This window comes from Lingula anatina, chromosome 5 (genome assembly GCF_051362555.1).
Source record: "Lingula anatina isolate TDL-2025a chromosome 5, LinAna3.0, whole genome shotgun sequence".
Taxonomy (NCBI): Eukaryota; Metazoa; Brachiopoda; class Lingulata; order Lingulida; family Lingulidae; genus Lingula; species Lingula anatina.
This window is the reverse complement of record NC_141771.1, coordinates 1,049,597-1,323,453: the sequence shown is the minus strand read 5'-3', so window position 1 is coordinate 1,323,453 and position 273,857 is coordinate 1,049,597. Positions and strand designations below refer to the sequence as shown.

The window sequence follows — 273,857 nt, the reverse complement described above, 5'->3', positions numbered from 1 at the left end:
AGAGGGACAACTATGGTATGCAGCAGTGACATAAAGGGGAATTGTGGAGGTCTCTTTGTATTTTAAGACAGATATGAGGATTTCAGAAAGTTTACCCATCTCTTGAAAAATTATATTTCTTGCCGATGGTGTCTTATCTAAGTGTGTGTGTGTGTGTGTGTGTGTGTGAGAGAGAGAGAGAGAGAGAGAGAGAGAGACTGATTGAAGTCACCACACTTATCCATCAAGTTCAGGTACCAGTATGCCTTAAAGCAGACACGCACATCTTATTGGCACCAATCCTGTTATGTAAGTCTGTAACATAAAAGTTCTTTTAAATCCACCCGAGGCAGGGAATTATTATCTAATGAAAAGGTCGTAAAATATTGTGTCTTAACCTGTTGTAACTTCTCACCAGAATTAATAATAAAGCTAGTCTTGCCATCGTTGTAACGAGGAGACAGATTGGTGTTTTTCTCGATTTCCAGTATTGGTATTATTCATCTATCAGCAGAAATTGCAGTTTATCATTTGCTAGGTGAATGTCATGGATACGCGGGTTTGTTGCATGGTTCTGAGTTTAAAACATCATGACTTTAATTTATAACAAAACGCTTTATCAACTCTGTCATAATTAAAAGACCGACAAAATATTACTTTTAAATTAAATTTTTGACTGCCGTATTTTACAATACCGAAAAAGGAGTAAAGCATAACTGCTAAGAGCAGTTTGGGCATTTTTCTACCTTAGTCTTCATTTTGCTCTTGATTTTTACCATTGTAATAAGCACTGACTGCTTAAAAATAGGAATAATTAAATTTGGCAGTTTGATTATGCGTTGCGAACATGATTATTCCGTATGTGTCTTATATCTAATTAACATCCAGACATTTGTCACAAATAGCTTAAGGCAAACTACTGAAGGGCTAATAATTACCAAATCGTTTTGTGTTTCAGGTCGGTATAAAAAGATTGACTTGGTCCAGTTTTGACAGACTTCGACTTCAACCAAGCTCCAAGTCACACTTCAACAGTAGGCAGACGACAGTTCTTTCCGCCAAGATGATGAAGCTGATTCTACTCGCTGCTCTCGTGGCCGTGACAGCCGCCAATTGGTGGGACTCTGGGAGTAAAAGGTGTGTGTGTGTGTGTGTGTGTGTGTGTGTGTGTGTGTGTTAGTTGTGTATGCGTGTATGTGTGTGTGTGTGTGTGTGTGAGAGAGAGAGAGAGAGAAAGAGATTTACTACGGTATCATTGCTTGTTTCGTGATTTAATCTTATTTACATTCAGTTCATCTAACAGTGCAATTGGAATTAAAAAGGGGGTTGATCCGGACAGTCTGTTTTCTGTTAATAAGTAGCTGTTGAAATTGCCTAGCTAACTTTTGTTTAGAACCAAGTTACTGTTGTGGTTTCATTTTGTTCAGCGCTCGAGAATCGAGACAAAACAAGGGAAGAAATGATCATTTTATAGAGAAAATGATACGCTCAGCCTTTACTGCACGTCTAATAAGCAGAGTGCCACTGAAGACTGGCAGACTGACAGGCGACGTTTTCTTCTTTCATATTGATAATTTTGTCCCAATGAAATTGAAAAGTTATTTGGCTTTTTATTTTGTTAAAGGACTCACTATGGATATCAACCCGACGGATATGGAAATGGCTACAGCAGCTACATGAATTATGACCAAGGGTACGGATATGGAGGCTATGGATACAAAGGTGCTGGATACGGAAAGCCTCAATACGGAGGAAAGAAGGGACCATATACCCCATGGCGATATTAGTGGTAAGATTTCGTTTTCATTCACATTTTACAGTTTATTCGCGATTGTATAATTCAGCTTAATACGTGTAAACTTCAGCTAACTGCATGTTTCCTAATGGCTAGTTAAAACTAGTCAGAATATAAAAAAGGATGATAAACGAGTTTTAATTAACAATATGTAAATATGACATAACTTGGTCGTTCAATTGTTAAAACCGAACCGACCTATTCTGTATCATTTATCTGAATTGTGCTCGAGTCAAGGTCCAAATGTGTTCCACCAATCTTGTAAAAGCTCCAAGTTGACAGGTGTCGACACAGCCTCCTTTTTCAGTCTTGATAGTCTCCGCCAATAAGTACAACAAAGGGTTAAAAGCATTGAACTGTATTGATCTGAAGGAAGAGACTTTAGACAATTGTCTATTCATTAAGTCATGCATTGGTCCGTTTTTAATAGCAACCGTGACCCGTACCGTGTCTAAATGACATTATCAATCATTTTTTTTATATTACAGAAACTGATGCTGATAACCTTTATTCTGCAGTGTGCACAGCCGGACATGACGACATCAACCACGTGACCCATACCAAACAGATCCTTGCTCATATCATTCTAAATATCTTTACTGCTTTTGCCCATAAATAGACCGGTGCAATTTGGAAACATGTTCTGTATTACATGTATGAACTTTTTCAACGCTTATGCAATAAAATATGTGATGAAGATGTCATTTTGTTTTTAATCTTTTTTAACCAATATAAATTGTAAATGTCCATGGGAATTATAAGCGTTTTTTTTTTTTAAGAGAATCTTTATTTAAAAGGTCACATATACAGGGATCATATTTATAAGCTCATCATCGAAATCCACAGAAATGTGTCATCATCGTGTATGTTGTTTCTTTTGCATATCTCGCGATTAGACATGTATCTGCAACATGGTTCAGCCGTGTTTTAAAGACATGTTGATGCCAATGACAAAAAAACAGGGGTTTTATAAGGTTTGACAACCACTTTAGGCAACCACTTTCGTCAACAGAACTGTTGTATACTATTTATTTAAAATATGCCAACACATGCCATGTCAGCGTGGGCCCTTTTCTCGTGGCAACGTTCCTCATCAGAAACAGAACCTCCCTCTTTGAAGTACACATTGTAAATGCCAGAGTTTTTGAAATAAGGACTCTATAAATAATTGTTTTGGCATCAAAGAGACCCACTGAAGGCCTTGTATATTTACATATGTAAAACAGAATAGGCTTATTTTTCTTAACTGAAATATCAAGCTTCTAAGTTTTGCCATGGCCTGCTGAAATACAGAGACACTCGAATGTGTTTTTATTAAAAAATCACCTTAACTGATTTTATTCTGAGTGCTTGTAAAAGTTAAAAGAAAGTTATATTTTAACGATAGTACAAGCACGTTTAGAGGTCATGTATGAATTAATTATTTAATTACCAGAAGACACCACGACTAAATGTATTTCTTAGAAGACAAAGCATTATTCAAACTGACGCTTAATTAATAATGGCACCAATATCACGGATCATTATGACCTACGACAAGGACGACACAGTGTATGCCTTTGCAATTGTCTATATATACTTTCTTACAAGATTCTCTTAAGAAAGTAAACTTTACATGTAGTATTGAAAACCTACCAATCACAATAAAACACTCGAAGTTTCCTCCAAATAACAATAAAAAGAATATACTTTTATGCCGTTTCATTTGCGTAGGTCTGCGTTAGTTCTCTGAGTGGTTATCTAGTTATGTATTTTGACATTGTTTACTATAACATAATCATCAGTGTCATACAAAGAAAGTGCCAAGAGCATGCCTGATACTCTTTATAAACACGCATGGTAGTATTTGGTAATAGATTGTGGCTGGTGTGCTCGGAAGCAATGTGTGTAGTATTTGGTAATAGATTGTGACTGGTGTGCTCGGAGGCAATGTGGGTAATATTTGGTAATAGATTGTGACTGGTGTGCTCGAAAGCAATGTGGGTAGTATTTGGTAATAGATTGTGACTGGTGTGCTCGGAAGCAATGTGGGTAATATTTGGTAATAGATTGTGACTGGTGTGCTCGAAAGCAATGTGGGTAGTATTTGGTAATAGATTGTGACTGGTGTGCTCGGAAGCAATGTGGGTAATATTTGGTAATAGATTGTGACTGGTGTGATCGAAAGCAATGTGGGTAGTATTTGGTAATAGATTGTGACTGTTGTGCTCGGAAGCAATGTGGGTAGTATTTGGTAATAGATTGTGACTGGTGTACTCAGAAGCAATGGTTTCAAAATGACACGGTAGTGTTTGGTGCCCCATGATGTTGTTTTTTTATTTCTGTTATCGTTGCGATACAAATTGAACCCAAGGATTCGATTAGTTTAAATTGCACAATCGAGACAGTAACATTGTTAAAAGTACGCCAATCTTTGTAACAAAAATATTTGCAATGCACATAAGCCTTTCAAAACTAAACCAAGGTAGCTATTTTATAACGACCCAAAACACAAAACGAATGCATGATTATTACATTTTGGAACCGAATATTTTGCTTTAAGATACCGGTATTTGTAAAGGTAGGGATGGCTAAATAGGACACACGTGGAATACATTAACACTTTGGTTGCAATTACCAAGTATCGTCAGATCGGCCAAAATAATTCCCTTGATTTGTTAATGCTTGTGCTTATCAAATTCAGTAAAGGTAAAACATATTTTTCAAAAAATAAAAATTTGAGCCTCACGGTAGTAACAACTTGTTATGATCTTGCATTTACTTGTGTTGGGTTTTATAAGAAGTGTCTTTTAAGTACTTACAAGGATGTAGAAAAAACCAGTAGATTACATGTCTCTGCTAAGTAATGGATGTGGAGGTTGCGGCCATAACGCACTTATAAGCCACAAGGCATACTGCTTCGTGAGTCTGACTGATAAGAACAAATATTGTTAGTGCGCACGCCTTCCGAATCTCTTTCTCTCTTTCCCTTACAAACATACTGTTGCTCATTAACATAAAATGAATGTTAAATTAACTTGCCATCATCCGATTATTCTTCATCTATTTCAATAATTTTGTTTTCAATTAATTTATTCTTGTATACCGTCTTAATGGGGTCATGTGTACGTTAATAGTATTGGCTAGCTGCAGGACTGGGCGTGATGAAATTATCCTTCAAATATTTTTTTTATATTTTTACTCATAACGATGCCCTGCTTTTAATAATTTTGGTATCGTGTATTATTTTCAATTTTACTAAATGATCTCTCTCTCTCTCTCTCTCTCTCTCTCTCTCTCTCTCTCCTTTTGGATTCATATGTAAGCTCAGGCTTAATAGCAGGTGCACTTCTTCGCCGTTGTCTTAGTATTAACAAACATTAGCTAGCTTGTTCTAAAGCTATAAATCAATGCCATACCAAGTGTTACGAATGATTATAAGAACATTGACAATAAAAATAACATTTATTTTTGCTGTACTGCCCAAAGAAAATGACACCCGTACGCACGCTTAATGTGAACATGAAGCTTCGTTATACGTAGGAGAATTTCTAATGAGTCACAGTGACATTATATGCAGACAAGATCATCACCTTTTCCCTTACTGAGACAACAGGCGACGTTAGATTAGCATGACATGCATATTTTTACAGGGACTAAAATCATTGAAATTCTATTCATTAAAGAAATAATGGAAATTTTGTAAAGCATGTAGTCCTCTTTATTTCCCCCTCTCTCTCTATCTCTCTCTCTGTGTTTTGCGAGGGTTCATAATCTAATGAAAGCTGCTATCGTCCTTCTTCGCAGAGGAATCCTTTAATTAACTGGTTACCAGCAGACTGAGTAGAGCAGAGTGTCCTAAAAGCAACTTCGAGATTAATTGTTTTCCACATATGAACTTATGTTCAGTATATGGCTATGGAGAAAGTGTCCCCTTTTTTTTTTTTTTATTTTATCTCATATACTTGGAGTGAGGATTACATAAGGAATCGTTTTTTAAAAGGCTATTTTCTTGCTGACAATATGAGCGTTTTTACGTCCATGTGTTAGCAAAATGAATTCATTAAAGAACCCTCATAAAATCAGGACCCTAACGTTTTCAATATAAAAAAAAGAATCAAAAGGATTTGTCCCAGTTCTAATATCTTGATTTTGTTGTATAAGCCTCAGGGCCATTAGGACTGGACATGTTTATTTTTGGGAAGATAAGCAGAAGAGAGCAGAGTGGAGAACAACCCGTTTACAACTGTACACTACCTGTAAAGTCAAAAATACTTTTTGAAAGCATTATCTACGCTAAGTCATATGTTATTCAAGTTCCATAGTATTTAAAAAATCATGAGAAAAATCGAAATTTCAACCCAGACAAATATAATTCCCAGAACAATATAGTAAAAATACATGGTCTTCCAGATTGTTTACTAACACTAAATGCACCATAAGATGAACTATCTTTTGCAGCTAGAATTCACAACATGTATGGACCCTTCAGCAGTCTCTCTCTCTCTCTCTCTCTCTCTCTCTCTCTCACCTTTGACCAACAATTTCCCTTTACATGGCGGCTGCCACGGTCAGGAGAGCAGCGAGTTGAATCAACTTCATCATCTTGGTCCGAAAAGAGATGTCCTCTGCGGATTTTAGGAGAAGGACGTGGATCTTGACGGACGACGAAGTCTGTCAAAACTAAACCAAGGCAGCTATTTTATAACGTGGGAGCGCTGGAGCTATCTTGAAGGGGAATGTATCGTTAAATAACGCCTAAGCCAAAATAAAGCAAAGGACGCATTGAATCAGCTAATGCATGTAAGTCAATCCTCTCTCTCTCTCCTCCCTCCCTCTCAATCACACACACACATACACTCTCTCAGTGTGTGTTTTTGTGTGTTTTGCGAGTTTTCATTATCAAATAAATGCGGCTAGGTTCCATTTCCACATAGGCGATGCTTTAATAAACTAGTAGAGATGAATGTTAAATCGCATACTAGCCCAATCTTTTACACATGTGGGAATAAACTATCATGAATGAATAAAATTTACATGTATCGAGCTTTCTTAAGTATACGGTTAAGAAGAAAATTGCCCTTTTGTTTGCTTGGTTTTATTTTTATCTTATATGCTTGAAATGAGGATTGCATAATACACTGCATTTTAAAACTTCATTCCCTTCTTGACAATATAAGCGTTCTTACGTCCCTGCATGAGAGAGAGAGAGAGAGAGAGAGAGAGAGAGAGATTTCGGAGGCGCCCGGTTCAACTGCATTTGCGCCATTTCTATCCAATTCACGTACCGCCATGAAGCTAACAATTACATAATTAATGCCAACCCGTTTAAGCCGATCGTCTGTCATAAATTGTAGTGCTGAAATTAACAAAGTCTTTTCAGTTTACCCCAAGCACTTTTTATCTAATGGAACACTCGTAAACTTTCTAGTGCCCTGACCTGAATGAAATGCCACCTTTGTGATAAGATGAGAGACAAGATAATTTTTACGTTATTTTCATTAAGTATTGCTTATTTAGCAGCATTCATCAAGTTCATTAGCATTGGTTCGTTACTACCAGTTGCTTTTGAAAAAAAAAGAAAAAAAGGAAATATGTTTGCTAGTGTAAAATAGTCTCTTTTCTGAGACCTATGGAAAATTACCACTCAACTGCTTCTTCTTTGACAGTATGTTATTGGAAGTCCTTTTCTTGTAACAATAAAGTAAGGCGGCGTTTGGGCACATTTTGTTTCCTTCTCAAATTTCTTTAGAATTCGTAGAAGGACAACTAAGGTATGCAGCGGTGACATAAGTGGGAATTTTGGAGGTCTCTTTGTATTTTAAGACATGTATGAGGATTTCAGAAAGCACACCCATCTGTTGAAAAATTATATTTCTTGTCAATGATTTGGACGGCATGTTTTATCTAAGTTTGTGTGTGTGTGTGTGTGTGTGTGTGAGACAGAGAGAGAGAGAGAGAGAGAGAGAGAAAGAGAGACTGATTGGAGTAACCACACTTACCCATCAAGTTCAGGTGATCATTCTGATTCAATTCATAACAGAATCACTACAGGCGGACGCCCAATGTACGTGTAGTCAGCGGGAGCGCTGGAACTATCTTGAAGGAGGGGAGAGTCTTTAAATAACGCCTCAGTCAAATTAAAGCATATAATGCATTAAAGACTCTGCTAATTAAGAATAACTGTTAATACATTTTATACAACTGAAGATAGAAACGTTTTTCCACCTAATTTTTTGTGATGATGGAATTGTTATAACACATGCAAGTCAATCCTCTTTCTCTCCCCTCCCTCCCCCTCCCTCTCTCTCTCTCTCTCTCTCTCTCTCTCTCTCTCTCACACACACACACACACACACACAGTGAGCATTGCATAATACACTGCATTAAAAAAACATTCCTGACAATATGAACGTTTTTTGCGTCTGTGTGTGTGTGTGTGTGTGCGTGTGTGTGTGTGTGTGTGAGAGAGAGAGAGAGAGAGAGAGAGAGAGAGACAAAGAGAGAGATTTCGGAGGCGTCCGCTTCAACTACATTTGTACCAATCTTTTCCATCCAATTCACGTACCGCCTTGAAGCTTACAATTACGTATAATTCATGCCAACCCGGTTACGCCTATTGTCTGCCATAAATTGTAGTGATGCAATAAACAATGTCTTTTCAGTTTACCCCAAGCACTTTTTATCTGTTGAAACACTCGTAAAATTTGTTGTTCTCTGACCCGAATGACTTGCAACCTTTGTGATGAGAAGACAGACAAGTTATTTTTATGTACAGACACAGATGTGTCTGTACATATAGTCGTCACCTGCGTCTGTCGTCGCTGTCGCCGTCGCCGTTGGCGTGCACTTTTACCGTAAACACGATAGTGGAAAACAGTTTTACCTCTTGGCTTGAAATTTACAGAACTGATGAATATTCATAATACGCAGGTCAAGTTCGAAAATCAGCATGATCGGACCATTTTTAGGGAAGTTATGCTGTTTTTTCACTTTTTTCAGCATATATGCAACACCGTAAACACGATAAGTGAAAAACCGTTTTACCTTTTGGCATAAATCTTACAGAACTGATGAATATTCATAATACGCAGGTCAAGTTCGAAAATAAGCATGATCAGGCCATATTTATAAAAGTTATGCTGTTTTTTTTTTTCATTTTTTCTGCATTTATGCAACACCGATAACATGATAAGTGGAAAACCGTTTTTCCTTTTGGCTTGAAACTTACAGATCTGATGAATATCTATAATACACAGGTCAAGTTAAAAAATTGCATGATCGGGCCATTTTTGTGGAGTTATGCTGTTTTTTTTTCACTTTTTTCAGCATGTATGCAACACCTATAACACATTTTAAGGAAAATTAATTGGCCAATTGTCTTGAAATTCACAGGAGTGGTCAGTGATACTAAAATACAGATTAAGTTTTGAATATAAGCTTGATCAGTTAAGTTTTGGTGAAGTTATGCCTTTTTTGTATATAAGTGTTTTTTCTTCAAACTTAATTCTCAGGCATGTAACAGTCTCATTTTTTAACTAATTTAGATATGTTAAGTTGTTCTTTTGACATTTTCTGCATCTTATCAATATTGTTAGTTGATTATATAAAAATAACGGTAAACCTATTATTGTGTATTGTGTAATAAAGTGTCAAAAATGGAAATAAACTCATTTCTTAACAGTTTGTCAGATTCAGTCATATCATTAACTATGTTCAGAATCTCTAAATGGAGCAAATTGAACATTTAAAATTGTTCTATTGATATTTTCCTATGTCAACAATTTTCCTAGTTGATCATTTAAAAATGAAAATAAATATATTATTTTGCTTAATGTAAAAAAGGTGTTGTAAATGGAAATAATCCCATTTTAGTAATAGCTATCTCTTGTTTACATTTTGGCATTTTGAAAGCGTGACTCTGAACTTCCATGGTCTAGAAGACCTTCCCATATCACATTTTCTAAATATCCATGATACTTTTATTTTTTTATAAAAAAAATTGATGGTCATTGTGCTGTTAAGCATTATGTAATGTTGCATCAAAATTGAAGACAACCCTATTTTGCGCACTGCCTCCATAGTTACCAATTAAAGAAAAGCATGTCACTTACTCTTCTGAAACTTACAGAAAAATTGCATAGGACTAAAATGTAACTTCAGTTGGAAAAATTGTTTTTTCAAATAACCTTTCTGGGAATTATATAGTTTTTTGTGAGAATTAAATTTTTCACATAATTACATTTTCGGGATGTGACTTTGAACTTCTATTGCCTTGAAGACCTTTGCTAATTATATTTTCTGAATATCCATGATACTGTTACTTAATTATTATAAATTGATGGTCATTATGCTGTTAAGCATTATGTTATATTGCATAAAAGTTAAGAAAACCCCATTTTGGACACTGCTCCCAGGATAGCGATTAAGAGTAAACCATGTTACTTATGATACTCAAACTTACAAAAAAGTTTTATAGGTCTGAAGTGCAGCTTGTGTTGGAAAATCAGAGTGATTGTTTTCTGTTTTGGAGGCAATGCAGTTCTTTAGAGTACTATGCGGTGCAATGAATGTATATGGATTAGTATGAAATTGTCCCTTGGGTGATTGTTGCCGATACGGCAGAAATTATATACGTTATCATTTTTATTTTATATTTTCCACGCTGTTGTTATGTTTATTTATATTGTGTTAGAGAAGAAACTAGAACACTGCTCAATATTAAGTAACATCTGTTCATTTAGTCATGTGGTCAACTATATAAAAGCCGATGTTGCATGTACTCTGCGCGGTCATTTATATACTTACTGGCAGAGTGGAGGTATGTTACGATATTACGTGTAGATTGTGTAAAATTTGTGTTTAATAAAGTGTAATTCACTTATATAGAGGTATTTTGTGTAGTTTACAAAAGATTACATAAGTTTAAGTTTAATCAGTAACATAAGTTATGAGCATCGTGTTTATTAAAGTTTATGTTAGTGTGGGTGTGGCATTTTCATGACCAACACGCACATGTATATTTATGTTATCAAATAAAATTACAGTACCAGCTCAGATTATCATGGCCGTATCTGAGCAGCCAGTTTAGCAGCGGAGAAAGCGAGTCTGGATATTGTTTTAGTGTGAGTGTTTTTAAAATTAAATAATAAATAATTAGAGAAAACTTACACGCATGTAAAGATCAATTATTTGTTGTTAAGATCTCATGAATTACGTTTAGTATATTTAGTTTATTTATCTTATTATTTCACTGTTTTGTTATTATTATTTTTTTCTTTTTCTTTTCTTTTTATAGTTTTCACCAGTTTTGTCCAGTTTCTGTTCAGATTCTGTTCAGTTCTGTTCACACTGCGTAAATAAACGGCAGTATTATCCAACGGTGTTGCTTCATTTACTCGTGGTCCGCTACAGTGAAAAACGTGTTGGGGGTGGTCGGCTCATGCCCTAGTTAGATTCCACTTTACCAAAATAACACGATTCAGAGCTGGGCCTCTGAGGACGTGTATTTTGACAGCGCCCCTTGCATAGTTGAGAGCGACTTTTTGAGTGTGTAAGGCTTCTCGCCTTTATTATGAGGAAAGATCGTCTCTGATAGGAAGGTAGGTGTCTCACCTACATAGTATCAGATTCATAGATACCGGCCTATACATAGGGTGCCCTGAAAAGGGCATTTCGTGATTGGCACGATAGAGGCGTCTCGCCTTTCGAGGGAGGGGGATGGTGGACTGGTTGCAGAAAGCGCTTTTCGGTCAACAAGTGACCTTCATCAGCTGCAGAGTCCGAGATAAAAAAAAGGAAAATTTTGGGACGTAGGGGCTGGTAAGCAAAGGTGTCTCGCCTTTGTTTAGTAAGTTTTCATCAATGGTGTCTCGCCATTGTGAATGATACGAGCCATCTCGGCTTTTAAGTATCATGCTTTGTTTAATGTGTTTTCATCAATGGTGTCTCGCCATTGTGAGTGATACAAGCCATCTCGGCTTTATAGTATCATGCTTGATCACAAGTGTCTCGCTTGTGTCAAGGTGGACGGTATGAATTGAGCGTGTGAGTGGCTCAAGAGTATTATGCAAAATTTTCATCTTACTTCTTGGTGTTACTCGTTTAGCTTGACCCACTTCAGCTACTAAAACATTTCCTATAAGCAATTGCTTCCTCACAGTGTTAGCTTGGGTTCTATTCAACATAGTGGGCTTGTGGGAAATTCAGGTGATTCCAAATTTCTTCTTCGACAACGGCTAAATCGCTGCCGGATAGCATTCTCCCTCTTTTTCATGGCATTTACCTGTGCCTGTAGTTCTTTAATTGTTCTTTGTGCCTGCCTTAAGTTTCTACTAAATCTTTTATCTCCACGTTGTGGCCACCTCACACGTACAACAAGCCTCTCCGGTAGTGATTGCTGCAGTGGACTTGCCTCCGTAACTTCTATAGCAGCTAGAAGCTCTTGTTTTCTTTGGTGAAGTCTAAGTTTTCGTGCTTTCGTCTTCGCATTTCTCTTTCGTCTTTCACGGTCGCTTAAGGAGGCGGAAGGTATATAGTATTTTTTAACTCTGTTTCTTTCCCTTTCCAGATATGCTTCACGCTCATTTTCCTTTTTACGAGATCGATAATTTTTTTGAATCTCAGCTCTTGTTTTCGCCATTTTCTGAAAAGTAATTTGTATATATATAGGCCTATATAATATACATGTATAATGATATCTTTCCGTCCGGCATCAATGCAGGCGCGGATCCAGGATTATTTGAAGCAGGGGTCCGATGCGCCCCCCCCCCCCGGCACATGTCCGATGCGCTTCCGATCCTCCCCCCCCCCCCCCCCCCCCCCCCACGTGTGGTTCGGAGGGCGAACGGTGACATTTGGTACGGTCAGAACTTTGATTCAGCTAGTCAAAATTCTAATTTTAATAGGGTCCCAGATATCGAAGGAAATCAGGAACCCCTGCCCCCCCACTAATCCGCCACTGCAATGTATTTAATTGGCACTGCGCTCAATGCACTAGTTGGCGATTATTTTTTTCATTGCATAGTTTTGTTTGACATTTATTTCTAAAAGTATTTGATGGAATGTACATAACATTATTATAACGACAAAATCATTTACTTCGTCTACATTATCACTGAGGATTTTACGTTGTCTTTACACTTGTAACTCACCTCAACTCACGCACTAATGAACGTTAGCTCGAGCAGACGTCAAAAAGAATCACGTGACATCTCAATCAGGAGCTAGTTTTTCTTTCGGAGCCGGTTTCGCACACAAATAGCTTTTTCACTGGTAACGTATGTTCCGGTAACGTATGTTCCAGGCCACCTAATTTTAATTCTTGTACCGTGTTCCTATATATTTTGAAGTGATTCGATCAAGTTAAATTACTTTTTGTTTAAGTACTTGGTGCAAGAAAAAACAACGTTTTCTTTTGCTGATCGAAAAATATATAGTGATTCCATGATAGTTTGACATTTCAGATACATAACATTATTATAACGACAAAATCATTTACTTCGTCTACATTATCACTGAGGATTTTACGTTGTCTTTACACTTGTAACTCACCTCAACTCACGCACTAATGAACGTTAGCTCGAGCAGACGTCAGAAAGAACCACCTGACATCTCAAACAGAAGCTTATTTTTCTTTCGGAGCCAGTTTCGGGCACAAGTAGATTTTCACTGGTAACGTATGTTCCGGTAACGTATGTTCCAGGCCACCTAATTTTTCTTTTCATAACGTGTTCTTATATATTTTAAAGTGATTCGATCATGTTAAATTAAATATGACGTAAGGACGTTTTTTATAAACATTTAAACCGTAACTAATGGGGCCTGCGTCATAGCTAATACTAGGTAACGTATGTTCCCTAGGAAAATTGACAAAATGTTTCATTTTGTACCAGTACTTGGTGCAAGAGAAAACGATGTTTTCTTTTGCTGACAGAAAAAATATATAATGATTCCATGATAGTTTGACATTTCAGATATAATATTTCGAGCACGAGGGGAAAAATAATTTATCAAATGCTTATTTTACTGTCGGTAGGGTGTATTTTTCCCGTTTTTTTAATATTCAGTGACAGGCAAACTTAAGTCGCTAAAAAACAATTAACTGCTCTATACAGAAGCTTTTCGTAATTTTTTACAACGTTATACTTGTAGGAGATAAATTAAAGAACAAAACCCGTGATGATTGAATTTTCAAAGTGATTAAAACGTTTCCACAGCTAGACGTTGTGCATTTGTGACAGTAACGTATGTTCCTTTTTGGGGTTAGATGATGAATTATTTTTTATTATTCGTGGTTCCAGGAAAGTGAAACTTTAATACAAACTTCTTTATGTGGGACCCTAAAATAATCAAACATAGTTTGTAATCTGTGCACTACATATTTTTAGGAACATGCCTGTGACATCGTTTGCACCTCTATATTGGGTTTGGGTGCTAAGCCAAAATAAAGCAAAGGACGCATTGAATCAGCTAATGCATGTAAGTCAATCCTCTCTCTCTCTCCTCCCTCCCTCTCAATCACACACACACATACACTCTCTCAGTGTGTGTTTTTGTGTGTTTTGCGAGTGTTCATTATCAAATAAATGCGGCTAGGTTCCATTTCCACATAGGCGATGCTTTAATAAACTAGTAGAGATGAATGTTAAATCGCATACTAGCCCAATCTTTTACACATGTGGGAATAAACTATCATGAATGAATTAAAATTTGCATGTATCGAGCTTTCTTAAGTATACGGTTAAGAAGAAAATGGCCCTTTTGTTTGCTTGGTTTTATTTTTATCTTATATGCTTGAAATGAGGATTGCAAATGTAGCCGGGCTTATTATTATTTTGTCAATGATCGGGATAAATCTAGTCACAGAAATAAAACACAAGTCTCAGTTAGTTTCCAGAATCTGTATTGAACTATTTCCGCAATAAATGAAACACCTAAACGGAGTCCGCTCATACAATTGGGCCGTCACTCCGTCTATAGAGCCCGTCACCGCATATGTGCGGTTCAATTATCGCTTACCCCAAACGCCCAGAGCCGCATATGTGCGTATCTTGGAAAGATCGTCTTCTGTACTCTTTTGTATCGTGAGTCATGAAATGATATATAGTTTAACATCCGGGTATGTTTCTTGTCTCTCATTGCCACCATTTTTAAAGGCGATAGAAATATATATGAGCGAGAAAACGGCGATTTTCAAGACTTAGTTGGAGAAAGTAAAATCAAGATGGCGGCTCCTCGCTACGGTAGGGACCTGCGAAGGGATACTGTTATTGAAATGATTGAAAATCCAGACTTTGAAGAGAAGTTTTCGTGTGACAGTAACATAAACAGTGGCGTTGATATTCATTTATTTATGATATAAAGGACGACAGAAATATATATGAGCGAGAAATCGGCGATTTTCTAGACCTAGCTGGTGAAAGTAAAATCAAAATGGCGACTTCTCACTACGGAAGGGGCCTGCGAATGAATACTGTTATTGAAATGATTGAAAACTACGACACTGATAAGGTGTTTTCGAGTGACAGTGATATAGACAGTGGGGATGATATTCCTTTATTCATGATATAAGTTTTAAAGATATTTTTGTCATAGATGGTGTAAAAATTTGACTTCTATTCAGCTCTGGCCACGATGTTCAGGTGAGCTGAAAAGCTGGTATACCTGATAGCAAAACGATCATAACTTGAAAATTGATAGAGATAAATTGCTGAAATTTCCTGGATTGAAAGTTACTATAATTGACATCATCCCTGTGAATTTTCAGGCAAATGTATGTAGAAATAAAAAATTGATGTGCATAAGAAAAATCAACTTTGTTTTATTTTACCCATTACCAAATGAAAATGTAGTTTTTAACCGGCTATAACTTTTGATACTGCATGTTAAATTTAAATGTAATTCTATTTTCATTTAGCCTGAAATATTGGCTTTTTAAAAATGTATACTTTGTATGGGTAATAAAGGCAAACAAATAAATTATGACCAATTTACTGAGGTGACCCTGCTTTTCAAGGCTAGCTCACAGAATTAATTGGGCACAGCAGAGCTTTATGGGTCAGCATAAACTGGATCCTATGGGGCTAAAATAAAAATAACAAAAATATAGTAATTATCAAAAATTCCAAGCTATGTAAGAAAATTAAGTAATTAATACGTAATACAACGAACACTAATTGTCTCTTATCCATACATAAACAACATGAGTGGTTTGTGTATCATCATAAGTCGCATTCAACGATATTCCCATGTTAATGTACGATCTCAACTACCGCATCTCCTCTCCTCCAGCGGAGGCTATTCGTTGGTTTCGTCACTTATTATTTCAATGCAGGATAACAATAAAACAAACTACCACTAATATGATGAATCAGTGTACTAAGATACAGCGAGCACGCCGCACGCGTCAAGGCAATGCAAACCTAAACACAACCGTACTAGCGTTCGCTAATGACCCGTTACAAACATGACCTGAGAAGAATACCCTGAGCGCCTTTGTTCTAGCAAAAGCGGCACTATTCATTGAAATATTAAATAAAACTCTAGTTAATCATTCCCGTTAGAGCACTGTAGGGAACAACACACAAACTATTACTGTATTGCTGTGCTAACAAAAGTAGAAAAACGCTAAGTTACGATCTATGTCGGTAGCGCTTAACGGCATTAACTGGAGCTAGACGTTTTAACGTACGTAAAGCAACTTTTACATACCACTATAGTAAACTTGAAACTTACTTTAAACTATAAAGTAGTAATTATTTACTGTGCTTACTTTCTACTCTGTTTCACTGGCTCGTTTACTCTAATTTTCCTCCGTTCTTCTTCGATGATAAATTTACTACTGTATACTGCTCTTCGTTAAAGACCAAAAATGCGAAATCAGCGGATGAGACTAAAAACAAAGGAATTTTAGTGACCAATAAAATATTGGTTTCGCTCATCAAGGGGATCTGGCCACCCTTGACGTCAGTAAACGCACCAAGCCCCAGGTTAGCGAACAAAAGGGCATCGGCCGCTCCCTAGACTTCCACTGTGCTGGTCCGCACATCTATCGCAATACTTACATTCTCCCCCCGAAAACAAAATGTTGCCCCAACATTTCTAACAATTAATTATACATTTACTAAATTACAAACCTACCCTAGCTAAATAAAGTCAACTACAATATACACACTGTCCAGGAACTTCCTTTTATATAACGTACCATCATTGGCAGAGTTATTGCATAAAATGCCTATGAAAGGATTAGAAATTGATCAGATTTCTAATAACGCACCTACTGGTGCTCCCGTTATCTGCCTAGATACTGTCACACTCCTAGCGAGCAGAGGTAATGTTCCCAAGATAGTTTTTTTTTCTAATGCTGTCCATCAACGTTACGAGAATGTCCACGTCCTCCTATGCCCAAGGACGCCAGAGCCTAATTCCCGTCGCTAGAATTTGCCTCATTCCTGCGTAGTGGTTTGGACCTCCCATTTTGTCGTATGTGAGTCTTTCCGGTGGTTTCACTACTCGTTTAGGGCGTCTGCTAGTCTCACCACTAGTCTCTGGTGTCTGTTCTTCTTCTTCCGATTGTTCATTTACGTCCGGTCCCGACTCTTCCGTTTCTAGAAAGTTTCCAGAATGTTCAGGTTCCGGAACTGGCACGAAAGGCTCAGCCATTGGATTCAGTGTACTTGCCGGTGCAGCAGTGATACTGGGCTGTGTCCTCTTAACCAGAGTTAAGTCATCTGAGTCGGAGTCGTCTGAGTGTGAAGAAGGAGATAGTTGTGGTCGTTGCTTCCGTGGCGTCATCCTTTTGAGCCGGGGGCGTTTCGCATCTGGGCAGGAAAGCGGAAGTTCATTACATTGCAGTAACAAATTCCGATGCAGTCGCCGGATCTTCCCGTTTCCTCGTTCTGAACTTACTTCGTACACCGGCGAGTCGTTAATCCGTCTGGCGACAACGTGCACCTCTTCTTCCCAGTAAGATCGTAACTTCCCTGGCCCTCCACGTTCAGTAAGGTTCCTTACCAGAACGCGGTCACCCGGTAACAGTGCGGCACTTGCTGGCTTTTGATTATAATATTTCCGTGCAACTTCCCCCTGTTTCTTGGCTCTTTGTCCAGCGATCCGGTACGCTTCTTCCATGCGCGCTGCCCATTTCTTCACGTACTCACTCTTGGATGTGTAGTGAGGTTCTCCCTCTAGTCCGAAAATGAGATCGATGGGCAACCGTGGTCGTCTACCAAACACAAGGAAGAATGGTGAGTACCCCGTGCTGTCATTCTTGGTGCAATTATAGGCATGAGTCATCTTGTTCAGATGATTCTTCCAATCACTCTTGTGCTGCTGACTCATGGTCCTCAACATACCCAATAACGTGCGGTTCATCCTCTCACACTGTCCATTCCCTTGAGGATGGTATGGTGTAGTCCTCGAGGACTTCACATTGGTTAGGTGTTGTAAACGCTGGAAAAACTCATTTTCAAACTCGCGACCTTGATCGTGGTGGATTCTGTCGGGAAAACCAAACCGGAGAACATAGTCGTTGAAGATTTTATCCGCAGCAGTTCGCCCCGACTTGTTTGTGGTGGCATAAGCGGCTGCAAATCGGGTAAAATGGTCCACCACAACCAGGATGTACTGGTATCCCCCTTTGCAAGTTTCTAGATGAAGAAAGTCAATGGATATCATTTCAAATGGATATGTTGTTTCAATGGGTTGTAGTGGTGCCACAGGTTTTCGGCTTGGTGCTTTGTCCTTCAAACATTTACACTGGTGTTTCACGAAGTGGTCAATATATCCTGCCATGTGGGGCCAGTAAAAGCGGTCCTGGGCAAGAGACAAGACTTTGTCTGTTCCTAAGTGGCCATGTTTTACGTGCAACTCTTCAAGGACAATTTGATGGAATTCCTTCGGAAGTACCACCTGGTGTCGCCTTATTCCTGATGTACACCGAGTCACTCGTCTTAAAATGCCATCTTCGCCAACTGTCAATTTTTCCCATCCTCGGAGTAAGGTCTTGGATTCCGAAGGTAAATGTTTAGTGGACTTGCGATTGGGTTTTTCACCTAATTCTACCTGTCTTTTCACCGGACCTATACAGCTATCTTGCTCCTGAGCAATTCTCAAAGATGTTTTGGATATCCTCTGGACTTCGCCTGTGGACTGATGGTGCAGATACTCTGGTAGCCAGTCTCTATCGTTGCATACCATGTTCACATTTACTGCTGTAGGAATGAATGGAGAATCCTCTTGGCTACGAACGGTCACCATTTTAGCCACGGCCTGCACTTCGGTGGGGTCACTCTCTTCAGTGCATTGCATCATCACTTGATTAAAATCAAGAGGCATTCTACTCAACCCATCAGCGTCTCGGTTCAATAAACCAGGCTTGTATTTGACAGTGAACGTGAAGTCTGATAGTTCGCCGACCCAACGAAGCCTGGTGACATCTAAACGAGGGGTAGTTAAGATGTAGCTTAACGGGTTGTTATCACTATAAACAATGAAATGAGGGGCGTAGTATAGATAGTCCCTAAACCGCTCTGTGACTGCCCACTTCAGTGCCAGGAACTCTAGCTTTCCAGAGTGGAAATGATAGTTCTGTTCTGCTGGACTCAGGGTACGTGAGGCATAGGCGACAACTCGAGACTTGGAGTCAGCTCCTTCTTGATACAGGATGGTACCTAGGCCCTCCCCTGAAGCGTCTACATGCAGTGAAAATGGTTTATCGAACTCTGGATAAGCCATCACAGGTGGTGATAATAGACAGTCAACCAAATCAGATAAAGCTTCTTGGTGTCCAGTTGTCCAGGCAACCTGCTGTGCTGGAGAGGGCTGACCTTTCATCGGCTTCTTCTTCTTCTTTTGTGGCTTACCACCTGGACTCTTCTCAACCTTTAACAAATCATATAAGATTTTTGCCCGTCTGGCGAAATCTGGTATAAACTTGCGATAGTACCCTAAAAATCCCAGCATCTGACGCACTTCGCCCACGTTTGTCGGCTTCTGCTCCTTCAGCTTCCTAACTGCGGTTTTGTCTTCTGGGTCAAGTGTGTACCCTTCTGAAGTGACCAAGTGACCCAAGTATCTGACTTCTCTTCGGAATAGTAAACACTTAGCTGGCTTCAACTTGACACCCTTCTCTCTCAACCTCTGGAACACCTGCTCCAAATGTTGAATGTGCTCCGAGAAACTCTTTGAATACACCAATATGTCATCCAAATATGGTAGACAAATTTTGTCGCGTAACCCTTCCAGACATTCATTCATAAAATTCTGGAATGCGGCTGGAGCTCCTGAAAGCCCAAACGGGATGCGCTCCCACTCATAGAGACCCCAAGGTGTGATGAATGCTGTGTAGGGCTTGGACTCTTCGGCCACCATTCCCTGGTGATAGGCTTTTCCTTGGTCCAGTACCGAAAACCAACAGCTTCCCCCTAAGCCATCCAGAGCATCCTGAATCTTGGGTAAGGGCCGACTGTCAGCGACAGACTTCTCATTCACCTTACGATAATCCACACATAGTCGCAGGGTTCCGTCTTTCTTGCGTGCACAAACTAAAGGGCTTGCATAGGCCGATGTAGACTTACGCACAAAACCTTTTGACATGAGATTTTGTAGGTAATCTTTGACTTCGTCATAAAGAGCTTGAGGAATGGATCGGTAGGCTATTCGGACAGGAACCTTGTCGGTTAGGTGAATGCTGAACTTCAAATCTGGTATGCATCCTATATCATCTTCACTCTTTGCGAAGACCTCATGGTGTTTCCTAAGTAATTCTTGGATCTTCTCCTTTTCTTGGCTGGAAAACAGGGACCAGTCAACCGCCAAGGAGCTCTTTTCTGCTTCCTCATGCGTTGTAGCTTCATCCAAACCTGGTTCCCCTACTGGCACCACCGAGTTAACCATGTGTAGCTGCCCAATCGTGGTTTTCTTTGGTATTATTACTTTCCTGGAACTATTGTTAGACACTGCTATCCGGACATGAGATGGGTGCTGAACATCAATCAGACTTTCACTAAAGAGACCCTGGTCTATGAAATTTTCCTGAGGCATGAAGAGACAACGAAAGTTCTCAGTGGACAAGACCCCGGTCCGTGCTTTGGTTTTTATCACCCGTGAACTGTTAGGAGGTATGATTAACTTCTGGGATCCCACAGTCACACGACAGACCATTCCCCTCTTGTTGTCAGCAAGCACCTGGGCGAGACGTCCACCATCCACTTCAACATCCTTGCAAATGTTGCTAAATGTCTGGGAAAACTTCTGCTGCCCGTTTAACGCACATAGAGATTCAATAACATTAAACCCAAGAATAGGTCTGGGTAAGGACACACTATCCACTACTAGAAAAGGGACTTGAACTGGAGCCCCATCTCCAAAACAAAGTGGTAAATCCACATAACCTTGATATGGAATCTCCTCCCCACTGGCAGAGGCGAGGCGCACTGGTGCATAGACCTCATCCAGGGGCTTCACAGCACCTGCTGGTAAACCAAGTAAGTGTAGCGTTGACATGTCCACAAGACTAACCTGTGCTCCGGTGTCCCAGAGAACGTCCACTGGTTGGTCAGCCAGGTTTACCTTCAGAACGCATTCTCTGCCCACAAGGTTGACCAATCGGCGTCTGTTCCCTGGACTTAATCCAGTCACTTCCCCCTTCAATTCATTAACTGACAGTCTGTTGGGGACATCTGGTGGCGGAGTCATCTGCGTCCCCCCTGAGACGACTCTCTTCCGTTTCCCTGCCTGCACCCAGCACGGAAGTGATCGGAACTCCCACAATCCCAACAGTGGTTACACTTTCGCTTCGCCTGTTGACAGGCTCTGCATCCCCGTAATTTCTTTGGTTCGGACGGCTGTTTGGTCATGTTAATTTTCAGCTCAGCAATTTCGGCCCTTAATTGTTTTACCTCCGCTGCCAGGGTACCCTCCCTTCCAGGCTTTTCCTCCCTTCCAGTGTTTTCACCTACTACTGCGGCCACTCTCGCTCGTCTATCTTTTGCCATCTTGGAAGCTCTCTCCTCCTCCCTTTTGGTGAGCACACTAATTTCTTCAATCAGTGCCTCTTCGTCGAAGGCTCTGACTTCAAGGATCTTCTTAACTTCTCCCCTGATGCTGTCACTCCTTAGCCCAGTTTCGAACCCCCTCTTGAAGAGATTATCCACCTGGACGTCTGTAAAAGTGACACATGCGTCGGACTCTCGAGAAGCGAATAGGATCTTCTGTCTCACGTCCAGGGCCCGTAGAAGAAAGTCGGTTGTTTCTTCAGTAGGCTGCTGAACCAACTGTCCCAGCTCCGCAAATAATTCTGTTGCTGATTTCTCTTTATAATACGACCTCAATATGTGGCGGATCTTTGTCAGTCGAAGGCCTTGCCGTCCCTCTAGGTAGTTACGCAGACCGCAGCTGGTGGGTACTGCCCGAATTATACCGTCTACTATTTCGACTTCCTCATAGCCCTTTTGGAGGCCATTTTCGATTTGGCGGGCCAGGCTTGAAAATGGTAGTCCATTTTTGGTATCAATAACACCATGTATTTTAAACTCTTTGCGGAGTGAAGTCTTGGTACTCCTACTGGTACTGCTCACCTCCCTCATCATTTCTTGAAACTCCGTCTTTAGGTGTTTCATTTCCTCTTGGTGACGACGTTCGGTATCTTTGATCATCGCTTTGTACTTCTCCTCCACATCTGATTCTGCCATAATTTCTGGTAAGAAGTTCCCAATAGACTGAATACTTGGCAAAAATAATAATGAGATGAGAAATCCCGGACGAGCCCCCAAAATGTAGCCGGGCTTATTATTATTTTGTCAATGATCGGGATAAATCTAGTCACAGAAATAAAACACAAGTCTCAGTTAGTTTCCAGAATCTGTATTGAACTATTTCCGCAATAAATGAAACACCTAAACGGAGTCCGCTCATACAATTGGGCCGTCACTCCGTCTATCCTAAAATAAAAATAACAAAAATATAGTAATTATCAAAAATTCCAAGCTATGTATGAAAATTAAGTAATTAATACGTAATACAACGAACACTAATTGTCTCTTATCCATACATAAACAACATGAGTGGTTTGTGTATCATCATAAGTCGCATTCAACGATCTTCCCATGTTAATGTACGATCTCAACTACCGCATCTCCTCTCCTCCAGCGGAGGCTATTCGTTGGTTTCGTCACTTATTATTTCAATGCAGGCTAACAATAAAACAAACTACCACTAATATGATGAATCAGTGTACTAAGATACAGCGAGCACGCCGCACGCGTCAAGGCAATGCAAACCTAAACACAACCGTACTAGCGTTCGCTAATGACCCGTTACAAACATGACCTGAGAAGAATACCCTGAGCGCCTTTGTTCTAGCAAAAGCGGCACTATTCATTGAAATATTAAATAAAACTCTAGTTAATCATTCCCGTTAGAGCACTGTAGGGAACAACACACAAACTATTACTGTATTGCTGTGCTAACAAAAGTAGAAAAACGCTAAGTTACGATCTATGTCGGTAGCGCTTAACGGCATTAACTGGAGCTAGACGTTTTAACGTACGTAAAGCAACTTTTACATACCACTATAGTAAACTTGAAACTTACTTTAAACTATAAAGTAGTAATTATTTACTGTGCTTACTTTCTACTCTGTTTCACTGGCTCGTTTACTCTAATTTTCCTCCGTTCTTCTTCGATGATAAATTTACTACTGTATACTGCTCTTCGTTAAAGACCAAAAATGCGAAATCAGCGGATGAGACTAAAAACAAAGGAATTTTAGTGACCAATAAAATATTGGTTTCGCTCATCAAGGGGATCTGGCCACCCTTGACGTCAGTAAACGCACCAAGCCCCAGGTTAGCGAACAAAAGGGCATCGGCCGCTCCCTAGACTTCCACTGTGCTGGTCCGCACATCTATCGCAATACTTACACATAATACACTGCATTTTAAAACTTCATTCCCTTCTTGACAATATAAGCGTTCTTACGTCCCTGCATGAGAGAGAGAGAGAGAGAGAGAGAGACAGAGAGAGAGAGATTTCGGAGGCGCCCGGTTCAACTGCATTTGCGCCATTTCTATCCAATTCACGTACCGCCATGAAGCTAACAATTACATAATTAATGCCAACCCGTTTAAGCCGATCGTCTGTCATAAATTGTAGTGCTGCAATTAACAAAGTCTTTTTAGTTTACCCAAGCACTTTTTATCTAATGGAACACTCGTAAACTTTCTAGTGCCCTGACCTGAATGAAATGCCACCTTTGTGATAAGATGAGAGACAAGATAATTTTTACGTTATTTTCATTAAGTATTGTTTATTTAGCAGCATTCATCAAGTTCATTAGCATTGGTTCGTTACTACCAGTTGCTTTTGAAAAAAAAAAGAAAAAAAGGAAATATGTTTGCTAGTGTAAAATAGTCTCTTTTCTGAGACCTATGGAAAATTACCACTCAACTGCTTCTTCTTTGACAGTATGTTATTGGAAGTCCTTTTCTTGTAACAATAAAGTAAGGCGGCGTTTGGGCACATTTTGTTTCCTTCTCAAATTTCTTTAGAATTCGTAGAAGGACAACTAAGGTATGCAGCGGTGACATAAGTGGGAATTTTGGAGGTCTCTTTGTATTTTAAGACATGTATGAGGATTTCAGAAAGCACACCCATTTGTTGAAAAATTATATTTCTTGTCAATGATTTGGACGGCATGTTTTATCTAAGTGTGTGTGTGTGTGTGTGAGAGAGAGAGAGAGAGAGAGAGAGAGAGAGAGAGAGAGAGACTGATTGGAGTAACCACACTTACCCATCAAGTTCAGGTGATCATTCTGATTCAGTTCATAAAAGAATGACTACAGGCTGACGCCCAATGCACGTGTAGCGCTGGAGCTATCTTAAAGGAGGAGTGAGTCGTTAAATAACGCTTCAGTCAACTTGAAGCATAGAATGCGTTTAAGACTCTGCTAATTAAGAAAAACTGTTAATGCGTTTTATACAACTGAAGATAGAAACGCTTTTCCAACTAATTTTTATGATGATGGAATTGTCATAACACATGCAAGTCAATCCTCTCCCTCTCCCCTCCCTCCCCCCCCCCCTCTCTCTCTCTCTCTCTCTCTCTCTCACTCACTCCCAAACACACAAACACATACACTCTCTCTTTCTCTCTCAGTGTGTGTTTTTGTGTGTTTTTCGATACTTCATTATCAAATAAATGCGGCTATGTTCCATTTCCACATTGGCGATGTTTTATCAAACTAGTAGAGATGAATGTTAAATTGCATACTAGCCCAATCTTTTACACATATGGGAATAAACTATCCTGAATGAATTCAGGCCCGTAGCCAGGGGGGTTCGGAGGGTTCAGAAGAACCGCCCCTTTTGCTAGGAAAAGGTCCACTCTGGGTAAATCTTGATCTAGGTACATGAAGTTTTTTATCGAAAAAGGTCCACTTTTTCAGAAAAAGAAACCCCCTTTTGAAATTGCTGGCTACGGGCCTGGAACTAAAGTTTGCATGTATTGAGCTTTCTTAAGTATGCGGTTACGAAGAAAATGGCCCTTTTGTTTGTTTTGTTTTATTTTTATCTTATATGCTTGAAATGAGGATTGCATAATACACTGCATTTTAAATATTCATTCCTTTCCTGACAATATGAGCGTTTTTTACGTCCTGGAGGCGTCCGGTTCATTTGCATTTGTGCCATTTCTATCCAATTCACGTACCGCCATGAAGCTCACAATTACATAATTAATGCCAACCCGTTTAAGCCTACCGTCTGTCATAAATTGTAGTGCTGCAATAAACAAAGTCTTTTCATTTTACCCCCAAGCACTTTTTATCTAATGGAACACTCGTAAAATTTGTCGTGCCCTGACCTGAATGAAATGCAACCTTTGTGATGAGAAGACAGGCAATATGTTTTTTACGTTTTTTTCATTGGGTATTGTTTATTTAGCAGCAATCATCAAGCTCATTAGCTGCTTGAAATGAATGCATTAGTTCGTTACTATCTGTTGCTTATGAAAAAAACATGTAGATGTGTTTGATAAAGTAAAATAGTCTCTTTTCTGAGACATATTGAAAATTACTTCTCAACTGCTTCTTCTTTGGCAGCATTTACTTGAAGTCTCCTTTTCTTGTAACAATGAAGTAAGGCGGCGTTTGGGCACATTTAGTTCCCTTCTTAAATTTCTTTAGAATTCGTAGAGGGAGAACTAAGGTGTGCAGCGGTGACTTAAGTGGGGATTTTGAAGGTCCCTTTGCATTTTAAGACATGTATGAAGATTTCAGAAAGTTTACCCATCTGTTTTAAAAATTACATTTTTTGTTGATGGTTTGGACAGCAGGTTTTATTTAAGTGTGTGCGTGTGTGTGTTTGAGAGTGATAGAAAGAGAGACTGATTGAAGTTACCTCCCTAATCCATCAGGTTCAGGTACTAGTATGTCTTAAAGCAGACAAGCACATCTTACTGGCACCTGTCATGTTTGTCCATCATCTGTAACATTAGAGTTCTTTTAAGTCAACCAAGGCAGGGAATTTTTATCTAATGAAAAGGTCGTAAAATATAGTGTCCTAACCTGCTGTAACTTTTACTCAGAATTAATAATAAGGTTAGACTTGCCACCGGTGTTACAAGGGGAAAAGTTGGTGTTTCTTTTCCATTTTTCATTTCTGGCATTATTTATTTATCAGTAGAAATCGCAGTTTATAATTTGCTTCATGAATGTCATAGGTACGCTGGTTTGTTGAATAGTTTTTTTGTTTAAATCGTTAAGATATGAATTCATAACCAAACGCTTTGTAAACTTTGTCATAATTCAAAGACCGAGAAAAAAAGCCACTTTCAAACGAATATTTTGACTGATGTATCTTATATTTGCATCAAAGAAGTAAGGCAAGCCTGTTAACAGTAGTTTGGGCATGTTTCTACCTTAGTCTTTATTTCTCTTGTAATAAGCACTGACTGTTTATAAATCATGCATAATTGTAGCAGTTTGACGATGCGTTGCCAACTGAAACGCAAAAAAATGTTAATTTATTCCGTATGCGTCTTACATCAAATTTACCATCCCGACCTTCGTCACAAATATCTAAAGGCAAAATACTGGATTCTGAAAAGATAATTATTACAAATTCCTTGAGTGTCGGGACGGTATAAAAATGGTTGCCTTGGTCCAGTTTTGACAGACTTCGACTTCAATCAAGCTCCAAGTCACACTTCAACTGTTAGCAGACGACAGCACTTTTGCCGCCAAGATGATGAAGCTGATTCTACTCGCTGCTCTCGTGGCCGTGACAGCCGCCAATTGGTGAGTCTCTCGGAGTAAAGGGTGTGTTAGTGTGTGTGTGTGTGGTGTGTGTGTTAGTGTGTGTGTGTGTGAGAGAGAGAGAGGTTTACTACGGTATCATTGTTTGTTTTGTGATTTAATATTATTAACATTCAATTCATCTAACAGTGCAATTGGAATTTAAAAAGGGGTTGACCCGGACAGTCTGTTTGCTTTTAAAAGCTGTATATGTAATTGTAGCTGTAGAAATCACCTAGCTTACCTTTGTTTAGAACCAAGTTACTGTTGTGGTTTATTTTGTTCAGCGCTCGAGAATCGAGACAAAGCAAGCGAAGAAATGATCATTGTATAGAGAAAATGATACGCTCAGCCTTTACTGCACGTCTAATAAGCAGAGTGCCACTGAAGACTGACAGACTGACAGGCGACGCTTTCTTCTTTCATATTGACAATTTTATCCCAATGAAATTGAAAAGTTATATGTCTTTTTATTTTGTTAAAGGACACCTGATGAGTTTCAACTAGGCGGATATGGAAATGGCGATAACAACTATTATGGTAAAGGGTACGGATATGGTGACCGCAACGGATATCACCTGAACGGATACAACAGCAACGGAGGAGGTTATGGATACAAAGGTAATGGATACGGAAAGCCTCAATACGGAGGAAAGAAGGGATCATATACCCCATGGCAATATAAGTGGTAAGATTAACTATCACATTTTACAGTTTTTTTCTCGATTGTATACTTCAGCTTAATACATGTATTTCTAATGGCTAGTTAATGCTGTAAATATGACATAACTTGCGATGGTCGTTCCATTGTCTTAACCGAACCGACCTATTCTGTATCATTTATCTGAATGGTGCTCGAGTCAAGATCCAAATGTGTTCCACCAATCTTGTAAAAAAAGCTCCAAGTTGGCAGGTGTCGACACAGTCTCCGCCTTCATAGTCTTGATAGTCTCCGCCAATAAGTACAACAAAGGGTTAAAAGCATTGAACTGTATTGATCTGAAGGAAGAGACTTTAGACAATTGTCTAGTCATTAAGTCATGTATTGGTCCGTTTTTATAACAACCGTGACCCGTACCGTGTCTAAATGACATTATCAAACATTTCTTTATATATTCCAGAAACAGATGCTGCGGATAACCTTTATTCTGCAGTGTGCACAGCCGGATATGACGACATCAACCACGTGACCCATACCAAACAGATCCTTGCTCATATCATTCTAAATATCTTTTCTGCTTTTGCCCATAAATAGACCGGTGCAATTTGGAAACATATTCTGTATTACATGTATGAAATTTTTCAACGCTTATGCAATAAAATATGTGATGATGATGTCATTTTGTTTTTAGTGTTTTAACCAATATAGATTGTAAATGTCCATGGGAATTATAAGCGTTTTTTTAAGAGAATCTTTTTTTAAAAGCTCACATACACAGGGATCATATTTATAAGCCCATCACAGAAATCCACAGAAATGTGTCATCATCGTGTCTGTTGTTTCTTTTGCATATCTCGCGATTAAACATGTATCTGCAACATGGTACATCCGTGGTTTAAAGACATGTTGATGTTAATGACAAAAAAACAGGGGTTTTATAAGGTTTGACAAGCACTTTAGACAACCACTTTTGTCAAGAGAACTGTTGTATAATATTTCTTTAAAATATGCCAACACATGCCATGTCAGCGTGGGCCCTTTCTCGTGGCAACGTTCCTCATCAGAAACTGAACCTCCCTCTTTGAAGTACACATTGTAAATGCCAGAGTTTTTGACAATAGGACTAAATAACTGTTTCGGCATCAAAGAGACCCACTAAAGACCTTGTATATTTACATATGTAAGACAGAATAGGCTTATTTTTCTTAACTAAAATTTAAAGCTTCTAAGTTTTGCCATGGCCTGGCGAAATACAGAAACACTCGAAAGTGTTTTTATTTTAAAAAATGACCTTAACTGACTTTATTCTAAATGCTTGTAAAAGTTAAAAGAAAGTTATCCCAGCAGGCAAACGACATTGATTTTGAACCTCCCTCTTTGAAGTACTCATTGTAAATGCAAGAGTTTTTGAAATAAGGACTCTATAAATAACTGTTTCCGCATCAAAGAGACCCACTGAAGGCACTGTATATTTACATATGTAAGACAGAATAGGTTTATTTTTCTTAAGTGAAATATCAAGCTTCTAATTTTTGCCATGGCCTGGTGAAATACGCAGACACTCGAATGTGTTTTTATTAAAAAATCACCTTAACTGATTTTATTCTGAGTGCTTGTAAAAGTTAAAAGAAATTTATATTTACCGATAGTACAAGCACGTTAAGATAACATGTATGAATTAATTATTTAATTACCAGAAGACACCACGACTAAATGTATTTCTAAGAAAAAAAAAAGCATTATTCAAACTGACGCTTAATTAATAATGGCACCAATATCAAGCACGGATCGTTATGGCCTACGTCAAGAAAGACACAGTGTATGTCTTTGCAATTGTCTATATATACTTTCTAAAAAGATTCTCCAAAAAACTCTGATTCTGAAAAAAGTAAACTTTACAAGTGGTATTGAAAACCTACCAATCACAATAGAACACCCGAAGTTTCCTCCAAATAACAATAAAAAAGAATATACTTTTATGCCGTTTCCTTTGTGTAGGTCTGCGTTAGCTCTCTGAGTGGTTTGCAAGTTATGTATTTTGACGTTGTTTACTATAACACAGTGATCAGTGTCATACAAAGAAAGTGCCAAGAGCATGCCTGATACTCTTTATAAACACGCATGGTAATATTTGGTGATAGATTGTGACTGGTGTACACGGAAGCAATGAGGGTAGTATTTGGTGATACATTGTGACTGGTGTACTCGGAACCAATGTGAGTAATATTTGGTAATAGATTGTGACTGGTGTGCTAGGAAGCAATGTGGGTAATATTTGGTGATAGATTGTGACTGGTGTGCCCGGAAGCAATGTGGGTAATATTTGGTGATAGATTGTGACTGGTGTGCTAGGAAGCAATGTGGGTAATATTTGGTGATAGATTGTGACTGGTGTACTCGGAAGCAATGTGGGTAGTATTTGGTGATAGATTGTGACTGGTGTACTCAGAAGCAATGTGGGTAATATTTGGTGATAGATTGTGACTGGTGTACTCGGAAGCAATGTGGGTAGTATTTGGTGATAGATTGTGACTGGTGTACTGAGAAGCAATGTGGGTAATATTTGGTGATAGATTGTGACTGGTGTGTTAGGAAGCAATGTGGGTAATATTTGGTGATAGATTGTGACTGGTGTACTCGGAAGCAATGTGGGTAGTATTTGGTGATAGATTGTGACTGGTGTACTCAGAAGCAATGTGGGTAATATTTGGTGATAGATTGTGACTGGTGTACTCGGAAGCAATGTGGGTAGTATTTGGTGATAGATTGTGACTGGTGTACTGAGAAGCAATGTGGGTAATATTTGGTGATAGTTTGTGACTGGTGTACTCATAAGCAATGTGGGTAGTATTTGGTGATAGATTGTGACTGGTGTACTCGGAAGCAAAGGTGGTAATATTTGGTGATAGATTGTGACTGGTGTACTCGGAAGCAATGTGGGTAATATTTGGTGATTGATTGTGACTGGTGTACACGGAAGCAATGTGGGTAGTATTTGGTGATAGATTGTTACTGGTGTACACGGAAGCAATGTGGGTAGTATTTGGTGATAGATTGTGACTGGTGTACACGGAAGCAATGTGGGTAGTATTTGGTGATAGATTGTGACTGGTGTACACGGAAGCAATGTGGGTAGTATTTGGTGATAGATTGTGACTGGTGTACACGGAAGCAATGTTGGTAGTATTTGGTGATAGATTGTGACTGGTGTACTCATAAGCAATGTGGTTAATATTTGGTGATAGATTGTGACTGGTGTACTCGGAAGCAATGTGGGTAATATTTGGTGATAAATTGTGACTGGTGTACTCGGAAGCAATGTGGGTAGTAATTGGTGATGTGACTTTTGCGGCAGGAAGCAATGAAAAATATCAGAGAATTCTTTTCGAAATAGAACTCCCATAGTTTAATTAGAGAATCACAAACAGATGGACGTCCCTACAGATATTTGCAGAATTGGCCCTCTGTGTAAGGTGTCACGGTTTCAGTCTTGTCTAGAAATAGAGAAACAGGGCTAACGATCAGCTGCTGATGTTTTTCTTATTATATCATTGTATCATCTTATTTTATCATCGCATTTTCAAAAGACTTGCCAGTTGGAAAGATAACTAACTACTTTCGCGTCACAATGGTCACAGGTAGCCCACTGTCAGATACTACGTTAATTTCACTGACTTTATGTCGTGTATACGGGTAGTCAGTAATTATAAACCGTCTATTTTAGCTTATTAAACAAACATTGGATATCGTGTAGACTTCTGAACGTTGAACAGTCAAGCAGAGCCTTTCACATTTTCCTTTGTGTTTGGCTCACTAAGAAAATCCATCCCTTTAATACTAACACATCTCGTGGACTTTTACATTTCATTTTCATCGTGCTACAGTTAAATAACATTTAACTAAAAGTAAAGGCCAAGTGAAAAAAAGTGTGGCATTTAATGAAGTTACCGTTATCAGGAAAGGTTATACTTCGGAAATATGGCATTAATTCACTTGATAGGTAAGGGGTGTGGATTAAGGTTGTGAGGAACGCTGCTAGATAAACAGAACAGTTACACTGTGCGGAACCAACTCCAAATATAAATAACAAAGCTAATATGAACATAAAGACTGACGATGAGAATAGTTCTGAATAAATTTGTTTGGAAATTCTCCATAAAGTCAAACTTCCGTGACTACAGATCCACCATAAGCACGAGCCCATCTTTGATAAAAAACTGATGGCTTGTGATGTCCTTATATTATTTTTCAGTTGTGGCACAATCTCTATGATAAACAACGTACTTAGTTAGTCTTTTTTAAGTTATTTTAGAACCCGTAATTGTATGTGTTATCTCATACACGAGTTAAAGTCGGATTGATTTACATATATATGAGCATCAACATATTTATGTCTTTAACTTTTGTCAATCGTTTTCATTGATGTAGGAGTCAAAACAGAGACTATTTGGGACAGGTTTTATGCTTTATTTCTTAGGCAATGACAAACATTTTGAAGATAAATAGGTCCAGACTAAGTTTCGAAATTGCATCAGTCTATTCACTCGGAAAAAGTATTCCAAGCATTTGGTAGTATATGTGAGAGCAATTGTAAAGTACAAATCACACGGCTGGTGTCGTCATATCCTTCGCTGAACGCTGCAGAGTGAAGGACAGGTGCATTTTCAGTGCCTGGAATTAAAAGAAAACTTCGTTTAGATGGTCATAGAAGAAAACGACAGCTATTTTGTGTTAATTATCATTTAACACAGATTGTATTATATGATACCATAAGCAATAGTCCTCCCTGCAAAATTTGTCAAATATACATGTATTTGTATGTACACATACCAGTATGTGCAATCACCTCTTGTAGTTAGGGCCTATATCTTCAGTTATTCAAACACAAACACGTGTATAAGTATGTCTAACATAACACTTGCAGCAAACATATGTAATGCTATTAAAAAACGCAAAGAGTACTGAGAAGTTATTCATTCCTTTGTCGTCTTTCTATAGTAATGGGAACAATTATTCTGCCTTATTGCGAAGATGAGTTAGAAAAGGTACAAAAACATTCAAAAATGTTATAATGATTATACCTGAATGTCATACATAATTTTCATACTTTTTTAGTCGGAGAAACCAGATTATACATGTTCTAGGTAAAAAAGATACAGTAAATTATATAACAAAATCAAAATGTCAACATTAAACTCACATTAGGTTATAAGGCCTTGGTACGTATCCAGTGTATCCGTTCCTTCTGTTGTAGTTATACCCTACCCCTGCATAGCTGTTGTAGCCGTAACTGTGATATCCGCTGTTGGTGCCATAGTCGTCTGGTTTATAACCATATCCATATCTGTCTGGTTGATAGCCGTAGTAAGTCCTAATTCAAATTATAAAAGGCAACTTTTCAAATCCTACTTTTCAAATTACTTTGACTGCTTAAAGAGGCCTTATAAAAACAGGAACCTATAGTTTTCAATATAAAAAATAAACCCCACAGGTTTTGTCTCATTTCTAATATCTCGATTTTGTTGTATAAGCCTTAGGGCCTTTACAACTGGACATGTATTTTGGAGGGGGGAATAGACTAGCGGAATCTCTCTCTCTCTCTCTCTCTCTCTTTCTCTCTCTCTCACCTTTGACCAAGACTTTCCCAATACATGGCGGCGGCCACGGTCAGGAGAGCAGCGAATAGAACCAACTTCATCATCTTGGCTTGAAAAGAGATGTAGTCTGCGGAGTTTAGGAGAAGGACTTGAATCTTGACGGATGTCGAAGTCTGTCAAAACTAAACCAAGGCAGCTATTTTATAACGTCCAAAAATACAAAACGAATGCGTAATTATTGCATTTTGGAACCGAATACTTTGCCTCAAGATATGTGTTAAGGTAGGAATGGCTAAATAAGATACACGTGAAATGCATTATCACTAACTTTGGTTTCAGTTACCAAGTATCTTCAAAGTTGGCAAGTCACTCATTCATTCAGAAGTTTTGACATGTGAGAGAAGACATATTTACTAGTGTTTCATTAGATAAGAAGCGCCTGGGGTACAATGGAAAGACTTTGATAGACATAATGGGCATACTCGGGGTTGGTGCCATACGTACTTGTAAGCTTCAAGGCGGTAGATAAATCGAATGGAAAAGAGTTGTACAAATAGTCCAGCACTCCCCGTGACCACACGTGCATTGAGCGTCCGCCAGTGATCATTATAATTCTGTTCATGAAAGAATGACTACTGGCGGACGACCAATGCACGTGTACAGTAGTCAGCGGGAGCTATCTTGAAGGAGGGGGTGCCGTTAAATAACGCCTAAGTAAAAGTTAAGCATAAAAAGCACTGAATCTGCTAATTAAGAAAAAAATGTTAATACAGTTAATACAATTGAAGATAGAAACGCCTTACCTAACTAATTTTTTGTGATGATGGAATTGTTTTAACGCATGCAAGCCAATCCTCTCTTTTTCCCCCTACCATCCCTCCCTCTTTTTCTCTCTTTCTCTCTCTCTCTCACACACACACACACACACGTAGTACGCGATTGCTATTGTGTGTTTTGCGAGAGCTCATTATCAAATAAATGCGTTTATGTTCCATTTCCAAATAGGCAATGCTTTAATAAACTAGTTGAGATGACTGTATCTAAACTGCATATCAGCCCACACATATGTGAATAAACTATCGGCTTTGTCCCTTTTGTTTGTTTGGTTTTATTTTTTATCTTATATGCTTGGAATGGGGATTACATAATACACTGCATTAAAAAAATCATCCGTGGCAATATGGGCGTTTTTTTAAACGTCCCTGTGTGTGTGTGTGCAGGGGCGGATTTAGGCCGTCTTCTGGGTCTTCCGGAAGACGGTCAGATTTTTAAGTTTACATTGACGGTTATCTAATGTTTTCTGTCGGAAGACGGTCAAAAATGGAGGATGGATTAACAAAATAATTAAGAAGACTGTCAGATAATATCTCCGGATCCGCCCCTGGTGTGTGTGTGTGTGTGTGCGTGTGTGTGTGTGTGTGTGAGAGAGAGAGAGAGAGAGAGAGAGAGAAAGAGATCTCGGAGGCGCCCGGTTCAACTACATTTGTACCACTCTTTTCCATCCAATTCACGTACCGCCTTGAAGCTTACAAGTACATATTGATGCCAACCCGGTTACGACTATCGTCTGCCATAAATTGTAGTGCTGCAATAAACATTGTCTTTTTAGTTTACCACAAGCACTTTTTATCTAATGAAACACTCGTAAAATTTGTCATGTCCTGACCTGAATGACTTGCCACCTTTGTGATAAGAAGACAGTCATGATATTTTTTTACGTTATTTTATTGGGTATTGTTTATTTAGCAGCATTCGTCAAGTTCATTAGCATTGGTTCGTTACTACCAGTTGCTTTTGAAAAAAAGAAAAAAGGAAATATGTTTGCTAAAGTAAAATAGTTTCTTTTCTTAGACCTATGGAAAATTACCACTCAACTGCTTCTTCTTTGACAGTATGTTATTTGAAGTCTCCTTTTCTTGTAACAATGAAGTAATGCAGCGTTTGGGCATATTTTTTTTCCTTCTCAAATTTCTTTAGAATTCGTAGAAGGACAACTAAGGTATGCAGCGGTGACTTAAGTGGGGATTATGGAGGTCTCTTGGCATTTTAAGACATTTATGAGGATTTCAGAAAGCCTACCCATCTGTTGAAAAATTATATTTCTTGCCAATGAATTGGACGGCATGTTTTATCTTAGTGTGTGTGTGTGTGTGTGTGTGTGTGTGAGAGAGAGAGAGAGAGAGAGAGAGAGAGAGTGAGAGAGAGACTCATTGAAGTAACCACACTTTCCCATCAAGTTCAGGTGATCATTCCGATTCAATTCATAAAAGAATGACTACTGGCGGTCGCCCAATGTACGTGTAGTCAGCGGGAGCGCTGGACCTATCTTGAAGGAGGGGAGAGTTGTTAAATAACGCCTCAGTCAAATTAAAGCATAGAATGCGTTGATGACTCTGCTAATTAAGAATAATTGTTAATGCATTTTATACAACTGAAGATAGAAACGCTTTTCCACCTAATATTTTGTGATGATGGAATTATTATAACACATGCAAGTCAATCCTCTCTTTCCCCTCCCTCCCTCCCTCCCTCTCTCTCTCTCTCTCTCTCTCTCTCTCTCACTCACTCCCAAACACACAAACACATACACTCTCTTTCTCTCTCAGTGCGTGTTTTTGTTTGTTTTTCGATACTTCATTATCAAGGAAATGCGGCTGTTTCATTTCCACATAGGCAGTGCTTTAATAAACTAGTAAAGGTGAATGAATCTAAATGGCATACCAGCCCATCTTATAATTGCAACAAAGAAATGCGATGCCAACTGAAACGCAAATAAATGATGATTTATTCCGTGTGCGTCTTACATCAAATTTACCATCCCGACCTTCGTCGCAAATATCTTAAGGCAAAATACTGGCTTCCAAAAGTATAGCAATTACAAATTCGTTGTGTGTTACAACGGTATAAAACGGATGCCTTGGTCCAGTTTTGACAGACTTCGACTTCAATCAAGCTCCAAGTCACACTTCAACAGTCAGCAGACGACAGCTATTTTGACGCCAAAATGATGAAGCTGATTCTACTCGCTGCTCTCGTCGCCATGACAGCCACCGGTGCATGGGGCGCTTGGTGTGATGGGTGTGTTGGTGCGTGTATGCGTGTGTGCATTTGTGTGTGTATTTGTGCGTGTGTATCCGTGCTCTTGTGCACGCAATCTAACCGAGGACACACACCCGCCCGAAACCCACTAACCGAGGACACACCTCCAACCGAGGACGTCCTCGGTTGACATAAGCAGTGGAATGCATAAAGGGGCCCATTTCAAGTTAGGTGGTGAAATTTGACGCTATTCTGAGCCAGTCCTCGGTTATGCTGTATAGCGCGGGCCAAATTCCCGCCACGAGTGTATCAGAAATAGGGGAGAGCGGGGTTGGTTGGAACAGTTTTCACCTTTTTTGCGATATCTCAGCAGTCAAAGCTTTGGGGACAAAAATAAAAAATCTGATAGGGGAAAATTATATGCCGCACTTATCTATGAAATAAAACATCAAGTAGGTCTTTTTATTTTAGAGTAATAAATGCTCAAAGTTGGCTCCTAAAACGTTCCATCTCACCCCACCCGCGGGGTCAGTTGGAACAGGCAGTGGGGTGAGTTGGAACAAGAGGGCGAGTTGGAACGCTTGCATATAAATTCAAAGTATAATTCATTTTAAGAGTAGGTTTATCTATATTAATTTCCCAACAAGTACGTGTTACTTTGTATTCGTATCTCCATAGTTTGTAAGCATTTTTTACTTTTACAATTTGCTTTCAAATAGTCTTTTCGATGTATAAACCATATCCAGTTACACTTCATTTCATAATGATAACAAAAGTGGTGTAGTTTAAGAGAAAAGAAATTGAACTCATATAACTCAACCTATTAACAACAGTATGTTAGACCTACAAATGAAAACTGTATCTCTTTCAACTCAACAACTCAGAATCAAAATCGCAGTTCTGACATATGTAGGCCCTACACTTGGTCAACCTTTGTACAGTCTTCATGTGACCACTTTAGACAAACAATGCATTTAACCCATTGCTCTTTTGGTCGGCTGTTAATGAACGGCTCCCCACAAACCAGACATGGCCACTCTTCTTCTGACTCAGAATCGCTGGTCATCTTTAATTTCCCTTTTCTTGATTTTCTCTATCGACTAGAAATCTTAAACTGTTTTTTATTTTTGTTGCGCTTGTCCTTTTTAATTTTGTTGGGCTTGGCCTTTTCTTTTTCGAGTAGCTCATTTTCAGGTGTGTCAGTTAGTACTGCACTGCATCGTTTTCTTCTTTTAATCTTTGGAATGCGACGGTGAGCCTTTGGAAAGGGTCTAATTATTGCTGGACTTGAGCTGTTTGGGGTTTTTCTTAAGTGAGCTTTAGCGTGCTGTAGCACCTCTTCCGGTGAGGGCAACTGAGATTTCAACTGAATCTTTGTCTAAGTTACGAGGTGAATGTTTGTCTTTTCTGGCGGATTTTGTACCGTCGTTCACTAAACATTAACAGCAACCCCCAATCCATTACACAAAACATTTAAAACTACATCGGCAGAATTGGTGTTGTATAGTTTATCCATAACATAGGCTCTCAGCTAGAATATTTTCATTTTGCCGCGAAAAGCAGAGTAATAATCAACATTTCCTTCCACATCTAAAAGCAATTTATCGCAAAAAGCAACAGTGGGCATGCAGACCCCTTTAGACCAAACAGCTAGGAACTGCATTTAACAAGCAATGACCCCCCCCCCCCCCCCTTGTATCTTCTACACGCATGTACATTCCGGCATCTTGGAGATGTTCTATCAGCTAGATTCCGTCTCCAGTTGGAGTTGTACTGGGTTACTACGTTACTACTCTCTTCAAAGTTGAAATTAAAACATTTAGAGAGGTTTAAAAAATGAAAAACACCGTGCGGGGTGGGTTGGAACACCCCTGACAGTGTTCCAACTGGCCCCATGTCAAATGTTCCGACCAGCCCCCATGACGTCATGGCCTACTTATGACACTGTATTTCTTTAACACGTGGGAAGTGATTAAAAAAACAACAGCCTTTTGAACATCAAGGTGGTCCTAAACGCTATGCACAATTTCAGTGATATAATCCTTATACTTTAGTTTACAGTACGATGAATGTCAAAAATATGAAAACTTACTTCGAGTAGCGAAAATAAGTTTTTTTCGCATAAAACTTTTACTGCATTTTCGAAACTTCCACAAGTTTACCGGATGAATGACCATGCCACGTGACATTTTTATGCTGAAGGAGCACATGATCGGTCTTGTGATTTAAGAAATAAAGCCAATGTTCCAACTTACCCGCGTTCCAACCCACCCCGCTCTCCCCTACTGTCCAACTTTTTGTCTGAAATCGGGCTATACACACGCGTCCTCGGTTGTGCTGTAAAGGGCGGACCAAATTCCGCGTCCTCGGTTGTGCTGTAAAGGGCAGACTAAACTGAAACTAATGTTATATCTCAGATGTCTATATATTCAGTAAGTTCATATTTTTAAACTAAAGGTCTTTTTTTATCAAATTAAGCTCTCCTACTCTGAAGTATCAAATAAACGTACCGGTACGTTAATTAATTTTCCAAATTTCTTCCCGCCGGTACGCTCCATTTTCACCCAGTACGCTTATTAATTTTTCAAAAATCTTCCACCCGGTATGTTTATTAAATACCTATTGTACCGGTGGGAAATTACACAAGTACAAGTCACGCTTTTTATTTTCTTAAATTGAAGTATAATGAGAAGAAAATCGAGATCTCAACTCATTACCTACTGTTCCACAAACAGCACTGGAAAGTAGGTCAAGCGGAAGTCGCTCTCTGAACACAACAGTACATGCGTCACCTGATTTCAGTTTCTATAAATAGACGTGCTTTCCCTTCAGCAGTGACAACTACTCATGTATATCGATCGAATGATGCAATGTCGCAAGGTGATAGGATCATATTTATAGCTAAGGAGGTCATTTCAAGTGCAGCAAAGAAGTTGTGTCTGTTTTCAAACGTCAATTATTTCATGTCGATTTATGATTTAAACGATGTTAAATCACATTTCTATGTAAGATAAACCCTTAGGAGTTTACAGGTATGCAAAACGAACCTATTATATCTGAGAATAAATTTACTAGTATGAACCGTATGGCTCTCGGAGGCGGCTTAGGTGCGATATATCTGGGTCTTCGGCCCCTGACAATTATGAAATTTAACTCATCCCGTTTTTAAGATAAATTTTAATACTGAGTGAATTTTACCTGGTGAATTTTTTTTTTTTTTTTTTTTTTTTTACAATGATCAATAGCTAGCTTTTTATGTACAGACACAGATGTGTCTGTACATATAGCCGTCATCTGCGTCTGTCGTCGCCGTCGCTGTCGCCGTGCACTTTTACCGATAACACGATAATTGGAAAACTGTTTTTTCTTTTGGCTTGAAACTTACAGAACTGATGAATATTCGTAATACGCAGGTCAAGTTCGAAAATCAGCATGATCGGGTCACTTATAGGGAATTTATGCTGTTTTTTCACTTTTTTCAGCATATATGCAGCACCGATAACACGATAAGTGGAAAACCATTTTACCTTTTGGTTTCAAACTTACAGAACTGATGAATATTCATAATACGCAGGTCAAGTTTGAAAATCAGCGTGATTGGGTCATTTTTAGGGAAGTAATGCTGTTTTTCACTTTTTCCAGCATGTATGCAACACCTTTGTGCTATATGATGGTACTGTATGGATGGCAGTCTATAAAATTGTCCCTTGGGTGATCACTAATTAAATTAAGGTCTATAAAGTCACTTGCCTACTCATTAATTTTCAATTGGCCATTAAATGAGATTACATAAAACACTCCTTGAGATTTCCCTGTAAAGTCCCATAGGTTTAGCTCTCTTAACTGTGTCACAAAATTAGGATTTGGTGATAATTGTGCAGATAAATGGTGTTAAACATTGCAAATAAATTTACAACAAAAAGAATGTGTTATGCCAACATGCTATAGAAGAATAACAGTGCTTTATTTTTCTCAAACTTGGTGGGGTTATTAATATCAAGTTAATACAGCTAGATTAAAAGTTTGAATAGCAGCTTTATTGGAATTTTTTACGTTTTTTTTTTTTAAATTTTTTTTTAAATTATTTTTCAAACACTAGCATCTTCAAGATGTGATTTTTTACTCCCATCCACCAGAAGTGCTGTGCATTTTCTGTATTTTTGTATATAATTGTTATTTCTTCAGATTTAATTCTTAGGCATGTTAACAGTCTCATTATGGAACTAATAAGATATGTAAAAGTGTTGTTTTGACATTTTCTGCTTCTTAACAATATTGTTGATTATATAAAAATGACGGTAAACCTGTTATAATATTGTGCATTGTGTAATAAAGTATCATAAATGGAAAGGAACTCATCATTGCAGTTTGTCAGATTTAATCATTCACTATGTTCAGCATCTGCAAATGGAGCAAATTGGACATTGAAAATTGTTCTATTGATAGTTTTCCTATGTCAACAATTTTCCTAGTTGAACATTTAAAAATGACAGTTTATTGATCATTTTGTTTTAAAAAAGGTGTTGAAAATGGAAAGAAAATCATTTCAGTACAGTTATCTCTTGTTTACATTTTGGCATTTTGAAAGTGTGATTCTGAACTTCCATGGCCTTGAAGACCTTCCCAAATCACATTTTCTGAATATTCATGATACTTTTATTTTTTTATAAAAAATTTGATGGTCATTATGCTGTTAAGTATTATGGTTTATTGCATGAAAGTTGAAGAAAACCCTATTTTGGACACTGCTGCCAGGATAGCGGTTAAGGGAAAACCATGTTACTTACGATACTGAAACTTACTGAAAAGTTTCATAAGACAGAAGTGCAGCTTGTGTTTGAAAACCAGTGTGATTGTTTTCTGTTTTGGAGGCAATGCAGGTTTATAGAGTGCTATACTGGCATTTTCAAGTCGTGACTTATCACTCCCATCTGCCAGGAGCCCTGTACTCTTACTTTGTAACATTTTCTGTATTTTGTTAAGTTACAAGAATGATTCTTAGGATTGACATACAGCAAAAAAAAAAAAAAAAAAAAAATTAATAATATATATATATATATATATATATATATATATATATATATATATATATATATATATATATATATTTTTTTTTTTTTTTAATGAGTTTAAGCAATTTTTTTTTTGTGTTTAATTTTCACTGTACCTCATTCTGGCATTTCCAAAGTTTAACTCTTATCAGCCTGACACCTTATGGACTATTTCCAGACCCTATCACGCTAACTGTGGATCGATCTATCTCCATGGGAATTCTCGCTTAATTGCAATCAATGTAAGTGGCTTAGTTGTCTGTCACGCCTACTGAAACTGGCATGCCAGAATCCTAAGACTCTCAAACTGAAAGCAATTTAGTGAGAAACCCCTTGGAGTTGGATTGATCCTGTTAGATTGATCTAGGTATGGGAACTTAGTCTAATGCTTGATACACATTTTACTTTCATCCTAATCCAATGTTATGCAGAATAAGAATTTGATTTTGGCTATGCATTTACAGTTAGCATAATACATTAGTTCATCAGAATTGACAGTATCCTATTTCCTGCGTTTTTATTTTCTGGTTTTTGTCTGTACATTTGACAGCTTTGCTGCCTTGTTTCTTTCTCTTCTTCTTCTTTACTTTTATTTATTTATTTCATTTTTTTTTTTTGGGGGGGGGGGAGCGGTGTAAAGGTTTTTTCCACCCAGTACTTTTATTCCATCCAGTACTTTTATTAAATTTCGAGATTTTTTCCACCCAGTACTTTTATTAAATTTTGAGATTTTTTCCACCCAGTACTTTTATTCCATCAGTACTTATATTCGATACTTCAGAGTAGGCTTTTCATAAAACTCACAGAACTGATGATTATAAGTAAAAGAATGGTCAAGATTGAAAATCAGCATGACCAGGCCCTTTTCTTTCAAATGTTATGCTGTTTTTTTTTTTTTTCAGCATATAAGTAACACTGTAAGCACATTTCAGGGAGAACCAATAAGCCTGTTTTCATGAAACTCACAGGAGTAATCAATGTTATCTATATACAAATCAAGTTTAAAAATAAGATTGATTGCTTGAGTTTTGAGGGACTTCAGCTTTTATTTGTATATAAGTGGTTTTCCTCAGATTTGATTGTCAGGCATGTTGACAGTTTCGTTATTGAACTAACTAGATATGTAAATATGTTAGTGTTTGTCTGAAATTTTCTGCATCTTTACAACATTGCTAGTTGATTAAATAAATATGACGGTAAACATGTTATCATGTACTGTGTAATACAGTGTCTCAAAATGGAGGAAATGGGGTGATTATTTTCAAAAGTTTTGCATTTTTTTTCTCCTTTTTTCAGTGTACATGCAACACTGTAAACACACTTCAAGGAGAACCAATAGGCCTGTTTTCATGAAACTCAGAGAACTGATGATTATTAGTAAATTAAAAAGAATGATCAAGATTGAAAATCAGCATGACCAGGCCCTTTTCTTTCAAATGTTATGCTGGTTTTTTTTCAGCATATATGTAACACTGTAAGCACATTTCAAGGAGAACCAATAAGCCTGTTTTCATGAAACACAGAACTGATGATTATTAGTAAAAGAATGGTCAACATTGAAAATCAGCATGACCAGGCCCTTTTCTTTCAAATGTTATGCTGTTTTTTTTAAGCATATAAGTAACACTGTAAGCACATTTCAGGAAGAACCAATAACTTAAAGCCTGTTTTCATGAAACTCACAGAACTGATTATTATGAGTAAAAGAATGGTCAAGATTGAAAATCAGCATGACCAGGCCCTTTTCTTTCAAATGTTATGCTGTTTTTTTCAGCATATAAGTAACACTGTAAGCACATTTCTGGGAGAACCGATAGGCCTGTTGTCATTAAACTCACAAGAGTGATCAATGTTATCTATATACAAATCAAATTTAAAAATAAGATAGATTGGTTGAGTTCTGAGGGACTTCAGCTTTTATTTGTATATAAGTGGTTTTCCTCAGATTTGATTGTCAGGCATGTAAACAGTCTCATTATTGAATTTACTAGATATGTAAAATGGGTTGTTTGACAATTTCTGCGTCTTGACAATATTGCTAGTTGATTATATAAAAATGGTGGTAAACCTGTTATCTTGTATTGTGTAAAAAAAGTGCCAAAATGGAAATGAACTCGTATCATTGTAGTTTGTCAGATTCAATTATTCACAATGTTCGGAATGGAGGAAATTGGACATTTAAACTTGTTATATTGATATTTTTGCCATCTCAACAATTTTCTTAGTTGATCATGTGAAATGGCAGTAAACTGTTTTATTTTATGTAAAAAAGTTAAAAATGGAAAGAAACCCATTTCAGTACAGTGCTCTCTTGTATACATTTAGCATTTTCAAAGTATGACTTTGGAGTTCCATGAACCTGAAAACCTTTGCTAGTCACATTTTCTGAATATTCATGATACTAATATTTTATTATAAAAATTGATGATCATTATGCTGTTAAGCATTATATAATATTGCATCAAATTGGAAGAAAGCACAATTTTGGGTGCTGCTGGCATGATGTCCTCAATTGTAAAATTGTGTACTGTTCAAGTCTGTATCCAATGGACGACACTTTGTGTTATCAAAATACAAAATTCATGATAATAAAAGAGTGCTAAATAGAAAATAAGCATTATGAAAATAAAATGTTTGAAAACGAATTTCTTTGGTCTTTTATTTTATTTCATCAGTATCCTTTCTTTTCCTAAATTAATTGATGTTTTATCTCATAATCTTCAATTCTAAAAAAGTGGCAAAGCCCAGCATTAAATATTGTATAACTGTTCATTTAATCATCACCTCTGGTGTTATTTTGGAATTTACCTTAAATATGAAAGAATTTCATAAAAATGTGAATTGCTGCAAAGTAACGCTATATAAAATTTGCTTTGCATTAAAAGTACAATCATTATTACATGTAGATGCATGCATGTCCTCGGTTGTAATGTGTAGTGTCTGTCCGTGTGTGTGTCCGTGTGTGTCCTCGGTTAGAATGTAAAATTCTTGTCAGCAAAAAATTAGTTTTTATAAAAAATTAATTTATAACATTCATACTCGAATAGATTTTACCCTAAATTGAATGTTTTTATTTTGATTTAACCAAGGAATAAGATGTCCTCGGTTGTATGGTGTTGTGCTGATGTCCTCGGTTGGTACACATAGACAAGTATGCGTGTGTGTGTGTGTGTGCGTGAGAGAGAGAGAGAGAGAGAGAGAGAGAGAGAGAGAGAGAGGTTTACTACGGTGTCATTATTTGTTTATTGATATACTCTTATCAACATTCAATTCATCTAATACTACAATTGGAATTAAAAAAGAGTTGATCCGGACAGTCTGTTTTCTTTTAATATGTAGCTGTAGAAATTGCCTAGCTAACCTTTGTTTAGAACCAAGTTACTGTTGTGGTTTCATTTTGTTCAGCGCTCGAGAATCGAGACAAAACAAGCGAAGAAATGATAATTTTATAGAGAAAATGATATGCTCAACCTTTATTGCATGTCTAATAAGCGGAGTGCCACTGAAGACTCTTTGAAAGGCGACGTTTTCTTTTTTCATATTGTTAATTTTATCTCAATGAAATTGAAAAGGTATTTGTCTTTTTTATTTTGTAAAAGGACTCACTCTGTAGACCAACCAGGTGGCTGTGGAAATGGCGACAACAGCTATAATTTTCAAGGGTACGGATATGATGATCGCACCGGATATCACCTGAACGGATACAACAGCAACGGAGGAGGTTACGGATACAAAGGTACTCGATAGAAAGCCTCCATACGGAGCATAGAACGGATTTATTAGCCCATGGGGGTTTTTGTGGTAAGATGTCGTTTTACTACCACATTTTTTTGGCGATTGTGTACTTCAGCTTAATACATGTATTTCTAATGGCTAGTTAAGGCTAGTCAGAAAATAAATAAAATATAATGAACGAGTTTTAATTGACAGTCTGTAAATATGACATGCGATGATCCTGCCATTGTTTAAACCAAACCGGCCTATGCTGTATCGTTTATCTGAATGGTGCTCGAGTCAAGATCCAAATGTGTTCCACCAACCTTGTCGACACAGTCTCCTTCTTCATAGTCTTGATAGTCTCCGCCAATAAGTACAACAAAGGGTTAAAAGCACTGAACTGTATTGATCTGAAGGAAGATACTTTAGACAATTATCTATTCATTAAGTCATGTATTGGTCCGTTTTTAATATCTACCGTGACCCGTGCAGTATGTTAAAGTCATTATCAATCATTTATTTATATTCCAGAAACTGATGCTGCGCATAAATTTATTCTGCAGTGTGCACAGCCGGATATGACGACATCAACCACGTGACCCATAACAAACAGTTCCTTGCTCATATCATTCTAAATATCTTTACTGCTTTTTCCCACAAATAGACCGGTGCAATTCGGAAACATATTCTGTATTACATATATGAAATTTTTCATCGCTTATACAATAAAATATGTGATGAAGCTGTCATTTTGTTTGTAATCTCTTTTAAGTGTGTGTCCACGAGAAAACCAAACCAAATGTAGAAAATGCGGCAAGGTGGGGGTGAACGGATTTACATCATATTTGGTGTGTTTGAACCTTTATATGAACAATATCTGAGGCTACAATATTTCCTGAAAAAAATCCCTACTTACAGAGATATGGCCAGTGACAATTTGGGGGTATTATCAACCAAAAATTCTTCTGAAAAACAGGGTTATATTGATTGGCCTTAAAGTTTATACAGGTGTCACTAAATGATTTAGTTTGGTGATATATTATAACCTAAAGATAGGGGATTAAAATGATATACACTTTTTTCACTCTCTTCGTTTCCATGGTAACAAACCAAGCGTTTTTCTCAGGCTTACAAACCACATGCTTTTAACACCCCCCTTCTATTTTTGACAATATCTTCATCTTCACAGGTCTTTGGGGTAAAGCGTGTTCAGGACTAACAGATAACTCATAATCTATTTATACATGAAATCAAAACTTACTGCTGTTCTACAACTTGTCCGTTGTAACAGATAGAACATGACCTAATTTCTTCATTTTTTGGAAATATATCCCGACACATATATCGGTGTTCTCAACTTCAGCTATCTCTTTCAAGTCAACAAATGGTTTAAAACACTGTAAGTTGAACTTTTTATTTTCATTTTACTTATTTTAATTTTTTTCTGGTTAAAACAAGCATCTAACACATTTTAAAATCATGTGAAACTAATGTACTAACGTCAGAACAACACAACGTCATTATCCAACATGGCGGAAATTGCAGACTGTTTGTTTGCAAATCTTCCTCAACGAAGTCGTATATCATGTGGTTTATACTCTGTGTACAGATATAAAAAAACATGTAGTGTATTGAGAAATTGCAACAGAGATATTAACAGTCATCTTCGTCGCGTTTACATGAAGCAAAACAGCGTGAGTTACGAAAGCAAACTGATTCTTGTCAGGTGTGGATTCTTTTGTCTCCGATGATCGTAATTGGACATTTCCAAGTATCTTTGGGAGAATGAATGGGTTACACCATGTGACCAGAACTGGGATATGGGCTTGGTTTGTGCTGGAAACCATCCACACAGGGAAAAACGAGCCTATAACGAAATATGTCATGGGATTAACCTGCAGATGCCAGTGTAGACAAAAAGCCATTTGAATGTACTGGTACCACTTGGTTCAGGTAAGAAACGGGTTTGTTTGTATTTTAATACAGGCTAAAAGCCAGAAAAAAAGTTCACTCAGAAAAATGATCTAGGTGTAATTTTTTAATGGTAAGCGGTCCATTTTTTTTTTTTTTTCGAAAGAAAAATGCCCCCTTTAAAATAATGAAATTGCAGCCTAAGGACCTGTGATAATTTTATCTTTTAAGCTATATTTGTGTGGGTATTTATGTAGGTTTAATGGTATTTGGGTAAGGGTAACAATTGGAATTAGATTGAAGCTATGGCTGGTCTTGGCATAACTGCTAGGCTCATCATAATTAATATTCGAAACCATGCCTTACTTATAAAACATGGACAAATGGGATAATAATTTATTTTTCATCAATGTATCAATTAACTTTCAGATAAGTGTTTTCATGTGTCTATAGTAAGCTATATGTATATTTCAGGCATATTTGAGAAGTGCTATTTGACACACAGTGATCTTATGTTCAGCAAAAGAGTCCAAAGCCTTGCAGAAACTGAAACTAGTGTGGAAATGACTGCTGTTGTAGAAAGGCATGTATGTAAATGAAAGCCACAATATAACAAATGCTGAGGAGATGCATGAGGCCCTAGTTTCTGCAGTTGGAGCCATTTTCTACATCCAGCTGGACAGACATCTTCCAAACCTGCGTGGACTGGAGTGTCCAGTTACAACAATTTAGCTTTCTTGATTCCTACAACATGAGAAAAGGTGTCTCCCTTCCTTGAGCAGTTTTAACATGAGTGATGCTGATGTTAAAGTTAATTTGGGTTTTTCAGAGGCAAATGTGTCAACTGGGACTATACCAAGCAAGATCACAAACAAGGAAATTTTTCTTGTCCAGAGAAGTCTTCTCTGAAATCTTTTGCTACCAAGACTGAAGAGTAATTGTATGGTCCTTTTTTTAAGTTATGAAATATGCCAAAAACAGCTTTTGATCAAATTAAAGTCTAGAGGGCCAACAATCTGACTAAAGAAAAACTTAAAGCACATCAGCTGTGAGAGAACTCCACCCTCTTGAATATCTCACTGAGTTACACAATGGATGAGCTTTAAAGTCATCTAAACCTTTGAAACTATATTCAAATAAAGTAAAGGAGTTTTTACTGAAGGAGTTTAGAAGGGCACAAGAAACAGGCCAGCAGATTGTAGCATTTGTGGGCATGAAGATGAGATTGAAATGTCAGTAAGGAGGGTAACAGACTATTCAGGAAGAAAAAATCGGCAGTTATTTTTGAATGTATTAAAAACTTTGATGTTATGAGCTGTAATGTTTGATATAAAACTGCAAAGATGTTTCATAACACCAGGATATATTTTGTGGTTGTGTTAGTTTTGCTTTTTGAACAGGAAATTATCTTGTTTTGCTTATCTTGATATAGTTTGTAATGATCACAACTAATGTTGCATTGCTTTGCATGTATTGCTGTATTATAATTTTGTGATTTTTTTTTATTATTTGTAATTATTCATCTGAGACAACAATAAACTAAATTGAATAATTTTTTAGTTTCTGTATGCTCATAAATAGTCACCAAAAAGTGGTGTGGATGAATAAAAAAACCTCTTGATAATTAAAAAAGATTTGTTCTGGCTTTGCTCTCATAAATACTATGGCATATCCTGATCTCTATATGATAAATATTGCACCAAAAAGAAATAGCTACTAAACTAAGATTTTAATTTGTATTCACCAAATTGATGATATTAAAAATATATATATTAAAATTATCATGTAAACTCTCAAGTTAATTGCCAGTGCCTATCCAAAGTAACAGAATCTAAGATTTATTTCCTCTAAACTTTTTGTCCATACAAATTAAAAAGTCCATATATGGCAATTTACAAATATGAAGCCCAGTGACCTTGACCTATGACCCACTGACCTGATATTCATTAGTACACATCTACTTTCCATGCTCACCAGCCCTATTAATTTAGTAACATCATTGTAGAGCAAAATGGTTTAATAAATTAATCAAACCCATTGTCTACATAGACTTGAATGAATCCACCACGATTTTTTGCCTTAAAAATGGCCAACTTTGGGGGTATTTTTCAGTACCTGTTTTAATACAGCAGTAACTTTTGAAACTTGATTTGGAGTGATCCATATCTGCCTAAAATATTCATGCAGTTTTATAGCTGTAAACCCTGTGAAGATGGAGATATATGCAATTAAAGATGGTAGTATCAAAATTGGACTTTGGGGGGTGGGGGGGTTATAAATTGGTGTGGCTCGCCCAAGCAGGGTCTTATCTGAATTCTACATATATCTGTGGCAAGCCAAATGATTTTTTTCAATGTTTGTAAGGTCTAATATTTTTTTAGTTTTCTCCATTTTTGTTTAATTTACACAAAATATATCATTATTTTTCCAAGGTAAAAATGGAGTCTCAAAGAGGCTACATAAGCCATGACTTATAATAGGCTATAATTCTCTGAAGAAAGGATATTTTTGGGATTCCTTCCTCACTCATGAATAACTTCCTAATATGCCTCCATACAACAAATTTGGTTGAAATCCGCTGACCCCCACCTTGCCACCCTGGGCTGGTTCTCTCGTGGACAAGCTCTTAACCAATATAGATTGTAAATATCCATGGGAATTATAAGCGTTTTTGTTTTTTATAAGCGTGTATTTATTTATTTAAAAGTTCACATATACAGGGATCATATTTAAAACCCCATCATATGGATCATCACCCATCATATGAATGTGTTTTTATTTAAAAACTCAGATTTTATTCTGAGTACTTGTAAAAGTTAAAAGAAAGTTATATTTTACCGATAGTACAAGCACGTTAAGAGAACATATGAATGAATTATTTAATATGAATTAATTATTTAATTACCAGAAATCACCACGACTAAATGTATTTCTTAGAAGACAAAGCATTATTCAAACTGACGCTTAATTAATAATGGCACCAATATCAAGCACGGATCGTTATGGCCTACGTCAAGGAAGACACAGTGTATGCCTTTGCAATTGTCTATATATACTTTCTTACAAGATTCTCCAAGAAACTCTGATTCTGAAGAAAGTAAACTTTACATGTGGTATTGAAAACCTACCAATAACAATAAAACACCCAAAGTTCCCTCCAAATAACAAGAAAAAAGAATATACTTCTATGCCGTTTTGTATAAGTTTCCTTTGCGTAGGTCTGCGTTAGCTCTCTTAGTGCTTTTCTAGTTATGTATTTTGATGTAGTTTACTGTATCTCCATCATCAGCGTTATGCAGATTGTGACTGGTGTGGCAGGAAGCATTGTGGGTAGTAATTGGTGATAGATTGTGACTGGTGTGCTCGGAAGCAATGTGGGTAGTATTTGGTGATAGATTGTGACTGGTGAGCTCGGATGCAATGTGGGAAGTATTTGGTGATAGATTGTGATTGGTGTGCTCGGAAGCAATGTGGGAGGTATTTGGTGATAGATTGTGACTGGTGTGCTCGGAAGCAATATGGGAAGTACCTTGTGGCAATCGGTGATTTTGTGACTCGGATCTTGACTGACGTCGGAGTATGTCAAAACTGAACCAAGGCAGCTATTTTACAATGTGCCAAAACAAAACGTATGCGTAATTATTACATTTTGGAACCGAATATTTTGCCTTAAAATATTTGTAAAGGTAGAGGTGGCTAAATAGGACACACATGAAATCTATTATCACTTTGGTTTCAATTACCAAGTATCGTCAGATTGTCCAAAATAATTTTCTTGATTTGTTTTAATGTTTGTGCTTATCAAATTCAGTAAAGGTAAAACATACTAAAAAAATTTAAAACTTTGAGCCTCACGGTAGTAACAACAGGTTATGAACCTACCCTTTGTTTGGTTTTATAAGAAGTGTCTTTAGTATGTAGAAAAGACCAGTAGATTACATGTCACTGCTAAATAATGGATGTGAAGGTTGCGGCCATAGCGCATTTATAGGCCACAAGGCATACTGCTAGTCTGACTGATAAGAACAAATATTGTTAGTGCGCGCGCCTTCCGAATCTCTCTCTCTCTCTCTCTCTCTCTCTCTCTCTCTCTCACACACACACACACACACACACACACACACTGTTGCTCATTAACATAAAATGAATGTTAAACTCACTTGCCATTATCCGATTATTCTTTATATTTTTCAATAATTTGGTTTTCAATTAATTTATTCTTGTATACCGTCTTAATGAGATCATGTAAAGTTAACAGTAGTAGTGGCTAGCTGCTGGACTAGGCGTGATGAAATTATCCCTGTCTCCCGTATCTCTCTCTCTCTCTTTCAATCCCCATCTCTCTCTCTCTCTCTCTCTTGGATTCATATTTAAGCTCAGGCTTAATAGCAGGTGCACCACTTCGTCGTTTTCTTTGTATTAACAAACTTTAACTAGCTTGCTCTAAAGCTATAAATCAATCCCATACCAAGTGTTACGTCTGATTATTAGAACATTAACAATAAAAATAACATTTATATTTGCTGTACTGCCCAAAGAAAATGACACCCGTACATACGCTTAATGTTAATATGAAGCTTCGTTATACTTTAGAGAATTTTTAATGAGTCACAGTGACATTATATGCAGACAAGATCATCACCTTTTCCCTTAGTAAGACAACAGACGACGGTAAATTAGCATAACATATTTTTACAGGGACTTATATCATTGAAATTCTATTCATTAAAGAAATAATGGAAATGTTGTAATGCATGCAAGTCAATCCTCTCTATTTCCCCCTCTTTCCCTTCCTCTATCTCTCTCTCACTCTCTCTCTTTGTATCTTATCTCTCTCTCTCTCTCTCTCTCTCTCTCTCTCTCTCTTTGTATCTTATCTCTCTCTCTCTCTCTCTCTCTCTCTCTCTCTTTGTATCTTATCTCTCTCTCTCTCTCTCTCTCTGTATATGTGTGTATGTGTTTTGAGAGGGTTCATAATCTAATAAAAGCTATCCTCCTTTTCCGCATAGGAATCCTTAAATTAACTGGTCATTAGCAGACTGAGTATATATGTGACCTAAAAGAACACATATGAATATATACTAGTACGTTTCATGAATGAATTGAAATCTGCATGCACCAAGTTCACTTTGGCATGTGGCTATGAAGAAAGTGTCCCTTTTGTTTGTTTGGATTTATTTTTATCTTATATGCTTGGAATATGGATTACATAAGGCACAATATGAGCGTTTTTAGGTCCATGTGAGAGAGAGAGAGAGATAGAGAGAGAGAGAGAGTAAGATTTCGGAGGCGTTCAATGCAGCTACAGTTTTACTACTCTTTTCCATCCTATTCACGTACCACCTGGAAGCTAACAAGTACAATGTCATATAATTGACGCCAACCTAGTTACGTCTGTTATCTACCATACTGCTGAAATAAACAAGGTCTTTCCATCTTAATGACTCCAATCACTTTTTATCTAATGAAATACTGTACTCGTAAAAATCGTCGTGCCCTGACTTAAGTGACTTGCCAACTTTGTGATAAAAAGACAGACAAGAGATATTTTTTCGTTATTTTTATTGGGTATTGTATATTTAGAACCTTGCATTAGTTCATTAGGTGCTTCAAATGGCTCGTTACTATTGGTTGCTTATGACAAAAAATGTAAATCTGTTTGCTAAAGTAAAGTAGTCTCTTTTTTGAGACCAATTGAAAAATTTCCACTAAACTGCTTCTTCTTTGACACCATTTTTTTTTTGAAGTCTCCTTTTCTTGTAACAATGGAGTAAGGAGGCTTTTGGGAACATTTTCTTTTCTTATCAAATTTCTTAAAACATTGTAGAAGAATATCTAAGGTATGCAGCGGTGACATTAGTGGGACATTGGAGGTCTCTTTGCATTTTAAGACATGCATGAGGATTTCCGAAAGCTTAACCAGTGTGGGCGTGTTTCTTCCTTAGTCTTCATTTCTTTCCTAGTTTTTTAAAAATCGGGAGATTTAATTTTGTCAGTTTGATGATGTGTTGCCAAAATGATGATTTATTCCTTATGCGTCTCATATTAAATTAACCTTCCCGACCTTCGTCGCAAATATCTAAAGGCAAAATACTGGCTTCCAAAACTATAATGATTACGAATCCGTTATGTGTGGGGACGGTATAAAACCGTTGCCTTGGTCCAGTTTTGACAGACTTTGACTTCAGTCAAGCTCCAAGTCACACTTCAACAGTCAGTTGACGACACCTCTTTTGCCGCCGAAATGATGAAGCTGATTCTACTCGCTGCCCTCGTGGCTTTGGCAGCAGCAGCCCCTAGGTGGGACTCTGGGAGTAAAAGGTCTGTTAATGTACGTGTGTATATGTGCGTGTGTTTGAGTGTGTGTGAGAGAAAGAGGTTTACTAGCGAGTAGTTGTTTATTGTTTTGTGATTTACTCTTACCAATACTCAATTCATCTAATAGTGCAATTTAATTAGAAATAAAAACAAGAAGAATTGATCCGGACAGTCTATTTTCACCTTACTTTTGTTTATAAGGAAGTTACTGTTGTGGTTTCATTTTGTTCAGCGCTCGAGAATCGAGACAAAGCATGCGAAGAAATGATCATTTTATACAGAAAATGATACGCTCAGCCTTTACTGCACGTCTAATAAGCAGAGTGCCACTGAAGACTGGCAGACTGACAGGCGACGTTTTCTTCTTTCATATTGGTAATTTTATCCCAATGAAATTGAAAAGTTACGTTAAGTCCCATAGTATCCAAGTCACATAATATTAAAAAAGAACATGAAAATCAAATCGAAACTTCGAACAAGACAAAGATAATTCCCAGAACAATAAAGTAAAAATGCATGGTCGTCCAGATTGTTTACTAACTCTAAATGCTTCATAAGATGAACGGTCTGTTGTAGCTGAATCCACAACAAGTATGGACCCTTCAGTTGTATCTCTCTCTCTCAACCTTGGCTATTAAGATCCCACATACCAGGGCCAAAGGTTAATTTGCACTACACTGTAGATATATTCACAGCTTAAATTATTGCCTGTATTCTGAGTATTAATGTATGGCATTGAGATCATCACTCAGCTGGGTAGCAGTGAGGATAAAATCACCATTTGACAGCAATATATGTATATGAAAGAAAACTGATTCTTTGCATAAATTGCCTTCTTATTCAACGATTTGCATTGGTCTAGTTAAGTAAGCAAGACTTAAAAAAGTAGTCTCTCTCTCTCTCTCTCTCTCCTTTCGTCAGTATCATTCCAAAGTTGGACAGCGGCTACGGCCAGGAGAGCAGCAAGTAGAATCAGTTTCACCATCTTGGCCGAAAAGAGATGTCGTCTGCTAATTGGCAGAGTGTGACTTGGAGCTTGAATAAGTCGAAGTCTGTCAAAACTGGACCAAGGCAATATACCGACCCGAAACACAAAACGATTTGGTGATTATTATATTTTGCAAGTCAGTATTTGCCTTAAGATACTCGTCACGTCATGATGGTTAATTAGAAATGAGACACATACGGAATAATTGAATTATGACAAAGGTAAAACAAAGCATTTTTTTATTCGTTCATTTTTTAAATACTTTTAACACAATACCGTGCAACAAACCCGCGTATCCATGACAGTCAAATGATGAATCACAATTTGTACTTATAGATGAATAATACCAAAACGGAACATCGAAAAAAAAATCAGTTTGTCTACTTGTTACAACTATGGTAAGTCTAACCTTATTATTAATTCTGGGTAGAAGTTATAATAGGTTAGGGCATTACGTTTTTACGACCGTTCCATTAGATAAGAATTTCCTGCCTTGGGAAGATTTAAAAGACTTGCTCGTTACAGCTGATGGAATTACATAACAGGGTTCAGGCCTACTCAGCTACCAGACTCGGCACCTACGGATCCAGAATAAACCGGTATATCAGACCACACTACCCGTTTTCAAGGTGTGTCAGATCGCATTACGGAGTATCATACCCCATCACAAATTTTGTAGGCATACCTGTCATCCGGGTATCGCGCCTCGTTTTCGTCAAGTAGGAGTCGTATGAATACAACAACATGGCGACCGACGGTAGTCGGTGAAAAAATCGCATAATTTGCTTCCGCTATCAAAATTAGGTATACTTTTCTAAATTAATATATAAGTTTGCAAGTTCTTATTTACATAACATCATTGGCTATGTTCGAACCTAAATTTTATGTTAAAAAATTGCGGTATTGTCAGATTTTTAGCATAAACAGGGAAAATTGCAGCAGCGCATGAATCTAGATGAGATGCACTACTTTCCAACCCCGCTTAGGATTATGGCTATCACATAGCGCACCAGGCAAAATCGGTGTGGTGGCTGATATGTCCGAAACCACTATAAGGAATACGCAGTGGCTGTACCCAAAATCAGTTTTTAAAGCAGAAGGGTGCTTTTGTTGTGGCACTGATTTAAGAATGCAAGGTATCTCAGTTCAAACTTCAAACTCCACGTCAGCCACTTTGCTTCTTTGTCTCGTCTGCAAGATATGACGTCAGCTCAAGGCGGGGAAGGCAGCTCCAGGCGGGGCATATCTGTGACGTACGAGACATGTGACTTCCAAATATGAAAGCGCCCCAGGCAAAATTTTGCCGACCCCCCCCCCCAATCTGTCGGTAGTGGCTAGAGTCAGTGACAATACTGGAATCTAGAACCTAAGGTAGCTCTCTGAAGCTCTCATTCAAATGCAAGGAAACCTCCAAAATACCTACTTATCTACTAAGGCTGTTAAATTAACTACCTGTACATCAAATGAAAAACTCTAAAAAAAAAAAAAATGTCACCAGTTTGTCTGCCCATCATAAAGTTGGCAAGTCACTCATTGATTCAGAAGTTACGACAGGTGAGGGCAAGACATATTTACGGGTGTTTCATTAGATAAGAAGCGTCTGGGGTACAATGAAAACACTTTGATGGCTATAATGGACATAATCGGGTTCGCGTCATATGTACTTGTAAGCTTCAAAGTGGTACATTAATCAGATGGAAAAAAGTTGTACACATAGTCCAGCGCTCCCAGTGACCACGTGCACACGTGCATTGGGCGTCGCCATTCTGATTCAATTCATGAAAGAATGACTACTGGCGGACGCCCAATTCACGTGTAGTCAGCGGGAGCGCTGGACCCATCTTGAAGGAGGGGAGAGTCGTTAAATAACGCCTCAGTCAAAGTAAAGCATAGAACGCCTTGAATCTGCTAATTAAAAATAAGTGTTAATACAATGTATACACCTGAAGATAGACACTCTCTCAGTGTGTGTTTTTGCGGGGTTTGCGAGAGTTCATTATCAAATAAATGCGGCTATGTTCCATCTCCACATAGGCAATGCTTTAATAAACTAGTTGAGGTGAACGTATCTAAATTGCATACATTTGTACCAGCCCAATATTTTACACACATGGGAATAAACTATCATGAATGAATGAAAGTTTGTATCGAGTTTACTTTAGTATGCGGCTGTGAAGAAAATGTCCCTTTGTTTGTTTGGTTTTATTTTTATCTTCTATTTGTGACGAAGCTATTGGCTTGTCTTCGTCATGTTACGCGAGGTAGCAAATACAACACAGATATTATCTTTCTTATTATTTATTGAACTACTGTCCAGTTATTACCCGCGCCGCTTCCTTCATTTCTATTCCTACCTCATGCAATCTGTAGCGGCCTTCTCCCTGTTTACACTAAGCGCAGTTGTATAAATACCATAAGAGCATGTCAATCAACTAAAGTGACATTACAAAACACTCCCCGCTCTTATTCGCTGCATGCTGTCACTAACTAACGTTACATTATCTCCCGGGGACGATATGCCTGTCCCTAGGCATATTTAAAATTAAAATATACATTAAAATAAATTTTAGACACTCCATTTTTCTTTTTCCATAAATCCATGCAAAACAAAACTAAGTACATAGATATTTTATAAGAAACTTATGATAAAATAGAAATACGTTGGACATGAAACCCAAAATATAACTTAAAGGAAGATAGATTTATAAATTTTTATGAAAATACAAATGTTCGTGGATATATTTCGTATTGGCATTTACACCTTCCAATGTGCGGCCTAAGAGCACAGATATTTTTATTTGTTTTCTCCGCGCGGATGTTTAAATCTGTTACTCTCTTATTATGGCTCTGACACATTTTCATATACGGTTTCTCTCTGTCGTTTGTCATTTTAGATATTGATGGAGTGCACTACGTGAGACAATAGGGTTGGCCACCCCCAGTCGAATATAAACAGCATTCACCACACAACGTTGCGACCAGCGCATCGTCGATGACGAAGTTCCTGTTTAACTTCATATTCATCCACACGGTAGCGCTCTCTTCTGATGGCTATAAGAGAAACAATCGTTTTATATCAAACCCAATCCACGACTGAACAAAAACGTACCGAAAAAATAATTAAGGAAGAATCTTCCTTAATGCATATGATCAGTTTCATGTCTTCATCTTTGCAAAGGCTAAGTACACTGTTCCTGTACCAATAACTGTATAGGTAAATGTCAATAACTAATTATTATAAGACCGATAAACTGAATATTGATATATAATTAATACTAAACATATTTAATATTCAACTTACAATACTTAATGTGTCATTATAACCACATGCAATAACATGTTAAAATTTAAAGTTCTTATCCACTCAAATGAAAAGTTCCATTTGGTATAGTCCGTTGTATCCTCCATTTTGAAATATAGCACGAAAGTTCAGTTAGCATATAATGTCAAATCCGTCCTTCTAGACAGTGCATAGCGATTGTCATCTGCCACTCACTGTATATGGATAAACCTCTTATTCGCTGCATGCTGTCACTAACTAACGTTACATATGCTACGAATGAGGATTGCATAATATATTGCATTAAAAGATCCTTCCTGACAATATGAGCGTGTGTGTGTATGTGTGTGTGTGAGAGAGAAAGATAGAGAGAGAGATTTTGGAGGCGTCCGGTGCAACTACATTTGTACCAATCTTTTCCATCCAATTTACGTACCACTTTGAAGCTTACAATTACGTATAATTAATGCCAACCCGTTTAAGCCTATCGTCTGTCATAAATTGTAGTGCTGCAATAAACAGTCTTTTCAGTTTACCCCAAGGACTTTCTATCTAATGAAACACTCGTAAAATATATTGTTCTCTGAGCTGAATGACTTGCAACCTTTGTGATGAGAAGACAGAGAAGCGATTTTTTTTTCGTTATTTTCATTGGGTATTGTTTATTTAGTAGCATTCATCAAGTTCATTAGCTGCTTGAAAAGAGTGCATTGGTTCGTTACTATCAGTTGGTAATGAAAAAAAAAACATGTAGATGTGTTTGATAAAGTTAAGTAGTCTCTTTTCTAAGACCTATTGAAAATTACCACTCAACTGCTTCTTCTTTGACAGTGTGTTATTGAAAGTCTCCTTTTCTTGTAACAATGAAGTAAGGCGGCGTTATATTTCTCGTCAATGATTTGGACGGCATGTTTTATCTAAGTGTGTGTGTGTGTGAGAGAGAGAGAGAGAGAGAGAGAGAGAGAGAGAGAGATTGAAGTCACCACACTTATCCATCAGGTTCAGGTACCAGTATGCCTTAAAGCAGACGCACATCTTATTGGCACCAACCATGTAATATAAGTCTATCAGCTGTAACATACAGCGTGTTTTAAATCCACCCAAGGCAGAGAATTATTACCTAATGAAAAGGTCGTAAAATATAGTGTCCTATCCTGTTGTACTTCTCACCAGAATTAATAATAAGGTTAGACTTACAATCGCTGTAACGAGGAGACAAAATGGTGTTTTTTTTTTCGATTTTCAGTATTGGTATTATTCATCTATCAGCAGAAATTGCAGTTTATCATTTGCTAGATGCGTATCAAGGATACGCGGGGTTGTTACATGGTTTTGTGTTTAAAACATCATGATCTGAATTGATAAAAAACGCTTTGTCAACTCTGTCATAATTTAAAGACCGACAAAATAATCACTTTCAAACCAAATCCTTTGACTGCCGTATCTTACAATAGCTTAAAAAGGAGTAAGGCATAGTTGCTAAGAGCAGTTTTGGCGTGTTTCTACCTTAGTCGTCATTTCTTTCCTGGCTGTTTAAAAATCGGGAGAATTAATTTTGGCAGTTTGATGATGCGTTGCCAAAATGGTGATTTATTCCTTACGTGTCTTTTATCAAATTAACCATCCCGACCTTCGTCGCAAATATCTATCGGCAAAATACTGTCTTCTTAAAATACAATAATTACAAATTCAATGTGTGTCGGGACGGTATAAAAGGTTGCCTTGGTCCAGTTTTGACAGACTTCGACTTCAATCAAGCTCCAAGTCACACTTCAACAGTTAGCAGATGACAGCTCTTTTGTCGCCAAGATGATGAAGCTGATTCTACTCGCTGCTCTCGTGGCTTTGACAGCAGCAGCCACTAGGTGGGACTCTGGGAGTAAAAAGTGAGTTAGTGGGTGTGTGTATGTGTGTATGTTTTTCATGTATTTGTGACTTTTTCAGCCAAGATGATAAAGCTGATTCTACTCGTGGTTTTGGCAGCAGCGGCCGCTTCGTTGGACTGCGATGTTTCTGCGATTTACTCTTACCAATACTCAAAATGTAATACAAAATTACAAATAAAGAAAAAGATCCGGACAGTCTATTTTCAAATATGTAGCTGAAGGAATCACCTTACTTTTGTTTATAAGCAATTTTTGGGGGGCTTTCATTTTGTCAGCGCTCGAGAATCGAGACAAGAGATGCCAAGAAATGATTATTTTATACAGAAATGATACGCTCAGCCTTTACTCCAAGTCTAATAACCTGAGTGCCACTGAAGACTGTTTGTCTTTCATATTGATAGTTTATCCCAATGAAATTGAAAAGTTATTTGTCTTTTTTTTATTTTGTAAAAGGACTCACTATGAATACCAACTAGGCGGATATGGAAATGGCGACAACAGCTATTATGGTCAAAGGTACGGATATGGTGATCGCAACGGATATCACCTGAACGGATACAACAGCAACGGAGGAGGCTATGGATACAAAGGTGCTGGATACGGAAAACCTCAATACGGAGGAAAGAAGGGATCAATTACCCCGTGGGGGTTTTTGTGGTAAGATTTCAATTTTATTTTATCTTATTTTACAGTTTGTTCCACGTAAGTTAACTGGAAATATTCAGCCTAATGCATGTTTTCCTAATGGCTAGTTAAGACGAGTCGGAAAATTAAAAAAATGATAATAGGCTTTTTTTCCGTTTTTATACAGTCTATTGATATGACATATTGTATAGACAATTTGTCTACCCATTAATTTTTGTATTGGTCCGATTTCACTATCTAGACCCGTGCAGTGCCTGAGAGTCATCATCAATCATTTCTTTATATTCCAGAAACTGATGCTGAGGATAACCATTATTCTGCAGTGTGCACAGCCGGATATGACGACATCAACCACGTGACCCATACCAAACAGTTCCTTGCTCATATATCATTCTAAATATCTTTACTGCTTTTGCCCATAAATAGAACAGTGCAATTTGGAAACATATTCTGTATTACATGTATGAAATTTTACATCGCTTATGCAATAAAATATAATGATGAAGTTGTCATTTTGTTTTTAATCTTTTTTAACCAATAATGGTTGCAAATGTCCATGGGAATCATAAACGTTTTTTTTTTTGTTTTGTTAAAATTCATTTGCAAACCAAGCGATTAATTGTATTTGCAATGAAACAGCTGTGTATTAAAGAAATTTTGATGTTATTAACAAAATTCAAGTTCTGCCATGGCCTGGCGAAATACAGAAACACTCGAAAGTGTTTTTATTTTAAAAAATTCACCTTAACTGATTTTATTCTGAACGCTTGTAAAAGGTAAAAGAAAGTTATATTTCACAGATAGTACAAGCACGTTTAGAGAACATGTATGAATGAATTATTTAATCATCAGAAGAGGCTGTGTCTACAAATATACATGTATCATAGAAGACAAAGCATTATTTAACCTAACTGGCTGACAATGTTGTAGTTCTCCACCTTACACTGATGATCACTGCCTGAGATAATAATGCCAACACTATCACGGATCGTTATGACCTACGTCAAGGAAGACGCAATTGTCTTTATATGCTTTCTTACAAGATTCTCCCAGAAACTGATTGTGAAAAAAAGTAATTTTTCATGTGGTATTGAAAAGCAAATGATCACAATAAAACAACGGAAGTTCCCTCCAAATAACAATAAAAAAGTATACACTTTAATGCCGTTTTGTATAAGTTTCCTTTGTGGAGGTCTGCGTTCGCTATCTGAGCGCTTTTCTAGTTATGTATTCTGATGTAGTTTACTATAACTCAATCATCAGTGTCATACAAAGGAGGTGCTAATACTTTTTATACCTGATATTGTTTATAAACATGCATGGAATACTTGGTGATAGATTGTGATTGGTGTGCTAGGAAGCAATGTGGGTAGTATTTGGTAATAGATTGTGACTGGTGTGCTCGGAAGCAATGTGGGTAGTATTTGGTAATAGATTGTGACTGGTGTGCTCGGAAGCAATGTGGGTAGTATTTGGTAATAGATTGTGACTGGTGTGCTCGGAAGCAATGTGGGTAGTATTTGGTGATGGATTGATTTTTGTGGTTAGAGGCAACGTTAAAATATCATAGAAAATCTTTTGAAAAAAACTCCAATCTTTAAATAAAAACAAACACAGTTAAGGGACTCCCTACAAAATCTTAGTTTCACAATTGGACATCTCTGTTAAGTGTCAAGGTTTCTGAAAGTCCTGCTAAACCAGGCTTGTCAAGAAATTGTAAGACAGCACTAACAAAGACTTGCAAGTTGGAAAGATTTCTCCATGCGCGTGACATTGTTCACACGTGGCCCACTGTCAACGTAATTTTCACTAAGATCACTCTATGTCCCGTATACGGGTAGTCATCAATTATACCACATCTACATGAACTTTTAGCCAACATGTTAGGTATCGTATGGACGTCTGAACGTCGAACAAACAAGCAAGATCTTGTCAGGCTATTTCCTTGGTGTTGGGCTCAGTAAGAATATCCATTTCTTTAATACAAGATCAACTCTTGTGCTATTGCATATCTTTTACCCCTTGCACAGTTTTTGCAACTCCCAGTCACGAAAAGGATAACTTTATTTCAAGTAAAAGCAAAGTGAAAAACAAATCAAGCGGAACAAATCACCACTATTTTATATTTTTTCGAACTCTTAATCGCGTTAAACACTGTATCTGGAATAAAAAGCACTATTTCTAACAATTTACAGCTGTGAGGTGATCATTTGTAAATTAAAGTACATGGAAATGGGGGGTGGGACAGCCTTTTTGACCAATGTTGTATATACGTTGTAAGTTACAAAACTAATATAAACACGAAAGAGGGATATTACGATAGTTTTTATTCTGCATATTTATGTCTAATAAATTTGAATTAATGGTAGAAACAAAATTTTGGTAGATGGAGGATGATTTTGCTGGACTATAGTATAATACTAGTACAGTATATGCCACAGTTCTGCATAGTAAAGTCAGAGGCTGGTCGATCTTTGCAAAGTTTCTGCTGGTTTGATTCAGCTAAGGTTGATCTCTGATTAAGCTTTGTGTAAAACGCGTGGGAGCTATGACTCCTTCCAATGAATGGATTGAACGACTTTACAATAGTTATTTAACATCAAACTTTTCAATACTAAAAATAACGAATGAATTTTGTCCTTAACACTTATATAATTTTCAGTTGTGGACCCGTATTTATATCTGACTTATGGAAGGCTGATAAATTCTCATTGCATTCCAGGGGCGGATCCAGGATTATTTGAAGAGGGGGGGGGGGGACCCCTGACCCCCCCCCCCCCTCTAAATCCGCCACTGCATTCGATACCGCTTAAAATGTGAGTTTATACGTGGTAGTGTTGAAATACAGCAGCCCAAACCGATCGTCTCTGTTTTTTATTAGTTATTATTATTATTATTATTATTATTATTATTATTATTATTATTAATGATACGTAATACAAACAGACTACCCAAATGAAGTTTCGAATGCTTTATTGCTGATAGAAAGTTGCGTGGCACAGAATAAGTTTTTAAAAATAACTATTTTAAATTGCACTAGTCTAAACAGAAGAATGTAGAGTAGAAGCATGGTGTGAGAGCGGTTTTTAAACACAGGTCAGGTGGTCGATGTCGTCATATCCGGCGGTGCACGCGGCAGGGTGTTGGTCACGTAATGAATCAATGACTGGAATTAAAAGGAAACGTTGTATGAGTGATCATGAAAGCAACTTCTTCTTCTCAACCACAAACATTGGCTCTAGTATGGCACTAGCATAGCAAACATTACTTTTGCAGCAAGAAACAATAAGAGAAGGAAAAATTCATTCTTAGAAGCTTAAGAGTACTAATAAATGTATGTCAGAAATGAGATTATACGATTAAAAATAATAATAATAACGATACGTATCGTTCTGGTCTGAACCCTTGTATTAACATGTATGATCTTAAAGCTACCTTATTATCACTTCTTCATATTTTGACTGTTTACCGACTGAATAGAAAAAATATGAAGATATAGAGATTCTATTATACACACTTAAAACAAACCGCGATACATCTGTTACATACTCCAAACTTATCTGAGTATTGTAATTTTACCTGGTGTATCCGTTTCCTCCACTTGGGCCATATCCAGATTCTTTATAGCTGTTGTATCCGGATCCGCGATATCCGTCGCGGGCACCATATCCGTTCCTTTGATAATTATTGTAGGTGCGGGCGCCATATCCGTTCCCATAATTATTATAGCTGCGGGCGCCATATCCGTTCCCATGAGAATTATAGCTGCGGGTGCCATATCCGTCTGGTTGATAATTGTAGCTGCGGGCGTCATATCCGTCTGGTTGATAATTATAGCTGCGGGAGCCATATCCGTCTGGTTGATAATTGTAGCTGCGGGCGCCATATCCATTCCCATATCCACCATCTTGATAGCTATTGTTTATTATTCAAGAGAAAAAATGTTTAATTTTTATTGAGGGCATAATGAGAAACTGAACAAGATTATTTATAGGAGAAGGAGACCCCCATTTTCCAATTATTCCAGTTGGTATTGATTTTGCTTTTAGACTTATTGTAAAAACCAGAGCTTATTGTTCTTAAAGAATGAACCACCACTGTCGCACAGGTTTTGTGCTCAGTTCTGTTACTCAAATTAAGCGTCAACAAAAACTAGCTTACATTACATGTTAGCATGTAGGTTTCTGAAGAAATCAGCAGACTAGAGCAGAAAAAGGACTACATGTTACTATCTGGCATACTGTATAAATGTGAAGTCAAAAGCTTATCGTTAATCTGTTGATTAAATAATCCGTTGTGCTAAATCATAGCGAAATATTTCTCCGCGCCACGGCTGCACATGTACAAGGGCAAGTCACCATTTTACGGCACACATTACGTCATTTTAAAAGCTGCATGCATAGGTATATTGAAAGAAAAAAGATTACCGATTCGATTTTCCTCACACTTGATTTTCAAGGGCCTATTGCAATATACATGTACATGTACAAGACCTTTAACCACTTTACTCTCTCTTCTTTCTCTCTCTCGATCCCCATCTCTCTCTCTCTCTCACTCTCTCTGCCCCAACCCACATCTCTCTCTCTCTCTCTCACTCTCTCTGCCCCAACCCACATCTCTCTCTCTCTCTCTCTCTCTGCCCCAACCCACATCTCTCTCTCTCTCTCTCTCTCTCTCTCTCTCTCTCTCTCTCTCTGCCCCAACCCACATCTCTCTCTCTCTCTCTCTCTGCCCCAACCCACATCTCTCTCTCTCTCTCTCTCTCTCTCTCTCTCTCTCTCTCTCTCTCTCTGCCCCAACCCACATCTCTCTCTCTCTCTCTCTCTCTCTCTGCCCCAACCCACATCTCTCTCTCTCTCTCTCTCTCTCTCTCTCTCTCTGCCCCAACCCACATCTCTCTCTCTCTCTCTCTCTCTCTCTCTGCCCCAACCCACATATCTCTCTCTCTCTCTCTCTCTCTCTGCCCCAACCCACATCTCTCTCTCTCTCTCTCTCTCTCTCTCTCTGCCCCAACCCACATCTCTCTCTCTCTCTCTCTGCCCCAACCCACATCTCTCTCTCTCTCTCTCTCTCTCTCTCTCTGCCCCAACCCACATCTCTCTCTCACTTTATTTCTCTTTCTCTCCACATCTCACCTGGCAGCCACAAGAGTAACAAGTAGAATCAGCTTCATCATCTTGGCGGGAAAGTAGTTGTCGTCTGTGTACTGACGGAACGAAGTGACTCGAATCTTGACTGGAAACAAAGTCGATCCAAACTAGATGGAGACCGGTGTTTTATACAGTTCTGAGACACAAAAGGAATACGTAATGATAGTATATATATCCCCTTGAGATATCTGTTTTGAATATCGGGTTCATTAATTTGAAACGTGACGCATTATGAATGCATTATTATTTTCGTAGTTCAATATGACAATTATTATTCAAATAAGAAAATATTCGTAAAATAGAAAAAATGTCCTTTACCGCATGCTTCATAATATACACTGCGATACAATGCGTTTCTCTGTATTAACATAGATCAACATCATTGCATTCTCCCCCATTCCTTAGGTACCTCAATTAGTGGCGTATCTACGGTAAACAAGGTCCTTAGCTACAAAAAATACTGTTTAGGACGAGGGAGCATTAGGCCTTAAATTGTCATTAAACCCACCCAGTGGCACTAACTCCCTACTGGAACGTTCTTTCCAAGAAAGGCCATTTTGAACACCGTCCGTATAATGGATAATAAATAAATTTCTCAGGTGGGGACCCTGCGGAGGCGCTAAGAGCGCGTGCCATAAATTAGATAGGTGTGTGACATATCAGTCTATTATAATTTGTAATTGCTGCTAAGTTTTGGGTCGTCTTTTCACCCGTCAATACAAAAAGTTACCAGTTATGAATTACACATTAGTATCTCACCCCAAAGGAACATCATCGCACTTACATTGCCAATCTGTGAACCACAATAAAATATCTAATGAAGTCATTAACCAATAGACACTGAAAGCTGGTTGTGTCCCGACTTTATTTATTTGTTAGTAAGTGGCCATCTCAGAAGACCACGTACTTTCTAAATTCAACGTTCTACCTATTACAGAATTTTAGAAAAAAAAAAAGGAACGCAAGCATCAGTCTAAACACTAAAATAATGGCTGTCACCTGGATCTGGCGAGTGAGCCAGAAAACATATTATACTGGTAGAACTACAAAGGCTATCGCTATATATCTGGTTATATTTCAGAATAGAATATTTTATCGCAGTAAAAATTCATTCGCTTTTGTTTTCTCTAAAAACCAAGCGCGTCTGTACATTTTTGAATTCCAAAGGTCTCTGGTCTCTGGTTAATACAAGAAGAGAGAATATATATTTATGGTACAATTTAAAGATGTGATTATTTTTATCAAAGTCTTGAAGTTGTTGAGCATTAATATTACATGAAGACAGAAAACGCGAGTTCTGTAGATTTCGAATATAAGAAAAACAGAAATTGGTGGTAAATAAGTGTTTAAATTATAACGGTTTGTTTACACAAGTTTCGTTAAAAAAATGGCCGCCATCTTGAACAAGCTTATAGTGTTTCCCTTCGCAATGCACTCAAACACATTTGTTTAATGTACATGTATTTCTAAGGCAACAGTTATATTGTGCTCTTCGTTGCTACGTGAGGACCTATCAAATAACAAGAAAATTAACTTTAAAGTGCACTCGGTAGATTCGGGAGAAATTGAAACTGAGAAAAAATACAAAATGCTATCACTTTTTTATCTTCAGGTTTTGTGCAAAAAGTGGATGGAGCAGAAAGTCTTTGCCTATACAGAGAAGTTGAGCGGAAATTTTCATCTCGGTTTGTTGCCACTGATTACAGTTTTATTTGCACAGGGTAGAAAGCACCACACAATCTGACTCGCCCGTATAATTCCAACGCATGATATTTTGAAAATTTGTCTAATAATTAGAAGAAGAATACATTCCACGAACACTGAATTATATTGTTAGATTTAAAAAATCGAAAAAGAAAAAAATACGTTATTATTCAGCTCTGCGCCTTTGTGATATAATGTTGGCAAAATAACCCTGACTATTCAACTTTAGGGCATGTACAACTATAACAACATGTACGACAGTATTTTACGAGCATCAGATACGATAGTAATTGCCTTAAGTAGGTCGTAAAGATTTTTATTGCAATAAGCACACGAGCCAAGGATTGGAAATCGCCGGACCTGACTTAATCCTTTGACTTCATAATGTGCTTGTCTGCTTTAAGGAGAACGTAATCTCTCTCTCTCTCTCTGTCTCTCTCTCTTTTGCACACACACACACACACAAACACACACAAACACACACACACACACGCACACACACACACACACACACACACACTGACAGAATTAATTTTACACATTATGAGAATTTTGTGAATGGATTTTTCACACAAATTAAGATGACAGAGCCTGGAATTTCCGAAATCATCCGATGAACAAGATTATTCATAAAAAACAGCTAATCATCAAAGACAAATAAACGCCTCTTCCCGCAAGGTAAACCCACATTTACGCTAACAAATAAGTACGAACTTGCTGCCCTTTTCATTAATAGATTCAAAACGCCTTTGGTACTTAATAGCTTGGTAAGCCTTCAGTCTATTGGATGTCCTCTGTTGTCTTCAAAGGTGATAAAGTGATATAACCCTCTACGTATTTAATGGCCTTTTGATTCGACAAAATATTGGACACATGCAGTCATTTACTGTAGACATAAGGTAAAACGAGTGCAGGTAACCATTGGCAAAGTGCCCATGGTCAAAATTTTAAAAATAATTAGCTATTATAAAGTTTATGCATATATTTGTTGTGTGAATAAATATTATTTGGTTTGAGGCATCGTTACTTAGTATTTTTAATGAGTTATATGTGTGTGTGGGGGGGGGGGGGGGGGGGGGGTGCCAGATTTACCTTTTGTATGCAGTCTAATGAATCAGAGCAAATGTTTTAGCATATATATTACATAAATGATCTTTTCTATTGAAACGTGTCTTGTGGTGTAAAAATGAGTTATATGTTAAATACTTGTGGTGTGGCACAAATAAATGGAAAAGAAATTGTATTTTTTTAATCCAAGAGAAGAGAGGGAGGGGTGGTGTATTACGGTATTTTCTCACAGAAATCATTACTGATGTCACTCTGCTATACAAAAGTCTCGTAACTAGGACAACTAGTTTCAGCATATTTATTCATTTTATGTAACTTTTCTCCTAGACTGACATTTGTTTGTCTAAATTTTTGTATTGGTGCCCAATATACATTTAAAAGGCTCTGTGAAGAATAATAAAGATGTTGAAACCAAAAAGCTGTTACAGTAACAAAAATATGTACCATTTGTAAAAGCTCGAAATAGCTATTTGAAATGTTTCCAATAACCATAAAATAATCAAGGTATATATTGTCCCAAAATAATGATAAGGTAAAAGTAAAAACTGAATGAAAATAAAGTATACATAGTAACATTTATGGCCAATAATCTGTATGACAAAATTAATTCATCAAAAAAATGTACTTCATGTGATAATATGTGTGATATGGACTTTGTATAGAACGCACTGCAATAGTTACATTATACAAAATATACAAATATGAAAATTATATATATATATATATATATATATATATATATATATATATATATAAGAAACCATAGATAATTAGTCAGATGTGCTGTCCAAAACCTTTTCGATCTCGCTAATACTGTCATCACTTGACGCTGGTTAACATGAGGCATCCAAACAGCCTACTCCACAACACAATTTTCGACTGTATCCCTGCCTCATGGCAAACCCAACATACCAAAGGACTGAAGTGATATGTGCTCAACTTCCAACTGTCCGAGCACCTACTTTACACTGACAGTACCGGCCACTAGTGAATCTAATTTTGCTACGGGAGGTCTGAATCCATAAGCTGTACCGGTGGCTAGATGCGTGCCTTGGCTGTATTTATTTGGCTCTGATTAAATCAGGTGAATCCTTGCATACATTGATTTCAAACTGGCCATCTAGCAGATGCTCATCAGTAAAGTGCTTTATCTGGTAAATGTCTGGCAATTAATTATAGGCTGGTGGTCTCATGTTTGGACTATTTACCAAGTCAATAGGTTTTCACTGATCACTTGACAACAGAAGCCATTCATAGCATTTTTGGCAAAAAAAACTACAGTGCTATTACAAAGAGTGCTGGCGTGGAAGGCTAAGTCATAAGTCACATAGCTAGGGTGTGTGTGATGAAGCCTTTCATTTGACTTTTTATGCAATATAAATGCAAAAGGGGGTATTTACAAAACAACTTTTGTTGTACAAAATGTAGTTTCATACCGATTAGGAGTGGGGTGGGTCAAGCCCACTCTATGTGTAGAAGGTCTCTATAGAATCCCGCACGAAAACGCAGTAGATACTCCTGCGCAGTAGACTACTTCAATCATACTGCAAACATGCCTCAAATCTGCTTCGATTTGGCCGGGAGCTAAATAGCATATTTGAAACATGCTTCCATCATGCTGCTAATCTACTGCATCAATGCTCCTCTCTGTACAAACCTATGTTCTTTTTGGAGTAGAATTGCAGTAGGCTATATTGCATTTCTACTTAAATATGCTCCACACCACTACTTAGTTAATGCTTCTTTGCTACTTCGATACTACATGTACTGCATTTTCGTGCGGGATGGGTTTCTTTATAAAGTAGGGGCCATCACAATGCTCGTCTGCTGTTATCATAATTAATATAACTTTAAATATCTGAAGAATATTTTAAATTTTATCTTAATTAATCCTAAGCAATAAGAACAGTATTGAAATATACTAACTGTATTTAAACTCGTTTGTCAAGATGGCGGCACAACGTGAGTAACCTGCTCGTAGCTCCTCGCTAATGTCAGTTTTGTGTCTGTCTGTGTAGACTTTGATCAAAATGCCAGGTGACAGGAAAAAATCAACTCAATCAACAATCGACCAATACAAGAATCAGAAAAAAGAGTCTGCTGAAAAGCCATCAAAAAAGGAAAAACGGAGTCACTCCGACGTGGCAGAAGAGAGCATGGAGGGGGCGGACCTTGACTCTCAACTAGCCAGCATCCACCGTGACCTGGCCGGCATAAAAGAGGTATTGAGTTCTTTAGTCACTAAGGATGAAATAAGTGACATCGTAGCAACAATAACCGATCAAATGCTAGAAAAACAATATGAACTCATACAAAGTGAGATGAAAATAAGAATTGCCGAGGTCACGGGTAAAATGCAAGACAAAATTGACTCACTATTGCTAGAAAATGAAAACCTTAAAGAGAAACTGAATGAGAAAGAAAAGAAACTAAAAGATCTGGAGGAAAGGGTCGTTCAAAATCATGCTAGATCAACTGAAGCAATCAAACAAAGTAACTACAACGAGCAATACTCGAGAAAATTAAATGTAAGAGTCCTAAACTTCCCCCCTCGCAACAAAGAAAATTTAAGAAGTGACTTCCCTGAATTTCTCAAGAAAGAAATCAACATTGAACTGGCCCCCCATGATATAACTGCAATTCATAGAATCCCAGGCAGAGAGGGACAACATCAGCCAGTCATTGTAAAATTGAGAAATAATGACATAAAAAGATCAATTATGACCAAGAAAAAGGAAATAAAATCAAGTGTGAGGCTCTACGATGATATTACCCATAGAAACCTGGCCCTTATGTCCAAAATAAGGCAGACTGGATTAGTGGACTATGTCTGGTTCTACAATGGAGGAGTTTATGCCCAAAAGTCCACTGGGAAAAGAATTAAATTTGACCTTTTTGACAATATAGACGAAAAAATAAAGAAGTATCGTGGCTCATAATCCACCTACATGTACAATGTAAACAGTAGACTGAATACAGTGTACTTATGAACTGTGGTAAACGAAATAACTGTAACTTATTGCTTCTTCTACCTGAACAAAACACTGTGTTTAATTTACCAATAATGTAATATAGAAGCCATATGTATATTTATTGTACGTAATATTTTTCAGATTACTTTCTCCTTGATGACTATTATTTGGTTGACTGACACAGCTTGAGCTGCAAGACCTGAGTAGACATCACTCCGTTTGTACTGTATCTATTATGTTCCCTGTGCAAGGGTATAGAAATTATTCATTCATGCGTGTGTGTGTGATTGTGTATGCTTGCGTAAAATTATGGTTGGTAGCACATTACTATGATATGCTCACTGTTAGCTTCCTATCTTTGTTCTATTGTGAAGAAAGGAACACTCTTACATGTACAGGGGCGGATTCAGAGTTATTTCCTGACAGTCTTCCAAATTATCTTTGTTGATCCGTTCTTCATTTTTGACCGTCTTCCGACAGAAAAAATTAGATACCCGCCAATGTAAACTTGAAAATCTGACCGTCTTCTGGAAGACCCAGAAGACGCCCTAAATCCGCCCCTGATGTATATCACGGCATGTTAGATTTAGGAATGTCAAACTAGAATACTCCTCTCAGTCATACTATCATTGCTGTACTCGAGCATATTCTCTTTCAATAACATAAAAAATGTACCTAATCATCGTATGCCCGTGAATAGCAGTGTATTATGTTTACTAACAGGTTTTTTTTTTACCACTTAGCATGAATTCAATTAAGATCGCTTCTATTAACTGTCAAGGCCTGAGAGACTCTACAAAGAGAAGAGATATTTTTCACTTCTACAGATCAAAGAAATATCATATAGTATGTTTGCAGGATACCCATTTTGACAGTCATGAAGAAAAAAGGATCTTATCAGAATGGGGTTACAAAGCATATTTTAATTTCTTTTCTACTAACTCTCAGGGTGTTGCAATTTTAATAAATAATAATTTTGAATTCGAGTACCTTAAGGAATTTAAAACAAACGACGGCAATCTTTTAGCTCTTGATGTAAATATAGAAAAAAATAGATTCACATTAATCAACATTTATGGCCCGAACAGGGATACTCCAGATTTTTATGAACAGGTACGAGATATAATAATAGACTTTAATAATGAAAATTTCTTGATCTGCGGTGACTTTAATCTTACTTTAAACCCTGATATAGACACAGAAAATTATGCAAATGTGAATAACCCTAGAGCTAGGCAAAAATTACTTGAAGTTATGAATGACCTAAATATAATTGACTATTTCAGACTTCTCTACCCTGACGAGAGGAGATTCACATGGAGAAGAAGGAATCCCAGAAGGCAGGCTAGACTAGATTTCTTTTTAATTGCGGATAACCTTCAAAATTCAGTTTCTAATATTTCTATTAAGGCATCATACCGATCTGATCATTCACCCGTAATTTTAGAATTAAAGCTAAATAAATTTATTAAGGGCAAAGGCACTTGGGTATTTAACAGTTCCCTCTTAAAAGATGAGGAATATGTGAGTAAAGTGAAGGACATAATTAAGAGAACAAAAGTTCAATATGCAGTTCCGGTGTACGCCGAAGAAAATATTACAGAAATTCCAAACGAACAAATATCTTTCACTATTGATGACTCCTTATTTTTAGAAATGCTTTTAATGGAAATTAGAGGAATGACAATTTCCCATTCCTCTGTTAAGAAAAAACAAAGGGACAGGCAAGAATTAGAACTAGAAAGAGAAATTTATGTAATGGAAATGAACCACCCAAATGAAAATTATTTGGACGAACTTGAGGCTAAGAGGGAGGCGTTGAAAAATATCAGACAAGAAAAACTAAAAGGAGTCCTCGTCCGAGCAAAATGCAGATGGATTGAGGAAGGAGAGAAGCCTACGAAATATTTTTGTTCACTTGAATCCAGAAATTATGTCAATAAAACTATTCAGAATTTAGAACTACCAGACGGAACAACAATATTTGATCAAAAACTTATACTAAATGAAGCAAAGTTATTTTATGAACGCCTTTACTCGTCAAAAACTAATCAATTAGAAGAGGTAGACCTAGAATTATTTTTTGCAAATTTAGATGTCCCCAAATTAAGCGAGCCTGATAAGGAATATTTACAAACCGAAATTACCTCAAAGGAACTTTTGAGGGTGCTGAAAAAAATGAAAAATAACAAATCGCCTGGATCTGATGGCTTTACTGCAGAGTTTTATAATTTTTTTTGGAATGATTTACATAGTTTTATAATTAGAGCAGTTAATGAAATTTTCATCAATGAGAAAATGATGGCGAGTCAAAATCTTGGGATTATAACCTGTATTCCAAAAGCCGATAAAATCAGAAAATTTATAAAAAATTGGAGGCCTATAACCCTTTTAAATGTTATTTACAAGATGATCTCGGGCTGCATAGCGGAAAGAATGAAACTCTATCTTGATAAAATTATTTCTAATTCTCAGTCCGGGTTTATTGCCGGAAGATATATTGGGGAAAATACAAGATTAATTTATGATCTAATGCATATCGCAGAAAAGAAAAATATTCCTGCTTTACTCATTCTTATCGATTTTGAAAAGGCCTTTGATTCTGTAGATTGGGGCTTTATTGATAAAGTTTTAGACTTTTTTAATTTTGGGGAAACTATAAAAAGGTGGTTTTATATCCTTAATTACGATAGCAAGGCCTCTGTTACACAAAACGGCCACTTGTCGGAGCCTTTCAAAATTTCGAGGGGCTGTCGTCAAGGGGACCCCTTGTCTCCCTATATCTTTCTGCTTTGTGCTGAGATTCTCGCAATCATGATAAAGAATAATAAAGATATTTGCGGAATAAAACTTGGTGACACCGAATTTAAAATAATCCAGTATGCTGATGACACCACCCTTATATTAGATGGTAATAGGTCTTCTTTCTTAGAATCTTTCCGTACATTAGACTATTTCTCAAAAATTTCAGGTCTCCATATCAACAATAGCAAGACTAAACCAGTGTGGATTGGCTCAAGAAAATATAGTCGGGAAGTTTTTCACCACGTTAGATGGAAACTTGATTGGGGTTCGACTCAATTTAATCTCTTAGGTATAGAATTCTCGGTAAATTTAAACGATATGGTCACTTTAAACTTTGATAAACAAATCCCGAAGATAGAGGGTATGATTCGGCATTGGAATAGAAGAATACTTACCCCTATTGGTAGAATTAATATCTTAAAAACCCTTATCATCCCAATGCTGAACCATCTTTTCATTTCTCTGCCAAATCCAGATCCAGTATTCATAAAAAAACTAAGTTCCATTTTTTTCCAATTCATTTGGGGTAGCAAAATTGATAAGGTAAAGAGAGGTCAGATAGTAAAGGATTATGAATATGGTGGTCTAAAAATGACAGACTTAAGTAAATTCATAACGGCATTAAAATGTACATGGATAAGAAGACTATACCTTAAAAATAACGTTTATAACACTATTCTCCAGAGCACCTTTGATTTACAATCTATTTGGAATATATTTGACTATGGAAATGATTATTTAGATATACTCTTACGCAATTGCAATAACAGGTTTTGGAAAGATGTCATTATCTCCTGGAAAGATTTAACATACGGTATAGAAGATATGAATAGCAATATTGCTCTTGAACCTCTGTGGTATAATAGAAAAGTAAAATTGGGTGGGGTATCAATATTGGACAAAGAATGGTACAATAAGGGTACAAGAATAATTGGCGATCTTTTCAACGAAGGAAAATTTTTAACCAAAGCTGAACTGGAAAGGAAATTTGGATTTCAAAGAGTATGTGATCTAAAATATTTTGGAATACGTAACAGTTTAAAATGTAGGCTAAAAGAAAAGAACAATGAAGAAATTTTTGAAGATATTTTATTTCCTTATGTTCCTCAGCCGGTTCAGCTACTTATAAAGAGTCGAAATGGGTGTAAAGATTTCTATCAGGTTCTCATGAGTGAAGCTCCTGAAAACTTGGTACACGAAAGGAAATGGAACCTAGATCTAAATATAAATATCACTTGGAAGTATGTTTACGAGAATTGTTTCTATGTTACACGAGAAACAAAACTTCAATGGTTCCAATACAGAATAATTTTTAGAATCTTACTAGTTAGGTCATACCTGAAAAGAATCGGTATTGAGGTGTCAGAGAAATGCTTTATCTGTGGAGCGGAGAGGGAAGATTTGCGACATGTATTTTTAAATTGCTATCGAATAAGAAACATTTGGACTGAAATGGAACGCTTGATTGCTAACAAAACTGATGAAAGAATTACACTCTATGATGAAAATATACTTTTTGGAGTATCCAAAACAAATTTCAAGCCTCTAAATTACATTATTCTTGTCTCCAAATTTTATATATATACTTGTTTTAAAAGAAAAATGCAGCCGACCTTCCCTTCCCTTCTCTTATATATCAAAACAAAATTCGAATTAGAAAAATATGTTTCTCAAAAAAATCTTCAATTAGGCCATTTTCTTACAGAGTGGAGAACCTGGGATTCTATTTTTGACTAGTTTCTCCACTTATAAATTTACTTTACTTTTTCGCTAATTTCTTATGTGAAATGTAAAATGTTGGTATCTTGTTATGTGCAGCATCACTTGTAATATACTGTTTCGTACGTAGTCCGGCTATCTACATGTTTACTTAATGTATAATGAATGTCTTGTGTGTGTTATTGTGTGTGTGTGTGTGTTAGTGTGTGTGTCTACAGATGTATTTTTGTTTGTCTTTTTGTGAATAAAAAAAAAAAAAAAAAAAAACTGTATTTAAACTCCATAGCTCATCCATAGTTTCCCTTGACCGACTGCTAGCATATGGACTGAAAATGTCCCTGTTTAGTTCGAGTAGATATCAAGCCCACCCCTCAGACAAGCTGATTTTCACATTTATCTCACCTTATATTCATGCCTTTTCAACCATGAATAATTAGCTTGTCTTAGGAAGGGGCTCATGAATATATCTTTCAACCTCAAGTCACTGTGAGATTCTTCTTTCAATCAACAGTGCATGTAAGAATAAAGCAATCAAAATATTGATCACAAGCATTGTTGCCTTTCTTTTTTAAACTGGCACCTTCTGTACCCAATTACAAAATTTCACAGTTGCCACCTTACTGCAACTTTAGAAATGTAGCAATGTATTTCAGAAGTACGCTAAAACACACATTTTCATGAGTATTTGACAAGGTCATTTTGACATTAATTTTTGACATTTCAAAATTACATAAAAAAGATAGAGTGGATCATAAAAGTGTAAGACCTTAATTTTAATTTGGTATATTTTTTCTTTCATTCACATTTTATTTTGCACTTAGTGAGATCCCCCGCAGAGATGGGGTAATCTACGTATACTAATGGTGGCTATGGGTATTGGGTCTTATCACACAGGGGAATTACCACACACCCATAATTCACTGCTGTATTGTTTTCATCAACTGGTCACTGTAACACTGTAGCAGCGAGGATCATCACAACGTGACGGATGGCTGAGCTCATTGGGTGGAGTGTGCGCCGGTGTGGCAGGAACGACAGTTCGATAGCTACACATGTAACAACTGGAAAGTAGTTAATAAATCATAAGAAAGCCTATAACCGAGTCGTATTTGCTACCTCGCGTAACATAAAGAAGACAAGCCAATAACGTCGTCACACTGGGTAGGTAATCCGTTCCTCATTACAGCTGACATTCACCCCTAAAACTTACCATGTTACATCCGACTAACCCTAACTCCTGTTCATCAAGTGCAATCTCGTTGTTCCATTCCTGCGACTTCCCTTCCTGTCGCATCGTCTTTTGTAGACAGAGGAACGCTAAAAACGGAGAGTTGATCCCAGTTAACTGTGTGACTCGGGGTGTGGCGCGTGTACCAGCGTGAGAACTGCCACGTGCCTCTTATACAGCGTGCATGCCTGTCTTAATCCGCTGCTTAGATTAATCTTCATCGAAAAACTGTTGCATATTTATATTCAATATAGAAATGTTTACTAGATTTCAAAACTGTTGCACCGTATTAAAAAGATCGTTTACAATGGTAGGGTACAAGTACATGTAGCAACGCCCAATCTTCTGGTTTTTGATCTACTGTTAGTAGTAATACATAAATGCTGTAAACAATGTGTGTGTGTGTGTGTGTGAGAGAGAGAGAGAGAGAGAGAGAGAGAGGAGGGGGTGGGGATAATGATTCGTATACTGTTCTACGCATTTATCGATGGGAACGTACAAACCTGCATCCTCCTAACGCCACATAAATCCTCACATATCATAAACCTGATCCACACTCGGTGAAATCGACATCATAGACCTTGCACCGCCATGACGAAGCTGAACGTAATATATGTTTTGGTTGTCATAGTGATTGTCCAAGAGGTCAGAGGTCATGGAAGAATGTCCGATCCTCCGGCCAGGAACAGTGCCTGGCGGTATGGCTTCAACACGCCACCCAACTACAGCGATAACGGACTGTACTGCGGCGGAAAGGGGGTAGGCTCTTCCACACACACACACACACACACACACACACACACACACACACAGGCTATTGGTTGCAGTAATCTATGTCTAAGCTGCGCTTACATCTCTTATACCTGCCTGCATACACTCTCTCTCTCTCTCTCTCTCTCTCTCTCTCTCTCTCTCACACACACACACACACACACACACACACACACACGTGCGAGCACAAACACACGTACTAGTATTGTTTGTCCTAAACCGACAGTGTACACTTTTGCAATTGTTTCAATGTTTTCCCTTCAGGACATCTGGTCTAACGTGCAAGATCGCTTTACTAAATCATGATATTACTACCAATACTTACACCTACGAGTCTCAATTGAAAAGTGAAAGTGCGCGGCGTTTAAAATATTTGTTAGTGGCATTTGACTGTGGAACTTAGTGCGGCGAAGCTAGTTCTTCGACTTTCACTGCGGGTAATTTATTCTAAAACTTTGAACTGTCGTCTACTTTAGACAATTGTCACAATAAATAAATAAATAAAATAATATCTAATAATAAGATTGAAGCTATGAACAAAATGGGAAGTTGAATATGACGTGAAGCTGCACTACGAGTTCACGAGGAAACCAAGTTAAACATGTGCCATATCAATATTGCCAGCATTAGTTTGCAGACTCCCCAAATGTGAAGGTTCCCAAGGTTATAAGATGAACCATAAGTCCTCTACGCAGAACTCGCCGGTCCTATAGGTCAATCTCTATCGCTGTGCAAAAGCGCATAATAGTTACCGACAAGCCCTGCAGACAAGGGTTTCTGAACCCCTGTTTCAAAACTCCTTGGTGACACATTAAGCGTGACTTCAGTAGGAGGACGGTCTCAAGGCTAGGTCAATTGGGTCATGAGGCACCATGTGACTGTAAGCAGACGACACCTTTCCCATCGATGTCGTCTGCAGCGCGATCAAAACTGACGCAGAAATGATGAAGCTCGTGCTGTGTTGTGCGTTGGTCAGCTTATTGGCTGTCCACTATGTCAAAGGTCACGGCCGACTGACCAATCCACCGTCTAGGAACTGCGCGTGGCGGTTCGGGTTCGGCACTCCGACCAATTACGACGATGACGGACTGTACTGTGGGGGATTTTCGGTAACTATTGCTAAATATGAAAGATACATCCGGAAAAACTCGCTTGTTTGTTTTCTTTATTTCGCTTTGAAAGAATCTAAAGATCGACCCCTCTTCTTTGAGGCACGCTAGTTTTTACCCACTGCAGAGTGTAGGCCCTATCGCAGATACAGCCCATTTCAATTAAATATGGTGAAAATTCGGTAGGGAAAAATGGTTTAGGTAAATAATTTTGCGGTAAGAAGTTTTAAGTCAATGGTTTTTTCGTTTTATAAAATGGTCACTTTTTGTGCTATTCATCCTATCCACAGAGGCAATGGAACACTAACGGTGGGAAATGCGGCATCTGTGGCGACCCCTACGACGGAAAACGTGACCATGAAGCTGGCGGTCGCTATGCAACCGGCACCATCGTGCGTTCTTATCAAACCGGTCAAGTCATCGACATCGAGGTCTATTTGACGGCTGCGCATAAGGGCTGGTTTGAGTTCCGGTTATGTCCTCATAACAACCCCAGTATCCCGGCCACTCAGGCCTGTCTGGACAGGTACCTGCTGCAGGTAAACTATATCATATATTACACGGTGTCTTGTTCTTTTGAACAGATTTAGCTGGTATTGAATTAAGTGCCGATGTGGACTTTTTTTTGCTTGTGAAAGACTTTTGTTTCCCACAATCACATGTTCATATTGCACGCGCCATAATCGTTTGATAGGATAGTATGAATTTATGTTAAGATATCAAATTTTGGCATTCTTTTGAGTAGCATATAAAGAGTTTATCAAATTTTACAAAGATTAAGGAAAAGAATAACCACAATAAAAAGAAAACTGAGACCAAATAGCAGATATTTAAGAGTAAATAGTTACATATTTCTCAAAATTAGACCATAATTTTAAAAAAAATTGAAAAAAAAGATTTCTTTTTACGAAACAAAACGCATATTCTGTACAAACTCAGAGTATCCACGTGTTAAGAGATTAGAACAAAAACGGGAATATTGTGCACAGCTTTGTGTGAAGTAGAATACGAGAAAAAAGGTACGTTTACCATATTGGCTTGGGAAACAAATCCAAAGCCGTCACATGTCTTGTTCCCAGAGAGCGGATGGTAGCGGTGCTCGCACCCAGGTTGATAAAGGACCCACCACATACAGAATGAAATACAAGCTGCCTGCTGGTCTCACCTGCTCTCAGTGTGTGATGCAGTGGAAATATCGTACAGGTGAGAACCCTCGTGCTTGTCTATTTCAGTTGGTATTTCTTCTTTGCCCAACTCCCACATTTAATTCCTCTTCCATGGTTTGTTGCAAACCCTAAAATAATGCGGAAGTTACTCCCTCTCCCCCTCTCTTTAAATTCTCTCTCTCTCTCTCTCTCTCTCTCTCTCTCTTTTCCATTTACATGCAGCTATGCTGACATTCATTTTTCTCTGAAATTATTGAAAGGGAAAGTACAATATAAAGCCTATTAAACAATTAACAGAAGTTTGATATCCCTATATTTGATATCCCAGAGCTACATCTCTTTATGGTTTCATTTATACCTAGGTAACAGCTGGGGTACGGACGCTAATGGGCGTGGTTGCCTAGGATGCGGACCTCAGGAGGAGTTTTATAACTGCGCGGACGTATCTATCGGTAAATAGCACCATGGACTACTTTCACAAGTACACTAATACAGCACTTCTCCTTTTCTTTCTTTAAATACGTTTATGATAACCATTTTGTTTCTTTTATTTCTGGCGAAAAGTTGGATGGAATAAATAGCTGTTTTTTTTCCTACATCTTAGGTGTAACGGAAACCCTATTTTCACCAGAACGATTGCAATTAAAAAAATAACATTTCTAGGTTATATGTTTTTATGAGTAAAACTTTAATTTGGTTGTATTTTAAATTCCCAATTAGGGAAGGGCGCCATTAACATTAAACCGTTCACCACCGGTCCAGTGACATCTCGGACGGAGGCCCCTGTCACCCACACCGTCCCTCCCAAACGTACCGAGCCACCAAAAACCAGCGGCGGGCAGTCAGGAGGGAAGAACTGCGTCTACATCGGCTCTAACAAGCAGGACGGCGCTGCTCACGACTCTTGGTGTCAGTCTAACTGCGCAGCAGGGTACTGCCCGAAGGACTTCTGTCGCTGCTCGGCAATCCTCGGGTAGATTCGGTAGATTACGGAAAGCAGTTTAATGAAGTGAACTTGGTTGCCTGCGAGTAACGTCAATCAAGACACTTGATGAATGTTCAGTTTTCTGTTGTATTTACAATATTCATTGTCTGTAGAGAAAACTGATGATTAAAATGCTATTCGATTCAGTGCTTTTTATTGATTATCTTTGTTTAATTGAACTTATTTTGCTATAACAGACACCAGGTTGATTGAAAGGAGATAGAAAATCCTGTATATACAAAATATTTTACATATCCCATATTTGTATATTGCATTCAAAATTCCAGCTTGGATCACTTCCGTGCGCCCATTTTAGTTTTATTAAAATCTCCCTCTGCAAGACATGTAGAGGATATAAGGTATATGTTTTCTTGACCCCTGTTGTAAAAATGTGTACAAATATACAAAGAACAAATTTAAGGTCGCCATATTAAAAATCCTTTTAACGCATGTCTACAAAATAAAGTCAACCAATTACAGAACCAGCATATGATAGATTCGTGCCTCGTTTCGGATAATAAAAATATATCATGAAAGTTCTTTCACATTCTGTTATGTCGTCATGGATGTACAATCTGAATAATAAGAGATATCTGATTTTGGTTTGAAAGAAAAAACAGCACGTATTTGGATGGTGAAAAAATGAAATATGCAAGTTATAGACCTATTTGCGTAACATGCGCCAGTGTTGCCATATTAATGATGATAAGAGGGGAAAAATCGTAAACAAGCTGGTGCTTTATAATGCGTTTTATAAAAATGAAAGATGTACATGCAGAAAAGACGTCTTGATACAAGCCAACATGAATTTCACCGAGAAATAAATAGGGAGTGAAATTGCAAAGAAGTAAAAAAAGTTGTCCGAGTACACAAGAGATTTATATGAATAACAAAAAACAAAACAACAAAAGTACGTTCTGAGACATACATACACTCGTACTGGGACATGTACATAGAACCCTTAAGCAAAACGCAACCATATGTTCATATAAAGACGACACTTTGGGACACAATTCATTATTTTCAGTTCAGTTTGAAGATATATAACGGATATACCGGTATTTAACAGATTAATCAAGTCATCATATTGTGCTTTTACAGCCATTATAAAATGTTTATATGCTTATTTCTGAATAATGTTTACATTCAACTTTCGACTGTGTTTTCCAGAGTCGTAAAACCTTCGTCCAAGAAGAAAACCTCTCAATTGTGCACCACTGTCCTTAAAAAACTTAAGTTTTCCTTTTGTAGAACTGCAGCCAGCACAGCTGGAAGCAGAAATCGACCACCTCCACCAGAGTCATCATGGTCATGCCCAGGACGAGCCCAAGTGCGCCACCTATATCTGCTAGAAGTGTCAGAAATGGGTACGAAGCACTTTGTATAGTTTCCTGGTAACTTAAATCAGAGTAATACACTTTTAAGATGACATAATTCGAATTCACGTATTCGGGTGACTTGCCAGTTATAGTCGCGGAGTAATTTGCGTAGGAGTCGGATATCCGGCTGTGTGTCACTCCGTGCTGGTATGATACTCCGCTGCACGGCTCTGAACAGTCGCAGTTTAAAGCGGCCGCCTTCTCATCGGAGTCGATGACAAGCTGTTGACCAACGCAAGTGTAGACGTCATAAGGGGAGCATTCCCTCGTTCCCGCCACTGGGGGATAGTAGTGCAGACGACAACCGCATTTCTGCATTATGTTTTTATGGCTGAAATAAATAATTATGTAAATTAATAAATGAATGAACAAACAGATTTCAATAAATGCAAATAAAATTAAATCAATGTGGGCATATCAGAAACATTTTTTTATATTTTTCGATAGAGCCAATTTTTATTAAAGTATTATGAAGGATTACATTTCCTGCCTTTCCCAGCACTGTCTACAACAGCGATTGCTACGTCAAGTTTTGGATATACAGTGTACCTTCGCTAGCTATTAGTTTTGTACTGGACTTACTTGCATTCTGCCATGCAGTTAACCTTGGAGTACTCTCTGAAATACGTCAAACTGCCGTCTCTACAGTTACCGTAAGGTGACGGAAGATTCTGAGCCTTAAATGGAGCAGAAGAACATAGAGTTTACAAGTGATGCAAAGGCTTGTTATCAATAATATAAGTGAACATTTTCTCTCCAACAGCCCTTTTCCTAATTCATCATACTTATTCCTAGATTGATTTTCAACAAATCAATAATTTCCATCTACATATACACTTGACGAACAGGTACAAAAGGATATAGTTTTTTTTAATAACCGTTAATCCTGTCCTAATATGCTAATAATAAAGAATCAATAAATTGGCGACGGTTTTGCCATCTCATTTCCCGCTATAAACGGGTCATCTATACAGTTCTGTATACACTAAAGACTTGTTACCGTACCCGAGCCTGTTTAATGGACAGCTGGGTAGTGGCTCCGGGGGCCACGAGGAGCCCGCGACTCCGAATCTCTGGGAATTCGTGAGGGTTGTGGACGCGAACCTGGTGTATATTGGGAGAAGGGAAATACACATTAAATTGATGAAAATGTTCAATTAAATATCTTCAATTGATACTTGTAGCAATGTTTATATCGTTAAAGGTATAAAAACTGCATTTAAGAAAAAAAAAAACAAGAGGCAAGATGCATAACCATTTTACAGGTCCAAATATGAATATAACTTACATGTTGTAACTAAATTTTGGTTAAAAGTTGATACTAGTGAAGGGAGTGCCCACATGACAGGAATTTTGCATGTCCATTAATGTATGTAACTAACATCTTGTAAGAAAGTTCTGGTTTGAAGTTGATAATTTTTCTGTACGTGGAGTGCCGGAGTAAACGGAATGCAGTCCGCCAGGAACCAAGATCCTACGAACCACTATTCCTTACGAGCAATAGTCCTAATGGGAACTTAAATCCGGGCATAAATATGAGTGGGACTTCTTTTCCTATGACACCAGAAATTAAATCCTGATGTCACTATAATGTAATGTTTTAAAACACTCCTATTTACTCCAAAAATCGATGTTTGACTTGGTAATCCGATTTGAGCTGTCACTTCAAGTTGACTGATGGCGTGCTGAGCAATTAACCTTAAAAAAACGATAAAACTGTTGGTTATTCTTCACAAAAAGCAGACGACATTACCGTGTATCCCGCTGTAAATACCGACGACAGCGCCTCCTCTTGGGCGGTCCAGAGATGAAGAGTGAGGCCATTAGATGACCCCTCTACCCACGTTTTCAAGTTGGTATCGCCTGATTAGAAAAATAAAAACTAATTCGTAAATGAGGCATTTCTTTAACGCATTTTTGAAATGGAAAATGAATATTGAAGGTTTCTCAAACAATGGCGTATGTCTAATTGTTCTAAATACAAGTGACAGTATAGAATTTTCTATACAACCGGCAGGACAGTTTTGATAGAAAACACTACAGCCTATCGACCCTAAGTAGTGGACTCGTAACTCCAAGACAGGTGGTCAATTTAGTCAGAATCCACAGGTGCAACTACGCGTCTACTACCTGTGGTACCAGCAGCTTAGAGACCAATCGTTAAAACGCGGCTTAGGGCTGAAGCATATCGAATTAATGTCCTGTTGTAAAGCTCATTGAGCTAATTAAGGAGTGAACGAAAAACTAATAGTCCGATATTTCATCTAAACAATATCTCTAATAAACATAGTAAAGTGATTTGGTCATAAAATTCTTTATAAATAATTAATGACACTAACAGTCCTCCATTTGAGAAAAACAGTAATAAAAGCGCACTTTTTGAGATGCTAAAACCAAACGAATGACAAAAGAAAGCTGATCATTAGTTGCCAACAGAACTACCTACCGCAGTTGAACTGATAGCAAAGCCCCATTTCTGTGACCACGGGAGTAAAATTGGCAGCCGAGCATGAGGACACCGAGCCGCTTGAAGCACCCCAGGCGCAGAACTAATAGATGAACGTTGATTAAAAGTACAGTTGGTTTCATATTAACTTCTCTCATGAAACATTATAAGCTTGACATATCGGATGCTTTCGGATATAATAATAATAATAATAATAATAATAATATATTTATTTCAAGTCTAAAATCCATAAAATGTTCAATAGACTGTACAACATAAAATACAAAGAAGTTTATAGATAGTTTATAAATAAAAATAAGATATATTTTATATAAATAAGAGCTAAACTAACTTAATTGTAATAAACAGTAATTAAAAGTAAAAAATCCAAGGTTTCTTTAAAATTGTAAAATTTAAGATTCATGAATAAAATGTCTTAAAAATATGAGTTTTTAATTCCTTTTTAAAAGATTCTTGTGATTCTATTTGTCTAATAAAAATATATAAAAGAATGTTGCTCCAACAAATCAGATTTAAACATGTCTTTTTACATGTAAATTCATTTGTATATCTCTAAAGCATACGTGGTGCTCATTTGGATCGAATTTTGGTTCTTTTTTAAGAGTTATATCCATGAAAATTTAAACGATTATATATTACGGATGCCATAATTTATCGGTTGCATTAAAATATTTTGAAGTTGCTTTTGAGGAAAAAAATAACTAAAAGCCACTTACGCCACCATAAATGTTCTCGAATTCATATCCATTCCTAATATGGAAATCTGTCCAGTTCACACTACTGGCAAACGGCGTTGGTGTCAGGCGGTGGGGCGGGTACATGTATGCCACGCTAGACTCGTTATTGGAGGACAGGGAGCTGGCATTGAATACGTTATTATTACATATTGTCACAGTGGGAAATTGTAGAGAGTCCTTGTGATGCACAGCAATGTTAACGGACACCGGATTCCCAGCAAACGTGGCAAAGCGGTTGTATATATGGTAGAACATACAGATCATTCCACCCATGACGCAGAGGCCCCATATAAACCGTCGGAACAGAGAGAATTTCGGGTTAATGGCTTGTTTCAGTCCTAAAATGCTGACCTCGTTGGCAAAGTTCGTGAGATATATACTAAGAGGGAGGTTGGCGTTTGTGTCGGTATTCTTGCCGTTGCCATGGTTTTGTTTCTCCTGCGACGTGTCCAGCACTGTGGAACTGGTTCTGGTAAAGGTCACGTATTTCACGTTCTCCTGGACAGCAAACGGGTCATTATCCTCGACGTGATTCATTTTGGAATTATCACACCGTTTCTCCCACCATCTCCGAGTATTCTACTATCTCTGCCTACAAATGAAAAACATGTGACTTTGGGGTAGTTCGCAATGAGTATGGCCGCCCTACATGTAGCTAGAGAGGACCAGGAACTCTTGCTGAGTGCAATCAGATTGACAGACTAACCATCCTCCTTTTGTTTCCCAACGTACTAATATAATAACTCTGTATTTTATGTATTCTACTCAATACCAGAAGCGCAGTCTTAATTTGATAATCTGATTGCATTCAGCAAGAGTCCCCGTGGAGTAAAACCACACTAGTTAGGATGACGTAATTCCTTCTGAAGGGTACCTTATACTGAACGATGCTGCGCCCTTGATTCTGAAACTCTTTGCCTTACGTTTGCTGGTCATCTACCTCTTGTTACGTGCGTTGATATTAACTGTAAATGAGCAAGGGCCAGATATTAAAAGTATAAAAGGTTTGCCTAGCTTCCTTTTCAATTATCGATATATTTTAAGTGAGAGCTACTCAAATATATATTAACAATACCTAGAGACCGTTAAGTGCCCTTCTCTCTCTCATTAAAAGTGTGTGAAGTAAAATTACTTTAAAGTGATGCCTTTTTATGTCTTGATGAGAAGTTACTTTAACGTAGAGAGAAGTAAATGACCAAACACAAGAGAACAATAAAATGTGTGTCCTTTGAAAATAACATAAAAAAGCGGATACACTCGGACCACTTGTAGTAAACTATGATTGGCTAAATTCTCATCAAAGGCTTATTGTAATCAACTCGAAGACAAAAAAAGTAAACAACGATAGAAGTGACAACTCGACTAAGCAATTATTGGTAATAGGTCTTTTCTGTATAGGGGCTTAAATTGTTTGATATACTAGTAAGTAAATAAAAGCCATTGACGCCGATTTTGCTACTAAGCTTTTATCGATACTTATATACGCCGTGCGTGACGCCTTCATCTATATTTAAATTACGCGTTTTTTATGAGATAATGTCCAATCAGGCATCAGTTTTCAAACGAAGTATATACATTCGGTTGTATTTCAAGTGTTTTCATCAAAAATTATATCAAGCAATATTTGCGATGTTCCACGTGGAGGAAATATCACTTGTGTCGCCCATTTTGAAACCCATTTAAATCTTCACCAGCATACTGAGAGTATAATTTAAACACTGAATATGAAGTAAACATGTATAGTCCGTGGGCCAAATACCGAAACCCTCCCCCCCCTTAGTGATTTTCGTTCACTATGTTTTTCTGATAGCTTAGGTCCTTAGCTTTTATTTTCTGCTTGTTTGCCATTAAACTGGTGGTGGGTGTGTGTGCTACAACCGTTGCCATGGTAACACACGAGTTAAAAATTGACATTTCTGAGCCCAACAAAATCTAAAATATTTCAAATACATAAACTAAATAGAATTCAAAATCATTCTAGACATGTAGTCTAAGATGTGCACTATACCTAACGATGAACAAAATTTTCCAAGATGGCGGCAAATCCAAGATGGCGGCCAATTTTTGCTGTTTTTTCAGAAATTTTGATAATTTTTAATTTTTTAAATCTTATTTAATTATTAAAGAATTGCAATATCTGAGATATTTTGATGCACCATTGTAGCATGGAATCTCTACTTTCTGCCTGTAGTGTTTGTTCAAGGTACAATCTTTTTATTGAGATGAAAAATCCTGAAATCCAACATGGCTGCCACAAAACAAGTCTTTTACATGTAGCTATCCTGTCTGGAAATATGACAGATTTATCATCCCAAAATAAGTTCTTCATTACTTTTGGTGCACTGAATATAAAAACAGAACCCTTTTCAATTACTTGACTTAATTTGGATTACAGTATGGCTTTCAAAATTCAAAATGGCCGCCAATGACCGTGAATTTACATCTTTGTAACCAGTAGACTAAAATATGACAGCAATATTCCTAATTTTATCTTAAGTTTGGATGAATACTTATGTTTTAATAGTGCTGATCACTACTAGATGTGTGGTCATGTAAAATGATTAAAAAAGAAAGATCAAATGGTCAACAATAACCTAGACTAGATAAAAGACCTATAATACCCCCCAATAAATGCAAGTCACTCACATTTGACCTAAGAAATCACACAAAGTTTCATGTACATGCTAATCACTCACATTTGACATGGGAAGGAATACATTTGAGTTGAAATACTAATGTATTCTGTCGCATTTGAAAGAAATGGCTGTCAATGCGTATAGGGGACTATATATTTATGGTCAATATGATACACTCTTGCTAAAAAATTGATAGAAAATTATATTCGAAAAGAATGTTACTTAGATTGATTTTATTAACCTGAACCTCCCTTTAGCGACTTTTATTTACTATTATATATCGCTTATATCCTAAGATCCCATTTTCTGCTTGTTTTCTATTCAATTAACCCAGCCATTGCCATACTAACACAGGGGTTCGAAATTGACATTTCTGAGACTAAGAAAATTTCATACATTTCAAATATATTAACTTCAAGAATAATGTAAACTTAAGAGGACATCTGTATTCGTGGTATGATGGCAAACCATTCTTTGAACATCCAAGATGATGTGATTTTTTGCAAGATGGCAGCAATATCAAAATTGCAGCTGGTTTAAGCTGATTTCTAAACCTGTTTCTACTGAAAGTGACTAATGTTAAAAATTTAATAAATTTAATGGGATCGAGAAATGTTAAGTATTTTGATATCCATATGGTATTTAGTCTTTACTTACGGCTTATAGTGTTTGTTATTCCTATAATTATCATTTTATTTCTATTGGGCAAGTTGAATGACACAAAATAGTCTGATTTTGAGTGAAAGGCAACTAGTTTGCAAATATAGATGGCGATTTTGCATTTCTAAACAATTATATTTTAAGTAAAATGTTATAAAAAATTAAATTATATATTCAGTTAAAGTTAGTGGATATATTGATTTTTCCAAAACGTGGATATAATTTTACCTCTCTAGCAGTTTGAAGCTGAGTTATGGCATATACATGTAAATGTTTTATTCCATTTATTCATATAGATGAACACCATCTTAGATTGTAACAAAAACTCAGTTTCAGAGGTATAACAGCAATTTTAAATTGGCTTTCCAGTGAACATTCTTCATTAAAAAGACTACAGCCAAGACATTTCATCCAATTTCCAAAAAGCCTTAATCCTAAATATTTTACTAAATATGGACAAGTGTTTCCGTGAAAGCAGTGTAGAAAGGGCATATTTGATTATAATTAACTGCACAAATTTTAGAATTATTTGTTTGTTGCACTGTTTAATATTATTGCAGCAAAATTCATACCTGCACTGTCATGGCCATTTGTGGCCATGGTGAATTTTGGAATAGCCAAGTAAATATAATTTGGCTGAAAGTGAATAGAAATGATTTATATTTAGATAATATGCTAATAGGTTAATTCAGTTTATCAGAAAGAGCAAAAGAAACGAAAATGTAATATATATTCGGTCAGCACAGCAATATGTATGAACCCTGTTTTGTGATGGCCACCATGGGTTTCAGGTTTTATTACACTTAAAAAAGAGGATATAGGAGTAACAATCACTGTAAACAGTACTTATGCAATTCTGTTCATATCAGCATATCCAAAACCTAACATTTTTCAATTCCAATGCTGCTTTCAAAGTTTACAAAAAGCTACTTTCAGTAATAAGAAGAAAATTAACATAAATCTATCGTCATCTTGGATTGGCTGCCATTTTGGCAATTTAACTATGATAATTTTTTCAAATAATTTTATTGATAACTGAGGTCCAAGTCTAATTTTTTTTAAAAAGTTTACAATACAGCGATTTCATATATTTGAAATACATGGCAATTTAAAGGTCTCAGAAATTATAATTTTAAAACCCCTGTGTTACTATGGCAACAGCTGAATCTGTCACACCTTTCAACTATTACATGGCAAACAAGCAGAATATTTGAACTTAGGGCCCAAGCTATCAGAAAATCATAGTAAATAAAAAGTGCTAATAGGGCTGAGCTAGCTTAAGTTTATTAAATTTTATTTTGTATTGGAATAATGTATTATATCATTTCATGTGTAAGCAAATTGGTGGCCATTTTGAATTTCGAAAGTCATAATGCAATCTGAATTAACACAATTTATAGAAAAGGGTCCTAGGTCCATATTCAGTATACCTAAAAGTAATAAAGAATGTAATTTGGGATGATTAATATGGCATCTTTCCAGTTAGGACAGCCGTTTGTAAAAGACATGTTTTGTGGCAGCCACCTTGGATTTCAGGATTTTACGTCAAAATTAAAAGGTTAAATCGTCAACAAGCACTTTAGGCAGACAGCAGAGGCTTTTTACCATTATGGAACATCAAAACACATGCCACATTGCAATTTCTTAATAATTAAATAAAAACTCAAATATAAAAAAATTCCCAAAATTATTAAAAAATGAGCAATAATTGGCAGCCATCTTGAATTTGCTGCCATCTTGGGACATTTTGATGATTGTGAAGTATAGCACACTTCTTAATTTACACATCTGGTATAATTGTGAATTCCATGATTTTAAATGCATTTGAAATATTTAATTTTTATTTATGGTCTCAAAAATATCAATTTTCAACCCCAGACATTACCATGGCAACAGCTCTGTTACTCACACCCACCACCAGTTTAATGGCAAACAAGCAGAAAATAAAAGCTTAGGGCCTAACCTACCAGAAAATAATAGTAAACAAAAATAACTAATGGGACTAAGTTGGTGGGAGATAATTAAAATTAATATTCTGTTGGAAGAATATATTATATCACTTTTAGCCAGTGTGTATAAGCATATTGGCGGCCATTTTGAATTTTGAAAGTCTTAATGTAATCAGAATTAATGCATAATTGTTTTAAAAAGTCCTAAGTTCGAATTCAGTTTATTAAAAGTAATAAAGAATGACACTTTGATGATAAATCTGGCATCTTTCCAGTTGGGACAGCAGACTTATATTTTGGCCACCATTCTGGATTTCAGGATTTTACAACAAAATTCAAAGGTTTCATCTAAAATAAATACTGTAGGTAGCAAGTAGAGACTGTATGCTATTCCGGTGCATCAAAACATACCCCACATTCTTATTCCTTAATAATTGAATAAAGACTCAAATATGAAAAATAATTGAAATTACTAAAAAATTAGCTAAAATTGGCCGCCATCTTGAATTTACAGCCATCTTGAAATATTTTGAGGATCATAAAGTATAGTGCAGCTCTTAAACTATACATCTGAAAGGATTTTGAATTCCATTCACTTAACACATTTGAATAATTTAATATTTTTTTGGTCTCAGAAATTTCAATTTTTAATCTCAGACATTACCATGGCAACGGCTGTAGCACACACACCCACCACCAGTTTAAAGGCAAACAAGCGGAAAATCAAAGCTTAGGACCTAAGCTATCAGAAAAACATAGTGAACGAAAATCACTAAGGGGGGGGAGGGGGGTCTACATTGGCCCATAGACTAGTAATTATTTAGAACTCCAACGAAAATCGTTGTAAATAACGCTTCAAAATTATTGACATAAATTGCGCAATGGTTACTCATATCAAATTACATACAGTAAAAAAAACACAATCAATTATCTTCCTTACAAACACGTCACGTTTGGATCACGTGGCTAGCACGTTGCTATGACGTAATAAGTGTTTGCTGGGTTACGCTGTCTGACATGACAGCAAAAAACGTGGGGCCGGCAATAGGAACTTTCTCTTTATTATCCCATGAAGTCACTGGCAATATCTTATTTGCATATGAAGTCGCATTTTATCCTGTGATTTAGTAGATTTGTCAGTAAAATTAGGGTATTAATCCCTGAAGTGGAAATATACCGTGAAATATCTTATCACACGTGTGCGCAGTTTTTTTTAAATACATCAGCTTTCGTTGGGAGTTAAAATCGACCCTCCATGACTTAGCATAAATCACATGATTTGCTGGCAGATTTAACACGTTCAATAATTTCACTTTTACCAAAACACAGGTACAGGTGTTTTGTTACTGTTGCTATGCAGGTAGCTAGGCGAAGTGACAGGCAGACAGAGAGCACGGGTAGCGTTTCTTATTAACACAGGTACTCTTCTCACCGTTAATACTGCTTAGGTTTTAGTGAGACGATAATCACGAAATATCACGAGTGGCTCGATACTCATACAGGGGTTATACATTGTAATAATCGTCCCGTATACGAAAAAGGTAAACAAATGCATACAGATCAGCGCATCGATTCATATGTAATGTTTTCTGGATCGAAATTAGTTCGTTGCATGTCTACATTGGTTTTTTTTTTCTCTCTCTCTCGCACGTGCACGCGCGCGCGCGCACACACACACACACACACACACACACAGTTTTTCATTCAACTTTCTTTGAAACACTACAAATAAAGCTAAGCAAGAAGCATTTAAATACCTCTTTCCTCTCTCATCTCCAAATCACAAAACCCTAAGGCTCGACGCATTTTGGTCAGTTATTTTTTTAGAATGTTAATCTTTCTGCTTGATTTATTTCACTTATCTTTGTTTTTATATATTCGTTTACATATTTTTTCCTGTTTTAAAATAGTCCCTCAGCCGATTCAGATCATTTATGTTTAAAAATGTTACCCTTCGCTTTTCTTCTCATTTATTATATTGCACCTTAGCTGAACGTTAAAGAAAATCACGATCAATTCAACCTGCTTCCCGTCATTGTCACTAGGTGTCAGGTGTCAGTGTAGTATCAGGTTGCCCACAGCCTGGACACCGTCTAGTTACAATTGAGTTATCTTTGTGATATGTGTCTTTGAAGTACGTGTTTGTGGCCAACTTCTAGTATCTGTAGATGCGTCTTACCTTGGTCTAGTGAACCTGTGGCTTGCTTTGTTTTACCCCTGACAGCCACGATGTGTATCTTTCTTCCTGCCTTTCTATCTGTCTGCCTACCTTTTTGCCAATCTGACTGTCTGTTTCTTTGGTTCTACTCACTCAGAGCAAATGTCCTAAAACCCTTGACGTAGGCCTCACAATGAAGAAAAAAATCGTTTCGACCAACCGTGTAAGTCGACAGACAAGAAAACTCTTGGCTCTCCACCTGCTATCTTCGATCCCTCTGTCTGTCAGTCAGGTAATCAGCCTGGCTTTTGTTTGTTTTTTTTTTTTTTCTCCCAGAACGTTCTCTTTTCCTCCCAACTCAGACACCCTACAAAGGTATGTCTGGCGCCTGAAATATTATTTTTGCACATATCAGGTCACTAAAATCGTAAGAAAATGTCAATCAATTCAACGTAAACTCCCTCGTAATTATTTAAAGGGGCTATGGAGTAGCTACTTAGCTTTTTATTTTCATTGCACGTTCCGATCAATGGTGGTCCGGATATTGATACGGCTCGTCAACGAAATCGAACATTATTAACAAAGGCTGGCAATCATTACAGTGGTTTTGTTATAAGTGTTAACTTGGTCAAATAACTTGAACAATGCCTGGCATTAATTTTCTTATTTTGGCAAGTGGATTTACGCTGCATTCTTCCAATCTTGTGTCTCGTTACTGACGCAGTTTCTTCATTTGGCCAGTCATTTCTGTCATTTAGACAATTGATCGTTTTTGTTACACTCATTAAGAACAAATTTCCTTAATCTCAATACAAACCTTTTCCTAAGTATTTCCAACTATTGGCCAAGTCATTCCGACCCATTTAGGCACTTAATCGATTTCATCATGTATGAAAAGATTCTATGCGTCTAATCTAAAACAAGGAGTTATACACAAATATTTCACGTCTTTGATAAAATCCAATCTAATTGCAAAGTCATCACAGTCCATTCATATATAGTAGAGTGACGTAAAACGAACATTTTGTGTCAGGGAATTTATCAATCCGGTTACATAATCACACTCTGTGGCGGATGCGTGTTTAGGAACTTGTGGAGAGTGAACGGGATCTGGCCATGCCGTATTTTGTCTCAGAACCATGGTGACAAATAACCTTAATCAACACTCTAAGTCGAGAGAATATCTACTGGGACTACCTCCGACCAAAAATCGTGGGAAAACTTGAGATTTTCATTGTTTTTCCCAATTTGAATTTATTGGCTGACATGCCAATGTTAATGTTAAATTTTAGTAAAGCTGAATAATTTCCCCAAATGAATCGCTGCTCCATAAAGTGTCAGTAATATCTTAGAAATATATATATGTACTTTTAATAAAATTTAAAAATGAAAAACAGTTCATGTTCTCTTTGATTAAAAAAACCCTGTGTTTATTTATCGAATTATGTTTTCGTTGGTGACATATATATATTGTGGTGAAAAACTGATAATAGAGTACGTCAAGAATCTGAAATAATTATTTTTTTGCTTTCAGTCCTGGTGCCATTGCACGTACTGGTGGACAGAACGTTAAAAATCTGTGAGTGAAACGATTAAAATAAAACAGCTGCTCTCCTGTCACACTTTTTAAGAAAACAATATTTCCATGGCAAAAGTATTTATCAAATGGACTTTGTCAATCTATCCTAAGCTGTCCGCTCTTCTTTCTTGTTTTGTTGAAGACATATTTGCTCTGTAACGACGGATGAGGTTCATCCGAGAGAAGGTTCGTAGAAGAGCCCTGGGAAGACAAAGAATAGGTTCACAAGTATACAGTTTCATTTTTGTGGATATTTTAGTCACGATTTAAATCATTTTCGGGCATTTATTAAAAGCTAGTTGTTTAACGTAAAGCAAAGCGTAGGTACCGGTACCTTAAGCAAAGTTAAAGGGAATACAAGAAAGTGGCTTTATTATCTGTCTCTTCCGTTTCCAGTGCTCTTTGAGTTTCCCGACAGGTTTTGACTAAGCGTGATTGCACAAAAAAGTCGAATTTCACTGTTCTATTTGACAAAAAAATAAAATCTGTCAAAATATTGCAAAAGATTTTAAATAACTCAAGTACATTTACTTTTTTTACATTCTTCGACAAAATTCCCCAAATTCCCCAAACGTTCCTTCCAGGTAAAAATGACAATGTTTTGCAAAGGGAAATAACACCCCTCCCCGTTAATAAAAGTAGCCAGGTTACCGGTAGTTATGTGCTTAAAACAGATCAATCAAACACATTGAATAAATAAACTGTATTTCTATTAATCCATTGTTGTACAATACGTACCTGCTATACAAGCTGTCGTAAAACTGGCCACGTTTCCGGCAATCATTGCCCTTACGACAACCTTGGCGCAGTCGGACTTCCGGCGTGGAGCCATGGCGGCAAAGGCGCCCAGCATTATACCAATGGAGCTAAAGTTTGCAAACCCGCACAGTGCATACGTGGAGATAACCTCTGAACGTTCCTGGCAATACAAAGAATTAACGAGAAATCATTTCTTGGGGATGGCAAAGATTTTGGTATCAATTAAGTTATGTTAATTCTTTGGACTGATAGGGCGAATATGATAGATGGGAAATTTCCCAAGCTGTTTAGACAAGGAGCAAAAATTGCTTTTTTATCATGATCTGGTCCTTCTACGGCACACTAGTTAATTTATTTTTGGCCCTTCATTTAAAGCGTCCAGTTTATTTGCATTAATGAAACGAAAATAAATAAATAAATAAATAATTTTAATATTTTTTATATAATTTTATGTATGTAATTTTAATAATTGAAAAATAAACAAATAAATAAAAAAAGCATTTGCACTACCATTAGAACTCCACCTATTAGCGTCTTGTTGATTCCTTCCAGGAACAAATCATCACCGTTTTCAATGACGGTTCCATTATACGTGTTGTAAACCTTTCTATTATTAATCAACACCCCGAGTTCTTCGTATGCGGCAAACTCGTTCACGAGCGTTTTGATGCCAATTAACTCTGCTACCTTGCGACAGTCTACTGTATCAGTCCCCATGACAAACGCAAACGGCCAAAGAACGTAAGAACAAATAATCTGAAATGAGAGAACGAATTTTATATCGTGTTAAAACACAAGCTTAAACATAACTATGTGTCACAGAAATCTATATGATTATTAGGTTATGACTAACAATTTCAGCTTACAAGAAGTTTCAACAATTTTTTTTTTATGGTGTAAAAAGTGCTTCTGATAACAAAAAAACGTGCTTCATAAACCGCTCTAAATACTTAGTCTTCGGCGTTTGAACATCAAAGAACACCGGATTCAAAAGCAGAGGGAAGGGAGGAAAAATCTCCAGCTGCAGCGCCGTTTCTGATAACCTGTCCATAGTATCTTACCCACATATCTATAACATATATTCGCACATCTTCATCCAGCTATAGAGATATATGTTATTTTGTACAATCATTCTTTGCCTCACCCAAGTCCGTGATGCAGTGCTACACGCACACACGCACGCACGCGCACATGCACGCGCACATACCTGTACAGTCAGTTTCTCTAGTCCCACTCTGTTCCCCATCCAGGTGAGGGTTCCATTAACAAAGTCTAACAGTGCCAGGAACGCTATCAGGTTGACAGCTATGTTAGCCACCAATTTGACCGAGTTAGACGCCCCATTGGAGGCTGCCTGTAGGGCGTTCCTCTCGGGGCTGGAAAGATTAAAGCATGTTAAGTATGAGTTAAAGCGTAACATTTAGCGTTTAATAAACACCAGTATATAACAAAGACGGAGTGGTGCTGCCTCGGTGATGGCTTAAGATCAGTTCCCACATTTTCAGTTGACCGATGATCCTGTCAGCGAACGTAAATTCTAAATAAGCCTTCTGTGAATACATGTACAATTCACCAGTTTGACATGTCATTAATCGACAAAGTTTCAAGTTTACTCATTGTCCATTTGTTTCATATGTCAAAGATACATGTATACAATTTTCTGTAACAAGTAGATAGAGTACGCAGCCTACATTGACTTTTGAAACCAAATGTGTAAAAATAAACATTGTACGAATTGGTTTGGCGGGTAGCGTACCTTTTCTCTATATTTTTGATATCAGCCATGGTGGTGATAGAAACCCTGGTCTCAGGGTAGAACAACTTCGCCATGGCCAGAGCAGCCGGTGCCGACATCACAGAGGCGGACAGTAGATGGTTGGCTGGAACCTTTCGTTATAAAAAGCTGTTTTAACACAATGTTAAAATGTTTTGTTTAAAAAACAATGATAAAAATCCCAGTTGATATTACAAAGTATATACACGTTACAATCTCTATATAGATCTTTAATGTCTGTCAATTGATTGTTAAGTACATATGAGGACGTATCATCTTCATTGCACTGGGGTACCAGTTAAAACTGATTTATGGGACATAAATCTTTTGGATTAAGAAAAAGTTTATTTATCAACATGAGAAAAAGTTTATTTATTACATGTTACTCTCCCTTAAATGGGCGCCATTAATTTCTATCTGTCAGACGGCACATCATTAAATTTTAAAACAATCAGAAAATATTCTCCTATTCGTTCTTTACTTACCCCAAAGGCGATGAAGGCCCCCAGCACACTCCCTGCTATGGTAGCATATCCTCCCGTCATTACAGCATGCAGCTCCGACCTCGTCATCTTGGCCAGGAAGGGACGGATCACCAGCGGCGCTTCACTCTGTAAGTGACGTCATTTTTGACGTTGTGATTATGATAATGATAAGTATGACGTCACGTTATTTCTGTTTTCGTCAAGACAAAAATTGGACGACCTTCTATCATATTTCAGTAATTTCATATTTCAGTTTAGAAACCTCTTGTATATAATGTTGTAATAAATGCAGAAGCCATAGAGAAAGTATTGATCATAGTTACAACATAAAGAAAAAATTAAAAATTTGTGAAGAATGATCGTTTCGTTAGCTCAACCTCTCTTGTCGCAATAAACGAATACTTTTGAACAAAGTTTACTGGATTAATGAACTTAGTGTCACAGTAAGCACAAACCAACCTGTCCAATAAATATATTAGCGGCTGCGTTCATGGACTCTGCAGCAGTGGTTCCCATGGCAACTCTCATTACCCAGGCCACCTTGCCTATCAACCATTGCATAGCGCCCAGGTAGAACAGAACTGACACACACGAGCTGAAGAACACAACTATTGGTAGGATCTGGAGGAGAGAAAACGGTCGTCCTTTGTGCTCTTCATCAAATGTCTATTTATTTACTCTTTTTTATTTGGACATTTTTTTTTTTTTTTTTTTGCTTTTGCAAGATTTTAATACACAAAATTCAATATCACAATAAATTTTATATTAAAATACACTTCTACACGTTCCATTCGGACTCGATTTGAATTCTTCCAGTTTCTTTAGGTACATGTAGAAAACGAACGACATGTACAATCTACAAGGTCAGAAAATATCACTCTTGTTCTTTCTTCGTGTAATTTGTTGAAATTATATTTCCTTGACCCTCATCATATAATAATTACCGGTTTGCTTCGTTCTTCGAACCACCTGTAAAATGTCTCAAAGATTCCACCAAGTTATGGGCAAGGAATGTAATATTAAGGGGGGTTTACCTATAACCCCTATACGTATATATGGCATGTATCATTTTCCATGTATCTCATGTGTATCATACCTATTATTGCTTAATTATCTTAATCTACCTTTATCTCGGTGGAGAACCTACTCTTAACTCGGAAGACGTACCGCGAATGCAAAGTAGTGCGGCTCGAGATTAACGAAGACGAATTTAGCTCCAGCCTCGGTATGGGCCAGAAACTCTGCGACACGTGCTCCCAACCAATTAAAAATCTCAAACCCCCAGCGCGTGCGCAGGATCAGGAGAGCGAATGTGAACTGCAACAGCAACCCGACTAGGACAGGCCGCCATTTCACCTGAAGGTGAAATAAAAAGCAAAAAGAAATATATTTTAATTAAGATTACTATAAAATGTACAAAAATATCACTTTTTATTTTCACTCTCTAATATTTAACTATACAGATTTGTTGATATTGTTATTTTAACAAATAAAATATCTTACCTTATTTGTTTGATTCCATTTCAGTTCGAAGGGCTAAGAGAATCGATCAGTATGTGTGCTCGGGCGTGTTTGTGTGTTTGAGAGAGAGAGAGAGATAGAGAGAGAGAGAGAAAAAATGGCTTACTCTGGCAGGATTCTTTGAGAATATCCACAGTAGACTGACATACACAATTATTCCTATCCCTGAGTACAGATTTCTAGGCTGCTTCAAAGCTACTTCAAGAATAAGAACGGCGACAACTCCACATACAGCAGCGATACCTATGACCCTGACATAAGAATTTAAGACATGACTCGTTATAAATCTAAAATGTATCAATATTAAACTGCAGTAACTGTTGCACTAAATGACAAACTTTGATGTTAACGAAATTAAATTGGCAGTCTAAAATGTGTAAATTAGCAAAAAGGCAGTCTCTGTCGTCCAGCAATTGTTTAACTCTCTACGTTTTAACTGGCATTCATTTATGTAGTCTAAGGGCCAACTGAAATTACTTTCGGCTCATTTTTAGTGAAATTGGTCCGATGCAGTTGCGTACCTACCAGCGTATGTACCGTCCTCTTCTCTCTATACATACTGAAACCAGGTGTACGCATGCCCGGTACAGCCCGTCGCCCCATCTATCGAGTATCAGGGAGAGCAGGACGCCTGCGGTTACTAGGCATGATACCCACAGCAGTCGTATAGAGCCTTCGTCTCCAAACTGATACCACATCGCATAGCCAAAGTAGGCGGCATAGGCCGCTGTGAGAAGTGCGTACAGAGCCAGCCACAGCTTTTTATTGTGTGAATTTAAAAAGGAGGAGATTGCTGAAAAAAGTGAAATGGAGATAATATTTTTTTCTTTGGGGATGGCGATGGTTGGGGTTACAATTGGCCCCGTGTTTATTGCATAATACTCAGCGTGTATATGAATTATCAGAAAATGTTAAATTCTTCTTATATCTTTATTTTTAAAAACGAATGGAAATTCAGAATCTCGAACAGCAACCTTTTAAGAAGGTGAAGTCAGTATCACAAAATGTGGAAACCCCGATCAAAATACTTCTAATGGTGTAATCTGTGCACGTGACAGCAATTTATATTTACCAAATAGCATTACCCATTTTATGTAATTGACCATTTACCTAATTGTAGTTTCTCTAGATTCTGTAGACAGGAAGTTCCACCATCTTCTATCAGCTCTTCAAACATGGCCTCTTCCACGTCCTCTCCGTCATCTTCGTATATGGAAATTCTGACATCTTTGTGAGTGTGTTCCTCGTACTGAAAAGCGGGTGACAGCCAAATTTGTTTGTTATCTAAAGAACTTTTAATATTTTGATCTCGCAAGCCATGAGATGATCAGATCTATGTATCATAAAATCGACCAAAGGACGATACTTCTAAATTGTTAAGCGTTTAAACATTTACGTGTAGAAGAATAATTGACTTAGAGAGAGTGCAACAATTTCTTTTAAAAAGAAGCAAGCTATGTCGTTACTTTCTAGTCTCTTTTCTGATAGCCACAATATTCTAGTACACGTATAACACACAACCAGTACCCAAACACGATGCTTCTACAATGTCAGGTGTTTTAAAAAACATTCAGAAACGGATGACTCTACCTGTTCATCGTGCACAAACGCTTTATTATCCAGACCATTTCCCCCGGGGGTGGTGCCCTCCGACATAAGACCCTGGGGAATGACCTCTTCGTACGTCGAGTCCAACGCGGTATTTTGCTTGCCAGGTGTCGCGCCATCGTGAACGTCGTCTTGCACGATTACCTGTCGCTCTTTGCCGTTGGTCTTCATGTCGTTCAGCTCAAACGACCCTTTGGGCATTCTCTGGATATAAAAACATCTGTTACATTTGCGGATGGTGTTTGTTTGTTTGTTTATTGCTTACAAGACAAGTTCTGACCGATGTAAGCGCTAAGACCAAAATTTTAGTCTGGTCTATAATGTTGATTTAGCGACAGGTCATCGTAGTGAAGTAAGCTGATAAGAGGTGTTAGGAATGCGACACGTTTTACATGAGCATGGACCTGCATTTAACAACAGTAACTGTCAGCCATTCAACAGATTTAAACGTCGTGATTCACAAACATGGTAGGTGCACCCCCCCCCCCCCCCCCCCCCCCCCCGGCTATTTCAAGAGGTTCAGTCAAAATCACAAGAGACAGAGGGGCTTAGGGGTACTCAAGCTTTGTATTGTATCAATTTTTGATAATAAAATATTATATAGTATTTGTTAAAATGAGCATAGCTACGTTTGTTTGGTGTAACCTGACCACTAGTTCGACGCTGTCACCAATTAAGGGGGAGGGGGGTGGCGAGGCGAGAGATACATGTAATATTCATACCGGTTTAGCTTGAAATGAACAAGTCATATATATTTTTCCTGAAACAGCTGCATGAAGCCCAATGGTAGCTCTAAGGAGGACAGTGCAGACATTTACCCCTCTTATACCTTGTAAGGTGTCCCCCCCCCCCCCCACTCCACTATAAGCAGCAGGCATGCCACATACCCAAGTGCAGCACTGGAGGCACAGCCGTGTCTTTGCATAGACCCCATCCTGTCATCTTCACCGCTGATAGATTCCACGTCAGTGATGTCATAGGTGCTTGATTTGTATTCAAAGGTTTAGCACTTAAGAAGTGGCGGGGGTTAAGCCCGGGGGGGGGGGGGGGGAGGGGGGAGGTAGGCCACCTGATGGTGTGGGATTAGAGGTTTTATAGCTTTCTTTAATATACTCTTTTTTACACCGGATATAGTGTTTCTGATCATTTGTTAGATATGACATTCTCTTATATTTTTGCTTCCAAATCCGTCTTAATGTCCTTCAGATTGGCAGTTTTTGTCTTTTCTGTTTTTCTCTACCTAATGTCGCCAAACCATACGTGTCCAAACTGACTTATGCATATGATCGGTTTAATCACTGTAAACATGTTTTAAATGCACTCGTCTGCAACATAGATCCAGTAGCTAGATCACGCACCGCCCCCCCCCCCCTCTCTCCCATCCTGTGGCCAATAATACCAGGTACTTTAAAATACTTAAATATATAACATTAATATCACAAGGCGCTAGACTTTACACATACCTGCTTCCTGCCATATTATCTCAAAAGAAGACAACTTGACTTACCGGAGAGAAGGACCGTGGCCTCTTAGAGCCCTTATCTGTCCCTTGTATGTTCACGATAGGAGCGTATCAGATAACTTGTGACACTTGTAAACATCGCCGCTACCACGTGACGGTTTCAGTGGACGCTTCATAAATGCGTTTATTGCCAGGCGCCAAACATTAACTTGACAGAAAAGTAAAATTGCAGTGAGTGGCCTGAATATAAATTTTAGCGGAGATGGGGGGGGGGGGGGGGGGGGGGGGGGGAGGGGGGGGTTTGCAGGATATTATAAAATCAGCATTGATTTCATATCAATCTTGATTGAGTTTACTGTAAAACCGTTCACACGGGTAAGCAGGCAAGGAACTTCGATAGCGAATATGCTTTCATTTTTTATATATAAATATCCTTTAATATAAAAAATATAGGCGTTATTATAAAACATTTAAATTATAAATTCTTGTAGAAAAATAAAGTTTTAATATTTTCAAATTATTCTCCTTTAAAATTGCATTTTGAAATCTAGTCCTTCAGTCACATCGAAGAAAATCGCCTATAAGTCCTTCAGCGTTCTGCCTCAAAACGTTGGCTGTGTTGTCTTGGGTATTTCCACCATCACTTAAATCGGTGTCGCTTGTTACACCATCGTCATCAATAAAACTTGAATCGGAATAATTCAATTTAATAGGTGGCGACGGCGTCGAGTCTGACATCATGTCTATAGACGGCGACACGGTCGAGACTGGAGCGGAATTACTGTCACCTTCTTCTGCAGCCTCGTTTTCAGTTTCAAAGCCTCTCAGTTTGAACATGATGAAGTTCTGTATGCGGTCCATGGTGTCCTCATTCCCAGTGGACAGATACCTCCTGACCAGGGAAGCAAGATGGCGGAAGTGTGCGGCTAGAATGCGGGGAGGGTGAGGTTCCGGGCCACCTGTGTTATAAAGATGGGGGAGAGTTTGCTGTACACAGACGGGAATAGGGCCAATATTTTGACAATTACAAAATTGCAATGGTAAGTAAGAAATATTTCAAGTGGCTAATGAATTTAATAACTATATGAATGAAGATTTAAACAGTGTAACCAACATTGTAAAATATAATTTAATAAAATTCTTTAGATAAATAATTAATATAAAATATAAATTGGGACATTTCACTGAAATTGATTTATTCGTATTTCAACAACAAAACAATTAAAATTAATAAGGGCCCTGTAGAGCACGTGCCAAAGGTTATCCTTACCATAACATGAGATATCCTGGTGGCAAGCTCTCGGCACGAGCAATTTAGCGAGCCGCCTCTGTGATGAATGGACTCTGAGAGCGCTGTTCATTTCCCGGAATGAGCCGTAGACTTTCTCTCTCCTTGCCACCTCCTCTTTGAGATTAGACAAAGAGGCCGGACTCAGCAGAGCACCTGCCTCTACATAAAGCCTAGAAAGTATAATGTTTAAATGTCAAAAAACATATTTCATCGAATCAGTCGTAAATGATATATTTAAACATGAGACAAAAAGGCAAAAAGGAGAGGGGTGGGGGATTGCTCAGTGATGGTGTCAATCAACACCAACCCTCCAGTTGCAATCCGACATTTTGCCTATTATAGGTTATAGCGGCTTTATATTGCGATTACAAAAGTTTAAAATATCAGACTAGCAGAAAACGGACCCGTAGCTGACAATTTCAAATAGGCGGGGGGGGGGGGGGGTCTTTTTCGGAAAAAAGTGGACCCTTTTATCATAAAAACTTCATGTACCTAGATCAAATTTTACCCACAGCGGACCTTTTCCCAGCAAACCCCCGAATCCTCCTGGCTACAGGCCTGAGAAACGGTGTTGCCTCTTTTCAAATTATCTTTGAGGTCCCAAGAGCGAAAGAATAAAAGAAAACGTGGAACAGAAAGAGAAGAACCTCAGCTCGGTAATGGAAGAAAAGAGACGTTTACACACCAAATGAAAAATCAATACCCACCTGTAATAGTCGGATTCCTCGATTTCGGCCATAAAGTGAGTCCAGCCTTTCCTGTGGGCCAACCTCCGGACTGCCATCTGGCGGACTAAGATCTCAGGGTCGTTACACACCGGTAACTGATCCATCACGCGGGCAGCGTCTTCCTTGGCCTTGGTGAGGTTCCAAGGAGACCCGGGAGGGTTCTCGGAGGAGAGAATCAAGAGGATTGACGTAAAAAGCGCCTGGACGTCTACCGGTCTCGTGCCTGTCTCGCGGTGAGCGTACACAGAGGTTCGCTCGAAGCCAGCTGTGACGTACCAAGATTCGTATTTTTCGTCCACGACGTTGTACAGATCGGCGCAGTCTTCGGCGTACTGAAGGATCAGATCTACATCTGAAGCAGAAGAAAAAATGTTTATTCATTATTAACAAGTGATAATTGCAGCGACGGATCCAGGATTATTCGAAGGGGGGCGTTTTTTTTTTTTTTTTTTTTTTTTTTTTTTTTTTTTTTACAATGAAAGGCCTCTGATAGCCGACCCTCGCCCCCCTTGGGGTGGGGTTCGGGGCAGCTGAAGAGCCCTAAAAATTTGGTGTTTTAGGGTTAACAGTGCAATTTAGTACGGTTTAATGCTATGAATAAGCTTGTCAAAATGTTTTAACATTTCAAGAGAAAAACATAAGAGTGTTGTTTTAGAAACCCCTGAATTCGCCACTGTATGACGTGGTGCTATACCGGGGAAGCTACTGAATCAATTCAAGTTTGGTCGCTTTTATTGATAACCCTGCCCGGAACGTTCCTAGTCAGATGAATTCAGGTCCTTTAATCTTCATTTTATTCTACACTGAGATAACGTTCGACTTCACCTGTCACGTTATAGAGCACGATGAGATCCAAAACGGTTCACACCTTGGCGGTTTAAATTTTGAGTAGTCTTTGCTATTTCAAATATCGACTGAGTTTCCCCGGGTACTATATGTCCATAACAGTCTTGATAAGCAAGGTCAGAGAGAAGGGGTATAAAACAGCTATAGCAATTGACTCAATTCAAGTTTGATCTGTTGTATAGCTGGTTAAGGATATAGATGAGTGACCAACCCCGCCTAAGCATCATTTGAAAAAAAAATTTAAGTACAGAGAAAGGAAGTATTACGGGAGACGCAGACTTTTTGATAACAACCTGCAATAAGTTGTCAAATCAATCACTTATGCTGACCTATATCGGTTTTTATATGCAAAAGGTACTTTGCCCGGACCCAGTGGAGCCTGCATTCGTTTTCGCGCCTTCCCGATCCCGAGGACAGCTCGTATCTGTTGGGAGGTGACATGCCTCATCTGGGACTCGAACTCGTGACTTCCCTCGTGACACCCGTTACCATGGTAGATGATGGGTTTGAATATTTGTAGCAGCAGTGCACGCTACCGATTGCGCCGTGACTGTACCGCCAACCTCCATACTTACGTGTTTCCTTTTATAGTAATCAAACAATTTTTTACAAATGGTTTCTAGCAGCAAAAGTTGCGGTGGACGTACTGACATTCGAACCCGTACTGTAATATCTAGCCGCGTACAGGTCAGCGAAGTTACCACGCAGCCAGGGAGGATTCGTTGCAATCGACAGATCAAATGCAAACTTTCTACTTTGTCACGTATAGGGCCGGGCTAGTTTGGATGCACATGTATGTCTGCAATTACGATCGGTTGCACTTGAGCCGTACAACTGTAATTCTTCCTGCACAACGCCAGTCCCCGAACATTGTCTTTCATTGAACGTTGAAGTTCATGATGTTCACAAGGCCTTAATTGTTTGAGAAGCCGACACAGAACGTTCCTAGATAGATTATTTGTCGTACTATGGCTTTGTTTTGAGCTGAGCTTTGCTTTAAAATCACCTTGGACATCTCTTATTATGTCCAAGATATCACCTATGACGTTAAAGATGTTTTAGTTTAAGCAATTAAAAAAAACGTTCAAATGTGTTAAAGCTGGCGCACTTTCAATGCAGTTTTACCTACCATAGTGTCTGCTGTCCACATTGTTCCTGTACGCCAACAGGAAAGGGTGGGTGCTGAACATATGATCGAGCAGATGGTCGATAGAGCTGTGAGTTTCCAACGCCGTGGCGAAGTCGTAGTAGTCCGATAACTCGTCTCCGTCTGAAACACGTAAACAGTAAAGAAAACGTAATTAGAAACGAGGTCACCTATACATTGAAAGACTTGTCTTTCTATGATGACCAGTGCCATCACTGGATAACGCTATCGTGTGGGTAACACTATCCACTGGATAAAATGATTATCCTTGTTATCCTATACACAGTTATCCTTGTTATCCTATAGACAGTTATCCTTGTTATCCTACAGACAGTTATCCTACAGACAGTTATCCTTGTTATCCTATAGACAGTTATCCTTTGGATAGCACTCATTTATAACCACTGGACAGCAATAGCACAGACATGAACAATAGCCAAAATTTGTTAACATTTATTTTACTTTATTTGATTTTTTATTTGATTAAAACCCTGGCCCTCACCTTCCTTAATCGTATCCCTTAAAGCCTTGAACACTGCGGTCTGGGACGCTCTGTGGCTCTCTAACAGTCTGGCTAGCCTCCTCAGTGGACGCTGATTTCTACACTCCACGTACAGGCTCTCAATAGTGCTGATATCTGAAATATATACGTACAGAAGCCAGTGCAACAAAATAAGTTAAAACCATGACCGAAATTTTGTCCACCAAAACAAAGAAACTACATATATTTAAAAAGATTAAGCATCGTTGACCCCTTTATGAGAATATACTAATACTGCCCCGCTTTTCATATGAAAACATTTCGTATTTAGCAACACCCAGAACACGGGGATCTTTGAACGTACCGTGTAGTTTTCAAACCATGAACCAATGCAGTGTCTGAGTGTGTATTGTTATTTCACAGTTTGTGGAACTGTTGTGCTATTATTACTTACTGTCTACAAGACACTGTACATATCTCTTTAGAAAATCAGCAGCGAGCGCGGGAGATTTCATCCGTCTTTGGTGCATGGCGCGCAAACTTGACCACGTGATCTCAAGTTGTACCGGGGGGTGGACACGTGCTGCAATTGTTTGTTAATAAATATAACCATCTTTAAATGATGAACACAATTTTTAAAAGATGAATTAAATAAATAATATGAAATATAGAGTCACGTTTCTAGGATTTTAGAAGTCACACTCTCTCGATAGTGGCTGTTTTACAGTTGTCTTAAAAATACTAGTTTCTTTAAGTTTCACTGGTAATACATTTAATACTTATTCATGTCCATTTAAATCTTGTTGATGATAGATACAATGCTACATGTATCCTTATAACACATATTTCATGCTTTGAGAGAATATCATCCTTTCAGCTACAAAGAAAACTGATTTAGTGATAACACAGGTTACTGAGTGCGTATTTAAAACAAAACTACAAAGGAATTATCATATATAATACATGATCTCCAATGATTAAAACACAGGCACAGAATAATAAAAAAAAACTTATAAAAATTTAATTAATTGGAAATGAAAGCTAACACAAGCACTGGTACATTAAAAATCGAATAACAGATTTGTTCGTTTTACCAAACATAGAAGGAGGAATAAATAAATCTCGTTTAAATTTTGAATCCGTTAAAAAACCGTTACCAATGATATACTGCAGGCCATGCTGCGCCCCAAGCGGATGGATGAAGATCGTCACCATTTGACTTAACAAGTATGGTTTGTTTCTCTGCCAGAAAGGAGTTGTCTCCTCGAACGCATACAGACACGTGATCATGCTGGGGATGTTTTCCAGGAAATTTCTATATTCCCTTTGAAAGATTAAGTTTCGAATATAGCTCAGTTTGTATAAGAGAAATGCCAATTGTTTATGATTCAGAAAGGGTGCGGCTACTCTCGCGAGATCTCGCCCGAGTCCCCTGCCATGAGTTCCCTAAAATTGCAGCACGTGCAGAGAAATAAAGTACATGTATATACTTTTAAAGGTACATACGAACCGAGCTTCGGTGGAGCATGGATTCCCAGTAACACATGTAAACCACTTCTACTAGATTCTTATATGACTCAAATAAATTCGACATGCCAAGGGATAAACTGAATAGATCACTCGATCAGCCATAAAAGACCTTTAGACTGCTCCTTTCTTTAAATTTATGGTTGTAAATTTAACCTACTTTCATGACCTACTTTCTTGCCCCATTGACATACAGCTTAGAATGCCAGCAGAAAAATCCATTCAAACATCATTTTCGGGTAAAATTAATCAATCCCTTTTGGTAATTCTCTTAGTTATACTACTTGAAACTATACGCTAGCATTTGGTTGGTTTTTGTGACAAAAAATTGACTTTGTATGCATCTTTAACAGATATTTAGGAATAAGAATTCTTTCTTTTCATCAAATTTTGATTGCGTGAGTTTTGAAAGATTTTTTACAAAAGCATCGGAAGCTTTTCAATAAATAATAATGGTTTTGAATATATTTCTCATTAATATATTCAAAACCATTATTATTTATTGAATATATTTCTCATTAATAAATTGAAATGAATTTTCTTTTTTTTAAATCATTAAATTTTCCATGTATCTTAAATATTTTATTCATTAATTTCTCATTATCACCATAATTTTTGGTCAATCATGATGAAGGAGAATGTAATTTTACCTTTATATGAAGCTCCCATATATAACGATCCTTTGAAATAATCTGCAATACTTTACAAGTTGAGGACAATTGAAGTAAACTGGGTGTATCCAAGTACTGCACGAGTTCTGTTATCATCTCTATAGGAAGTACGGAAAAATATCCCAAATTATTCCATTTTGGTCCCAAATTTCTCTCTAGAATTTCGATCCTCTTACTTTTACGGGAACGTGGACTTAAAAATTCGGCGCTTCTTTTTAGATATCTGTTGGGTGAAAGCATAACCTCAGTCATATTGGAATTTGTGCATAAAAGCTTAAGCATGGCACACCGACTTACGTGTACTTATGCAGTGTTGATAATAGTATTTGTTTGTTTGGTTTCTCATAACAACGCCGTGCCGTTCCCTAGTAACGTCTTTCATTGCTGACGTAAGAAACGTAACTCTACTGTGCATTGTTGTCCGACGTCATAAACACCTATACGTCACAACATTTCTCATAACGTTTAAATTTTACGACACTCCGTATTTTGTAACGTCATAATTGTTTCATGTACGTCATAGTCACAGCTCCATGGTACCCGGTAAATTAGTGTTTGGTGATTTTCGTCACAGTTATATAGCCAATCAACAACGAATTGATATGAAACTGTTACTATCAATTTGAACTGTTATGACATCTTAAAAATGCAAAAAACGCACATATCTGGTGCGCTGAATGACTGATTCGATGACCTACGTGACCATGAAGGTGTTGGTACAGATGTTGGTATGTACTTAAAAAGTTTTTATCAATTTTTTCTACCAATTTTCAAAATTCTGAATGTTATCAAGAACTGTAAAACATTCACGTTTTCTGACATTTTGTTGATTTTGTATTCGGGCGGGCATTTCATTCATTTTTTCTTACAAGCAAGAGATTATAAAACAAACTGTCTTAGACAAATAAAACTACGAATATGGAAGTTTAAATATATAAACTTTGAAAAGGTGCGATGTACAAGTACTGCATATAAAATAATGACAAAGAGAAAAATACATATCACTTTTGATAACAAAAGTTTATTTCTTATTTCTACATATAAATATATATTCATTTTTAAGGTCCTTGTAAGACCTGGAACTTAGGTTATACGACAGTTAACAATATCGATAAAACTGTATATACTGGACAATACTCCCAAGAAGAAACACGATACAGATCAAGCAAATTCAACGTCCATCGTAGACGCATCTTTTATCTTTATCATAGATAAAAAGACCCATGGTTAACTTAATTCATAATTTTCGAAAAAGATATGACAAATATCTGACAAGTTTTCTTAAGCAGCTGCAGTGTGAGGCTTGATAAATACGTGTAATGCACAACCTTGATACATTTTAATCAAATCACGGTTAACCTGATATAACAATTAACAGAGTAGCATAAACCACAAGTCAGACTCAAGTGACCCAAGATTTTGCGTCTATCAGTATAGATTTTTTTTTAAAAATTGATTGGATTAGTGAACATTTAAGCGATTATTTGTAGACGAATTTTTTATTATCTGTAGATTTTGTCATCAGACGTAAATTTTAAATCAGAATGTGGTTTCCTGAGATACACAGTGGAATGAAAAGTTTAAGAAACAAACTGACATAAAAATGTCTAAAACAATATAGTACACGTTGACACTAGGATTGCCTTGTGCGACAACATTATCACAATATTTGAACCTCAAATATTTAACTCGCGAGAGATAGGTGCTATTCGGTTTAATGAATTCAACTGCACGTGTAACTACCTTGGCCAGGGTACTTACACTACTATAGATGGAAAAGAGAGTAATGTATTCAATAACTGCATTCAGCACCCAGACTAAACCAACGAGCACCGACCAGTATCATTACTGCAGTGCATGTTCATGTACTAGTGCAGTGTGCCTTAATAACATGCATGATCATGTCCTAGCAAAACATTCTTCTCTTGTATAAGCCATTACACAATTCTTCAGCAGAATATGTTTGTTACTATTGCGCAATGAATTATATAAATTAAACTGGTAGCTACACCTTTTGGCAACAACATAGCAACAGTCTATAATATAGGCAAGAAGGCATTACCATGGTTACACATTCTTGGTGTAGGGTTTATCGGTTTACAAAGTAGTTTGAGTTTTTATGGCAATAAGTTTACATTGAAAACTAATTTTTTACAATTTAGTTAAAACGTTATCCTGTGCATGCATATTCATCATAGGAACACAGATCAAAATCATCTTAAAAACCTCAGCTGAAATCTTGCCTTAAAATCCTTATCTTCGTCAAGATAAGGATACCAGAATATGTAATTAGTCCCCCATATGTTGTTGTACAATATGAAGCTCATACTGTCAATTGTTTTCAATGGTGTCAGAGGAGCAGGAAATGGTGTCGCCATCTTGCCTTCTGTAGATGGCGCCACTAGAGGGGCGTCTACACTGGCGATCTGAATTCCAGAGGAAAAGTTTTGTTTGGCGTAGCTAAGAACATCGTCAATCACTGAAATGAAGAAAAAAAAAACTTAAATGATAAATGTGTTACTGTCTATTTATCAAAACTAACAAAACAATTTACTGATATTGACTTGTCTGTAATATTGAGAGCTGATGTCCACTATATAACACAGGCAAATAAAATGTTTCTTTCCTCCAAGACTTCCATGTAAATTACGACATTTTTTTAAAGAGGTAGATATTGTATAACCTCACCATGCTGTAGGCTGCTGCCGTTCTGTACCACATTAACGGGGTCAATCCAACGCCCAAGTTTCTTTATTCTCCACTGGTGTGCCCTCTGCTGGCGTGGCATGAAACTAAACATCAGTGCTTCTGGCAGACGAGTCACAGTCTTGTCAAACCACTGAAGGTCAAGGTTCAAGCCTGGATGAGAAGATTGTGAAGATCACTAAATATGTACTGCTTGTATTATTTCATAGTTTTATCATATGTATATAAATATATTATACATATAAAATACATGGGTTGATTTATTGTTTCACAACCTTAGAGAAGTGATATTGACAAAGGCTTAAAAATTAGATATTTATCATCATAAATATATAAATGATACATTTTTTCAATAAGGGCAACAAAAACAACATGGCTGCTTTTCATCATTTATAAACAGTGAAGTATAATTCAATGAACTATGACTAATTATAAGGCCCTTTTCAAATGGAGAAGTACAATTAAGTGGCATATGGCATGATCTGTGTTGAAATATTCAATAAATCTACTTTTCATTCAATGTAAGTTTTTGTTTTGCAATGTTTCATTTTTCCATGCCACAGCAGTACAGTCTGTATGGGTATTTTGCAAAAGTTTGACAACTTCACAGCCTGGCTGTTATGTAAGTCAGTCACCTAAATAAAGCCTCTGCACTAGCCAGGCAGGGTCAATAAATTAACAAAATGAAGCAAACTTGTGGTGAAGTTGTGAAGGGGAATAATACCCCCTGGAGAGCATAATTACATGTAAAGACCTCTAAATGCGTGTTTTAAGTTTGTATCTTTAAACTGTCCTGTTAGGTGTGAAAAAGATCTTAATCACTGTCTAACTACAAATAAAGTATAAATAAGGCTGTTTTTTTATTCTAGAACTGATTATTTTTTCTTAACAAACATATTTTAGTTATTTACTGTAAGTGCTTATGTGAGAATCTGTATGTTTTATCTAGAATACTCTTAAATATTTTTGTTGTTAAGCTCTGTAATTTTTCATTTATCTATTCCTAATAATTGATTTTTAAAGTAATTGTTTTATGTATGTGTAAAGTCTTCTGAACACGTTATAATGGATTTTAGACTCAAAATAAATTGGTTATTATTATTATTAATATTAAATAGGAAGAGGACCCTAAATCGCTGTCCATACTGACCAGCTTGACCACCAGGGGGTGTATCCTCAGTGTAATGCAGCCATATTTCTCTGGGTGCACCATAAAATGTCTGGGTTAAATAGTCCCTCATCTGTAACTGGACATAGAACTCACATGATGAAAAATCTGTAATAAAAAAAACCAATACAAAAATGATGCAGCTAATTATCAGTTACCAAGATATTTCAAAGAGATTGTAGACTACATTTAAATACTACATTATTTAAAATATATTTATATTTAGTTTGCACATGCAAACGTTTGCTTCTTTCATCTAGCAATCTGCAATATTCAAATATTTCTCTTCTACTCGCTACTCTAATCTGACACAATGTGATATATAAAAAATAGAAAGAACTACCATTTTGGCTTTAAAGGGTCCAATCTGAATCAAATTTTGGTCTAGGTTCAGTGCCATTTCTCAATGTAAGGTCATTATTTTCTATTTAAGACCCTCTCTCCCTTTGTAGCTGTCAGCTACAAGCCTGGACATAAAATTACCTATCCTCTTGTAAAGATGTACCATATCTACATGCCAGGGTTTACTCTCAGGGTGGGCATACTTAGAACAGTTTATCTTCATATATAATTACCTTTCCTCTTGTAAAGCTGTACCATATCTACATGCCAGGGTTTACTCTCAGGGTGGGCATACTTAGAACAGTTTATCTTCATATATAATTACTTGTAAAGCTGTACCATATCTACATGCCAGGGTTTACTCTCAGGGTGGGCATACTTAGAACAGTTTATCTTCATATATAATTACCTTTCCTCTTGTAAAGCTGTACCATATCTACATGCCAGGGTTTACTCTCAGGGTGGGCATACTTAGAACAGTTTATCTTCATATATAATTACCTTTCCTCTTGTAAAGCTGTACCATATCTACATGCCAGGGTTTACTCTCAGGGTGGGCATACTTAGAACAGTTTATCTTCATATATAATTACCTTTCCTCTTGTAAAGCTGTACCATATCTAGATGCCAGGGTTTACTCTCAGGGTGGGCATACTTAGAACAGTTTATCTTCATATATAATTACTTGTAAAGCTGTACCATATCTACATGCCAGGGTTTACTCTCAGGGTGGGCATACTTAGAACAGTTTATCTTCATATATAATTACCTTTCCTCTTGTAAAGCTGTACCATATCTACATGCCAGGGTTTACTCTCAGGGTGGGCATACTTAGAACAGTTTATCTTCATATATAATTACCTTTCCTCTTGTAAAGCTGTACCATATCTACATGCCAGGGTTTACTCTCAGGGTGGGCATACTTAGAACAGTTTATCTTCATATATAATTACCTTTCCTCTTGTAAAGCTGTACCATATCTACATGCCAGGGTTTACTCTCTTGGTGGGCATACTTAGAACAGTTTATCTTCATGATTCCCACATTTCTACTGATGTTATACGCATACTGTCTGTTGAAGGTGACAAAATCGGTCTCGTTGTAGGTGACGTATTTAAACTGACCAAGAGGATGGAGGACATCTGCCCACTGGACCTGAAATATACCGTGTGTCTGTTCATCAAACTTATAATTAATCAGGGTGACTGAAGCAACATCAGTATATTCTGCCTAAATTGTTATCTACTAATATAATCTATTTGTATTTTCATAAAAACAAAACAAAAGAAAACAAAAAACAAAAAACCGAAAAAAAAAGAAGAAAGTTTTCACCAGCAACAAGTAATTTAACCAGAAACATTTCAATTCATGAATTTGAGTGCTGTAATGATGTAAGCATTCACATTAGTATTTTGAACTGTAACTACTTGTCTTAAAAAGACAAAAGGTGCTCGTCAAAAACATATAGTATATATATATATTAAAATATTAAAATTGATTAGTTTAAATGATTTAGACTAAAAACAGCAGTTCCACATACCCCAGTTCTGTGATCTATCAACAAGGTCAAAGCTCCGTCACTTCCAAACTGAAGATCTAAGTTCTTGCATTTAAACACTGGACTTCCCCTTGTTAAATCTATCCTCTCAAAATCTTGATGAAATTGAAAATAAAAATACAAAATATCAGTAATAATCAATAATGCAATAATGTTTTATTGGTATTAAAGTGCTAATTGCATTAAATTGAACAATTAAACTCCACATCATATAGAAACTTTATACTCCATATCATTAAGAAATACGATACTCCACATCATATAGAAACTCAAAGTCCATTCCAAATCCACAGAATAAACAATTAGGAAATGCAAATGTACTTAATTCATAATCTCTATCAAATATCGTATATTGGCAATCCAGCTGATACAAGGGCATTTAATGACAGTCCAACCAGTTTACCAGAAGATACAGGTTTTTCATTTTAACTAACACGATTGCCCCAACAATTTTGTGATGATTTTACATTGTTTTCAAATTACAAGGTCTTCAGACTAGTTAATGAGGTCTTAGGGTCTGTTCAGATCTACAGATGGGCACATGGGAGGCGGGAATCCTTGTCAAGTGCATGCCACATCTGCTCCCACTGGATCAAGTGGTTCTGAACAGCCCCTTACAGTACAAGTAATTTTCTTCAGACTCTGTGGACTAACAAGATAAAAGCCGAGACTACGGTGGTTTGTGTTCTCCTATCACTGCTACATTTATCTTTGAATTTCCTTTTACAGTTTTAAATATTGAACAAGTTGCTCTCTGAAGTCTAAGTGAAGACTAGTCTGAAATGTTAAATAAACAGGCTGTAAAAGTGTACCTTCCAGGTGTGGTTTGGCTGGTCTGAGCTGGGCCAGTTCCTCTTCAACATCAGCTATAATCACATGCTGGGCCATAGCTTCCATGGCTAGACTGGAGAATGACCTCTGCTCCCTCCAAGAATTCTCACAGTCTGTGAAGTTTTTATCTGAAACAAACAAACAAACAAGATAAATAAATAAATAAATCTAATCAATTTATTTATTTATGTTTAAAAAACAAATTGATTTCTCCGTCTTCTCAGGAATTGTTTTCCAGTAAATTTCACATGCACACAATTAGTATTTATAATACTGTTTCAGTAACTTATTTGTTGATCTTACTGGATCTAAACCTGCTAAATTCAGCATTTGTCCAGTGCACAAAGTCCCACTCTGTGCTGAGCCCCCAGGTGTGTTCCCCCAACTTCAGCAGGAACCTGCTGGCATTGTAGATCTGATGATCCTGTAGACTACACTGTCCTGGTAAAATACAAGATACAACATTGTAAATACAACAAGATCTGGTGATCCTGTAGACTACATTGTCCTGGTAAAATACAAGATACAACATTGTAAATACAACAAGATCTGGTGATCCTGTAGACTACACTGTCCTGGTAAAATACAAGTTAAATATTTGTACAAACAAGAAGGATAATTGTTCTTTAAAAGTCTGCTTTGTAGTGTTTGTTTATTATTGCACTAGCTGTTTATATCTTAAATACCATACTGATTTTAAATTAAGATAGTATCAAGGAAAATACAATGTGTTAACTCAATAAATTATGACTGTGATATTAATCATAAAATAAATTTTTTTCATAGATCCATGTCTTAATAAAAAAGATCTAAATTTATCATTTAAATCTAATTCATTGAGCCACTTAATTACTTTTAAGTTTACTTTTTAAACAGCAGTCTGTGATATAAAAAAAGTAGCAGAGCACTGATTTGGAGTAATGGTGCAACTTTGTTTTCAGTCTGATGCAAATGCTGGGTACGTAGACCCAGTGTTTTACAGTTTATAGTTAACTTATCTCACCACTGACATATGCAGTGTACCTGTATCCTTCTGAAAAAAAATGTAGCAGAGGATACAGGAAGATTATTTTCCAGAACTCACTAAATCTCAAGGTATTTGGGATATTTTCTACCTCTCTCCAGACATATCCCCAGTACTCTAGCTATAGCCCTGTACTCTGTCTGCTTTCTATATCTACCTCTTTCTAGACATATTCCCAGTACTCTAGCTATAGCCCTGTACTCTGTCTGCTTTCTAAATCTACCTCTTTCCAGACATATCCCCAGTACTCTAGCTATAGCCCTGTACTCTGCCTGCTTTCTATATCTACCTCTTTCCAGACATATCCCCAGTACTCTAGCTATAGCCCTGTACTCTGTCTGCTTTCTATATCTACCTCTTTCCAGACATATCCCCAGTACTCTAGCTATAGCCCTGTACTCTGCCTGCTTTCTATATCTACCTCTTTCCAGACATATCCCCAGTACTCTAGCTATAGCCCTGTACTCTGCCTGCTTTCTGGGGTCAGAGGCTGTGCCCTGTATCCAAGTGTCTCCTATCTCCTTGGTTACCACAGGAAGCTTGGCTTTGATTGGTTCAATGGTTGCCATGAAGGTCTCCAGGTTGGATGCCTTGATGACTGCATTTGGAAATTCTGCTTGTAAGATGCTGAAGTATCGTTTGATTTCCTGATTTAAAATAACACCAAGGAAAATAAACACTAAGTAAAACAATAATAGTTTATGTGTCATAAATGAATTAAAAATAAAATTACAATTAAATGGACAATATTCAAATTATGTGCAACAATCATAAAGTGCTGTTGACTATATTAAAATATAATTTTATTAAGTTCTTTACATATGCAAAATGTCTTGAAAAATTCTACAATTATTTTCATATTTTATACTTCTACAGATTTTCGAGTCTTTTTTTTTTCATGAGTTGGGCCCTATTTTGTTACATAATATCAATAACATAATAACATATCACAAATATTGTACTCATCAACCTGCCTTGATATCTACAGGAGGGCCAGAGTTGTCAGTTCTAAAAGCAAAGCACATGGCGTCAGGAAACCCAGTAACCACAACACAGTCCTTCCTGCTCAGACCACGGGGTCGCTTAGGAGTGGGGCCAGGGTCGTCAGGGTAACCACCTGGTCAAGGGAAAATAGTTATTATGTATTTTTTGGTGTCTACTGTGAAAATAGTGAACAAAACCTGAATCAATTTCATTTTAAATTATTGTTTTGAGGACGTTTGCCATTAAGCAGTTTGCCTAGCACAATATGACTTCCACATTGTCACGCCTTACCAGTATAAAATTTTACACTGTCACACCTAACACACTGTCACACACTGTCACATCTAACACACTGTCACATCTAACACACTGTCACATCTAACACACTCCCTTACCAGGATGCCAAGTGGCCAGGACCTCAGCCTTGCCATACTGCCACCTGAACAGCGGGTGAGGTACGTCAGGGGGAGCACTCATGTCATTGACACCCACTGTCAGTGCTTTGATTCCTTTCTCCACAAGACTGGGGATGGCTGCATGGGTCAGACCTGAGGTATAAGTAAAAGGTGAGATATCAACTATATGACCTCAGCAATAACTACATAACCTGAGATATAAACTACAGTTGTGATAGCAATAATATGATAATGAACATATTGCGACACAAGGCGATTGTAAATGGAGTTTCCTTACAGAAAATGGATAACAGAAATCTCCCTCTTAATTTACTTCTTTTACCTTATTTAAGTATGCAGATGTGTTTGCATATGGATCTGTCTGCCTGTTTCTCTGTCTTTATCTTCTCTGCATACACACACATACACACACACACACTCACACACACATGAACACAGACATACACATATACAAATACACACACACATACACACTCACACACACACATGCATGCACGCACACATACACATATACAAACACACACAGACATACACACAGACACACACACACACATACACACACCTACCTGGTACATCTCTCTGGCTCATGGTTCTATACTTCCTCACAATGCCAAACAACTTGTCTAGATCAGCGCCAAGGTCAAGGCCAAAGTTGAACAACCAGAGTGGCGAGTTCTCCGCTTGCATGTTCATTGGTCCTGCATGCCATGTGATGTCGCCACGCTGAACAGCTGCTATGAAGTGTGCACGGGCAGAGGCATTTGGGCACTGGGGCATTGGAAATTAAAAGGAGGGAAAAGTAGATGTGACAGCTAATAAATGAGAATGTGTTACCTTCAATGAATGTGAACTGATTATTAATTAATTAATTAATAATGAGAACTCAGAAATTGATTATTTAGTCAATAATTTTATTATAATAAGGGCCGACCTGTCTTGGTAGAGAGCTGCACTCTTTGAGAGTGTTTCTAGCTATAAAAGTATTTGTTTCATGATCATTAATTAATCAAAAATAATAATAATAAAAAGAAGGGAGATCCAAATACAAACCTGCAGCCTTATCCCATGGAGTACCAAATCTTGTGGACAGTCCATATACAGGCTGACCAGCCAGGGATGTGTGGTGTAAATAAACGTCTCATTGTGACCTCCTTTTCGTAAGGTGTCAGCAAGCTGGACGGCTCGTGGGAAATACTCCACAAAATACTTGTTTAATACATTGTCAATGAAGCCAATCTCTTTAGGGTAGAGTCCATCATAGCCCACATCTGGAACAAATTTAGAAATAATCTGAGATTTCTTTAACAGTGAATTATAATAATATAAAGCACATCTAGAATATATTTAAATAAAATCTTTAAAATTTAAAAAATAATGTTCACATTATAAAGCATATCTTGCTCAGGTTCATGCAAAATCATTAAAATTTTCTTTAACATTATAAATGGTGGTAAAGAATGCAATAAGAGGAATTGACTATTTTTTATTTTTATTTTTGTTTTTAGTTTCCATTCTGCTTATTGCCTTGCAAGTTTAAAATATGAAACTTTTTCAAAAAAAAAAAAAAAAAATGCAATAAAGTTAAAATCACTGTAGCTGACATCTACCTAAATGATTCATGTAGATGACATGCACTCTCTTCACAAAATCAGCAGGCGCTTGCAGGACTTCATTTTCAATCTTGTACGGCCGCCATTTCAGTACCTGCAGTAAAAATTCTTGAGTCTAGAGTATTTACAGAAAGTGAAGTGGAATCATCAAACTGCTGACAATACACACACACACACACACACACACACATTAGGCCTATGATGCCCTAGATCTCTGCATTATTAGTTAGCATATATCTGTACCGTATGTCATTTATCAGGTAAGGCTTTCCCTGGTGAGCCATATCCAGCAATCACTTGGTCAGGCTCTGGCCTCAAAAGACTGTCTATATTTTCAAATACGACTGGACGTTTTATGATTTTTTACCTAGAATAATGGTATACTTGTAGTTGGACTTCCTTAAATCAGTGATAAAATTACAGATCAACATTTTGTATTCCCTGTACTCCAAAGCCTGGGGAACCCTCTGTCTGTAGGTTAAAATAGTTTTCACTGTTACAATCACTAACTACCAGTTGGCCCCATGTCACATGTTAGCAAACGCAGCAGTAGCCAGTAAATGTCTGTAAATTACTGGCCACTTCAGTACTAAGACTTGGGTGATGACAGACCCCCCCTCCCCAACTCACAGAAACACTAACAACAAGGGCCATCAGCTAATACTGCACAGGAGGAACTATACACGTATGTTTATAACATTTAGGTGTGCTGTTAGTGTGAACAACTCGCGGTATATACCTGGCATGTAACGCCAAAACTAGGACAAGAGACACTCACACTCTTATGTAAGCTGCACAAACCCAGAGAGCGTCAACGTTAAAGCAAAACACCCCTGTTTTGGTGAAAGAACGGGAAAAACTTCCACAAATATGTCTGTATGTCGTTTTTCTGTTATGTTATAAAAGCTACTCATACCTCAGGCTGGACTATCGGGATAACACACGAAAGCGCTGTAATAAACACGCCGAACAAATGCCGCATCTTCGTCTTCTTATTTGTGTTTACTTCTGGTTCAGCTAAGATGGGTTTTAACTTGACATCGATGTAGCTTTCTCGCTCGGCCTCTCTTGGGTTTACTTTTCTCCACGCCGTACTGTCTCTTATTTTTCTCTTGTTCTACGCCTTCATCGTTTCTTTAATTTGGATATGATAAAAACATGACTATAAAGTGTGTTACTTATTTAAAATAAATTGCAGACCGTTAATTGTGGTGCTTTATTTTAGACTGCTTTAAATTTCTCTTAAATTTCAAACCATTTCAATTCCAGTCTCTAACAAACGTCGTACATGTATAAGGGCTAAATCTTTCACTGACTTTGACTCTGAAAACATTGTGAATAGTACTAATAACAGTCGCTGTTTTCGCTTACAACGTTGTAAAACATTCGTCAGAAAAAACTCTTTCTTCGTCAGAACAGTTTCCGATTGGAATGGACTCAGTGACCAACAAGTAAAAACGCTGAAACTGTTGAAAGCTTTAGATCAGGACTGCTATTTGACTAAAGTTTCCCATGCGCTCTCTTCTACCCGTCTACTTCATACCAGTATTGGTGTCTCTAGACGTACATGGACAGATACAGATACCATTAATTACTACCAAAGATGATTATTATTATTATTATTATTATTATTATTATTATTATTATTATTATTATTATTGTTATTATTATTACACACATTAAAGGACATAGGCTCACAAACCGTTCAACACCCATGGAGTAATAATGAAGCCTCATAGGCCTACTAGTACATGCAGACCTTTCACAGCAAAAATATCACTCCCCCCTTTATCACTAAAGTTGGCCCTATATCCTATCAAAAATTACAATATGTAAACCCATTTTAGATTCTATAATTTCCAAACTTTTAAATAACACCAAGTGTCACATTCACTAAATCCCATCTCCGCACGTGTCTCAGGTGTGAAAAGTTTGGTTCTAAAAAAAATACTGATGTAGGCCTAAATCACTTACCCCGTATACTCAAGTGTACAAACTGATAAAGATTGCCACATAGTCACCATGAACATCAATGACTAATTTGCAAATAATCGGAATAATTACTTTAAATGAGTACTTATATCCTTATCTTGTCAGATGAAGACCCATAACAAAACTGGGCTCATTTTAATATATGAATATGTATGTTACGTGATACTTTATTACAGCTGTTACATGAGCTTGCCCTACTATATGAATTATTGTCATTTAATATCCACTGTGATAAGTAGGCCTATCATAAGCTATATGTATATATTTGTAATCTCGATGTCCTTTTGTTACTCTCGGGTGAATATTTTAATAAAAAAAGGTTGTATTTGACCAAGAGTCAGGTAATACCTTTGTATAAAAGCGAAAGTGACGTGTTATTTTTTGCAACTTCATCTGATCCACCTTTCTCTTTGTTTTTGGATTTCTGCATTACTTTTTGGCGTTATTCGTGTAGTAGGCCTACTATGCACGTCTTCACTATTTAAAACATCTTATTCAGGTATAAATATTCAAAAACCACAAGTTTATCTCTAATCTTCCTAGCTGCTTTCACCTTTTGTGACAGTACACGCTGGCTGGGAAGGAAATATGATATGATATTCAGAAATACTACTGCAGTAGTCAGACTGTGTTTGTGGCTATATGAATATGTATTCTGTTGTGAGCATATGCTGGTAGATCAGACAAAAATGCTAAATAAATAATAAATCAACAAAAACAACACAGCTGTCACAGTAGAATTTGAATCGAGTTGCACATGAATAAAGTGTTTAATATATAGTCACGTCTATACAAATGAACTTGCGCAAGATGCAGATGATAAGGTCGACATAATAGTTTCAATAGTTGCAATATAATGTAGCGATGACACTAGTAAGGCCTACTAGAATCAAGGCGTCATCGTGAAAAATGTTACATATATTAGGATAACATAATTGTATGATACTTCCAAGATAAATCAACAGCAGGCAGCTAGTGTGTGTGTCTACATTTCAAAATATTAGCCTAACTTGAAATGATATTTAGGCTCTATTCCTACAGACACAATCTGTCTGCGTGGATTTATTCAACTCCGAGGGGGTTCTTGCTGAATGCAATCAGTTTAACAGATTCTGACGTTAAGTAGATTACGGAAAAGGCTTGTGATTGTACGAGTACGTTGGAAACAAGATGAGGCGACTCATTCAAGAAAGCTGATTGCACTCAGCGCGAGTCTCTGCAGAGTTGGATCGATGTATGTAGACCGATATTGTCTATGTGAATGGGGTCGTCAAGTTATCAAAAGGTTTAAAACGCGTAGCCGTGGGCTTCATAATAATGTCTGGGGGCTTAGCGAAAGGGTGCCAGAAATGCTTTATGTGTGTGTGTGTGTGTGTATGGTGTAAGACGAGGGGGTGGGGGACAAGCAACTAAGCAAGGGGCTGAAATAAACAAATGCAAAAAAAAAAAATAATATCAATCTGGAGTCTAGTTCCTGCTATCTAGGATAGATTATAACTTTGTCTTGGGCCCTAGCTGCTATATTCCAACTAATGATTCCTTTAACCTCATCAGCTTAAAGGTTTCAAACACCTTGCATAGGACGGGTCATACATATAAAGGTATGGATATCTATATCCATACTGAAGCCTATAGTCATTTATGGGGGAAAAATCTACGGGGGATTAATGCGTTCTTCTTTACTCTACATTAAAGAGTATTAAAAAGGATAAAAGCCCCTATATGTTGAAACATAATTGTGTTTTTCCCTTTTTTTTTGTATTAAGAGAGTATATAAATACAAAAACCTGCTCGTACGTAATAAATCATTATTATTATTATTAATTACTTTCACTTTGTCTGTGTGTCCATTCCAATTAAAGTGATTTCCGCCAGGAGTTTTTGTACTGGTACACCTCTATGACTCTCTTTCCCCAAACCTTTATAGAAATACAAGTATTAAACTAGGCAAAATAGCCGCGTTCACTTCCTACATTAAAATCCTCATTTGCATTAAACAGATTAGAGATAAACGCCAGCATTTTACGCCATATTCTGATTATACCCTTTCGTTCAATCAGCAATCTGATCATCTCCCGGTTGTGTTAACACGTGTATCTACAGTATACAGAATGCATAAGTATACGCTCTGATTGGGATCTATTGCCTTTATGCTGGTATTTATATTATATTGTCACAGCGCTCAGTTAGGTGAACGCACAAGATAAACTGGGGACGCGGAGGACACCACAGAGGAGTTCGGAGAAACATCGCCACTAAATGACTGTAAAATAAACCAACAAGCAATAATAACCAGGACAAAGAAATCACGGCTCGTGTTTTTCCAGTATCAAATATCCAGGGACTTCACCTGTATTTTAAAGGCTTACAAAAGGCTGACCTGACACCAAGACACGTTAGCAAATAAACCCAGAGAAACCGACTTGTGTTTTATTTGAAAAGCAGGTGTGAACAGGCCTACTGGGTGCTTTTTTATCGGAGGTAATGCGAATGATCTGTCCTCGCTACCGCGGGTTTGCGACAGTACTTCAACAGATTTGCCATATAGCGTACTAGGTGCCTGAGGCCAGTTAGTCCCATAGCGTTCAACTCACGTGCTGCGGTTAAGGACATCGCATAGTGAAGTAGAATTAAAAAAAGGGTCACACCGGAGAGCTGAACGAGTCGTCGAAGAACTTTGTTTTGAGAGAAGACGCTTTGGAACAGATCTCTGCGCCATCGAGGACCATCTCCTCGGGCCGACAGACGCATAATTTTGAACTGGGAAAAGCAGTAGAACAACACACGCTAGCTGTGAGCTGATACACCGCTTTCGTTACACCCTAATTGTCTCCGAGCACCAAACATGTCACCCACTGAAAAAGAGACAAGACTTAACATAGGGAATTCCTTAGGAGGCGTCACAGAGACGGAAGAACAGACGAAGAAAGGGATACCTGACCTCGACCAGACAAGTAAAGGACTAACCGACTACGATTTAATAACAATTTATTTGACAATCATAGCGCTGAGTGTGTGCGTCCTCCAGTTAACATTTATGCTCTACACAACCCAAAACCCTACCATTAAAATAGACATAAGCGTGCCAGAAACACCAGACCAGTCTGCAGGAGCATTTCCTTTGAGGTCAATTAACGTTACTGTCACAAGGACGGAAAGGCGGTCTCTATTTCAGGTGTTACGTCGCGTGATTTCCAGCGTTGATGAGGAAAACCCTGTCAAGGAGTTGCGGGTGCTACAAGGAAAGCAACAGATTTATCCAAACAAATACGTTTAATTGTGAGTATATAATATTACTTACATATCCAGAATAATACAGTATATATTATTATAAAATATATCAAGTCAACATTAACTGGAATTTTAATATCACCTTTGGTGATGTTGGCGGTTTTTAGTGGATCTCAACTTGATTTATGTTTATAAGTGAGGACTTACGTATTTGTATTAAGCTTAATAATTAAACACGTTTCAAACGTCTGCAGCAACAATCTGAGCATGATCCAAATGATATATGAAGTTAACTCACCCGCTTGGTATATATATGAACTCTTAGTTTATGTTATCTAGAATTTCTTGACCTAAGTAATTTTTGTGTTTGTAGTATCGTTCAATTCCAGTGTGTAAGACAGTTTTGCGAAAGATTATAACTATAGCTGCTTACGTTTTTTTTTTTTTTTTATTTGAAATGATCAAGTATTATTATTTCTCATTAAAAAAAAACATGCTTAACAAAGAACAGGCAAAAACGGTAAATGGTAATGCATTTTCATATCATATATGGGTTTTTTATTGGTTTGTTTTGTTTTATTGCCCTATACATTCTTCTATAGTAATGTCTTTTCACATTCTTTTTTAGGCCATCTTTCTCTTCGTAACAAGCTACAAAATCTCCTCGGTAATTTCGACTTACGGATCAAGGATACCCGGATGCCTTGGGCAAATGGTCGTTATCAAAACTGCATCTCTACTGTTATTCTGACTGATATGTAAATCTGGCAAGGCATCCTAGCGACAACATCGCCGGAGGAAATGGGGACATTGCTGCAAGCGGGAGATGACTCTATTTAAATCGACATACATCAGTTGATTTATTATTCATATTATATATTGCCTTTTCTTTCGTTTGTGAAGTTGTAAAACAGGGACAGGGACACGGGGCTATTTTGATGCTAAGAGAAGAAGGTGATGCTCCCATGTGTATAGCTAATATCGGTAAATCAGCCTTGCACGGACTTCGTTTACGTTTATAATTACGGCAAGCTCACATTAAAAGTAGGCCGTACTTACCCGGTATAGAGAGTTCTACGGAGGACATGCATGCATTCGATAGGGAGTGATCAACACAGAAAATATAATATATAAAAAAGACAATATGATCGATTCTGATTCAGCCTGGAGACGGACCCTTTGACTACTAAAAGGACAAAACCTTAACTTGTCTAGTCACAATTTATTAAAAATCTCATAATATACAGTACATTCCACCAGACAATGAATGAGCATGTCCTTTGACGTCGAGTAGAATATTGTAACCCGGTGATTAAAAGAGTACGCTGGGAACAACAGGAGGTGTGTAATTAGCCTGTAATCTGATTGCATTCAGCGAGAGTCCCCGTGGAGCTGGTGCGCATGCGCTAGGTCCACAAATTCCATTGTGAACGGTCCCTCAGTAACGACGGTATACGCACATGTCCCGGAGCTTTACCCAGTATAATAGAGGAAATAGGGTAACATGTTCTTGCGGAAAGAGTTTAATATATCAAATATATTGCATAACAATGAAAGAGACCGTAAAAGTATATGCACAATGGCTGGCCTAGTTTGCTGCTACGGTATTTATCATCATTATACATGTACCTGATGTGTATTTAATTCGGTTTTGTCTGGGTATAAGAAATTCACGGATTCATAATAAATGGTGGTTCAACGTGGGAAGTAAACCACACTTCTTGTTTTTTTTTTTCAATTTCTTTTTTAATTTAAAATGTATACTTTTAGATGTTGTCTTCTCTTGGCCCTTTCATCCTTATTAACTGACACAGGCAATAGTCATAATGGCGTTAGTTCAGTTTTAAACCCTGCAATAATAATAATAATAAATGAATAATAATAATAATAATATGCCCAAAGTGATATTTTCTTTATATTCTAGAAAGCTACGCGTACTAATTTTTCCCGCTAAAGACCTAAAAAAAAAAAAAAAAAAAAAAAAAAACGATTATAATCCCTCAAATAAAAGTTTCTGGTGTACATATATTTATTTTCTATTCCTATCGTTCAGGGAGCCGTGACGGTTTTTAACGTTTTAGGAAACATTTAGAATTAAATAAATAAATTGGAATCATTAATGATATACACGTAAAATACTTTCTTCTTCTCTTTAATAACTTTATTTTGTTCTTTTTTTTTCTTTCTTTCTTTCCTTCTGTAATATTTTTCCTAAATAGTTCTGGTCTAACAAGCTAATTTTAACTTAAAAGTGAATGAAAAATTCTTAAATTAGACCTAAAATAGGCCTAAATTCATAGGCCTATGTATATTTGCGTAACTACAAATGTCGAAATGTAGCAAAAAATTAATAAAATAAAAAACAATACTTTTTACATAAATGTATTAAAATTGCTAAATTAAAAGAACAGTTTATGAAAACGAGACAATACTGGTGGCTGTGGGATTACCAGAGTCTGTTGGTTATCACAAAGAAGGGAAAGACCCAATGTCTTCTTATTGCTGAAACTCTTCATGATTTCTTGCTGCCCCACATCTCTCATTACCAGTATTTAGCGTGGGACTCGTAGTTCCGTGGTTTTCTTCCTCAAACGATCCGATCTAACGCTCCCCCCCCCCTTAAATAAAGCCCCTGGCATGCGCAAAGGAAATATGCGCACATCGATGTAAACAAAAAATGGCGTCGACTGCTCCACAAGTAAGAGGCATTTCCTTTATTCAAAATAAGACGCACAAGAGAAGAGCGAGCGAGTAACCGCTAAAGTTTCCTTTCCATTTTACAGGAATAACTATTACGAAGCAGTTTGTTGATATTTAGGATCATGATTATCCTCGTACGGGCGCCAAAATAAGTCGGACTGTTTTGATCCACTTCTATTCTCCCTGACTCGCTTTACCATTCCTTTCTTTTGTTTGTGAATTACAAATCAACATCTGCATTCTCGCAAAGCGATATTCATCATGCAGAACAGTAAATCAATCTTCATGAAATCTAGACCAAACTACCTTGAACGATCTTTCACCGCGGAACTTGAAGAGCGAGGCCTCTGTGTGAAGTCGGGTATGTTTTACTGTAAGTGAAATATGGTAAGAATTAAATTTTAATTTAAATCTTTATTTTCAGAGTGTAGATGACCTGATAGCTGTACTGGTCAGCATGGGTTTCGAGATCACGGATGGTCAGCAGGCTGTCCAGGCAGGAAAACTCACAGTAGAGGAGGCAGTCGAGTGGTCAGTTTTAAATATATCCCCCCCCCCCCCCCCCCCCCCAATTAAGTTAAAGTGTTTCAGGGCTTGTTGTATTTTCAGATTGCTTTATTAGCTTTAGTCCTTTTAAAGTGTTGCCAGAGTATCCCCATAAATGTTGCTGGAGGTTTGCAGGGGGCGGGGGGGGGGGGGGGGGGGGGAGGCGTCTCAATATAAGTCCGAAGGTTCAATGGTCCAAAGGTTCAGTGGTCCGAAAAATGGTATCATTATCATTTTTTTTTTTTTTTTAATCAAGGGTTCATTGGACCGAAGGTTCTATAGTGAACATTCAGTCCAATGAACCTTCAAACTATTGCTATGGCCCTGTATGCGGGAGTACTGAGACAACACTAATTTGCATGATGAAATGGGGTACTCCTGGAGTACTCTCACAACATATTACAGGGGTACTCCCACAACCATTGCTGGAAGCCTATTTTGTTGGTAAGCTGTTGTTATGTCTCTCAATGTTTCTGATATTATGATTTCAGGATACTGCAAGGAAAACCCCAGGCGGCTCCAGCTTTACCTGGGAATTCAGTGCTGAGACTGAGACCCCAACAGGTATATAGTAATCTCTCTCTCTCTCTCTCTCTCTCTCTCTCTCTCTCTCTCTCTCTCTCTCTCTCTCTCTCTCTCTCTCTCTCAAAAAAAAAAATGATTTTGCCATCACACATACATATTTGTATTCCTCTCTTGATCTCTCTCTATCTTCAGGGGTGGATTTAGGCCGTCTTCTAGGTTTTCCAGAAGACTGTCAGATTTTCAGTTTTACATTGACCAGTATCTCATTTTTTCTGTTGGAAGATGGTCAAAAATGGCAGATGGGTCAACAAAGTTAATTTTGAAGACTGTCAGGAAATATATCTGGATCGGCCCCCTATCTCTCTCTCTATCTCTCTCTCTCTCTCTCTCACACACACACACACAGCAGCAGTATTGTTAACTATACATGTTCCAGGGCAGCAGTCTGGACACAGCCCCCAGTGCCATGGCTAGCTTTGTGAAGCCAGTTCCCATTCCTGAGCATGTCACAGCTCCCTCTGCTGCCAGTCAGCTAGGAGAGGAAGACAAACAAGAGGTAGGAATTAAAGTAAACAGTTTTTTTATTCATTTCCATGTTGAATCCCAGTATGTTCAACAATTTTATTTGAAATTCCAATGGTGTTTTGTTCAACTTGAAAGCACTCTGCCAGTAGAGACCTCTACCAAGGCAAAATATTAATGTTATTTGAATTAAAAAATTGTTGTAAAAGTTAAAAGAAACCTGGATTCAGTTGAAATTGTAGTCACCTCCTCTTCTCTTTTAAGTAATTATCCTGACAATTCCACCTGAATTGTTGAAAATTGTTTTTGATAAATTCTCTTCATAAACAAATGAAACACCCTTCATTGGTGTATATGAAGGTAAGTAGATGCATAGGCGATAGCTTAATTGTTGGTAAGAAACTGCTGTTGCTATTTTGAGTTTAAGTTATCAGTTTTATCTCCAGGAGCAGTTAGCTAGTAGAATGAGGATGAGTGAAGAACAAAGAAAAATAAAAGAAACTTTTGAAGAGAAGCAAAGAGAAGAGGCAAGAAAATCTGCACTGTCAGAGAAAAAATTAAAAAAGAAGGTAAGGCCTGAAGACAAATGTGATAAGTAAAGTTTAGGAAGCATGTTGTAAATTATGATCATCATGATATGTTGTAAGAGGTGTTGATAGGTGTGTTATGTCAGAAAAGTTCATAATAAAGCAAATACATTTAGATTTTTACTGCTAATGAATTGATGGTCATGTTTGTTAGTGAGATCCTAAAACTAGAAAACCTAAAACCAGAAAGAAGAAAAAGAAATTGGTTGAAAGTTCAACAACAATATCTGCTGTATCCGAATTTTAAGAATTGACAGTGGCAAATACTGGTATTTTCTCACAACGACAAAGCACACTGTGATGTTCAATTTAAGCAAAAGGGGGCACCACATGAGCAGCCTAGCTGTATGGAGGTGTGGCTTTGTTAGTCCATGTTTACAACAAGTTGTGTTTGAAAGGGGCATGTAGGTAATGTCTTGAAAATATTAAAAAAAAAAAAAATACATGCAGAGATGTTTAAAATGATGATGTAGAGTTTGTTATTTTCTTTTGTAATTTTGTCAAATTTATTCCAGGCACATGAGCAAGCCTTAAAACAAATTGCTGAAGACCGTGAACTTCAGAAACAAAGGAAGTCAGGTGCTCCTACATCACCACGGCAACAGGCAGTAGAAAGGGACAGCAAAGACACAACATTAGCCACTTCACCACTGAAACCAGCACCTTCCACACAGGATAAATGTTTACTGCAGGTAATGTGGTCTTGAGGAGTTTGTCTGGTAAATATTTTCTTTTAGACACACTGACAGATATTGTTTATTCAACTCATTTTTATTTTTGAGTGACACATTTTTTTTCTTCAGAAAACTGAAAGAGATTGATCATTTTCCACTCTCTGAACCAAAATGATGTATAGTACTTAAAAAAAAAACGTTTCACTCGCGATACTGGTAAGTTTTACCCATGATAATTACTGCTTGATACAAATAGCTGTAGTGAAGCTTATATTTTATGGACAGTAACAGGGAGCCCAATTTTACTGTTGAATCAACAACAGCTGAGTTACTATTATTATTATTATTACTATTATTATTATTATTATTACCACAATTTCTTTACAAGGGACTGATTCAGAAGTATTTGAGCTGATAAGTTTGTGTTGAGTGGCACTGACATCATTGTTGGACAGTCAGGCCTAGTTCGAGATCTCTCACATCTGGATGATGAATCAAGTTGTAATTAAGTTCTGTTTCATTTATTTCTGTTTAACATGTTGGTTTTGTTTACAGATCCGTCTGATGAATGGCAGAGTTCTGAGACACACTTTCAGTCCTGGCGCCACTCTCAGTGATGTCTGGCACCTGGTGCAGGAACAAGGGCAAAACAGTATCACAGGCAAGATGAAAGAAAATCCTTTCTTTTACTTTAATGCTTGTGTTTAATTTTTACAGATCCATCAGTTAATATGCTAGTTGATTAGTAGTAAGTTGGATGGGTAATCTGTATGACTCAATGAACCTGATTTGTATCATTACTTATTTATTGGTATTCATATTGAATTTAATGCATTTTTCTAGGAAAAAGTGTTTTTTATGTAAATTTTTGCATTTGATGATCAAGCCGCCCTGGTATTACTACTACTTTATGTTTCTATCAATATTATGTAATTTGATTAATTCTGATGATCGCCTTTAGCTTTCTAAATGAATAATATTTTTCCAGTTACATGTTATTCTTTAACATATATATGTATATATCCAGGCATGGCCTTCATGCAACCCTTTCCCAGGCGGGAGTTCACTAGAGAGGATCTGACACGGTCCCTCTCTGAGTTGGGGCTTACCCCTACAGGGTCCCTGGTGCTGAAGAAAATGGAGACTGCCTCTGAAGATACTGGTAACATTGTTTTCAGTTTTATTTATTTATTAGTTAATCTATTAATTTATTTATTTATTTATTCATAGAATTTGAAAAATTAAATTTGAGGCAGTTTTTGTTTCTTAGTAGCAATATGAAAAAATATTTCTTAGTTAGATATCAAGGATATTATCAATTAAGCTGTGGTTAAAAACTGTATTTTTTGCTTATATATTCTAAAGAACCAGGCAGTTTAACTTTCAAAACTAAATAAAAATTGTTCACCTGGAATCATTGAATTTATGACATTAACTTCTTTAAGTTCAGACATCAATTGCCTCTCTCCATATAGCCTCATCCAGCAGCTCAGACATAGCCATGAACACACGACCAGATGGCGCCACCTCACTATCACCACCACCGCCGCCATTACTACCCCTTCCAGCTAAAGTTGTCAATAAGGAAGCTGTTGGTGGGGCCACTAGAAGTCCAGTGGGGCATTCCTGGGGTGGGGCTGGACACAGGATGGACACTGAAGAAGAGGACAGTGGAGTACAGGAACAGGCAGAAAGTGAGGGGAGACATGGTTTTATATAATTTATAAAAAAAAAAACTATTTCTGAACTTCACTTATGTAAATTTCTTTAAGGACTGCATAGGACTCTATTAAAGGAATCTTACAGGACTCTGTGGGACTCCATATAAGAATTATACAGGACTCTGTGAGACTTCATATAGGAATTCTGTTGGATGCCCTTTTGGACCCCATATGATTTTGATTCTGTAAGAGACATAATTCATATCCAAAATTGTTACCCTCTGTGTGAAATATTACCCTGTATAAGAAACATTAAAGGTTCTTGGGGATATATAAAATATTATGCAATACTTAAGCAGAGTGAAGTTGTTGACCAAAAACTTTTATGTTGTTTCCTACCCCACATATTTTAGGTCCGTCTCCTATGGACATTGTTGCTGATGCTGCCAGAGAATCAGATGATGAGGAGGAGGAAGAGATGGAGGAAGAAGGACATGATGTTGTTCCAGGAGGAGGAGTTTTGCCAGGAATGTTACCACCACATCCTATGTTTGGTGAGGAACTGGAATAATGTGGACAAAATAATGTAAAATTAAAATCTATACTTTAAACAACAGAGGGAGCCCAAGCCCCCCCCCCTCCCCCTCCTCACCCTCATCCTCCCACCCCCCCCCACACAATCCAACAATTCTAGAAAAACGACACTAGTTTTTGGTTTTTCAAAACACATTGATTTTTGTGTCATTTCTAGTACTAGTAATGAAAAACTGTCAAATTTAGTCAGAAGCATTTGGCACTAGGACATGACAGATATCTAGTATATTTGATAAGAAACTATTACAAAAAAAAAAAGAAAAAGAAAAAAGAAGAAAAAAAGATTACATTGTTTTACATTAATTTTACTGTAGCTAAGGATTACTGTACCCAAGGATTTCATCTTAATTTAAGTTAAATTTCATGATTAAAACTGTATTATCGTCTCTCATTCTGTGTTATTATTTCATATTATTGAATCATATTTTATTGCATTGTATTGTTAATGTGTCTTATTGTATGATATGTCCTGTTAATGTATGTTATTGTATCATAGTGTGTTGTCAGTGTATCATATTATATAATATTGTAGGAGGAGGAGGACATCATCAGTGGGGAGAGGGACAGAGACTTGCAGGAGATATCCCAGTAACTGTATCATATTATATTGTTAATGTATCATATTATATAATATTGTAGGAGGAGGAGGACATCATCAGTGGGGAGAGGGACAGAGACTGGCAGGAGATATCCCAGTAACTGTATCATATTATATTGTTAATGTATCATATTATATAATATTGGAGGAGGAGGAGGAGGAGGACATCATCAGTGGGATGAGGGACAGAGACTGGCAGGAGATATCCCAGTAACTGTATCATATTATATAATATTGTAGGAGGAGGAGGACATCATCATTGGGGAGAGGGACAGAGACTGGCAGGAGATATCCCAGTAACTGTATCATATTATATAATATTGTAGGAGGAGGAGGACATCATCATTGGGGAGAGGGACAGAGACTGGCAGGAGATATCCCAGTAACTGTATCATATTATATAATATTGTAGGAGGAGGAGGACATCATCAGTGGGGAGAGGGACAGAGGCTGGCAGGAGATATACCAGTGGTGCCACAACTTCCAGCTCAGTTAGCTAAAAATGCTGCAGGTACATGCTTGTTGACCAGTTATGAGGAAGTTTTTAAGGATAATTATTTCCTTTATTGTTTAACATTCTTATAATTCATCCATATTATTGTGTTTTTTTTCACTGAGGTTCCTCATTGTTTTCCTCATTGTTAGGAATTAATCATTATTCATGATCAGGAAAATGGAATATTTCTCTCAAAATGTTGGTGAGATTTGGAAAAAATTGTTTCATGTTAGTAAATGAAAAAATAACACGTAATTTAGACATTAGTTCATGGTACATTTTGTATGTTTTGGAATCTTAGAAACTTTCAGAGGAAAGATTTGTTTGACACATTCATAATTTTGCTTTTATTTCCACTACTTCAGCTGCAGCAGCTTTACAAAGGATAGATCAGCCACAGCAGCCAACACAACCTGTACAACTAAACCAAGAAGAACAGTCACAATCCACTCTCCAGAGTGAGCCACCTTCTAGGCAGCATGCAAGAGGAGCCCAAGTCCATACCCTCCTCCAACAGTGTACTCGTCATGTCAGCCAGCGCCTGTGTGACCCCAGGGTAATGTCAATGACCTCCCCCCTAGGGTGTCTACCCACAGAGCTGGCTGAGAAATTGTTGCAATATGTGTTAAAGGAGAGACTGCTCAAACCAAAAACTCTGAATGCTTTTTTACCCTGGTGAGTTTGACCTGCTGTTTGGATGTTTTACCTGTTAAGATTATAGTTTGATTGGTTTCTTTGAGAGTACAAGTCTGGTGAAGACATCCTCAGAAAATGAAAGATAAAAACCATAACATTTTCAGTTATGCCGCTTCTTGGAGGTAATGTTTTAACTTTGGGAGTTAGTTCCAGCGAGTCAAATTGAACACCATTGATGAGAGAGGATCACTGCATGTTTTCATCTTGATTTTTTCTCCACATTTTCTCTGTTTTAGCCATCTACGTCAACTGGTATTTGATTTTTATCCCTATACAACAAATGAACTGTTAGCAGCAGTGAGGTGAGTTATCTGAACAATTAGGGGCCAGTTTGTCTCTGATTATTCCAATCAATTTGTCAGTTGTAATTCTGTGCAAAGTAATTTTGGGAATGGCAGTTATTTGAGCATGTTAAGAAGGGGGAATGTTAAGTTTTTTGAGAATTTCACAAGCAATTTCAAATTTTAAGTGAAATATATATTTCCTTACGAGTGGACGTGTAGAAAAAATGTCCAGCTTTTTTCAGTCATTCAGTATTTCATCACATATACATCATTGCTGATACATACATTGCATAACTCATATGAAGATTAACTGATTTTAAGTTAATAAATCAAATTTCTTATTATTTGCAATTGGATGTTATTTATTTTAAATTTTACAGAAAGAGAGGTCACTTCTAAATCAACTTTTTGGTGACTGTCAAAGTTGTTTGTTGTTTATTCAAGTTTATAGAATTCATGTAATGACGTACAGTACATAATAGTAAGGTGGTGTGGAACAAGCTTATAGACATGCATGTGAAATGGAAAATTTTTGCCTTTTGTTCATCATCTGACCATTGTATTATCATCTGATCAATGCAGCAACTTGATAATACATTAGTCAAATGATGAATTAAGGCAAAAATCATTCACTGATTCTTTCAAATTTGTGTTGCTGTTAATATGTTGTCCAATACTGTTACTTGCCCAGATTCCACACCTTATTAATGCAGCAAGTTGATAATACAATGAAAACGATGAATTAAGGCACAATTCATTCGTTCATTCATCCATTCATTCATTCAAGTTTATGTGTAGCTGTTAATGTGTTGACCAATACTGTAATTTGTCCAGATTTCACACCAGTGTGGTTCACCTCAGTCTCTGTTCCTGTACACTGATCACAGACAAGGGACTTCAGCCTCTGGTCACTCTGAGAAAACTGAAATATCTCAACCTCAGCTGCTGTGGACAGATAACCAATGGCTGCTTTGATGTCATTAAAGGTAAGGAAGAGATAACCAATGGGAGCTTTGATGTCATTAAAGGTAAGGAAGAGATAACCAATGGCTGTTTTGATGTCATTAAAGGTAAGGATGAGTAAAACAATGGGTGTTTTGGGAAAGTAGTAATGGTTCAATGTCAGACATAAAAGATTACCACAAGCTAGCTGCTTGGTACTTTGATATAATTGAACTTACAGCAATTAGTTTACTGATGAGAATTTATGCTATTCAAGCAGTGGATGCATTGTCAACAAGAATGCAGTATGGGGCATTAGAAAACTTAAAGATCATTTAGAACCATTAACAAGATTTTTTACAAAGATTGGCCTTCCCCTTTGTTAAAATTTCTGATAGCCTAATGTCCATCAGTTTATAAAGTATTTCTGTACATTCCAGAGTTTCCGCTGCTTGTCACACTGATACTGGAAGGTACTAAAGTGACAGATGAAGGCGTGCAGGATTACGCTAGCTCAGAACCCGCAGAACTTGTCAACCTCAATCTCAATAAAACTGCTGTGACACATGCAATATTCTCTAGTTTACAAAGTAAGCTCAAGGGTGATTGTCTTATCTTCTACTGTAACAAGTAAAAACTGTAGTGGATTATAATATTATATTATTTTGTGTAATAAAATATGATCATTGTTTTACTGATAGTAATTCATTTAAGTAAGCATTTTGTTTTTGCTTGTATTTTTCAGAATTACAAAAACTAAGAAGTCTGAATTTAGACCAAACACAGGTGAAGATATAGTTATTGTTATATTAAAGTCATGAAGCTTTGTTTATTTTGAACATGTGAGAAAAAAGAATGTGTTACATATTACAGTGTGCTAGTGGATCATTATCTTGTTGGTGCAGATACACTTAAGTTGATTAATTTGTATGAACTCATTCATGATTCTACTTGCAAACTTTGATCTCTCATACAGTCAGTAACTTGCAGCCTGAGCACCTAACACATAATATATGTATCTATGTCACTGTGCCCTACATTTCAGGTCCATAGTCTCTCAGGTCTCCAGAGTCTACAACAGATAGACAGTCTTAGTGTGGCAGCCACAGGGATAGCGACAGATTCTCTCCTGGTGTTGTCCATGTTACATAACCTCAGTGGACTGGATATCTCCAGGACAGAGCATGTAGAGGGAGATACTGCTCTACAGTATATAGCAGGTCAGTTATTATAATAATAATAATAATAATGATTATAATAATAATGGACAAAAAGCAAGAAAACCAAAAAAAGAAGTTAGTGTCAGATTGCACTAGTTGAGACTGATTTGGTTGAGAAGAATACAGTGTGTTTACTATTGAGTGACTAGTTTGCAATGAAGAACTCCACAGAATCAGCCAGAGTGTGTTAGGTGTGACTTTCTCTCTGGAGATGGTTGTGACTAGCACATTGTAATGACACAAAAACACTGACCATGTCCAGGTTACAATAGATTAAAGATTACTGGGGTACTCCAAAAAAAAAAAAAAAAAGTTAAAGCTTTTTAGCTTTGACTGCTGAATTGTAAAGACAACTTCTCAAGCTTACTTTCAGAAATCAGTCAAAGAGCGTTTTTTGAACAACTGGATTAAAACTTACAGATGTTGTTGACATGTAGACAGACTTCTGTCACCACTAAGGGTAAACATCATTGTTAAAACAGTAACTGTAACATTTATATTTGGCTTTTGGGCAAGAGCTGAGATATAGAAAAAAAGATGTTAGTTGTCAAGCAGGTGTTGTATAAGATTTTATTTCCTTATTGCTATGATTTTCCAGTTAATTTAGTGCTAAATAGTGAAGTAAATGGCTATGTATAATGTTAGGGTTATAGTCGTATTAATTTAACAGAGGGGTGGGTTTGCCATAATGTACATATTGTAGCATTTAAAAACTGTCAAGATAAATTGTAAATTTTATTTTATTTTTTTTTTACATCATTTCAGGTCTTAGGTTACAAAGTTTAAATTTTCCAAGCCGTTTGTCAACAACAGGTGCAGGGATGTTGCATGTTGCAGGTGATTGTTTATTTATTTATTTATTTATTTATTTATCTATTTATTGGATATTTTGTAGTGATTGAAGTTAAAAGCTTTGTTTCTTTGTGGTGTATCTGTGTAGCCAACAGTTTCAGCTGTCTTTGTAAGTTATGTTCTTTTTAAGCTTCTTTATCTGTGTAATTGACAACAAACATTAAGTTTAACAATAAATTAGAAATTAATACGTTAATCTCTCTGTGATAAACTGTTATGCCTAAGTTTTTTTTTTTATTATTTTTTTATTTTAACAATCTTATTGTGCATGAAAAAACAGTTAAAGAAGCCAAACAAGAAATAGAAGACCATAAAAATGTAACTCTCTTTCAATATTCAGCCATGCCACTCACTTCCATGGACCTTACAAATTATATCTACATCCAAGACAGGGGACTGGAAAGCATAGGGAAGATCACAAGGTAATCAATAACTAATCAGTATGTATTGATCCATTGGTCCATATGTTTAACCCTGGGGAACCCTGACAGTTTAGTTCTTGTGTAGAGTTGACCCCCTTTCTCTCCCCTGCCTTCACCCATTACTGTATAATATGTATGTGTCCTGTATGAGAGTGCCTGTCCCAAGGAACAGTTGCGTTGTGGCTATTGTCCAAACCAATCAATCAACATTCTAAACCAAGGAAATGGTTACATAACTGTTTGTTATTTTAACCAATCACAACACGTTTATAAACAATTACGGTTTCACCCAAACACACAGTCTTTTCTCTTAATTGTGGATGTCAAAACACCTCTTAAAACATGCCCTCCGCCCCTGTGTGCAGTGTAGATCCAGGTTAGCTAACTCTCCTGAATAATATGAATGTAAAACTATTCTAACTTTGGTCTCCACTATGTATTTATTTGCAGGTGTTAGAGAATGTAATACGGGGAACATTTGCAAACCTTTTCATTAATTTTTCTATTTTATTGGACATCATGTGTGCCAGCGGCACAATGGAGGTTGACCTTTAAGTTGACCTTTGACCTCCAGAGGTCAGCTGCCTTCAGGGGGTTTTATAATTGACTGGTGTGTGTTGTTGTGGCAGCTACTAATGAGTGAAGGAACTGTGGTAATTTGTGGTGTTGTATTACAGGTGTGTGGATAAGGACTTTCACACCTGTAGAGGCATGGTCTTGTTCTTGGGCCTGTTAAACATGGGAAATTGTATCAAAAGTTTGTTTCAGCTTGGAGATGAATTTTTTTAAGAAATCTTTTTTTGACCAAAGATAAGGCCATTCTAGTTTGTTTAAAAGTTTTTTTCTTTTTCAAAGAAAGAAGGTTAATGAGTTATGAATATTTTTGACTGATGCTTGCTTTTATTTATTTGGATTTTTTTTAAATATAAAATCCTAAAATGAAATTGAAATGTTTGGTCAAAAACTTCAGAATAATTTTTATACCAATAAAGTTGTTTTGTAAAGCTCATCTTTATCTGACTTAGTTAAAGGATTGTGTAGTATGAACAAAATAAGGAGTTTTTCTACCTGTATCTCATACTGCAGTGTATCTACTGGACCAGACGACCTTCTACAGGACTTTCATCAGTGTTGATCTTTTTTCAATGTTGACCTTGTGGTCAATGAAGCAATTGGTTGTAATAACATAAAGTAGCGTTCTTGTCAAAACTTAGGGTGTGATTTCATACCTCTGGTATGCTGATATTATTGTGATATGGAGTGATTGAGGTTTGTGTGCATGTGTGTGTGTAAGTGTGTGTGTAAGTGTGGGTGTATGTGCATGTGCATGCGTGCAGGGGCGGGAGGGGTGATGGGTATTGATCACTGTGAGGTAGCATGAAAAATAAGAATTCTAAGCCAAATAAACATCACTGATATATGCACTTTATCAAATTTCACTTCAACAGAAAATGCTATAGGGATGCAGAAAATAGAAAATAGAAATAATTTTGTATCAAAAGGCATTAGATAATCATTTTGGTGTGTAATGTTTTTGCCAGAAGGACATGTTGGTTTATTAGTTAAAATAAATTGTTTTTCTGACAAAAATTGTTTGTGTCTTCCAGCTTGAGGCGCCTCCTATTGACTAATACCAACATCACAGATGTGGGGATGATGTTCTTAGAAGGTACTTGTATGTTAGGATCCAATTATTCCCATAACCCTATTGTACTAGCAGTATCAATCTACCTCCAAGGGGATTCTTGCTATATTGCTATCAGTTTTAGCATGCACAAAAGTTAATTACCCACTAGCAGCTTCAGTGGACGTGACAGACATTAAAGCCGCTTAAACTGAATGCAATTTAGTGAGAATCCCCTGGGAGTTAGATCGATGCTGCTAGTATGATAGGGTTATGGGAACCCAGTCTTAGCCTTCAGACATATAATACATGTGGTAGTATCCTTGTCTAGAACTGTCATGTTTGATGTTTCTTAGTATAGTGCCAGGTCTCCTGTGGCACTTAATCTTTGATTGGTAGAAAATTTTGGGCACACGCAAATCAACTGCCAAGTCGCCAGTAGCTAATGATTGCTCAAATTTAAATTAGACAAAAACAAAATGACGTGAAATTTCCACTAATACACTAGGCTGAAAACGGCAATTGTGCACACAAAATTAATTAAGCACCACATACATAATAATTGTTTGGCTAAATTAAGCAATCACATACATTATAAATGTTTGGCTAAAAGAAATAGTACTCTTTAAAGTTAACTTCAATTGCCTCAAAGAAAATTGGCACTTTTAGAAAAATGACTAATTAAAAAAAATACCCCTTCCCCCCTTCACCATAGTGCCAGTTTAGACAGAGCAGGTAACAGTGAGTATTTTGACCACCCAGTCTACTGTGTAATAAGGAGAACTGCCACCTGTTACTGTTTTCTTAGGGGTCATTCTGGTTACTGGGGGGTCAGTATTGTCCAAACTAACCTGGAATGCCATAATGTCAATGTCCACTACTGTCCAGAGGTTGGCATTTCCTGTGTCCTAGGGTTAATTCTAGCCAAATTCAAGTTCTATGAAGATGTGTATTAACTTGTTGATAACTCTGTGTTTGTCTGTCTGTTTGTCTGTCTGTCTGTCTGCCTGTCTGTCTGTCTGCCTGTCTGTCTGTCTGTCTCTGTGAATTATTACATTATTGCTGATGTGATGTGCAGTTAATTATTTAATAAACAGCAATCAGCTGTGGGTTTGTATGTTAGGCCAGACAATGTTGAGTTATTGGTTAACAAGTGTTCACTATCTGTTAAACATGGTCAGTAGATGAAATTTCTCTTAGTTTTTAGTCTTTTAAAACATGATGTTTAAGGAGCATAGCAAGTAAGTTTTAAGGTTAATTGGTGTTTTTTCTAATCTACTTTAGAGGGGAAGCACTTGCCAAATACACAATGTGTGCAAATTTTAGGCATAAAAACAAAAGCATTTAAGTTATTTTCCTGGGTTCATTTGTACATTCATCCCAGATATGAAACTTTTATGTCCAGTTTAACGTTTGCATATGATAAAAAGCACCAGTTGGTGCAAAAAAATCAGATTTTTTTTTTCAAAATTAGGGTTTGTTTCACTCGTTAAGCAGCTTTTCTGTTTTCTCTGGCCATGCAAGCAAATTCCTATTGAATTTAATTTAATTAAAGTTGTTGCCTTCCTCTACTTTGAGGTCTTATTTGTGCCAGGCTTTTGTAGATTTGCATTCAAAGTAGAAAACAAAAGCTGTCAGGATGAAAAGAAACGATTCTGTCCATTGTTATAAACTAACTCAAAATTAACTCACCTTTGTGCAGCTACAAAGCAACTCCCAAGATGTTAAAAAAATGGTACATGAAAGAAAGTTCTTTAAATGTAGCCGAGTTATTAACCTGATCAGGAGCTGGTATTATATCAAAAAACAGCTTGGGGTGCCAATTTTCTGGCTGATAACTTGGCCATTTAGTCACCACACGGTTTAACACTTTCCTAAATTTCTGCCTTGAATACTCCTCAATCAGAAAGTTAGTTCAAAGGGGACACGCCTTTGTTATAACTAGCGCACACCTGGCAGTGTTTTTCTTCCAGAGTCTTGTAATATGTCGGTGATAGTAATGACGGTGTTTTATGATCAATGTGAAATGATTGTGCAAAATTGTCCTTGACTTGAGGGTCCTTAAGTCACGAAAATTTGCTTTGTAAAATGAGACTGGAACCTTGTAACAGCCTTTCATATTCAGCTGTATGGTTACTATTGGACTGTAATCTGGTCACTTTTGTAGTAAGAATTACTGCCCATCTCTCTCTCTCTCTCTCTCTCTCTCTCTCTCAATGTATGTTTGTGAAAATCTCTAACTCAAACAAGTGTAATATATTATGTTAAATCATTGTGGTGGAGCATGTTACTGTAGAATTAGAAAAGAGCAAGCGTTCCTTGTGGCTCAGTTTGTCGGAGTTTGTTGGATCTAAAAACTTGATGTCAAAAGTTTTAGAAATTATAGAGAAGGTATACTGAAATTTTGTGTCATGTTTATTTTTTTACTAAATTTTTGAGTTTTGTTTTTTTAGGATTAACAAACCTTGAAGTTTTGTATCTGGACAAAAATGCAATATCAGATGAGGGTGCTGCAGTGATAAAAGGTGGGTCCAGCTCAGTGATACATAATAAATTGAGGAGGGGAAGGGAGTTTAGTTGGGTGAAAACAATATAAGATCTTGGTCGGATGTTCTGTAAGATGTTTATTTAGATCCCCACATTGGCTTTTCCTTTGTCTGTATTTTGTATCTTTGTAATATATGAATGATACTCTTTTTAAGTCATTCTAGTAAAAAAAATGTCAATTAAAAATTCATAGGTATGTGAAGAAATGCAATATTATATACAGACCACAATTAAAAAGGTATTAATTTCGAATAAAGTGTGTGCTAATATAAACTTGTTTCAAGATGTGAATTTGATATTTGTTGCAATATCTTTTCAGCCTTCTCAAGACTTCAGGAATTAAGTCTGTCAGAAACCAGGTAGATATTTTAAAATTCAGCCTGGCTGCATTTTATAGTTATATCTGACCCTCGAGCTCATAGAATTGTAGGACAGGTTTAAATTGCTGCATTTGAATCTGATCCAGTTTGGCAAAGTGAATTGTGTGATTGGAGTAGTGCCAAAAGTCATGTTTAATGGGGACAGTTTGGATAGAGCACCATTTTAAATCTGACAGCCATTTTGAAAATTTGATATTATATTATATTGTTAACATGTAAACCACTGTATCACAAAGTTCAATTTTTTAGAACCATTGTTTCCCCTATTATCAATAAAATTTTTGAAACAATATTTTTGAAAAACTGATAACTTAAACACATTTCTTTCATTAATCAAAAAGTTTTAATCTATTTCAGAGTCTCCAGTGATTTTCTAGTGGCAGGAATTTTAAACAGGTGTCTCCAAATGACCAAACTTAATCTGAGCAGAACTAGAGTGTCTGATAGAGGTATGGTCATTACTCAGAATTCTTAATTGGCAAAATTTGTCAAACATTCAGACACATAATTTTATAATCACAAAAATATATTTCTATATTGCATTTGTGGTGCTTTTACTGCATTCAATACAGCTATAGAGTAGCATGCTTTTCAATTTTGTTGCTACCGCTCAAAAGGAATGCTCAAATTTTAAAGAGATAATGACCGAAGAAGTACAGTATCTGTAAAATTCACAATTTTCCCCCATTGAAAAGATCGAGTTATTACTGGAGGTTTTTATAAACAGTTTATCGACTAGTGGAACACCTATTTTTGTATGATAATTAAATGTTGAAATACTTGAAGCAAATCAAAACTAGACTGCAGTGTCCCATGTCTGGGTACTGCGCTAACAGCTGCAGAAATCTCAGTAATCTTGTCATAGTCATTAGACACTGAAAATCTGGGAATTGAATCAGTGTCTTGAACTGTAAACCATGTAAGTCTCCGTGAACTATTGGATAACTGCTGATTTCTGCTGAGAACTGGCCATCAGTCAATGAACTTGGTCAGTTGTCAGCGAAAAGATCAGTAAAAAGCTTGATACAAGTATTGTAATGGACAGCTGTGTTACTTAATTATTGGTCAGAATATTGGAGGCGGATCAGAGTGACCAGTGTGGTCATTGATTGTGAAAATGTTAATCAATATTTTATCTAATGAACCTTCATTTGTGAATATCTCTCTCCTTCTCTCTCTCTCTCTCTCTCTTTTGACCCCCATCGCTCTCTCTCTCTCCTGATAATTGCCAAAACAGCCAGATTGTACGGGAAACTTTTATATTCTAGGTTTAAAATGTCTGAGACTGCCTCACTTGGCCCTGTTAAACCTTGACGGGACGCGGGTCAAGATGACCACTGTCCTCAAACTAGACGGTCTGCCGGAACTGAAGAACGCCAGCGCAAAGAACTTAACAGTTCCAGGGGACAGCTCTGATGATTAAAACAACAAGACGTCAATGAAAACAAAGAATATGTTTTTCAATTTACATATTCATATCGTTTTCTGGTGTCAGAAACATGTCAGTGTACCATTACCCCTGAGGGGGGGGGAATGCTCAACGTAATCATTTCCTTCTATTGCACGGTGTAACATGAATATCTGACTCCCATGAAAATTTGACTCCCGGAGTCGAATCTGACTCCTCCATGAAATCTTGACTCCCAGGGGCGCTGATCCTAACCCTAACCCTAACCTGCAACTAACAAAAAGTGCCAAGGTATCCTCCATTATGCGTGCTACAAGATAAAAGTCATATACTCAAATAATATATGATTTTTGAAATTTCATGTTGGGGCGGGGGGGGGGGGGGGGTGAAAATTTCGTTATGAAATTTTGACTGGGAAATCTTCTTTTAGGGGAGTCAGATTTTTATTGTGCAACGGAATAAAGCGGAGATGGAACATTTTTCAGTTTGGTCTCTAAACAAACAGCTGATGATTTCGATGACTGTACCCTAAGGGGATTATTTATTCTTTATTCAAGTGAATGATATACTACATCTTAGTGGTCGTGTAGTGACGGCTGATTGAAATACGGGTCGTTGCAAAAAGATCAATGACAAGTATAAAACTTAGGTGACAGGGAGCAGGTGTCAACTAACACTGTCCCGCATACCACGCTGTGGTTGCCTGGGTATCTTTACCGATCACGGTGAAGGACTTCAGCACCTTTCACAGTTTTGCCGGTTTTGCCGAGGTTGTATTGTTGGTGAACAAACATTGTTTTTGTCTGCTCTGATGATAAAACGAAACAATAAATTTTCTTCTTATGATGAATGGGCTTGTTATATGATTGTGGCAATTTTAGAATTGTATGAGGTGGCTATCTCGGCACTCTGACAGTGACAGCCCTTTATATATGAAATGTTTTTATTGTTTAATATACACTGAACGAAAATAAAACAGCCAGCACAAGATCGGCATTATGGGTTATATTTATTAAATAATAAAAAGTGAATTTTGTTGTTCAAGATGATGCAGATAACTGTCCGTAGCCCTTTGCATGTTACATAAATAATTTACATGAGTGTTTATATTTTTGCTCAGTGTATGTAAAGTTCTTTTACATTATATTAACGTTGGGAAGAATGCTAACGTGACGAAAGTTATTAAAAAAAAAAAAAGAAAAAAAAACTTGGGAAAACTGCGCCACTTACATGTAGGATGCATGGTCAATGTGTCAGTTTGTAAAAGAAACGTTACCTTTTGAAAAGATACAAAATCTCTGTATTTCGGAAGTGTGGGAAAAATTCTTGTATGGGAGCGGTAAAATTTAAAGTATTGGTATGTAAATTTGATTGAAGTATTAGAGTTTAACTGTTGCTTATTCTAGAATTACCTGGTTAAAAGAAAACGAGAATCAAGCATTTCTCTGGCATCCTGGGTAAAAATAACGATGTTTTGTTTGGGCTGACATGGACTCCGTATGGAAGCCAGCGGTTCATTTTTTAACCAAAGAAAACAGCAATCGTGATTTTTTGTGTTTTGGTATGGAATTAAAAGCGAAGTAATTGGTGGTTTTCCCGTCGAGTCTGATAAGCATTGTTGTTTTACGTAATTCTATCGGAAAGGAATGGAATGGGGAGGGAAAACCAGGACGACGGGGAAAATGTGTTACCTTGCATGATACAAACACTTTGCCTGCGGCGTTTACACAAGTAAAACTATTACGTAAATGTTTCTCTTTCTTGGTCACCTTTTTTTTCTTTGATTTTTTTTTCATCTCTCAAAAAGACGTGAATTCAGGGCTAAAGGATTCATAGCCACCCTTTTAACATTTGATTTTGGTAATGGAGAATTTATCCCGCTTTTTTCTCTCTCACTAAAAAACGATTTTGCTTTCACTTACACGCGCACTTACACCCATGTCCTTCTGTCTCTTCTCACCATCTCTCTCTCTCTCTCTCTCTCACACACGCGCGCGCGCGCGCAAGCACACTCATTTGAAGTTCACACAATCAGAACTCGTTGCTCAGTGTTTTTGGGTTTCGGACCAAGTCTTGAATTCGATTAACCTCTGGAAGACAATGCCTGGGCTGTGTTTGTTTGGTTGCGCAACGGTACATCTTACCTTAGCTTATTTGTTCTAGCAAAACTTTAGGGAGAGGGGCGAGAAATAAACCTCTCAGGATTGTGAGATTTTATACTCACTGTAAAGAAGTAATCAATCACCAAGGTTTGGCGTTTCTATGCGTTGCGTAGAATTATGTGATTTTCATTTCAGAAATTCATATTCAAATTCTAATCAGAATTCTACGTAAATTATAAAGTTAAACTTTCTTCCCACCTCTGTCGCCCCTACACCAAATTGAAAAGCAGCCCGCGCATGCTCAATTAGCGTTACGGTAAATCAGTCCTGCAGTACAGGTGTAATATCGGGTTGCAGGCAGGCAGATTAGCCCACGTCTACATGGCTTTACTCAAACGAAACCAGAGGTGCGCTGCGGAGTTAGGAATATGCTCCGACTGAATCCTCGCCTCGGATTCTGAAATCCCAGGGAGAAAAAAATTCGTTCAAAAAGTCTGGAAACAAACTGGGAAAGGAAACCTGGGATCACATCCCGTCCTGGAGTTGTTGAAGTGAAAGTTTTCTGACTTGTTTCTGTGTTTATTGAGGTGGAAAACTGATATTATTGATAATTTCTGGACGCTCATCGGTCAATATCGAAAAGAGAAGTTTGCGAAGGAGGTATTAATGCCAGGATTTTTTGTGGACCTTCTGTTAAGGTAAGTTTTTCTAAACACAAACAATGCTTCGTTCCTATTATCGTTATATCATCCTTGTGTCTGATATCTGCTGCTGTTAAATATGTATGTTTTATTTTTCTGTAAGGCGATGTAGGGATTTTATTGTTTCACGTCAAAAAGGGAAGGGCAGCGTGTCTTTCAGTCGCGGTAACTGGTCGCGTCTCTGTGGCGGTTATTGTTGTTGTTTTTGTCGCTCAGAAGTTTGACGCAGGTGAAAACTTATATTATGCAATAATTCTGCGCTTTAGTGTTTTATGCTGTCGTCAAAACATTAGGTAAACACTTCTGTTGCCTGAGAGTTTTATTGAATATATATTGTAAAAATGTAAAAGAATATCGAAAATATTACCAGCGGGAAGACCAAGATTTGTCACACCCTCAGATCACCTGAATTATGGTATTTAAAAAAAGGTAGATCGATTTTGATAATCTTTACCCCCCTTTGCTTTAAAAAGGAAATGAGAAGAGTTTATAATATTTGGAAGAAATATCTTTGAGCACTCTTGAAATATTCATCAAGTGACTGCACAACGAAGTTAAAGCAAGCGTTTCTGAAACAGCGCGTCTCAGCCCGACTCTCGTACTTTGAATACTTTATACGTTCATTTGTAAATATGTTTTGCCGAAGGAAAAACAGATTATCTCTTTCATTAGGTCATTGTCATCTACATCTGATCTCGAACTGAACCTAGGGAAACAGAAAAACTGTGTCGCACTCCATTCTCTCTCTCTCTCTCTCTCTCTCTCTCTCTCGGGGTTGTATTTATTTCAGTAGAATATTTAAAAAGATATGTTCCTCAAACATTACACATATTCTTCAAACAACCATATTTTGCTTGTTAGATGACGGTCAACAGTTTGCCATATCTATACGTGTGAACGTATGGTTTTCATTGTTGTGCGTTAAGTTTTAATTCAGTTTCAGGTGTTATTCTTTTGTATTGTCAATAGAAATATAGGCAGTAGAACCACTTGCATCGTTTTAAGTTTTATAAGTGCTCAGCATTAGTTTTAAACCTGTTCATGTTTCACGGTAGCAGGACATCTCAGCTTAGTCGTAGTTGTCTGACCATAAACACATGTTCGTATATATACAGTGAACGTACTGTGTTACAGCTTGCTACGAAATCGCCTTATGGGCAATACGGTATTATGTCCCCATAATACGTTTATGCATTCTCTCTTATTTTACATTACAGTCGACATAAAGATTAAAGAATTTATTAATTTCACTCCAATGCAGCGATCTTTCCGATGTATTAAGCAGCGCTTTGTTGCGCTGGCATTTCTTGCTGGTTGCGTAAGCAGAGGAAAGGGTTCTCACAATGATAAATTGTGTCCAATTTGTTGAATAAATACCCGGATGACAATCGCGGTCACTCACGGCGTTATGAGGAAACTTGACCGTGAACAAGTTGTGCGTTTGTTGACACGGGCTCGGTCAGCCGGCCAACCGAGAAAAAAGTGCTTTTAGCGAGAAGACCCTGAAACCTGCTCCCCGTGGAGACACCGATTCCCGGACAGATACTGATATTTAAAGAAGAAAACCCTTCTCGCAAGTGTATTACATTTTTTTTTGAAAAGGTGGCCGTAATCAGACAGCTTGCTCGGAGAATAACTACACCCCTCTACCAATTTGCCCTCGCCTCTCCTACTAACAAATTATTTCGATTTCTCGTCGATTTATAGATTTATCGTGAAATAAAACTGAATGTTTATGCCATTCTACTGGTGCGTGATCAGATGCCCAGGCTTTGATACCGAGCGGCAAAGATAAACTCTTGTCATTGAGGAGAAGTTTTGGTTATTGCGTTATTTTCATGTAGCTCCGGCGGGCGTCCAGCTATGCAAACTCCCCACCGCTGAAGATAGGAAGCCCTTGTATCCTCTGATGTTTTCCCACATGATGAGGACGTTAAAAGCCACCCGTAAAAGAAATATTCAACCAACCTTGAATTAAAGATGTGAAAACAGCTTCACGGTGCAGCAGCGCCACGCAAGGCCACCAAAGAGGCGGATTTACATTTTTCCTGAAAGATCGCCGGCGCAATAATTTTAATTGCACTGGGAAGTAACAACATAGCAAAAAATAAATAAATAATGATAATAATGCCATGGACGACATGCTGTGCATGCACCGACTTGCTTGCTATTGGTACCGTTAACTCGGATCCATCGGCATTTAGACCGATCTATCAGAGTTTTAAACGAACCACGTCCCAAGTGTACCAGTTCCAGAATGGGCGGAGGGCAAGATATCAAGTCCCCAACGCAAACAGAAAATATTTTATTATCACAATCTCAGCCTGTGTCAATGTTACGATTTCTTCAGCCCAGATATCGCCAACGACTCAAGGCTACAAATAAAATAACAAATACTCCCCCCTCAATGTTATGAAATATGCTTGGTATAATATTGAGAAATACGCATGCAACGCATGAATGAAAAGAAAAACGGCCTCAGGGTAAAAAACTACTACGTTAAGATTATTATTAGACGGGATCAGGTATTTACGGAAGCCTTTGTATCGTTTCACGCCACCGTACATATTTTGTGGGCCATTACTCAAGTAGTATACATAAGAGAGTTTAATGGTCAAAATGGTATGAGAATCGAACGCTGGGACTGTGTTTATTAGACAATGTTGGCAAGGATGTTACGTAAATCTCTCGTGTACTGGAACCGCTGCCAGGTCAAAGTGAACACAGCCGGAACGCTCTGGTTTCCTCTAATTGTGTTCTCCCCTGTTTTCTATTCTTTGTCGTCTTTGTAAGGATACTTCCTTGGTTTCCGCGCACATTAAAATTTTTCTAATCTTGTATTCATTCTGTTTTGCTGTGTTCTTTACAGTTATTTGGGTTGTGTTACTCTGTTATCTAAATGTAAATTAAAAGCCTGTAAGTCACTCTCTATGTCTACCAGTCAATTCTTGTTGGAAGTTATTCAGTTACAGTTGGCTTGTTGGTCGGACGGGTGATTGTTTCGTCAGTCAGTTATTTTCTGTCAGTGACATTCTGTCAATTAGCCAATCACCTGTTAGTTAGTTAGTTAGCTGGCTCTATGGCCAGTAATCGTTCGATAGTCAGTCAAATAGTGACTCAGTAAGTTAGATAAAAACAGCTTATCTCCTGAACAGATATTTTCTGTATTAAACCAACGCGAGGAGCCGATTACAATTCAATACCCATACAACCCATAACGTACCCAAACTCCCTATTGTAAGCACATTAGACCGAGCCCCAGGGGTCCCACAATACAAAGGTTACGTGTATAAAATATACCGCCTCTCCAGAACACTGTTGTACAACTGTACGACTGAAAGACTCGAGATTCGATTGAAGTAATGGGATCAATCTTCAGGGTGGACTGGTATTATTCCATCTGAGTTTTCCCCATCATTAGAGAGCTGGGTGTAATCCTAGCTCAGACGGGTAGATATGAGACGGTTGGATTAAGGTATTTCTTTTAGACTGAACCCTCAAGTGTAAGATTACCAGTAAAAGGAGTGCTGTAAACTACATGTGAACCTGAATTTGAAAGTTTCTATTGGAAAAACCGAGCGAAGGATCGAATGGGTATTCGAAGAGAGAGAGAGAGAAAGAGCGAGAGAGAGAGAGAGAGATTTATTAAGGAAAGAAATGAACATTCTTGCGGCATACCAATGCTTTATTTCAAGGATTACCTGGCTACGAAATAAAACATTTCGATTATTGTCCTCAAAAACAAATGTTTTAACAGGTGGAAGAGGAATAAACAGGAATCTGACCTAAAACAAAATAACTGCCAGCGAGGGACAAAGGCTGGAAGAAGAATCTGAAGTCACAGGAACAAATCAAATCCATCGCTCCTTTCTGACCAGAGTTAAACCGCCCTGGTTTTATTTGGAAATTGACACGTTTCATTATAAAATTGACACGTTTTATTTTGAAATCGACACGTTTTATTTTCACGCTTACGTCCATTGTCGTAAGCCGCCAGCCTATTTACCTTTTCTTATGTTTAGACTACATGACTTCTATAATAGAAATCGGATGCCGCTCTCCTAATAAAGTATGTTTAGCTAACTTAAGCTTACTTTGAATTCGTTATCGTTCATTGATCTCAATACATTGAAAGTATGTTGCACGATTCTAACAAATACTGTTTCATTCTTTGTGGAGTAATTAAGTTGTGGTGTTCTCTTTTTTATCAGCTTCGAATCTTTGAAATTCTATTTTCTATTTAACAAGTAACTCAATATAAAATAGATCCTGTTAAACTTTGCGAACAATTGAGTTGAACTCTAAGCAATTTACGTTATCATCCGTACGTCGTAGATATTGCGAAACATCCTATCTCTCTCTATTTCCCCCTCCCTCTCTCTCTCTCAATCAATCAACAATCGTCCCAGTAACACACTTACAGAGTACCAATAATAAATCACGCAGCTTTAAGACGAAAGGTCCATTATTTGTTCATATCGCTGTTATTACAAGCATGTATCAAACACAGAGTCAACCCTCGATACTATGTAATAATTCCCCTTTTACCAGTCACGATGGTGCAGCCAGTGAACCGTGGTGGGTAGGTTACATGGCAGTAGATTGCGAAACAATGCAGGTTTGAACGTAAAGACCCCCTTAACCCCGTCCCTTGTGAAAGGGGGACGCGCACCGCAAATGTGACTGGGAGTCACGTCTGAAGTCGTGGCACCACGGAGTTTTCAATTTGTCCGGTTGTGGGAGGCATTCCATTGGTCGTGAGAGTATTACGTTGTTACGTGCAACTGTTTATATGTTATTGGAAGGTTTTTGTGGATCTTTATTTCATATTAATACGTGATTGAATTCGTGACTTTGAATGTGTGTGTTTGATGTCTGTGTGTGCACTTGAACTCTCACTAAGGGGGATGGAAAGGGGATGGGCTTGGTCAATATTTAACCATCTTACAAAAGTCATTTAAAAAAAAAATTAAAGAAAATAATTCATTTTGAGCCAATATCAAATTATGAAAATCCTTTTTACTTTGCCATTTACGTATTATAAGTTCTTCAATGTAAAACTGGAAGGCATAACATGTGCACCATTTTCAGAATGCTCTATGGTAAATATACATGTAGGACCAAGTATATGGTAATTTGATCCAAAGCATTATGACTATCCAGTCAGCAAAATCTTAAAGGATTGGACGCTGCCTTAGTCGTAGTCAGAAGAAAGGCGTTAAAGCTTTAAATATACTTTAGGAAGATTAAAAGCTTGTGCCTGCACTTTGAAGGAGTACAAGTTCTTATTCCCTCGGTTTTTTTGGTAGATCCAGAGACAACGGGATCATTCCCAGACCCTATCGTACTAACTGTGGGTCGATCTATCTTCAAGGGGATTCTCGCTTAATTGCAATCAACTTATGTCTTATGATGTCTGTCACGCCTTCTGAAGCTGTTTGGGGGTAATTCATTGTCGTCTAGCAGCTTCAGTAGGAGTGCCAGACATCTAAGCCGCTTAAGCTGAAAGCAATTTAGGGAGAAACCCCTTGGAGATGGATCGATCCCGTTAGATCGATCTAGGGATGGGAACCCAGTCAACGTTTCCGACAAGAAATACTATCTGCGCGATCCTCTGTACAACCTCCACCTATATAAGAGTACTTAAGGACCTGGTAAAGAAATGTGATCTTTGGAAGTCCTCTGATATGTTGGATTCCTCTCAGCGTGTTAAGAGCCTTTGAAATATACAAATCATCTCACATTCACTCCAATAGAAAGGATAACGCTTCAAAAGATTCTGCATTCCCTCATTTTAACCTCCCTAATTTCCTTTGCGAGATCTTCTTTGAATTGCTTGCAAAATACCCAAATGCTATAGTCAGCAACATACTCTTCACTAAGTCGGTGCCTTAATTTCCGTATATTTCTGAATGTCCAAGGCTTTGGTCATTCTGCAAATGATTAAGGGTCTATGTCTATAATTAATGATTAATTAAGGATTTCCCCCAGGTGCTTAGATGAGACTATTGTTACCATAGATGGATGTTTACAATCGAGATTCTGAAGTTAGAAAAAAATGCTTGTTTCTGCATTTAGTGCGAACATTTCTATATGACGCTACCGTTTTTCTAATCATGTTTCCATCTCCATATATGGGCAGATGTTCCACGTATTTTTGACTATCTGCTCCTTTTGTTTTCAATTGTGATAATTTTCATGTTTGGGGTTCCTACGACCTACTCAGTATTGCTCAAATGATAACTTGGCCAACTTGTGGCACCCAGTTGAACTTGAATTCCTACTGGTATTTCACAGGACCATAAACTGCTTAATAAACTTAATTTGGTTACTTAGTCACTACATCCTATCCAAACCAACGTAACGAGAACTTCAGCTGCAGGACATTTAGCCGGCTAAAATTAAATTGTACCCTTTCTTTAGCTGGACCCCAGTGGAACGTTTCTGTAACACAGGTGAAAAAAAACAAATGGAATCAGCAATCAAGTAAATTGTATTGCAATCTCGCTCGCCGCCCGTGGTGTGGCGTCTGACTCCGACCAGAGTTGACTGAATTAAAGTGATTCCTCGCTATTAAGTCCATATTGGGAATTGGCAGTGTGGAGCCTTTCATTATCTTTTCGCACGTTTTCATTTTTGGAAAGACATACTTCTCACTGTCGTTATTACAAGAAAAAACATTTAAGTGTGAAAGGATCGAAATTTGGGTTTGTTTTAAAATTGAATAATACGCCTCAAGCGGTGCACTTGACACACTTGATGAATAGAAAAACACGCGACACGTGAGGCTATAGCGTTTTAAATGGCGGTCGTTATCAATGGGAATAACAAAGTTTTTCTGCATGTGGACAGTTTTGTGAGAACAAGGAAAAGAGGGGACTCGTGAATACTGCTGGAATAGTTTTTGTGAACTCTGCCATGTTTCTTTTATAGTTTCCGCATATCCATGGTCTCCATGGATTCATGTATTATTTATTTGAATAGCTTATGTAATTACAATATAACTTCTGTATGTATTTTTATATGGATGATATATTATATTCTCTGTTAGTGAACCAAATTGTGAACCAAATTTTACCAATTTTAGTAATGTTTCCTCTTTAAGATATAAATTTTTTAGCGGCAGTATTCCATAGTATGTGAACCCCATATTTTGTCCGTATTCAAGCACAGTTGAAAGGAGGTTTGGATTTCGTCCGAGATATGAATATTACTGCCGTGAGTTTTTGAACAATGGTGAATCAGACAAAGAATTTCGCCACTGGACAAGGAAATCCAGTGGTGATTCTCGCCAGGTTAGCAGTCGTAAACTTAAATCTTTGCAACGCGTTCAAATCGTAACGTCTAAGGGTAAATTGTTAACGGTACCGGGGCCACGTTTCTTTGGATAAATAGTTTTGACAAGAAACAACCACCACGTGTAGAAACACATGTATTTCCTTTGTTTCCACGGAAACCTTGACACCTTAACGTGAACGCAATCCACGCCTCTAGCGGCCAGCTTTGAAGGCAAATTATTCAGAGAGGCGCGTGTAAATTTGGAGGAATAACTCTAAATTAAGGGTTAATTGTTAGCGTGCCTGGTGCTTGATTTCCCGGCCGTTGCCCTGTCGTAATGAAGGTAGAGTGGCCTGTAAAGCATTCCTACCGCCGTGTGTGTTTCTCATTACTTATTTGGCAAAAATTATTCCTGTGCTGGCATCATCCTCAAAGCATGTTGAAGTTACATCAAAAGGGTGAATGTATATGTATCTGATTTCAGTATGTTGGTATTCAGGTGCTTTCGTTACTATAAAAGTAAACAGTTAGTTTTGATGACCGATGATCTCGTATGACGGCGTGGCGGTCAGCGGTTCAAAAATTTGGCCGGGCATGCTTCTTCAAAATCGCCTTTTTATCACAAAGATGGCAAATCATTTAGTCTAAAAGGCACAAGGGTGCGCAACTTTGATCTTTTATTGAACTTTTTTGTGGGTGGGAGAGTGTGAATGTCAATGTTTTTTCCTTAAGCGTGAAAGAAAACATTTAACCCTCCCACAGGTGGTGGCCGACCTTGCACAATGCCCTCTATGTTTCATTTTTCTCTCTCGTGCCGCGCAAGCATATCTCTTTTAGGATTTGTAACCTAATTCTAGCGTATCGCAATGACGAAAATTTGCTTGTAAATAAATTTTCCACAGTCCTATTACGCTGCATTAAATTTTATTTGTTTTTCTTATTCGTTCAGTGTGGTAGAAACGAGTAAATATTTCCCCTTTTTTCTTTACATTGTTGCATTGTATTTCAAAGAGCTGCTATTGAAATGAACATGAGACTTGGCAGACGATAGAAGAACACGAGCCTGATATGTGCGATATCGCCCTCACGTGATAACTTCATGAATATACATCATCAGGGCTTCTCTTCATTCAAAGGGTGCCCTGAGTCGGATTAATATCGAGTTTGAAAAGTATTCGATTTCACTATAATCTGGTAATCAAATTTCTTTATATTTTACGTAAATTTGTATACAAGGTTCATTATGTCAGAAAAAAACGTTTTGTTAGCCCGCAGGGTAAATAAAAACAAATTAAAATTTTTGTTGAAATGTTTGAACAGCACGTGCCAACGTATTGTACAGTTGAACAATCAATTGCGTAAGATAAACAACATAAATGTATAAAGTTATAAGGTCAATTTCAGGGCAGGCCCATAGGAGACTGGCTTTTCACAAATCAGAAAATTTGACAGACGGTTTGGCTACCCTGTCTAGCAAAAGCTTTTGATAAAAAGACTCTATTTCGTCAATACCAGAACAAAGAGGTCTACAGAAAGACAGAAGATGGAAAAATACGTCGAAACAACACATTTTTGTGGTTTTTGATTGTTTAAAAGTTTTTGGAGCAAATACAGTCACAGAGATACAAACTGTTCTTTACTAACATGCAAATATGTATCTTGTAAATGACACCGCCTGTAGAGGCCGATTTGATTGTTGATTTGATTGTTTATCTGTTGTTTTCGCTCCACTGGTTTGTGTCTGTTTTCGCTGCACACAAAACTTAAAATTGAAAAGGGTTGGGAGAGGTTGGACGCCAGGATTAAGTCACCGCGTTTTCAGTTAGATAATCGCTCAAAAAGTGTCCCATTGGAGCTATCATATAAGTAAAAATAACAAACAGATCTGATTTGATTGACCTTGTTAAGTGTAGCTATTTGACACATTTCATCATTTTCACCGAAACAGATCACGCCAAAGACATTTCAAATTTTGCATTTGTATGAGAGGTCAATTCTTATTCCTTTGATTTTCCGCCTCATTGACTCCACAAGTGCTTGCATGATCGCCCTTGAACTGGCATCACTGCGATATGAAACGCTCTTTTCAAATTTACTTGATACTTTCGGCATGTGTTGATAAAGCAAGCAAAAAGAGCGGTTTGGTTTTACCGGCAAACTCTCTCCGGGGGCAGCCTTCATTCTTGATTGTGACGGTTTAAACCCCGCAATGAGAGCAATGCCAGCACTCTGAGGCATAGACGGACTGTTCGAAAATAATGTCAACGTTATGTTTTTAAACGCCCTATCATCTTTTTATGTCATAAGTACATGATTTATACTGTAATGTTCTGAAAACTCATGTGATCAAAACGTATTTTTACCGCGGTTGAAAAAAGCAAGTTGCTACTACGTAGCTTAGAAAATGACTATAGACAAAAATTAATAATAGATCTCATAAAACGCATATTTACAGGGTGAATTAATGTTTTGAAATGTATATAGACAGTAATAAATGATGGGTTAGTACATTTATATATTACGACGCATTTCCAAAGGGGCCTTTGTATTTGCTATTTTTTATTTTTTGTTTTCTTTTAATTCATATTCTTACATCCATATCGTTTTATTACCTATTTTTCTTTCTTTCTTTCTTTCTTTCTTTTTTCAGTCTTCCTTTCTGTTGATTTATTTATTTGTTTAATTTATTTATTTGAGCAGATGGGAGGGTAAAAATACCATGGTTCATTCCAGTAAATCCCGAGGTGCAGTTGTCAATCGAGGCAGATACTTCTTTATATGTTGAGGTCATTTCATTACAACCGACACTCACTAGGACGCTGAATAAACCAGCCTAGGCAGGAGAAAGGCCCGCGGGAATACCACGCACCGGGCGTTGTAGCAGATCGGTTCTATCCCGGGGGAACTTGTATTCGTGTTTAAACCCATTCCTGCTGTCCTGTGATATTACCAGACCAGTAAAGTCTCAAGTACTGACCTCAGCGTCGTGAATTAATGTCCACCTTTGTTTTCCGATTTTAAGATCCTTGCTCCCCACGGATTAGTTTTTTCTCCGTGTTGGAAGTATCACTTCTTGGATCGTTCAATTCTGTCATCACGTTTTAGCATCACTGCGGAAGTCTAATTCAAATTGATAACTCCACCAACTAGGAAAACAAATTATTGGTTTTGACTAATACGAACTCATATCTTTTTCCGATTTCTCAAACGCGAGTCGCACCATAGGCCGGTAGCATGCAGTTACTTTTCTCGTTGGAAAACTCATGGGACTGTCTCTTGTCTCTCTACAGTAGCTGCCCCAAACAAATAAATACGATAATGCAGCAAAAGAGAGCGCGCAGACGGGTCTCAGTTCACCCTTTAACTTCAGTTTGGCGCTCAGGTAAAAAAAAATCATGCTCCAAAAATGATGGCGGAATTACAAACAACCCATAATAATATTATGTCAAAGCCTTTTTGGCAGACTTATAGTAATAGTTGAAATATAAAGACAATAACTGAATGCACTTAAATTAACATTTATCGATCATATGAACGGTCTTCTTCAGTTTTTCTTTGGTGCTTTCTCAACATACATGTTTATATACATCGGGGGGTGGGGTGGGGTGGGGGTTGGGTGGGGTGGGGGTGGGGGGGTGGGGGTGGGGTACAGGTGGAAACACCAAAGGCCCTACGGTTATTTTCGCTCTGTAATCACATAACGCTAAATGCACCATGAATTTGGACAATTCCCCAGGTTCACGTGAAGAAGGTAACATCAGGTGGGAGTCCTAATGGAAACCTTCAATTTCCCAGACAACTTCCAGAAGAGCCAATTATTAAGTTAAAAGGGTGATTAAGCAGATTTAATGACGCTCCCGTGGAATCCGTGGAATAAAAAAATAAACTACAGGTTGCATTCAAGCTTAAGCTTTCTGGATAAATTCATCCTTGCCGTGCTTTGACTTCGTACGTGCGATGCATCTTTCCCAATGGCTTATTGATTTGAGCTCTCACCATAAGAGTTGATCTAGTGCACCTGCTAATTGCGCCACGTGAAACTGACACTTAATTTTTAGGTCACACATTTCTGTACACATCTCACCTGACAATGTCAAACGGTCTCACGTGTCCCCCTGTTTAACGTCGTAGCCCACAATTTGTGGACTTAATGGTGTCAACGCTCTCATGTATCCCATACTACCCTATGTCGATCAAATTCTTTTTTTATATTTTCTAGCTAAGGCAAGGTTGAAACCTGATACGTGTGACTATGGCTAATTTTATCACATTTTTCTCATTTGAAAAATTCCTTTAATATGTGTGCTGGGACTCGATTGTTAGACAGAAAACCTTCAAACATTCCATCTATAATGTCCCACGTGGATTTAAACTGATAAGGCAATTCTGACCACCGGACAATTTCTAAATTTTATAGCTAAATGATGAGCTATTTCATCAGGGCCTCAATGACGATAGACTAAGCAAGGCGTTCCTTGGAGATTTGCATCCCTCTCCGGGGACCAGACAGTCAAATAAATCTGGGTAAATTCAAGACGAGGCTAGCATCTTGTCTGCTTCAACTTGTCTGTCTCAGTGTTTCGTTTTAGAAAATGTTTGTGATGCACACATATACATGAATATAAACATGGATGATGGTGCGCCGCCTTTAAGCAGTTTCTATAAAAGCTGCAGTGCTGTAGCGCCGTGCTTTTCAATGCTTGCTGACGCGCATGCGTACGTATGGACCAATATACACACGTGCACACACGCGGTTGTATGCTCTTACATATCAACAGATCCGAGCATACACGCACATTCGTGCACATTCATACAGTTGCACGCAAATTAACAAGCATACAGGCACACATTCATGTATGTGCAGCTCATAAACGCAAACACACGCAAACACACACACACACACACACACAGAGAGAGAGAGAGAGAAAGAGAGAGAGAGAGAGAGGGGGGGGGCAGGATGAAGGGTTCAGTTTCTTAAGAATCAATATCCTCTGTGTGAAGCCCGTCTTCTAGACTGATAGATGTAATAGCTGAGACAGGAAAATCGAAATTTGTCTCTGTTTTCTTTCTCTTATTTGTTACTCTTTTCTGCACTTCGTATTTTATTACAGCGACTGTGAACAAAGAGTAGACATGGACATTGGCTTAACGCTTGAACCAGTTTCATTCTAAGGCAGTCTTCATTAAAAGTACATAAAAATAGATCAACATAATCAAGAATGTTTTATAGGAATGGTGAAAATGAAATGCATTTTTGAAATATCGAAAGACAGCAGTCGATATTTGAATCCGTCAAAGACGTTTTTTCGTTCTCAGAGAAAAAACGTCCGCTCTGAAGGTTCTTTTTTATAAGCACAATCAGATAATAAGGGAGCATATAAAAAAGACAACAACAAGATAATATAGATAACGATGTTGAGGAGTAAAACTAAAGTTTATACGAGATTTGAGAGGACACCGAGAGAGTAATACCAGTAGTAAGCATATACCTGGTATTGTTTATTACAGTGTTGATGCGTTTTCAAAGATAACGATACAAGTTTCACTTGGCTCTCATACATTATACACCGTTATTTGTTTGACATACATGTAGAAGACATTAGGCATATGCATAGTTTGGACATAGTGTAAAATATTTTATGTGTGGATTTATCCACAATAAGAGTACTTTAACCAAGGTTGTTTGGATCTATTCATTGACAGAGAAAAATTGGATTTTATCTCAGGAGGAAATTGATTTCTCAGTTCGGACCGAAATGAAGCGGTTACAGAGGAGTGGAATACGGGGCCACATGCTTAGAGACGGAAATTCGGGTGAATATTGATGACATATCGCACAGTGCAGCCTTTGTTTTGTTTGACTTTCAATTTAGATATTAGTGTCTGTCAGTGTGTGTGTGTGTGTGTGTGTGTGTGTGTGCGCGTGTGTGTGTGAAGAGAGAGAGAGAGATGTGAGTTAAAAGAGAGAGAGAGAGAGAGAGAGAGAGCACGTGTGTGTGAGTGTGTGTGTGTGTGAAGAGAGAGAGAGAGAAAGAGAGAGAGAGAGTGTGTGTGTGTAGTTCCGATGAGTTATTACTCTTAGCTCGCCTTCAATAAGGTTTCATATATTGCTTTCTTTCTACTTATTATTCTTTAACACAGACTTGTGGTTCGCCCCCTCCCTAACACACACACAGACACACAATTAAGTCATGTTTTGACAGAACTTTCAGAAATTGTGCCCCTTTGTCAAAGCCCTCCTCTCCACCAATTTAATGAAGAAGAAAATGCCTTTTAAGAAACTTTGTTTTCAATTAGTGAATTCCGTGCGCGCGTGGACGCCAGTGTCAGCGCGTGGACATCCTTAGGGATGCACACGCGCTTTTTATTACGCGCAGGTTAGAGAACCCGTGTTCAGAAGCGCGAAACATTTCAAAAATCAGCGTAACTGATTAGATGATCCCTTCTGGCTGCCACTGTCTGTTTGTTCCATGTACAGGTAGTTCATCTTTTTAAGCGATTGCAAAACACTTAAAGATGGTAAAAATCACTGAGCGTTGGTCTTGGTTGAGAGGGACGCTTTTCTCACCTGTAGCGCCGTGGGAAAGTGGGCTTTAAGCACGCAAACTCCTAAAGTGGGAGTTAATACTTTCCAAATGTTACAGCAGGCGCAAGGCTCGTGTGATAATAACCTTGGGGCAACACCCACTGGCTACTTTACACAGTAATTTGTGGATATGCTTTAGAACAGCGGTATTCTTCATTCAAATGGCGTATAATGTCAGTGTCTAGAGTAACCCGTGTGTGTGCATGTGTGTATTTATGTGTGCGCGTGCGTGTGTTTTAACTGTTTAAAAGGCCTTACTTGTGTACGACTGTATACGAACTGAAGTATATGAAGATACATGTATCCAGTGATTACTCTACCTAGCATTTACCTATAGCTTAAATGGCGTCTATTTTGCCATCGACATTACTTTGGTCATGGATCTTTGCAGAAGACAGACGAATACATATTTCAAACGGATGCCAATGGGCATATGTCTTTATCCTGCTACAGGTCGGTACACGGTACTTACACCCCTCACCTGCCCCATTCTCCCCCTCCCTCTCCCGCCCTCGAAAACGAAACGGCAGATCCCATCCGAACCAACCTACACTGTAAAAACAGTGTTTAGCTCCTAAACACATTTCTAAGCGCCTGTTTTGTCTCACTTTTTCGACGCGTTTAGCTCCTAACATGCTTAGCTCCTTAACATGTTACACGCTTGTGTTTAGCAGTATGACGCGTTTGACGGCTTATAAATGTAGGGTGTATCTGTTTAACTTTTAGGTGCTAAGGGTTTCAACTGTTTTAGTCGCACACACGCGCGCGCACGCACACACACGCACACACAGACGAACTCACGGTCACCTTTAACTGCTATAGTTATCTCTTTCTATAACAGGGTACCGTGAACTGTCAACATCGTTGACTTCCCACTATCATCTTTACAGCTGGACTTATTCATCCTTGTGTTAGCTGACCTTGCGAGGAAGTTTATTGGAATGTATTTCTGAAAAGCAGGTTATGAAAATTCACTAGTTCACTAAAGTCACGAAACAACTATCATTTTTACTTTAAAACACCTTTCTCCATATTTTGATAAAATGCGTTACGGTATTGATATCTATTTATTTTTTCCGGAAGTAATGAACAATAGGGCATCAGGATGATGGTGGGGTATTCATTATAATACTTTATTTAAACTTTCATCACATGCTGGTTATTTCGGTACCGATAGTCCGAATATTCTACAACTCGCACCGCTCTAGTCGCCGACTAACCCCAAGCCCATTTTGGAATTGACCGCTAACTGTAGTTCAAACAGCATAAGACGTGTTTTGGTTATTTATATAAAAATTGTTTTCAAAACATTATATAATGTCTTTCCAGAATGTTATAAACACGCTGATAAAACTCCACAAAATGACGTTACATGTATCATAAAATTTTGTAGAAACGGTCTTCGAATCTTTTTACAAATTATAACGTTACTGTACATCATTTTGCATGGAGCTAAAACACCCATAACGTTACCATAATGTTCTTCTATACCATTACCAGCATGTAACCATCTGATAACGTCGTGAAAACGTTATTTGTTATTTGGATTATTACTTAAAGGTACATGTGAACCGAGCATCGGTGGAGCGTGGGTTGCCAGTAACACATATAAACCACTTCTACTAGATTCGTATACGCCTCAAATAAAGTCGACATGCCAAGGGACAAACTGAATAAATCACTCGATCAGCCATAAAAGAGCTTTAGACGGCTCTTTAAATTTTTGGTCAGAAATTTAACCTACTTATGTGACCTACTTTTCTGCCTCATGTATATACAGGATAGTAAGCTAACAGAAAAATCCATTCAAATATCATTTTTCGGGTAATATTAATCAACGCCTTCTGGCAATTTTCTTAATTATACTTTTTGAAACTATATACTGTTATTTGGTTGGGTTTTGAGCAAAAAATTGACTTTGTATGCATCTTTAATAGACCTATTTTAAATAAGCACGCGTTACTGCAAGGAAAGACACCAAGCGTTCGAGCAGACTGCTCCACGCCTTCAACAGCTCCACACGTTTACAAGGGGAAGTGTTAAGCCAAATTGTTGAGCCTTGTAATAAACTTATGGGACCGGTGAAACTAATCACATAGCTAAAAGTGCGACACTTCTAAGAATGTTAAACATTTTAATTTCTTCTGAAAGAAGCTTGAAAAGCCAAACTTGTTGTTCAGCTACCCTCTACCAGGGCGACAGATTGATTTTTCACAGATATTCACAGATATGTCTCTAGATAAATAGATAGTCAATTTGGTCTGATGTCGCCTCAGCAAAAAATGTCCCCAAGAACTGCGGCCTTGGTAGAGAGTAATGTTCAGCAGCTCCACGCGTTTAGGAATTCCACACCTATAGCAGCTCCATATGTTTAGCAGCCTCACGCGCTTAGCAGGGGAAGTGCTTAGCCAATGTGCTTAGCTTGTGATAGACTTATTATAGATCCATATACCGGTGAAGCTAAGCACATAGCTAAACGTGTAACACTGCCAAGGTGTCTAGCATTTTCTTCTGTGAAACGCTTGAAAAGCTATACGTGCTTAGCTTTTACACATATTTCTAAATGCGTATAGGTGCTTAACGTATGTTGTATATATTTAAATGCTAAGCACTGTTTTTACAGTGTAGATTCACGAGAGTAAGTTGATACTCGGTATCACTTCTGTGCATAATTAAATCTGTACAGCATTTAATCAAGCAGATCAAGCAGGTATTTTGATGTCTCCATCACTGGGTACTCTTATCTAAATATCCATTTTTACAGAAAATAAGATGGGTTTCTTTTCAAACGATTTTGTGTGTATATATTTTGCTGTCCCTTTCTTTGGAATTAGCAGTCGCTTTCTCTACATAATGGTAGACACTGAACAGAAAGAGTTTCAGAATTCCAGAACTCTAGTTCATTGTATTTGTTGCTAGACACTTTGCTTACGTAATGGTTAGGAAGATCTGCATAGACGATAAATGTTAAAGATTACTCGCTGATTACCTGCAAGACTTTTCAATTAATTCAATTTCAAATTGTTTGGAACAAGATGCGATTTTGAGGTTGCCTTAACTACGTTCATAAGCAGAGAATTCATCATATTGGCACGCTGATTCGAAGTCAAAGCGGTTAGCTTCAGATTAAACCGTTTAATCAAATACGTCTTCATATTCTAGCTGTTATTCCATTCAGTCAGCCTTTCATTGAATATTTAATGGTACTCTTAATATACTGAACATATCATTTGGTGCAAGCAGCTTTTCTCCATTATCAGTGAACAAACCCTCCTTTTTTATTATTGCAAGACCTTCTGTAAGAAAAGACTTTCAGGCTTCGGGTTAGATTCTTGAAAATTGTGATAGATGTCAATCATTTATAATTTGTTTTGCTGCAACATATGTACTAAGGCGCTGAATTAACACACTAAAAAGGAAAGAAAGCTCTCCCATAGATCAAACCCCAAGACAAGTTTTAGCAGAAGTTCGCCTTCAGCCACGTGGACTCGACTGCAGTTAAAGGTTATCAAAATGTTTTTCAGAAAATAACAATGTCTTAGCATGTTAAAGCATGTGAAACTTTGGTATTTTACCCCAAAGGGAAGATTAAGGAGAATTACCACATGATTCACAATTGGATATCCATATTCTCAAATATTTCTGAGTCATGTAAGCAGATTTCAGCGTTACCGCGGGCCACAGGATTGACATTTTTATGGATAAAAAGACACAAACCTCTGGAGCCTTCCCGTAATGCCCATCGTAATCCTATTTGCTGGTATAATGCATTTATTAAGTGCCCCAAGTTTCAGCGTTCGTTGCAAAAAATCTGGTTACTCCGTTGAGTAAATATCATATTTGATTAACCTTGTTACCCTTCAAAGGGAATATTATTTTCTGTTCTAATTGGCCTGATACATCTTCTTTTTATGCGTTTATTTGTTTTGTCTGTGTATTACCACCCAGAGCTTTTATATTCTCACGTTTTTTACAGAAGATTGGTACGCCAGCATGCTATATAATAAGCTATTTAGATAATTTTTAGTAACAAAATGAGGGCCTTGTTTTTTTCAAACTATTTTCCTGTCATCAGGATCGTTTATACGCATTTTGTATAAGATATCTACTTGTCTATTTTGTAAAAGATATCCACTAGTCTATTTTATCGTGCATCTCTTCTTATTCTGTACTCAGTTTTGTGTATGAGTAGCCGCATACATGTAGATCTACCTGTGTTTACCCATCCCTGGCAATGTGTGTACAGCTTTTCTACATATGATTGCTTAAATATCTTATCGAAAAAAAACATTGTTGCCCTCGCCGTCTCTCCAAAGAAACCTATTTTCACGCCCAAACTGCGGGTGAGTTTTGTGATTTTTAATGTCTTCGTCCATACTAACCACTAGTCTAAGACTTCAACATGTCACAAGGCGACAGAATTCATGCATGCAATATTTAGACTGCATTCAGATTCACACATCGCACAAGCTGAGTCGGTCCAACTATGTGGGGTATTTTCGCTAAAGTGCAATGAGGGGAATCAGCTTAATTGTCTGACGTGCCTCCTCGAGAAGGTAGGTGGGAAATTATTAAGCTGATGTCACTGATTGCACTTTAGCGAAAGTCTCCGGAGAGTTAGATCCACCGAGCTTGTGCGATGTGGAAATCTAACTGCACCCTTATCCGACTAATGCGTCATGCGGCCTCTTGGTCTGTTAAAGGCCTCCCCGGGAAAACCGATCTGTAATGTAGACGTTAAAAAAATCGAGTAAATGAAATTAAATGACTGTTGTCCTTGTCGTATAGGCCCTATTTATATAATTATATGTATTCTATATGTGGAATAACACTAAGCCATTTGTTACACCTGTCACATCTTTCATCACCAAATTAGTCCTTTACTTCTCACACATCTTAGTGCATAAACCCCTTTACTCCGAGCACGACCTAAAGACCGGCTGAACTCGCCTAAAGACGTGTTAACAGTCACCTTGGAGCGTCCTCACTTGTTACAATCCGTCTGGACAGGTAAGCCAATTACGATTAAGTCACCCTAGGAAGCTGATATAATGGCACACGACTTACCCTGACTACGGCGGCAGTTGGGGGTAGACAATAGGGGATTAGATTGGCTGCGTATGGTGAACTAGTCGTAATCAGGGGGTCGGTAGAGACACGTGACCTCCCTTGAGAACAGGAATAAACTTATGTCATAGCCAGACTTTGTGAACCAAACGGTACCATCACCTTATAACTAACCTGATTCAATTTTGCTTCACTTGAAATAGTCTTAAGTCTTAACAAACTTAACTGTCCTTGAGTACTTTTAGTTACTGACTGTTTTCATCATATGAAGGGCACTAAAACACAGGGCTCAAACACCCTTTCTCAATGCCGAAACGGTGATTGCGCTCTAGTCAGGCTTTTTCGTCTAGGGGTTCATTTTTTGGCTGTTGTTTGGGATAAAACTTGCTCTTACCCCCCTAGCTCCCCACTACCTCAGTCACAACAATCGGGTAAGTGATCCAGTTTTACTGGGTCCCAGTAATTTTGTCTGCTAAGAATGTATCCGATATTTTCTCCCATTTTCCTTTTCTTTTCATTCTCAATAACGTAAGTCATCGTTTAAATTTCGAAATTCTGTTATAGTGAATTATGATCATTTCCTGGTTCTATCACGTACGCTCTTATCGAAGTATAATCGAGGTGAAATTATCTTTTCTATCCCAAAGGAGGTGTTTAACACCAGGGAGGCGAGGATATATTGATAAACTGATGACCCGATGAACTGATAGAGATCAATTTTATCGGATGATTTATATCTTTTGGTCTTTATCAAACTGGTCTTATCACGCTGTACTGTCTCAGGCAACCAGACAAGATATCTGCTGAAGACAAGATATCTGCTAAACTGTCATGTGCTTAGATGGTGCCCTAAGTGAAACACAGCCCCTCGCGGCTGAAAACGGTCGGGTATATTTATTATTTATTGATGATATTTGATGATTTCTCTTCATTGAACGGTGCTATTTTCAAGCCAAGATCATGCTGAAAACAGCTTGACTGGGGATTCTATCAATATTTTCTTCTTTATTGAAGAGATATTTATAGATAGGTATGATTTATTCCTCATTGTGTGTATGTGTGTGTGTGTGTGTGTGTGTGCGAGTGTATGACATTTCCTTTACAAGTCACAATTGAATATCAATAACGATATCAGGGGTTGGTTCAGACGTACTTGGTCTAGTTACAGACGGTCAAATCTCTAAGATGGTCTCTAATAAAAATTATAATAATTCACAGGTCATTGATTTCTAAATTCACAATAGAGGACTCTCAGGCTGGGAAGCTAATGCATCATCCCCTCTCACCTGTGCTAGCCTGCTTGGAGGTGTTAAAAGGTCTCCCCGGTGTAGTCTATGTAAACTGTGTACACGGTAACAGTGAGGGGTGAGAGTGAGATGGCTGCTGCTAACACCTTGAACAGTCTATGGGAATATATACCCGTCCATGTTAAAACAAATAATTACACAAGTGAATTCTGTATCTCTTATGAAATACCTAGGAAACACCATTAATGCTTCAACGGTTTATCTATTTACGTTGCTAAGTTTATGGATACCAAAAGTTACAAATTTATCTACTAAATTTTTTGAATTTGTACATTTTATTGGCAACAATTTAAAGCTTTGTTGTCACCTGGTGAAATAACGATCAACAAGTCTTTTTAGCAGTATTGTTCTTGCGTTCGTGTATAACACGGGGTACTGAAAAAAAACGTTATCTAAACACAGCTTGTTCACAGTAGGCGTAAAGCAATAATTTTATAAAAACGCTCTATGTTATACCAGTATGTTTCTCTCGCTCATGTATGATGCACAACGCGGAAATGAGGGCTATTTGAACATAACAGGTGCACAGCAGGGGTAATGCAATCAAATTAATCTAGTTTAGCCAACGTTTTAAGCATCTAAATGACTGCATACATCGCTAAATGGATTGATAATAAAATAACAACTCAAAAAGAAAGGGAACACATCGTTAACATTTTGAAGCAGATTTTGAGCCTCTATTTTTGGAAAGATTAACATAAGACCGCTAAAATCTCATTGCGTCGCTATAAGACGAGGTTTTATAGTACCCCTACTGAGCCATACACTCTTACACGTAATATTTGGTGTTTTTGGTGATGTCATGTCGAGTTCAAACCTCAGTGCAATTTGCTTTCAATTGTACATGGCATGTACATGTAAAAAGTGTTTTCAACAAATGTCTCTCTTTTATTGAAGATGTGAAAAGTATCCACGGCAAAGTAGGCTCGTCTGTGGAAAAGCCAGAGATTTCAATAAATCCATCTTATACAATTAAGTAGATTTCAGATGTGCGGCATAAAAACAAACATTTCCTATTTGGACGCCGCCGCCTCTGTCGCATCGAGCGGCAGCGGTCGATAGTGCTCCGGGAAACGTTCTTATGGTTTGTGTCAACAGTCATTGTCTGTGATTGTACGTCCCTAATGATTTTGTTTTATTTCATATTCACCGTTGACACAAAGATGTGGGAGATCTTATAACTGTCCCTACGGTAGCGCATTAACCTATTGTTATTGTTTGTTTTTCATTGCCATTGTTGTTGTATATCAGAATAACTGACGGTGTCAACGGAAAATGAATCGAATTTTAATTTCCCAAAGATTTTTTTAACATGGCCAACGGTGTTAATTGGTAAGGCCGTTCATCTCTTGTATTGAGAGCAAGAAAGCAAGAACCATCTGACCTGCGGCTCACATCCACGATTTTCTTGTTATACATATACTGTTTCAAGGACAATTCAGATATTCAGTTTACAGATATTGGCGTTGTAGTACATACATAAAGATTCAATCAAAAATTGCAAGCAAAACATATACCGTTCAAAGTAAATTTTTGGGAAAATATCGGCGCGCGGAGAACATATTTCTTGAAGGAGATCTTTGCGCCGTGTTATTGTATATCCATTGATCGGTCTCCGTCACAACGTTCGGGACAGTTACAACCAAGATCTATTCAACATTCTCAACTCAACTCAACTCAACTCAACTCATAAACAAACACAGTCCAGAAAGTGAGAGGATAATATACGGGATTCCATATCCTAATATCGGACATCTCTCCTCCTCACAGGCTCACACAAGTGAGTCCTAACGAGCTTCTGCAGTCGTGTGAAGTAACGCCAGTTTAACTTCTATGGCCACAATCAATACGTGGATCAAAAGTTAAACACGGTGAGGATTGTGTCTACATGTTGAACTGCCACAGAGACAACAATTAGATAACTGGATACATTACGGCAACAAAGGCTTCTGGTCTTAACTTCAGTTGTGAACTTTGGATTGTAATTGCCAACTGCTGGTGTTGGTGAGTTTCTTGGTCATCTAATTGCAAACTGGGCACAAGTAAATTGGGGTGATGTAATCAACATAGAACGTTTGTTAGCCATGGAGTTTGGAATGGGTTCCCATTGGATGTAATTCCAGGTTCTCAGATGCCATCTTGTGAAATGTAAGGTATGAAACATATTAGTTTATGTAATAAAGTTGTTATTTTGAGCGCCCATCTTATAGGCCCATGTATTCGCAGCCTTAGCTTTGTCAAATGTATTTCCATAAGGTAACGCGACAGCTAGAATCAGCTGTAGTGATCTTTCGTAAAACTTAACCGAGTCCGGTAAAACAATTTGCGGCACGCTGATACAAGTGTTCTCTGGAGGAAACAGACTGTAGTCAAGTCATGAGCATTGGATTTTGATGGCAGTTTTGTGCGATATTATGCAGGTTGACTGTCGTAGGTCGTTACCAATTCCCGTCTGGATTCAAGAATGCTCCTTTACTCCACCAGCGAATTAGGCTTCGTTCACATGCAATGTTTTTTTTCTAAATTCTATTTTCTATTCGCGCTATCTTATGATCACGTTCCCATGTTCCCTGAATATCCCGCCGCGTAAGGGCACAGACCGTGATCATAAGACATACCGCGAATAGAAAATAGAATTTAGAAAATAGACATTGCATGTGAATGAAGCCTTACACTCAGCAGCTACAATCACCGATATGCAATCCGAGTATAGATCTCAAGAAGCACATTGACTGCCAAATGCATGCATTTTATGAGTAGAAAATGACTTTCTGATCTGATATACCACAAAGATTGAATAATAACCATATCGAAAAACGTTCAGATGTATTGGGCACCAAGTTGTAATTTTGAGCGTACAGCTTATTTTAACATGGTCATGCCACTAGGCCGTTGGCGGTATATGGATGAACGGGGATGAATAACTGCAGGCAAACGGCAGATCAAAAAGAACACTTAAGCCTAACTTTGGAGCCAAAGCGTTTGAGAATGATCAGAAGCGTTAACAGATAACAGTGCATTAGTGATGTCATTTAGGTTGAGTGATGTAAGCGACTTAGAATGCAGTTGAGTAGGCAGGAAAACTAATTCTCAAACTTCGATGATTGCCAGATGGGAATTGGACATCTACACTGAAACTGGATTACGGCAAAAAGAACTTCGTTTGGATGTGGACAAAACTACAATTTGAAACATGCAATTAACTTTCTGTTAGAATTACCGAATCAATGTTAGCTTGGATTTTGCATCAGACAATTCTAGTTAACCGTTATTGTATAATAACGAGGAGAACTGCCGAACGTTTGTGATTACGTCCCAGCATATTAAAGATCAAAACGACTAGTAAAGCCTCAAATGGATTATGGGATAATTCTCAGCAATGAGGTTGGCAATAACAGCAATAACAGTCAGCTAGAATGACGTAAGGAAAGTAAAAGCTTGTCAATTTCAAAGTCTTCTACAGTTTGCAATTTAAGGCAAGCAGTTCAAATTAGGAATGGATTATAGACCTTACATATACATCTTGCACAGCTATGTCATTAGTGACAATGTCAGTAAAGAGTTGTAGAACAAGAAGAGGACGTAGAGAGTAAAAAAAGAGCACTAAAGGCTGTGCAAGTGAATAACTGTGAGTGAACGTACATATGCGTAGTGCGTCCTCGTCTTCCGCGGCTAGAACAAGCATCGTCGATAAAATAGCATTCTTCTCTCTGACTGTGGTTTCATTTTGTCTGCGGCGAAGAGTCTCGGCGCGCGGTGATACATGGCGGTTTTATCCTAGAAGTTTAGCGAGTGATTTTTGGTCTACGTTGTACACGTTTGCCTCTGCCAACATGAAACGGTAGATATATTCATATTGTAGCGGTATCTCGCTAGTGGCAATTCGCTGATGGTAAAAGAACACGAAGCAAAAACTCTTTGCATATTCTTGCAGTGTTTGTGATTCGATGTTACTCCCACGAAGAATTTTACTAAACTAACGTCACTGAGGAGGACGTAAAACTGAATTTTCATCTTGTAGCTATAACTGTGACATTTGTATCTCGGATAAAGCAATGGATTTACCGTATTGACAGCTGGCAGTGACTGGGTAAGAACAAAAGACACCTCCTGATTCTGACCATACACGCAGGTCTGACCAGAGTGACAAGGTTGACGAGCATTCTACGTGTAACACAGCCACTTAACAAATGACATGACATTTTCTGTGCACCTTTTAACATTTGGAACGCTGAAGTTCTATGAATAGTGTTAGCGGTATTTCACGGTCGACTTAACCCCGTGAATCAGGTCGACGTGTTTTAGGAAATTATTCATTGTGCGAGTTTTCACTACATTTCTAAGGTCTGGTCACTATGTTCACTCATGATACAAGTCCAAACGTCTAATTCATGCTTTCATCTAATGGTGGATGGATCAAAATGCGACAAAGCGCTTGATATTTTCGCTTCAAGTGTCTCTTATATTTCTGCACATGTTTCATGTGAGTGCGCACACAAAATCAGTGACGGAGTTAGACTAGAAAGATAAAACTGTTGATGATTGCACATATCTATGACGCCTGAAGAAGGCTATAAGCTGTATATTTTTAAACGTTATAATAGTATTTTCATGTACCAACGTTATTTAGGAATGCGGTGAAGACCCATCGAAGACACATGTAAACAATAGAGAATCTATAATCAAGAATACTTAAGTGTCTGACAGGGAAGATGGTTTAAAGATTTAACACTAGTGTCGAAATTTCTGGAAGGCAGTAAGTGCATATATGTGATTTCTATAAACCTGATAGCTGAAGGTACGCTGAGAAAGAAGACAGGAACATGTATCACTGTAACAGCTCTAGCGGCTTAAGAATATAAAAACAAGCAGGAAATTCTTAACGAAACAGCAGAAGAGCGACAGATATTTCACTTCACATTGGACGGAATACGTTTGGGTTTTATAAACTTTTTTGTTGCGGATATTAAATGAGAATTCCTCGAATCCACTGCTTAGAAATCGCGGTAGGCATTGATTTTGATGTCACGTTTGGAATCTATTCCTACGGGTCTATATGGCGTTTGTCTTTTCTATTCTGACTTGTTGACGGATTCTGAAAACAGAGAAGTGGCCGGCAATCCACAGGTAGGAAATGATGACGAATGTGATTAGTGGATGGTAAAATGAGGACGACTTATATCATATCCTTGATGTGCGTTTATTTATTTATGTAATTCATGTCTAGATACTTGTGCCTCCGATATAGGCTATATATTTCTTTAAACGCCAAATTGCATATTATTAGACCATGGAAAAAAGCTGTGATTTGCGTTCGCCGATTCCAATATCTTCCCACCTGATTTTTGACTGATATTTAGGCCTATTAAGTGTTTCTTCAAAAAGTTAGGGAAATTGCCAATTACATCGCATGTTTTGCACGCAGTTTATTTTCGGGTAAGAACATAGCCTACATACTTCGTCTTCACTATTTTGAATATCTGGTAAAATTTCGACAAACAGATGTGTATATAAAGTTTAAACATCTTACATTGCGCGTAGAATATCTGTACCAGTGAAAACGATATTTGATTGGGCATGGTGTACACAGACGGTTGCCTGAATGGGCCTGTTCACCTGGTATGGGTAGGGAATATAAGTCGTGATTGCGCAAACCAGGTCTCTTGAGAAGGTAACATTGCTTAAGAATTAGTTTTGACTACTCACTGGTGGTATGGCGCACATGTTCCGCCTGGTTGTGCAGGCAATCAAAGGTTGGGATCTGTTGCTTTAATGTGAAATACACACTGTAGGTAGCCTCAGGCAGAGTCTTATCTCTAGCTGTCGGTTTCAAAGATACTTCCACAAACGAGTGTTTTTAACAAGTTAATTTGTTCTTGGATTCACATACAGGTTTCATTCACTCAATAGAAAATCAATCAATAAGGAGAATATTGCTCACTGTGGACCCCCGCCCTGAACCTTCAATTATAGGTATATTCATATTTATGTAATTCACCCTCTTCTGGCTCTTTCTGTCAAAGAGGTAAACTTAATGGTTCTTTCTTCTTTCAATCTCTCTCTCTCTCTTTTTCTCCCTCTCTCTTTCTCACACACACGCGCGCACGCACACACACACACACACACACGCGGCCTTACTTTCAATTTGACCTTTAGCAACTATGAAATACAACGGTAAAAAACTGCCCCTTTTGCCGTTTTCCCCTTTCCATGTATACTGATACGTTTAACGAGTTCCTTGAAGATCAAATAGCTGAAATGATTGGCAGGTAATTTGTAATGGTCAAGATGGACACAGAGGTTAATAGCTCGTGGTCGGAAAGGACCCCTGGTCAGTTTCACCATGATGGGTAATAAATAGATACAAACATGTTATGATTAGTGTTAAGAGCCGTGACTTGTGTCGTACAACTTGCGGGTATTTAATTTTACTTAGGAATTGGTACAACAATGGATCTTTGTTCTTCGTTTGACTCGTCATTTTGGTATCCATTTAACAGCTGTGAAGTTCACAAAAAAGATGCACGTATGGACAAATAGCATGGCCTTGTCTCGGGGGGGGGGGGGGGGGGAGGGGGGGGCTTTCGATTTAACAGGATGTGCGTGTCCGTTTTATCATTGTTGCTCACATAAAGTTCAATAGATAAAAATATACACAAAACCTCTATTTTATACAGACACCTTGCGCTACCTGTGCAATATGAATTGAGTGTTACTTTCAAATACTCGAACTCATATTAGTGATTTAAATTGTTTGGTCCAACCTCCAGTTATGTTTGATGATGTAGCCAAATCTTCAATTTGCGCCCATTTATGAGATATAATATCAATAGCATATTTTACCAGAAATCTAGGCCTCTAGCTAGTCCAGTGGATAAACGTATCTGACGTAAACCAGATAAAATAGATCATTACGGAAATTCGTCGGAGAAATAAGATCTGTCCGAACTTTTATCGATTTTGACAAAAGTTGAAGTGTGCAACATGTAAATATGTTAAGGGGGGCATTGGCCTCCTAATATTAAGAGATGATCGAAAACTTCTTCATCGTTTGGTGCATCTATCTCGAACCATGAAGAAAACACCTTTTGAGCACGTGCGAATTCGGTCAGATATCCCAGCTTATCGAATTGATAAATTTAATGTTGGCAACATAAACTGTTTTCACTCCAGCGTATATGGTGTTTAAGGTCAGGGAAGTTCAACGGTTTTCAGTGAGGTGTTGAAAGGAACGCGGTAAAGGTTTCTCCATACAGACAAATCTGCTTGTTCCATTCTGTGTCTAAGTTTGGCGCTATTTATAAACAATCGTTCGGTTCAAAGTGTGAAATGATAGGACCAATGTAGGTATCTTACCTATACATTGAGCCAGCTAGACGTTCGCTCTCAGCAACATTTACATTACCCCACTGCCTACGAGGTCTGATACTATACGATAATACAGCAGTTTATGGCATTAAAACAGTATTTGGTTTTTACATTGATTAACTGAACAGCGCATCAAATGAATGTTTTGGGTATAAGTAGCTATTTTGATCATCAGTGGCCGAAGTGGAAAATTATAGTACCAAATTATAGTTATTATTACTAGTCCCATGATCCGAATATCAAGCATTCCTGAGGACTCGCAGTTATATATGTGAATGTGTAACAAAGTAGATTTTATTCAAAATGATTGCAAAAAATTATTTAAGGAACAGATTGATTAACAATGATCTTTTTTCGCTAACCTTGTTGGGATAATATTATTTTGATGGAGTAGTCTAACAGTAAAGAGGCAATCTAATCTTTCACGAAGGCACCTCATTGCCTGGGCAAGGTCCATTATGATGGCACTTTGCTTTGCTAACGTCTTTGACTTGCTGGCATATTGAGATGGCAATTGATGTCATCACTTGTAATTTAGAAAAAATCTTCCTGCTATTAGACGTGGCATTGTGCGGCCATGGTTTCCAGCTTCGATGTTGCTCCGCTGGTTTCCTAGATTTAGAATCAATTTGAGGCTAATTTGCGGAGTTTGAGGAATTCATGGAATATTGAATCCTTTGTAGAGGTTATTTCTGTGCCCTGGTCTGTATTCTGTGAGAATCAATTTGTAGTATCTGGGGTGAAATATTATACACGATGACACGTTTTATAACTTCGGTTTCATTAATTATTTCAATAAAAGTTCTCAGTGTGTCACTGAAAATATAATACGATTTGACATTTGGTCATATCACGCTGTTTGTAAAATATCTATTATGTTTGGAGTCGGGATTGTAAAATTGCCTCCCAGGGTCAAGGTCAAGGTCAAGATCGAGAATCATCCAAGTAACCACTCCTTTTCGTTTGTAGATCATATCTTAACACTGATTGCATAGTTCAACCGTGCTGAAGTCCCACGTGTAGCTATAACATCATTTCGAGTATAAAAAACAGCATATAATGGCACTTCAAGCTACCGTGATTTTAATAACATCAATACATTTCCACTGAACTGAATAAAGGTGCCTAGTCTGGTGGCCTGAACAAGTATGAATATTCAGATCTGTAGGTGTTTGTGCATGACAAAACGACACGAATTTCATCAACCGAACAAAGGCAGTCATGTCTTCATGCCTGACGGTGTTTGTGGAGCATGCCATGGAAAATCACCAACTCCTCAAACTGCTTACAATTGCCTTGCCTTCTTTACATATTATCTGCTATATTGAGCGTGACATGGAAGACGTCCCCCTCCAAATGCTATATAACTGAGTGTTACATTGGATTATTATTATTATTATTATTATTATTATTATTATTATTATTGTTGTTGTTGTTGTGAAAGCTGGTCTCTTTATTCCAATTCAAGTGGAGCGTCATGTTTTGGAGTGAAGTATAAACCAAAACGATGTTTAGGTCTTCGGTGATTCGCGTCTGTATGCGTTTTAAACCCATAAGTACAATGTATCGTGGTGGTGTAAGGTTCTATTAAGGAATCTGTCTTTATCTAGAACGAACGCCCGCATTACCTTAATGGCCCATTAGTGTACATGTACTCCTTAACGACAAATTGACTCGGTTTAAAAGGCTGCACACTGGCAAACTATGGGGCCTATTGGATATGCCAATTATTCGACATGTACTTGAATATTGGATAATATAATGCAGGATGACGGCTGATTTAGCATTCAATTCATATATATATATATATATGTATGTACCGTCTGTCTTTTATTCTTAACTAATGTTAGGTTTGTACATGTAAAGTAATTTTTTTTACAAATTAATTTTTTTTTTTCATTGTGAAGGTGCTTTTTCTCTTCCATTGGTAGTTGTTATGGTTACGAACTATTGTTTAAAGCCGACTTTGTAATTCTACACTTTGTTAGACTATTTGCGATGAAAAATATTGTAAATGTTATTAGAAGCGCTTCTAAGTATCGTTATACTTGATGGTATAATGATGGGATGGTTTTTAGTTTGATCGAAACTAATCGTTTTTGGTCATTTCACAAATCGACTTTTTCGCAACTCTTCACTTTTATACGACAATTAATTTGGGCTACTTGGCTATTCCTGTGCTAACCCGTTCAAGAGAGTTCAGTTGTTGTAAATTCTTTTTTATCATGATATACAAATAGTTAGAAATCAAACAACAGTAACGGGAGTATAGCTGTTAATGGGAGTACATTGGTTCAGTTTATAGATCATTATAAATGGACATAATTTTGCATCAAATTATAATAAAGAGTAAAAGCACGGGGCGGGAGGAGGGGTGAGGGGGGGGAGTAAAGGTTTAAGACACAATACGCCAGGGCCAAACAAATAAGTGTGTACTGTGGCAGATCAACCTAAAATATAGCAACGTCAATTTAAACATTTACTGGTGTCTTAATGTTATCAAATCAGAACTTAAACCTTACTTTAGCCGACCAATTAGCTGACTACAGGGGGCTGTAGCGTGGAGTCATTTCTATGCATGAGTGCGTTATTTACGGAGATTAACTTGCGTCGGTTTAATTGGTGCCTCGGAGTTGAGACAAATTATTCATATCTCTGCCGCGCAATGTTCAGTGGTCTGTAAAAGTAGCATATTTTGTACTGGAGGTTTGGGGGAGCAACCTGAACTAATCTCATAACTCGATGTTTGTCCTGGCGAACAGAAAAATAAATAATGAAACCATCTTGCCCGAAGATAGAAACCATCGTTACTTTTGCTTTAAATCTGCAGTCGTTGTAGCCCTGAAGCTTTTGAGTTGGGCGTGGTATGTAGTCTAAGGAAATAAGGTTGCACGCCAGACTTGTGTTTTAGGCTTTACACCTTATGATGCATTGCAGTATACATGTTGGTCGTTGAATCTGAAACACACAATTAATTTGGGAGTTTTATAGTTGCTGAAAGTAGTGTTTCCAACCTTGTTGAAATGACAATACTTAAGTCAAGTAGTAGTTGATCCATCAAGTCATCACCTATAGATTTGTTTTTTTTCCCAATATATACATATTTTAAAGAAAATATATTCTAAAAAAGGCAAGGCCGATTGTTATACGGAACCACATTGACTCGACGCTCAGTGAAGTATTGACTGATATGGAACTTATACATGTTGTAATTGATTTTTTTCTAAATATTCCTACCAGTGGTGTATTAAGTTAATCCACAACGCCCCTCCCCCCTCCTTGGATTGTAAACAACATGCACTGCGGAGAAATATTCAATCCAAAATAATAATAATAATAATAATAATAATAATAATAATAATAATAATAATAATAATAATAATGTTGTAAGAATAATATCCTCTTACTAGGTGAAATGAACACACGTATCTTTGTGTCTTTTTTAGGAACATGTTGCTACCAGGCTGCTAACCATAGTTGCAGACGACAATAAGCAGACGACACTTGCCTCGAGCTCCTTGTGCCAAGACAAGCTTTATAATGGATTGTAGACCGTGCATCTTAATAAGCCTTTCCGTCCTCTGTTGTCTTGGATTAACTTGTGAGTATATTTTATTTAATTATTTATTTCATGTACAATACCTGATGGTGCATCATTTATATACTTTATATATGATTACTGGGGAGGTCCACACGATTCACACGTTTTCTAATGTCAAACAAATTGATATTAAGATGTTGCGTAATAAAAACGTGCCAAGATCTGAAATCATACATCTTTATTTAGACAATAATTAGTTTTGTTCATAATAGCGGAATTATAAAGAATGGTACCAAAACCTATTGTTTAATCTAAATGTACATGAGAAGTAACAAAAAGACCACAACTTACAGAAGCATTTCAGCAAGGGAACAAGAAAATAGAATTAGATATTGAATAGCGTAAAGGGCGTTTAAAATAAGAAAACAAAAACAAAAAAATATCACCACTAACTCTATTTAAGTAGGATTAAAATCAAACAGTGTAGGGCCTAATGAAGTTGGTGAACGGGTTGGTTCCTGTCTTAATGACTGATAATATCTCGAGAAAGGCAGAAATGCTCTCTTAGTCACTGTTTCATGATATGCGGGGCAACTATTAAGACGACCCCACTTGTCGAAAACAGCGTTTGAGAAGCGTTCTTCCATCTGTCTGTCATCACAGCCCATTCTTCGAATGTCATATCGGTCATCATTTGATTTCCATATTAACAAGATTTAAAGAAGAACGGAGCCCCAAGAAGCCTTTCTTCCAGTCACATGTACATAATCATCACCATTAAACTGTAATGATAAGATAAACTTTGCTTATAAAGATTACGAAATGAGCTGCCTGTTATTATACTTGGGTTTTGAAATTCAAGCAACGGATTATCTTATCGATACAACTACAGAAGCTTTCATTTCACAATATTTTATGCATCATATTAATTCCACCCTTCTCTAGTCACAGTGGCATCATTTTGAAAGCTAACATGTATATGAGATTATCGCGTCAGCCATTTTAGCTCATATTCGACTATCGTCTGCTTAGTTAGTCCCCTTGGAGGATCGGAAGGACTCTGATTGCCTAAGTATAAGTTTGAGATATACGAAAGTCTTGACTAATTTTGGAATCGATTTGTCCTTTACCTTCTGATCTTTTTGTTCAGAACGCTGTATTGATCTGCTAGCGGACGTACTGCTTGGTTAAAATTCCTCATCTTCAGATCTGACATTAACGAATCAATTTCACCTATTTGAAAAATAAAATTATTTACTTGATGACGCTGGTTATCTGACTATTTTACTTATTATTAAAAAGTCATGTCTTCATTTTAGAAACTGATGCCCTATATTTGTATAAATGAGCTTTATTATTTAGGTTTGCTTTTGTTTTTCATTGTCAAGAGAGACAGAGAGAGTGAAAAAGAGAAGAGAGGTTTTTCTTTAATTGTTTCGGCAAATATAAATATTATTGTTCAGCGCTACTTAAGACAAACGGAATCTTACAGTTATTGCACTAATATCAGTGTTGGTGATTCACGAGTCATCTGTTTCCGTTTGTGTTAATGCGAGGCGAAGGAAATTAACAAGAAAAAGGCAAACATCCGCTTTGTATCTTGTTCCTGCTCTCCTCCCGGCGAACAGAATCTATTTCACTTGACTAGCTCTGGTTATCGGAATTCAATGAAAACCTGTCTAAGCCAGCAGATGACAAGTTGAAGCAAAGGGAAATGTCACCGGGGAGGTGACGTCATACGCAAATCGCCCATCTCGGTTTTCGTACCTTTGCGAGCGTCTCTCTCTCTCCCATCTCTCTCTCTCTGTACTGACGGTGTTTGTTTGTGTATTTCAGCTTTAATTTCTCTGTATTTTTACCGCTTTTGCCTAGCCGTCATTCAGAAACGCCCGTGGATTGTTGCAATGCACTTATTGTAGATTGCAGCTACTAGTTTTAAGTGAAGCAGTCAATTTGGCTTTCTCTTCTTGTGCATTTTACATCCTTTATAAGACATATCCAAATATTTATTAGCGGTGTGGGAGGGTACCTTTTGTAAACATTGTCAACCTCATTGATTGAAAAGCTCTTACTTTGAATAAAATAAAGCCAAGGATAGCACTTTAACAAAGGTTAAAATGTCAGTTAGATACGATTAATGTGAGCGTAGGTTCACCTTCCACCGCCCTGTTCCAAAACCATATTGATATTTACTTGTAAGCGACATCCCGTTGGCAAAGGCGTTGATTCTCTTTGCAATTGAAAACAATTCCACTTTTATCCAAACTTTGGTTTTTATTTATGTAATGGTTATTTAGGAGACCAACTTCAGTTTCCGCGTCTGTCTGCATAGATATATTGATATACTTTACGCAAATACCGTATTCCAACGACACTATGAAAGTTGTTCAATCTACATAATATTCTATATTTCAAATTATGTAATCTATAATTGGACCTACAATGACAGTGTTATAAGATGCTATTTATCTATCCATACTGAAATCCCAGTTAGATGCTGTACAATGTCAACGATATATACATGTTAGTGGGATGACTGGAAACCTTTAGAAACTGCATGGTGATAGTTTCGCCCACTGTTAATTTTTTGTTACTGAGTGTTGTATCGGAAGGCAATTGAATATCTCTGTCGAATGTGTTTTTTCATAATGTATTTGCCAATGTAATAAAAAGATATACTAGTAACGGGAACACATTCAAATGCCTGATGGGACAAATATCTCCCTTCAAAGCTCACACCCTTAGATCAACGTAAACATACTGACGTAAATGCTGAAAACATAATTAGCGGGACTATAGGAAAAAAGGTCGACAGCGGCCTGAAAGATCCCATGGTAAAAATCATAACAGCCAAAGCATAATTGGTGAAATATATTTCTATAAATTACCAAGTCTATTTAAAGTTTGTATGTTAATTTGAATGAAACACATCTGTAAGTTTGTGACGTCACAATTGTGACATCACAATAGGAATATAACCACACATCCTCATCAGGGTTATATACTATACATGTACATCTATTGCTTTTTATGAGCCTTGGTCATAATAAAGCCCGTGCAATATCTTCTAAATGTTTGAATAGTTACATGAACTACATAAGAGGAAATGTCTTTTTACAATAGCAGTCAAAGAGTTATTGAGACGTCACTTTTATTCCTCAACCGCGAGAACAATTGTAAAGCATACTCATTACGATAATGCTATTGGCAGTATTAGTGATTGTATCCGTCCATGTCCCGGGGGCATGATAGGGAGTGACGCGTACTCAACCTTGAAAACAAAACACCACGTTGAAATGACGGTATTTCGGTTCACATGTGTTAGCACAATATCTCGGAAAAAAGTCTCGGTTTATAATAAGTCTGTAAATGGGATTAAGGGTCTACACTCTGTGTTTTGAAGTACAGAATGGACCAAACGCTCCATATGGAGAGTGTATTTTGATTTTACTGTTTCAGCTTTAAGTATTGGGAAAATGAATTCAAAAAACATTTACGGTTAGAGTTACTGCATCATTTTCATTTAATCAAATTAGATGAAGAATAAAATTTCAATGATTCATGTGGTGTATTATGTTGCAGCGGACCATTTCCATCAATGGCATATGTCTCTTCTGTATATGTAATCATGAGAATCAGTTCTATCAGTTTAGTGATGTGAGAAGGTGACAAATGGTTTGAACAGCATGATGTAATCAAAGTCGTAAGCGGTTCTCAACATATTTCGACGAAACGTCATTACCATTATGATGATTAAGCTGTTGACGATGAATTGCATCGCAGAATTAATCATGGAATATATTTAACAACCCTCTGCTGTTACTTACGTGGTAATACCACTTACGTATGCACGGCTTTCCCAGGTGAAAAGAACTATGTCTGCCTTATTATCTTGGCAGTGTTGTGGGATTTTATGTAAAAATCTCTTTCATGGTATTCTTCTTCTTCAGCATGTTTGATGTAAGCTGTTAGTTGTTGCCTCATACAGCCACTGAAGGGCACCTGTTGCTCAACAATGTCAAAATTAACCAGTAGTTTACTGAAGTTCAACTTAATTTTTAAACAAAGCAATGTTGTCTTTTTCTCAGGTGTTTTGGTCAAGGCAGATGACCACGAGTATCGCCTTATGCACGATCTTATGAAGAACTATGACAGGAGAGTGCGTCCTTCCAAAAATGCTTCAGAGGCTCTTAACGTGACATTTGGGCTGGCCTTGGCCCAAATCATTGATGTGGTAAGTACATGTACTGAATCTGCAATATACATATTTTATTTTATCCATATTATCTGCCATTCTTTTATTGACCTCTTGACCTCATTCTCTTGACCTTGAACTCTTGACCTGTTGACCTTGCAATCGTGTCACTTTTTTTTACGTCACTTCCTTTTGGCCTGGCGTTGCAACTCCGACAGCGTTCGAGTGCTATCATTTACACCCCCGGTATCTTAGAACGGTTTAGTCGTCATTGTTCTGTTCATTGACAAGACCCCGTGACAGCAAAATGGACAATAGTAAAATACGTAAATGAAATTCCACCACAGGATGTCCTTATACCGGCTACACAAACAAGCATACATCCTGCTGTGCATTTTTCTATTTTCTACAATTTACGCTGTGTGTAAGTCACCCATTCGCGGTGAAATTCAGTAAGATATACTCGGCTTATCATTCCTCTCAAAGGAATCTTTGGAAGAATTAGTAATGAAACAGTTCAATGCTCTGGGATTATCCGAATGTTCTGAATACTGTTCCAATTCTTACTTCAATCTTCTCGTAAAATTTATTGGCCAACCGACACTAAACTATCTAATGCATATAATTGTGTCTAAGGACAACGGCTTTAATTAACAAAAAAATTGTAAATCATATCTTAATGAACAAAGTGAACCACGTGTTTCCACAAACCTTGTAATTCGCTTAAAGTCTATACTTATTATGAAGTACACGAGGATTTATTTTATTCCCCAAAACGACGCCATGTAAATATAAAGGAATATATATTGTAGGGATATGGGTAAAATGATGTGCACAACTGATTGGTGAGAACGACTTAAGGTTGGTGAGGACATTTCTTACTGAATACCTTCTGATCTAGCTGTCCCTGTGGTTACACGAATTCATTCAGTTCTGCACGACTGAATTGTCTTCTGATTCCGCAGAAACCCATTACTTACACGCGGGATCTTTCACTTTTGCACGATTTCAATTTTCCACTTTTGTCACCTTCAGCTTTGGGACAGTGACCTCTTGATCTTTTGAAGGACAGTAGCGCCACTGGAGGGCCCTTGCATCCTTTTAATTTCCTGTCTGTAATGTTTGTACTATCGATGTTTTTCTTATATACAAAGGCGAAAACCAACACGGTCCAGTTTCCCGGCTCTGCACAGTTCACAGTAAAGGTTAAAAGTTTGGTTAATAACTTTTCATGCTTGGAAAAGCTGGAACTACGGTTTATTATGCTTGTTGAGGACCCAAATTAACAAAATGAACGTTACGTTGAAACAAGAATCATTACCAATTACATTATTGGTTGTAAGTATAAAAGTTCTAAGAGTTAGGTTACGTACAGGCCTGGATGAGGGTTTTAAGAGTACACGCACTTCTGATGATAAGAGTACATGCACTTATGATGATCTTCAGCCTACAGCAGTTCTTATCAAATCCTCTGTCACCAGAATGTGAGGCGTTTTCACGTCTATTGCCTTTCTTTTTGATACACCCATCTCCAATTACCAAGAAAAAATAAGCATAGAGGGAAAATTGACAAATACATCGCTTTTCACTGAAAGTGAGTATCAGCAATTATATTTGAATCCCTTCTTCCATTCAAAGACCCCCAAAGGAGGAAATGATTCATAACAGTTCAACAGTAACGACTTTGAAAGAAGTGTAGTTGAAATGCACTTTTATGAAAAACTATCTCCTAAGCTGCATAATCCTAGGGGGCGTTAATCAGTCAAGACAGTCCTAGAGGTTTTTTTCCAAATGGCAATTCTATTCCGTCACAGTTTATTGTATTCCATCTCTTAACTTATAGAGTGAAATTTGAAATGATTAACAAAATACAAGTTATTTCAAGAGCCCGATACACGAGAATACGATGAAATCCTTGGGTTTAATATTTGATATCCACTGTTTACTTGGAAAATGCAAATACAAAGCAGACATCTCATATTATTATTGACATAGGCTAGAAGGCTGGACTAAAGTAAAACACAAGAAAGGAAGGCAGGGGGATGACATGAACCAGTATGACGATTAGATGATTATGATAACCTACATGTACGACAGAAATGCAAATAATAAAAACGGCAACGCAGACTAGGGTCATAATGACTAACGGAAAAAAATGCAATGATGTGTCACTGGTTGTGTGTCAGACACGTTCTTATATATAGGAGTGATAAGAATTATAGTAGGTCATAGTCTTAACAAGAAGACAGAATACGCTTCACATTGCCAGGTTCATAAATAAGGTATTCACTAAAGTGAAGCAAAATTTCTGACATATCTTCTTAATGTCAATGAAACTTGACGAGGGGCAGTGGGATAGTCCAGATTCTACAAACATTCTACAAAATATCTTTTCAAATTCCTCTCATATTCATGTTTCCTTGCCATTTGCCGTGAATGCGCTTTTCACACGCAGTATTCATAGTTTCTCTGAACCCCTTAGAACCAGCTTGTTTTGTTTACCATATTTCGACACCTGACGATTAATTCAGTAAATAAAGCAGTTTGCTGTGACTGGAAGACACATCGATATAACAGGTGAAACAAAACCAAGAAAAAAAAATTTTTAATGATAAACGGAACCATTTGCAATTCGACTGGTTGACTTAGGCGCCATACCATGCAGTTAGTAAACAGCTTTTGAAAAGTACAACCGTAGAGTGAATATGCCGACCGTTTAGATAAAGATTTTCTGATTATTGCTTTTTTAATTGACGAAATGGCAATCAAATTAACAAATAGGCCCCAGACTAACCGCATCATCGCCGACCATTCTGTTACCTGTCTGACTGCCATATACTGCCATATACTGGGATGGAGAGTTTTTTGTTAAAACTCAATTCAGTAGATTTTGGAGATGGATGGTAATTTAGACCCCATTCCCATAGATTTTAGATCGATCTATCCCTGTGGGGAGTCTCACTAGATTACTGTCAGCTTAGCCGACTTAAGCGTCTGTCCCGCCTACTAAAAGCTGTAGGGGGAAATTAACTATGGTTCGCGCTCGGCTGACTGCAATTTAGCGTGAACCCCCAGGGAGTTAGGTCGATCTAAATCTAAATCTCTGGATCGATCTAAATCTCTTGGAATGCACCCTTAAAGCACGCATAACGATGCTGACTTCAGGACAATAAGGTTACTCTTTGTCCTGCCGCCTCTTATGCCGTATGATAAACAAGTAAAGACAACAATTGCTTTTGATGGATTGCAGAGAGTGACAGAGATTTCTGCTATAATGTTATAACATTCACGTTATCAGATGTTAGCAATATAATATCTACACCGACGACTTTATAAACGTTTAAAAAGATTTGAGTATGACTGTAATATCAATACATTCCTGATAATGAGCAATAGATAGAAAAAAAATTGATTTCATAACTGTGAAGATATTCCAGGGATGAGGTAATGCGACTGTGATAAATTGTGTATTATATTCATTGTTAAAGACAAAGTGCACACGGTGACGGTTCCTAAATGGTTTTATCCAGTTGACTGCATAAAAAAAGATATTTTTGTCGGTTAAACATGGTACGCACAATTTACATCTGCTATGTCACTTTAAACAGCTGTTTTACCCAGTCAGCCTGAACGCTTAATCGAGGAGAAAACAGGAATCATCCAACGACATTAATATCTTATGGTGCCAATGGTTGTTAAATCTGTTACCAAAAAACCAAAGCTTAAAGGCTATGAAAACTCTGAACGCCACATTTACATAATATACCGTATCAATCTCCACATTTTTAAAACTTTCTAGTAAGGGCTATATAAATAACACTCCACCCATGGTGTTACGGTGAAAATATTACATCAGAGAAACAGGTTGGTAGTAATCAATTGGTACCATTACGTCAAAGTGGCGAGTCGTTAAGATAGATCATCCCAAACCCCGGATAAAAGCTCCTCACTTTAGGAAAGTGGATGGGGCAATTTGTACATCACTGAGGTATTTACGGCAATGGTTTCTGTTACTGCGTTTCTAACTTAAAAAGACGAATCAGTTACATTTTTATGCACGCTTCAAGAGCTCTAAACCAGATGATGGGTAGACCAGGATCCCCACACAACATGAGGTGTTTGACTTTTCTAAGTGGTGGAATTTACATTCCACAAACACATGGATAAATCTTAGAACACACTTAGTGGGGGCCTCTTTGCAACCCCACAAATGAAATTTGTGCAAAATTGTTGGTAAATAATAACTTTTGCTGACTCGTCGCATCATAATTTTTAGGATGATGAGTCTTATTGAATATTTGATATATAATTTTTATCCCTAAGGCCATAACATTTAATACAGGCAACAATTTGCTACATTGTTATTATTGTTAAAACGATCAGGATAGAATGGTTACATAATAAAAGCGGCCTTGTTTGGCCAAATCACGAACAATCAATACTCCTTGTTGCCTTCTTTCTTGCTATGAATGAGACCATAAAAGTTTGTGGTACACTGAGATGGAAGAGACATAAATATATATACCTAATGTTACAATTAACGGCGCAATTTGACTTTTAGGACGCTTCGTTTGTTTCTTTCAACTCAATTATTTTTGCTTCTGGTTTTGCTTAGACCTTATTCCTCTCCGCCTTATCTGATCTATCAAAAACTGTTTTTGCTGGACTGAAGTCTAAATGTCTCTTTATTACGACTTCGTTATCTCTCCTTACAAGTGAATCTGGTGCCTGTCTGTGCATCGTGTGTGATCTGGACCAGGTTTTTTTGAAAAGGTCGTACTATTTTAGGTCTTCGATTAAGATGCTTGCATTGGATAACGGAATATAAAAAGTCGTCTTTTATTGGTCTGATTCCGAAAAAAAAAAAAACGATCACTGAACATAAGAACCTGAACACATACAGCTGACTAATGTTAACCGGCAATTGCCACCAATGATATACATAGTATTTGTCATGAAGACCCTGTTTTTTCTCCGGTCATAGTGAAACGATCGAAAAGGGGGCTAGCGGTGTTAAAGATATTTTATGAAATATTAGTCGGCTTCAATTCTCAAAAACCCTTGGCTATAGACCAATTTTCTGTTTTTGCCGTTTTGTGAATTAAGTCCAGCAAACACAGAACTTTATTTAAGCGTTACCTGAACGTTATGGTAACGTTATAATCACGGTATATAGGTTATAACACTGATGCATATATGAAGATCTACTATAAAGATGTAATCCAAGCTTTCGGCCCCTGTGGGAGAAGGCCTTGGGACCAAAAGCTTGGATTACATCTTTATAGTAGATATTCATAGATGCATCAGTATAATACCTTATTTATTTCTTAAAATCTATACGGTGGTTTGATATGAATCTTCAAAATAACGGTTTAATAACGTTCTATCTTTGCTGAGGAAAAATAAAAGAAATGCTTTACTTTCTCTGAATGCGTATCCACATATACAGGGGACTTTTAAAATACATTGCACCGTATCAAATTGTTGTAAAGTAGCGTTTAATAAAGATATATATTGGTTTTATCTATAATTAAGATCAGGCAATGGCGCGCCTTTTGATCTTACTGTTCAAAGCAAAAGGGAAAATTGATAAAGAACATAATGTTAGTCCAAGTACATGTACTTTAAAGGTAATGGCGAACTGTACAAGTCAACAGAGTTTTTTCAGCGCTTTTTGATTTATGTTTTTCCCTCTGTTTTTTTCATGCCAAAGTATACGGCGCAGATCTATTTTGGGTATTAAAACTCCTACAAAAACTCGAGCGATTCACAGATCAAAAACAGTGCGACAGCATGTAAACTTTCCATGTATCTCCATGCTACATTGTCTAATATTGTAGACAATCACCTAAGGTCGAGTTATTTTTTAATGTGACGCATCTTTAAACGAAAAGTATCGAACTAAACATGCCGTAAATCTAGTCATCCGTTTGCCTAAGGTTACCGACAATATGCAAGGGAAGAAAAACATATAATCAGTCCGGGACACATCTTATTTCGATCCTAAACAATATCATTAGAGTTTTTATCGGTTTTTCCTCAAACCCCTGCAGATTTACATGCTCCAAATGTAATGAGCTATCGGACATTGGGTGGCAACTTGCACCACGTTGACTGGCAGCCCAAAGCCGCTTTGAGTTCTGGAATGGTATTTTGCATTAAGGTTTCTTCAGCTCCTGTCAGGAGTGGTTAGATAACGAGGAAGTCTGCTATGAGCGATGTCTCTGGAGCACGGATCAGATGATATCAGTGACAAGATATTGAGAGTTCTTATAACTCTGTACGATTTGGTTAATGTTCTGAATGAGAGTTCATTCGAGGGAACGTTGACTTAGAGAATATGCGTGATGTGAGAGACGCATGACACAAACAATAATTAATTAATTAATTAACATATTGTTCTTGTTGTTCAGACAATTCTAGTTTAAGCAACACTCTAATCCATGTAACGTGACTCCTCATTAATCTGTGCAATTTTATCAGAGGGAGAACACCCGATATATGTATAATGGTCCGTGGATTTACCAAGGAGGTGTGGTTTATATTCGTCTATGTCAACTGAATCGAATATTCGAACTTTCACAGAACTTTCACAGAATTGATCTCATACTTTGTGTTTTTCAGTATTACGTGTTTTGGTATCTTAAAATCGAAAATTCATTTTGAATAGTTCTCGTCTTTTATTCCAGGATAAATGAATATTGTGACGTATATCGAGTCTCTGACAAATAAAAGACAATCGTGTTCTTATGCAGGAGTCTCTTGGGGTTTCTTGTCCAATATTTTTACAACGAATCATTTGCACTTTATGCTTTAAGGGAAATCAGGGCTTTTGTAAATTATGTTTCTTTTTGAGTGAGTTTGTATTTTATCTTGTTTTATTGTGAAATATTTGTTAATTTTCAATATTTTATTATTATTATTATTTTTGTAATAACTGCTGTTGTTCTTCTAGACGTAAAATGTACTCGTACATATACCAAATAACGGGAACATTGATAGGCGTGTGCCTTATGAATATAGTTATATGTTGGTGTATAAAACCTGACGCCCTCGGGGTTTGGCATCTATTTGGTGTGTGCAGGTTGTTGTTTATATTTTCTGATTTGTTCTTAGTCCTTGGTATTATTTATTTATTTATTTATTTATTTATTTATTTATTTATTTATTTGTTTGTTTGTTTGTTTGTTTACTGTTTAATATGGTATTTATTTAATTTTGCTACGGTATAAACATTTTTCTAAATGGGTGGTTTCTTTGGAGCCGTTATAATCCTATATAATCATATATTTGTTGCACTCATCTTATTGCTATCAAGTTCAGTCTCTAGTTGACAGGGGCAACCTAAATCAAGACAGATACACAGTCCAAGAACTAAAGTTATTTGAGCGGTGAAGTGAAAGCATAAATTGCTATCCAATTTTGAAACGGCAGACGACGAATTGTTCCATTAGCAATATATAACCCTACACGGGGGATCTCATTTTGAAAAAGTCAAACAAGGCACAGTTAATCATAATTACAATTCAGAACGGAATATTGGCTGTAACCGCAGATCCCTATTTTGAGCGAAGAAACCGTTCAGTGACCACAGCAGAAAACTGATACATCTATCCGGGTTAGCCTTTATGACAAATTGTGTTGGACAGAAATCTAATACGTGACCATCCTCAATTTCCCAAGGGGCATTCTCCCCAATACATCACAGAGCCCATTCATCACCAACGAGAGCAAGATACATTGGCAAAGCATACAGAAAGACCGCGTGAAAACTTCTTCCCTTTCCACAATCAACAGGATATTTGATACACAGGACTCTGCGCTTTAAGATTAATGTATGTACGAAGAATTTATAAGAAAAAAACGCAACAAACAGGTGTATATCAACGCCGCAGAACTAATAAAAAACAATGTTTAAAAGGCATCCATTGGTGACCAGGTCAAACGTCAGTTGTCCGCCACTTTGGGCAACAACACACGCGAACGTGACCTGGACAAAGTAGCAGGTAACATTTCGGCACATTGAAGGCCAGATTGAATTGACAGGGTCATATGAGCAAGATCGTGTTCCGCTCATTATCGACAGATGTTATTGTCTGTTTCCTCTCCCCTTTCCCTCCGAATGCATGCTTAAGATATTGTACAGCGTCTCTGGTATGACCTTGTGGTAGAAGGCCATACCTGGCGCTGTTACACATGGTTCATTTACTTTAACCCCTTTTAAAACTAGTTTTGAAACCGCAATTTAAACTAAGGACACAGCAAGGCAAGGGTCAGGGGTTAAACTAACTGCCAATTCTTTACAATGAATATCTTCAGGATTGGAATTTGTGTCGATTTTTCTATCCTTTATTTTCGATAAGATTTAATTGCGAGCAACTATGAAATGCGCATGGTCTAATTTGTAACGCGTATGGATGCAGTTTACATAACGATGTGCAAACTCAAGTCATGGGCATACTCCGGTGCATAACATTCCGTGTGCGTTTCTGATGTTATTTAGCTTATTGCGTTCCATTTACGTCATTTCATCTATGGGATTGGATTAAGATAATTTCGTTGACAAAATGTCAAAGAAATTAACGTATGGTAAAAATTGAGAACATAATCTTGTTTGGCTATGTTGAAACCCCTATAAGAACCAAAGGCCAAATTTTTGACCCGGTGACAAAAAGCTTCTTGAAATGTTATTTATCCTCGTACTAACAACTAGCAATTATATATACCGTTACATCATCCACAAATGTGATTAGTGCATAGACTATTGCAACATTTGCGAAACAGCTGATTGATAGAATCTCCAATGAGATAATGTCTAGAACTGATTTACGTAACACGGCGGCTTTTGTTGTCATCTGGAGATTTATATGTTTTTTATTTGTGTTTTTATTAACCTAAAGTGCTCCTCACCCCGAATTAGCACACACAGACACACACACACACACACACACACACACACACACACAGACACACACACACACACACACACACACACACACATTGATAACTTGTAAAAGAAGGCTTGGTGAAATATTTAACCATTTAACAATAACCCCCCCCCCCCCTTCGATTTCTGGTACCCTCTTGAAATTAGAATTTTGACTAGTTGAATCATAGTTCAAAACCGGACCAAATGGCACCTTCGCCCTCTAAAATACCAAAAATTTTCGAGGCCCTTCATCGGGCCCAACCACAAGCCAAGTTGGGGGGAAGGGGGTCGGCTTCGCATCTGCGAACTCCCCTTCAAATAATTCTGGATCCGCCCCTGCATATTTGCATCATTTCATAATCAAGTGTTTTATTGTTATTTGGTATATAAGCCAGTGGATTGTGTGTTTTCAAAAACTTGGTAGGACAGCGGTCATTGTTGCAAAAATATACATTTGGGTGATTTAGTTGTCCCTCCAGTGAACATGATGTGTTAACGTAGTTTTCCTCGCACTGATACAAAATGTAGAATGAAATTAAACAAAACACACTGATTGTAGAAAATGGTGAAGGAAACTGCAGTAGCAGACCGGCCCCTGAACCCTACATACCGCGGTGCAATGAAAAGTAAACGTGGTATGTTTAAAGCGTTACTGGCCCGCCCTATGGTTAGGTACACTTTAAGGGATAATTGACTCAGAAATAACACACAAATTGCCTACAAAAACAGGAGGCGGACAGGAGAGCCGTGTAGCGGCCACTGGGCAATAGAATTCCTGCTAGGTCTGTGTAGATATCGGCGGTTCCTCACAGGCAAAGGAATGGTGTCTTGTAAACTTGGGCGTTATTGAAAGACTGTGTTTTTACGACATAACGGTGTAACTGCATGTTTATTCTACGTTTGTTTTAAGGTTCTGAAAGTTAGCCAATTCCAAACAGTTGCTGGTACCCATGAGCAAGAAACCAAACATATACCAGGCGATATTAGACCATGCCTTGGTTTCCTTCAAGAAAACTAAAAGTTCAACTTAATTACAAAGGAAGAAGCTGCGTAGCATGCAATTAACTATTACATGTATCTGTAGAAGCGTGTTCTTGCGCGTGCATGGCACGAGGTGTTGTCTCCTCCCCATCAAGCATACCGCTTTTTTGTTACTAATCATTCGACAACTTATATTGAAATCTCGCCCTTAAATATTGAATATAAATGCGTAGACGCCCAAGTTACAACGAGTGGTCCCTAAAAATACATGTGATTGGTTTTTACAGAGAGAAGGCGGTTTGTCTGTATGAAAGCGAAGCGTTTGATACCCAATACCTCAAAAGTCGAGTTTTACAGAGAGCTTAAAATGGCAAGAAAGACAATATTGTTTCTGATAAAACTCGTTTGAATACAAACGTTTAATTCCTTTTATAATTATACCTTTATCCAAAAGGAAATATAAAGTTGTCAAGGCCACCAAGATATTTTTTTATCAAATATCCGATTAAAATTTGCCTCATGGAATATCACGGTGCAATAACTCGCCGTCTTTATCTTCAAGGTAACTGTCAGGTCGAGTGTATTAAAACGTTCTCTATCCGTAATTGGATCATCCACACTATCAGATCATTCCACGGGCGGGTAGCATTATCTCATGAAATGATTACTACTTCTAGTTGAATTAAATCCACGCTTCGGGTAGAGTTCTGGGGACGAACTTCTAATAACTTCGCGTCTCAGTCCACAGTTACAGCAACGCGTTTAAAAGCACGCATATTGCCGGCGTTCAAAGAGTACAGCGAACCCCTAAGGTATAGGAGTCCCCGTGCGAACAATAATAATTACATTAATCCTTTCGCTGGTCTTTGATTTCCTAAGAAAACTTTACGTCAGAATCAGCGTCTGGGTAAAGGTGTTTCACTTACAGTGGCCTATACTTAATCATATCGATCTGACAGGGTTACAGACCAGGGGCACCGCCGAGTATACTTACTTGTGATCTTTTGTTTTAGGTAAAAGTTAGATTGGATTCACAAACTGTAATGCTTACGCCATCTATTTTTTTCTAAACCATGAATTTACGTACTTTTCCATGTTTTTCCCCTAATGAATAAAATAGGAATAAGATCAGAGTCGTTTCAATCACTGTGTCATCTATCATTCGTGGTTGTCAACTCTGTGCATTAACTCGCCTTTCGCGCAATTCTGTTGCCGATTTTCCCTTTTGTCGGGATTTCTTCTTTTGTCAATGTCTCCATAACCATTCAGTTATGCATTTTGGATATTAAGCCATTTCTATGCGTTGTCAAACTATTGCTTATGCGCAGTCCGTTGTAGATGATGGCCGTTGACGTGCCACCTGTTCTGTGTGATGTGGAAATATGTGGAAGGCACTCATAATTAAGTCTCATTTTTTCAGTACCTTTGTGATATGATGTAAAAACACTCACAGGTCAATAGTTTGATGATTATTCATCTTAAGTTCGGGATTGCCTAATTGCATATCTAATAATTGTTATCATTTTTACAAAACCGAACCTTAGCCCATTTACCTGGTCATCTCATCGAACTAAACGTGCCTTTAGTTTCCTTCGCAACAGATAAAGGTCTAAATATTGCAGCAATTAACAAGCACGTTCGTTTTATAAAGCGTCTTGTTTGCCAATTTTCTCACACCTATTTGATGGGAGTCGACATGTGGTCAAAATAAGGACCACGGGCCCCACTGCTGCGTTTATATAACTTAATAATAACAATAAAAGGTAAGGATAGCAAGGTAAAAAACACACGTGCCCCTCTATCTGTTTACTTCGTAAGTAAGGTGTTATAGATTGTCGGTAAATTAGAAATCCTGTGCCTGCACGTTTGAGATACTCTTAGAATCACAGTACACTCCCGCGGGGTGAAATCAAAGAAACTAAAATTAGATTTTAATGGACATTTACCGATCGCAATCAACCCGATGGGGTCTGCGATGAATACCATCACTGCGAGCATTCACCAAGGTACCGGGGCATATTTCTACCGCGTGTTCTTAATTCTGTCGTCTTTACTCGTACTTTATAAGATTGCAAAGTAAAACGATAACATGTGCCACAGGCAAATGCTATCATTCGGTCTCAATCAAAAACGAAGATGAAAAGGTCGGATGGGGTCTCCTCAATGCCTGGAAGAACTTCTGGCGTATGATTCCTTGTCTGGATTTGGCAGTTGGTAGATGTTTTTTGGTGATTCAAATCCACCTTCGAGGTACCAAACCCGACTTATTTGAAGTTCATTCGTGATTAAGTTCTTGTGAAGCGTTTGTCTTTTGAATGCCAAATCATCAAAGGAAAGATTTACGTAGAATCTTGTCAAAAGGTTAGGATTGTGCTAATTGTGGATGGTGAAGAAAATGATGCAATATGCGTCGATTGTTTAACTAGTTTGTGCAGGTATGCAGATTGCCTGGAGACTTTCTCAAAATCGATAGTGACTCTGATGACCATTCCAACCGTGTTCTCAGTGAACTGTTCAGAAATTAAAATTTGAGAACAGTAACCAAAGCAAGACACACAAAAAAAAAAAAAAAAAAAACGCCACAAACCTGCTTGGTCCTTTACGAGCAAAAACGCAATTTTCCAAATAAAGAATGTAACAATAGAAGTAATAGGGGTGAACAAGAAAAATTTCAATACCTATTCGCCCTTTGCATGCCAACATGGCATTTTCACAGCAATAATTGAAATTGAAAGAAACGGGAGTGAACGAGATTACCGTTACAACAATGCTAGACCTTCAGCCTATTTACTGATATGAATGACACAAACTACGTGAATGTCATCCAAAGTTAAGTTTGGATCCGATATTTTGTAATCAATTTTCCAACCGGGAAAATAAATCAACTCATTTGCCAAACGCTTCTTATCGTTAATGTATTTCTTATCCCTCATGTATGTAGTCTGCAATTTCACGTGTTTCCACCGACTAAATTAACGAAGCGCGCCCGTTGTGCATCGTTTAAGAATTTTGGCAAGGAGGGTAATAAGCTTAGTAATCTTGGAATACATTTCTAAAGAACACACTGAAAACTCTTCTTCTTGTTTCCCAGCCAACAGTTTCTTGGAAAGAAAATGAAAATCGACCATTTGGTGTCATATGGTGAACAGTCCTGCCGATAGACGAGTGTGTTTTTTATCATAAGCACATGCAACGTAGACTATTCCAGATGTAATATTATATAAATTTTATTGATGTGTTATCTGCCTTCTTTTTGACCTAGATGCTCTGTCGAGTACATTTGCTATCAATTGTTTTGATAGAAGGAGAATGTAGAAATGCTGCATTTAACAAGACGGTGAAACTCTCCGCGTACATTGCGCAATGTGTTTTCAACGCTATGTAATTTATGTTGAAGGCTTGTACTAATCTATGACAGTTGTTGTCTAATCAGTTCTTTATTCCCGGCGCACTTCGTGACCTTCATATGTAAAACATAAAAAGGAAACATCTTTTTGAAGGTACTTAAAATATGATGAAAGAAACTGAGAGAAATGTTGGATTTTACACATTTCAAAGAAAGGCAGAGTTCTAACTTGCGATTATTAGCATTTGATTCTAGAATAAGGATTGCAGATTCAGATAAAAGCGAAGCAATATGTAAACAGATACCAAACATTTTACTTTTCTGGAACACAAACAATTATGCAGGAACGCAACACCTCCATTTGTCCAACGATGGAAAATCGCGAAAAAGAGTGACGATTTCCGTAGGTTGTTCAATAGTGAATACCGGAAGTGGAATTTATGATGACACTGGACAAGTTCCGGAAAACAGCGAGACCCGAGTACTCTGTGAGGAAATTGGATAAGATTTCACCGTCACAAAGATGGCGCCTCGGTTGCATGTTACTGCTTTCCTGTATGGTGAATTTTATCCAAATTTCCCTCAGGTGAACGATTAGTAGAAAAACTTGCATCAGAAGTCTATGAGTACATGCGCGTACGCGTGCACGCACACATTCACGCAACGGCAAACACATGCGCACTTTGCTTTTTATATCAAATCTGGCGAGAGGTGTAGCTCAGCACCCAAGTTTTAAGTAAAAGATCAAGTAATCAGTGCAGTACTGTCTTAGTTAATACACATCGATTGTAATTATAGGCACCGTTTGGATTCTGTAATGACCATTGATTCTTATGTAATTACATATGCTTCAGCAATGGACTTGTCTGTTAGTAACGGGCTTCTGAACTACATATAATATGTATGGTGCAGAAATAGCCGTTGAAACTTATTTAATTGAGCAACCAGGTTAATTTAATAACCGATTTTCAACCAGGTTAATTCAATAACCGATTTGCAATCACAGAGTAGTTATCATATATTATTTTTTCTTAACCCTTACAGTCACCAGTTTAAGAAAGAAAAGAAAACATAATACGAGGAAAGCGTCATTGGATTGACGAGACTATTTACATGTAGATGAACATATATTTAAGAAATGCATGGAAAAATTTAAAACGTTCGAGTTCTCAAGTATACAGATAATAGTTTTGCAGAAATGCATCGATCTGTTGAAATCACAGCAAACGCCAACGCAACACACGCTTCGTTAATCCTTATCACGGGATGTGTTCTTCTTTCATCTGATTCTCAGGAGGACTTAACGTGTGCAGCTTATGTTGTTAATGTAATAGAACGTGACGCATCCTTAAGACGCCGCTGATGTCTTTCTTCTGTGACACCAGGATCAATGGCACTTACATGTTCTTCAGCAGGGCTTTCTAAACTACTTGTAGAACAATATATTGTGAGACTTTGGTAATTTAAGGATAAGGTACAACAATGTACTTATCAAAACAAATATGGGGGATACCACTGATCCAGTACTTGTATACCAACTGTGATTCTTAGCCAGGTCGTACATTACTGTGATTGTCAGCCTTAGTGAATCATAGAATGAGTAGGTTTTAGAGGAAGAAATTGGTGTTAGTGTCTTATATAGTTTCAATTTTGATTTCTGAAGAGCACGTTGTCATTGCCCGAGGTGTAACAGCTCGTTCTCTCTCTCTCTCTCTCTCTCTCTCTCATCTGCCACATATATATATACGAGTTACGAGTTACGATGATTAACAATAAATAATCATCGAATGTTAAAATGTTTAATGTACTAAATTATTTTATTCTGGTGGTAATGCAGTAACGTGTACAATATATAGCACAAAAGCAAAGCGAAATAGATTCGACACATGTAAGAATTATAGTTTGTTTATTTGAGGTAAGTTGTTCCTTTTTATATACTTCTGCCGTGACTTTGTATAACTAACAAAAACAAACCAATTAATTTCCAACACAAACGCACTGCTTATCTAAACAAACGTGCTGCCTGGCTGTTTGTAACAGGGCTTTAACAGAAATTTTCTTTGATAAAAAAAGAACCCATTCTATCAGAACTTTTGCATTAAAAGAAATAGTGATAGAAATACTCAAGAAGTACTGTAATAAAGTGGTGATTTGCGTCAGTAAAATTATACTCTGAATTAATTCATATTGTCCTGCGGTCATCTTTTGAAGCACAGGCGGGTTTTGAACTAGACTGCCAGCATCTAAATGTCCACAGTCTGGTTTAGTTCAGATAACACACAAGTTACGTCAATTACACTCCGAGTCCACTTCTGACGCTGCCTCTTCGGACTGACTGTACTAGCAACAAACACTCTGTGGACATATACCTCACATTATTTACACATGTGTACAAGCTTTCATTGAAATCAATCCCCATAATGTATGAGGTTTGGACGTAACATTACAACAACCGTTATCCTGAATGACCGCGCACGTCCTCACATGCACCGTGCACGCTCTCACCACTCCCAACATCAGGCATACATGTGTATGTACCGGTCATCTTTCCAGACGCCACGCAAGAAAACCCTCTTTTAATGTTAACAACAATGGGATTGTACGCAAAGTCGTGTAAAACTTCTGCACTTGCTCGTACATGCTCAAATAACATACAACATATATACACACAGACACAGACATACACACACACACACACACAGACACACACACACACAGGCAGATGCTCCTCTTCAGCACATCGCCCTTGACTACTTCCTTCAGGAAAACACAAATAAAAAGGGGGAAATCCACAATCAATACCTTATGAGTTTTCCATGCGTCAAGCCAACTCCACAAACGACACGTATCCGTCAATTACTGAAAGGCGGTGGGATGCATGAGACGAACTCTGGGGACGTTTCTCTCGAAAAAACGTTTTTAATATTTTCCGATATTAGCTCAATGGATTGATCAGTAAGTGGATGCCGGATATTGAAATTACTTAATTTTTTTATAGCACTCTTCCATCGGATACGTTTGAATTACTGAGAGGTCGGGTCTCGATCAGGACAAGACCCTCCATTACAGCGCTGTAGAAAAGTCGCGTGTTTTACGATTAAATGCGATACAAGATAAGGTGTCATTTGGACTGTATTTGAAAACTGAAGTATTTTGTTGATTATTTTATCAATTACATTTTTCGTAGTTATTTTTTCAAAACATTTTTGATCTGCGATGTGAAACTGATCGTGAGGATTGTCAAGCCTATTATTGTAACAGTATCGATGTAACGAAATTATGATTGATAACGAGCTTAAAGGTGAAATAATACCGTTAATTAGAAGGAATTAATTCCACAGTAATCTCTAATGCTACTTTTTCACCAGAAAGGATATCTGAAGAAAAGCACACCAAACAAAGATGTTTTGTAGCGCCGCTGAATTAACCGAACACGTAGACACGGCGGTGATGCAAAGAAAAAATTTGTTTCCCTTTGAACGTAATTTTGGCCTAACGCACGCACGCAAGGGGACTTTACTACGGTAACCGTTGACATATCTAGGGCAGCCCTTACCATCTAATCACTATCATTTAACACACTACTATTTGGTTAATTAACTGCTCTGTCTTAATCAGGCCATTATATAGCTAATGATCTAAGGGACATGTTAGTGACCTGCTGCTACATGTAGGAATTCATTTTATTGTGGAGTTTTTTTTTTCAGATTAGCTCATCTGTACTACAACTTATGACGAGAGAGAGAGAGAGAGAGAGAGAGAGAGAGAGAGAAAGTATTCACTTATAACAGTATTTATTCCTCTACTTGAGTTTTAATCATTATAAGTCAATCCCTAAAACACAATAAAGGAAAGAAAATTAAAATGACTGTTGCTATGTACATGTTATCAGTAAATGCTGTAGTGAATGGTTAAATAGACAGTACTAAAAAAACTCTCGAGTTCACGTACATAGTGGTAAGAAGTGCATATATCGGCTCAAGTCAACGTATCACATGATTTAAGTGCATTCACCTTAATTTAGTTTTCCGATGCGACCCAATACCATCCAATTAACTACAGTAAGTGGCTTGCGTTTGGTCGATACTTTTTGAGAGGTGAACCGAAAGAATCAACATAAGGTTTCGCTGACTACAACACCAAACGCTGTTTCACAGATCCTTTTCATGAATGCACTGTTTATTAATAAAACTGAAAACCTTTGCAAATAGGTTATAGGTCTGTGTTGTACTTAAAATTTTTTATTTAATGCTACTGTAGTTAAATGTCAGTTATGTAGACATGTTTGTACTTGCTGAACTCTACATTTTACCCCTACATTATGATACATACGCAGCAATACTTATTCATCTGCGCGAATATTTATTTTCATGGGTGTGCAGAATTGTCTCAGACATTATTTCGACATCTTCAATCAACAATAACTTACTGATCTATCTTATGAGCTAATAATGTGAAGATAAATTATTAATATGTATTAAATTAAGACCTAGGACTCCTGCGAATTCTTCTTTATTTGTTATTGAACGCGAACTTTCAAAGCTGTAAATAAATCGTCTTCCTGACTACATTTAGGCATAGCTAAAATCTTTTCTATTATGATAGTTCTAGAAAGATATATGTGCTGTGTCTGGTCGTAAATAGTTGCAAATCACAGATATTTAAATACGTCAGAATCAGTTGACATACTATCGCCAAATGTACAGTATACATGCCTTTAACAAGCATATACACGCGTTTACCGTTTCATTGCATTAGCAAATTCACTTATCAAGCACCCCGTTTCTTAATCGCTTTAAGACTGCACAGCCGAAGACACACAAAAGAACTAAATCTACAGAAATAATGCAACCTTTGTCTTCTTGCGAGAAATGGTGCGCAAAATGACGACTGCGAAAAAAACTGAGTAAACCCATTAATTCCTATTTGGATCTACACGGTAATTTACCGCCATTGAGATCGATGTGTCAAGCCTTTTAATTCAATTTTCTCACACGGGTCTTGTGTCGAGTCGCTTGGTTGAATGTGTAGGTTGAAGAGACATTTGAGTGTGTGAAACATAGCGTCTTGTTTGCACTCCGTAGGCGCGTGCGGAAGCTAGGTGTCCTTTTTCACGCTGGGTCCTCTCTCTTCAGCGTGACCACTACCCTCCGGTAGTACTTTACCAAACACCACTCATTCTGGTTAAACAAATGGCTATTTTTCTTCAAACAAATGATTAATTGCATGCTCATTAACACTTTGACAAATCACCACTGCCGTTTGATATCCATTTTCCTCCCTTGTCATCATACAGGCGGGCCCCTGTTATGTATAATAAGTTAATATGGCTACTTATACATGTTCCCACCTCGATATAAGATACAGGGGCCGTTTCCAGGGTATTTGACCCCGGGGATGTCTGTCAGAGTCAAGTATTGACAGTATTGATTGCCGAGCTAAGGAAGGAAAGAGATGGAGTAACATGTCGCCTCCCGGTCGCCTACTTGATGGTCGTCTGCCTTCAAAGTTCAAATAGATCCTAATCTGCACGTCTTTGCATTCTTTATCAAATAATATAAAATACCTTATGTAATAAAACAGAAGCCACCTCTGTAGGAAATATGTACGGAAGACTTAAACAACAGTCGATTTTATTCAAAACTTCCCATGACAATGATTCTGTTAGAATCACATTGTCCATCTGTGTGGCCAGTTTATTTGATATACTAGTACATGTGCCCTATGTGGAGGCAGACAGATATATTGATACTAGTATATACTGCCTGATGTACATTTATTTGCTCAATATCCCCCCAATAAGAATGTTTATGCGAAAGTTTTTAAAGATTGGCTCAGTGTACGTTTTCTGAGAATGAAGATATATGATAGAGTATATAATGAAGAAATAACGACTCACTATTTTAATCACGGCGTCATAAAATGTTTCAGATGTTAATTTAGCTTCTGAAGATTGATATTTGGTTGATGTGAATGGGCTAATCATTATATTTTTTTTCTTTTCAGGATGAAAAAAATCAAATTTTGACCACCAACTGCTGGTTAAACCAGGTGAGTCTTCCTCTCTCCCTCCCTCCCCCCTCCCTCTCTCTCTCCCCTCCCTCCCTCTCTCTCTCCCTCCCCCCCTCTCTCTCTCTCTCTCTCTCCTTAAACCATGTTTAAAATGAAGATGCCTCTATCATTTATTTTGGCCTCATATTATTCATATTTGAAACAGTTTAAAGACAAGTCATCTTGCTTGTACTGAGTTACACCAATGGACGCTGTATTAATTACTTTTTTAACCAATACCTCCAGTCATGGTTCCTTAACCCCGTGCCACCTGCGAACCCAGAGTGACTTCTCTCCAAAATATTGAAGATTTTCAAAATTGTTACTCGTTGCAATTGATTAAGTCCGTTCACCTGGGGCCGCGTTCTCTTTCAGTCTTCGAACTAAGGTCAGGTGGGTAGTAATTGTGGTCTTTAACTTCAGACAGCACTAACGTGGACAAAACGCTCACAAAGCACACACTGGGGTATATGTGTAGAGAAAAACAGCTTAAGTTAAAGAGCCAGTGAAATGAGAATCACCCCCTTCATTCGACGTGTGTTTATTTTACCTCTGCCTGTTATTGTTGCCTAATTATATTTGCCGCGCGGGCTGAGAACGGGTCAGTCCAATACACACCCATGCCTGGGGCGGTTAAAGAGATATAGCCCGAGGCCCTTCTGAACGCCTAATGAACCGTGATACAAAGCATGACTTAACACAATGGTATCAACGACCTGGGGGTTTAATACCTTCACCTGATTCACGAATTTTAGTTCTCCATCCTGAATGTAGATTTATTTCAATTCCATTGTCAATAACTTAAGATCAAGCATCTGTGACCGATCTAGCCAGGGTCCATTCGGTTGTCTTTTATTTTTAAGAAGTTATCGGATGACTGGTTTTGTCAGCGTTGCATACCAGACTGACAAAAACGCTTTAAGATGGGTTAAATGGACTGTTTTGGTGTCGGTGAACTTTAAGGTAAGACGAAACGCGCCATTTGACATCAAAACAAATATAAGGACAAGGATCTGTTTGTTTGAATTAATTACATCCAAGGTGTTGGTGAAGTAAGTCTGATAATTAAAAAAAAAACTTTGATGTACTGGGTCTGGACCGGAGTATTGGCTAAGAGGCTATATTATGTTGGGCGTCTGCTTCTTTCAAGGCTTTCGTGGTAGCATACACGCTGTGAGTCCAGACTGCTCCGCCTGTATGGTCTGTCCTCTACCAGCGTCTCATGGAGATTTTTCACGTGATATTTACAGATATTTCTTTGGCTAATTATGGACACATTTTTGGACTATGACAATTTTTTCAGAGTTTTCAGTTACGACGTCACCCCTCTGCTGCCTCCTGGTGGCGAGAATAACCAATCAGTGGTTTGAAACGTACATGTGTACGTCTAAAATGTTTTATCTTTTGTATTCAGAATGCATTTTTACGATTCGCGTGAAAACTAAGTAAATAGTAAAGTATTTATTTTCATATCAGGGCGGAAACGAAAAATTGGTTGAATACACAACCAGGTTCGATTGAGATATTGTTACTTTTTCTGAATAATTGATCTTTCGACCTAAGTGCACTTGAGGGAAGATATACAGTATATATCTCCACGTATATCGTTACACGAGACAAGAAGAATTTATTTTTCTTGTGGTGAAAATTAAGCATGCGATTCTGAGATGGCTTTTCTGTCTCAGCATTTCAGTGGACTGTTTACTTGCTGTGAATGCAGGCCGTTCATTCGTATGGTGAGTGCAAGCTCAGTGACACAGACGAGTGGATTTTTTGAAAACTAGTCACGTTTTTTTTTTTCACTAAGCCAAGCTGTACGCCAGTTCCCAAGAAATAAATTAAGAAAATGTGCACAACGGATCCGAATAGATCAAACTGCATTATGTCTAGATTTTTTTGCTCTTTGTGAATGGCATTAAAGTGCAACACCAAGCGCAAAAAATACGTTCTATATGTCGCCTGTATGAAAGAGAAAAAGTAAAGAGAGAGAGAGAGAGAGAGAGAAAATATGCACAGCTGATGGTTCTATTTCATATCATATATGATTTCAAGAAATCTACATATACACATGCACACATGTAAGAGGTGAAAAAGAAAAAAAATGTTACTGTTGTTATTCTCATTTTAGTTATACTCATTCTCAATTTTCCATTTTTTTTACTAAAAATCACATCAGTACTACTGATTTAACGAAAAAAACTACCGAACAGAAAAGAGAATTACCAAGAGTTTGAAGAAGCCCCCAATCTAATTGCTTTCCTTATACTTGTAGTCTTAACCTAATTCTTAGTCACCCGTAACTCATGTCTTCCCGATAACTAACACACCTCATGCAGTCTCACAGGAAAGGGCTGGGAAACAAGATCGTCTGGCGCCATCTATAGGGTGTTCCTTGTACGATAAAAGCACACATCTAGATCTCCTCCCCACAACACTTTGGACAGTGGGGTATTCTATAAATTAATACCAATATAGGTAAAATAGGTTATTTTAAATGATTTAATATTACTTTCCTTTGAATTGGATATCATTCAGTAAGTTCAAGTAAACATGTTATAATTAAATAACTTCATTTTACAGATGTGGATTGACCCCAAGCTAGTCTGGGATCCTAACAAATATGGCGGCATTCGAGTCATTAGAGTTCCGTATGACCAAGTATGGCTTCCTGATATCTTGTTATATAATAAGTAAGTGTTATTAGAACTACATGTTTGATAAGGTTACAATGGGTCGAGTGATAACTTGTGGTGAATGTGTAGAGCGAATGAACTGGAATTGTGTTAGTTGAGCTGCCCAACGCAATCACAACCAAAGTTTGTGTTCACCAAACAAAATGGTCGAAGACTCGCTCAGCCTAAGTAATAGATCAGAACAAAAATGTATCGGGTTTTGTTCTTTGTAAATTTATCCTACGAAAATAAAAAATTAGCTTTTTTGCAAAGATTAGCTTCTTTTATGCACACTTACCATTGCTATTTGAAATATTCTAATACGGTATGCATAATCGTTTCTTTTTTTCATTTGTTCAGCGCAGACGTTCAAGCCTTCATGTCTTCGGTCAGCACCAACGTCATCATCAATCACGTGGGCAACATCACGTGGCTATCGACTGTGATATACAAAAGTTCGTGTACAATCAACGTGGCCAATTTTCCCTTTGACGAACAAAACTGCTCCATGCTTTTCTCTTCTTGGTCCTACGACGGCTACCAGCTAAATCTGGTCATGGTGTCGGACGAAGGTGACGTCTCAAACTATATGCAGAGCACTGAGTGGGTTTTGGTGAAACTTTTCGTGGAACGCAACGTCCAGTATTACTCATGCTGCGCCGAGCCGTACCCGGATATCACGTACTACGTGCACATTCGACGTCGCCCCATGTTTTATGTGTTTAATATGATGTTGCCGTGTGTGTTAATAACGCTTGTTGCCTTGCTAGGCTTTTATGTCCCGTCGGATTCCGGAGAGAAAGTAACAATGGGAATCACGACGTTGTTGTCGATGACTGTCTTCCTCATGCTGGTCACAGAGAGCATGCCGCCATCTTCCGAGAATTTACCTCTGATAGGTAAGGCTACCATTATGTGTCCATTGATGCAGTTGGATTACTCCTTGGATATTTTCACATTATTGGTTATATTTGTTCTCCAGAGCATGTCACTTCTATGTTATTTGTAATGCATGGTTTTTATAGATGTAACTGTAAAATAGATGGGTTTGTGCCGATATTTTTAAGTATTATTTGTGCATACTGCACACATCATAAAAATCAATTATTTGATTTCATACGCTCGTTGTTGTGAGTTTGTGTATTGATTTGAGAGTTCTTCCCTCCTCATTCGCATTGTCTATTTCCAGGAATATATTACGGAGTAACCATAGCAATAGTTTCTGGCGCCACGGCGATGACTGTGTTGACGTTAAATATCCATCACAAAGGAGTCCGTGGCAAAGAACCGCCACGATGGGTGAAAAAAGTGTGCTTTAAATATCTTGCGAAGATACTCTTCATGAGACTCGATTTGCCAGAAAATATGGGGCTAGATTCCCCGGTAGGTGGTTGATGCTTTGTTTTATTCGTATAATTTTATTTTCTGAAACGTTGTATATTACACTGATTATTTTTCTTATATTACATACATATGTATAATATTATATATAGTATACAACTTATACAACTATACTAATATGTACATTGCATGCTACCATTGCAGCGGGCATGGACGTAATAACAGCTTGTTCAGTTCAGGCTTGGTTAATAACACAACCACTCGTGCTGACTGCATGCGTTACCTTGACAACACATTCTGCGCTGCAAAGAAAGCCACTTTCTGGTATAGATGTAATAAGTAATTGACGGAAAATGCGAATAAAGGATGGTTATATGGCTACATGTATCAAAAATGAAAATGCGTTCTGAAATGTGGGTCAAGGTAGCGCGTACAAGTACGCAGTATAACGCAGTTTCAAGGTTCTGCAAATGACATTGATGAATATGAATGTTTGGTTTCCATTTTAGTATGCCCAGTAAAAAAGGTCAATTGACACGTAAAATGAGACAAAATAGTGGTGTATTTTAAAGACCTAGTGTTTAGTTCCTCACCAGCAAACGATCCGGCATGGTCACTTTTATTTCTATTCTTAACTCAGCATATTAAAGGCATGGAATGCGTTTTTTAGAGCAAAAATGGAAATTGAAGCAATTTTGACTCTATCGCCAAGGTAAAAAGTATCCAAAACTGCCAGAACAATGCGATCCATAAAAGCCGTTTTCGAGTATTTAATGTCTAATTTCTGTCAGCCTCTGTCTCAAAACGGGCTTTGTGAATCATAATTCTGTGAACAGTTTTAGATACTGACCTTGGTAAATCACCTTTAGCTATTTAACAGTCATCGCTCATTGTGGCCCTTTAAGATAATGCCGATATTAATAACAATTGGTACTATTATCTTCATGCATTGCGAGTGTGCGGAATGTCATAAAAATTGCTTCCTTTAGCCTCATATTTGCTTTGTTGCTTTTTCACAGCTTGCGGACGTTATAGATGGCCCCAAAAGCACGTATATTAGACTAAAATCCAGTAACTCATTTGGACGAAGAAGGAAGAACAAATCGTCCAACAGATACGAGGGTGCTTCCACATCTACCACTGTTTTAAATGTAAGGGAAAAACGACATATGTTTTGTAAATAACTGAGCATTTGTTGATTTTATATCCCATGTATCCAAATACCTTCGTGTTGTAATCTACTTTTATGACGAACACTCTGCGTGCATTTTTTTACAGAAAATCAGAGCTTCCTGCAGTGTCGGATGTTGACTGTTTTGTAAACAAGCGCCGTCACTATCCGTTTACGTATCTGTTTAAATCCTATGAACGGATGCCGAATGTTTCCTACTGTGCACGCTTTCTCTTGAGTCTTATGTGATTTTTTAACTTTGTCCACCAAGACAACTACTTAGTTTTCACTTCAGGAAGTAGGTATACGACTGAGCAGCCTGTTCGGGTTTTGTGTTCGCTCTGCTCTTGGACAAAGTCCCAGCACAGAGAGACGGTTTATAACGTTACCTATACGTTACCATAACGTTACAATTACGTTTTATTTGTTATGAAACGTTATGATAACGTACTGTGTTTGCTGGGGTGTAAAATGTAGCCCTACCCTGCTGATTACTTTACCCAGAATTCGCTAAGATTTCTTGCACGTGGGGGATTGCATTCAAGCTCCTATATTTTGAATTTAAGGGGTTTCATGGAAAGAACAAATCCCGGCTTTTATGGGGCAACTAAATTAAAAAAAGATACTAACAGTTGCTTATAGTATTTAACCTTGTTGAATGTGCATGTAGTATGTTACTTTACCATACGCTTCGGCTACGACTGTAGGGAACATGTAGAAGTTCAACAGTACAGATGTGTTATATGTCCCGTAGGTTTACCAGTGCTTGCAATGTTTAACATGTTGGAAATGCAACATACACAACATATTAAGCTTGCCTTACCTAATTGTTCACCCAATTACAGTGTTATAGTCTTTGTTTCTTTAACTGCAAACAGTAAATGTGAAACCTAATTCCCGAGGTTGTTGCATGCTTTCTGTTAGTTAACATGGGTGTTGTATTCTAGTTGTTCTACCACTGTATTCCATTGTTTGTTGTACACAGGGGGAGAGTAAGAAGACGCAGACAAAACTCCGCCGAGATTCTCACACTCGCAGAAATATTCTCCCATGTTGCTTAGGAGACGGAGAAAAGGATGATCAACATGTATGACCCTTTCTATTTTTTATTTTCGTATTCTATTGTTTTTTTTCTGTTAATGTGCCATAATACCTTCAGCTCCCCGCCTCCCACCTCTCTCTCTCTGTCTCTCTCTCTCTCTCACCCAAACGCACATACGCACGCATATACACGCCCTCTCTCCCTCCTTTTGTCTTTCTCACACACGCAACCACACATGCACACGCTCTCGGGTTTCTCTCGTTCCCTCTCACACATATACGCGCACATACACACACGCATACATACACACATATACACAGGCCTTCTCTCTCTTCCCATGTCTCTCTCTCGCTCTGACACACACACACTTACACACACACACACACACACACTTACACACACACACACACACACACACACTTCTTTCCCCACCACACACAATTACACATATACTCTCTCTCTTTATCTCTCTCTTTCTCTCGCAAACACACACATGGAAGCATGCCCGCTCCCCACCTTTCTCTCTCTCTCTCTCTCTTTCTCTCTCTCTCTCTCTCTCTCTCCTTGGTACCATAACCGGAATAAAACAGAAGCAAAGCTTGTGTTGCAAGGTGACATGGCACACAGAATGCACATCCCTGTTAACTGGACCAGTCAGTACGCCTCATTTCTTTCGTCATGTCAGCTGTGTTTTTGTGTTGTTGTTTGCTCATCTTTGCGGGCAATTACGTTGTCAAATTGAAAAGTCTCCATGACTCTCATATCCCACAATGAGATATTAGAAGGGACACTTAATCTTCTCCCCTGACCAGATGGGTTATGTATGATGGGTAATATTAAGGGGTAATTTTCAAAATAAATAATCATATATAATATCATGATTATCAATGGACCATTTATTCATAATTGCAGGATCCATATGGTCGGGACGGCGTCGGCAGTCGTCTGAATGCGGAACTAAAAGCCGACGACCCACACCAAGAAAATGGCGGGATTTCACCGAGATTTGCAAGACGAATCCGCAATTTAGGCAATATGGCGTCAGAAGCGTCCAGCTCTGACAATTTTGAGAAACAGTTTTCCCGCGTTTTACAAAAAGTGTACCAAACGATAGAACGTAACGAGATGCGATTGGCAGAACAGGACCGCAGAGACGCTATCAAACTAGAGTGGCAACAGGTGGCGCAGGTGGTCGATCGCCTTCTCCTGTATATATTTGTGCTAACAACCGTCATGGTAACTATGGTAACGATCATCACAGCACAGGTGAGGTCGAAACACATGGCTAGCACGCTTTGAAGGGCGAAAAATGAAGTATGGGCTTCAAATGGTGATAATCAAAATAAGAGAAGGCGACTTTGAGGACGACGCCATCTTTGATGTGAAATGGTGCATTTCTTTCAATTGTTTTTTATTGCTCTGCTATGCAAAATGACTAAATGCACATAAAACGCGTGGATGTTTTTGAAACAGGAAGGAAAAGAAAGACAAAGTAAGAGGAAGCAGACGTTGTGTCAAGGGCAGTGGGGCAGGATGCTGTTAACACTTGTTGTAAATGTCTAAAGAAAGGTGAATGCTGGCTGAAACATGCTTTTCAAATGCTGACAACTCAAGTTTACGAAAGATGTTGGACTATGATTGGAGTTTAGTAGGAAGGTGTGTCAAAGTTATATTATATTATATTATACATGTTATGTGCATTGAAAAGAACAAAGATGGATTGTGTTTCGCGGTTTAAGGTCCTTGGATGTGTGATACAAAAAAGAGTTTGCTGTTTGCATGTTTACTGTATCACAAATTAAGAGAAACTGTCTTGTTTTTTATTGATTTACGATAATCGCAACAGAACAATGTGTTGGATAGCCGTAGTTTTCGAAGAATGCTGGTGCAAGACAGCAATCCACTAAGTTGGTGTTTCTATTTACTCATAGTAAGTTGTAGAGACGATATTGTATAGAATTGCGGTAATTTTTCTACATATCCTGACATCATTATAGAATGAAAAAAAAACGTCGCCGTATGTTCTGATATAGATTGCTGTGAGTGTGTAACTACACAAGGTAGTACACTATGCCTTATTTTCAAAATTTTGTTTTGGGTAAGCAGGGCGGTAATACCTTGGAAATAATCAACACAAGTTGGACATATATTTCTTGGACATTTTGTTTGTTTATGTCCATTACTAGGTTAAAGAAACCTCGATGCAAAAGGATTTTTATGTCGTTAAGACAGCGTATATTGTCGATAAGAAATTAGCTTTGCGGGCATTTTGGTTTCATTTGATTTCTAATTTTCTTATAAGTTAGATTGTTTTTTCTCCTAGAGACCTATGTAAAGAAACAGACCTAGTGAATAATGAATATTAATATATCATATATTGAAACGTAATGCTCAAGACAAAATTCCCCCCCCCCCAAAAAAAAAAAAAGAACCTTTTATTACAGCAACCACCGTGGAATATGTTTACTTTGAAAAATCTACAGAAGAATGAGTGGTAAGAGTTTTCTGCGATTTTTCGAATGTCACATTTTATTTGCCTAAACTCGAATCTATGCCCTAAAAGTTGGAGGTACTGGTGAAATCAGAAACGGGTATACTACTCACCAAATTGCTTAAAAAGCAGACGTTTCGCAGTTAGGTTTGTTTGCATATTTGATATATAAAAGCATCGCTAAAAGAATACATCCTCTGTAGTTTATCTGTCATTGCTAACTGAAATATTCTGACTTTGGCCCTGTGAGTATTTTCATGGGAGTTGAAGAATGTTTTTGTAAAGTATTGGTATTGACTGCACATAGAAAGGCAAATAAACGTTTCTGCTTCAAGGCTTTAAGTTTGTGCATTCATACTCTCGTCAAACAAATGAAAATCGTCAGGAAGTGGATTCCATTGCCTGTATTTACCAGTTTGTGTGCGTGTGCTGTGTATTTAATATTATAATATACAAATATCTCCGTGAATCTACCCGGTAAATATACATATATCAACAGAAATTGCCTAAAGACATAGTGTACTATATACGGCAATTTAACATCATGGCCATGCAATTCCACCCTTCTTCATCAATCTCTCAGCCGTTTCTAAGCGTTCCAGGTATTTGTCCTTAACATGGTACATGCGTGTCTCAACGCTTTCATTGGTTGTCGTATGACACAGAATAGGCAATGTATTTTTGTTTTCTTCACTGGCGAATTTAATTAATGAACTGATGTCAAAATGACATCAAAGAGATTATTAAAAGTTATTAAAAACAGGGTTAATCCTTATTTTCATTTATCAGTCAGCAAAACGGGAAAAAACGGATGATTTATGATTTAGAAAAATATCCCATATTAAATGTCAAGTCTGTATTAAAGATATATGTATACAGTGTACTTAGTACAGCAATAGATCAAGCAAACAGCCCAACTGTGTACTTCATATGGATCCTACCAAAATATTCGGATTTGCAATTTATTTTATCATGGCCATGCAATTCCACTCTTCTTCATCATTTTCTCAGCCGTTTCTAAGCGTGCCAGGTATTTGTCCTTAAAATGGTACATGCGTGTTTCAAGAAAGTTTTTCTTTGAAACCATATTTCTCCTCTTGTACATTGGGCGTCCTTGCCTAAAATGGTGTAGAACAGCTTCGGAAGGCAACACAGCATATACGCTGGTGGCATTAATGGCAACGTGGGTTGTCATGATATTGACTTTTTCCGGTCTTATGATCATTTTCCATCGACCACCGACAAACCAAACATATAACCGCTTTGTTGCTAAGAGTGCTACCGGTTTGTATAGCAACATTCGTCCATCTTTATCTCCAGTTCTGTTTTCGTACACAGTCACATTGTCGATGAAAACAAGCGGGAAGAATGCATTGCTGAACCTGTAGGCAGCTCTGCTAGGAAAACTCTGTATCATGGCGGAGTAGTTCTCGTGCAAGTAGGGCACGATGACCTCGTCGATGTCGTGCATAAGTAGATATTTGAACCGGTGTATGTTACGCAACACGCAGTCGTTCTGCAGTGAAAGTCGTTTGTACCCATATTCCATTTGATTCCCTAGTCCTTTTTCAATCGCAGTCACGTTCCACGGTAATACAGTGACGAATCCTGAAATAAAATTCTGATATCTAACCACTGTCTTATATGCTGGTAGAATGTGGTAGTTGTGCCCTGAAGCAATGGCACCTCACAATGCTAATATTATTTCTATGCATTTCTATGCATTCCCATCCAACACAGTTCACAGGTTTGGAATTCTAAACAAACTAGGATAAACGCAATACAATATTCTATATAGACTCACCTTGTTTAACGTAAAAATCGAGAACGGAGCTGAGGTTACTTGATCGGTGATAAATGAAGACGTGTTGTGCCCCAAACATTTTGTAAAGTTCCAAAGCTTGGATGAACCATGAGATATCAGTGTAGTTGGTGAGAGCGTTGTGAATACACATACCAAATTCCTGTTGTTTGTCAGTCCACCCGTTGGACCTATCTAGCACTTTAAGGACTGGCGGCATGAAGTCTTTATAAATCCTATAGAGAAAAGCTAACATTACACTCCCACTATCTTTTTGTGACGCACCCAAAGTCTTTACCGACAATGGGTGTTAGTACACGTACATTGCCATGCTGTGTGCGCTTTGTATTTGACGTCATGGAGCAGAAAAGAGCGAAATAACGTGAGTTTGTTGGTGAATTTGGTCAAGAGTGGGGATAAAATAATACATATATCAGACAGTCCAAATAAATGGTAAATAATTATTTTTTTCTTATTTTTTTTAAAATTTATCTTGAAAAATGCAAATTTTTTAAGATGTCATTGCTACATGTGCGCTTGTGTTTTTTAGAGAGAGAGAGAGAGAGAGAGAGAGAGCTAAATGATTAACTCCCCTAGAGTTCTTTTGACTCGCAGATTGATATTCTGTGAAAAGTGACAAGACATACGACAGATTGACACTAGAAGCCAAGAGATACTGAAGAGATTCTGGGGTGACATTTGCTATCAGTTGCACAGCTATTGGCCGTGGTATGTCCGATACATTACAGTACACAATGCTGCTCCTAATTCTGGAAAGTAAAAATGAAAACAAAATGAATGACGGGAATACAAATATATATGTCAAAGGCCCGGACCAAATCTAGTCCCATGCATAAAAAGCCCAAACCCCCTGTTTATTACGCCCTGGCTGGGCCGATTCTTTATGTTGTCTTTGCATTGTTAACAGCATAATGGGTAAGTTAAATGACCAAGTTAATAGGCCAAGCTGCCAGTTTGTTTGTATGACATGTGCAGGAGATGTCTTAGGTCAAGGCACAAATGAAGCCCACCTTTAATTTAACATTTCTTTAGTAAATGTTACTAAATCAATCTACGTCTTTTCTTTAAACATTAAACATCTTTAAAAGTATCATCCTCTGGTGTATTTTACAAATCACAGGTGAAGAAATACAAGTACATCTCATTTGCCACACCTGTAAGTATCATAATATGTGCCTTTGGTAAAACAAGATGACAAAATGAATGATATACTAACCGAAATGCAGGTTATAAAGAGTAAGAGACAAAGTCCATCACTAAAGCAAATTTTAACAAAAGCAAAATTTGAAAACAATTCCAGGACAAATGTGGAAACCTCAACAATACGAGTACAGAAATGTGAGGTACCCAGTTGTGGCACCTGTCCACTAATTAAAGAGGGGGGCCATCTAACATTTAAAAATGGACTTACATTTAGAATTAAACACCCATTCACCTGCACTAGCTCAAATTTAATTTATGTATTAACTTGCAGTGGATGCAGTGGATGTGAGAACTATATAGGACAAACTGGAGACACTCTCCGACATAGAATGACCGTTCACAGACAACAAATAAGACAACCTAAATATCAGTGCACATCTGAGAGTGGGCACATTAGGGAATGCTCTATGAACAAAAACAAGGACTTTACGGTATTCCCATTTTATAAATTCACTAGGGAAACAACCCAAACAGAAAGGGAAATGAAAGAAAATCTATTCATTAATAAGTATAAACCTACATTGAATAGATAAAAGCATTGGTAAAAGTAACAATTAAACACCCATTGTTACAGACGTCACATTTTAGCCTTTATGACATCATCTAGTAACAAATAAACAAAACCCCCTGAAGAAAGAAAGAAACCGGTCGGGGCAAAAAAGTTGCTATATATTACGGCTGCCGTTCTGAAAACAAATATGCAACTGTTTTATATGCATGCTTTCAAGGCTGCTCATCAAGGCTTTTTGGTAAACTATTTACTTTTTTCTTTACATGTATTTGTTATTCAAACAAAAACCATTAAATAAGTATCAAGAAAAATTCAAAATTATTCAAGATATTTAGTGAACTATACCCTATGATAATACATCAGACGTACACAAATAATACGGATTGAAATCAGACGTACACAAATAATACGGATCGAAAAGCTGACAAAAGCTAAATCCGCCTGGGCGAGATTTGAAATTCAAGTAATAAACACTTTTCAAGTATGATATCATTGGTCACAATATAAAGGATTACTTTCTTTTGGATAAATGTTCATGTCAGTAAGTTGTGTTGGGAGGGAGGCAGTGGAGGACTGTCAGAAAATATGGATTTAAAATTTCCTGCCTATGAAACACACACACACACACAAACACACACACATATAATGGAAATCATCATGGATTTACATAATACACGTTCACCTTAAAAATACCTAAAATTTATATCATTCCTAACGATATATTCAAGCACTCCTCGGCGAACGTCTTCTTTCAATATGTTCCCTCTGACAGTTCCATTACAGTATTTGTGTTCAGCCTCAAACCAAAGTCGACAATATATGGGCAAGTGTGTTTCTACGGGTTGGCTTGCTGCTGATATCACCTTAACTTCTCTGCCTTTTACTCGAGGGTCATAAAATGCAGAGAACACGTACAACCCGGAATCTGCTGCTTTTTGCCATCTTAAAGTTTCCTTGGAGAAATCGTTATGAAATGACTCTGTCAAGGAATTTCTCAAATGCTCAGTTGGGTCTGCTGTCTCAGTTGCTTGAAATTTGAGTGAATCTGACGGAGAGTATTCTCTCTGTGTCAGCCGACCTGTCTTCAAATCTGAAGATTCATCTTTCCACGGAGAAGCGTGACTGGAATCCGACATGTGGTGTCCAAGAGCATCGTTATATCTTGCTAGTTTCCTTACATGTTTGCTGTGCTTGTGATATACAAGTTTATCGGTCTCCAACAGATACCAGCCTGTAATTACACAACAGGCAAGTAAAATAAAAGAAAGGCATTTCTTGTATATTCCTTGTACAGAAGAGCTTTTCAATCTTCCAGCTTTCATATTTCCCATACGGATTTCAGACTAATTCCGAACAGCAGCAGTTAATTCATATAGGCAGTTTGCATACCGCATACGTGGACTTTCAAAATAAAAGGTATAAAAGGGTGAGTCTAAGATTGGTTGCCATTGGTTACCACAAGTCTATAAAACGTAAATACAAATAAACTTATGTTAGAAAAGCCGCATAACGATCAGTTGGGCAAATACCGAAACTTAGAGATGAATACTAAGCAAATTCAAAATGATAAGGTACTTTGAATGACATTTTTGTTGAGTAGAAAATAAATGTATATTTTACTTATCCCTCCGACAATGAAACTACCCACATCATTTTAAAGTCATATATTTTTATATGTATATTTACCCAGTCATCCCAAGGCATATAAATTTTGGCTTATTATACTGTATTAAACGAATCACACACACGTATATATATATATATATATATATATATATATATATATATATATATATATATATATATATATATATATATATAGATAGATAGATAGATACTAAAATTTTAATCAATTCCCTAAGTAAAATGGATAAACTGGAAAAAAACCCCAAAATGTTGCTAAGTGTGCACAGGTGTTTGAAAAATGAATTCGGTATGGGACGTACCTTCATTCCTGAACAAAATTTTATCAGGTAAATGGGCATACTTGACCACACGTGCATGGGCTACAATCCTGTGTAGTCAGTTTGGTTGAAATGCTTTTATTAAGGAGATATAGGGCCCCCATTACAGATTTCCATTCAATAAAGGCATTGTTTTACCTCATCAACGATACAGTCTGTTCTAAGGATTTTTAGAAATATTCGCTGGTATCCCTGTGTCATTCACAAGGATGTGAAAGCTATAACACTTATATCATAGTGCGCAGCATTAGTAATTTACAAACATATACTACAAAATGCATGTTGTTCTTGTATACGGGCGCCGTTCTATTTCTTACAGTTATAGTTTGTTCTGTATCTTTTTTCCTGGGGCTAGATTGGCCATTAGAATGTTGATCCTTTATTATACACAGAGGGTGTAGTATACACATAACTAGACTAATATGTACACTGCGGGCATGGACGTTATAACTACTTGTAAAGGATGGGTTAATAACACAACCACAAATGCTGACTGCATGCGTTACCTTGACAACACATTCTACGCTGCAAAGAGAGCTATCCTTACACTTTATGGTAGAGATGTATTTAGTAATTTTAATAACAGTAAATGTGGCTGAAGGATGGTTATGTGGCTAGATGTATCACAAATGATATTGCGTACTGTTCTATGGTGGTCAATTATCATAACTTTCCGACAATTGTTACAACAAGCACAACTAGCACAATACAGTGCCCCCACCCCAAAGTAGAAGAAAATAATTCCATCCTGTATAATCCTGATCTGCTGTTGGACAGGGTGGTTATCCCAATGAGCAGCCCGTCCCACACTTGAAATTTGCATTAAAAATATTGACAAAATACATAGTATAGCAATATATTAAGCAAACAGACCCCCTGTGTACTTCAGAATGACCATATCAACAAACTTGAATTAAGCTCAGTCAGGAGTTTATCGGTCCTGATGGCATATCGTACTACCTGTTCATGTGCGTGTTCAGCGTGTGTGGAAATATTCTAAATTGCAATTGTGCACGTGATTTTTTAGTTATTTTGCATACATGTTCGTGTTTGTGTACGTTCTTGTTTATTTAATATCTAAACCCCAATATACAAATACCACCACATCTCTTAATAACGCGTATCGACAGAAAGTCAAAGTAGACCATATATGATAAATTTACATCAAGGCCATGCAATTCCACTCTTCTTCATCATTCTCTCAGTCGTTTCTAAGCGTGCCAGGTATTTGTCCTTAAAATGGTACATGCGTGTCTCAAGAAAGTTTTTCTTTAGGACCTTGTTTTTTCTAATGTAGATTGGGCTTCCTTGCCTAAAATGATGCAGAATGGCTTCGGAAGGCAACACAGCATAGACGCTGGTGGCATTAATGGCACTATGGGTTGTCATGAGGTTCACTTTTTCCGGTCTTATGATCATTTTCCATCGACCACCGCCAAACCAAACATATAACCGCTTTGTTGCTAAGAGTGCTACCAGTTTGTATAGCAACATTCGTCCATCTTTATCTCCAGTTCTGTTTTCGTACACAGTCACATTGTCAATGAAGACACGCGGGAAGAAGGCATTGCTGAACCTGTAGGCAGCTCTGCTAGGAAAACTCTGTATCATGGCGGAGTAGTTCTCGTGCAAATAGGGAACGATGACCTCGTCGATGGCGTGCATTAGGAGATACTTGAATCGGTGTATGTTACGCAACAGGCAGTCGTTCTGCAGTGTTAGCTGTATGTAGTTATATGGCATTTGTGTCCCTAGACCCTTTTCAATTGCAGTCACATTCCAAGGTATTTTAGTGACGAATCCTGAAATAAAATACTGGGTTATGATTATTGCTTTATATTGTTTTGCTGGGAGAATGCTGTGGTTGTGCCCTGAAGTGATGCCACATCACAATGCTTATATTACCTCTATGAAATCTTACACATTTCCCGGGTTTGGAATTCGGGACAAATTGTGATAAAGCCAAGAAAATGTTCTGTAAATACTCACCTTGTTTTATGTAAAAATCGAAAACGGAGCTGAGGTTACTTGATAGGTGATAAATGAAGACATGTTGTGCCCCAAACATTTTGTAGAGTTCCAATGCTTGTACAAACCATGAAATATCATTGTAGTTGGTGAGAGCGTTGTGAATACACACACCAGATTCCTGTTGTTTATCAGTCCAACCCTTGGACCTATCTAGCACTTTAAGGACTGGCGGCATGAAGTCTTTATAAATCCTATGGAGAGAAGATAGCATTACACTCCCACTATCTTTTTCTGACGCACCCAAAGTCTTTACCGACAATGGGTGTTAGTACACGTACTTTGGTATGTTAGAGTGAGATTTGTATCTGACGGCATGGCGCAGAAAAAGTGCGAAATAACGTGAGTTTTTTTTTTTTTTTTTTTTTGCTGAATTTGGGAGAAAGTGGGGATAAAATGATACATGTATCAGACAGTCCTTATAAAAGGAAAGTGATTATTTTTCCATGTTTTTATCTTGAAAAAGGTAAACATTAGATGTGATTGCTACATGTGCCTTTGTGCTTGTGTGTTAGTGTGTTTATGAGAGAGAGAGAGAGAGAGAGAGAGAGAGAGATAGAGAGAGAATTGAATAAACCTTCTACAATTCTTTTCACCCAAATATATTCTATGAAAAGTAAATTGTCTGACAAGACATACGACAGATTGGCTTTAGCCGCCAAGAAATACTGAAGAGATTCTGGGGTGATATTTGCTATCAGTTGCACAGCTATTGGTCGTGGTATGTCTGATACATTACAGTACACAATGCTGCTCCTAATTCTGGAAAGTGAAAATGAAATCAAAATGAATGATGGGAATAAAAAAAAAAAAAAAACTGATGACGCATATTTTATGAAATTCAAAATGAAACTGTTGTATCTGTATGCGCTCAAGGTTGTTCATCAAGGTTTTTTGGTACACAAATAATACTGATTGAAATCAAACGTACACAAATAATACTGATTGAAATCAAACGTACTCAAATAATACGGATTTAAATCAGACGTACACAAATAATACGGATTGAAATCAGACGTACATAAATAATACGGATTGAAATCAGACGTACACTAATAATACGGATTGAAATCCGGAAAAAATCTAAATCTGCCTGGGCGAGATTGGAATTCAAGTCAGAAACAAATTTAAATTATGATATCATTAGTCACAATATAAAGGATTTCTTTCTTTTGAATAAATGTACATATCAGTTAGTCGTGTTGGGAGGGAGGCAGTGGAGGATAAGCCAACAATGATAATTTGTAATAATGTCAGAAAATATATCTGGATCCGCTCCTGACATGTGGAGTAACAAATCACCGTGAGACTCACTTTGGTCTTCATAAATGGAGTTGTAAAGATGTGACCCGGGATGCTTTTTTTTCTTTCCTGTTGACTGTCTGTATGTTTACACACGAACTAAAATATACTAATGCAATTTTATTTGAAACTACCTTAAACTCAACAGTATAAGTCCTTTTACATGTTGATAGCAAAGATTTGAAACTAGAAAGTGGGGTATAAAACATAAAGCCCCAATTTATGGAAAAAACTGAAACTACCGTCACGAAATAAACAGAAATCATTTCGTTTTGCAATTGAAGAACACATCCCAAGTAGTATACCATGAATAATTGACCAAATAATTTTGGGACTTTAACAATAAAATGATGTCTTAGTTTTCACAGTTTAAGACCTCTAAAGCTATCGTTTGTTTGCTTATGTTTTTTTTACGTTTGGTAAAGCACCATGATGTCTATTTGGATGACATTTAATTACCCATTTTGATAATTTCACATTACTATCATCATTTTGTTTATTTGACACAAGTATTTTTAAAAAGGCTCATACCTGTAATATTCAAATGGACTGCAGTTTATGAATCAAAAGCCGAGGGTAGCAAAACAATAAATGATGTGCACGAGGTAATGTTAAGCAGGATGCTCTCGAAAATCAAATACGTGCATCTCTGTTTGCCTCAAAAAGACTATAAGTACACATAATAAAATTTAAGTAGAGGGACACGTGCTGCCGCATTCGCATTTTTGGCGGAGATTTGAAGCAGGATAGAGATGCCGTAAAATTGAGCAGTAGAAAAGCAGCTAATATAAAGGTTTTAAACGCAAGTATCTCTGCAACCCCCCCCCTTTTTGCCGTAGACGTGCAGAGCGTTATGCTGCTTCCCCACTACAAACAGGGCCCACGCCATTATGTCCCTATAATGCTAAAATAATACCTCGATAATGTCGCAATTTCTTGTGGTTTACCCTGCATATAAAAAAAAAAGTGAAACGAAAATGTTCTAAAGGGCTTTATTTGGTATGTGATTAAAGGGATAATAATTTCGTTTTGGCCAAAAATGAATTTTCCTGGAGTAAACAACAATTTTTCCATACTTACCAATGATTAATGAATCCTTTTTTACATTCAAAGTTAGTCCCTGTTTTTTCTAAAAAGTGTGTTTTTTTGTTGTAATCTCTTAATAATCTCTTAAGAGATTATAACAGAGTATAGCCATCAATGGAGTTCACGTGATCTAAAGAGAAGATCAGATATCATAATAATAGCTATAACTGCCGTTTTTGTGGTTCAGCAGAATATATTATATTTCTATTAGTTGTTCACGATGTTTTATTATGAAATATAGATCTCACACGAAGCGTTATTATCCCTTTAATGTAATCATAATTAAATATTGTCTGTATCTCACCTAGGCGGATTTAAAATCTGCCTGGATTTCAATCTTACCTGTGACCCCCCCCCCCCCCCCCCACACACACACACACATATAATATGGAAAACATCACAAGTGTATATTATACATGCTTATCTTAAAATACCTTGAATTTCTATCAACCCTAAAGATATATTCAAGCACTCCTCGGCGAACGTCTTCTTTCAATATTTTCCCTCTGACAGTTCCATTATAGTTTTTGTGTTCAGCGTCAAACCAAATGCGACAATACAGAGGCATATGTTTTTCTGTGGGTTGCCTTGCCGCTGAAATTACTTTTACTTCTCTGCCTTTTATTCGTGGATCATAAAATGCAGAGAACACGTACAACCCGGAATCTGCAGCTTTTTGCCATCTTAAAGTTTCCTTGGAGAAATAGGTAGGTAATGACTCTGCCCAAAGATTTTTATAAAAATTTTCAATCGGGTCTGCTGTCTCAGTTCCTTGAAATTTGAGAGAATCTGACAAAGAGTGGCCTGTCTCTGACAGCCGAATTGTCTTCAATTCTAAAGGTTCATCTTTCCCTGGAAACGTGTGATTGGAACCCAACACGTCGTGTCCAACAGCATCGTTTTGTATTGCTAGTTTTCTTACATGTTTGCTGCGCTTGTGATATACAAGTTTATCGGTCCCAAACAGATACCAGGCCGTAATTACACAACAGGCAAGTAAAATAAAAGAAAGGCATTTCTTGTATAATCCTTGTACAGAAGATCTTTTAAATCTTCCAGCCTTCATATTTGTCATCTTGGCGGATTTCACCATACGGCCCTCTGATTCCGAACAACAGCAGTTTATTCATATGGGCGGTTTGCATACCGCATACGTGGACTTTCACTATGAAGAGTATAAAAGGGTGAATTTAAGATTGGTTGTCATTGGTTATCACTAGTTGATGAAACGTAAAGAAGCCCATAATTCTGTTAAAGGTGTACAGGGTTGTGACAAAGGTATTCGGTATGGGGCGTAACGTCATTCTTGAACAATATTTATCAGGTAAATTGGCATAATTGACCACACGTGTATGGGCTATGGTAATGCCATTGTTAAGGAGTTATGGCCCCCATTACAGATTGCCATTGAACGAAGGCATTGTTTTGCTTCATCAACAATACAGTCTGTACTAAGCGTTTAAACATAAATTGGCTGGCAACCCTGCTATCCGGATTCACCTGTGACATTCATGAGGTAGTGAGGATGTGAAAGTTATAAAACTGACATATGACAGTGCTCAGCATTGATAATTTACAAAGATATATTACATAATTCATGTTGTTATTGTATACGGGCGCCGTTCTTTTTCCAACTGTTACAGTTTGTACTACAGACTTGACATTTAATATGGAATATTTTCTCCAAATCATAATTCATCAGCTTTTTCCTATTTTGCTGACTGATAAACGAAAATAAGGATCAAAATCGTGTTTTAAAAACTTTTGATAATTTGTTCGATGCCATTGTGACATCAGTTCATTAATTGAATTCGCCAGTGAAGCAAACAAAAATACACTGTCTATTCTAAGTCATGCGACAACCATTGAAAGCGATATTTTGGATCTCCATATTTTCCAAATTATCGTATTTAAAAGAGTAACATGCCCCACAAAGGACCCTCCTATTAGTGTCTAGTCACTGCAATGGTCGACGTCGCTGTTACGCAGGACCTCATCTTGCTGCTACTAGAGCTTTCAAGCGGCAAGGCATTCCTTAGGATAGGACTTTAGGGTTTAATCTGGAATACAATTCCGGGCAACGGTTAAAAATTGTCCAATTTAGTTCAGTTTTGTTGTAGAACATGCAGACCGCTGATTCTGCGAGTAATAACCTACCCAAATCTTGTCTATGTGGTTCAAATATAGCGATTTTGATTACTAAGATAGCTGCTCATTCTCTTGGTTCTGTAAGTTATCTGCTATTAAAAGTGCTTTGTGCGAGTCGTGCAACCTAAAACTGTTCCTAAGGTGCCCCCTATCAAATGATGGTCAAGTGGTTCACAGAGTGTTCCCTTATTTGATCTTGTTCAGGTTTTCATCGATGACTTCCATTAGTGTTTTGGCACCAATGTGGTATCCAAACCAAATAGTGACGCTGTCAATGAGCCTAGTCACTTAAGAAGTGGCACACGCCTTGTGGTAGGCCTCTTCAGGATGTCTGTAAACTCTGTTATGACCAGTTTTGCGGTACGGGTGAAATCTGACGGTCATGGTCCCCAATTCATTAGAGAAACAGACTACGCTGTTTTTCTTATTACAGTGGCTTCCTCAAAGGTCGCCTGATATCCTAACCTGCTGAAACCATTTTGGTGTTCGCTAAGAGCCTACGAAAAACGCGCTTTGGTGACAATTTGCTTCTCATTCAAAACAGACTGTGTGGTTTTGGTTTAATTGCAGCAGCACATCCTGAAGGACAGTGAGTCCTGTACCCTGGTGGTAAGACGTCGATACATTGGGCATGGTCTCTGTGTAGGTGCATCAGTCTGGGCATAACTCTATAAAACACCGCAGACCATTCCGTTTGACACAATTATCTGTCTGGCAATGTCTGTTTTTTCCGCGCCATTCTGGCTCAGCTTAACAATTTCATAATACACTGCTCAACTCATTTTACGCACTGAAAACCCGACCGCTTGCATGCAATATTTCAAATTCTTCGATACAGTAGTTGCCGACATATGGATACTTTTTTGAAAGAACCATGCTTCATCAAAGCCAAGCTTTGACCAGCCCAAAGGAGCACTACCCAATTATATCACCGCATATTACACAATGCAGCAGTGCAAAAGACTTGGTAGTCAGTTAATTGGTAGCGACACACCTGACTTCATACTTCTTCAGTCAGATATCTTATGTGAGATCTGAGTTTTTTGAGAAAAGAACGCATTTTTACCTAGACATACCTTTAATATTCCATATATTCCATATTAGATATTTAATATTCCATATTAAATGTCAAGTCTGTATATTTTTTTTCCTGGGGCTAGATTCCCCGTTAGAAGGTTGGCGCTTTATTACACACAGAGGGTTTAGTATATACACGACTATACTAATATGCACATTGCATGTTACCATGGCAGCGGGCATGGACGTTATATTAGCTCGTTAAGGCTTGGTTAATAACACAACCACAAATGCTGACTGCATGCGTTACCTTGACAACACATTCTACGCTGCAAAGAGAGCCATCCCTACACTTTATGGTAGAGATGTATTTAGTAATTTTAATAACAGTAAATGTGGCTGAAGGATGGTTATGGGGCTAGATGTATCACAAATGATATTGCGTACTGTTCTATGGTGGTCAATTATCATAACTTTCCGACAATTGTTACAACAAGCACAACTAGCACAACACAGTGCCCCCACCCCAAAGTAGAAGAAAATAATTCCATCCTGTATTATATTCTCTCAAAACATCTCCAATCTTTTCCTTCTCAATGCTGATAATTCTGATCTGCTGTTGGACAGGGTGGTTATCCCAATGAGCAGCCCGTCCCACACTTGAAATTTGCATTAAAAATATTGACAAAATACATAGTATAGCAATATATTAAGCAAACAGACCCCCTGTGTACTTCAGAATGACCATATCAACAAACTTGAATTAAGCTCAGTCAGGAGTTTATCGGTCCTGATGGCATATCGTACTACCTGTTCATGTGCGTGTTCAGCGTGTGTGGAAATATTCTAAATTGCAATTGTGCACGTGATTTTTTAGTTATTTTGCATACATGTTCGTGTTTGTGTACGTTCTTGTTTATTTAATATCTAAACCCCAATATACAAATACCACCACGTCTCTTAATAACGCGTATCGACAGAAAGTCAAAGTAGACCATATATGATAAATTTACATCAAGGCCATGCAATTCCACTCTTCTTCATCATTCTCTCAGTCGTTTCTAAGCGTGCCAGGTATTTGTCCTTAAAATGGTACATGCGTGTCTCAAGAAAGTTTTTCTTTAGGACCTTGTTTTTTCTAATGTAGATTGGGCTTCCTTGCCTAAAATGATGCAGAATGGCTTCGGAAGGCAACACAGCATAGACGCTGGTGGCATTAATGGCACTGTGGGTTGTCATGAGGTTCACTTTTTCCGGTCTTATGATCATTTTCCATCGACCACCGCCAAACCAAACATATAACCGCTTTGTTGCTAAGAGTGCTACCGGTTTGTATCGCAACATTCGTCCATCTTTATCTCCAGTTCTGTTTTCGTACACAGTCACATTGTCAATGAAGACACGCGGGAAGAAGGCATTGCTGAACCTGTAGGCAGCTCTGCTAGGAAAACTGTGCATCATGGCGGAGTAGTTCTCGTGCAAGTAGGGCACGATGACCTCGTCGATGTCGTGCATTAGGAGATATTTGAACCGGTGTATGTTACGCAACACGCAGTCATTCTGCAGTGAAAGCCGTTTGTAGCCATATCGCATTCGATTTCCTAGACCATTTTCAATTGCAGTCACATTCCACGGTATTACAGTGACGAATCCTGAAATAAAATACTGTTATATGATCATTGCGTTATATTGCTATGTTGGTAGAATGCGGTAGTTGTGCCCTGAAGTGATGCCACATCACAATGCTTATATTATCTCTATGAAATCTTACACAGTTCCCGGGTTTGGAATTTGGGACAAACTATGATAAAGCCAAGACTCACCTTGTTTTACGTAAAAATCGAGAACGGAGCTGATGTTACTTGATCGATGATAAACGAAGACTTGTTGTGCCCCAAACATTTTATATAGTTCCAGCGTTTGGATGAACCATGAGATATCACTGTAGTTGGTGAGAGCGTTGTGAATACACACACCAAATTCCTGTTGTTTGTCAATCCAACCCTTGGACCTATCTAGCACTTTAAGGACTGGCGGCATGAAGTCTTTATAAAGCCTAGATGGAGAAAAGATAATATTACACTCCCACTATCTTTTTGTGACACACCCAAAGTCTTTACCGACAATGGGTGCTAGTACACGTACTTTGGTATGTTAGAGTGAGATTTGTATCTGACGGCATGGCGCAGAAAAAGTGTGAAATAACGTGAGTTTTTTGCTGAATTTGGGAGAAAGTGGGGATAAAATGATACATGTATCAGACAGTCCTTATAAAAGAAAAGTGATTATTTTTCCATGTTTTTATCTTGAAAAAGGCAAACTTTAGATGTGATTGCTACATGTGCCTTTGTGCTTGTGTGTTTGTGCTTTTATGAGAGAGAGAGAGAGAGAGAGAAAGGGGGAGAGAGAGAGAGAGAGAGAAAGGGAGAGAGAGAAAGGGAGAGAGAGAGAGAGCTAATTGAATACACCCTCTAGGATTCTTTTCACCCAAAGATATTTTGTGAAAAGTAAATTGTCTGACAAGACATACGACAGATTGGCTTTAGCCGCCAAGAAATACTGTAGAGATTCTGTGGTGACATTTGCTATCAGTTGCACAGCTATTGGTCGTGGTATGTCTGATACATTACAGTACACAATGCTGCTCCTAATTCTGGAAAGTGAAAATGAAATCAAAATGAATGATGGGAATAAAAAAAAAACTGATGACGCATATTGATATTTTTGTGAAATTCAAAATGAAACTGTTGTATCTGTATGCGCTCAAGGTTGTTCATCAAGATATTTTGGTACACAAATAATACTGATTGAAATCAAACGTACACAAATAATACGGATCGAAATCAGACGTACATAAATAATACGGATTGAAATCAGACGTACACTAATAATACGGATTGAAATCCGGAAAAAATCTAAATCTGCCTGGGCGAGATTGGAATTCAAGTCAGAAACAAATTTAAATTATGATATCATTAGTCACAATATAAAGGATTTCTTTCTTTTGAATAAATGTACATATCAGTTAGTCGTGTTGGGAAGGAGGCAGTGGAGGATAAGCCAACAATGATAATTTGTAATAATGTCAGAAAATATATCTGGATCCGCTCCTGACATGTGGAGTAACAAATCACCGTGAGACTCACTTTGGTCTTCATAAATGGAGTTGTAAAGATGTGACCCGGGATGCTTTTTTTTTCTTTCCTGTTGACTGTCTGTATGTTTACACACGAACTAAAATATACTAATGCAATTTTATTTGAAACTACCTTAAACTCAACAGTATAAGTCCTTTTACATGTTGATAGCAAAGATTTGAAACTAGAAAGTGGGGTATAAAACATAAAGCCCCAATTTATGAAAAAAACTGAAGCTACCGTCACGAAATAAACAGAAATCATTTCGTTTTGCAATTGAAGAACACATCCCAAGTAGTATACCATGAATAATTGACCAAATAATTTTGGGACTTTAACAATAAAATGATGTCTTAGTTTTCACAGTTTAAGACCTCTTAAGAGATTATAACAGAGTATAGCCATAATGGAGTTCACGTGATCTAAAGAGCAGATCAGATATCATAATAATAGCCGTTTTGTGGTTCAACAGAATATATATATTTCTATTAGTTGTTCACAATTTTTTTATTATGAAATATATATCTGATACGAAGAGTTATCCCTTTAATGTAATCATAATTAAATATTGTCTGTATCTCGCCTAGGCGGATTTAAAATCTGCCTGGATTTCAATGTTGCCTGTGACCCCCCCCCCCCCCCACACACACACACATATAATATGGAAAACAACACAAATGTATATTATACATGCTTATCTTAAAATACCTTAAACGTCTGTCAACCCTAAAGATATATTCAAGCACTCCTCGGCGAACGTCTTCTTTCAATATCTTCCCTCTGAGAGTTCCATTATAGTATTTATGTTCAGCCTCAAACCAAAGTCGACAATACAAAGGCATATGTTTTTCTGTGGGTTGCCTTGCCGCTGATATTATTCTTACTTCTCTGCCTTTTACTCGAGGGTCATAATATGCAGAGAACACGTACAACCCGGAATCTGCTGCTTTTTGCCATCTTAAAGTTTCCTTGGAGAAATTGGTAGGTAATGACTCTGCCCAGGAAGTCCAACCTGTCACGGAATTTATAAAATTTTCAATCGGGTCTGCTGTCTCAGTTCCTTGAAATTTGAGAGAATCTGACAAAAAATGCCCTGCCTCTGTCAGCCGAATTGTCTTCAATTCTAAAGGTTCATCTTTCCCTGGAAACGTGTGATTGGAACCCAACACGTCGTGTCCAACAGCAGCGTTATGTATTGCTAGTTTTCTTACATATTTGCTGCGCTTGTGATATACAAGTTTATCGGTCCCCAACAGATACCAGGTCGTAATTACACAACAGGCAAGTAAAATAAAAGAAAGGCATTTCTTGTATAATCCTTGTACAGAAGAGCTTTTAAATCGTCCAGCCTTCATATTTGTCATCATGGCGGATTTCACCATACGGCCCTCTGGTTACGAACAACAGCAGTTTATTCATACGGGCGGTTTCCATACCGCATACGGGGACTTTCACAATAAAAGGTTTAAAAGGGTGAGTCTAAGATTGGTTGCCATTGGTTACCGCAAGTTAATGAAACGTAAAGACAAATAAACTTATGTTAGAAAAGCCGCATAACGATCAGTTGAGCAAATACCGAAACTTAGAGATGAATACTAAGCAAATTCAAAATGATAAGGTACTTTGAATGACATTTTTGTTGAGTAGAAAATAAATGTATATTTTACTTATCCCTCCGACAATGAAACTACCCACATCATTGTAGAGTCATATATTTTTTATATGTATATTTACCCAGTCATCCCAAGGCATATAAATTTTGGCTTATTATACTGTATTAAACGAATCACACACACGTATATATATATATATATATATATATATATATATATATATATATATATATATATATATATATATATATATATATATATATATAGATAGATAGATAGATACTAAAATGTTAATCAATTCCCTAAGTAAAATGGATAAACTGGAAAAAAACCCAAAATGTTGCTAAGTGTGCACAGGTGTTTGAAAAATGAATTCGGTATGGGACGTACCTTCATTCCTGAACAAAATTTTATCAGGTAAATGGGCATACTTGACCACACGTGTATGGGCTACAATCCTGTGTAGTAAGTTTGGTTGAAATGCTTTTATTAAGGAGATATAGGGCCCCCAGATTTCCATTCAATAAAGGCATTGTTTTACCTCATCAACGATACAGTCTGTTCTAAGGATTTTTAGAAATATTCGCTGGTATCCCTGTGTCATTCACAAGGATGTGAAAGCTATAACACTTATATCATAGTGCGCAGCATTAGTAATTTACAAACATATACTACAAAATGCATGTTGTTATTGTATACGGGCGCCGTTCTATTTCTTACAGTTATAGTTTGTTCTGTATCTTTTTTCCTGGGGCTAGATTGGCCATTAGAAGGTTGATCCTTTATTATACACAGAGGGTGTAGTATACACATAACTATACTAATATGTACACTGCGGGCATGGACGTTATAACTACTTGTAAAGGATGGGTTAATAACACAACCACAAATGCAGACTGCATGCGTTACCTTGACAACACATTCTACGCTGCAAAGAGAGCTATCCTTACACTTTATGGTAGAGATGTATTTAGTAATTTTAATAACAGAAAATGTGACTAAAGGATGGTTATGGGGCTAGATGTATCACAAATGATATTGCGTACAGTTCTATGGTGGTCAATTATCATAACTTTCCGACAATTGTTACAACAAGCACAACTAGCACAATACAGTGCCCCCACCCCAAAGCAGAAGAAAATAATTCCATCCTGTATTATATTCTCTCAAAACATCTCCAATCTTTTCCTTCTCAATGCTGATAATTCTGATCTGCTGTTGGACAGGGTGGTTATCCCAATGAGCAGCCCGTCCCACACTTGAAATTTGCATTAAAAATATTGACAAAATACATAGTATAGCAATATATATTAAGCAAACAGACCCCCTGTGTACTTCAGAGTGACCATATCAACAAACTTGAATTAAGCTCAGTCAGGAGTTTATCGGTCCTGATGGCATATCGTACTACCTGTTCATGTGCGTGTTCAGCGTGTGTGGAAATATTCTGATTTTCAATTGTGCACGTGATTTTTTAGTTATTTTGCATACATGTTCGTGTTTGTGTACGTTCTTGTTTATTTAATATCTAAACCCCAATATACAAATACCACCACATCTCGTAATAACGCGTATCGACAGAAAGTCAAAGTAGACCATATATGATAAATTTACATCAAGGCCATGCAATTCCACTCTTCTTCATCATTCTCTCAGTCGTTTCTAAGCGTGCCAGGTATTTGTCCTTAAAATGGTACATGCGTGTCTCAAGAAAGTTTTTCTTTAGGACCTTGTTTTTTCTAATGTAGATTGGGCTTCCTTGCCTAAAATGATGCAGAATGGCTTCGGAAGGCAACACAGCATAGACGCTGGTGGCATTAATGGCACTGTGGGTTGTCATGAGGTTCACTTTTTCCGGTCTTATGATCATTTTCCATCGACCACCGCCAAACCAAACATATAACCGCTTTGTTGCTAAGAGTGCTACCGGTTTGTATCGCAACATTCGTCCATCTTTATCTCCAGTTCTGTTTTCGTACACAGTCACGTTGTCGATGAAGACAAGCGGGAAGAATGCATTGCTGAACCTGTAGGCAGCTCTGCTAGGAAAACTCTGTATCATGGCGGAGTAGTTCTCGTGCAAGTAGGGCACGATGATCTCGTCGATGTCGTGCATTAAGAGATATTTGAACCGGTGTATGTTACGCAACACGCAGTCGTTTTGCAGTGAAAGCCGTTTGTAGCCATATCGCATTCGATTCCCTAGACCCTTTTCAATTGCAGTCACATTCCACGGTATTACAGTGACGAATCCTGAAATAAAATACTGGTATATGATCATTGCGTTATATTGCTATGTTGGTAGAATGCGGTAGTTGTGCCCTGAAGTGATGCCACATCACAATGCTTATATTATCTCTATGAAATCTTACACAGTTCCAGGGTTTGGAATTTGGGACAAACTATGATAAAGCCAAGACTCACCTTGTTTTACGTAAAAATCGAGAACGGAGCTGATGTTACTTGATCGATGATAAACGAAGACTTGTTGTGCCCCAAACATTTTATATAGTTCCAGCGTTTGGATGAACCATGAGATATCACTGTAGTTGGTGAGAGCGTTGTGAATACACACACCAAATTCCTGTTGTTTGTCAATCCAACCCTTGGACCTATCTAGCACTTTAAGGACTGGCGGCATGAAGTCTTTATAAAGCCTAGATGGAGAAAAGATAATATTACACTCCCACTATCTTTTTGTGACACACCCAAAGTCTTTACCGACAATGGGTGCTAGTACACGTACTTTGGTATGTTAGAGTGAGATTTGTATCTGACGGCATGGCGCAGAAAAAGTGTGAAATAACGTGAGTTTTTTGCTGAATTTGGGAGAAAGTGGGGATAAAATGATACATGTATCAGACAGTCCTTATAAAAGGAAAGTGATTATTTTTCCATGTTTTTATCTTGAAAAAGGTAAACATTAGATGTGATTGCTACATGTTCCTTTGTGCTTGTGTGTTTGTGCTTTTATGAGAGAGAGAGAGAGAAAGGGAGAGAGAGAGAGAGAGAGAGAGAGAGAGAGAGAGAGCTAATTGAATGCACCCTCTAGGATTCTTTTCACCCAAAGATATTTTGTGAAAAGTAAATTGTCTGACAAGACATACGACAGATTGGCTTTAGCCGCCAAGAAATACTGAAGAGATTCTGCGGTGATATTTGCTATCAGTTGCACAGCTATTGGTCGTGGTATGTCTGATACATTACAGTACACAATGCTGCTCCTAATTCTGGAAAGTGAAAATGAAATCAAAATGAATGACGGGAATAAAAAAAAAAAATGATGACGCATATTGATCTTTTTGGGAAATTCAAAATTATACTGTTGTATCTGTATGCGCTCAAGGTTGTTCATCAAGGTTTTTTTGGTACACAAATAATACTGATTGAAATCAGACCTTCACAAATAATATGGATTGATATCAGACGTACACAAATAATACGGATTGAAATCAGACGTACACAAATAATATGGATTGAAATCGGACGTACACAAATAATACGGTTTGAAATCAGACGTACACAAATAATACGGATTGAAATCCGGAAAAAAAATCTAAATCCGCCTGGGCGAGATTGAAATTCAAGTCACAAACAAAATTAAATTATGATATCATTAGTCACAATATGAAGGATTACCGTCTTTTGAATAAATGTACATATCAGTTAGTCGGGAGGGAGGCAGTGGAGGATAAGCCAACAATGATAATTTGTTATAATGTCAGAAAATATATCTGGATCCGCTCCTGACATGTGGAGTAACAAATTCACCGTGAGACTCACTTTGGTCTTCATAAATGGAGTTGTAAAGATGTGACCCGGGATGCTAAAATATATTAATGCAATTTTATTTGAAACTACCTTAAAGTCAACAGTATAAGTGCTTTTACATGTTGATAGCAAAGACTTGGGCATAAAAACACGATTATAACCAGAAAGTGGGTTATAAAACATAAAGCCTCAATTTATGAAAAACCTGATGCTACGGTCACGGAATAAACAAAAATCATTTTGGCCCCGGTGTCAACAAAATCGTTTTGCAATTGAAGAACACATCCAAAGTCGTATACAATGAATAATTGACCAAGTAACTATGGGACTTTAACAATACAGTGATGTCTTAGTTTTCACAGTTTAAGACCTCTGCAGCTATTGATTGTTTGCTTATGTTTTATTTATTTATTTTTTTAACGTTTGGTAAAGCACCTTGATGTCTATTTGGATGACATTTAATTACCCATTTTGATAATTTCACATTACTATCATGATTTTGTTTATTTGACACAAGTATTTTTTTAAAAGGCTCATTACTATAACATTCAAATGGACTGCAGTTTATGAATCAAAAGCCGAGGGTAACAAAACAATAAATGATGTGCACGAGGAAACGTTAAGCAGGAGGCTGTCGAAAATCAAACACGTGTATCTCTGTTTGCCTCAACAAGACCATAAGTCCAGAAATTTAAGTAGAGGGAAATAGTGCTGGTCGCATTCGCATTTTTGCCGGAGATTTGAAGCAGGGGAGCGATGCCGTAAAAATGAGCAGTAGAAAAGCAGCTAATATACAGGTTTCAAACGCAAGTAGTTAAACCAATAATGCTACTTTCTGTGCAATCCCCCTTTTTGCCGTATACGTGCAGTGTGCTATGCTGCATCCCCACTACAAACATGATCCACGTCATTGCGTCACTATAATGCTAAAATGATACCTCGATAATGTTGCAGTTTCTTGCGGTTTACCCTACATATGAAAAAATGTTAAACAAACATGTTCTAAACTATATGTTCTGTTTTATAAATGGCTTTATTTGGTATGTGATTAATGTACTCATAATTAAATATTGTCTGTATCTCGCCTAGGCGGATTTAGAATCTGCCTGGATTTCAATCTTGCCTGTGACACACACACACACACACACACACACACACACACTGTATATATAATCAAAAACATCACAAATATGCATTACACATGTTTATCTTAAAATACCTAAAAGTTCTGTCAATCCTAAAGATATATTCAAGCACTCCTCGGCGAACGTCTTCCTTCAATATCTTCCCTCTGACAGTTCCATTATAGTATTTGTGTTCAGCCTCAAACCAAAGTCGACAATATAAAGGCATGTGTTTTTCTACGGGTTCGCATGCCGCTGAAATTACTTTTACTTCCCTGCCTTTCACACGTGGATCATAAAATGCAGAGAACACGTACAGCCCGGAATCTGCTGCTTTTTGCCATCTTAAAGTTTCCTTGGAAAAATTGGTAGGTAATGACTCTGCCCAGGAAGTCCAACCTGTCACGGAATTTATAAAATTTTCAATCGGTTCTGCTGTCTCAGTTGCTTGAAATTTGAGAGAATCTGACAAAAAATGCCCTGTCTCTGACAGCCGAATTGTCTTGAATTCTAAAGGTTCATCTTTCCCTGGAAACGTGTGATTGAAACCCAACATGTCGTGTCCAACAGCATCGTTATGTATTGCTAGTTTTCTTACATGTTTGCTGCGCTTGTGAAATACAAGTTTATCGGTCCCCAACAGATACCAGGCCGTAATTACACAACAGGCAAGTAAAATAAAAGAAAGGCATTTCTTGTATAATCCTTGTACAGAAGATCTTTTAAATCTTCCAGCCTTCATATTTGTCATCATGGCGGATTTCACCATACGGCCCTCTGATTACGAAAAACAGCAGTTTATTCATATGGGCGGTTTACATACCGCAGACGGTGACTTTCAAAATGAAGAGTATAAAAGGGTGAATTTAAGATTGGTTGCCATTGGTTACCACAAGTTCCTGAAACGTAAAGACTAATAAACTCATGTTAGAAAAACCGCATAATGAACAATTGGCCAAATAACTAAACTTAGAGATAATACTAAACAAGCTATAAATTGTAAGGTACCTTGTATAGCATTTTTGTAGCGTAGGTATTTTTACTTCCACCCCCCTTCCCCCCCCCCCCCCCCCCCCGGACAATGAAACTACGTACCCACATCAGCGCAGAGTCATCTATTCTTATATATTAACCCAGTTATCCCACGACATTAATTTTGACTTATATAATACTGTATTAAACTAAAAAAAGGTATAGACTAAGATTTTAATATATTCCATAAGAAAGTGGATAAACAGCAGTAGATTTGCAGCAAATTTGCGGCAACAGTTTGCCAGAAACCCAGAATTTTGCTAAGGGTGTACAGGGTTGTGACAAAGGTATTCGGTATGGGGCGTAACTTCATTCTTGAACAATATTTATCAGGTAAATTGGCATATTCGACCACATGTGTATGGGCTACAGTCCCGTTCAGTCATTTTGTTTATATGATTTTGTTAAGGAGTTATGGCCCCCATTACAGATTTCTATTCAACGAAGGCATTGTTTTACTTCATCAACGATACAGTCTGTACTAAGGGTTTAAACATAAATTCGCTGGCAACCCTTCTATCTGTGACATTCATGAGGTAGTGAGGATGTGAAAGGTATGGAACTTACATATCACAGTGCTCAGCGTTGATCATTTACAAAGATATCCCGCACGAAAATTCAGGAGTATCGAAGTAGCAAAGAAGTGTTATAGTGAGGAATGACGACAGCAGTTTGGAGCTTTCGAACGTTTATTCACCGACTCTTGCTTCTTACAACTTCACAAATATCTATACTCAATTTCTCCGTACTGATCACGCATTTACTTGTTTTCTTTCCCATTGTCTTTGCGTGATTACAAAATATTTTCCATTCTCATGTTGCAAGTCACTATGCAACATTTCCTTATTAGGTAATCCCTAAGAAACTTGTTTTCAATTAAAGATATCTAAAATATTATTTGGATTACTCATGCTTGGACCTTATCCAAAACTCAGCTATCATGTGATAAATAGATGATCAAAATTATTATATGTTATGAAATTAACCAATCACATTAACTGTTACTGACTTTGACCTTTTCCATCTTTTTCTGACACTAAAAACATGTTCTACACTTGTTGACTCTTGGAGAAACTTAACTTACACTCAATAACTCTCTGTCCTTTTACTCTTTTGATTCCGCTTTAATTATTATTATCTGTGATTAGTGAAAGTGTAAGTAATTTGCTTTACAACAGAAGCATTACCGCATTAGTGGTGTGGAGCATATTTGCAGTAGAAATGCAGTATAGCCTACTGCAATTCTACTCCAAAAAGTACATAGGTTTGTACAGAGAGGAGCATTAATGCACTAGATTAGCAGCATGATAGAAGCATGTTTCAAATATGCTACTTAGCTCCCAAATCGAACCAGATTTGAGGCATGTTTGCAGTATAATTGCAGTAGTCAACTGCGCTGGAGTATCTACTGCGCTTGCGTGTGGGATATTACATAATGCATGTTGTTATTGTATACGGGCGCCGTTCTATTTCCAACTGTTACAGTTTGTATTATATTCTTTTTCCTGGGGCTAGATTCCCCGTTAGAAGGTTGGCGCTTTATTACACACAGAGGGTTTAGTATATACACGACTATACTAATATGCACATTGCATGTTACCATGGCAGCGGGCATGGACGTTATAACAGCTCGTTAAGGCTGGGTTAATAACACAACCACAAGTGCTGTCTGCATGCGTAACCTTGACAACACGCCACAAAGAGAACCATCTGTACACTTTCTGGTAAAGATGCATTAAAGGATTTGCTTCATACCGTCAGAATGGCTTCAACGGAACATATTCTTCAGAAAACATGCCCAACTAACGATATCTTTATCCAAATACACAAATTAAAAGCTCATTTTGTAAATTTTTGGCTTTAAAAAACGTCCTATATGCTCGGCCTGGGAGTTAATGAGCTACGTGGTCACGTGGTCCGATGACGACAATCGAGCAACTGGAGAACAGAGCGTGCTTAGCTGTCAAACTGAGCTGCATTGTCTACCTGTAAGATGACTTCTCTGGCTTCTGATAAAATTTTATACTCATTCAAATCTCTTACCCGAGGGGTCTAAATCCTCGTGAAGCTGTGTAAAACCATTTCCCGTCTAGTCATTTCTTTAACAAGCATTTCATTATGGTTATCCCAAGTTGTATAAAACACTGCATTTGAATGAGTTAAGGGAAATGTTGATTATTGCATATGAGGTCCATGTTATTTGTGGAATTCAATTTATTTTATTAAACCGCTGACACTCCGTCTTGCATACTTTTATTAAACTGAGGTAAACAATGACCGTTACCTTTACAAGTCCTATCTTAATCATCCATCTAACTGGAACTTCCTTTACCTCTTAATTAGAGGGTTAAATGGCATTCAATTTGTCTTGCTTGTATTTCTCTATCTAAGCTTTACTCCAGTTATCTCAGGTAAAAATCTACCTGTGCGTTAGTTACAAAGCGCAGCTCCCGTAGACCTGGGGGTACTAGATAAAATCTGAACACCAGGTTTATCGAGGAGCTAGAGAAAGAAAGGAAGAATTTTTCCTGCACAACTTCATAGGAATTTTAACACGGACTTGATCCAGCTTAGACCTCAAAACTAACAGGGTGACATGGGCAATTTTCACAAACAAATCATAAAACTATATTTCAGTTAACCGCCTTTAAAATAAATATACCGTTCTGGGTATATTAAAATAGTTATTAAATCGCGAGAATATTTTTGACTTAAATGATGATTTTATTATTAATGGAAATTAAGCTACTATATGAGGTACATTTGCTGTGATTACGCTGTCCTTCATGTTTTGCGTAAGTCTACATTTTGCTGTATGTGCTTGTAATTTTTTTAAATATGTGCGTACAATTTTTGCAGGTCTGGTTATCCCCCTGTTATGTGATGAGAGTATAAATTTGGCAATTAGTTCCTTAGCTTATTTGAATAGAATTGCAGTGTAAAATGTTCAACAAGATGTTGGCGAAATAGCCCATTACTCTTTGTAGGTATTTCCCCCGTCAAAGTTTGTCTAAAATTATCTTTCAATCTTTACTCTTTCAAAGACGGTATAAAGTTACCTGACATATTTTCGTGTAAACTTAATGACAAGCCAAGTGTCTCCAGTTCATTCCGTACTCAATTTTACCCAAGCAAATTTTTTTCTTGAGTAGATCTTTATAGCACGGTGTTATAAGCTTACAAATTTGCAAAAAAAAAAAAAATAAATAAATAAATAAATAAAATAAAATAAAATTGCGTACTGACGCAGAATTTGCGCTTCAAGTTATAAAATAATCAATCTTTTAAATTATTTAATATTTCAGATGAAATAATCTTCAGAAACAAATCCTCAAAGCATAAACGAATTAGGATAACGAACCATTTTATTACAGCAGTTCCCATTTTTTCTTTAATATAACGCTCTTTTTCCTGTTTTTCCTCAACACGTTTTCTTCCACGGAAGCTTCAAGATACCCTGAGAGCAATTTCTTTTATTAATGTTCGCGACCGTGTTTGAACTTAATTGTTTAAGTATTGATATTCAACGTCATTTACAAATACCAATAAAATAACCCCATGAAATAAATGAGATATATTGAAAAATATGAAAGCCCACCAAGACGAGTTTCATACCTGTTATTACCTGGCTTGGGAATTGCAGCGGTGCATAATTAACAGGTTTTATTGTTAACGAGCTCTTGGTCAACTACAATGAATTTAAAAATGCATCAGCAATTAGTAAGCTTGCCAACTGAAGACAGTATCTTAAAGACTATCAGCTTTTGATATGATCTAAATCACCTGAGGTGACCGAGATCGCGAGGATCGCAACTATTGTCACCGAAGTTAGTAAGCTAGTCACAGATAAAGAAAGAAAGTCAAGGAGTGCTGCAATTTTGGTGAATCCCACGGCAACACACTGAGGCATAAAGAAAATTGCTCAACTCCATTCAACACAACTTTTCCAAAGTTATTCTGTCTGTTTGCACCATGCAGCTCAGTTGAGTCTCATAGACCTTTATCCCAATTGTCGTCACAGTACCGCGTGACCCAGATCTGTTGCTTCATTTATGCATATTGAGGTGAGGTTTACTAAAACGCTTTTTTACTACTAATAGATTGTTTTTATAATTTTTAAATGGCGGGGATCGATTAAAACATACCTCTAGTGTATAGATTGAGTGTTGAATCTTCAAAATTCGAGAAATGGATTTTTATATGACCATTGTCCTTTAAGTAATTAACAGAAAATGCGAATAAATGATGTTTATATGGCTAAATGTATCACAAATGATATTGCGTAATGTTCTAATGCTCAACTTTCATAACTTGCCTTAAATTGTTACCAAAAGCAGAACTAGTACAATACAGTTCCCCCTCAATAGGAAAAAATAATCTCATTCTTTATGTGATACTCTTAAAGCATCTCTATTTTTTTCCTTCTTAACCTTGATCTTGTTTGGCTTTATTAGAAGTATGTCAGCTCTGAGCATTGGACAGGGTGGTGAGAAGTCTCTTATTTATCCCAATGAGCAGCCCGTCCCACACTTGAAATTTGCATTCAAACATATTAAAGAAATACTTAGTATAGCAATAGGTCAAGAAAACAGCCCTACAGGTACTGTGTACTTCATATGGATCCTATCAAAATATTCGGATTTGAAATTGTGCAAGTGATTTTATTTTATTATTTTTTACATACGTGTGCGCGTATGTGCGCGTTGACTGTTTATGTAATACCAAAACCCTAATATACAAATGTCACCGTGCCTCTCAATATACACTATCAACAGGTATTTAGTATAGACATAGTGTACCGTAGACGGTTTTTTACATCATGGCCATTCAATTCCACTCTTCTTCATCATTTTCTCGGTCATTCCCAAGCGTGCCAGGTATTTGTCCTTAAAATGGTACATGCGTGTTTCAAGAAAGTTTTTCTTTCGGACCATATTTCTCCTAATGTAGATTGGACGTCCTTGCCTAAAATGATGCAGAACGGCTTCAGAAGGCAACACAGCATAGACGCTGGTGGCATTTATTGCACTATGAGTCGTCATGAGGTTCACTTTTTCCGGTCTTATGATCATTTTCCATCTACCACCGCCAAACCAAACGTGTAACCGCTTTGTTGCTAAGAGTGCTACCGGTTTGTATCGCAACATTCGTCCATCTTTATCTCCAGTTCTGTTTTGGTACACAGTCACATTGTCGATGAAGACACGCGGGAAGAAGGCATTGCTGAACCTGTAGGCAGCTCTGCTAGGAAAACTCTGCATCATGGCTGAGTAGTTGTTGTGCAAGTAGGGAACGATAACCTCGTCGATGTCGTGCATTAGGAGATATTTGAACCGGTGTATATTACGTAACACGCAGTCGTTTTGCACTGTTAGTTGTTTGTAGTTATATGGCATTTGTGTCCCTAGACCCTTTTCAATTGCAGTCACGTTCCACGGTATAACAGTGACAAATCCTGAAATAAAGCACCGTCTTATACTGCTATGAAGATAGAATGCGGTAGTTGTGCCCAGGAGCAATGCCACCCCACAATGTTAATATTATTTCTATGAAATTGTTCTACGGAATGTCTTGTTTGGCGGAGAAATTAAAAACAACTGGCATAATATTTCTCTTTTAATGACCCATCATATTTCACAGCTTCATCATTTATAGGCACTAAATAATTTAAGATATGCAATCAAATGGGGAATGAAATAAAATTGGACCCTTTTTATCTCATTTAAAGGTACATATGAGCCAAGCGTCAGTGGAGCATGGATTCCCAGTGACACATATAAACCACTTCTACTAGTTTCTTTTACGACTCAAATGAAATAGACATGCCAAAGGATAAACTGAATAAATTGCTCGATCAGCCCAAAAAGAGCTTTACACCGCTCCTTTCTTTTTTGGTCAGAAATTTAACCTACAGGGTACTTATGTGACGTACTTTTCCGCCCAATGTATGTACAGCATAGAAAACCAGCATAAACCCCCGTCCAAATATCATGTTCGAGTAATATTAAACAAGTCCTTTGGTATTCTCTTAGTTATACTATTTGAAACTATCTGCTAGTATTTGTTTGGTTTTTGTGGCCAAAAAAATGACTCCATATGCATCTTTAATGCGTATTGTTCCTGCATTCCCAACTAACACGGTTCACGGGTTTGTAACTGGGGATGAACTATGATAAAGGCAATAAAATATTCTACACAGACTCACCTTGTTTAACGTAAAAATCGAGAACGGAGCTGAGGTTACTTGATCGGTGATAAATGAAGACGTGTTGTGCCCCAAACATTTTGTATAGTTCCAAAGCTTGGATGAACCATGAGATATCATTGTAGTTGATGAGAGCGCCGTGAATACACACACCGAATTCCTGTTGTTTGTCAGTCCAACCCTTGGACCTATCTAGCACTTTAAGGACGGGCGGCATGAAGTCTTTATAAATCCTAGATAGAGAAAAGATGTGTTAGTAACATGGATGGTAGTACACGTACATTACCATGTATGTGTGCATGAGCTTTGCATTTGACGGTATGGCGCAGAAAAAATCTGAAATAACGTGAGATTTTTGCTGAATTTGAGAGAGAGTGGGCATAAAATGATACAAGTTTCAAACAGTACATAGAAATGGAAAGTAATTATTTTTCCATGTTAAATTTATCTTGAAAAAGGCAAACTTTAGATGTGATTGCTACATGTGCGTTGGTGCTTGTGTGTTTGTGTGTTTATGAGAGAGAGAGAGAGAGAGAGAGAGAGAGAGAGAGAGAGCTTTATAACCACACCAGGGTTGTTTTTTAAACAACAGATATTCTTTAAAAAATAAATTGTCTCACAAGACATACGACAGATTGGCTTTGGCCGCCAAGAAATACTGAAGAGATTCTGGGGTGATATTTGCTATCAGTTGTACAGCTGTTGGCCGTGGTATGTCTGATACATTACAGTACACAATGCTGCTCCTAATTCTGGAAAATGAAAAGAAAATGAATGACGGGAATACAAAAAATAAAATAAAAAATAAAAAAATAAACAAATAAATAAATAGATAAATAAATACGGCTGCCGTTCTGAATACAAAATGCACCAGTTTTATATGCATGCTTTCAAGGCTGCTCATCAAGGCTTTCTGGTAAACTATTTACTTTTCCCTTTACGAGTGACATGTTATTCAAACCAAAACTTATTAAATAAGTATACTGAAAAATGTAAGATTATTCAAGGTATCCAATGAACTATATTCTATGTTAATGCATCACGACGTACACAAATAATACGGATTGCAATCAGACGTACACAAATAATATGGTTATACAAATAATAAGGATTGAAATCCAGACAAAATCTAAATCCGCATGAGCGTGATTTGAAATCCAAGTCAAAACAATTTTCAATTACGATATCATTAGTCACAATATAAAGGATTACTTTCTTTTGAATAAATGTACATATCAGTAAGTTGTGTTTGGAGGGAGGCAGTGGAGGATAAGCACACAAAGATAATTTGGAAGACTGTCAGAGTAAATATATATATATATATATATCAGGATCCACCCCTGACATATTTGGAGTAACAAATTCACCGTTAGACTCATTTTGGTCTTCATAGATGGAGTTGTAAAGATGTGACACGGGATTCTTTTTTTTTCGATTTTCTGTTGACTGACTGTATGTTAATAATAATAATATTTATTTCTTAAAACCGCACTACCCTACCGTCTCAGTGCTGTTTACAGATAAAATTATCAGGTTTACAACTAATTATATAGATAATAAAAGCTAAGGTAAAAAACAATTAAAATAATTAATGCTGGTTAAAATAGTAATGGTCTGAACAATAAAACTTTTTTTCCGATAAAATGAGAAAATGTTAGTTAAAATACTGTGAAAATAAGAATGATTTAAGTCTTTTTTAAAAGCCTCAACTTTATCAATAGTCCGAATGTGTAGTTGATTCCATAAAATGGGTGCTGCCATTGAAAATGCCCTGTGGCCCTAGTTTTTTTTTAATTTTTTTTATTATCATTTCTGATAAAACAAAGAGTGGAGGTGGATCTGGTAGACCTGTTGAGATTGGGTGTACTTAGATGTAGCATCGAGTTAAAATATGAGGGTCATTCACCTCTGGTGAATTTCAAAACAAATAGCAGTAATTTTAAAACAAGTCTCTGTCGTACAGGAAACCAATGTAGTTCGAATAAAATGGGTGAAATGTTTGATCTGAGAGGGGTTTTGGTCAGTAGTCGTGCTGCTGCATTTTGGACAGATTGCAGTTTTTCAATTTGGTAGGTAGGAAGACCATAGAGAAGACTGTTTCCGTAGTCAAGATGTGCAGTTATAAAGGCATGTTTACGTACGTAATAAAATATACTACTGCAATTTTTTTTGTGAAACTACCTTAAAGTGTTACTTTCAGTGCAACCCCCATTTCTTGCCGTAGTCTCGTAGTGTGCTGTGCTGCATCTGCACTACAAACATGATCCACACCATCCACACCACTAATGCTTAAATGGTACCTCGATAAAACTGCAGTTTTTTGCGGGTAACCCTCCATATGGAATGTATTTAATAATTTATGTTCTTAGCTATATGTTCTAGGCCATTAATGGCCTTTTTGGATGTGATTAATGTAATCATAATTCAAAATTGTCTTTATTTCGCCAAGGCGAATTTATAATCTGCCTGGATTTCAATCTTGCCTGTGACACTCACGCACACACACACACACACACACACACACACACATATATGTGTGTGTTTAAATATATAATGGAAAACACCACAAATATACATTATATATGTTTATCTTAAAAATACCTTGAATTTCTATCAATCCTAAAAATATATTCAAGCACTCCTCGGCGAACATCTTCTTTCAACATCTTCCCTCTGACAGTTCCATTATAGTATTTGTGTTCAGCCTCAAACCAAAGTCGACAATATAAAGGCATATGTTTTTCTGTGGGTTGTCTTGCCGCTGAAATTACTTTTACTTCTCTGCCTTTTACTCGTGGATCATAATATGCAGAGAACACGTACAACCCGGAATCTGCTGCTTTTTGCCATCTTAAAGTTTCATTGGAGAAATCGGTAGGTAATGACTCTGCCCAGGAAGTCCAACCTACCACGGATTCTCCCAAATGTTCAATCGGGCCTGCTGCCTCAGTTGCTTGAAATTTGAGAGAATCTGACAATGGGTGCCCTGTCTCTGACAGCCGACTTGTCTTCAAATCTGAAGGCCCATATCTACCCGGAGAAGTGTGATTGGAACCCGACATTTGTAATTCAACAGCATCGTTATATCTTGTTAGTTTTCTTACATGTTTGCTGCGCTTGTGATATACCAGTTTATCGGTCCCGAACAGATACCAGCCTGTAATTACACAACAGGCAAGTAAAATAAAAGAAAGGCATTTTTTGTGTATTCCTTGTACAAAATAGCTTTTAAATCGCCCAGCCTTCATATTTGCCATCTTGGCGGATTTCACCATACGGTACTCTGATTCCGAACAGCGGCAGTTGATTTATATGGGCGATTTGCATAGCGCATACGGGATTTTCACAATGAAAAGTATAAAAGGGTAAGTCTAAGATTGGTTGCCATAGGTTACCACAAGTTTATGAAACGTAAAGACTAATAAAATAATGTTAGAAAAGCCGCATAACGATCAATCGGTCAAATACCGATACTTAGAGATGAATAGTAAGCAAAATCAAAATGATAAGGTACTTTGAATAACTTTTTTTGTAGCGTAGAAACCCATATCATCGTAAAGTCACGTATTTTTTATATATTAATCCAGTTACCAGACATTATTATATTATACTGCATTAAACAAACTGTATATAGACTAAGATTTTAATGTATTCCCTAAGCAAAATAGACAAACTGCAGTAAATTTGCTCCACATTTGTTGCAAACTAAATAGTTAGCAAGACACTGTTTGCATGTTGTTGCGAAATAAATTGGTTCAAATTTGCATGAGCACATAAAGTTGTTCACAGTAAGTTTGGAAGAAGTCTTCATATCCATTCAAACTGTAAACAGTACAACATGTGCCTTGAATTATTTGCATGGTGAAATTCCTTCCTGCAAAATAGCAGCAAATTTTCGGCAACAGTTTGCAAGAAGTCTCAAATTTTGCTAAGAGTGTACAGGGGTATGACAAAGGTATTGCACCACGTTGCTTTAAGGTTATTGATTATGAATTTATTTCAAGGAATTAGGGATTTTAAGTTTGGATTTTATTGAAATCGGTATTTTCAATTGAATTTTTCTACTAGATATTAACAGACTACTGCTTTATACCCTCCGAACTGCCACCAGCCTTCTAGGATATACTCATGAAAGCGTAGTAAAAGCGTTTTGAATCAGGTCGCTTTTGCTTTGGAACCAATTGTTTGGATTTGATTTCCAATTACATCTCACAGATTTTTAATAAAATTCGCATTTTGGGCATGAGTAGGTCAGCTCAGCAATGTTTAAGGATAACATAAGCCTTTATCAGCGTCCAAATACCGAAAATGAGGCTTTCCCTGCATCTAAATATTTAATAATGCATTTATCTTTGTGCTGATTTTAAACAACAAAACTTGGTTGGTGAGAAGTCGCTGTTTTATGCGAAAGGGCATCCCGTCCCACATTTGAAATTTGCACTAAAATATTGCAAAATACTTAGTATAGCAATAGATCAAGCAAACAGCCCCCCTGCGAACTTTAGATTGACCCTATCAACAAACTTGATTTAAAATCAGTCAGGCGTTGATTGGTCCTGATGGCATATCGTACTACCCGTACAAGTACATGTGCGTGTTTAGCGTGTGTGAAAATGTTCTGATTTTCAATTGTGCACGTGATTTTTAAGCTATTTTGTACACATGTGCGTGTTTGTGCAAATCTCCTGTTTTTTTAACATCTAAATGCTAATGTCACGTAGACGATATACGGTAATTTTACAAATGGCATGTAGACGATATACGGTAATTTTTCATCATGGCCATGCAATTCCACTCTTCTTTATCATTTTCTCGGCTGTTACTAGGCGTGCCCGGTATTTGTTCTTAAAATGATACATACGTGTCTCAACGCTTTCATTGGTTGTCGTATGACTTACCTGTAGAATAGGCAATTTTTTCTTCACTGGCGAATTCAGTTAATGAACTGATGTCAAAATGCCATCAAGGAGATTAATTATTTATTAAAAACGGGTTTAATCCTCTTTTGTATTTACCAGTCAGCAAAACAGGAAAAAACGGATGATTTATGATTTAGAAAAAATATCCCATATTAAATGTCAAATCTGTATTAAAGATATACAGTAGTACTTAGTATAACAACAGATCAAGCAAACAGCCCAACTGTGTACTTCATATGGATCCTATTAAAATATGCGGATTTGCAATTGTGCAAGTGATTTTATTTAATCAATTTTTGCATATGTGTGCGTGTTTGTGCGCGTTGACTGTTCATTCATGTTAATTCATGTAATATCAAAACTCTAATATACAAATGTTACCGTGCCTCTCAATATACACGTATCAACAGGCGGTAATTTTACATCATGGCCATGCAATTCCACTTTTCTTCATCATTTTCTCAGCCATTTCCAAGCGTGCCAGGTATTTGTCCTTAAAATGGTACATGCGTGTTTCAAGAAAGTTTTTCTTTCGGACCATATTTCTCCTAATGTAGATTGGGCGTCCTTGCCTAAAGTGATGCAGAACGGCTTCGGAAGGCAACACAGCATAGACGCTGGTGGCATTAATGGCACTGTGGGTCGTCATGAGATTCACTTTTTCCGGTCTTATGATCATTTTCCATCTACCACCGCCAAACCAAACGTGTAACCGCTTTGTTGCTAAGAGTGCTACCGGTTTGTATCGCAACATTCGTCCATCTTTATCTCCAGTTCTGTTTTTGTACACAGTCACATTGTCGCTGAAGACAAGCGGGAAGAAGGCATTGCTGAACCTGTAGGCAGCTCTGCTAGGAAAACTCTGTATCATGACGGAGTAGTTCTCGTGCAAGTAGGGAACAATGACCTCGTCGATGTCGTGCATAAGGAGATATTTGAACCGGTGTATGTTACGCAACACGCAGTCGTTTTGCAGTGTTAGCTGTATGTAGTTATATGGCATTTGTTTCCCTAGACCCTTTTCAATCGCAGTCACATTCCACGGTATTACAGTGACAAATCCTGAAATAAATGCTGGTATCTAATCATTGTGTCATATAGCTATGCTGATATGTTGAATGCGGTAGTTGTGCCCTGAAGCAATGCCACCTCACAATGCTTATATTATTTCTGAGATTGAATTACGTGGGGAAATTAAAAAAAAGACATATTGCACACAGCTTCATTGATAAGAACTAAATAATTTTAAATATGCAAAAAGTGGGGAATGAAACAAAGTTATTATTTTTAATGTGATTTAATGAATATAGTTACTACATTTTCATCTAACACAGTTTACGGGTTTGTAACTGGGGATGAACTATGATAAAGGCAATAAAATATTCTACATAGACTCACCTTGTTTAACGTAAAAATTGAGAACGGAGCTGAGGTTACTTGATCGGTGATAAACGAATACTTGTTGTGCCCCAAACATTTTGTATAGTTCCAAAGCTTGGATGAACCATGAAATATCATTGTAGTTGGTGAGAGCGTTGTGAATACACACACCAAATTCCTGTTGTTTGTCAGTCCAACCGTTGGACCTATCTAGCACTTTAAGGACTGGCGGCATGGGGTCTTTATAAACCCTATGAAGAGAAGATAACATTATACTCCCACTAACTCAACACAATCTTTTTGGGTCGTACAACTGACGACTACCCTATTTCTTTTTTTCAATTCTCATCTTTTTGTGAGGTCTTTACTGAACATTGCTGTTAGTACATGTACATTGTCATGCAAGTGTGACGTCATTTGCATTGGACCACGGCACGTACAAAACGACTGAAATAAGGCAAGATTTTGCTGAATTTGGGTGAGGGTTGGCATAAAATGATAAAATGTGTCATAAATAACCCTGCTGACTATTAAAATGTCCGCAAATATCTTTTCAAAATCTTTCATGTAAACAGACTAACAAAGTCTTCACCTCGGCCGAAGGTCTCACTAGAAATTTGCACAGTCATGTTGAAGTTATCCGTTGCTGTTTTTCTGTCTTTGTTTCCTGTTAGACAACACTGATTTTGTAAATTTTCTGACTCGTTTGAGTAGACACTGATGATAAAATTGGACTCATTTGACTCTCTAGTCAGAGTCCAGCACCCCTTGACCCTCATGGAGTTAATTTGACTCTTATATGGCTCTGATGGAGTCAATCGGACTCTAAAATCAGAGTCAAATTATCGGGGTCCAGTGTCGCTCGCTGGACAGTAAGCTTCGTTTCATTACAGTTTTCATCTTGCTTTGTCAGTATAAACATTACTTTATAGGTCATAGTTGGTTTTATGCATGAACAAGTGGTTTTCTGTGTGTTTCTGCATGCAGAACTCGTGCACTTATTACTGACCCGGGCTTTCAGTTGCCACACCCTTTATGTGATATGTTGGTATACAGGTCAGCAGGTTTTGTTTCCAGGTTGTAGGTTTGACCCACCAATGCATGTCAGTGGAGAGGTACATGTATGCTCACTCATTGGTATATATATATATATATATATATATATATATATATATATATATATATATATATATATATCATGCTGTTTATTACCAGATTTGCAATTTTTTTTTGTTATTGCTCTTAAAACGCCACAAGTGACTGCATGGTCTAGTGGTTAGAGCGCCCGCCTCTGGAGGTGGAGGACGTGGGTTCGAGCCCGTCCGGGCACACATCAGTCTGAAGTAAATGATATTTGCTCTCTCTCCTCTTGGCACTGTTGTTGTTATTGCTTTTGTTCATGATGTGCCAAGGTGTCAAAAATTCCTTAATATGGGGTCATGGTGACTCTTTTGTATAGATAAATCAAGGGATGACGGGATGTATGAATGGAGTCAATTGTGACCCTCCTATGGGGTCTGGGATGGCATTACTCCATTGGAGTCAACTTGACTCCAATTGGGAGTTATTTTAGTCACAACTGCTGGACTCCAAGTTTGGAGTCACTTGGACTCCGATTTTATTCTCAGTGGATTCTATCTGAAACATGGTACTTGATTTGACATTTTGGAAGAATAGTTGGCCTTTAAAATACATTTTTAAGAAATGAAAGCTTTTGTTTTTCTTCGCTTTCTCTATGAATTATATTTGATCGAACAAGTTGACAAATTAATAGAAAAGTAGAAATATAGTGGACATGGTGATACTATATACCTTTTTTAAAAACTTATAATTTAAGATGTGACGAATCCGACCAACGTCGGGATGAATCACCCTGCATAAAGATTGAGTTACAGCAAAAAAGAAGCATCAAGCAGTCTATAAAGTAATTTTTTTTTCATGTTAAGATTATCTTGAAAAAGGCAATACCTTTAAAGATATGTGTGTTATGCTTGATTGTGTGTGTTTTTGTGTCTGTGGGAAAGACAGAGAGCTAGAGAACGAGACAGAGAGAGAGAAATAAAATGATCCCTTTTGAGTTCTATGGAAAGCAAATATGTTTCACAAGACATAGACAGATTGGCTTAGGCTGCTTAGAGATGCCCTGTACCTTAGAGATTCTGGGGTGATATTTGCTATCAGTTGTACAGCTATTGGCCGCGGTATGCCCGATACATTGCAATAGACAATGCTGTTCCTAAATCTGGAAAGTGAAAATGAAATCAAAAATGAATGACGGAAATAGAAACAAATAATTCATTACGCAGCGACTGTATATTGATCTTTTTGTACAATTAAACATGAAACTGTTATGTCACTAGTGCCCTCACAGCTTTTTTTTTTTCTTTTTTTTTACCAAAGCCTTCAGGTAAACTATTTGATTTTCTTTAAACGAGTAACTTGTAAAACAAATCAAAATTAGTTAAACAAGTCGTATGATAAATTTAAGATAATTCCTGATATTCAGTGAAGTGAATCTTATGATAATCTGTGACAGACATACACAAATAATATGGATTAAAATCAGTACACGGACAATACAGATTGAAATCCAGACGGAATGTAAACACGCATAGCCGATATTGTACCAATGAGTTTTATCAGTAAAGGGGTTAGAGTTACCTGCTGATTAATCTATATGAGTACATATACCCCTACCCTTCAAAAATGACTAAAGTTCCATTTTTCATGTTCCTTAAAACTACCTCTTTGAAACAGTGCGCGAGCATATTTGAAACATGGATCTATCATGCTGCTAGTCTATCGTATTAATCCTCATCTCTGTACAACTGTACAGTATGTGTTTTTGGACGCAGACGTGCAGTATGCTATACTGTATCTCTACTACAAACATGTTCCACCACTGCACCACTAATGCTTAAATGCTACCCCGATAATACTACATTATGTAAGGTATTTAATAAAAGATCTTCTAAGCCATAGGTTCTATAAAGTAAATGGCTATATTTGGGATGTGATTTATGTAGCTGTGACTTGGATTTGAATCTCGCCTGGATTTCAATCTTCCCTGTGACACACACACACACACACACACACACACACGGTTACTACTTAATATGGAATATTATTTTTTGGCGAGTTAATTTTCTACAAAATATTTATTTTCTCTCTAACTACTTTAAATCTCAAACTGAAGTGTCACTCCATGTGTAGCCTGGTGTGTTACCTAATTACCACACAACTCTCAAAACAATTAATGCATGCAGTTGCATGTTCTGTGGTCAGAAATGTGAGGGGTGGTCTTTTCGGCAATTTCTGCCCTTGTATCAAAACGCATGGGTTTGGCCAATCTTTTGGGTGTATTTAGAGAAGCTATGAAAGAATAGCTCTGAAACTTGACAGGTACCTTAGAGAAGATATGGTTCGACTGCTAAGCAATGCAGCTTTCTATGGGATTCTTGCTCTTAGAGAAAATGGACAGAAACGGACAGCCATTGACAGGCAATGCAACATTTATCAGGAAGCGTTAGTAAAGTCCTCCAAAGAAATGCTACAACAAAGGCACTAACTCCAATACCTCGACCAGGGTGTCCGCGTATCACACCAAGAAGACAGAATCGCCTTTTCTTTAGAGTGCGCCGTGCTGGTCGTACAAAGACAACCAGTGTCCTCAGAAAAGAGTGGCAGAATGTCATTCAAACGCCCGTTTCAAGGTCACTCGTGAACAAGAGATTACTGCAAAGCGGTTATTTTGCACGAAAACCAGTAGGGAAACTACTGCTAACAGCAGGTCATATACAGCGACGTCTGCAATGGGCTGGGGACCACGTGCGTTTGCAGCCAAAACACTGGAATCACGTCATTTTCGGTGATGAGGCCAGATATGGAGTTTTTAGGGTTGACGGTCGAATCCATGTCCGCCGACGTGTACGAGGGACATAAAACGATGGTTGTGTACTGCCTAGGGTGCAAGCAGGGGGTCGTAACGTCTCTGTTTGGGGAGCATTTCATGTCGGTGCCCAGAACCAGTTGGTTTGTCTGAGAAGCAACCTCAACCAGGGTTCCTACAGAGACATTCTACAGCAAACAATGCTTCGATTTGTAAGAGTCTAATCAGGAACAACTTAGTGTACCAAGACGACTGCGCAACCCCACATCAAGCTCGCAGAATCACTGTTTTTCATCGAAACCAATGGGTTCAGCAACTGCCCTGGCCTGCAAAGTCCCCAGATATGAACCCAAATGAAAATCTGTGGGCGGAAGTAACTCACAGAATTAATAGCTATGGTCATCGGTCGGTAAATAGTGACGAACTGCGACAGGCAAATATCACTGCGTTTAATGATATTCCCATCCAAACTAAAAAATTTGTCACAGGGTATGCCATGTAGGATGAGGGCGCTGCAAGCGGCTGCTGGAGGTCATACCCGCTGTTGATGACTTTTAATGATTTGTTGTAATGAGTTCTTTGACTGTGTAACATATCACTGTCCGGAGGCTATCATTTTTTTTAATATCTTAGCTTAAAATTAATACTAACATCAAACTGTTGACATGGTTTTCTGGGGGTGTTCTTTTTTTTTAATCATATCTTATGTCAGATTAGATATTATTGACCAAAATATCTCACAATAGGCGACTGGATATTTTTATCACTCAATGACATACTTTTTTGATGAATCAAGCCAAAAAAATTTTAATCAGCACTCAAAAATAACAATGATAAAAAATATTCCATATTAAGTAGTAACCCTGTATATATATAATATGTAAAACATCACAAATGTATATTATACATGTACATCTCTAAAATACCTCCCATTTCTGTCAACCCTATGGATATATTCAAGCACTCCTCGGCGGACATCTGTCAATATGTTCCCTTTGACAGTTCCATTATAGTATTTGTGTTCAGCCTCAAACCAAAGTCGACAATATAAAGGCATGTGTTTTTCTACAGGTTCGCATGCCGCTGAAATTACTTTTACTTCTCTGCCTCTTACTCGTGGATCATAATATGCAGAGAACACGTACAACCCAGAATCTGTTGCTTTTTGCCATCGTAAAGTTTCTTTGGAGAAATCGTTAGGTAATGACTCTGCCGAGGAAGTCCAACCTGTCACGGAATAGTCCAAATGTTCAGTCGGGTCTTCTGTTTCAGTTGCTTGAAATTTGAGAGAATCTGACAAAGATTTTCCTGTCTCTGTCAGCTTAATTGTCCTCAGTTCTGAAGGTTCATCTTTCCCGAGAGAAGTGTTATTGGAACCGAACACGCCGTGTCCAACAGCTTCGTTATATCTTGTTAGTTTTTCTACCTGTTTGCTGTGCTTGAGATAAAAAAGTTCATTGGCTCCCAACAGATACCAGGCAGTAATAACACAACAGGCAAGTAAAATAAAAGAAAGGCATTTCTTGTACAATCCTTGTACAGAAGAGCTTTTTAATCTTCCAGCCTTCATATTTGCCATCTTCACGGTGTTTACCTTGCGGTCCTCTGATTGTGAACCGCAGTAGTTTATTCATATAGGCGGTTTGTATATCGCATACGGGTACAGGGTACTTTCACAATGACATGTACAAAAGGGTGAATTTCAGATAACGCCATAGATTGTTTCTGTCACAGATGCTCATAAAATGTAAAGACCATTAACTTATTTTAGAAAAGTCGCTTATGCCTAAACTCAGAGATGAATACTAAGCAAACTCATAGCATAGAAAATGCAGGTAATTTTTTACTTATCCCTCCGATAATAATACTATGCCCATATTGTCATGGAATCACCTATATAATATTTATTAACCCAGCTAATATATAAACCAAGACATATTTCATCTCACATATTTTAACGGAGTTTGCGCCTTGGGGTTGCATCGGCCAGTTTAGCAAAGGGTATTGTAAGTCTTTGATATCGAAATGAGTTTTTTCCTGCATCTAATTATTCAAAAATGCACCTTGCACCAATTTCCTATAGAATCTTATAAGATCCGATAGGACTTTATCGTATGGAATTTCTAACGCGACAGAAAACAAAACAAACAAACAAAAAACAGTTAAATTTATTTTAACAAAGACCTCGCCTCCACCAATCATATGCCCACAAAACTTTTCATCCAAATGGTGAAATACTTTTGTCTCTCCATATATATATACGTACGTCGTGAACTAAAATAAATAATCCAAAGAATAAAGCTTGAATATTTCTTAAATTAGTAACTAGCAATTGATATTGTTTTCTACAACATTTGATGTTTATCTTCAGCAGGGAATGAGGCTATCCAGGTGAATATGTTTGCCCCCCCCCCCCCCCCCCCCCCACACACACACACATAATGCCTTAAAAGGCAGGTACAGGTCAGGTAGGGTAATCCAATCAATTCTGTTGAGACTTTCCCCTGTCATCTTACGGCACTTGTTCATACTACGATTTTAAGGAGACTTTTATGATTTATCATTGAAACTAATGAAACGAAATTTGTTGGCATTCCAAACATTGGAAAACTAATTAAGTGCAGAACATGCTATGCTATAGGCCGTGCTTATAATGCCTAGAGTCAACATAACATATAGGAGACATGCTTATCCATGACCAGAGGGAAAATGTCTAACTTTAAGCATTTCTATGTAAGAATCAGACACCCACATCTTAAAAAGAAGCGGTCTATCATCCATATTCCTTAATTATTAAAAAGCAACCCAGATTCACCTGTGTCATTCATATGTCATTGATATTTTGACATGCAACTGAACGCATTTTGCAACCGGTTGCAAAATGCGGTCGGTTGCAAAATGCGGCTCTACACTGTGCCATTCCTTAGACATAATGTTACACGATGTATGTACTATATTCTTTTTCCTGGTCTTTCATTCTGTTCCTTCACATAGGCGAGAACATCATACGTACTTTTGGTTTTTCTTTATATGTTCTGAGAAAACGTTTGTTTTGCTTTACCTTCCTTTCCCCCTTTCTTGGTGCCATTATCTAAATATCTCCCCTTTCTTGTTTTTCTCTATTAGATGTATTTCAGCTGTGAGCATCAAGGTCTTGATAATTCGAATCTTCTGTTGGACAGGGTGGTGAGAAGTCCACTTTAGACTGCAAGCAGTGATCTATGTGAGTATGTGACCATTTGCGTCCCTGTCATTGTGTATGTTCCTGTGCTCGCACACGCGTGGGCGTATGTGTATGTTTGAGGGAGAAAGAAAGAGATGCAGAGAAATAGAAGAACAAAAAGAGTGAAGATAACTGTGATTTGAACCACCAGTTCAGCAGTTTTTTTTTTTTTTTTTTTGATTTTGAATACATGTTTTGTAATTGTACTTGTAGCTCCCTGGGGTCGTAGACTGATAGAAGCAAATCTCAACGGGAATTGCTTTATTTTCAGTATCTCAGGACAGTATTTCAGTATTTCAATGGAGTTAGTGACGACCCGGGTGACAACCCCATTTACTCTGGTCACAATTCGAGTCCACCTTAGTATGTTGCTCATTTTTCTGTATGCTATTGCCCTTGCAATAACTGAAAGCCAGTTAAGTGATTTACGTACAATTATCAGTGTCCACTGCTTGCAAACCCACCCTGGCCTAAAGTGTCTATTTAATTTCAAGAAGTACTTCTCAGGATTTCCATCCCCTGCATTGAATAATTTTTTGGTTCAAAAATATCTGACAGGAGTTGACTTTGACTGTCTAGTGTGCCCTAGCTAATAGTAAGTGCAATGCTGACTTGACCACAAAGACAGGAAAAATAAGCTAGTTCACAGAATTGCTAGTAGAACTGTACAGGAGCGTAACCAGACATTTTAAAATTGTACGCACAGATTTTCATAATTGCCAGGTACATCTAAATTTAGACTTACGCAACAGATGAAGGACAGTTTAAATTATATGTACCAAATATCACAGCTTATTTTCACCAGTAATACAATCATCACTTAAAGTTAAAATATTCCCACGATATAATTAAGTTACAGTATATTATTTCACCAAGAACCAACACTTTTTCCAGTACTGGGGTACAGGCCGTCCGAAATTGCAATCCGTAATTTCTTCGGAAATTTCAGGGCGTCCTACTTTTCCAAGTGACCGGGAGGAGGGGGGGAATAAATGGAAAAAAAATTAAAGAGGAATAAATTTTAAGGGGGTGGGGGGGGGGGGGTAAAAATAATCGATAACGATCTCCCGCCGACGCGCTATCGCAAAAGAAACTCCCCTAAAGAAACTCCGCTGACGACATACCGCGAACGAAGTCCCTTGTACGAATATAAAAATTGCTTTCTCGATTCCCTCGGTTCGCGATTGATCTCCCGCTGAAGAGATGAGAATGACCCTGCATTTCGATTTCTGAAAAAATCAAACCAATGGCCCCTTTTTGAAATTAAAATTTTGACTAGCTGAATCATACTTCCAAAACGTACCCATTGGCACAGTTCACCCTCTACAGTACGAAAAATTTTGGGCCCCGAACCTCACGCCAAAGGGGGGGGGAGGGTCGGCTTCGCATCCGCGCCTCCCCCTCCCTCTAAATAATCCTGGATCCGCCCCTGCCATGGTCAGCTTAATGATGATTTTTCTAAAAGTTGAAATTATATATGGTATCATCCAAAATCAAGCAATTATACCACAGGATAAAATTCTGATATATCTCATTTTAATTATTTGTTTGTGAAAATTGTCCATGCCACCCTCTTAGTTTGGAGGGCTAAGCTGGATCAAGTCCGTGTCAAAATTCTTTGAAGCTTTGCAGAAAAAATCTTCTTTTGTTTGTCTGCCAACTTATTAAGCCCGATGTCCAGATTTTATCTAGTGCCCCCTGGTCTGCAGGAACTGCTTTTTGAAAATAACCCACAGGTAGATTTTACCTGAGATAAATATCGCCGGGGAGATTGCGTTCGATACACCCAAGACAAAGGTTAATTGAGAGTTGAAGGGCATTTAACCCTCCAATTAAGAGGTAAAGGAAGTTCCAGTTGGATGGACGATTTAGATAGGACTTCTGAAGATAACTAGTATTGTTTACCTCAGTTCTTTGAAATCAAACGAGAAGGGTGTCGCAACGATGGTGCGTGTACAATTTATACAGAGGATTTGTACATTCAGGTGTCTTTAACTTACAGTCGAAGGGGATTTTAGATTATATTCTGTAAAAAAATACACTTAATTTCTAGAGAATAATATCATGGTTGGCCCAGAAAATTGTACGCATAGTGCATCCGTGCGTATGCCTGGTTACGCCCATGCTGTAGAAAGAACAAAATAATCAGTATTGCTATAGGTGTGCTGACAAGCACACCCACTACACTTCGTTTTACATAATGACCTTAATTTACATATTTGAACAGTTTTTGCTGGTCGCACCCTTGAGCGTGTGCAGTGTGTGCCAGTCTGCAGTGAGTAGCAGAGTTATACAGTGGAATAACTGTTGTGGGTTTAGTTGAAAGAGGAATATAATGGTGAGATATTTATGTATAAAATTGTATTTACATGTAAGTCATTAAACTTGTATGCAAATATTGAATTACTTTATCAACTTATTATAGAACATTAGGTTATTTATTCACAAATAGTAAATGTTGTTGCTGACTAGAGAGTGTTTTTAACTCCATATCTTTGTGCATCTAAAATTCATGTCATTTATGTATGCTAAACAATTAGTTTCATTTGTGTTTTTTTAGTTTCACGACAGTGTCTTGATATCGATATACTGGAAACAAAATGTTGCCCGCTGACATTTGCTTCTTTGCTTCTTTATATTCTCTGTCCCCGATGAACTACAAGAACAATTACAAAACATGTGTCATGATCCAAACTTCGCTGAACTGGTGACACACTGATTTCAAAGGTTGAAGAAAAATCCTGACGGTATTGAAGATATGACGGTCAAATTTACAAGAACCTATCTTCTCCTATTGGTCCCTGTCCTGACACCAAGGGCAATCCTAGAGAGGGTGAGAAACGTCCAATGTTCTCGTCAGTGAGGCTAACCAATTTCAGGGTACGCACATTCAGAAAACCATGTATTGTGGGAACGTTACTAATCAAGTCACTGGTAGTACTAGTAGATATCAGTCTTTGGTCTTGAACAAGAACCTCGATGACGAGTGAACAGTTGTCAAAAACAAAAGACCCAGGTGTGGAAGATCGAGTACTGTTCATGCGTGCCACAAAGACCAAGCCTCATTGCCTCTCAAGGTCACAAACCAATATCCGGCACTGACGGTTAGGCTCGTCATAATCATGTAACTAGGGTGTTTCCAACCCTTGTTGGAACACGGATGGGGTGCCATATTTAAGAGTTCAGATTTTTCAATCTATATATCCACTTTATTTGTTGATTAATGATTTGCCATATAAAAAGAGGAGATCCACAGAAAACTTTGCTGGTCTTTGGTTTTGTAGTTGCAATCAACAAATGAGTCTGTTTACCATGCCCTTGTAGAGAAGTCTTCAAAGATTAGAACAAGGTATTGAAGTCATTATAAATCCTAATTCAATTCATATAGATTTTTTTTAATTTGTGGGTCTGCTTATTTCCTATGTGTAAGGAAAGTGTATCAGTGCAGGATATTTATATGAGTGTAATGTTGTTTAATTATTATGTTGCTATGTTTCCGGTGTTATATAGTGAGAGTTATTCTACTTTGAATTTACATTTATTGTTACATTTGCCGTATTGTTTTAGGAATCTTGGTCCTTTTGTGGGTGTACTCATGTTTTCCATGTGAATGCCCAAATCATAGCAATAGTGAACATTCTCCAGCCTTTGCCATCATGTATTAAACAAATTCCAGGTCAGTACAAATCCATTGGAGAAAACGTTTGTTTAAACCTCAAATCCAGCATCTGGCAACAGAATTCTCATTGGAAAATGATATGATAAATTCTTAGCAGATTGTCTTTATGCAAAACCTTTTCCTGTACTGGCATTTACCTCACGTGTCCCTTTGTCAAATGTGGAGATTTTTACATGCTTTTACTTAGAAATCAAAGCATCCATTAAAGTAAATACTTTGATCACGATAATGGTGTTATGGATTTGGGTTTTGTAGAAATTGTCGTCAAGGTGTGCTTCTGTGCATCAGGTGGTTGTAAATTTTGCAAAGGTTATGCCTTTTTTAAGACTCAAAGCTGGTAGATACCCCGCTTATTCCAAGTGGGAGCATGACGATATACTTCCGCCACTTACACATATTCATGAAGTCAAACCAACAATGGATATAAAGGTGGTTAAAGTAGACAGATAGTGGGTCTATATTTAGCAGTTTTGAACAACAAAACAATATTTGTATTTGAACCTCCAAACATTAAAGAAAGTGATTAGAATTTGCATTTGTGCATCAATAATTATAATTATAATAATTAATAATAATTTATACTAGCATTTGGACCTATTTATGTGCAAATAAATAAAGTTGGTCAAAAGTGGGTCAAATTGTAAACTATACATAAACTGCGTTTGTTCTAGTTTATTTGTGCGTTAGTGTAAGTAAAAATAACTTTGGGAAGGGGAATGAAGAATTTTTCATTTTTTTCTAAAAGCAAGTGCTTTTTTAAGTTTAATGCAAACAGTTAATAAACCAATAAGTTTATTGCAAATCTGGTTGCAAACTATAAGCAATTGCCTTAGTTTCTTGCAAACCTCTTGCGAACTGTGAGTAAATGTCTAGAATTGCAACTTGGTTTTACCTTTCTACAAGTGAGTAAATTTTATGTCTAAGTTTACTGCAGATAGCAAATCAATGTTTCTAGTAAACCTGGTTGCAAACTATAAGTAATTGTTTAAATTTCTGACAAACATCTTGAAAATTGTAAGCAATTGTCTAGGTGTATAGCAAAATTCCTGTGAACTGTAAGTTACTGTCTACGTTTCTTAAAGTCTTCTTGCAACCTGTAAGTTAACTACTAAGTATCTTCAAAACCCGCTTGCAAAATGTAAGTTATTGACTAAGTTTCTCGCAAACTTTCCCCAAACTGTAAGTAATGTATATGTGTCCTCAGACTTCTCGTAAACTGTAAGTTAACCTTTGCAAACTGTAAGTAATTGTCTTGAGTTTCTTAAACCTGCTTGCAAACTCAGAGAAGATTTTCATCAGCTGTGTTAAGTTATAAGAATTTTTCTTCAGTCAACAGCTAATATTTAGATAGGTTTTACCCCCAGTATTTAGAGGGGGGCAAGTACACCTCCTGAGTAGAGGCTATTCACCTGGATAGCCTCATTCCCTGAAGAAGATATCCTGATAGACATCGAAACATTGGAGGTAAAACCTATCTCAATATAAGCTTCTTGTAAACTGTAAGTGAACTTTTAAGTTTGTTGCAAACTTTGTAAACTATATGCAAACTACCAATAGATGCAAAAAATCCAATATTAGGAAACTCGCTGCCGAAAGTGATATACCCTGTACATGTACATCCACGCAAGAAAGTATTTTTGATCCGTGTGATTGTCAGACTCATATGTGGCATTAAAAAAAGTGAAATAGTTAATTTGTGCAAGTAATTTCTATACTATAACTCTGGTTATGTAATTTATGAACAAAGTTAAATGAGAAACATCATTTTGAATTAGTCGAAATGTAAACGGCAGATCAAAAAGCTGTGTCATTTATTGAGGGGTACCCACCTTCTTGGACTGTGTCCTTTAAAGCTAAACTACATACGGTATCATTAGTACTGTAGTAGTCTTAACGTGCATTATAAAGATGAGGGTACTGAAATTCACAAAGTACGTCTCTAAAATGAATTCTTCTTTATCCATATAAATTTAAATCTCCCCCAAACTCTCAAGAAATCAAATATACTTACACAAAGATAAAGGAACTTCCTAAATTTAGTGCAAACATGATCTAATCAATTGTTAATTGGTAAAAAGGCATGGACTTTCTTCCAAACATAAAGCAAATTTTAAGGTGAAAAATAGTTTGTTACAAATTTGCTGCAAAACAGCAAGCAAGCTTGGTCTTTCTGGCAAATTGATTAAAATTTAAAATTAAAATTTGTGTAAAATGGAGAGCTTCTTGCATAGTTTTTGCAAACCTCTATGTTATTAATGAGTTTCCTGCAAATTGGCAGCAAATTTGCAACAACTGTTCTTTTTTTTTTTTACTACAACCTGCTAAGTTTTTTGCAGACTGTTTGGTTCGCAGCAAATTTGCTGCAAATTTTTCATTTTGCTGAGGGTATATGCTATCTTTACTATGAGCTTGTCTTTCATAATTAAGCCGCTGTGCCATTTTTTATCACAGGCAAGGAGTTGGTTAATAACACCATAGAGCTTTAATAAATGTTTCTAAAAAGACCGTCTATTGGTCAGTCACGGGTTTTCGGCTCTCTGATCCGTTTAATGAAGGATTGATCGTTTTGCCCATATTGTTATGCCTTATTTAGTTTGTCATCAATATTTATTGTTGTCGTCTGATGAGGCCCAAGTTCTCTTTGGTCATTTTTGATCACAGACCAGGGGTAAATAACACCATATATCGTTATTTATACTTGTATGTCATGATCCACCCGTCCTCCTGAGCTACCACGAGGTGCCCTTCCTGCTTAGTACACACAGCCCTGGATCTCCACAGTCCATCCTTTTCTGTCAGCACATATCGCATGAACTGGCCAGCAGAGACACCTGGTGGATGTTGTCAGCAAGGAAGGCGGAGATAAATATGGCTCCATTTTCATCCACACAGACACCCTGTGAAACCATTATGACGCCTTCCCCAACGTACGTGTACCGTAGCTGACCCTCAGGTGTGTAGACACGTATACAGCAGTCATTGAGATCTGATACTATGACGTCACCACTGCGTGTGGTTGATATGTACTTGGTATATTGTACTGGTTTCGATGAGGTGTCTATGAATGATCCGATCTGGGCACCGTCAGTACGATATACCATAACCTCATTCCAGGTACCTTCCAGGTACATTCCAGGTACCTTCGTGGTTCACTGCAAAACGACCAATTGTGCTGCACTAGAACGATGATTTCACACCACCGTCTTTACTGTATATCCTCACTTCCGGTGTACTGCCGTCCCATACAGTAGCTGCTATTGTACCGTCACGTAGTACTGTCAGTCCATTTAGTCCCGTAACCTTGATCTCCTTCTTGATGTCCCCTATGGAGGAATAGATGATGATATGTTGAGAACTTGGTAAGATGGAATCCTCCGCTTGCACAGGTTTTCTGAAGATTATCTACCAGTCGGATGGCGTCAAAGGTAGATTTCACAGATTTAATACAGTCGTCTACATAGTCATTTCTGAGAAGAGTTTTACTTACTTCAGAATTTTCTGCTTGAGCCCCAATTTTCTTCAGAACAAAATTGGCAACACTAGGAGAGGAAACGGCACCAAAAAGATGAACGCTCATCTGATATTCTTGCAAGTCACCGTTTTCCCACCGCATGAATCTCATAAAACTTCTCTGTTCTTCTGGAACACAGACCTGATAAAACATGGATTCTATATCGGCAGTGAATGCGGTTTGATGCTGACGGAACCTACAAAGAACTCCCACCAAGTTGTTGGCCAGATCCGGTCCTTGTAATAGGTGATCATTCAAGCTTGTCCCTTGAAACTTGGCACTCGCATCAAACACCACTCTAATTTTCCCCGGTTTGTTTGGGTTGTATATACCGTGATGAGGTAGGTACCATACTTGGCCCTGTGCTGAAACATCATAAAGAGGAACACGCTCTGCATAACCATGCTCCAAAATATTTGTAACAAATGCTACATAATCTTCACGGTAAGTTTCGCTTTTCATCATCTTCCTCTTTTGCCACAATGCCCTCTGTACTGCTTGTGACCGGTTATTAGGAAGTGACACTTCACTGGATATGAAAGGTAAGGGCAGTCGCGCCGTCTCCGGGAGATAATTGCAGTACGCGGTAGCCGCACACGCTGTTAGGCACGTGACCTTTAAGGAGCACACACTAATGCTAATTGTTTGTGAATTTGGTGACATTTGATGGCGTCTTTTTAATTTAATAGACAAAAACAAACTTAGTCATTTCAAAATTTAATCTGAGAGCTCCATTATGATAGCCACTCCGCTGACAAGAACGTGGTGACGATAGATGACATTAAAAAATCACAGCCTGGATGATGCTGATCATTAGTTCAAAAAGTATGAATTCCTAAATAAAAGTATGAATTCCTAAATAAGCAAAACTTTAATTATTAACCTGTATGCAATAATTTCGTATCGACATCCACGTCAATGCTTCAGACGAGAGAGGATTTAATAAGATGTGAACGTGGTTGATTATAAACTTTAAAGATTAAAAGTGCACAAAATTCAGGGTTCCTAAAGGACACCTATTCAAAAACATCCAAAATCTTTTGCGTTAAGGGTGATATTTTTTATGATTCTGCTTGATTTTTAGACTTGGCTTTGTCTCGCATACCGTTTGAATATTCTTAGAATCAAACTTATATCTGAGTGAAATGAGGCAAAAATACAGTTTCTAGCTATAGGGAAACTCTTGAGTAAAATTAAAGTTATGTAAATTCACATTATCGTCCTGATGTCAAGCTCTTCTAATACATGCACGTATATTGTTATAATTGTAGGTAGATTCAATCATGTAAAAGAAAATAATAGGTAAAAATTAATTAGTTTATATGTACATATACATTCAGGCCAGGTGCCTCTGCCGAATCAAGCCATTAAAAAGGATGGGTTAATCTTAAAATGTCTCTACACCCCCGTATACCCATATCGTCTTACACTGCATATATACTATTATACTAAAGTTCTCTCATGCTTTAATGTATTTACAACTGTTAAAATGTAACCCGTCTCTAAAGAAACCGTCAGTCATTGGGTCATTTATTTGCATCTGTAACGAAGCCGTTTCTAAAAAGACTGTCCATTGGTCAGACACGGGTTTACGGCTCTTTGACCCGTTTCATGAAGGTTCGATCGTTATGCCTTATTTGGTTAAGCATCGATATATATATTGTTGTTGTATGATGAGTCTCAAATTCTCCTTGGTCTCACAGTTTTATATTTACAAAAAATATACACATCTGATAATTGTGCTCAATATGTGATATCCATGTACAGGTATGATTATATTAGTATACAGATTAAATTTGTAAACATTATCGTCTTTCATATTGAAGCCGATGTGTCATTTGATCAAGGACGAGGAGTAAATAACACCATATGTCGTTATTTATACTTGTATGTCTTGATCCATCCGTCCTCTTGAACTACCACGAGGTGCCCTTCCTGGTTGATACACACGTCGTGTGGTGCCCTCAGTCCATCCTTGGCTGTCAGCACATATCGCATGAACTGGCCAGCAGGAGACACCTGGTGGATGCTGTCAGCAAGGATGTCGCAGATAAATATGATTCCATATTCATCCACACAAACACCATGAGATCTCCTCATGACGTCCTTCCCATCGTACGTGTACCGTAGCTGACCCTCAGGTGTGTAGACACGTATACAGCAGTCATTGGGATCTGATACTATGACGTCACCACTGGGTGTGGTTGTTATGTACTTGGAATATTGTGCTGGTTTCGAAGCAGTGTCAGTGAACGCCCTGACCTGTGTACCGTCAGTATGATATACTCTTACTTTATCATCCATCACGACCAGCTGACCTTCGTGGTTCACTGTAATACGACTGGGTGTGCTGTACTTGAACGATGATTTCAATACACCGTCTTTAGTGTATATCCTCACTTCCTGTGTACTGCCGTCATATACAGTAGCTGCTATTGTAACGTCACGTAGTACTGTCAGTCCTCTCAGCCCCGTAACCTTGATCTCCTTCTTGATGTCCCCTGAGGAGGAACAGATGATGATGCGTTGCTTGCTTCTATCAGCATTACACCACGTCCCAACCACGACGTCACCACCAGGCATACTGTCCACAGCAATCGGCCACTCTTGTGGATCCTTAGAACACTGCAATTGGTGTTGTGTGATCAGTGTCGGCGTGATCTCTCCTATAACCACCGCACCCATTGCCTGCTGTATGGCTGTTTCTGTCAAAGTGATGGTCTGAAATCTTAACGCGGGCACAGGAGAGGAGGGGAAATGCGTCTCCAACATTTCCTTTAGTGAAGTCTCCCATTCCGCGTGATTTTTAAATACACTTGAAGCTGAAGCGTCTTTCACCAGATTTTCATATGCTTTGAGTTGTTTTTCGAGGGATGCTATTTTATTGGTTATTTGCAGCTGAAGTTTTATATCCAAATACGCTTCGTCTACATCCTCTTTGGCTTTTTCAGCACCTGCTTTCACCAGCTTGTAAAGTTCGTCTTCTCGTGCCTCAATAGCTTGTTTAGCTAGCAGCCTTTGCTCGTCCAAGTCGGCTAGTCGTTTCTGTTCTTCTTTTTCTATCGAAGGTTTCTTGAGAGTTATATCTTTGATTTCATCGATAATCCCGTTCAGTTTACATTTCAAGTCCTCTGCCGCTGTTATTGCGTCTCTCCAAGCGTCTGTGTGTCCTTTGTGTGTGTCCACCATACATCGCTCACAGACAAGGACGTCACATTGGGGACAGTAGGATTTAAGATAAAGGGATGGGTGTACCTGACATTTGTCTGTGAGGGCTGCTGTTAATTCTTTCAGTCTGTGACCCTTCGATACTTTTGCCCTTCTATGACAGCCGGCACACGTAGAACACATGAGTTGGTTACAGTCCAAACACAGGGAGGTAGCAGGGGATTTATTGTCTTCTGGACACACGTCACATAAACCTAGAATGTGAATAAATACGTGTTTCCAATTTTGATAAAATAGACTTTTGTACTGGAAAAGATATTTAACATTTTTTCACAGATCTGTCTTACAGAAATGGAAGTTTTGTGTGATATTATTATTCCTAATATAACATCATTTTGCGAGCACCGCTCAATAGTTCAAAATATGTTCGATCCAAAATCCTGTGCTCTGATTCATTGTTACTACTCGAACACTGAAGTTTGCAATGGCAATGTTCAATATGATTAATTTTCCAAATTGCCGCTCAACTTATGATTGAAATACAGGGTACAATTGGCATTGGCTAGGTTATATACCTGTTCCATCATAGCTGGCACTTTGTCTTAAAACATTGGACAAAAAGTCTTGTCCATATTCTTCTAAAAGTTTGAGGAAACAATCAAATGCGCCCTGATGTGAATAGTTCATCACGACATCAAGCAGATGTTTTATGGCGTCTTTTGTCGCTGGTTTACTCTCCACAATCTGGCGATCTCTCTCCTCAATGACGCCATCTTGGTACAGATGTTCAACAAGCCCTGTACTCCTCGGGTCTGTCAGGTTGTTGACCAGGTAGACATACTGCTGTCTGATCCTCTTCTTTTGATCTTCATTCATGATGACTCTGAAATATATAACGGAAACATGCAGAACATATACGTCTTGTCCCTTCAGATGAACAAAGGTACACAAGAAAAACAAATAAGTAGGTAGACATATATACTATTAATAAAACATCTAGGTAGTAATTTATTTCGTGGATCTTTTTATGTTTATATGGAGCTAACAAAATACGAATAAAATGTATTTGCCTAGAAGGAAGTGATACTGTTTGTTTATTTATTTATTTATTTATTTATTTATTTATTCTGTATCATTTTTTTCAGTAACTACTAACTATATATCTTTCGGTACATGTCCAAGTGCGAGTGAATATTTGAAGAGAAAATAGCCCACTGATACAAAAGTATGGATTAAACTGCATCATAAAATATGTCCGCAATGAGGAATCCTTAATAGGAAGTATACAGCAATGCCGACTGCTTACTGAGTCAGAGTTGTAGTCTTCATCGTCAATATTAACCTTTGCACAACACAATGTGCATGTATCGTTCATAACACCAGTATTCTCATTTGTGTTCGCCTGTTGCCCAAGGCTTGACAAAATTTTTATAGTGAAAATGAAATATCTTACATGACAGAAGTTGTGTACAACTGGGTCAAACAGTACCCTCTATTATGACTACAGATTAATGTTTTCACTAGATATTAACAAATATATATCTTGATAATTGTCGCTTTAGAGAAAGGGACTCACAATTAATCTGCAGCCCTTGTAGGGGGTAAGTAAATTAATCTAATTATTGTTAAAAAACAGTGATATTTAACATACGGCACGTAATGAAACATGTGTCAGATCATTGGAATGGCCTGAACGGAGCATATTCCCCAGAAAACATTATTAAAATCCAATGTACAGGCAAGAGCGGACATCAGATAAATGGCGATGCATTGTTCTGTTAATCAAGGGAAGTTGCCCCTCGTGCATCACGACGCTCACCAGACGTTTGCCATTGCTACCAGAAGCCAATGTTAAGGAACCCAAATTAACTGAAATAGTACGCCCACTGGCCAAAATCACTTTAAGAACGAAGCAAGAGGGTTGTAAGTAATCGATAAGACAGCATTTTTTGTCAAGTCATCGTCAGCTGACTTATAGGGATATCAAGTTGATTCAAAGTGCCTTCCTTTTAATAAGGGGAGGTACTGGAACATGGGCATGGACGTGACAGGTGTCACGTAGCCCCGAATATTCTGCACAATACATACCTAGGGATGTTATATGACAGTGGCGATATGCTGATCATTGAAGCCTGTCCATTTAGTCAAGCTTCCATTTAGTCAAGCTTCAGTGAAGATCGAGGGCAACCTCGAGCCGCTACCCAAAAATATCTCGCTTCACTCGAGATTTGTGCGTAGCGACTCTCGGAAAATTCGGATTTAACCTCGATGTAGTCTAGAATTTCACGACTACATCTTGGTTAAATCAGTCGAGGTCTCTTAAATGCTGAAAGCCGAAGACAGTGATCATGTGACCTTCTTGGCATCAAGAGAACAGTGACTTTACTTGCGTTATATACATGTACCTACCAGTTGACAAATTTAAAATCTCTTTCACTCTTAAAAATTAACATAAACTTATCACGTTTAACAATTGTTCTTTATAATTTTATTACACTAAGTCATATCATATGGGTACGGTTTGAAAACGGGAATTAGTTTACATTTAAGCCACGCGTGCATACAAATAATTACTGTATTTGTAAATCTATAACTTTTTAACGAGGGTTGTGTGATTTACCTTTTGTTTTTAAGCTGTTCATTCTTCCTCTTTATCAGATACAGTGATCGGAATAATTTTGTTTCCGTTGTACACCGGTGTAACCACGTTCGAAATGTTTTAATCCCTATCTTGTGAATAGAAGGGGGCGGACAAACAATGGAGGGCCGTATAAATCCCTTCAAAATTCGAACGCACAAACACAATAGCTTAGGTGGAATAACACAATACTTAATACGAGTGAACCCCATGACGCCGGTTTCTGTGGCCCAGCGCGAGCGTGACAATCCGCTGCAACTAGGTGTAATTAACAGCAGGATACATCAGCCAGAAGGTCCCTATTGTTTGTTGCGGCGATAGGATTATAGCTTGAAGAGGCTAAACCCATGCTAAGGCGTGCCACGCGAAGCGAACTGTCCTTTTGTTCACTAGTTTGGCACGCGCAGCTGGTTTTTAGTGTTGCTAACAAACTGCTAGTTAAATTTGTTATCAGTTATTTCATCCTATATGAAATTTCCGCAGTCAAAAATTGAACTAATTATTGTTTATTTGGTTGAAATGCATGAGCGTCAGCATCAATCTGTCTCAAAAAATTCCTATTGCATTAATTTATAAATGTATAATTTATTTATGTACTTACGTTTTAATTTGAAATATCTGCATTCAAGCGTTCAAGTATTTATAAAACATGAATGATAATGAAAGAGGAATAAGGAAATAACATATTACTTATATTATGCTTATATTATAATATTGAAATTAAATGAGGTGCATTGACATAGGCGCAATGACAATCCAACTACAACGTGCAACAGGGAGAAGTCTGGCTGTATGATCATACAATATACGAAAGTACGGTCAATTAAAAGTGTAAATCATCAGTTAAATAGGAGGGGGTCTTACTATGGTCGCTATCTATTGTTAAACCCGACTGTTATTGTCTCTCAAACAAGCTTAAAGCATGCCTATACAATTACTGTGTCTCCGGCTGCCGTTCAGAAACACCATGTCGAACGTATTTTGCTACAACATGGTACACTAGCGACTTGTTTTAGATCACTCAAGAAAGGATGCATACGTGCGACACCAGAGGAAAAACAATCAAGTATGCGTCTGATCCATTAATAGTAATTGCACAGTGCATGTTACTAGACCTTTGTCCTAACTCAGTAGTTAGGAATAGGATGTTTGGATAAAAAGCTTCTATTCAACTCGCTTAGACCAAGGGCGTGATGCTATCATCCGATGAAACACGTAACTGAACCCTCTACCTGAACCTGAAGTCCCTTTATCTGAAACAAAAACTGCCCCTTGAACATGTCCATTTTTTAATCGTCAAATGATTTGTGATTTCATTGAACGTCTTTGATCGAAAGCTTTCAAGTGACAATTACCGAACCATGTGTTGATTATTTATTAAAGCGTAATTAAGTTTATTCAACATGATCTATTTTGTAAACGATACTTGCCAAGATTGAGCTTGGATTGATCACCGTCACTATTTAGCTACTCGCCTATAATGCGTGCTGAACGACAGACAACTTAAAAATATTATCTGTGTAACTGTGCAAATGAACGCATTTAGTTAAAATATAACAAAGCCGGCATTTAATCCATCGAACATATTTATATTTGTTCTTTTAAAACCAGTGTAAGGTTAACGCCAAATTAAAGCAAGCCTTGCAGACTGGTTTTGTTTAAACTGTCGTACATTAAGTAAAGCTAAGTAAAGCCTGTTTCTACTTCGCAGTGTTCATCCCAGCCATAAAACTGCATAAAGGATAACAAGACCTGTGCTTCATGTTTCCAGGAGTCCCGTGTAACACAATAATATCGAAGGCCTGAGAGTAATACATATATGAGGCCGCGTATGAAAGATTTAACAAATTAGAAATTCAAGAATTTAAACATGCTAGGTACATGCACATCACTTAATAAGTCATTTCACAAAAATCGCATCTAATTGTTTAGATTAACCTTTACTTTTATCGATCTCATCCCGTTGTCTCAACCACCTAAAAGAAATATAGAGAATGAAGAAAAGTAACACGTTTACATGCAGGCGAAGGAGTTATACTTCAATTTTAATCGCGAACAATATCAACAGCGACTAAAGACCGTTGCCTGTCTTTCACACTTTTACACAAACACACGAAGGTTTAACAAAGGGAGTCGCGGCGCGATATCTATCTCTTTCATTCGAACAAGCAAAGGGCTGACCCGAAGTAAGCTTTCTATACTAATGTCCTTTTTATTGTGTATTGTAATTACTCTTCTTGCTCGCCTCCATTGTCTTGTAAAAGTGACAAAGAATGTGTTGTATTCACACACGAGATGAAATAACTCCTTTACCTTAAGTTGCATAATGTCTTTCTCAAGGTTATAATCAGTGTAAAGAGGGTGTCTTGCCTCATTTAAAAAGGGTGTTGTTCTTCATACTGGTTGTTGCTTAACTTATGCTAATCTTAAACTTTTATGTACCAATATGGTTTTAATAAATCGCTAAAATTATTAATTTAATGAACATTGTGTATCAAACGTTTTGATACGATTTAAATAAATGGACGAGGAGGATTACGGTATTAGGTTCTATTTACCTCTGGCTTTAACTTCGCCCTGCTATATAAATGAACAAATGTTGCAGATCGTAACAAAAAACTTTCTTATAGTGTTTTATGACATATATGATTTACACATTTGATAGTGAAACACTCCTCGACTTTAACGAATCACCTGACGTAAACTGTCTACCCGCGCTCCCCGAAAAAACTGTTTCTTTTAATTTTGAAATGAATTGCTTTTAAGGCAAAGAAGTCCATTAAACCCTTTAGTCTCAATATCATTGTACAGCATGTTGTAATCGATATTTAAAAAAGTTAATTTTTGTACTCCGCTTTCATCGAGGATACCTCAAGTTGAGGTTACAATTACGTCGCTCGCCTATGCTACTGGAATATATATTTAAGGACAAATTAAGCTTTGTAAAGTCCCTATTGTCACACACCATAGATACTTTATTTTGTCTTGAATGAAAAAATAGCCTCAAATTATCGTTTTGTGCTTAAATATTTCATTACTTGAACCAAGATCTGTACTATAGCTACCAAGACGTACATGCATCAAGTTGGGTCTGCTGGGGGAGGGGAGCATTTAAATGATAAACGAGGAAGTCTACCTGCAAAAGCAGCAGCAGTGGTTTAAATAATCGCTATCTAGACTCCTTTTTCTTTGACAGCAACATAAAAAGTGTTTAGGGAGAAAGTCACACAAACCCCCGACGTTGTTTTGTCTTCAGCATTTCCTCTTCCTTGTTATCTGCAATTACTATCGTCAATTAAAGAAATCGAGAAAGCAATTAAGTGACGGCACATTGAATATAGTCACTAGGTGCATTTCGCTGAGTGTTTACAAGATCTAGCGACACATTTTATCGCCACGCGTTCTAGTTTGATTAGTTTAGAAAATTAAACAGTTACTCTGTCGGCTCTCCGTCATTGCTATGAATCTGACATCGAATTTAGTCCAAAATATTAGTAAATTCAGAATTATTAGCTAAAACGTAAATTGCCCTAATTTGTCAGATAATCAAAAATGCCGGTGATCCACGCGGAGGGTACGCTTTCCTGAAGGTAGCGGCGACGAACGGCGACGATATTTTTCTGAATAGTGAACCTTTATTAGTTACGAAAAGCCCCCTTTTCAACAGGCGCGTTTTATTAATTACTTCATGTCACAAAGTTAATTTATACAGGCAAAACTTTATTTTAAGGAAATAGTTTCACGAAATGAACGAGAGTAAAATATGAGTCGGCACAAATATAAGGCATACAACAATGAGTCATGTCATGGATCATGTTATGGGCCATGTCGGATTATAATGGCATACCTTGATGCAAAACAGTCTATCGTTTCTTCCACCGCGAGTCCCTTTATTTAATGTAATGTATTACTCATTACCCGTTTCATTTGACACTCTCTCTTTTTATCTCCCTTCCCCTTTCTCTTGTTAGAAGGAGGGTACATAATTAAGCACTCAAAATCTGCACCACCAATTTTCAGAAAAACAGAAGTCAACGAACCAGTGGGCTGATCCACAACATCTGACACAGCAGAATGCATCAAATAACAGCTAGCACAAATTTATATGCAGTTAGCTATAGTGTCACTACATACATAATCAGCTGCACGCGCGAAGCTGTTGAACAAAAGGATAGTTCGCTACGGGAGACCGTTTGTTTACATAAGTACTCTAAGGGGGCGTGGCTACCCAGGCGACCAGGGGATTAGGCTAGTTACTATATGCCGTCAACAATCGTTTAGCGACCCTATCATTATACACTCTCTCTATTGTATTTTCCACCGCATTAATCGCAGTGTAATCTTCAAATGGTCCACGGGGTAAATGTACACATTCTTAATCCGAGTACGGTATATCGGTAAAAATCAAATCTATTCCCCTTTTGAACTTGTAATTACTTGTAGCACATAGATGCTCTGAAAACCAGTACATGTACTGTATATTCCGAAACCGCCTCGTAGTAAAAGATGTCACCAAAACATAGAATTATTACTCCTGTGGACTTGAAATAAACCTCCGTTTGATTTTGACTATATTCCGTAACCGCCTCGTCGTCAGAAATAACAATAAAACTAGAATTATTACTCCCGTGAACTTGTAATAAACATCCGTCTGACTTTGACTATATTCCGAAACTGCCTCCTTGTCAGAAATATCACCAATGAGTAAATTTCTTTCTTCTTCACACTTTTGAAAAATTAGTTGGACTATATTCTGGTCCGACACTCCTTGTTTATCAGAAATGTCACTAAAAAGTGGAGGTTTTGCCTTGGGACCTTTTTTCCGCAGCAGTCTCAGCTAGGTGTGGCTCAGCTAGATGAGACGCGCATGGTTAGTGTCGATTAAATACTTTTCAAGCCAGTTGAACGTCCACGACAAGTATTTAGCAAAAATTGATCAAATTGGTCAGACATTACATAAGAATTTGGCGGGAGGTGACCAGCGCAAGAGGACGAGTTTATTCCATATAACATCTCTAGAGCGTGATATCGGTTAACTTTATTCGGTTTTAGGGGTGTTTTAGGGTGAAATGACTATATTTGTTCTCGGCATGTATGTCAAATAATACACTGTCACCCTCTCGCGATATATGCCATGAACACCTCTCGCTGACGCTCGAGGTGCTATGGCATATATCGCTCGGGTGACGGTGTATTATCTAACACTTAATTAGATCAGTTTATCTACTTCGGTCACCTGCCCCGCCATTCAGTTGTTACTCTGACCGGTTACTGTTACTAAGCTACTGCAACTAAAGGATCCCATTATATATCTTCGTTATCGGGAAAATCACGTTTTATTTTCCGAAATGCTCGAGGTGTTAAAATTACATGTATTTAGCGTGATCCGTGAAGCACCCCATTCCCGTGACTAGTAAATGTGACTTTCTTTCCCGTCCTTTGTAAAACGAAGTCATTATACTCAATTATGCGTGAAAATGCGTAGAAAATGTGTAATGCGAATAACTTCTACTTTATACAAAGGCGTTATTTTTTACCAAGCAAGAAACAGTCCACTTAACAAAATCAACATGGTACATGTACTTACTGTAAAGAGAGCAATTGTTCTTTCCCGTTCTACGGACAGCAGCTGTCTTGAAGAGAACGACTGGAATCGCCTTTTAACCTGGTCCCTGTAGTTTTTTAATGGCGTCAGGTTACGCTGGCTGATGTTTACCTTAACTATATAAAGTGTGTACTGAAGATATGGTTATCAGATACTTCTTCACTTAAATATGTCACACCTGGGTAAGGTATATATCGACAAGTAGTGGCCAGGATCTCTGCATTGATATGTTGTCCTGGGCTGCTTTGTTGATATGGTGACTTGTATACAAGGGAAATCGTAGGTTGAAGTGTTGGAGATACTGATACACGTGTACGTATGAAGTAAATAATAGTGGGTGTAAATCATGCCGATGGCACTTGGGGCTAGCCAAAGTCTCCAAAATGGCCAGGATAGTTTTTGCTTACACCTTACGTTTACTTTCCTAAAGCCCGTCGCAAAGTTATGTATGTGACGAATAAGCGGAGTGGTTTTATAACCATTTGGTCTTTTTATTTTTTTCATTCTTATCTGGCGGAGTCATTTTTTCACAAACGGTCATTTTGAAGAAAAAAAATCGTCATTGAGTATGTATGGTGTTTTCATGAAATACCTTTAAACTACTTCAAATTAAATTTGAAGTGTAACAGTATATTAAGTCTGTAAATCTGTTCTTGATTCTTTAACAACGTAATGTTGGGCACCACTTTCAACATCATCATTCAGAATATCAGCTGTGACAGCTGTGACAAACTGGCACCGCTACCACAATGGTCTCCTCCCTAACAACATCATCATTCAGAATATTGAATGTAACAGCTGTGACAAACTGGCACCGCTACCACAACGGTGTCCCGCTACCGTCCACATCTGCTGCCATGGTAGTGATACATGTAACTCTGACACGCGCGTCTCTCTCGTTCTATTCAACTTATTTGTTATTCTATTTATGTGAATGCACGATATATACACCTTACACCCAGATACACATAAACTGTGTATATATATATATATTAGTACAGTTAAATACCTTGCAAATTTCAATGTATTTACATCTGGAAAAAAAACTAGTATGTTGCTATAGAAACCGTATCATGTTTGCATTGGTTACTAAACCGTTTGTAACATGGCTGTCCATTGGTCAGTCAAGGGTTTACGGCTCTTTGATCCTTTTGTTGAAGGGTCAACCTGGAGAGGTCTATTTAGGGCTGTGAATATGGAAGAAATTGATGAAACATTTCAACTAGTTTCACATGACATTAAAAAAAGCATCAGACCACCGATCACTATAAGACAGAATTTCACCTTTCTGATATGTTTAGTTACTTCTGTGCGGCGAGGAACCCAGTGGCCCCAAAACAGAACCCAAGGGTTGAGATATCAGTTTATTTGATAAATATGCATCAAAATACGCATCAAAATATTATAGCATTTTTTATTTATTTATTTATTTTTATCTTTTTTATCAAAAAACAGGGAAAACGGGACATTCCAAAGAAAAATAGCAGAAGCTGTACTCATCAGGACCAAACAACCAGACCTGAACAGACAGGGGGATATGATCTACCAGCTATCTACCTCACGGTGCTTCAGAGGGATGCAGAGGAGCCCCGGGGGGAAGATGTAACAGTTACAACACAAGGCCAGTGATTAGGGGCAATTGACCTGGATTTTCATTCCAGGTGAAATGACCCTAGTCATTTACTCCCTGATGATGGTGACTGACAGTCACAGAAATATTGGAGGTAATACCCACATATTTTATACGCTCTTGATATAAATATAAAAACAATAATTTAAATTGATACATACAGAGCTAATGAAACTGTTCTCTCATATAATTGTAATGTTATCATTTCCAAAGTTAATTTCGGACTTCCACTATGAGAGCCATACTGCTGACACGAACGT

At 37.6% G+C, this 273,857-nt stretch overlaps 13 protein-coding genes and 4 long non-coding RNA genes across 31 annotated transcripts in view; 8 read left to right on the top strand and 9 right to left on the bottom strand.

The window, feature by feature from the left end:
* Positions 1-28,383, top strand: part of LOC147761440 (uncharacterized) — a 30,746-nt gene extending 2,363 nt beyond the window's left edge. Inside the window, exons 2-4 of one of the 3 annotated variants that reach the window (XM_087013622.1) lie at positions 938-1,116; positions 1,604-1,768; positions 28,170-28,383. In XM_087013622.1, coding sequence (XP_086869748.1) covers positions 938-1,116; positions 1,604-1,766 — 342 coding nt within the window. In that variant the 3' untranslated portion in view covers positions 1,767-1,768; positions 28,170-28,383. Of the gene's footprint in view, positions 1-937; positions 1,117-1,603; positions 1,769-2,262; positions 2,474-26,925; positions 27,052-27,532; positions 27,737-28,169 lie in introns of those variants that run through there. The other 2 variants (XM_087013623.1, XM_087013624.1) reach the window with 2 other exon arrangements.
* Positions 28,384-32,161: 3,778 nt separating this feature from the next.
* LOC112041883 (uncharacterized) lies at positions 32,162-33,494 on the bottom strand. Its single transcript, XM_087013990.1, has 3 exons — positions 33,337-33,494; positions 32,910-33,080; positions 32,162-32,380 (listed from the first exon to the last, which is right to left on the bottom strand). Exons 1-3 carry the CDS (start codon positions 33,408-33,410, stop codon positions 32,374-32,376), a joined length of 252 nt encoding a protein of 83 aa, XP_086870116.1. The 5' UTR covers positions 33,411-33,494; the 3' UTR covers positions 32,162-32,373.
* Positions 33,495-36,131: 2,637 nt separating this feature from the next.
* LOC147761439 (uncharacterized) lies at positions 36,132-45,859 on the top strand. Its single transcript, XR_015334574.1, has 3 exons — positions 36,132-36,384; positions 44,996-45,132; positions 45,645-45,859. It is a non-coding gene; the product is annotated as an uncharacterized LOC147761439 (long non-coding RNA).
* A 591-nt stretch (positions 45,860-46,450) lies between these two features.
* LOC147761438 (uncharacterized) lies at positions 46,451-48,576 on the top strand. The gene is made up of 2 exons (XR_015334573.1): positions 46,451-47,066; positions 47,499-48,576. It is a non-coding gene; the product is annotated as an uncharacterized LOC147761438 (long non-coding RNA).
* Positions 48,577-53,199: 4,623 nt separating this feature from the next.
* On the top strand, positions 53,200-60,646 carry LOC106179744 (uncharacterized). Of its 2 annotated transcripts, none has more exons than XR_015334629.1 (3): positions 53,200-53,345; positions 59,950-60,153; positions 60,432-60,646. It is a non-coding gene; the product is annotated as an uncharacterized LOC106179744 (long non-coding RNA). The 2 variants fall into 2 exon arrangements; XR_015334628.1 differs by lacking the exon at positions 53,200-53,345 and adding an exon at positions 59,335-59,496.
* Positions 60,647-63,097: 2,451 nt separating this feature from the next.
* Positions 63,098-76,864, bottom strand: LOC106175860 (uncharacterized). 2 transcript variants are annotated; one of them, XM_087013791.1, is made up of 4 exons: positions 76,770-76,864; positions 65,277-65,427; positions 63,721-64,056; positions 63,098-63,307 (listed from the first exon to the last, which is right to left on the bottom strand). In XM_087013791.1, the coding sequence occupies exons 2-4, from the start codon at positions 65,315-65,317 to the stop codon at positions 63,301-63,303; spliced, it is 384 nt and encodes a 127-aa protein (XP_086869917.1). In that variant the 5' UTR covers positions 65,318-65,427; positions 76,770-76,864; the 3' UTR covers positions 63,098-63,300. The 2 variants fall into 2 exon arrangements, with proteins under 2 accessions (XP_086869917.1, XP_086869918.1); XM_087013792.1 differs by lacking the exon at positions 76,770-76,864 and adding an exon at positions 69,990-70,255.
* Positions 76,865-77,319: 455 nt separating this feature from the next.
* LOC106158706 (uncharacterized) lies at positions 77,320-80,964 on the top strand. Of its 2 annotated transcripts, none has more exons than XM_013563462.2 (5): positions 77,320-77,546; positions 78,958-79,206; positions 79,747-79,870; positions 80,196-80,285; positions 80,554-80,964. In XM_013563462.2, exons 1-5 carry the CDS (start codon positions 77,379-77,381, stop codon positions 80,808-80,810), a joined length of 888 nt encoding a protein of 295 aa, XP_013418916.2. In that variant the 5' UTR covers positions 77,320-77,378; the 3' UTR covers positions 80,811-80,964. The 2 variants fall into 2 exon arrangements, with proteins under 2 accessions (XP_013418916.2, XP_086869092.1); XM_087012966.1 differs by lacking the exon at positions 77,320-77,546 and adding an exon at positions 78,457-78,667.
* LOC106179737 (acid-sensing ion channel 4-B) lies at positions 80,956-93,081 on the bottom strand. Of its 2 annotated transcripts, XM_087012965.1 has the most exons (7): positions 92,826-93,081; positions 85,381-85,993; positions 84,644-84,746; positions 83,951-84,060; positions 83,203-83,301; positions 82,780-82,874; positions 80,956-82,528 (listed from the first exon to the last, which is right to left on the bottom strand). In XM_087012965.1, exons 2-7 carry the CDS (start codon positions 85,936-85,938, stop codon positions 82,051-82,053), a joined length of 1,443 nt encoding a protein of 480 aa, XP_086869091.1. In that variant the 5' UTR covers positions 85,939-85,993; positions 92,826-93,081; the 3' UTR covers positions 80,956-82,050. The 2 variants fall into 2 exon arrangements, with proteins under 2 accessions (XP_086869091.1, XP_013418917.2); XM_013563463.3 differs by lacking the exon at positions 92,826-93,081 and having other exon boundaries at positions 85,381-87,135.
* A 34-nt stretch (positions 93,082-93,115) lies between these two features.
* LOC106158708 (solute carrier family 28 member 3) lies at positions 93,116-102,862 on the bottom strand. 2 transcript variants are annotated; one of them, XR_015334485.1, is made up of 14 exons: positions 102,781-102,862; positions 100,513-100,734; positions 100,033-100,171; positions 99,448-99,715; positions 99,029-99,173; positions 98,569-98,757; positions 97,861-98,022; positions 97,402-97,527; positions 96,899-97,029; positions 96,350-96,518; positions 95,653-95,898; positions 95,122-95,302; positions 93,622-94,584; positions 93,116-93,192 (listed from the first exon to the last, which is right to left on the bottom strand). XR_015334485.1 is itself a non-coding variant. In XM_087012964.1 (13 exons), the coding sequence occupies exons 2-13, from the start codon at positions 100,729-100,731 to the stop codon at positions 94,556-94,558; spliced, it is 2,004 nt and encodes a 667-aa protein (XP_086869090.1). In that variant the 5' UTR covers positions 100,732-100,734; positions 102,038-102,179; the 3' UTR covers positions 94,211-94,555. The 2 variants fall into 2 exon arrangements, 1 of the variants encoding a protein (XP_086869090.1); XM_087012964.1 differs by lacking the exons at positions 93,116-93,192; positions 102,781-102,862 and adding an exon at positions 102,038-102,179 and having other exon boundaries at positions 94,211-94,584.
* On the bottom strand, positions 102,548-107,975 carry LOC147761437 (uncharacterized). Its single transcript, XM_087013170.1, has 7 exons — positions 107,643-107,975; positions 106,940-107,068; positions 106,507-106,641; positions 105,987-106,127; positions 103,991-104,363; positions 103,263-103,453; positions 102,548-102,951 (listed from the first exon to the last, which is right to left on the bottom strand). The coding sequence occupies exons 1-7, from the start codon at positions 107,773-107,775 to the stop codon at positions 102,548-102,550; spliced, it is 1,506 nt and encodes a 501-aa protein (XP_086869296.1). The 5' UTR covers positions 107,776-107,975.
* Positions 107,976-109,684: 1,709 nt separating this feature from the next.
* Positions 109,685-121,315, bottom strand: LOC106158710 (uncharacterized). Of its 4 annotated transcripts, none has more exons than XM_087012961.1 (15): positions 121,297-121,312; positions 120,239-120,456; positions 119,320-119,416; positions 118,763-118,980; positions 118,279-118,480; positions 117,692-117,844; positions 117,287-117,429; positions 116,536-116,959; positions 115,592-115,729; positions 115,270-115,416; positions 114,440-114,552; positions 113,853-114,054; positions 112,540-112,665; positions 111,372-111,542; positions 109,685-111,162 (listed from the first exon to the last, which is right to left on the bottom strand). In XM_087012961.1, exons 2-15 carry the CDS (start codon positions 120,302-120,304, stop codon positions 110,897-110,899), a joined length of 2,466 nt encoding a protein of 821 aa, XP_086869087.1. In that variant the 5' UTR covers positions 120,305-120,456; positions 121,297-121,312; the 3' UTR covers positions 109,685-110,896. The 4 variants fall into 4 exon arrangements, with proteins under 4 accessions (XP_086869087.1, XP_086869086.1, XP_086869088.1 ...); XM_087012960.1 differs by lacking the exon at positions 121,297-121,312 and adding an exon at positions 120,694-120,972; XM_087012962.1 differs by lacking the exon at positions 120,239-120,456 and having other exon boundaries at positions 121,297-121,315.
* A 1,900-nt stretch (positions 121,316-123,215) lies between these two features.
* Positions 123,216-126,257, top strand: LOC147761436 (uncharacterized). The gene is made up of 2 exons (XR_015334758.1): positions 123,216-124,593; positions 125,174-126,257. It is a non-coding gene; the product is annotated as an uncharacterized LOC147761436 (long non-coding RNA).
* Positions 126,258-127,196: 939 nt separating this feature from the next.
* LOC106158704 (uncharacterized) lies at positions 127,197-144,673 on the top strand. Of its 3 annotated transcripts, none has more exons than XM_087013535.1 (24): positions 127,197-127,243; positions 127,670-127,776; positions 128,283-128,355; positions 128,753-128,872; positions 129,285-129,407; positions 129,941-130,117; positions 130,655-130,760; positions 131,127-131,261; positions 131,575-131,793; positions 132,174-132,314; positions 133,365-133,463; positions 133,814-134,123; positions 134,381-134,446; positions 135,263-135,414; positions 135,811-135,960; positions 136,116-136,156; positions 136,416-136,590; positions 137,356-137,427; positions 137,783-137,864; positions 139,472-139,533; positions 141,942-142,013; positions 142,355-142,394; positions 142,773-142,864; positions 143,684-144,673. In XM_087013535.1, the coding sequence occupies exons 1-24, from the start codon at positions 127,223-127,225 to the stop codon at positions 143,836-143,838; spliced, it is 2,790 nt and encodes a 929-aa protein (XP_086869661.1). In that variant the 5' UTR covers positions 127,197-127,222; the 3' UTR covers positions 143,839-144,673. The 3 variants fall into 3 exon arrangements, 2 of the variants coding, with proteins under 2 accessions (XP_086869661.1, XP_086869662.1); XM_087013536.1 differs by having other exon boundaries at positions 127,238-127,296; positions 132,174-132,315; positions 133,363-133,463; XR_015334579.1 differs by lacking the exons at positions 139,472-139,533; positions 143,684-144,673 and having other exon boundaries at positions 132,174-132,315; positions 133,363-133,463.
* Positions 144,674-146,249: 1,576 nt separating this feature from the next.
* LOC106158808 (neuronal acetylcholine receptor subunit alpha-10) lies at positions 146,250-210,328 on the top strand. Of its 3 annotated transcripts, none has more exons than XM_087013598.1 (10): positions 146,250-146,623; positions 177,679-177,833; positions 181,862-182,007; positions 201,231-201,275; positions 203,856-203,965; positions 204,308-204,846; positions 205,137-205,330; positions 206,308-206,439; positions 207,445-207,546; positions 208,414-210,328. In XM_087013598.1, exons 2-10 carry the CDS (start codon positions 177,773-177,775, stop codon positions 208,798-208,800), a joined length of 1,716 nt encoding a protein of 571 aa, XP_086869724.1. In that variant the 5' UTR covers positions 146,250-146,623; positions 177,679-177,772; the 3' UTR covers positions 208,801-210,328. The 3 variants fall into 3 exon arrangements, with proteins under 3 accessions (XP_086869724.1, XP_086869726.1, XP_086869725.1); XM_087013599.1 differs by lacking the exon at positions 146,250-146,623 and adding an exon at positions 170,814-171,991; XM_087013600.1 differs by lacking the exon at positions 206,308-206,439 and having other exon boundaries at positions 146,251-146,623.
* Positions 210,329-223,128: 12,800 nt separating this feature from the next.
* LOC147761435 (uncharacterized) lies at positions 223,129-225,338 on the bottom strand. The gene is made up of 2 exons (XM_087013597.1): positions 224,897-225,338; positions 223,129-224,725 (listed from the first exon to the last, which is right to left on the bottom strand). Exons 1-2 carry the CDS (start codon positions 225,111-225,113, stop codon positions 224,088-224,090), a joined length of 855 nt encoding a protein of 284 aa, XP_086869723.1. The 5' UTR covers positions 225,114-225,338; the 3' UTR covers positions 223,129-224,087.
* Positions 225,339-229,214: 3,876 nt separating this feature from the next.
* LOC106172449 (uncharacterized) lies at positions 229,215-230,517 on the bottom strand. Its single transcript, XM_013553174.2, has 2 exons — positions 230,248-230,517; positions 229,215-230,076 (listed from the first exon to the last, which is right to left on the bottom strand). The coding sequence occupies exons 1-2, from the start codon at positions 230,462-230,464 to the stop codon at positions 229,439-229,441; spliced, it is 855 nt and encodes a 284-aa protein (XP_013408628.2). The 5' UTR covers positions 230,465-230,517; the 3' UTR covers positions 229,215-229,438.
* Positions 230,518-261,257: 30,740 nt separating this feature from the next.
* On the bottom strand, positions 261,258-264,600 carry LOC106174374 (uncharacterized). Its single transcript, XM_087013169.1, has 2 exons — positions 264,300-264,600; positions 261,258-263,978 (listed from the first exon to the last, which is right to left on the bottom strand). Exons 1-2 carry the CDS (start codon positions 264,598-264,600, stop codon positions 262,432-262,434), a joined length of 1,848 nt encoding a protein of 615 aa, XP_086869295.1. The 3' UTR covers positions 261,258-262,431.
* Between the last annotated feature and the right edge of the window lie 9,257 nt (positions 264,601-273,857).

Excerpts from the sequence above, each read along its gene's own strand:
- LOC112041883 (XM_087013990.1), bottom strand. The coding sequence starts at position 33,410 with ATGATGAAGTTGGTTCTATTCGCTGCTCTCCTGACCGTGGCCGCCGCC. Across the intron at positions 33,081-33,336 it reads TGGGAAAGTCTTGGTCAAAG|GACTTACTACGGCTATCAAC; the intron begins GTGAGAGAGAGA and ends AATTTGAATTAG.
- LOC106175860 (XM_087013791.1), bottom strand. The coding sequence starts at position 65,317 with ATGATGAAGCTGATTCTACTTGTTACTCTTGTGGCTGCCAG. Across the intron at positions 64,057-65,276 it reads GTTACTCTTGTGGCTGCCAG|CTATCAAGATGGTGGATATG; the intron begins GTGAGATGTGGA and ends AATAAACAATAG.
- LOC106158706 (XM_013563462.2), top strand. The coding sequence starts at position 77,379 with ATGACGAAGCTGAACGTAATATATGTTTTGGTTGTCATAGTGATTGTC. Across the intron at positions 79,207-79,746 it reads TGGACAGGTACCTGCTGCAG|AGAGCGGATGGTAGCGGTGC; the intron begins GTAAACTATATC and ends TCTTGTTCCCAG. Across the intron at positions 80,286-80,553 it reads CTGCGCGGACGTATCTATCG|GGAAGGGCGCCATTAACATT; the intron begins GTAAATAGCACC and ends ATTCCCAATTAG.
- LOC106179737 (XM_087012965.1), bottom strand. The coding sequence starts at position 85,938 with ATGAATCACGTCGAGGATAATGACCCGTTTGCTGTCCAGGAGAACGTG. Across the intron at positions 84,747-85,380 it reads TCGAGAACATTTATGGTGGC|TTCTGCGCCTGGGGTGCTTC; the intron begins GTAAGTGGCTTT and ends TTCATCTATTAG. Across the intron at positions 84,061-84,643 it reads TTGCTATCAGTTCAACTGCG|GCGATACCAACTTGAAAACG; the intron begins GTAGGTAGTTCT and ends TTTTCTAATCAG.
- LOC106158708 (XM_087012964.1), bottom strand. The coding sequence starts at position 100,731 with ATGCCCAAAGGGTCGTTTGAGCTGAACGACATGAAGACCAACGGCAAA. Across the intron at positions 98,758-99,028 it reads TCTCAAAGAATCCTGCCAGA|GTGAAATGGCGGCCTGTCCT; the intron begins GTAAGCCATTTT and ends TTTCACCTTCAG. Across the intron at positions 97,528-97,860 it reads CTAATATATTTATTGGACAG|AGTGAAGCGCCGCTGGTGAT; the intron begins GTTGGTTTGTGC and ends CGTCACTTACAG.
- LOC147761437 (XM_087013170.1), bottom strand. The coding sequence starts at position 107,775 with ATGATCACGTGTCTGTATGCGTTCGAGGAGACAACTCCTTTCTGGCAG. Across the intron at positions 107,069-107,642 it reads TGGCCTGCAGTATATCATTG|CACGTGTCCACCCCCCGGTA; the intron begins GTAACGGTTTTT and ends AAACAATTGCAG. Across the intron at positions 103,454-103,990 it reads GAGGAATCCGACTATTACAG|GCTTTATGTAGAGGCAGGTG; the intron begins GTGGGTATTGAT and ends TATACTTTCTAG.
- LOC106158710 (XM_087012961.1), bottom strand. The coding sequence starts at position 120,304 with ATGCGGCATTTGTTCGGCGTGTTTATTACAGCGCTTTCGTGTGTTATC. Across the intron at positions 118,481-118,762 it reads TCCATGGGATAAGGCTGCAG|TGCCCAAATGCCTCTGCCCG; the intron begins GTTTGTATTTGG and ends CCAATGCCCCAG. Across the intron at positions 112,666-113,852 it reads ACAGCTTTACAAGAGGAAAG|ATTTTTCATCATGTGAGTTC; the intron begins GTAATTATATAT and ends TTTTTATTACAG.
- LOC106158704 (XM_087013535.1), top strand. The coding sequence starts at position 127,223 with ATGGCGTCGACTGCTCCACAA. Across the intron at positions 131,262-131,574 it reads GACTGCCTCTGAAGATACTG|CCTCATCCAGCAGCTCAGAC; the intron begins GTAACATTGTTT and ends CTCTCCATATAG. Across the intron at positions 135,415-135,810 it reads CTGCTTTGATGTCATTAAAG|AGTTTCCGCTGCTTGTCACA; the intron begins GTAAGGAAGAGA and ends TGTACATTCCAG.
- LOC106158808 (XM_087013598.1), top strand. The coding sequence starts at position 177,773 with ATGGATTGTAGACCGTGCATCTTAATAAGCCTTTCCGTCCTCTGTTGT. Across the intron at positions 201,276-203,855 it reads CCAACTGCTGGTTAAACCAG|ATGTGGATTGACCCCAAGCT; the intron begins GTGAGTCTTCCT and ends TTCATTTTACAG. Across the intron at positions 203,966-204,307 it reads GATATCTTGTTATATAATAA|CGCAGACGTTCAAGCCTTCA; the intron begins GTAAGTGTTATT and ends TCATTTGTTCAG.
- LOC147761435 (XM_087013597.1), bottom strand. The coding sequence starts at position 225,113 with ATGCCGCCAGTCCTTAAAGTGCTAGATAGGTCCAAGGGTTGGATTGAC. Across the intron at positions 224,726-224,896 it reads CGATTTTTACGTAAAACAAG|GATTCGTCACTGTAATACCG; the intron begins GTGAGTCTTGGC and ends ATTTTATTTCAG.
- LOC106172449 (XM_013553174.2), bottom strand. The coding sequence starts at position 230,464 with ATGCCGCCAGTCCTTAAAGTGCTAGATAGGTCCAAGGGTTGGATTGAC. Across the intron at positions 230,077-230,247 it reads CGATTTTTACGTAAAACAAG|GATTCGTCACTGTAATACCG; the intron begins GTGAGTCTTGGC and ends ATTTTATTTCAG.
- LOC106174374 (XM_087013169.1), bottom strand. The coding sequence starts at position 264,600 with ATGAATGAAGATCAAAAGAAGAGGATCAGACAGCAGTATGTCTACCTG. Across the intron at positions 263,979-264,299 it reads TGCCAGCTATGATGGAACAG|GTTTATGTGACGTGTGTCCA; the intron begins GTATATAACCTA and ends TTCACATTCTAG.